The sequence below is a fragment of the Dermacentor variabilis genome, unplaced genomic scaffold (genome assembly GCF_050947875.1).
Source record: "Dermacentor variabilis isolate Ectoservices unplaced genomic scaffold, ASM5094787v1 scaffold_14, whole genome shotgun sequence".
Taxonomy (NCBI): domain Eukaryota; kingdom Metazoa; phylum Arthropoda; class Arachnida; order Ixodida; family Ixodidae; genus Dermacentor; species Dermacentor variabilis.
In genome coordinates this window covers 7,100,034-7,343,826 of record NW_027460302.1, presented here as the reverse complement: position 1 = coordinate 7,343,826, position 243,793 = coordinate 7,100,034, and the positions used below count along the sequence as shown (strand labels likewise).

The 243,793-nt window shown below is 47.9% G+C and overlaps 3 protein-coding genes and 1 long non-coding RNA gene across 4 annotated transcripts in view; all 4 read left to right on the top strand.

Annotated features, from left to right (window-relative positions):
- Positions 1-307: 307 nt before the first annotated feature.
- LOC142567730 (acetylcholinesterase-like) lies at positions 308-154,094 on the top strand. The gene is made up of 7 exons (XM_075677904.1): positions 308-412; positions 32,683-32,891; positions 64,648-65,000; positions 65,815-66,105; positions 104,546-104,813; positions 142,396-142,754; positions 153,637-154,094. Exons 2-7 carry the CDS (start codon positions 32,688-32,690, stop codon positions 153,776-153,778), a joined length of 1,617 nt encoding a protein of 538 aa, XP_075534019.1. The 5' UTR covers positions 308-412; positions 32,683-32,687; the 3' UTR covers positions 153,779-154,094.
- An 81,019-nt stretch (positions 154,095-235,113) lies between these two features.
- Positions 235,114-240,372, top strand: LOC142567769 (uncharacterized). The gene is made up of 6 exons (XM_075677935.1): positions 235,114-235,297; positions 236,588-236,749; positions 236,997-237,080; positions 237,601-237,681; positions 239,834-239,905; positions 240,343-240,372. Exons 1-6 carry the CDS (start codon positions 235,256-235,258, stop codon positions 240,370-240,372), a joined length of 471 nt encoding a protein of 156 aa, XP_075534050.1. The 5' UTR covers positions 235,114-235,255.
- Positions 240,373-240,590: 218 nt separating this feature from the next.
- On the top strand, positions 240,591-241,423 carry LOC142567811 (uncharacterized). The gene is made up of 5 exons (XR_012825241.1): positions 240,591-240,657; positions 240,720-240,764; positions 240,847-240,933; positions 240,989-241,039; positions 241,370-241,423. It is a non-coding gene; the product is annotated as an uncharacterized LOC142567811 (long non-coding RNA).
- An 875-nt stretch (positions 241,424-242,298) lies between these two features.
- Positions 242,299-243,793, top strand: part of LOC142567691 (uncharacterized) — a 2,142-nt gene continuing 647 nt past the window's right edge. Inside the window, exons 1-3 of the mRNA XM_075677859.1 lie at positions 242,299-242,507; positions 243,315-243,474; positions 243,753-243,793. The exon at positions 243,753-243,793 is cut by the window's right edge and continues 82 nt beyond it. Coding sequence (XP_075533974.1) covers positions 242,334-242,507; positions 243,315-243,474; positions 243,753-243,793 — 375 coding nt within the window. The 5' untranslated portion in view covers positions 242,299-242,333. The remainder of the gene's footprint in view (positions 242,508-243,314; positions 243,475-243,752) is intronic.

Genomic DNA, 243,793 nt, shown 5'->3' with positions numbered 1-243,793 from the left:
ACGATGAGCGCTCGTTATTTCTTTCTTTGTGGACGCATCCTGTTCGATTTCGGGCTGCATATATGATGCCAAAATAAAATCTGTTCGTTGGTCTCCAGAAACGGGCGATCAGGCGGGGGACAGTGCACGTGCTCCGTCTGTCCTGCCTCGTCGCTATTCGCTGCGCTTCTTCGCAGGCGGCCGCGAAAGTAGCGATAGCGTTGCACTTGCTTCTCCCTCCTCTCAGCGCGTTCGCTTTCCCTCGTTCGCGATGACGATCCGAACGAAGCCGCCGGTCGGGAAAACACGACGCCGCGTGCGAGGGAAACGCGGACGGAGGTCGCCCCCTCCCCGCGAGCGGTGGCGCTTCTTTTTTTCCTCGTCCGACTCGCGCCGACCCAGCCTCGAGGTCGTTCGAGCCCATCCAGCCAAGGTGAGTGTTTGCGCCTGTTTCGATCCCCGTGGCCACGCAGCCTGGTGCGCCCCGTCGCTGAGGTGGCCACCCGAGCGCTCACAGCAGAAGGATGCGCAGCCAAGCGCCACTTTCTTACGCGAGAAGCGAAACCTTTCTGGCGCGGGGAAGCTATACAACGCGGCTGGTGCCGGCTTCTCGCACGCGGACTAGGCGGGCTGTGCTGTGCGGGTCCCACAGCTGCTCCGACCAGGCTCAACCTGTGGCGTGTTGGCTCTCGCTCATGTATGCAACGTTTCGCTGCACAGTTTTAACAGGACACGCAAAACACGATCGTACTCACAAGCTCTAATTTATATAATTTCCAACCCAACCAGGCTCGCTTCGAACAATTACTTTCCTTTGCCTCCGGTGCGTATTAACTATGACAACCATAGCACTACATTTGCAGCGACTGAGTCCAGGAACCGTATCCGTTTAGTATTATGCAATCACGATCATGATCTCTGTTTAAACAAAAGCTTTTTTTTTTACTGTGCACTAAGACCTGATGTTTCGTAATTAAAATTAATATTTATACTCTTGCTGTGCTGATTACCGCCGCTGTCTACATTTGGCTCCTTGATTACTTGTATAATATTTCTCGTACTGGTATTTCCTGCGTAATCCCTTCATTGTATGTTTATCTAATATAGTATACTGTATTGTTGCGGGCATTATTCTTGCACAATATTTCTGTACTCGGTAAGAGGAGATCCCGTTACAGCCTTCTGGTACGGGACATCCTTCACTATGCTCACATATATATATCGATTTGTATGCATTGTATAGATAAACACCTCATTGATTGAAGATTGGCGCGTGATCTGTTGAGTGTGATCGTGTTGTCTTTATGTTTGTCCTGATAGAAATATGTAGCGCCGCTTTGCGTTCATGAAGGCACACCAGCCTCATGATAGATAATTGTGGTACATTCACTATTCGCCTATGCTCTAGAAACAAAGTTTTGTTTCTGTAGTCGCTTCCGTAGTTCTCGTCCATAAGTATGCAATGATGAAAATGAGAGCAATCAAGGAGTAAAAGGGTGGTAGCTTTACAAGAAAGGATAATGCATAGCGAAATTTATTTATTATGCCTACGGAGGAAGCTACTTTGCTGAATATGAAATTAATGCGCTCTCACTACAACAAATTCTTTCCAAAATACAATGGAAAACTTATTGTCGGTTGACGGGTATGGTAGCTGCCCGATAAATCTATGAATGATCAGCGCCATCAGTCTTAATTTTTCGTCTGAACGTGGCATACTTTGCTTTATTAACATTTATTCGCAATTGATTTGTGTTTAGCCATGTTTCTAGTTCGGATAATATTGCATTAGCTGTGTTTTTTTACTTCCTGGCATCTTGTTCTAACAAAAATACGCTCGTGTCATCGACATAAACCAAGACACTTTTTTTTTCTTACCGTGTGTGTGTGAACATTGTCGTTGATGTACAGCAAAAATAGAGCGGGACTTAGTTTAGATCCTTGTGCCTGTTGAAACTATTCTGCGTTCGACTAGATCATTGGTAGTTGTAAACTGTTGGATATTAGTCAGAGAGGTAATTATTAAGCTAGAATCGCATTGCTCGCCTTGGTCAGAATTAAGCTAGCACTCGATTAAGGTTGAAACAAAACAAACGTACGCGTATGGTTCACGTTTCGAGCTCCTGCGGGTTGAAAATGGAGCGCGACGGTGCGCGATTGTTGCCGCGTGAAGCGTAGCCGAGTGCGCGTGCATATCTGCGCGGGCTGCAGTGAGTCTGCAAAGCAGCGACGTTGCCAGCGCTAACGGTCGCGAATGTGCTTGATATAGCGTGCTTGGAAGTTGACCAAAAGTGGGTGGGCCAATTGGCGTTGGGAGCCCACATTAACACTACAGAGAAGGCGGTGTAGGGTGAGACGGGTTGGGCCTCTTCTGAAGTCAGAGAAGCGCAGAGCAGAATTAGTTTTGAACAAGCACTCAAGAACATGGATCATGGCGGCTATGGGCGGCTAAAGCGCGCGAGTGTCTGTGCCTAAAATGTGTGGACACAGAATAGAAGAACAGTTCGAGAAAGGTGGCAACCAAGTACAGAGAAACTGAAGGTGTAAACAGACAACCAGCAGTCATCAGAAAGAAAGCGAGAGAGAGACAGTGAATTGGATGGAAGGGATGGGAACAAAAAATAGCACGAAGATTTACAGGAATGACAAGTTATAAATTAGAAAAGAAACTCTATACGATAACACAAAGTGTCTTGCTATTTGAGGCCCGAGCTGGTTGCCTGAGGACCGAAAGGAACATACCGGAGCAAACAGGATTGGGCACGTGTCTGCTACAACGAAAATCCCGAGACAATTCAGCACATCCTAATGGGGTTGCGAAGGTATTCATCCAATGAGACCAGTAGGTAACGTACGGTTTCCAAAAGCGCTCGGACAAGCAGCAAGATACGTTTATGGGTCCGGATCCGTTACAATCGTGCGAGTACAACCGGAGGGGGGGGGGAGGAAAAGGGGAGAAAGGAGATGACGTACTGTATATATATTCCCGCGATCTGAGCAATAAACTTAGTCGTTAGTGTGCTTTCTGTCCTCTCGCCTTCCTCCTTCCTGCAATGTTTTGCGCACGAAAAAGCTTTTTTTTCCCTTGTTTGAAGCAATCTTCTATTGATCAACCGTCTGGCTCGCTTGGTTGAAAAGATGGTTGAAGGTTCGTAATCATTTGTGTAGTTACTACCTCCCACGTATATTGATGGTTATTGCATCAGACCTATATTTAGTTAATTTCGAGCGCGTTTTCCGAAACACTCCTTAGGCCACCGTGAAAACATCCATGAACAAGTTCGACTACGTACATGCTTGGATATTTATTTGTTTGTTTGTTTCTTTTTGTTTGTTTATTTATTTATTGCAAACGTCGTTCGCCCTTGCGGCAATCACTGCAGGCTGGTTGCACACCAAAAAAAAAAAAAAGATATTGAACGACGTCCCCGCTATTTAACACTGCCGCATCGCACTATTCCATCTGTGTTGCATACAAAACGGCGACGGAGGATTTTCTCATCAAGCTTCTTTAAACAAGCAGGCGGATCGGTTCGTGCGTTGCATTTTTGCGTGACACAGAAATAGACTGAAAATTGTCGTTCAAGCCGAGGTGCCAGCGAAAATATTACCGCATCTGCAAAGCGCTTGCACGGCCTGCAGCGTGAGCTAGCGCTGATCGACCTATTAGAGCTTGGAATACATAATAACTACTCCGAGCTAAAGACGGTGGTACTGACCGCGCAGAAAAGTCGTCTAAGCCAGGCGAGGGCGGGGACAGAGATACTCGCTAGGGAGGGCTTCCCACGGACCCCCGAACCTGGATGAGGTACTGGTGGCAATCCCGGATCCCGTCCGATGCAAGATCTCGGTCGCTCCCCTGCCCAAGAATATGGACGCAAATCAAAACAAAAATCAGAGAGAGGAGAGAGTAAGATGGGCTCCGTAAACACCTAAACAACAAGATGTTTTGTATGTGGACGATTCCAGGTACAACTTGAGACGGGCCGTAGCAACAGTAATTGGGAGCAACGGGAGAATGTTGACGAGTACCTCCCTGTACACGTCCTCTATCGCCAAGGCGGAATGCTTTGCCATCGCCCTGGCGATCAAAGAGCAAGAACGGAGGGAGGAACCACACACGATTATCATCTCTGACTCGCAGGATGCGTGCCGTTTCTTTTTGAACGGCCGCCTCCCGATAAAATTACAAAATTTCCTAGGCGGGATATTGACAGACGGATACAAGTTGATCTGGGGTCCGGGACACACAGGCCTGGAGGGAAACGAGAGTGCGGATGCTTTTGCTCGAAGGCTCACGAACCGAGAAGAGCCTCGACAGCGCTGTCAATCCCCCCGAACATTCGAGGAGGAGTCAAGTGAGGAGGACAACGAATCCCAAATGGCCCCTCGCGAAGTTCTTGCTCACCAGCGCGGCACGCGACATAAATACAGCACCCCCCACTAATTATTAGAAGGGGAGGACGCCATAAACCTCCGCAGAATTCAAACGGGGGTCTTTCCAAACCTGCAAAGATTAAACAACATTTTTCCAACGCTGTATGGGCACACCTGTCCGTGGTGTGGCGGCTCGTCATCGCTATATATCACATTTTGTGGTGCTGCCAAAATAGACCACCAAATTTAAATACCTTTTTAGGTAAATTTCCATTATCGAACACTTTGGAGCAATGGGAGGCGCAACTTACCAGCTCTGACCTGTAGGCGCAGCTTGCACTTTTGGATCACGTCAGGCAGGCGGCAGCAGCCAGTGGAGCCCTGGACTTGGGGCCCCACCCATCGAGCTCATAACCTTCATCCCAACCCCGTTTCAATAAAGTTATTCCTTCTTTTATTCTTGAACACAATGCCCTGACATTGTCAGAAACAGTTATTTTCAAAAGCAATTGGGCAAAAAAAAAAAAAAAACTCATCACAAGACTATGGCCGCTCAGCATCGGACGTGAGGCTCGATATAGCTATACGCCTCCACTCAATTCAAAGAGTTTACTTGAATTCGGGGAGTGTGAGAGTGCCGAAGTGGACGCATTTATTTACAATACTACATAACATGCAACACGACATGGGCCCTATAACGTAAAACTATTCCAACATGTTTTTATTCCAATCTCCTGACGTCAAATACGCGTAACCGCTGACGTAAGCATCGGGCAGTGACCCGCAGGGTTGTCTAAACAGACCAATCAAACCCTCTCCTCGTTTATAGGAGGTCACTTTTGTTTGCATTAAAAACGAATAACTGCTTACACTGAGCGGCTTGTCTTACGTAATTGGTTGATAAGAGGCGAGGAGCACGCTCAATTGTAGAGGTATTCGCTCGGGTTACGAGCCAGTGCACTGAAAATCGATAACCGTATGAAGAGGGCGTGCCGGCGTCTGCGATTGGTCCGCTTTCCCTCACTTAGCTTGCCGTGGCTGGTCGAAAATCGCAGCGGAAGGTTAAGAATGCCGCTAAAAAGGATCCTCAGCAAAGAAAAGTTGGCTAAGCGAGGTCGTAAACGTGGCGAAACTGCTCAAAAACGTTACACAGCCACGCAAAAAGTTTTATTGTACGCAAATAAGCCCATGCTCTCCGGCCGGTGCGAGTAGCCAGTGCCTGAGCGATCGGTCGCTCAGGGATAAGGTAGCTCAGGGCGTTAAGGGATAAGAAAAGGGCAGATTGGGTGAGCTAACAAACGCGAATTAATGATATCTTAGTTGAAATCAAGAAAAAGGAATGGCATGGGCAGGACACGTAATGAGGAGGGAAGATAACCGATGGTCATTAAGAGTTATGGAATGGATTCCAAGGGAAGAGAAGCGTAGTAGAGGGCGGCAGAAAGTTAGGTGGGCGGATGAGATTAAGAAGTTTGCAGGGACAACATGGCCACAATTAGTACATGACCGGGGTAGTTGGAGAAGTATGGGAGAGGCCTTTGCCCTGCAGTGGGCGTAACCATGATGATGATGATGAGCGATCGGTGGCAGCCATCTTTTATTCCTTTCGGAATGGGGCAGCCTGCGGCTATTCAGAAAAAAAATTAGTTTTGTTCGGCATATTAATGCATCTTAAACGCGTACACGTCACTTTGACGCGGTGAGTTCTCGCAGTCTTGTGACGTCGCGTGACAGGCAGGCGAAGTGGGTGCAGCCCGAAAACTTTTGACCAATATCCGAGGGCTAATGGCGAAGAGGCGTTGAATCTGAAATACCTATTTTTCTGTTGCTCAGTACAAGCGTGCATAATCGGAGTGTACACGCCATATCAGATAGCGAGCTATCGCGGTTTGCTTGACGTCGAGTGACTAACAGGCGTAGTGGGGGTGACCAAAATGTTTTTGACCAATCGCGGAGGGCTGATTGCAGAATTGGAATAGAAAAGTTCGGAATAGCTCTACGTTATAGCACCCCATATCACAACACTGAAAATTTGCGCAGAAACCAACTTTGCACGTTGGGATTGTATGATGAATGATTTTGCGTTGTTCCCAAAACCAGTGATTGCCAAACTGTAGATATATATAGCCTCCCGACAGACCAGATGGTATGTGCTGATGTTGCACTATCTTCATAATCGGCTCGTGTTTCAAGCCCCCGAGGACACGTATTGCGCAATAATATCAGGAACGCCTCTCCACCCTTTCCCTCAAGTCGCGACCTTTAATAACATTGTCTCCGTTATCAGCCTAGTTTGACGAAATGGCGAGAGGGGCTGGTCGGTTGCTGTTGATAATAAATAGATCTGGAAGCGCTTCAGCACGCACATAGAACAGTAATAACATCCGGGACAGTGATATGAATTCATTCACAACTGAAAATTTGTATCGGATATGCACAGATTGCATATAGTTGCACATCCTGTTGCTCACGCGCAGCAGAGCGTTAAAGTAATACATGGTCATGTGGTACATCAATTAGAATGCAAAAATTCACCGACGATTACGATACTCCCTAAGTGAAATTTGAGCGCAGCTCTATACGTGCTTTCATTTCGCGATATATTGAGATAAAGGATTTGAGAGAGACGTGTAGCAGAGTCGGCAATAGTCGAAAATTTGATCTGCGGGTCAAGCGCGTCGACTTTTATACATGACTCGTCCAAGGTTGCGCCGCGTCCCCGCACTGGAAAGAGCCACAAGCTGGTTCCGCGCACCGAGTGTTACTGTGGACACCCAAGAAGCCAGGCAATCAATATTCGTCTGCCTTTACATTAGTTAACTGAAGCGCTATAACGACTGGTGGAGTCTTCATAGCGATGAGTCGAATAACTAGATCAGCGTGCCGCGGTCGCATCGACCTCGCATTCCACTGCAGCTCAAAGGGACAAGGCTGCTGAAAACTGTTAAAATTGTTTCCGGTAAAACGTCTAGTGCAGGCCGTCGAGGACTGGAACGAGGGCCTCCAAAAGTTGCTCTGCTGCTGACGCTGCTGGTGTCTGACGACCGGCGGTTAAATATCTGATGACGTTGACAAGCATCTTCAGAAGATTGACAGGTTGCACAGCGTGGTTGGCTGAGACCGCTTTAGGTACTGTGTTTGCAGTGCTTTCCACTGTAGTTTAAGCCTTTGTAGAGACTTAATTGTTCCAACGATTTTGATGGCAGCGCTGGCCACGATGAGTCTGAGAGGCAGAAGGTCCGCCCCCTACTTTCCGATGCGTTGTGTCTTTGTCATTCTTTGAACGCGCTCCTTTTGCAGTCGCTGGGCCAGCACTACGGTGACGGAAGCATTCATCTCCTGCTCCCTTCTGTTTGGCTTTCTCTTTTAGTGCCTTTAGTTCATTCTTCAATGAGAGACGTCCTTTATCCGTTGCCAAATGTTCACCATTAAAGTTAGGGCACCGATATTCCTGACTTTCACAGGAATCTACATGGCGATTCCCACCGCGTTTGGCGCAGACCATATCTCTGGTGCAAAAGCCCTTAACATGAATCTTAAAACACTTATGGCATTGCAAAGGCCGAGGTACGAAAGGTCGAACAGGATAGCGCACAAGTCCAGCCTTTATATGACTAGGCAGCTTTCCAGAGGCAAAAAGTATCTTCATACACTTTGACGAGCCCAGCCTTCGAACGTTAATTATTTAGCATGATGGCGCGCAAACGATCATGCTCTTTAAAAAACGTCGTTCTTGAGGTCCAAGTCGACATCAGAGATACGACACCAGCTGCTATATTTGTACACTAGGCTATGTAGGGCCGCGTGTGGAGCCCACAGAGTTCAGACATACCAAGTAGAGTTTTTACCATCTCATCATCACTTGTGTCAATGGCAATGGCATTTTTCCAGAGGTTCACGCGAACCTCTTGGATTAATCCAGGGACAAGTTTGAAGAAGAAATCATGACGTTTCTGTCGGGCGATAGCATTCAGGCTTACCAGCGCGTCGACGGGCATGAAAGCTACTGTCGTAGTCTTGATGCTGCTGTATGTGATAGTCGCTTCACTTGAGGACGATGCCAGAGACGTCCGTCTTGGACGGCGGTGCTTGACAGGTTTGAAAGCATCCGAAACTTCCGATCTTGAGTCAGAAAACTCAGAAGCAGCAGCGTCGGATCCTACTGCCGAACTGAGCCGCTTCCGAGCCGCGGGTGGTCTATGCTGACCGCCAGACGTTGAAGAACACAGTAGCAAATGCTGTGAAAGACAAAACTAACTTTTATTGGGCGAACCTGTGCCCACAAAAACAGGCTACACTTATAGCACAACGATAGCGGCGAACACGGTCGGCGATCGTCGAAAATCTGATCAGCGGGTCAAGTGCGTCGGCTTTTATAGATCAGTCGTCGAATGTTCCAGATTAACCGCTGGGACCCGCGTGTCTTCCACAATGTTCTACACTATTCGCGTCGCGCATAGATGCAATCAGATTACACAAGTTGCGGTGAAAGACAGTGGACGGAACCATCGATAACATTCCAGAAACTTCTTTTACATGCAGGCGCGTCTTGCGCTGTGCGATAACATTTGTTACGCGGGGAAACGTGGTCGCCCGATAAAGTTAAGTACATGTGTCATTGCCCCCCTCTTAAAAAGCATCGACCCGATGCTGCAAACAAACCAAAGTAATAAACAAAAGCACTTGTAGCACAGAAAAAAAATAAGGAAGTTCGTCAGCGTCCGTAAAAGGGTTTAAGGCGCACCACGTGGACCACTTCAGATCGTGCGCGGCGCCGCTGTGAATGCGAAATGCCGTCTGGCACGACCTCATAGTCCAGTGCGCCAATACGTCGGATGACCTTGTAGGCTCCGAAATAGCGTCGCAATAGTTTCTCACTCAGTCCTCGTCGGCGTATCGGGGTCCATACCCAAACACGGTCGCCGGGCTGGTACTCGACGAAGCGTCGCCGGAGGTTGTGGTGTCGGCTGTCGGTCCTCTGCTGGTTCTTGATCCGCAGGCGGGCAAACTGTCGGGCGTCTTCGGCGCGCTGGATGTAGGTAGCGACGTCAAGGTTCTCCTCGTCAGTGACGTGCGGCAGCATGGCGTCGAGCGTCGTCGTCGGGTTCCTGCCGTAAACCAGCTTGAATGTCGTGATCTGTGTTGTTTCTTGCACCGCCGTGTTGTAAGCGAATGTTACGTACGGCAGGACGGCATCCCAGGTCTTGTGTTCGACGTCGACGTAGTACATCGCTAGCATGTCGACGAGGTTCTTATTCAGCCGCTCCGTAAGACCATTCGTCTACGGGTGGTAGGCTGTTGTCCTCCTGTGCCTTGTCTGACTGTATTTCAGAATGGCTTGGGTGAGCTCCGCTGTAAAGGCTGTTCCTCTGTCGGTGATGAGGACTTCTGGGGCGCCATGTCGCAGCTGGATGTTTTCGACAAAGAATTTCGCCACTTCGGCTGCGCTACCTTTCGGCAGTGCTTTTGTTTCAGCGAAGCGGGTGAGGTAATCCGTCGCCACGACGATCCACTTATTTCCGGTTATTGACGTCGGAAAGGGTCCCAGCAAGTCCATCCCGATCTGCTGGAATGGTCGGCAAGGAGGCTCGATTGGCTGTAGTAATCCGGTTGGCCTTGTCGGCGGTGTCTTGCGTCGCTGACAGTCTCGGCATGTTCTGACATAACGGGCGACGTCGGCGGTTAGGCGCGGCCAATAATACTTTTCTTGTATCCTCGATAGTGTCCGGGAAAATCCGAAGTGTCCAGCGGTCGGATCGTCATGTAGGGCTTGCAATACTTCTGGACGAAGTCCTGACGGGACAACAAGAAGGTAATTGGCGCGGACTGGTGAGAAGTTCTTCTTCACGAGTAGATTGTTTTGAAGCGTGAAGGAAGATAATCCGCGCTTAAATGCCCTGGGGACAACGTCGGTGTGACCTTCCAAATATTCGACGAGGCCTTTTAGCTCCGGGTCTGCCCGTTGCTGTTCAGCGAAGTCTTCCGCGCTTATCATTCCAAGGAAGGCGTCGTCATTCTCGTCATCTTGCGGCGGCGGGTCAATGGGTGCGCGTGATAGGCAATCGGCATCGGAGTGTTTTCGTCCGAACTTGTATGTTACAGTGATGTCGTATTCTTGTAGTCTGAGGCTCCACCGCGCCAGTCGTCCTGAAGGATCCTTTATATTCGCTAGCCAACACAACGCGTGATGGTCACTGACGACTTTGAATGGCCTGCCATAAAGATAAGGGCGAAATTTAGCTGTAGCCCAAACGATGGCGAGGCATTCCTTTTCGGTCGTAGAATGGTTGCCTTCCGCTTTTGACAGCGACCGGCTAGCGCAAGCTATCACCTGTTCGACTCCGTTTCTTCTCTGGACTAGAACGGCACCGAGGCCTAGGCTACTGGCGTCAGTATGGATTTCTGTATCGGCGTACTACTGGATTGAGTCAGCGACTATGATCCGGACTGAGTGACTGAACGATATCCCCGGTGGACTTTCTCTTCTTCTTTTAATCTTTCCGTCCCCTTTTCCCTTTCCCCAGTGTAGGGTAGCCAACCGGGCTCAGTCCTAGTTAACCTCCCTACCTTTCCTTATCATTTGCTCTCTCTCTCCCCCCTCTCTGTATCGGCGTACTCGTCGAAGTGCGCAAGTACCGGCGGCGACTGCATGCGTCGTTTGAGTTCTTGAAATGCGTCGGCCTGCGGCGTTTCCCACTTGAACTTAACATCACATTTAGTAAGACGTGTCAAAGGCTCGGCGATGCGTGAAAAGTCCTTGACAAAGCGCCTGTAGTAGGCACACATGCCAAGGAATCTACGCACTGCCTTGTTGATGGGTTGCGGGAACTGTGCGATGGCAGCTGTCTTTTGCGGGTCTGGACGGACACCAGATTTACTGATTACGTGGCCTAGGAACAGAAGCTCATCGTAAGCGAAGCGGCATTTTTCCGGCTTCAGAGTAAGCCCTGACGACTTGATGGCCTCTAGTACTGTCGCAAGCCGCCTGAGGTGATCGTCGAAATTTCCGGCGAAGACGACGACGTCATCCAAATAAACGAGACAGATCTGCTACTTCAATCCTGCTAACACCGTGTCCATGACGCGCTGGAACGTTGCAGGCGCCGAGCACAGTCCGAATGGCATAACCTTGAACTCGTAGAGGCCGTCTGGGGTGATGAAGGCCGTCTTTTCGCGATCTCTTTCGTCGACTTCTATTTGCCAATAGCCAGACTTGAGGTCCATTGACGAGAAGTATTTAGCATTGCAGAGCCGATCCAATGCGTCGTCTATTCGTGGGAGGGGGTATATGTCCTTCTTCGTGATCTTTTTCAGACGACGATAATCGACGCAGAAACGTAGGGTACCGTCCTTTTTCTTTACCCGGACAACAGGGGATGCCCACGGGCTTTTGGACGGCTGGCTGATGTCGTTGCGCAGCATTTCGTCGACTTGTTCTCTTATAGCTGCACGTTCTCGCGGCGAAGCTCGGTAAGGGCTCTGGCGGAGTGGTCGAGCGCACTCCTCGGTGATTATGCGATGCTTGGCGACTGGTGTTTGTCGAATCCGTGATGACGTCGAAAAGCAGCCTTTGTATCGTCGGAGCAGACTTCTGAGCTGGTGTTTCTTAATCACGGGGAGACTTGGACTAATGTCGTAGTCTGGTTCGGGAACCATCGTCGTCGGGGTAGATGCGGCGGAATCCGAGAGGACAAACGCATTACTGGTTTCCAGAAATTCCTCGATGTACGCGATCGTCGTGCCCTTGTTGATGTGCTTGAACTCTTGGCTGAAGTTTGTCAGCAACACTTCAGTTTTCCCTCCATGCAGTCAAGCGATCACTCTTGCGATGCAAATTTCACGGTCTAGCAGTAGTCGTTGGTCGCTTTCGATGACGCCTTCTACGTCAGCGGGTGTTTCGGTGCCGACCGAAATAACAATGCTCGAGCGAGGCGGGATGCTCACTTGATCTTCAAGGCGTGGTGACTGCGAAAGCTCTCCGGCGGTATCGCTTGATCTTCCGACAGCGTTATCGATTTTGACTTCAGGTCTATGATTGCGCCGTGTTGGTTCAGGAAGTCCATGCCGAGAATGACGTCTCGTGAACACTGTTGGAGGATAACGAAGGTGGCAGGGTAAGTCCGGTCATGAACGGTTATTCTTGCCGTGCAGATTCCAGTCGGCGTAATGAGGTGTGCTCCAGCGGTCCGAATTTGGGGGCCCTCCCATGCAGTCTTAACCTCCTTCAACTGGGCGGCCATGTGTCCACTCATTACGCAGTAATCGGCCCCTGTGTCGACTAAGGCAGTGACTGCGTGGCCGTCGAGAAGTACGTCGAGGTCGGTGGTTCTTTGTCTGGCGTTGCAGTTGGGTCTTGGCGTCGGATCACGGCTGCGTCGTGTTGAACTGAGGCTGGAACGTCACGTCGTCAAGCCGTCTTTCGTCGGTGTAGTCTTGGCTTCCTGACTTCGTCGGGACGGCGGCGGCGTGTCGTCATTAGGTCGTCGAGATGGTTTCTTTGTCGTCTTCGTCGGCGGCGGAGGATCTTCGTCAGTTCGACGAACAGCAACCGCACCTCCATCGGTTGCTGCTTTTAGTTTTCCGGATATGGGCTCGCTGAGCGGCCCCGGGCTGGGCCAGTGTATGGTCGGCGCTGCGGCGAGAGGTAGCGGCCTGGTGATGGCTAACGCGACGATCGTCGAGAGCTCCACTGAGTAGCGGCGAGGTAGCCAGCGATATCGCGAGGGCGTTCACCTTGCTGCGGGCGCGGAGCGTTGACGGCGAAATCTCGCACTCCCATCTCCCGGTATGGGCATCGGCGATACACATGGCCGGCTTCTCCGCAGTGATAGCAGAGCGGGCGGTGGTCGGGGCTCGCCAAATGTCCGTCTTCCTCGCGTAGGTGCGCTGGGCGACGGGTGGGCGTGCTGGCGGCGGCGGCGGACGACGGAATTGCGTCGTTGCAGGGCCCTGGCGTGGTCGCGGAGGGGGAACTTAAGTTGACGGCGTGCGACGGCGGCGTATGTCATCGCTTCTGGCTGGGGCTGCGGTGATTGTGGTTGCAGCTCAGGAACTCCAAGCGATCGGTGCACCTCTTCTTTCACGATGTCGGCGATCGAAGCCACTTGGGGCTGCGACGAAGGCAGGACCTTGCGCAGTTCTTCGCGCACAATGGCCCTGATGGTCTCCTGAAGGTCGCCGGAATCCAGTCCTTAGATGGCATACTGCGGCGTGAGCCCCTGGCGGTTATATTGCCGGGTGCGCATCTCCAGAGTTTTCTCGATCGTCGATGCCTCTGCAGAAAACTCAGCTACAGTCTTCGGCGGGTTACGAATAAGTCCTGCGAAAAGTTCTTGCTTGACGCCCCGCACCAGGAAGCGGTCTTTTTTCTCCCCTGACATTTCCGGGTCGGCGTGCCGGAAAAGACGGGCCATCTCCTCCGTGAAGATCGTGATCGTCTCGTTTGGCAGCTGCACTCTGGTTTCTAGTGGTGCTTGGGCTCGCTCTTTTCGCACGACGCTTGTAAACGTTTGCAGGAAGCCGCTTCGGAACAGGTCCCACGTCGCTAAGGTGGCTTCTCGATTCTCGAACCAGGTCTTGGCGGCGTCTTCCAGTGCGAAATAGACATGCCGCAGCTTGTCGTCGCTGTCCCAACTGTTAAACGTAGCGACCCTCTCATACGTCTCGAGCCAGGTTTCCGGGTCCTCGAATGTTGAACCGCGGAACGTCGGAGGCTCCCTGGGCTGCTGCAGCACGATGGGGGACGCTGGGGCTGCCATTGGGGTTGCCTTGGCCACAATCTTCTTGGTCTTCTCAGGTAGAAGTCCGTGCTCCGGGGGCAGCTGTTGAAGACGGCGGCTTGCTCGATGCTCCGGGACTACGTTGGTGTTCTCTTTGCGGTCCGGGCTTGGATCACGGCTTGTCGGGGGCGTCCGGTACATGAACGAAAAGCACCTCCACCAGATGTCACGTGGTGGTGACGTTGAAGAACACAGTAGCAAATACTGTTAAAGACAAAACTAACTTTTATTGGGCGAACCTGTGCCCACAAAAACAGGCTACACTCATAGCACAACGATAGCGGCGGACACGGTCGGCGATCGTCGAAAATCTGATCAGCGGGTCAAGTGCGTCGGCTTTTATAGATCGGTCGTCGAATGTTCCACATTGACCGCTGGGACCCGCATGTCTTCCACAAAGTTCTACACTATACGCGTCGCGCGTAGATGCAATCAGATTACACAAGTTGCGGTGAAAGACAGTGGACGGAACCATCGATAACATTCCAGAAACTTCTTTTACATGCAGGCGCGTCTTGCGCTGTGCGATAACATTTGTACGGCGGGGAAACGTGGTCGCCCGATAAAGTTAAGTACATGTGTCAATATCTTCCATGGCAAGCTCCGCGGGGACGATCTCCCAGCAGAGTAGAAGCTTTCAGGGTTCAGCACAAACGTCTTTGCTTGTTACTGATACACGAAAAGCATATAGATAGAGAAATACTGCAGCACCAGAAGAAAACCAGCAACCGAGCACAAAAACTTCGTCGTCGTCTCGTTAGCTAATACCGATTCAAACACTTTTGACGCACCGCAGAGAATAGATAGAGGCCGGCAGTTGGTAACTGCACGTCTAGCACCCGATTTCTTCACTGGCAATGTCCGCGCTACCTTCAGAGTGCTAAGAAACGTACTAAAATTTAGAGAACTATTGAAGATGCTTGTGAGAACAGGGAAGGTGGCGGTGGTAACAACTTTGTTGAGATTCTGCTCAGTTATGATCTGGCAGACCCGAGTCCTAGGATGGCCCCTCACGAGGAGCGACCCTTTCGGCACAGGCAACGAGGGGTTTTTGTAGTTTTTGATCCGGCGTTTTGAGCAGCTCCTCCCACGTCTGTTGTGAGGGAGCTGGCAGGAGTGACCTGGGAGGGGGTAAGCCCTCGCACCTTCAAATAATGTGATTTTGGGTGAGAACAGGGAACAAGTACGTTTTCATACGTCTTAACCCTTTCACATGCCTCTTTATATCGTTAATTGAAAACTTTCTTTCACCGCATCTCTTGCATCTTCAGAATCATAGAAAGTGTACTGCTTCAGAAAAGATTAAGAATTTTGAATTGTTTAGTGAGCTTGTCACGTTTACAGAATTTCGACTTCATGCGAAAACTCGCTACGCTAACATCAAATATGAGAACATAGCCTATTTCGGATTTTGAAACGCTTGGAGCACTTATCTAGCCACTTGAAAATTATAACTCGTGCATGACATTGTGAAAAACAATGAAAGAAGTGCACCAGCTACATACATTCGAGTGCTGCATACGTCTGCATTCGCGAGTGCTGACGCATGCAGCACTCGCGAATGCAGACGTATGCAGCACTCGAATGCAGACGTACGCAGCACATCTTAAATATCATTACTTTCATCAGTGTTTTTGCTGTTGATGCACTATCTTGCTGTACAGAATTGGGTAGACAGCGTCTGAAAAGATTAAGCACTGCGGAAGGAGTACCATCAGCACCACAAGAAAGGGTAGGTTTGAGGCGTTTCATACACTTGAAAACAAAGTCTCCATTGACTGATAGTGTACACACCGTGCCAGACTGAGAAGAAAGGTTGTTTGAAGCATCTTTTACACCACATACAGAACAGAAATGTCCTGCAAAGCCATCAGCAGTGTTCGAGACATCACCATTTTCATCAAGAAGACATACATCTTCGGCGCTCTTTTCTATTTAGCAGAGTGAGAGTGCACGAAGGTCCACAAATGTTTTGAATTACGTGTCACGCTGGCTTCAACATATACAGTGTGGCCGTAGCGATGATTCTAATAATAATAATAATAATAATAATAATAATAATAATAATAATAATAATAATAATAATAATAATAATAATAATAATAATAATAATCTTAGTGGTAACATCGCACTCTAGACAGCTCGCAAGACTAAAAGAAAGGCTGATGCCTGTACGTTAGAGCGTCTGCGTCTGATAGCCAGCCATCTAGAGCAGCCTGCTCTAGATGGCTGGCTGCACCATGCACCTTCGGAAGTTGCATGGTGCATGGCAAACACGCACATAGTCGACGGGTGCACAACACGAAGGAGTGCCCGTTTAGCCCGGTCGCAAGCAACGGGAGTACAAGTGGCCAGGGGGGCGGAGCGAAAGCTCTGTATGCCACATATAAGCAGGAATAGCGATGTCGGGCCGTACAGGCGTGATGGGGTTCAGGCTCTGATGACTGCCTGTTCAAACGGACTGAAGAAGAAAGACGAATTCTGTCCAGAGAGCCGTCAAGCACCTGCAGCACAATAGATAAACTAGTGCAATGTTGCGCTGGTAGTGCAGGGCGGGCCACCTGAGGGCTTTGAGGCAATCCTCGTACGCTGACATGAGCTTGCGACGACAGAAAAGAGGGGAGTAGAGGGTGCGTGTTGTCCGGCGCTGAACAAGCTGAAGTTTGTCAGTGACGAGAGGTTGTTACGGGGACTACACTGATGAGCAGCACTCAAGCCGTGGCAGAATGATAGAAGTGTAGGATGCTCAGAAAACCTCAGGTCATCAGGGAAGGGAGACACGGGACGCAAACCCAAGAATGGGCCGACCCTTAGATACAGGGCTGGTTACATATGTGGAAAAGTCGAGAGAAGAGTTAAATGTTACACCTAGAATTGGAAGGGTCCGAACAGTCTTTACAGATCGAGGGGCCTCCGTGAAAGTAGTTTGGACACGCAGCAGTTTTGTTCTGGTTGATAATCATGGCAGCACTTTTTGCAGTGCTACTACAAAGTTTGTTATTGTACGCGCAGTCGCTCGCCCTTACGGAATGTATTTATTTCAAACGCGTATGCTGTACACCGGCATAATATTGAACTGGAAGTGTTAACTTGTTAATCAAACACATTCTGCGAAGATGCATTAGGAACTTGGTTTTGAGTTTATCTTTGTCCTGACTACATCTTATAGTATCGCAGCGAAAAACATTTTACTGGAAGCTGAAGAGATTTGGGCACCATACCGACTACACAAAGCACTGATGACACCTTTTCACCTTCCCCGCAATGCACTCACACCATCTACTACACTTTCCATAAACAAAAAGTGAGATAAAAAATCAATTACAGTTTCATTGACTCAGTACTTGCTGCCTCTGAAGCGGGCATCGAAGCAATTCTGGTATGCGCGGCTGCATGTATAGGTCTTGCATGATGCAAGTCCTCCTATGCATTGCACACGGTGCACATTTTACAAACAGATCATTTCTTTATGCAGTGTTCGGACACACTGACTCAAACATGACTACGCTGTGTTACGCATCCTTCAGTGCGTCGGTGTTCTTGAGTGTTGCACGAGCGATTCATCCCCAACTAGACCATAAGACGCATGTACTTGAAAGGAGTGAGTGAAGGAGTACAGTGAACTAGTACTGAGCTGGATTCACATGCCGAATAGAAGACCGCACTGTGAGCTGAAACGGGCGGCATGGCTGATGATGTATACGTACTTCTCATTATTCGGCTACTATTGTCTTTCGCTTTCGAAAGTTATCTTTTCCACTGGAAACAGTGCGGTGCTCGCCCGTTAAATTTGAGTCTTTTCAGGCCACACGAAACATGCCGCGGTTCACCACCCGAAGTTCCACACGGTTCATTCACCACATCACACACCACACGAACTCAGAAGTGCCATATTTTAAGTTGCTGCAGCGCCAAACGCAACTGAAAATCAATTTCCTTCGACAGATCGAGTTTCTCAGATGGGCTCGTTCACTCGCTAGTTACGAACTCGATGGACGCGCTAGGCCTACGCGTAGCTTATACAACATCGGTGGTAGGCGAGTGCTGATTATCCCCACTTCGGAGTTCGTAATCATGTTTCCATTCGTTTCGAGCATAACAAAATACACATACACCAAGCACAGACGTTGCGGCAATCGTGATTCGGTTGGATGTTTTAGCAGACGATCGCACTGAGACCGGCGGAACCCGGTGGGCAGGTTGGATTTGTCGGCGTCGTTCGAAGTCGGTTCGGATCCACGTCGCACTGCCCCAACCCACGGTCGTCGGTCGTGTCCTTGTCCGCCTATTATTACAACACTGTCTTTCAGGAACACTGTCGCGCGTGTCGTGCGTCCAAAGAACTGGGACGATCGTTGGTGTCGGCGTCTTCGCATAGGCGGTCATCATAGGCATAGCAGCCGGAGACCTCGGAGCCTCCGATTGGTTGACGCATCGCAGCCTCTCATTGGTGTACGCCGGCGAAGCGCCGCCGCGCGTCGCCGAACTTCTAGCATCGGTAGTCGACAAAATCTCTGCGCGTCGCCACGCTTCACCCTGTCCCCGACCGACGTTTTTGCGCGTGCCGTAGCTTGCCGACGCGTGCCAGTGGTTGGACCTTAAGAGGAAGCTTTAGCTCGGGCCCAACCCCGACGCGGCCTATTGAAATACAGGTAAAACGCAGAAACGTCTTTCTGAGATAATCCCTGGACCGATTTTAATGAAATGTGCTGCATTTGAGAAAGTTAAATTATAGTGAGTGTTGGAAGCGGAATACTGATTTAGGTCCTGAATTTCGTTAGTCAAATTTTCCAAAATTTGAAAGTTTGAAAAAAAATAAAAGCACGAAGTTTACAAATTCATAGCTCTGCATCAACAGCAGCTATTGCGGTTCTGTAAACGGCGTCCATTAGATCATTCAAAGCAGACAAACTCGATACGTCATTTCTATCCTACGTGAATTTGTTACGTTGTTTGCAAGGGTTCTGCAAAAGCTGCATTTCCATGTTATTAAATTGTTTATAAATTTGTGGCGACACACTCCGCGCACTCCCCCTTATGTAATGCCCGGGTCCTTAAGGGTTAATGATGATGATGATGATGATATTTCTGCGCACCCTGCACCTTCTTATCATCCGGCCCAGCATAACACAGCTGCACGCTGGACGGCGTGGCCGATAAAACATAGCGCCACCGCCGCGTCACCGCGTCACCCGAGGTATGCGTCACCGACGGTGGCTATAAAAACAGGCTGCCCGGCTGAGAAGGACCGCTTTCTACTTTCCGCTACTGAGACGAACGTAGCGCTGGTATGCCCGTCCGCTGCCATCGTTAGTCGAATAAAAAGTCGTTACGCTTTTATGTTGGGATTCGTCCTTCGGCAGACACGGCATCCCACATCACGTCCGGGTGCGTCAAACCGCGCGCACATCACGTCTTCGCGCACATCACGCAAGACCGGACCCGCTACGATTATGTCGTCGTCCACCTTGATGCCCGCTACGCCAACGAGGTCCGGGATATCCTGGCCAACCCACCAACGGCCAACCTTTACGAACACCTCAAGACGGAACTCATTCGCCGCCTGCCACTCTCGGAAGACCAGAAGCTGCGACAACTTCAGTCCGCAGAACTTGCCGAGCGCGTCTTCGCAGCTCCTCCGCCACATGCGCGCTCTCGCGGGCAACATGGAAGTCCAGGATTCCTTACTGCGAACACTTTGGCTTCAACGACTTCCACCGCACGTCCAGGAAATTGTGCAGGTTCAGCTTACGCTGCCTCTCGACCAACTTGCCGGGATCGCTGATCGCGGTCATCGAGGTCTCTTTGCCGCCGTTGTCGCCCACCGTCCAGGCTGTCGCCGCACCGCTGAACACCACAGAGCTTGCGCGCCGTATCGACGATATCAACCTACAGCTCAGCTCCATTCAACGACGCCTGGATCAATACTTGCCGACGCGCCACTCACAAAGCCGTGGCCAGAACACTACCCCGTCGCAGCAGCCGGGTGACGACGACCGGTGCTACTACCATCGACGCTTCGGGGACAGAGCACGACAATGTCGACCACCCTGCTCCGCTAGAAATCAGGGAAACGCCAATGGCAGCTCGTAGCCACGGCTGCGAGCTGCCAACCTGGAGGCCTTCGCATCTTCGTCACCGACCAAATTACAAAGCAGCGGTTCCTTGTCAGCGGTTCCGACATTTGCTGCTACGCACGAGCCCATCTTCAAGCTCCCCGTCCTTCTAGTCTTTCGAGCTCAGCGCGGCAAACCGGTCCACAATGAAAACTTACTGCTCGCTCCGCCTGCACGTCCAGTTTAAAAACCTACGCCGTGACCTTCATTGGAATTTTGTCATCGCCGACTTCACCGAGCCAATCATCGGCTCAGACTTTTTGGCGCACTACAACCTCCTTCCGGACTGCCGCCACGACCGTCTCATCGACGCGAAAACGGGACATCCTGCGCCAGGACAGCGAACGACTACCTACCAGCCAAGCATCAAAGTACTCAGTGTCGAACATAATTCACCGTACCACGCCATCCTCGTCGAATTTTCCGGTTTGACGCGCCCCAGCGGGTTGCCACGTGATGTGCAGCACACCACTGTGCACTACATCCGGACCACCCCAGGCCCCCCGGTTTTCTGTCGCGCCCGTCGCCTTGCCCCGGACCGCATGCGCATAGCCAAAGCAGGGTTCGAAGCCATGCTCCGGGAGGGAATCGCCCGCCCCTCCGACGGCCCATGGGCCTCGCCACTTCACCTCGTCCCGAAGAAGACCGAAGGCTGGTGGCCCTGTGGGGACTACCGTGCCCTCAACGCCCGCACCATTCCGGACAGGTACCCCGTTCACCATATACGGGACTTCGCCCATTGCATTTCTGGCTGCCACGTTTTCTCCGTGCTAGACTTGGTCAAGGCCTACACACAGACACCCGTCAATCCAGACGACGTCCCGAAAACTGCAATCATTACTCCTTTCGGCTTGTTCGAGTTTCCCTTCATGAGCTTTGGCCTGAGGAACGCCGGACAAACCTTTCAACGCTTCATCGACGAAGTCGTCCGCGGCCTCGACTTCTGCTTCGTCTACCTTGACGACATATTGGTCTTTTCCCGCAACACCGACGAACACCACAGGCACCTTCGTCTGCTTTTCCAACGCCTCGATAACCACGGCCTACTCGTCAATGTCCCAAAGAGCACGCTCGGCACTTCAGTCGTCAAATTCCTCGGCCATGAAGTCTCATCAGAGGGAACTCGATCCTTACCTCAACGCATCTCAGACATGCAAAATTACACTCAACCAACCACCGCTAAAGACCTTCGCCGTTTGCTCGGCATGCTGAACTTTTACAGGCGTTTCTTGCCACACGCAGCCGACTAACAGGCCCCCCTCCATGATGCCTGGGCTGGTCTACGAGGAAACCAACCCGTCACGTGGACACCGGCTTTAACGCAACTTTTCGAAAAAATGGAAAGCTGCTCTCTGCACCGCCACACTTCTCTCCCATGCTGTGCCAGACGCTCCCTTGGGGCTCTTTACGGACGCCTCTAGCATCGCCGTCGGCGCCGCCCTTATGTAGCGCGTAGACAACACCTGGCATCCCTTGGCGTTCTTCTCCAAGAAACTCTCAGCTCGCAAACGACCCCTTCTGCGGCCAGTCCCACCGACGAAACTACGACCCCCGCCCCGTCGAGTTCACTAGCTTACTATAGAGAACTTCTGGCGATATACAAAGCAGTTCAGCACTTTCGCCACATTCTCGTACCACAGCTTTGCACTATCCACACCGACCATAAACCTCTGACCTACGCCTTCTCTCAAATCCGCGACAAACTCTCGCTGGTTCAGCAGAACCAGCCCTCGTTCATTGCCCAGTTTACCACCGACATCCAACATGTCAGCGGGAAGGACAACGTGGTCGCCGACGCGCTTTCACGTGTGGCAGCTATTAGCCCTTCGCAGATAACAGCTGATGTCCTCGCCGAGGCTCAGACTACAGACGCCGAACTGCAGGAGCTTCTTAAGAGCGGATCCTCACTACAGCTGCAGCAAGTCCCCATACCTGAATCGACAACGACTATCTACTGCGACATATCAACAGCACGAAGCAGGCCTTACGTGCCCCTTGCCCATCGCCGTGGCCTCTTCAACCAGCTACATAATCTCAGCCATCCTGGCATACGCGCCTCTACACGCCTCGTGGCCGACCGCTATGTCTGGCCCTCCATGCAGCGGTATTGCCGCACCTGGGCGCGCTCCTGCATTCAATGCCAGTGCGCTAAAGTCACCAGGCATGTCACTTCACCACTCGGCGCATTCCCCCAGACCTCTGGTCGGTTTCAACACGTCCACCTTGATATCATAGGGCCCTTGCCTCTAGCTGCACGCTATCGCTACTGCCTCACCGCCATCGATCGGTATACTCGATGGCCTGAGGCATGGCCCCTCGAGGGAATCAGTGCGGAAGACATCGCCTCGGCATCCTTCGCCGGCTGGATTACCCGCTTCGGGCCCCCTCGCCGCGTCACCACCGACCAAGGACGACAGTTCGAACCGCACATTTTCCGGCTCCTCGGGCTGACCATTGGGTTCGAACGCTCGCGGACCACCAGCTACCACCCGTGCGCCAATCGGATGATCGAGCGTTTCCACCAACAGTTCAAAGCAGCCATCATGTGCCACCCGGACTCAACCTGGCCTGAGGCCATCCCAGCCGTCACCCTAGATCTTCGCGCCACCTTCAAGCCCGACATTCAGGCTACACCCGCAGAGTTCGTCTACAGGGAACCCCTCCGTCTCCTAGGCGAATTTCTTGCTGCACTGCCATCCACCACCGCGACGTGAGATCCAATCGATTTCAGCGCCCGGCTCCGACGCACCATCGCTGCCCCCGCCCGTCACCAGCAGCTCACCACTGTAAGACCGCCCCCTTCGTCTTCAAGGATCTGGCAACGTGCTCGCACACTTTTCTCCGCGACGACACCGTCTGCCGGCCTTTACAGCCACCTTACAGCGGACCCTATCCAGTTCTCCGTCGCGACGACAAAACCTTCACCCTGCGCATTAAAGGGAACGCCGTCCGCGTCTCTATCGACCGGCTGAAGCCGGCCTACACCGATTCCGCAGAACCAGGAAATACCAGTGCACCCACAGATGTCCATCCACGACCGCCGACATCGCAGCCTGCTTCTGTCACTACGCACAATGGGCGTCGGGTACGCTGCCCAGATTTTTACAAGCCCTGAGGGCTCTCCACTTCGCGGGGGGGGGGGGGGCGTGATATGGCGACACACTCCGCGCATATTTTGCGCACCCTGCACCTTCTTATCATCCGGCCCAGCATAACACAGCTGCACGCTGGACTGCGTGGCCGATAAAACATAGCGCCACCGCCGCGTCACCCGAGGTATGCGTCACCGACGGTGGCTATAAAAACAGGCTGCCCGGCTGAGAAGGACCGCTTTCTACTTTCCGCTACTGAGACGAACGTAGCGCTGGTATGCCCGTCCGCTGCCATCGTTAGTCGAATAAAAAGTCGTTACGCTTTTATGTTGGGATTCGTCCTTCGGCAGATACGACATCCCACAGATTCATGTGTAACACACAAATTTTCTCCGCTTTAGACGTACTACCATATGCAACTCGCAGAATTGTATTATATTTTTGTTGCCGAGTTAGAGTTGTAAACTTCATAGTTTCGTTTTTTTCAGAATTTTCAATTTTTGCCAATTTTTAATAAAAAATTGACGACCTAAATCAAAAATTCGAAACGAACAGTCACTAGATTTTCATTTTTTTTTCTTTTAAATGCAACAAACCTCCTCAAGTTTGCTGCAGTGGTTGCCGAGAAAAACGAATTCTGCGTTTACGTGTATTTAGATAGGAGCACCCGAGCTAAAGCTCCCTCTTAGGGCGCGGCGGTTGCCGTCTCGTCGGTGCAGCGTCTGGCACACGACACCGACGCATATGGCGTCTCAACAAGTTGCTTCTGTTGCGGCGGGCGCCTGAAATGGCGTGCCGTCCCAACCGGAGCCTCCCACAGTGGAACACGGCATGCATTTTAAAGCGAAAGCTTTGCTAAGCTAGTCGAGCCGAGTTTCGTCGCCGCCAGCAATTTGACCTTCATTTGACAGCAGCTGCACCGTAGCCTTGGCAACGCATTCCGCGACTCGCCGCGCCGAGCTCCGCCGCCGCCGCCATCTTGGCGCATGCGCTCTCCGCCGCGCTCGCGTAGCCAGTGCGCGCATGGCCATAGATGAGAGCGAGGCCGGGCCGTCTTCTCTGAGCGCTGCGCGGGAGCGGAAGCCTTTGAGCCGCCGTCGCCAAGCGGCGTCTGACCACCCCGCAGATATCGCCGGCTAGCGATGCGCGTCTACCCAGGCCTAATGAGAGCCATGTCTAGCCACCGACCTAGGCACAGCCGTCATACCTTGTTTAACGATGATTGTATTCGTAAGGATAACAATTACAGCTACATCAAAGGTTGACCAAGTGAAACCTAGACAACCTGGCTAAACCAAGCTATCCCTTTTTTCTGAAGCCTTAACTTCCCCCAGCTCCACTGGTCTCTGGTGTTTGCGTAGCAGAGTCACGCATATTTTTTTTTCATCGCGCCAGCGTTGACAGTCGTTTCGTAACTGACTGAGTGCTGTTGCTTTTATCCTGCAGCAATGCGTCAGGCCAATGTGCCGGACGCAGTGTACTTTGCACAGTGTTAGAAGAATCCAAGCAACTCGCTCAACTTTGCTATCGCTGTCAATGCTTCGTTCTTCGAATTAAACTGCCTTTTTTATTTTAATGAGCAGCGTCGTAATGCTTAGGTTTAGTTATTTATTAAGGACGTCAGCAAATTTGCCTCTGGGTCGTAACGTAATGACTAACTATATCGATCACGCCGGGCGTGCTTGATGAGACTAATTTTAGCATCGAACTAAAATTCCTCATGAGTTTCCCCCACCCTTCATACATTCTAACTACGATTATATTACTTGCAGAATGCGCGTGGTAGACTTCACAACTTTAAAAATATTGTCTCGGAACTTGTTTAACTTTTGTGTGTGATCGACGTTACTTATTAAAGGGACACTAAAGAGAAACACTTGATCATATTAGAATGATGAAGTTTTCTTTCATTACTATATCTTCTGTAAGTTTTGCAGTACTAGGCCGAATATTAGAACATAAGGTCAAGATTAAATCTTTCTTTTATTTCGCGCCGACACCCCAGCGTCGAAATGTTAGTGCGAGGTCATGAAATTCAAAGTACCTTTTTTAGTATTTATGCCGTTGCAGTTCAATGAAAGTTCTTGAAATTTTCCAAGTTCAGTGTTCGTCGTTTAGAGAGCAGCTCTCAGTCGCCTGTTCCTGCCTTGAGCGTCGGCGTGCCTCGGCCTCTCTCGGCGTAACCGAGCGAACTAGCACAGCGAAGGATGAACGAGCGAACGCGGGGGACGAAAGGCGGTGATAAGGAAGAGAGCGTGAGAAAGAAAGCGGAGGAGGAGGGTTTGGGCGAAAGCGTGAGAAGTGTAGCGCCGCGCAAGACGGGCTTTGCGGCGACGATGGCTGTTCACCGACGACGCCATCGATACCATGTATGGAAACAAAGCGCTGCGTCAACGGAGGTCTGTCTGCGACGGCTGCTGTGAATCGCTCTCACGCGTCACGCTCGCGCTGCCTCTCGCGATTTCCCGTTTAGCGAGGCAGTCGCGCCACACTTCGTTGCGTTTGCAACGAGGCGCACGAGGCAGGTTGTCCACGCCAGCCAATATATCGCGAAATCAAAACATCTATATGGCTGCGCTCAAATTACGCATTAAGGAGTATCGTAATCGTCGTTGAATTTTTCTAGAATACACTACAGTCGATATTTAGCGATGCCTTGTAGAATGCCTTGTGTAAAGCCTTGCGTAATGCCTTCCGGCCTTCAAGGTGATAATAAATGAAATAAATGAAATGAAATGAGAAGTTGACTGGCGCGGAACAGACAATATAATAATCCACGACAACACGGCAAGCTGGTACTCGAATGTCAAGGCAGCGTCGCCAATCTTATTTCCTTTTTTGTGTGTTTTTCTGGCTTGCCAGGCCTGACCTCGCGGTAAGAGTGGTTTCACCGGTATTGTAGAAGGGGTATCTAGTAATACAGGCCAGAGAGTTGTGATTGCGATGGCAATTGTAAGCACAGCCCAGGGGGATTTTCACTTCCGTCGTCGTCGTGATGTTCCGTAAAATGTCCGAAAAGGTCCCATTCCGTCCCGCGACTCCGTGTGGTTTGAGGGAAAGCGCGAGAGGGTGAGCCGAGGAGAAGGATGCTGGCTTGATGCTCGCCAGCTCGGGAAGGTGAGCACCGTGGCGCGCCTGAGTGTGGCCGCTTCACATGGGCCGCTTTTTGGCGAAAAGCAGTCTAGAACCAACCACCGACATCCGCAAGCGTGGTTATGGGAGCAACAATTGCAGTGTTCCTGTGTGAGGAGGGAACAAACGTAAGAAAAAAAAAACTCTTTTGTATTCAATGATATGGGCATTCCAGGACCAATTTTCCCGTCGCCGTGATGTTTCGTATAAAGGGCGGCTTCGACTCCACCAACAAGTCGTACTTTGCAAGGTCGCGCGCCATATCTTGAATGGGATCTACAGACGGCTCATACCTTTGTGCGCGCTGTGTTCTCGTCGTCCTTACGTTGAAGCGATAGACGGCGCGAAGGTCACTTCGCTCGCTGCTGCCGCCGCACTTTTGTGCACAAACGTTTTGACAGCGAGTGTCCGCGCTCATCGAGTGTGATGTGTTCGTGTTTGCACGTGCGCGCTGACACCATCCTTGTTAATTCAGTTAGCAAGCGAATGTTCCCAAGTTTATACGGCCGATAAAGCTACTATCCTTACTTCGTATAGCTGTTAATTTTTAATTATGGGGTTTTACGTGCCAAAACCTATTTCTGATTACGAGGCACGCCGTAGTGGAGGACTCTGGAAATTTCGACCACCTGGGGTTCTTTAACGTGCACCTAACCCCCTATTCAGATATGCAACTTAAGTCGAAGCCCATGCTTGACTTGATTTAGATGACGCCTAGCGTTAACGTGCCCAAAGACGCTCACTGCGTTTCCTTCGGCGCGTTCACGATGGGCGTCACTTAGTTCAAGTCAAGCATGGGCTTCAACTTAAGTTGCATTTCTGAATACGGGGTTTAAGTCTAAGTACACGGGTGTTTTCGCATTTCGTCTCCATCGAAATGCGGCCGCCGTGGCCGGGATTCGATCCCGCGACCTCGTGCTCAGCAGCCCAACGCCATAGCCACTGAGCAAGCATGGCGGGTTCCTATAGCGGTCGACTAGTTTGCTATTGCTATCGATGCTTCGCCTTTCGGAGGTAACTGCGACTTTTTACAGCGAAGTTGTATACCTCTACCGTCCAAGGAAATTTTCCTGTCGTTGTTGGCGTGGTAAGCAATATCTCCCCATACGTAGACCGATGCCGGAGATAGTGCAATGCCAGGCCCACCCACGGCGGAGCGGAAGCAGGCATTAGGCACTCCCCATACGTGGACCGATACCGAAAATAGTGCAATATCGGCTCGACCCGCGGTGGAGGTGAAGCAGGCGTTAAGCAGTCCCCATGTGGGCCGATCCGGAAGATAGTGCAATGCCGGGCCGATCCATGGCGGAGGTGCAGTTCGCAGTTAAGGGGCCCACATACACAGCTTCGCTGGTCGTCTTACTTCACAGAGTGCAAGGGCACTGAGTTTTTTAATTGAAACGACACACAGTTTGATTTCATTCAACAAGAATAAGATTCCACATCAATGTTGTATACGTGCGGCGAGGAAAGAGATGACAACTCTCTTGCTTTATTATTAACAATAAGTTCCTCGTTTTCAGCACCCGCTAAAGAAGGGGAGCATTCACGCTGCTATCAGTTGCAGTAAAAAGCAGCTCTTAAAGTGTGCAGAGAGATGCGCTCGTAAGGTGATCACCTGCTACTACACGCCCCCCTTACGCTGTGTTGTTTCGCTTGTCAACGTCTGTCTGAATTCTTGTGGCACAGTGTTGGCGGTGTACTTGATAGTTGTTCGACGTGTTTTGTCAAAAACCTTGAGCTACGACTGCGAGATAACTGCTTACGTTAGCTACTTCCGTGCGGCTCCGCTGGCCGACACGCTTGGCGTCCGAAGATGTGAGCAGGTTTCTTCGGCCTGCAATGAAACCATGCCCTGCGCAGAAGTGCAGTTTCTACACTCGTATGGCTAACGTCTTTGCTGCATTGCTTCGTGCACTCAAAGCTAAATGAAAGGGTTGCGGGGCAGTTTAAAATGCAGCTTTAATGGCAGGCCACCAAAACACATTTTGTGCCTTTGACCCAGTGGCGTAACTAGGTCTTCTGGTACGCGGGGCCCATAGGTCTTCTGTCACCCCCCCCCCCCCCCGCCAGGTGTAGTCAGGAAGGCGAGGATATAGAAAATTTCCGGGGGGTGCGGGGGGAGGGCAATGTTTCAGCACCAGTAAAACCGCCTTGGACCCCCCGCCCCCCCTCACACCTTCGCATTCGTTCCCAGAGATGGCTAATGTAGCAAGTATACAAGCTGTTTTATTTTCTCCACCAAATAACACAGGGCGCTGCACTGCTAACTTCTGATAAGCGCATTTGCACTTCTGCTGTCAGACTGTAAGGCTTGGCAGCCAATACAGATAAAGTTTTAATTGGCGATTTTAGAGTCAGCATTGCATTTGAAGAAATGAAGCCCGACAGTCATATGTTGCCCAACAACTACACAAAAAATCGTCGTAGGTACTACGGCGTGCGGTATTCTGCCTGTCGCCAGCCCTGAACCCAAACAAAAATTAAATAGCGTGTCAGTGACCCTTATCTTCCCACACTATCAAAACGCGCCACCTACTTCTTGCTGCGCGGGCGCCAATGCTATGACAATTACGAGTTATTTTCATTATGATCCATAAAGCCTTTCTTTGTTCACTGCTTTTGGCAAACGTTATCATCCTAGCTGCGGTACCGCGACACAATAGGAAATGAAATGGAGCGCGCTCCGCGTCGATTCTTGACGTCACCATGCAAAAAACGAGAGGGCCGCGATGAAGCCCGTGCCAGCGAAAGCTCGCGCTACTGTTCGTCTGCACGCGCAGTGGAGATGATAGAGATGTCGATGTCGCTAGGGCACTATTTCATATTTCTTTCGGTACTGCCATACTGGCGGGGCGCCCTCAGTACCAAAGTACTGCATGCTCTAGCACCCAAGACGATTTTGTTCAGAGAAGCTTTTGTTGAGCTAATAATACGACTTTGGGTCCTCAATTCCCGAGTATCAATGTATCCTGCATAATTGCTAATCAGTTATTTAAGATATCCTTATTAATTATCTCCCATATTTTGCACGATACCGAGTTCCTAGTGGTCCCAAAGACACATAACCTGATAGAATACCGGGAGATATCCTCACAAAATTCACCTTTTTGTAAAACTCCATGTGACTGAAACAGGACACAGTATTTGTTACATGAAGTCACACAACAACAACAACAGATGGAGGACGAGGAGGAGCAAAAGAAGGGAGGAAAAGTAGGAAGGTCAACCAGACGCACGTCCGGTTTGCTACTCTGCAAAGGGGAAATGGTTTCGGGGAAGAAAGGAGAGGGAGAGAAGAAGGTACTATCAGTGTGAATACGTGTTGTCCATAACTTCAGGCCTATAATTGGTCACTGAGGCCAGCGAGTTTGATGAAACGTAGCAGTGCCCGCGTCGCTTGGTAAGCCTGCGAGGCCTGGGGCCATGGTCCGAGAATCTTAGTCTCTGAAAATGGTCTGCTATCTAATCGGTTTAACACCCTCCGAAGAACGTCGCGTTCGATCTCATAGAGATTACAAAAACGCAACACGTGCTCGACCGCCTCTTCATACTTGAACGAGTCACAAATGGGTGCGTCGGTCATTCCAGTAAGGAATGAGTAAGCTTTCGTAAAAGCCACCCCTGACGTGATGCGGTACAGTAAAGTTGCATCACGGCGGGAGGAGTTCGATGGAATCTGCAGCTTCAATGTAGGATCCAGCCGGGGGAGACAGTAGTTGGAGATAATCGGGGTGTTCCACAAAGTTTCAGTCTCGGTTTGAGCAAGTGAACGACCCCTCGCTAGCGTCTGTCCTTGATAAGGGTATAGGAAGTGTCAGGGTTTCTTTATGGACTGACCGGGCGGCATCATCAGCAAGGTCATTTCCGACGATGCCACAGTGCCCCGGAAGCCATTGGAAGCTGATCTCATGTCCGTTTGTGAGGGCTTGATGGAGAAACTCTCTGGTCTCAAACACCAGTTGTCCATGGGTCTTGCGTCGTAAGGTTGACTGCAGACTCTGAAGGGCTGCCTTGGAGTGAGAACAAACCAGCCACTTTCGAGGTTTGGCTTGTGCGGTGTAATTAACAGCAGCATGTAGAACAGCAAGTTTCATTGTCATAGAGTTCGTTATATGGGACGCTTTGAACGCAATTGTTACTTGTAAGGCCGGAAAGATAACCGTACCTGTGGAGCTGGTGGCTGAGACAGATCGATAGCGGTGTAAATGTGCGTTTTTTGTTCACATCCCTCGTTCAATAATGACAGTGTAAACTGACGTAGAGTCACTGTTGTGTGACGGGTCTTATTCGTAATTCCTGGAATCGTGAGGCGCACTTGTGACTGTCGTAGGCACGAGAGAGGTAACACTGGTCTTGCTGCTGGCGTAAAGCCGGACGGAAGGTAGGCTTGATGTGTCGCAACAACTTTGGAAAATGTGGTTTGAGGTCTTTGTACCGGCAAAGCAGCAATATAGTGACTGGGTACGCGACATAGATGTCGAATGTGTGCTCTTTGGTTGTAAATCGTTATATATGTTGGAACCAAATAGTCTCTAGAAACCATTATTGTTGCGTGTGTCGAGGTGCATCGTGGTAGTCCAAGACATGTCCACAGAGGCTGGCCTTGAAAACTTTCGAGGGTACGAATGTTTGTTTTGCATGTGTTCGCCAAAACCGGCAAGCTGTACCGTTTAAAAAGACCAGAAACTGCGCTCTGTACAGTTGCATCATGGACCGTGCCGACGTGCGCCAAGTTTTTACGCACAGGAACCTCGTTGTATGCACTATCGAAATTAGTTGTCTCCGCTTCAGGTGGAGCTCCACGACAGGTCCCTGTCAATAATCACACTTAAGAAGCGTGAGACTTCTGGTATTTGATGTCCTGGCCATTGAGAAAAACAGGGTACGGTGCCATGGGTTTTCGCGTGAACGCGGTTAACGCGAATTTTTCGACGGACACGCTAAGGCCCTGTTTGCGAAGATATACGAACTGGTCCGGGTGGGCTGCCCGCTGAATTCTTGCGCGCACTTGAAGACGAGCCACCGCTAGAGACCAAAGACAAATATCATCAGCGTACATTGATAGGTGAATTGTCTTGGTTAATATTTCAGCAAGGCCATCCATTGTTAGGTTAAAGAGAATAGGGCTCAATACCCCGTCCTGTCGGACGCCACCGTCACAACAACAAAATGACGCCTGACACCTGACAAAATGAAACAAGAGACGGTTAGCCATGACTAGGAGACAGTATTTTTATTCAACACCGCGAAACTGATACAAAACTAATACAAACAATACAAAACTGATAAATGTGACACTGTTTGCAAACTGACGACACACAAACCATGGTGGGACATGAGCGCACCGCACATGAAACGTTCCGCTAAGGCGAGTAGTTTAGCAAACACTTGGCGAATTAAAATTTTCGGCCCGTACATTCGTGCAATTATTACGCAGGATGTTGATAAAGCTGCAGCCGACAATTCTGCCGCACTACACATCTGATACATGAGCTCGTGCTGCTGGTTACCAGCGCATTCTTTACCATTTACGCCCAGTCAAGCCGGCGGAAAGATGGTAGGTCTTCAGATGTATGATACCTCCCCCCCACACACACCTGGCACCCAGGGCCCACGGCCCTCCCCTCCCGTTGCTACGTCACTGCTTGGACCCCTTTGAGCACAAAGATGATGTCACTTACGTTTTGTGCGGACATGGCGTCACATTAATTTTTGTTCCGCTGGAAGTGTTCCCTCGTCACACAGGTGGCGCCAGGCCCCAGGAACCGCCGTAAACAGCCATGTTTTGAACATATGGGCTTCTACGGAAGCTTCGCTACCAGGTATACTTACCGTGCGGGCGCCTTGTGTTAGAGCTCGCGTACACTCAAGTGGTGCGTTGCAGTTGGAGGCAGCATGTAGCGTTCACTCCGCCGCAGCCGCCTCTCTTCGTCACGTCAGCGCTCTGATGGCGAGTACCCGGGCTCATCGAGTGCGATCCCTTCATCTTTAGACACCATGCTTGTTAATTTAGCTAGTAAGCGAATGTTTTACTGCAACTTATACGGCCGTAAAACTACTAACCTTACTTCGTCTAGATGTCTAATAATTTGTTATCGCAATAAATTTCGGGCGAATTTTTTTTTTTTAGTGTCGCTTGGAAGTCATAGTGTCCCGTGTGTGTATATATATTTATATATACCTTCTGCTGCTTTCGTATAATAGGAGTCATGAATGGGCCCGTCGTGCTGGGCCTCATCCTGAGGACGCTCTTCTCCTCCTTGGCGTACGATGTGGAGCGTCCCACCAAGCTGGGCCCGGTGGGCGGACGCAAGGTTCAGGTCCTGGGGACAACCATCGAGGAGTACCGAGGCATCCCGTACGCGGAGCCACCCGTGGGAGAGCTGCGCTTCAAGCCTCCAGTGCCCGCCAAGGTGAGCTCACAGCGATAGCAATCGCTTGTCGTCCTAGATACCAGCGATTCCGGTCACGTGTTTTGGTGGTCCATGCGGACGTATTTACAGGCTGAGTTCCAATGGTCGCCGAAACAAACGGCCAAATATTAAAGAGCTAAGTGGACAGCGGACAACTCAAGTTTCGTTCCAGTTGAAGCGGGCAAAAAAAAAAAAAGAAAGCTGCTTCGCGGTGACACTACGGAACCCAAAACACTGCAGATTATTTTGCTTTCCAAGCAAGATGGCGGTTAAGGTAATGCTTGTAAACTATATGGGAAGGACAGCCTGGGCACAAAAGAACGTTTCCACGCTTTTCTATGCGTTTATTGCAGGCCACGTCGTGTTTTTCGAAGGCTCAACGACACCGAAAAGGACAGTAACACACGAAATGTGCACCACATGCGTCGAATTCCACGTTTATAGCTTGCAGCTTTTTCACTTGCCGATAATCATTCGCACGTGACCTGCTAAGCAAGCAACAGGTACCACTAAATACCAATTCCAAACATATCCTTTTAATATGTCATGCTCGCGTTATTGCAAAGCGAACTTCGCGTCTTAGAAAAGCTTGAGATCGACATTCATTTGCACTTGTTTGTAAGCTTAGCAGGCTACATTTACATGTCTACAAGTAGAAAATATCATGTAAATTACACGCACTCTGGGAATCGATGTAAACGAAGCTTTCTGTGCTGTTAGCTTTGACTGATCAAAATTGGCGTTGATGTCGACCGGGAGTATTTAATTTCTTCAGCGTTTAGTACAATATACCAGGGTGGTGAGTAGATGCTACACGTTACCGTGCGTGTATCACTGCTACTTGCGTAGCACGCATCGAGACATATGTTTGCTTGAGGCGTTGTTGTGCGCCATTATTCATAATTTCCGATAAGGTTAGCATTGTCATTGCCTCATACGGCACATCGCATCTTGACAGAAGAGTTAAACTTTAGTTGAATTGTGGAGCTGCACGCGACAGAACCACAATTGGATTATGAGCCACGTCATTGTAGCGGGCTCCGGATGAAGTATGACGCAAAGAACACGAAAAAGGCGACAAGGACAAGCGCTGAACCCCTGGGGTTCTTTAACGAGCACCTAAATCTAATTTCACGAGCTCTTTTGTATTTCGTTCCCGCCGAACTGCGGCTGCAGCGGTCGAGATCGAGCCCGTGACCTCGCGCAAGATCATAGCCGCAATGCTACCGCAGCGGGGACCGAAGTGCTTATTTTATTTATTTATACAATACTGGGGACAAGAAGTCCAAGCAGGGTGAGCAAAAAACAAAGATGATATACACAGAAGAACAAGATGAAATAAGTGTGTAACACGTTTTTCACACAAATTGTTTGGTCGTAAGGTAGACGATTAAGAAAAATTTTAACTTGATTACAATACAACTATAATAATACATGAAATAACAAGATTTACACAATTTATATACAGCTCACGGGCGCTGGGGGTATGCTTCAGTTAGTTTATTCCAGTCATCTATTGTTCGTGGAAAAAAAGAGTACCGGAAAGTGTCAGTCCTTGCAAAAATAGGTGTTAGAGAATGAGGGTAGTGGTGCCGAGTAGGTCTGCTTGTCAAGGGGGATACGTATTTTGCGGTGTCTAAGGTAATCCTATGAATAATTAGGTTTGAAAGAAACTCTAGCCGACTTTTCTTTCTTCGAACTTGTAGTAGTTCAATGCCGTTATCGGTTAGTAATGCAGTGGGGGAGTCAGTAGCCTTAAATTTACTGTAAATAAATTGTACTGCTTTTCTTTGAATTCTTTCTAGGATCTTAATGTTAATTTTTGTGCTAGGGTCCCAAACTATGGAGGCATACTCAAGTTTTAGCCTAATTAAGGAAAAGTAAGAGAGTAGTTTAACACTAGACGGAGCAGACTTGAGTTTGTGGCGCAGAAGGCATAGTTTCCGGAAAGCGGCAGAGCAGATGGTATTTATGTGCAAGGTCCATGATAAGTCACTCGTTAATGTTAAGCCTAAATATTTATAGCAGGTTACTTTCAGTAAAGGTGCTGCAGCTAAATTGCAAGTGTAGTCTAAGGGGACTTTTTTGCGCGTTATGGGGAGATAGACACACTTAGTTGCATTAAGAAGCATTCCCCATTGCTCACACTATTTCAACAGATTGTCCAAGTTAGAGTTAAGGTGACATTGGTCAGTAATGCAGGTAACTTCTCTAAACAAAACACAGTCATCAGCAAATAGACGAATCTGAACTGGAGTGTTAATGACATTGACAATATCATTAATATGTAGTAAAAAAAGAAGAGGGCCAAGTACGCTCCCCTGCGGAACGCCAGAAGTTACCGGAAGGCAGCCAGAGACTTGTTCTCCCACGTGAACGTATTGGTTGCGGTTGTATAGATAGGCTGAAATCCAGGAAATGAATAATTCTGGTATGCCAATCATCCGAAGCTTAGTAATTAGTTTATCGTGTGGGACTGTATCGAATGCTTTGCTGTAATCTAGGAATATTACATATTTGACTGTTCGTGTCTAGACAAGCTGCAGAGGTGTGAGCTATAGTAACCCATTGTGTTGTGGTAGAAAATCCTTTTCGAAATCCATGTTGATGATTTGATAAAACTGAGTTTTCTTCTGAGAATTCGTGTAATTTGTGATCTATTACGTGTTCGATAAGTTTACAACACGAAGATGTTAAGGAGATCGGGCGTAATTTTGTACTAATAGACGGTCGCCTTTCTTGAATATAGGGACAACTCGGGCTGACTTCCAGTCATCTGGCAATTCAGCTGATAGCAAAGAGACACGAAAAATAACAACTAAGTATTTAGCAACAGGCTCGGCAAAGCGACGAAGAAATATCTTCGGTATATTGTCAGGACCACAAGAAGTTTTAGTCTTAGAGTCAAGCAACATAGCAAGGACACCAGGATAAGAAATGAAGTTTACATTTACAGCATGGTCCATGTTTCTGGTGGGTAGAGAATCAGTATCGGCAGAAAATACACTATGGAAATAGTCATTGAAGTGTTGAGCAATGGCGGTCTGATCAGATACCAATGAACCATCGACAAGAACCTGTGATATGGGTTTCTTTTTTTCGCTGATATAGTTACAAAACTTCTTTGGATAATTTTTTATGAAGTTTGGGAGTGACGTATTGAAGTAGTAGTCTTTAGAAGTAAGCACCGCACGTGCAAGTTTATTTAGAGTGTCGGATATAAGTTGGGGATCAGCATGCTTTTTCTTTAATCTTCTTGCTTTACGCTTGAGGTGAATGATGCTTCTCGTCATCCATGGTGTATGTTTATGCACCTTCTTACGTTTAAACGGTATAAAGTTTTCAATGCAGTAGAAGCATATGCGCTTAAATTGGTCCCAGAAACTGCAAACATCCGTATTAACAAAATCTGTTAGACAAGTTTCTAGGTGGTCGATAATGCGTGCATCACGGGCACGTGTATAGTCTTTCACATAATGAAAGGACGGGTTTGCAGTCTGCGAAAGCGGCACCAGGGGAATAGAAACTGAGACAAGGCAGGGATCAGACAGCCCTTGATCAATTACAACGGTGGATGTTCCGAAATCAGGAGGAATAAACACCAAATCTAAAACAGATTTAGAGGCGCCTTGATAATGCGTTGGTTCATGAACTAATTGTACCAGATTATGTGCGAGCATTATGTCAAACACAGTATATGCATGATTGGTATTGGTTGAAAAGGTACCAAACGTTCCCAGTCTATTCCAGGCAGATTAAAATCGCCAATCAAAAGAACTTTGTTGTACTGGTATTTAGACATATGTACCTTTAATTTTAGTAAGTATTCAAGAGGTGAGTCAGGCGGTCTATATAATGCGTATAGGATGAATGAGTGGCCCCACAAGGTTACTTTGATGCAGATACATTCAAGTTCCGGTACGTCCTCCAGCAAGACAGCGTCAAATTTCTGTTGGATCAGAACGGCCACACCACCTCCCCTTGATTGCCTGTCCTTACGAAAAATCGTATACGAAGACGGGAAAATGTCGTCATCATTCACTTGTTCATGTAACCACGTCTCAGTTATTACGGTAATGTGAGGATCGTACTGTAGCAGCAAAACTTCAAGGGGCCCCGTTTTATTCATAATACTACGGGCGTTCAAATTTAAGAGACGAAGTTGCTTGTCGTGCGCATGCACATTACGTCAAGGTTTTGACGGTTGAGGGGTGGTGCTTTTGTAGCTTGTCATTTTCACCCGCCTGTTCTGCACTTCGTCCCAAAAATACATATCCTTATCGATCTTTAGTTTGTCGTGTATCAGGTTGATCCTTTTGCCTTGTTCTATCTCGGCCTTTGCGCTCTTCCAGAGCAGACTGCGCTTTCTTAACGTTATTTTAGAATAATCATTCTTAATAAAGATATTTGAGCCCTTCAGTTTGCTTGCGTTTTTCAGTATTTGTTTCTTTTCCTTGAAGTCTTGCAGGTGTACTATTACAGGCCGCTTTCCCACCTGCTTACCAAGTCGATGAATACGCCCAACAGATTCGCATATAACCTAGAGTTTGTCGTGAAAAATACCTTTCACAACCTTGAGCTTTAGTTCCTCTTCTGAATCTACGGAGGTCTCAGGTATACCATGAATAATTAAATTAGAGCACCTGCTATGGTCTTCGAGGTCTGTTAGCTTTTTAGTTTGAAAAGACATCACGTGTTCAAACGATTTCAATGTGGCTTGCAAATGATCAGTATTTTCATGCTGCACTAAGCGCTCAGACACCATATTTTCAACAGTACGCCTAAAGTCGTGCATCTGTTCTTTCAGTTTAGCAAAATCAGTCCTTATTTCTAATAGTTCCTTGCAGATTTCTGTCTGACCTTGAAGTAGTTGCTCGTACAGTTCCTTCTGGTTAGGTCCTGGGTTTTCCTCGACATCGCCGCAAATTAGTAGTTTGCAAACGACAAAGCAGTCATACGCTATTACGCTATTATTTGACGTGCGACCGCTTCCGTAGAGTCGGCTAAACGCTACGGTGCTTTAATGTGGCGTTGTGTCTGCACGCTACTCGTCAGTTGTCCACTTGACAAATTTACACGGGGCTTATTTTTCAGAAATAACAAAAACGTGCTGTACCGTACCTTGGACAAAATTTATTAAGTTTGTCCGCAACAGCTGTTGTGTCTATAGAAGTAGCATTTACTTGCCGCATTAAGTCACGTTTTCCCTCTCCCGCCCTCCCCTCATGTATGGGAGCTGGGGGCGAAGAGTAGTACGGAGTGTATTCGCTAGTTTTGTGGTTGCAGTTGCTCCTACTCAATATGTGCCTCCTATCCCTACTTCCTCTCTACCGTTCTATCTACATATCCTCTGGATTGTTGTACGTTATTGCAAAGGTGAGTGCGCCAGTTTCTACAATACTTTTGCAGGAGGTCACACATAATTACAGCGCCTCGAGGGTAAGGTGCCGACGCGATCCAAAGGAGTTTCTTGCGACGCCTTTCGTCCCTGCCACGCTCCTGCCATGTTAATGCATGCTCTGAATTACCTCGGAAAGCGGCGTGCAAGACAGCGACAGCAGCAGTGGGAAAGTCGGAGCAAGACGCAAAGAAAGATTCGCTTTCAAAGTGGCAGTTTCGCCAGAAGGGCGATCCCATTGGCGGCGGTAACAAGGTTTGCGTTGCACGTACGTACGGTGTTCAAGGTACACGTCGGTGCGACATCTCGGCGCAGCGCAGCACGCAACACAACTCCTTCTGCGCCCTGGCAGCTGCGAAACGTCTCACAAAGCTGGCGTGACGAAGAGTGCCACCAGTCGTGTTCCAGACGTCGCACCTCGATGGCACATTAGATGACACCGACGGCAAACCGTCGGCGTTCGGAAAAAGTCAGTTTCGCCCGACAGGCTAATCATTGATTGCGATAGAACATTTTTAGATAGCTATGCGAAGTAAGGTTAGTCGTTTTATAAACTGCACAAACAGCTTTAAACATTCACTTACTAACTGAATTAATAAGAAGCACGGTGTCACGCGCGCACAGCCAAGCGAACAAATCTACCTCGATGACCGCGGACACGCGTTGTCAGAACGCTTGAGTGAGGGAGAGAGGCAGCGGGGGCCCCTCGCTTCAACGCTAACTAGGCGGGCGAGAACACAGCGCGCACAAAGCCATCAGCTGTATCCGGCCGGCTCCTTCGAACCCAGAGTGGCCATGCGCAGCTGCCGCATCTGGCGTAGAAGAGGGAATGCGCACTAACCTGCCGCCCCCCTCCTAACATTTCCCCTCCCCTGATTGAGCCCGTGAGAAGACGGCGCGTACCCTCCGTGCCTTCCTCCCTTGCGAACGCGAAAAGTCGCCGTCGCGTCAAGCCACCATACTTCTGGCTCACCCTCGCAAGCTGTTGCTGGCTGTTGCTCACACCTACAGCATACGGCGCGCGTACGCGATAGTGTCGCACTTTAGGGAATTTCACGGTGATGGCGACGACGGCGGCAAAAATTCGCCTAGAGTGCCCATATAAATGCTTACGCACAAATATCCGAGGACACCTAAGCACTTATGAGTTCTGAATGCGAAAGACTTAATGTCCAATTGAACGCCGCTGCGTAGTACTTCGAGTTCCGAACTCGCGCGCAAGCGAGCGCGTTGAGACGCTTGGCCAACACTTCTTAGATAGCACGAGACCGGTGCACGTCGGTCCGTGACGCCATGAAACCTTGCCCGACTACCATTGAATCTAACGGAGACGCTCGCGAGAAAGCCGGGGTGATTTTGACGTCACCGCCTTCGTCACGCCGGGCTTGGCCATGTAAATTTCGGCCCAAGTACACTCTAAAAACAGTTGCACCCTTTGGGGTGTATATTTGTCCCACAACGATAATCGTCATCTGTCTTGCCTGCGTTTCCTTTCTTTAACGCTGCGAGCCCGGTACTTCCCAGTCACGAACGGCTTGCGCGTTATCAGTGTGTCGCAGCATTCTCGACAGGAAAGTAGCGAGCGCCGAGTTTTCAAGAAAGGAAACGCAAGCAAGGCAGATGACGATTATAGTTGTGGGACAAATATACACATCAAAGGGTGCAAACTGTTTTTAGAGTGTAGCAAGATGTCATAAAGCAGAGTTCACAGGCTCGCTATCTAGGAGGCGATGATTTAGCCCAGGGGTTAAGACAGTCTGCTCTTGAGCGTAGGATCGTAGCTTGATACTCCCTACCGCCAGCGCTTTTCCTTTCGAATTTACACTGTTCTTTAAGCATTAATTTCTTTATAGCGATTACCGACGCGAAGTTTGAACGCAGGCGAGCGCTTGCGTAGACAAGCAATGCGCGGATAACGCAGGCTTCCGAGAACGAGGCCGACGTGGCATCGCGACGATGCCCTCTCCCCTCACGCAACGCCTGGCGCGCCAGCGGCCAGCAAGTGTTCCCTTTTGCTCACCCTACTCGGTCGAGACGCGCACGTGACGTGACGTCGCAGCCAATGGGAATTGAGGCGCCGTTTCGCTGCTACAGACGCCGGCTTTATCGCTCAATGAGCCATTTGATGCGTTCAATGCGTTGGCTTGCTTGTGCGGGGGGAGCCAGCGCGTTCAATGCGTTGAACGCGCTGGCTTGTACGGGGGGAGGGGGGGTGTTTTATTCCGCCTCTTGCGACATGCGTATGTGGCCTAATTAGAGTACCGGACTTCTGTGTTGGAGGTAGCGTGATCGAATCCGGCCTGAGGACATTATATATATATATGATTTATATATATCGGGAGCAAGATTAGCGGTAACACAGTAGCGCCTGTCAGATAGCTTCGAACACTGCTACGGGCGATACGCGGCGGCCGCCATCGGAAACAGAGTGGAAAGGGGGACGCTGTGTTAATAACTGTTGGCGCTCCCACCACGGATCTATTTATACAAAGTGCACAACTTGACGTCTCCAGCGCACAATGAATACACAGTTTAATATTGCTGTCACTGGTAACTGCGTGCGCCGAAGCGCTGACAGAAGTAGCACTGTTTTAATGCGTAAGCATTCTAGGGCTAGTTCCCTCAGAATTCTATACGTCTCTCTGCAAAGCCTGACTTCATGCGTTCCATAGGTATACGTGGGGTCCCATGGTGGACCCATGTATACCTTACATTGTTGTATTGTATACATTGTTGTACCTTGCATTGTTGTACATTCTATACCTTACGTAGTTGAATGCCTTACAACTACGTTACTGAGATTTGTGGTTATGACTATATAAAATGAGTATACTGAAGAGGTACGAATGGTTGATTTAGGTTAACGAAAGACTAATAAGAATTGTAATGTGTTGATTAAGCATAATTACGACTAATGAATTATTGAAGCGTAATAAGCAATAATAGTTATTTGTGTATTAGCCTAATCAGTATTAAAGGCGCTTAGGATTAAGCGAGTCTATTTTTGAATTGATTAACAATTATTCTATTAAGGTTAATCAGGGTTAAGGGTCATTAAGATGGCTTACGCCTAATTAAGATTAGTTAAGATCGCAATACTTTTGCCCAATAACACTAATTCGGACTAATTAGGTTCAACAGTAAGGTAATTGAAATGCTTGCAGCGCACTGCGTCATCCTTGACACAGTGAGCCGCAGTATGCGTAACTCAGCCACTCAATCAATCATTCGTTGCATGAATGCAACATGAGTGACTGGAAATAATGCATGCTCATTATCTAACAAGTCCCACGAGCGAGGTCCTTCACTCTCAGTTTAGAGTATCTACGATCTTGCAAAACAGAAAAAAATAGCCCGTAATGGTCAGTCAAAAACAAATTTATTGGCGCTTGCCAAATGTAAAAAAATCTGGACACCTAACCACTTATTAATTATGAATGCGAAAGTATTAATGTCCACTGAAGTGCCCGTGAGCGGTCCTTCGAGTTATTAGCGTCTTGCGGGCAAGCGAGCTCGTTGAGATGCGGTGCGGCTCGCACATGCCTTCGTAACTAGTAGAGTACTGTACTCGACCCCATACCTACGCTTACGGAAACATGACGCAGATTGCTTGGAGGTTGTACTCCGCAAAATGCTCACGAGAGCCCTCGACCTCCCGATCTCCACTTCCAACGCGCGTCTTCTCGCGTTGGGGGTGGTGAACAGCTATCGGGAACTTCGCGAGGCGCATCTCGTTAACCAATACAGGCGTCTCGCCCAGACCGTGTCCGGTCACCGCCTCTTGGACCGGTTGCATATTAAACATGGCCACCATGCGATGTCAAGGGCGCTCGAGCATGCCGTGAGGCTCTTCCCGACGGGTTGCTAATAACAAACGCGGAAAGAACAACAAAAATAAGAGTGTTCTAAAACAACGCATTAGTTACCGTACGCCACAGTGTGTTTGTTTCTAAGAATTAAAACTTGTTTCCTTCAATACTGAGCATATATATATATATATATATATATATATATATATATATATATATATAAACAGTTGCCCACAATTGCGGTCAACGAACATCAAACTATGTCCAAGTGCGAACGAAGTCGCTGCAAGAAGTCTCTCTAGCCTCCAAAGTGTTGGATGCTATGCACGGAACGGAGTATAGTTAGCACAAGGCCGGTGCACTTCGATTCGAGGCGTCATGCCACCTTGCCCGACTGCCTTAGAATCGAATGGTGACGCTCCCGAGTAAGTCGCGGTGATTTTGACGTCACCGCTTTCGTCATGCCGGGCTTGTAAATTCCGGCCTGAGTAACATGCAGTCATAAAGCAAAGTGCAAAGGGCCAGCTATCTAGGAGGCGCTCGTTGAGTCAGTGTGATTTGCCGTTTGCCCCCCCCCCCCCCCCTCGAAATAGTTCGTACGCCACTGACTCAACGAGCGATCGAAGAAACGTGGGAGGCAATGTTAAAGGCACAGAGCCTGGAAGATCAGCGAGGTCTGGTGGACCGGGCCCGGGCTGGGGCGGCATTAGCCAACGGCTATCTGGACTAAGAGAGCCGCACACCTAGGGCGAAGAAAGAACTTTCTCGCTGTTTCTCACAATAAACGTTAATTCCTCCTCCTCCTCCTCGCTACCCGTGGGCGGCCAGAGCCAGCCAGAGCGCATGCGTTTTTCTCGTGTTTCTCTGGCCGAGTGGGTTTTCACTTGGCGGAGTTTTGGATGCTTTCTGGATATCACACGAGTAAAATAAGCAATGTTCGCTTGCCGCCATCACTGTGGGGACTCGACGTATTGCAACGCGATCGCTTGAGCGCTACCTCTGCGGAAAGTCTTGTCTCGCCGGTGTAGGATACCGAACACTATGCGTATGGTTCTGCGTGGACCAAGCGTCTCACGTTTTCTTTGATATTCCTTCGGTAGCCACAGTATGTGCCCAAGCAGGCATTCAATTGTGGCCAGCATGCTTTCCTTTGCGTTTTTTTTCCATTTCGATGCCCCCGCCCCATGCACAAAAGAAAAAAAAAAGACATTGTTGCGGCGCAGCGAAGTGTCGCATGGTAAAAGTTCGACTTTGTTACTTCTTTTTAGGAAAGTAATGGGCCACGGGACGCTTCAGTTGCTGCATATTCTTATTATATTAGAGAGTTTTAGAATACGGGCTCCAATAGTTTGGAGCCCCAAAGAGCTTTGCGGTTGTTAGCGTTGTAGCACGCAGGAGTGAAGAGCATTAGAATAGGGCATCGCGCTTGCGGATAGCGTCTTGCGCTGACAGCACCACTACGGCGTCAAAGATAAGCTATTAGAAATAATTAAATAAAATGCACCATATTATGATGGGAATAGTAATTTTGACTTTCCTTTTTTCGCGTTTAATTACAATTTAGAGGTTATTCTTTAAGCAGCAAGGAATTAGTTGTGCTTAGTTTTGAGCAAACCAACTTTACGTACCTTCACCAGCCAAGCTCAGCCATGTTAGGCCTACGAGCCATAATATCCACACTCGAATTCGGAATCAGGGGCGTCTAATGAATCAATCTTCATAACACACGCTAGTTGAGAGATAGCGATAACCGCAGTCACTTCTCCTAGCTTGCGAACTTCATGTGTTACCACGGATTGAACCCAGTTTGGTGCTAGGCTAGAGCCGTCGCTTCGATGGGTGCCGCCATGTTTGCTGGCGCAAAGCATTGGGGGCCGCTATTTGGGCTCCCGCTAAATCGGTGAAATAGTGTTCCCAACGCAAAACCCAAACGCAGTTTGCGTCTCGCGCATGCGCAGTTGGGGCCCCAGAACGTTTGGAGCCCCTGCTCTAAAACTCTGTATTATTGCGATAGCAATTACATGGACACTTCAGGCGCATTCCTGCCGTCGCCATCGCCCTTATGTTCAGTATAAAGTCCAATTAAGGGCGATAACATCGGGACCGCGCGCCACATGCTGTATGTGCAAGTGAAAGGATGTGGAGAGGGTGTCATGGGTGAGCCGGCAATGGTGGCTCAGTCTTGTGTGCGCAAGGGAGAAAAGCGGGGATGAAGCGCGCCGCCCTCCGTCGCACGCGGTCGCACGCAATACATCAGGGGGAGTAGATGGAGGAGGGGCGGACATTAGGATTGTTATCTGTGAATCTGTGATTACGCAACATGTTTGTTTGCCTTGTTTGACGCATTATATACCGTGAGTTTTTCTTACATACGTAAATTTATTGGAGACTTATACGTATATTTAAATATCTTATTGCGAGGTTTTGCCTATACGTGCAGAGACCTTTGTTTCCTGTGACACTTTTTTGCCCTTTATCAAGCTGTATCTTCGAATTTCTATATTTCATTGTATCTTCGTATTTCCAATGTACGAGGGCGACTCAAATGAAAATGAGCCAACCGACCCCGCGCCATGATGGTTCTGTTCATTATCTGCGAAGCATGCGCGTAGCACACAGTCATCTCTCATTTACAAAAGTGGCTCACAGGTGTGAGGATAAAGGTTCTTTAATGCTCTCACACACTGTGTTGAACATGGTTGCGTGACATAATGGACTCTCCGAAAGTTGAATAGCGTGGTGTCGTGAGGTTTTTGACAGCTGGAGATGTTTTCTAAAAAGAGATAAGCCACCATATGACCACCGTGTACGTTGAACATTGCATTTCGTTGGCCACTGTGAAGCGTTGGAGCAAATGGTTCAAAGAAGGACGTGAAAGTTGCAAAGACAATCCAAGGCCGGGTCAAAGCCACCGTGCAATCACCCACAACACAATTGCAAAGGTTGATGAGCTGATTAGACAATAACGAAGGATAAACATCGATCAACTGGCAGAGCGTGTGAACATCAGTCACGGTTCGGTTCACACCATAATTGAGTAACATTTCGGTTACCGGCTCTTGTGTGCGCAATGGATGCCCAAGATTTTGACTCACAGCTGCAGAAGACGGAGAAGTTCGGCGCTGCCTTGACTCGATCATCTAATCTGGTATCACAATGAGGGTGACGACTTCTTGTCTGCAATTGTGACCAGGAACGAATCATGGTGCCACTACTACAGCCTGAAACACGAATGCAAAGCTTACAGTGGAAACATTCGAATTCACCATCCCCACAGAAAGCAAATTTAGGGCCGTCATTTCCGTGGGACAGGTGCTGTTGACTTTTTTTTTCGATCGTCAGAGGCCATTACTGATAGAATTTGCTAAACCTGGATAGACTATCAATCGTTTCCGTTATTGTGAAACGCCGGATCGGCTGCGTGTCGCAGTCAAGGACAAACGACGTGGAAAAATGACGAATGGTGTCATCTTTCTCCCGTGCAAGATCTTGGTCATCTTGCTCCCGTGCAAAATGCCCGTGCCCACGTCACTTATGTGGTTAACACAAAACTGGCAAAGTCCAAGTAGGAAACGCTGCAATATCCGCCATACAGTCCAGATCTGTCGCCTTGCGACTTCCTCATTTTGGTGCAATTGAAAAAACAGCTCAAGGGAACCAGATTCGCGTCGGACGATAACGTGAAGTTACAGATCTTTTGAAGCAGCAACCCAAGGAGTTTTATGACACAGGAATCATGAGACTCGTTAGCCAGCCGGACAAATGTCTAAATGCTCATGGAGACTACTTTTAAATAAAGTACCCCGTTCGCCATATATTCGCATCGGCTCACTTTCATTTGACTCGCCCTCGTATATTTTGCAGAACTCCTGCTTTTTATACGTGCCTTCTGTTAAGACTATAATTTCGGTGCTTTTGCGAAGAGTACACGACCGATGTTAGCTGCTCCTGAGCAATAACAAAATGACAGAGTCATTGAGATTTTTCCCTGGCCGTGGTATATGTAAAAAAAAAATGTAAGCAAGGTTATTGGCTGACAGAGTTTCATTAAACTATTTGTCCTCAAATTGTTAATTTCATGGCCTTTAGATTTTTCATATAAGCGGCATGCACTGCTTTGCTTGTTTCTTCTTTCTTCTTTCTTCTTTCTTCAATTTTCAAGGAATTCACTCGATCACCCACAATGCAGATATGTTGAGCAGCCAGGACCAGAACGGCAAAATACAAGAGTGAAGTGCACATAGCCACTGCAGCAAGCATCAACATCTTTGTGACCAGCTTTTACTATTTTCGCAAGAGAAGTGAGGGGAGCTTCCATTCACTTTGAAATTAAGATGTGATAAAAAGAGTTCATCAAACTTATTTATTACAAAAATACCACACAGGTCATGTAGGGCATGAGAACATCAAAGCATTTGATTTTTATTGCAGGCATTGGTAATTCATAAACAAGACACTCCAGAAGTATGAAATACAGGAGCATATATATATATAAATATATATATATATATATATATATATAGTAATCGCCTATTGCAGGTACCACCACTGCACATTTTGGGCTAGGTTACCCTTCAAGGCAGGCATTACCTGGCCAACAAATCACTAAAACAAAATTACACCCTTTGGGTCGTATCTTGCCACACAACAATAAACGCCAACTGTCTTTTCCGCATTTCCTTTCTCTAACGCTGCGAGTCCGGCCAAAGCCACCTAGAAAAATATGTAAGGCCTCCGCACGCCGGTGTGACGTCACGCTAGTCGGATGGGCCGGACAGCCGACGCCGTCGGCGTCTCCGCGCCTAGGTTCGTTGCGCTTGCAGTGTGTCTCTTTGCGCGTCACGGATACTATGGCATGAGAAAATTAGTGCTGTCCTTAAAGTGACAGCAACCTATAAATTCAGATGCTTCGTTTCCAAAGCAAGACACGTATAGCTGACGCAAAAAATAAGGGGGAGCCGCTGGTTCACCGCAGTCAACACCACCATAGAAAGCAGCATTATTTCATACCTTCCTTAGATTACTTGATTGGCAACATTTTTGTTTTTTGCGTGTATCGCAACACGACCTGCCTTATTGTGCTTGTGATGTTTGGTCGGGACTAAGACAAGCAAACTGCATGCTGCTTAGTCACTCAACTTTAGACGGAACGAAAGAAAGAGGAAAACTGCACATTGAAGACACAGAATATACTTTATTCACAAATGATAAGAACTGCATTCAGAAACAAACATTTTAAATCTTCCATATACAATTATCATTCTTACTCTTGCGTTGCGTAAAACAGTCTCGCTAGACACACGAATATCGAGGTTAATTTTATTGTGAAAATTTTATCATTATAGGGTCACGCACAACTAATTCTCCAATAGAATAAGCTTCCGTCTTTGTTGTACCATTTCTTGTGGTTATTTTATTTCTACCCGCCTTGTTTGCAGGCCTTATGGGTCTTCATAAAATACTAAGATAATGGTGAAAAGTAAGTAAAAAACGAGAGGCCTACTCTCAGTCCTAAAGGAAAACATGCAATTAATGGATTGCGGTAGCATGGAGAGTTCGAATCATAAACAGGTAGCACAATACACTCAAATAACATTTGAATTGGCCAAAATGCAGGGTTTAAATTTTGATAATGTAGGCAAATAAGTCCTAGCTACGCCACATGTTTCTTTTTACAAGGGTTCTGTCAACACAAACATACGTAGATGTTCAACAAAACAGAGCTTCATGAATAAAAAATAAATAATGAGAAACATCTCAGGCCTTCAAGATCTGCAATTTTCGGTCGTTCTTCGCGTTGCGTAATATGTCGTTTTCTGTGCGGCACAAGTTGTTCAGCAGTGTATTCGCTGCAGCACTTACAACATGCCCCATTACCTCCTGTGCAGGATGACCGAATTCACACACATCGACATCCTCAAAGTCATGAAGGGTAGCGAACACAAGGCCGACAAGAGTATCTTCCTGCCTAGGAAGGCTGAAAAATCGTACGGCATATTCTGGTGTCCTGAGCTTGTCCAATATAATTTCAGTAAAGAGTACAGCATTAACTACAACTGCTCGTGGAAACTTCAGGCCACCCCTTGTCATCTTCGTGATTAATGCATTCTCAGGGTCATCTAGATCGACGTCTTGCATCACAAGGCTTTCACTGCAAGATGCGCATGTCAGCTTTTTTAGAGCGGCATGGGCACAATAGCCGGCAACATAGGTTAGTGCCGGTAGCCTTGACGCTTTTTTCTCAATGTCGGAGTCCGTCACAGTGACTTGAAACTGGCCGTTTCCTGAATGTACACTTGTCTCCAACGTGTTCGCGCTCGGTTGTAGTAGAATGTCCAAATCTGGCAGGTACAGAACCTTCTGCAAAAGCAATTTGTTTTCAGGTTCATGTATCTGCTTTATAGACACGTGGTAATTGGCACCAGACAATTTCCGGTACTTTCCAAAGCGATCCTCTAAGCTATCAGTTTGAAATTTGCCTAAAGGAACATACTCGAAATGAAGCTCTTTGAGACAGTATATGGCAAGTTCGTGCAAGGCATGAGTAGTGTGGCTGAAGGCTATGTGCGTTTCACGTGTCAAGCGGCCATTGTCATGTTCGAGGCTTCTCCAGTGATCAAGCCATTGAACTATTCTCTCTAAGGATTCTAGTTGAGGACATGACGATGAAACTATTGGACCTTGCAATTGATCTCGCAACCGCTGTCCTTTTCTTGGCGTCTTGACGTTAACAATGTTCCACCAAGTCAAAATGGTGTCGACATATTGAGAGGTTTCCTTTGCATGCTGGAACGTTGCAACACTGAGAGCAGCAACAGTAGATGAGTTAAAAATCTTTAAGGCCAGTTTGACGTTCTGCCGTTCCATGTTTGAGGGGTTCAGTGCATTCAAAGTGAGCGTTGGTGCTAGCTTCAAGAGCTCATGCTTTTCAGCTTCGTGCAGCTGGCATAATACCTTGAAAGATGCTGTAAGTATCTTTGGTTCAGCCTCATGACTCTTCGGTTCAGGAAAGTACATGCATTTGCCAATGTTTCTTTGATTCAGCCAGTTATTTCTTATACACTTTAGTATGTGAACTGGGTCCACCACAAAAAGCAGGGGTCGTGATGGGTCAGCAGGATGCTGGTAAACAATGCTGACACTTGCCGGCTTAGCGAAGTAGGACATGGCTTTTCTGTTTATGGAGTTATTGTCCGAGATCACTGCGATTATTCTAAAACCAGATGCCTCTAGATAAGAACAATCTTCCGAAGGAAGTCGTGCAGCGCCTTAGCATCGATTTGTGCCACAGGAAGGATGTGTACAACATCCTTGTTTGAAGAAAGCAGGCTCTGTATGATAAATACGTGGGCAGTTTTTGCTGCAGTCGATGAATTTACCGCAGCACCAGTAACCAACCCAGCCTTGTAATAAAAAAAATGATTGAAGGTGAATCTCATCAATCATTAACGTTAGAGTCTTTTCATGCTCTTTATATGTGCTTACAATACGCTTTGCATAGGAAAGAAAGCTACATTCTTGCTGCTCCGTTTCAGGGCGTACATCGTACGATGAACACAGTCTTCTGATCGTATCAGGATGCGGCATATTAAGCTTCATCGAACTTCTCAGGAATCTATATGCATGAGGTGAAATTGTGAACAAAAGGCTAGCAAAAACCAATAAATCGGGGGGATATCGGCCAGCATCATTCAAAACAAGATCAACTTGTCTCTTCAAGAATTTAAGCACTTCCAAATGCCATTCTTGCAACTCGCATGCGAAGTGTTTTCCACTTACTTCCTCTAGCAATGTCGAAACCAATGTCAGTAGATGACGGGCCTTTTCAGAACGCTCAGTGCTGATATCCTTACGTGTCTGTTCGATCATGTGTAACACACTTTTCAAATCTCTCAAGTCGCACAGCTTTTCAGGAACTAAAACATCACCGCACTTCCTCATACCCGTTTCACCAAAAAATACTTCGACGCGCAGGTCTGTGGACACGATCACCGAAGTACGGACTGCAGGAGCAGATTGAAGTGACAAGTCCAAAAAGAAAACCTTGGAGCCCTTGTTCAAAACTGTCCAGAAGTCCGAACACTGAAAGCTTGGCAAGGCCTTCAGCAAGTCCGCAAAGCTACCAACCAGATTTTTGGCGTCCTCTTCTGCTTGGGTTTGCTGAGAAAGCATTATTGCTTTTTGCAAATATGTGGCTTCCAAGCGTGCTCTTTTGGCAGCCGACGCTTCTCGAACGCACACTTGCGGACGCGATAAATAGGCAGGGCAATTGGGAAACAAGCTCGGAACTGCAGTTTTCTTCAGACGGATGTTTTTCATGGCAACTTCGACCACTTTTCCTGTCTTGACGTCCGTGTAAGATGTCGTCTTCAAGTAATCCGATGGCAAGAAATGCTTTTCACAGAGCTGAAAAAAAACAAAAAAACAAGCCGTTACAGGTATGAAGCTCGACGAAAATGTTGAATTTACAAGCGCGTCGACAGGTGCAGAGACCCATCTATTGTGCACGCGTGCACGAATGCATTGCGCACTATGCTGATGAAACCTATTCGTCTGGAAACCCAGAATAACAATAGAGCGAAGAAAAAATTGGAGGACGCTTAAGCTTCGCCTTCAAGAGTGGAACGCGACAGCGTTCCCGTTGACCCGCCAAGGGGTGTAAGACAATGGGCTACGGCGCAGTGACTACGCGCCCCGCATCAGACGCGATGAGCGTCGGGCAACGCAGCGTTCGGCGCGACAACGAAATGTGCGCCTGAGCAAGCGACGCACGCCTGAGCCTTAGAAACAGCTCGTTTCTAAGGCAACACCGCGTTCATTAGAGGCGCTTTTGTACCGCTTTGAAGCATCGAACTCGTGGCTCAGTGGTAACGTCTCCGTCTCACACTCCGGAGACCCTGGTTCGATTCCCACCCAGCCCATCTTGGCAGTTGCTTTTTATTTATAAAGTGCCTGCCGTGATTTATCGCTCACGGCCAACGCCGCGGACGCCGACACCGACGCCGACGACACTGGCTTTTCTGCGACACGAGCTCCTTAACGCTATCGCGTTAATACTTACCACTGTGTACTTCGCTGGCGAGAAGTCCTTCCGAGGAACTGCATTCGTCCATGCTTCCCGAGTGGCTCGGTCAGATGGGAACTTGTGCACTCAGACATTTTGTCCTCCGTCATAATTGGACTTGCAGTTTGGTGCGCAACAACAGCCAGGCATCGTTGCGCTTCCGTGTACGACGAACCACGCACAATCGAAGAAAAGCAATCGCGTTCACCAAAGCCACCAAGCAAATGCTCCACGCGTTGCCGCTCTAGCGTTGCAGCCACGGAGAAAATTTGTTTTCAGAACGCGCGCCGCGTTCTAGAAACGCAGCGCTCCCCCATCCACCGCTACCATCCGACTCTCGTGACGTATTGACAGGGGAGAGGAGGTGATGCGGTGGCCTTACATTTTTTTCTAGGTGGCTTTGGTCCGGCACTTCCCAGTGACGAACGCATGCGCGTTATCAGCATGACATAGCATTCCCAACCGGAAAGTAGCGGGCGCGGCGTTTTCAAGGAAGGAAACGCAAGCAGGGCAGACGACGATTATCGTTGTGGCAGATATGCCCCACAAATGGTGTACCTTTGTCTAAGAGTGTAGACAAAATTAGACAATTTAATAAATCTGTTATGAGTAGTAGAGATTGAAATTTTAGGCAGAAAATAGTGAATTTTAGCCATTTAAAAAATCGGCACTAGAGGTGCAGTCTTGGGTACTTATGGAATGTTGGGTCCACAATTGCAAAATGTGTACTTAAAGGGTCTGACAACCGATTTTCATGCCACCGATTATTTTTAATGCAATGGGAAGCTTACCGGTCAGAGTGCATAATCGTCAAGTGGTAACACAGAAAACGCTGTGGAACATCTTTATCAGGAAAAGCTAGTCAGTGGTACTACTCGCAATTCGAGGTGCATTTATTATTCGGTACGCAATTCAACACTAGCAAACATTTGTGTTCACTCATGAGGACTGGAGCGCAGGCTTCAGAAAATAATAAGACCAGCGCCTGGCCTGCTATAGTGGTCGACCAAGAGCATTATCCCACCTAAAGGCACTGAAGCAGCCTTGAAGATGCCAGGGGTGCCAGGGGTCTCTTGCGCCATTTCTAGTGCTGAGTAGTCTGTACGATAAAAAAGCATACACCAGGAAAATATAGAGAACAGTTCTATCTATAGACAACTAGTTACTGGTGGAGCGTAGGTAAGGACGTGTTGGTATTCCATAACTGAGGTTTCTAGCGCACGAAAAGGGACGAGAGACAGCGCTGTGTCGGCGGCTTGCCTCTGTCTCTCGTCACTTTTCGTGCGTTAAAAACCTCAGTTATAGTTACTGGTGCTGTGAATGTCTGGTTTGGGTCTGTAGTCTCATCTGATCATGATATGATGACGCCATGAGGTGCTTCTCCACGTGTGACTTCTAAGGCTGAGTCTACAAGCACGGCAATTGAAACTAATTGGTGAATACTCACTCAAGGTATGGAAGCCCCTTTTTAACAAGGATAGCCTTAGCATGATCTGCTATGTACTTACGAGAACGTATGCTAGGGACAGCATTTCCATTTAATAGTTTTTTTTTTCATTTCGTACTTCGTCAAGAAACTGATCAGGTGTGAAGTGATCCTGCATGCAAGCAAACAAACAATCACGGTGAGCGACCACTCATCATACGGGGCACAATATGCAAATTACCGGCACCATTATACAGTAAGTTTAGTACTATAAATCTATCTTTCATCCAGTGTCCGTTTACCAGCTCTATCGTTTTCGGCTTGCGTAACGTATGCAACAAAGTAAAACGCTAAATATACCTCGATTTTTTATTTTCGGGATATTAATGCGACACCCTGCGAGCCGCCGTGCTACAGCGCCAAGACTTTCGAGAAAACAATGTTATACGGCTGTGGTACTGGGAGTTCGTAATCAGATGCCCCTTAACAGGTGTCGCCCCTTAACAGATGCTCCTCCACAGAACTATACTACCTCGGGTTACCACACGTTAGAGGGGCAAATTCAGTGAGCAACTCAAGTATACTAAAGACTTAGGAATTGTTGAAAGGGACAGAGCCCTACTTTCACATATACTTCGCATGCTTCCATATCATTGCACACTTGAGGTAATCGGCGCGTGCGCCCAGGTGCTACTAAAACAAATAAAAGGAAGCGTATGCAGCAGTGCTGCTGAAAATACAAAAGGGGGGGGTGTATACGGCACCCACTTCACCCACTACTCTATGAGCAATACTCGCCAGGTTCTTCGTTGGGACACGCAATATTTTTGTCAAAAGAAAGCAACACGAATGTTTAACTTATCTCATTTTGTTGATATACATGTACGCTTACAACGAGAGCTATGACAAATACTGCATATCGTAAACCACATAACGATATCGGCAGTTCTACGCGTTGCTTACATAATACAAACATCAACCGTAACTCTGAAAAAAATAATGGTGAAGCATTCTCATAGGCTAGTCAAAGGAAAAACTTAGCTCGCATATTCTTGACCCTCTTGACACAGCTTTCTTGCGTTGCATGCGAAGCAACCACTGAATTCGGCGCACAATAACCGATCTCCCACATGGGATCGGATACAAAGCTTTTCCGCTTTCAGAACAATTTATTCAGTTGGGAGCAGAGCACCCGCTCATTATATCGTTCCGATGGAACTGCGATGACACTGCGATGAACCAACTGCGAGATTCACTACGCACGTTGCGTTGTTGCTCCGCATCTGGCCCCCACGTGAACAGCGAACGCCAAGATCAGCCGGATTCGCTTTGAATTTGACTGGCGATAACTTGTGTCAATCCAGTTCGTTGAAGCCGCGGCGTCGGGAAATACAAAAATTGGCCCGGGCATCTGCTTTTCCGCAATGCACTGTTGCTTGACTAGCACGTGACGACGTTCCGCTAATAGAGGCGCTGGCGGCGTGATAAGACAGACGCGCAACTCTGCTACCTTTGGTAGCATATAAAGTAACTAGACAGCGGCGAGCTAGCGCGCCGTCTTCCGTCACCAGTAAGGCACCTGGGGGAGAGGAGGAAGAAATGGCGTTCTTCTCTTTCGGCGACGGCTGCGTATGGCGCGGGCCCCATCTTGAACGCAATCTGCGACGGAGTCAGAATGCAGGGAGGACTTCGCGGGCGCACCGTGTTCTTGCCGCTTACCTCGCGATGCAGCGAGTGAGTGAGTGAGTGTCAACTTTATTATTAGAAGGGGTAAGGGATAAGGGAGGCTAAGCTACGTAGGCTTCCAGGTTGTGCTTCACGATGGAGTCTTCAGCTCGTGCCAGGACCCGTGTTTGGATGTCTCGGTCGGTGCTGGAGAGAAGGGCCTCCCATTGTTCGTCGGTGGGGGGTGGCGAGACGAGGTCGGCGGGCGGGGGTCTTCCGGGCAGCCCCAGAGGATGTGGTTTAAGGAGGCAACGTCGCCGCACAGGCAGCAGCGGGGATCAATGACACCAGGGTGGATGTGCGAATACACTAGGGGGCACGGAAAGGTGCGGGTCTGGAGGCGACGCCAGGCGATCTCGGACCGCTTGGGAAGACTGCCATGTGGGGGTGGGTAGGCGTACAGTTCGAGGCGATAGTGCTGGGTAATGTCGTGGTAGGTGACCAGGGGCTCCGGCAACGGGGCGTCCGACGCGGAGGGGCCCACCGCTCGTTCGACGAATCCTCGAGCGTGTTGGTGAGCCGACTCGTTGCCGGGGTGACCCGAGTGGGCGGGGACCCAGACCAGTTCAATGTGACACGGTTCGTCCTCCAGTAGAAGTGGGCGAAGGAGCCGTAAGGTGGTAGGCGAGACGAGACCTCGGGCGAAATTGGAGATGGCGTGCTTGGAGTCGGAGAGTATGACGCTGGCGTCGGTCGAGGTGGCGGCTAAAGCGATGGCCGCCTCCTCAGCCTCGACGACGTAGGGCGTTCGAACGGTGGCGGCCGTGATTGTCGGCCCCGAGGGTGCCGAGGGTGCCGAGGAGGGCGAGACGGAGACGACTGCGAAGGCGTCCCCGGGCGAGGCGTATCGTGCCGCATCCACGTAGGCGATGGCCGCGTGGTCGGCGTACTTGGCGTGAAGCATGGCCGCACGGGCTTGGCGACGGGCGTCGTGGTGTCCCGCGAGCATATTCTTGGGTAGCGACTTGATGGAAAAGGCTGCCCGAAGAGCATGCGGTAGTGAGACCAGGTCTGGCGGGTGAGAAGAGGTGTCATGACCGATAGAAGAGAGGATGTAGCGACCGGTCGGCGAACGATGAAGGCGTTGCACCTGAGCGGTGCGGTGAGCTTCGATCAGTTCGTCGAGCATGTTGTGGACTCCCAGGCGCAGGAGACGCGCCGTGGACGCGTTGGGGAAAAGGCCGAGAGCAGTCTTGTATGCACGGCGCATGAGGACGTCGACCTTGTCGCGTTCCGATTCGAGAAGACGAGTATAAGGAAGGCCGTACGTGAGACGGGAAACGACGAAAGCGTCCACTAGGCGGAGGAGATCGTGTTCGCGCATGCCCATGCGCCGCGCTCGGACACGAGCGAGCATGCGCGCGGTTTGCTGAACCGAAAGCGAGAGCTGGTCGATGGTGTGAGCATTATGGCGGTTTGACTGTACTATCAGCCCGAGCACCCGGAGATGCGAGACGACGGGAACGGGAGTGGAATTGGCGTGAATCGTGATGGTGGGGTGAGGCGTCTTGTGGCGACGCCGGTCGGGGGGCCGCATGAGGAGGAGGGCCGATTTGGCCGCCGAGCAAGCGAGACCGGCCGCGTGCACGTGACTTGTGACGACGTCAGTTGCGCGTTGCAACGTCTGCTCAATGTGCCCGTCGGAGCCAGACGTGACCCAAAGAGTTACGTCGTCCGCGTACAGGGTGTGTTTGAGGTCGGGGATACGGTCGAGCTTGTCGGGAAGTGAGCGAAGGGCGAGATTAAAAAGAAAAGGCGACAAGACGGCGCCCTGAGTGGTACCACGAGATCCAAGCGCATACGTGGGAGACGAGAGATCTCCCACGATGATTTCGGCCGCACGGGCCGTGAGGAAGGAGCGAATGTAGTGGTAGGTGCGAAAGCCGGGGTTGATGGTGGCGAGTTCGGTAAGAATAGCCAAATGGGAGACGTTGTCGAACGCCTTGTGTAGGTCGAGGCTAAGGAGAGCCTTAGTGTCCGAGAAGGTGGGCGGATCGAGAAGGTCGTGGTGGACTTCCAAGAGGACGTCTTGTGTGGAGAGGTGGGGGCGGAAACCAATCATGGTGTGGGGAAGGAGGTGGTGAGCGTCTGTGTACGTTTGCAAGCGAGCTAGGACGACGTGCTCCATGAGCTTGCCCACGCACGAAGTGAGTGAGATGGGCCGGAGGTTCTCGATTGTGAGTTTCTTGCCCGGCTTCGGGATGAAAGACATGCGAGCGTGTTTCCACGACTAGGGGAGGTTACCGGAGCGCCAGCACTCATTCAGGAACGAAGTGAGGGCAAGGACCGAAGGGGCATCAAGATTTCGGAGAAGTTTGTTGGGAATGCGATCTGGACCGGGGGCGGAGGTGGTGCGGAGCTTGTGTAGCGCCGCGTAGACTTCAGCTTCCGTGATATCGGCATCTAGTTCGGGGTTGGGGGCCCCGGAGTAGGACGCGAGAGGGGCAGAAGAGGTGCCAGGGGGTGGCAGCTGGAGGTATTTGGCGGCCAGGTCTGCTATCAGCGACGGTGTGTCGCCGGGGCAGGCCCGGACAACGCGTTGTAATGGTTGCCGAGCGACTGACTTGGCGGAAGCAGGGTCGAGGAGGTGGCGGAGGAGATGCCAAGATTGCTTGCAGCCCAACTGACCGGAGATCCTTGAGCAAAGCTGCTCCCACTGTTGGCGGGCGAGCACAGTTGTGTGATGCTCGATCTCGCGATCGAGGTATGCGATGCGGCGGCGCAGGCGACGGTTGTGACGTTGCTTATGCCAACGGTTGGTGAGGCTTGTGCGAGCGGCTAACACGTGGGCGAGGCGGGAGTCAATTGCCGGATGGTCCTCCGTAGTGGAGATTGAGGCGGTGACCCCGTTGAGGTCCGCCAGTAGCTGGTCGGTCCACATCGAAAGGTCCTCGATGTAGGGGGGCGGCAGAGTGCAGCCGGCGGGCTCGGAACGCATCCCAATCCGTATAGCGGGTCGTGTGTGGGCGCGGCTTGCACGGGGAGGTACGGGCTTGGATGGCGAGGACGTAGTGGTCGCTGCCCAGGGACTGATGTTGTATTGGACCAGCGCGCGTCGTACACGTAACGGCAAAAGCTGAGGTCCGGAGTGGTGTCGCGGCACACGCTGTTGCCGATGCGCGTGGGTTGCGTGGGGTCGGTAAGCAGGGAGAGGTGGAGGTCGTGTGCGAGCTGCCACAGCCTCGTGCCGGGGCCATCGGCCTTGGAGTAACCCCAGTCCGGATGTCTGACGTTGAAGTCACCGAGAACGAGGAGGGGGGATTTGGCTGCTCTCGCTGCAGCGGCACGGACCAGAGCAACGAGCGACAGGTCTTTGGTGACGCGTGGGGGTGTATAAACATTAAGAATAATAAGAGAGGGGTCTTCACGTCGCTGAGGTAGGACCTCGATAAAGACATGGTGGACCGTAGGGAAGGGCAGATCGGCTCGATTGACCGTGAGCGTCCGCCGAGTGAGGATGGCCGTGACGGGATGGGGCAGAGGGTGATGAGCTACTTGGTCGTGGGCGACGTAACCCGAGAGCGAAATGGTGGCGTGAGTCTCCTGTAGTACGATGACATCAAGAGAGACCGAGGGGTCCAGTTGTTGAAGGTGTAGAAGGAGGTGGTTACGCTTGGGGCGAAAACCACGGCAATTCCACTGCCAAACGGTGACGACAGAGCGGTCAGCCATGATTAGTAGTGGAAGAAAAAGGTATTGCCTCGGCTGGTGCTTGCGAGGGTCGGGCGGCAGAGGATGAGGTGGTGCGGACGTGGAGCGGTGGCTTGGCTCGGATGGTTGCGAGCATGGAAGCTTGAACGCTATCGACCGTCTCTTGGAGAGATTGGAAGGACGTGGCGGGGGTATAGGCAGTGAGGTCCGTCCGCATGGCACTGAGGGCTTCTTGTTGTGCCGTGAGAAGCTGGTATATCGAGTTAAAACTGCTATCCAGCCGTTTTTCGAGGTCCACCAGGGTCGTCTTGATGGCTGCCGGGACCTTTCGGAAAAGAGGGGTGATGCAAGGGGGGTGTTGGGTCTGCGGCGTTTGCTAGTGCCTCCTTCGGAAGTCTGAACATCCATGTCAGAGGAGGAAGCGATTGAGGAGGGAAGACATGATGGGAGCGTGATGGCTGCCTCGAGCTTCTCCTCAAGAGCTCGCAGTTGGGCTTGGAAGGATTCAATTTGGGTCTTCTGTGCCGCAAGTTGAGCGGTTTGTGCAGTGAGCTGCTGTCGTAGCGAGGCGTTTTCCTGCTGCAGTGCGACTACCTGTGGCGAGGAGGACGCCGAGGGAGCGCAGGGGGGGCCGCGGGACCACGTCGACTAGGTGGGCTTAGAGGCTGGTTTGGGCACCGCTGGAGCGAGGGGCGGGAAGTCACTGGTCGACTTGGAGGGCGGAAGCGGCGGAGGACCGCGTGCCGTTTGCTTCGGGGGTTGAGGGCGCTGCACGTAGCGGTGCTTACAGTTGGAACTATGCGTGGAGTGATTCCCGTTGCAAACGATGCAGCGGGGGGTGCAAGTCGGGGGCGAGCCCTCGAGTGGTGGGGGGTGAATGTCGTCGCAACGACGGCACCTGTCCTGCTGTGGCTTGGGGCACACGTCGGTCCGGTGGCCAGTCGAGTGGCAGTTGAAACAGGCCTCCACCTTGTTGTGGAAAGGGAGGAGGCGAAGGTGGACTCCATAGTAGAGGATCCACCGGGGTAGTTTGGGGTCCGTGAGGGTGACCAAGATGTGGGGAGTCTTGCCCATACGGCGGGCACCCACAATAGAAAGTGCAGGATTGCTTGCCTGCAGATCGTCAAGGATGGCTTCATCCGTGAAGTCGTCGAAGGCGTGGTAGAGTATGCCCCGTAGGGCGTCGTCCGGCAGTGGGGCGTAGAGGTGGATGGCGAAAGTGGTGCCAGACACCGTGAGGGAGGTGATGCGGAGGTAGGCTTGAGCGCGAGCCGATGCCGCGACGCTGAGCGTAAAGGTGTTGACCGGGTGGATCCGCACCGTGTCGCGAGATGCGGGCGGGAGGTCTTGCAGGCTCGCTGCTTGCAGCAAGGCGGTGTATAAATGCCAAGGCTGGAGTTTGGTGAGGTCGATGGGGGTTTTGGGGCGGTCGACGACGTGAATCGTGTCGGCCGGGAGGCGAGGGAGTGGAGCGTGACGGCGGGGCTGAGGAGGCGAAGCACTTGCCTGCTTCGAACGCGGCGATTTAGCTGCGTCGGCGGCGGCGAGGCGCAACGCTGCGCGGCGTTGCTCTTGGGCGCGGAGGCCTGGCGTCTGCCAGGAAGCATCCGAAAGTTCTTCGGGGGTCACCTCTTGTCCTTGGACAGCGATCTCCATGGCGGTGGGCAGCCGGGAGATGGGCGACGAGGCGGCGGCGGGCGGCCGGGTGGTCGTCCCTTCGTCTGCGCGCTGGCGTGCGGGCGGCCGCACTCGAGCTAGGCCGGATAAGCCTAGGTCGGCGCACGGCGGGGTCAAGTAAAGCCCCTCAATTTTTCAAAAGTAGCGCCATTCTTAGATCTTTCCGCCACCCCGCTCACCCTGGCGCTTCCTCCCCCATGCCTCCTGTCTCCCCAGCTTTCTCCGCTCCCCCATTGGCCAATCTGTGTCACGTGGAAGCAGGCGCCGCGCTTTTGTATATTTTTTTCTTTCCAGCACGCTCTGACCTCCATTGTTGGGCCTGCGCGACGAATGTACGGCAGGCGGACTGACGGAATACGTTAGCGTAATAGAATGTGTTAGGGCCGAGAACTTAATTGCGATGCCGTGCTGCTGCGCCTTCGGTTGCCGCAACACACAGCGAGGGCAAAAAGCTTTTTGCTTTGCCATCCGGCGGGCGCAACGCAAAAAGAAAAGTGTGGATTCACAGGGTCGGGCGGGTTGACTTCGAGGAAGTGGCAAAGAACGCACGGCTTCGTGATGTAAGTGCCACGGCTCCACACAACCTCTTCTTTTGAGCCTAGTTGACACCTTCCGCTTCGAAAAAGTGTATGTGTTCATGCTCTGCGTGGTTTTTAGCGCGTTCAAGTTGACTTTCTTTTTTTCGAATGTGCTCTCTTTGTTTCACGTAGTTTCGTCTTGCGGTGAAAGTGCACACATCTGCAGCTGGCCTGTGACATAGAAGCGACTTTATTCTGGGTGTGTTTTGAGCTCCACCATAAGTTAGCACATTCTCGACGCTTTTGCAAGGCTCACTATGACTTGTGCATGCAGTCTTTTACCTTCGAATGTACGCCCGCATGTATTGATTTGGTTTGTGGTGATTAACGTTTTTAACGTCCCGAAGCGACTAAAGCTCTGATGGAGGTCGTAGTGCATGGCTCCGGATAACATTATCTAGGTCGCCAGGGGATGTTTAACGTGCACTTGGATCGTAGAATCGTAGGTGGGCCGGTAAATTCCTCGTTGGCGTTTCAGAATTCTCGCGCGGGCGCGCTAGCGCTGCTTTAGAAGTGTGCACCTCAGCGCGATTGTATTTCTTCAATATATTTTATTTACTAGTTGTAACAGCGTGTCATTATTTCGTACTATTGACGGCGCCTCCAGGGCACCAAAGCTGCAACGAGAGCACCAAAGCTAGAACCAGGGCTGGATGGGGCTCGCCGAAGCCTGTGCATGCCAAGGGAGTATAAGATAGACTGTCCGCTATAGCGGACAGCCGATTTTGTATGCGACCACTCCCTGCGCCGCCAGCTTTATTGTAATGTCACGTGCTCCTCAGAAGCCTCCGTTAGCCGTTACATGTGCCCTCCTGGAGCAGTACTTGTAAAAAAAACAATATATCGTCACGATTACCAAAGCACCCCGCAATGAAAAAAGTGGCCCTGTTGCCAGGCATCGCTGACCGCAGACAGTCGAAATCTCTCATGCGCCGGCCGACCAAAAGTATCCTGCAGGTACGTAAATGAACCTACGAAACCACTTACACATACTTTCATGCTGTCAAAACCTGAAACTTCGGTAATTACGCGCATGTTTGAGCACACCGCGTGCTTGCGTCGTGTTTCAGCAACACGAACTCTCACCGTGCGCGCACTTTACGCCTTAAATATGGCTTGAATAATAGTCATTTTCTCTATTTCTTCCACAATTCGAACACGACATATTTAAGGCCAGTTACCGACTGACGAAGCAACATCTGTATTGAAAGAACTGCTCCGCAGGGCTCGATCAAGCTTTTCCGCGGATTTCTTGCCGTCGTCTGCTACGGCAGGCCCACCACCGGCGGCGCCACCGTCGAGGCCGCGCCGAGCGGAGGAGGAGGGAAGTGAATGGCGCTACTTTGGGAGATTAAGGGGCTTTAGGGTCAAGGGCTTCCCAAAACTCTCCTGGGCCACCCCGGGCGAGTATTGGTATACGATTGGTATCGAAATGGTCCTGACCCGCTTCACCCACTTGTGAAGAAACTGTACGGATAGGGATAAAAGAACCGGCACGAGGGCCGAAAATTGGCGCATCCGACGTGAGGTGCGACTGCTCTCGACGCCAACGCCAGCGTCCCCCGCGATGCAGCGAGAGGCAGCGCGCTGGTGAATGCCGCCGCGCTTTCACGCTCCAGCGTTTTGACAGCGAGTGTGCACGGTCATCGAGTGCGATGTGTTCATATTGGCTTGTGCGAGCATTGCACAATTCTTGTTAATTCAGTTAGTAAGCGAATGTTTACAAGTTGATACGGTCTATAAAACTACTATCCATTCTTCGCATAGCTGTCTACAAATTTGCTATCTCAATCGATGCTTCGTATTTCAGGTGAAACTGGGACTTTATTTATTTATTTATTTATGTTCTTATTTATTTGTTTGTTTATGGTACCCTCAAGTCCACCAGCATTAGGAGGGGGCATTGTGATAAACAATCAAGTGTTAACATATTGTTATTCTCCTGGTCATGCATTTTAGCTAAATGTAGCATATAACGAGATACAGACAATAAATAAAAACAATATTAGGTAGCTTCTCAGTGCCTCGTAAAATACGAAACATTCGCAGCAGACACAAGAAGCTGTAAAAATGAATTACTGTAAAATTCCTATATGTAAACAAAGTTAGCTAACGCTGCGCGAAATTGTGCATTGATATTGATACACCTCAGCCGGGAAGGTGGTTCCATCCTCTGAAGTACGCGGGATGAAACACAGCTGACAGGTTTTCTTCGGCACAACATCGGTCCAAAGTTGTGAGGATAATCGACACGAGGAAGGGGAATGAAATTATTGCGTGAAGCCGGGTGGTAGTAGATATTAAGGAATAAGCATAGGCGTCAGGATTTACGATGGATTGCTAGAAGGCTTAGTTGCAGCGATTTTTCATATCGCTGGTGCTTGCTTTACGACAATAGTTGTTTAAATCAAAACGAGTAGAGGTGTTTCGAACCATTTTAAAAGCTTAAACTAGGTTACTTGTGTTATGATCCCAAATAGATGAGGCGTAGTCTATAGTTTACAATAAAATTGAAACAGCGCTAAACGACAGGACCAGAATGAGGAGGAGACAAACACGGCGGTGATCACGGACGGTCTCCTCCTCATTCTGGTCCTGTCGTTTAGCGCTGTTTGAATTTTATTGTTATCATGCAACACCAACTCGTCCAATCCGCTGCCCTTCTTCTATAGTTTACTCCGGACTAATGTTTTATAAAGGATGAGTTTGACAGATGCAGGGGTGGAGTAGAAGTTGCGTCGAAGGTATCCAAATATACTGTTAGCGCTGCTGATTAATTTGTTAATGTGAGCCATCCAGTCAAGATCTAAAGTAATGGGAACACCGAGATATCGATAACATGTTACAGACTCAAGGAAGGAGTCTGCATATATGAGGCATTGTAACGAGTCGAAGAACCAGGCCCTAGTTGGAGTGTTTGTATGCGATGTAGATAGCGAGCATGTCACCGAGGGTTCAACTGACGCATTCCGTGGTGCCACTCGTCTGCGAATGATAGGAGGCGCATGTTGTTGCGTTCTCCAGGGTAGCGTATCCCACCGCTGTTGAGTTGTTGCGACACCTGTTTATCGAAGCTCGACCGACGTTACTATTGGGTAGCGTGGCGTTGTTGGCGGGCTGCGGGCATCCGGTAGACCATGGCGACCAGGCAACGATGAGACGGCTTCTAGTGCGAAACTCGCACGGTTTATTCAACGGTTGGTGAAAGATTAGAAGAGAATTAATTTAAAAAGTACATTGCGGGGTCCCTTAAATAGGCCCACTAAAGTCGTAGGCGGTATCTCGCTCACGTCAGCGTCACGTGATATGGACTGACTTCCACGGTACTTGGCGACGTCACCCACTCATCCGGCGACCTTTCATGAGCCCGCAGGGGCAACCCACGGAGTAGGCGGTGAATCCCTTTTCTTTCGCGCGTCGTTGGTTCGCGGAAAGGGCATCTGGTTGTGGATAGGCGGCTGATCCATTGTCCCAGTTGACGTCTTCACGAGCATGCCTCTGCTGGCGGCAGTCCGCGGGTCCTGGGAACAGTAGACAGCTGATCTCTTTCGCGCGTTGCTGGTTCGCGGAAAGGGCGTCCGGTTATGGATAGGCGGCCGATCCATTGTGTCTGCTGACGTTGTAAGAACTTGTAGGGGCTTGATCCTTTCTTCTAGACGACGTTGGTTCGCGGAAGTTCTCCTGTAGAGCTTGACAGTTCGAGGAAAGGGTCCCTCTAATGTCGCACACACACAAAGGGGCCTGAAAGCACTGCGGGGCGCCAGCCAGACCGGCAACCCCTTGAGACAACCACAACAAATTGGGAATTCACCCTTCGTTTCGATGAGGCATGGTGGTCGAGCATCCTTTTTGCACGGGGTGCTACACGCCAATCGTAACAATGTGCGATGAACAATAGCGCATTAAGGAAGTAGTTCTTTAACGACTTGATACAGGAAGGCGCAGCTTCTCTTCCTGAAGAGTTCATGAGGCGTTTAAGACGAAGGCAAGAAATGGCGGAAAATAAAGGCACCGAGCTCCTGCGTTGTAGCAGTTGGGAGAGCAGCAGTATCTACGTAAAGTGTTAAGTGGTCGAAGGCGACTCTGATTCATGTGTTGGTTGCTGGACTTATGGGAAGTGATCGAGGCCAATACGATCAAAATGAGGATAGCAGGGTTTGGAGGTCGCCGGCCGACAAGTATGGTCAAGATTTGTGGCGCGGACATTCAGGGCGAGAGCGAAGAAAGGCCCAAACGAAGGCGTTTTGGCAGTAGCCTGCCAAGCCGCAGCTTTTGCATGTGCGCTCCCTGTCATCATACAATGCATACAAAGATGCGAACGCTACCAGGTATTCACAGTGGCGAATGTAATCGCAATATGCTGAGACAGCGCGGTTGCTGCAGCGGGAATACAGCTGGTCGGTTGCGCATAACACGTTTCTTCTCCAGGCGTGGGACGGCACTCTGGACGCGAGCAGCCATCGTACGGGATGTCCGCAGCTGAACGCGAGTGGCGGCGGTCTGCTGAGCGGGGACATCAAGTATGGCGAGGACTGCCTCCACTTGAATGTGTGGACGGCCGAGGGGAACCGGAAGCGGCCGGTGCTGGTATGGATTCACGGCGGGGGATTCAACTACGGCTCGGCCTCCTACGACAACTACACCGGCGCCGTGATCGCAGCCAAGACGGGCCTAGTGGTGGCCTCGATGAACTACCGTCTCGGGGTCCTGGGCTTCCTCAACGCCGACACGCCCGAGGCGCCCGGCAACGTGGGACTGCTGGATCAGAACCTTGCTCTCAGGTGAGTGCACTTTGCATATACGTTCTTCTCGCGTGACCGTACAACATACCTCAAACAAGGTCAATCTCGGATCAAGTATGCTCATTGTAGGAACAGAATACACAGAGCGCTAACTTCAAACATGTGTCCTGTTCTACATTGGTGTCCTAGTTATGCTACAGTGAACAATTTCGTGCTGACATTCTTTCAAGCGCAAAGCACATTTCATGAGTCAGTCACATAAATATGACCAGTTTGCCGGTGTAAAGCGGCTTCTTGGGTGAGCTGGCTCGTAAGGAATAAGCAGAAATCATAGCGCAAGAACACAAGGACATTGCGCAGGATTAGCGCCGGTCGTATGCATTGTCTTGTCTTATTGTGCCATGCTTTCTATTTTTGCGGAGCAACTTGTTAAGAGTAGCGAATGATGGTGAAGACGATTATGAACGGTGTGATCCCGATATCGCACAAATTCATTTACGATTACTGCCATAAGCACGCTTATTTCACAAGCGTGACAATGCTAATATGCTTACTTTCAGATATACACGTGTAATAAGTTTCTTTTAGGGCTCGTGAAACGGCTGTAATTGTAGTGACGCGTTATTAACGCAAATTATGAATTGCGCCTCGATGATGCATGGTAGGACGTCGATACCAAAAAGCACGCGCATATAAAAGTGGGGCGCTCACAGCATAGTTCGCAGTCGTTTTATTTTTTACGTTATGTTCACTTGACTATGTGGCGGTTTTAAATAACTCCTTAGCCCAATACGCTCTGGTGTATGACGAGCTGGAGATGCGTCAGTGCCGGCAGCACAGTTTGGACGTGCAGGTGGATCAAAAAGAACATCCGGAACTTCGGCGGCGACCCTACGCGCATCACCCTGTTCGGGGAGAGCGCAGGGGCCATGGGTGTGCACGCGCACCTGCTGTCGCCGATGAGCCGCGGCCTGTTCCACCGGGCGATCGCCATGAGCGGGGTGATGGGCACGCCCGACTTCTCTGAGCCGGTTCACCGAAGTGTCGCCAAGGGGGACGCCGTGGCCGCCATCGTCGGCTGCCGCTCGGCCGGCGTGACTCTCGACTCCCAGCCGGGATCGGTCATCGGCTGCCTGCGGGAAAAGTAGGTCATGCGCGCTGGCTCTGCTGGGTCGGCAGAAATCGATCGTGCTCCACTTAAAATCGGATCAGCTTAGCGTCGGCTTATGGGGGCGTCGTATTGACAGTGAACCTCTATAATCTGCACAAGCGTCTGTTTCATCATCATCATCATCATCATCATCATCATCATCATAATCTTTTCTGTCCACTGCAAAGGACGAAGGTCTGTCCCTCCGATTACCCCTGTTCTGCGCCAACCGATTCCAGCTAGCGCCTGCGAATTTCTTACAGCACGCCTAGTCCTCCGCCGTCCTCGACTGCGCTTCCCTTCTCTTGGTACCCATTCTGTAACCCTAATGGTCAAACGATGATCTTACCTGCGCATTACATGACCTGCCCAGCTCCATTTCTTTCTTTTAATGTCAATTAGTATGTCGGCTATCCCTGCTTGCTCTCTCATCCACACCTCTCTCTTGCTGTATCTTAACGTTATGCCTAACATTTACCGTTCCATCGCTCATTGCGCGTCATTAACTTGTGTGTTTTTATCTAGATCGATTACTCACAGAAGATCCTGATCGTAAGAGGAAAATTCACAGAACAAAACAAAATAATAAACACGGCAGATCCACGCCCTGCGGGAATCGATGGTATGCGAAGCATTCTGCAGCGAGCCCACCAAGTTAACGAAACGACCATGAGAACACCAAGACGTAGGTGGCTGTTTCCTGACCTACATGACACGCAAGTCATGACATTCATGTAATGACCCTTCATTTGTGTTGGTCACGCACTCCTGTCGTACTATGCCAATTTTGGTACATACCAAGTTAACGAAACCACAATGAGAGCACCAAGACGTAGACAGCTAGATAGATATTGTCAAAGTGGCAAACGTTCGCCAAAAACTGCTTAGCACTTAAAATTCACAGACAATTACGATACTCCCTAATGTGTAAATGTGTAATTTGAGTGCAGCTTATGCATGTTTGCATTTCGCGATATATTGGCTAGCGCGGAACTTGTCTCGTGCGGCACGTTGCAAACGGAGCCCGTGGCGTAGCAGCTATTTTTCGAGTGGTATCGGCAAGCCCACTTTCCTGCCTTCATCCTTTTATATATATATATATATATATATATATATATATAAACCCACATATGCTACCTGAAGGCATCAATGTTGCCGGATTCGAGACCCTCGTTATGTAATAAACGAGAAGAAAGGGGGTTAACCGAGGGGCCCGATTTTATTAGTCATAACATGAGTAGCCAACAAACACTGACACCAAGGACAACATAGGGGAAATTACTTGTGCGTAATAAATGGAATGAAGAAACGCTAAATTAATGGAAATTAAAGTGGATGAAAAAACAACTTGCCGCAGGTAGGAACCGAACCCACAACCATCGCATTTCGCGAATGTTGTGGGTATTGACCAGTTGTCTTCACCCAAGATAAAATCACGTTCTCGTGACGCCTGCGGCAACAAGGACGTTCCGCGTCCGCCGCCAAGGTCTGTGAGTGGTGGCGCTGGCTAACACTCCCAGGGTTCTACTAGTACACATAAATACCCAAGAAAGTGGATGGGGAAACAGCGCCGCGGTAGTTCAATTGGTAGAGCATCGCACGCGAAATGCGAAGGTTGTGGGTTTGGTTCCAACCTGCGGCAAGTTGTTTTTTCATCCACTTTAATTTCCATTAATTCATCGTTTCTTCATTCCATTTATTACGCACAAGTAATTTCCCCTATGTTGTCCTTGGTGTCAGTGTTTGTTGGCTACTCATGTTATGACTAATAAGATCGGGCCCCTCGGTTAACCCCTTTTCTTCTCGTTTATTACATAACGAGGGTCTCGAATCCGGCAACATTGATGCCTTCAGGTAGCATATGTGGTTTTATTGACCAGTTGTCTTCACCCAAAAAAATATCACGTTCTCGTGACGCCTGCGGCAACAAGGACGTTCCGCGTCCGCCGCCAAGGTCTGTGAGTGGTGGCGCTGGCTAACACTCCCAGGGTTCTACTAGTACACATAAATACCCAAGAAAGTGGATGGGGAAACAGCGCCGCGGTAGCTCAATTGGTAGAGCATCGCACGCGAAATGCGAAGGTTGTGGGTTCAGTTCCCACCTGCGGCAAGTTGTTTTTCCATCAACTTTAATTTCCATTAATTTATCGTTTCTTCATTCCATTTATTACGCACAAGTAATTTCCCCTATGTTGTCCTTGGTGTCAGTGTTTGTTGGCTACTCATGTTATGACTATATATATATATATATATATATATATATAATGTCAAGAAAAGCGTATTCTTCATAATATATACAATCATACCCTAAGAAGCCGACAAACAAAGACACTAAGGGGAAGTTACTTGTACTTACTGAGTTAAAGAAATGATAAATTAATGTAAATGAAAGTGGGGGCATAAAAAAATGGCGGGCGACTCTAACCTTTGACCAAGGTGTCTCTTAGCGGCGCTCGCACCTCGGCGTTTAGGTTAAAGGGAAGCTGAAACACTTTTAGAAAAAAAAATGAGTTCTCTGCGGCATTCTACAGTTTTGAGTCCCCTGAACACGAATATCTGGTTCAAAAAGGGCGGAAACAAACGCAAGCGTCTGTTTTTTCAAGAAAACGCGCACCAGCGCTTCAGGGCATCGCGCGAACGCCGCTGTTGCCCGTGATTGGTCGGGGCCGCTGTGACGTCATTCGCGGCAGTAGCCGGTCGGCGCCGCCGTTTCAGAGCGTAGCACGCTGTTCTGTTCTGGCTTCATAGCTGAGTTGTAAACATTATGGAACGTTCTCGCTGTCTCGGACAGCTTGTATTTTCGCCGTACATGTTCGAACCGACAGCCGATACGGAAAACGATGGCGGCAACGGCGGCAACGACGATGTTGAGTGTGCCAACAGCGAGAGCGATGTGTGAACCTTCTCGCGCGTTGGAAATCTTAGCTGGTACGTATGTTTTTTTTTCATGTAGCTGCACGTTCCAATGACGGGAGAAAAAATGCGCTAAAGTGTCACTGGAAACTTGCTGCTGGAAGAATCACGAAGCACTAACTTCTCATTAGATTGTAAACACGGGTGCAATTCCGCGATGTCAAGCACCTTGCCGCTGCTCGTCTAAAGTCCCGTGGTTTTTTGAGTGTTGATACATGATCGCGAACATAAGTGCCGCGTTTCAAAGCGCGGACATGCAGTGCTGCGAGGTACAGTACTGGAAGTTGCTTATCATACACATCCAGAGATGGCCAGAGGTATTATATGTGCAATATTCATACTATGGCTCGACGACTTTGCGATTGTGGCTCGATCAAGAATCGGTATGCGTGCTCCATGCTAGTGTTGACATAAAGATATTAGGCGGTTTAGCACCGCCGTGTGGTAAACACGATAACTGCAACCGAACGTCGAATGTCACTAGGCAAGCCTGTACTCCATTTCATACCTCAAGTGCAACGCTGTGGAAGCTACGCACGAAGTCCGGTCACCAAAATTTATTACTGCGCGCATTTCCGTCTATGCTTCGCAGCGTGCCAGCGGCGTTTGCTCGCGCGAGCATGCACATGAAGCTGCCGCGACGGGCTGAAATTAAAAAATGCCGAAAAGAAAATTGATTTAAAAGAACGTGTTAGCAGCCGTATAAGTACACGGATTGTTTCTATGGGTAAATTCTTTTTTTTTTATTCAGAACTGAGCTTATATATGGAAAATTTTCTAAAAAATCAGGTCAAGAAACACCGAACTTTTTCTAAGTGCGAACGCAGCCACTGCAAGAAGTATCTCAAGCCTCCACAGCGTTGCACCTGATGTATGAAACGGAGTATGGCAACGCTAGCAACAACGCGTTTCCGCATTTGTCGTAAGGCTGTCCGGCTATCACGGAAATGGTCCGAGCACAGCACACTTGATTTCGTCGGCACGAACTTATCTCTCCTCACCGCACGGAGCCACTGCGCTGCAAGCTTCTTGTCCGTCGGGAACCTGTGAAACACCACATCGTCTCGCCCGCCTGTGTTCGCGCAGCCGAATGCTGCACAGAACGAGGGCATATTTGGCGCCCTTGGCTGTAGGCACTCATTCAGCACAGAAGGAAAGAACAGTTTACGAAAATCACAAAAGAAAACAAACGTGAGCGGCGGCGGCAGCAGATCTCGTAGCGTCGTTCAGTAAAGAGCAGGACGGAAATAGGCATGCCCGCACATGCCAGCACATGCCTGCACGCCGGTCCGGCAGCTCGGTCCCCGTGAATGACGTCACTCTTGCCGGTTCTCTCCTCTGGCAACCAACTCACCCGGCGCTCCGGGAAGCGATGGGGCGTGTCCGCGGGGGTGATCTTAGAAAGCGATTTCCGCCCCTTATATTAACAAAACGAAGAAAAAAATTTCGGAACCGTAAATTATTAGGTCTGTTCTTCCCAATCCCAGCAATTCATGGAAATTGAAAACCGTTTCGGCTTCCCTTTAAGCGAACGCCTTTCCCCCGGCACGATGCGGGGCAGCGAGGGAGGGGGAGGAGAAAGCGCGCGCCACCTTGCGGGGCGTAATGCTGTAGCGAGAGTTGCACGAAGTGCATCTTATGCTAGAGCACTGCACGGGCCCGCTTTATGAAGCCCGAGCCCAGGTCAAGCCCGTGATAGCAAACCCGGGCCCGGGCGTACATGGCCGAGTCCAGCCCAGCCTGGGTCAGGCCCGTGATTCCAAGCCCGGGCGCGCGTGTTCATGACCAGGCCCGGCCCCGCTAGACGATATTTGTTGTTGTTGTAGATGATGATGATCATTGATGTCTTGCGCTTTGTATAGCGGGCGATCAGACGGAAAATCTGGTGTGTACATGCATCGAAATGTTGCTTTACCCGCGGTGGTAGCTCAGCGGTTAAGCTGTTGCGCTGTTAAGCCCTAGGACCCGGGTGCGATTCCCGCGGCCACGGCGGCCGCATTTCGATATTGGCGAAATGCGAGAACACCCGTGTACTTATATTTAGGTGCACATTATAGAACTCCAGGTGGTCGAAATTAATCCGGTCCCCACTATGGTGCGCTTCGTAATCATATTGTGGTTTTGGCACGTAATACCAAGGAATATAAATGAAATGTGTTACATGTACATAGAGTACATGAAAAGGCATTACAATAAAAGTATAGTGACAATAAAACATAGCAACAAAATTTACTTAAAGGGAGTGTACAACTAAAATGGAATGGGGATAGAAGCAAACCCGCGACATCTTCTTTGATGCTTTTTTCTACACTCGCGTTGGAAACATTATTTACACAATTTTTTAAAAGAGGCTTTTGAATAATAATTTGTTGCAGCAAGATAAAAAAGCTTTTCATATATCATATTTTTATATTTCATCAACAAAAGCAGATGAAATATAAATCGTCCATATTCTAACGTCGACATGGAAACGTAATCGCCACGTACAATATAATTTCATAATCAACCTGTCCCGCACCATACTTGATGCTATTCCAGATAAAATGTTTCTCCCTTTTTAATGAAATAAAGATAGAAAATACGCTTAAAATAACACCCAGTGACACAAAAAGACCTTACGCGAAAACGATGCCACAGGAATAGGAGTCTGAAAAGGCCAGCAAGAGGCAAAAATTTAGATGGTCTTGTGCAAAAACAGCAGGTTGTCCAGGCGGCTTCAAGCAGGTCCTCCTCTCTTGGAGTACGTACCCAGCTGCACTAAAATTGCGCTCGCTACTGGCGCTCGTGCATGGGATGTAAAGTACTTTTTTGCAAGAAGTGAAAACCCTCGGTATTTTCTACACTGGGCTTCACACCATTCAAGCAGTTTCTCAATGTCGCCAAACGAGTCACTGTCCCGAAGGTGACTGTCAAGCTCACTGTCGGCTGGCTGAGTTTCCGCAGCATCGTGCCACTCCTTAAATTCGTCAAGGAATGTACGCTTCGCCGGGGGTTCATTACCCAGCTGCTGAGTGCTCGTTTCTCCTTGTCGAAAACGCAGATGTACATCAATCAGCAGTTCGCGCACTCTGTCGTGAACAGTTTTCCTCTCCTGCTCATCGAGCACGCGGAAATGGCGGAAAGGCGGCCACAAGAACGTTGCGATGTTGTGAAGCTCTCCTACGGGCATTTTTATTTGAAGAAATTCTAGCGTCCTCGACTTGAGCTTGCACACTTCTGGTGAGTCTGTCGAAGCAGCAGTAAGGTGCTTCTTCAATTTGGTGTAGTACATCAATACAAGGGGCAGCGTTACAAGCTTTTCGCTGGCCTCCTTGAAGGGCTCCTAGAATTCGACGACCTCCGTCAACAAGGCCTTATTGACGTCTTCCAAAAGTAGATTGCCCTTTGAATCCAGGAGGTTCTCTACCGCATCGTATTGAGTAAGCACGGACTTCATCATGGCGAGCTTCGAATTCCAGCACGTGCATATCTCCTGGCACACCGTGTGGTAGCTGGCTCGTCAGTCCGCTCTCTTTTAAAAAAGCCACAACGGCCTTCACTTTTTGCAGTTGTTCCAAAAGGTCGGGCAATTCCTGAGCGAGGTAACCGTCATCAAACGCGTTCCGAAGAACGATGTTCAAGACGTGAGCACAGCAGTTCATTCTGGCATACGGACGCAGCGCGCTAATTATGTTGGCACCCTGGTCTGTCACGAACACCACATTGCTTAACATACCTTCATCATTCTCCAACTTAGCGCTCCTTCGTACAACCTCTTTAGTGATGTTCCATCCCGTTTTTCTCTCTGGGGGAAAGTCGCTAGTGAACGAAACAAGGCTCCTCAGTTCCCATTTCACACTCACGTAATGCACCGTTGCCGTGATATAGGCTGCTTGTACTCGTCGGTCCACATGACAAGGGCCATCGAGCAGCGACCTTCCTTCATCGGTGGCTGGATCTCAGGCATCACCGCTTCTCGGAGTTCGTTTGCAACTTCGGACACCCCGCGAGACACCGTCGTAGGATGCGGAATAACGGTCTTCGTGGATATGCTCCCGTACTTGGCACTGATAGCAATCAGTTCGCCGGCATCTTTTAGCAATCCGTCGTCGCAAACAACGTCAAATTGCCGCATATATTTTGCTCACCACTTGACGCAAGCAGTCGTCAGATTCCCCTTAACGGTAGATGAAACCTGGGGTTGCTTCGTCGTCGCAAACAACGTCAAATTGACGCATATATTTTGCTCACCACTTGACGCAAGCAGTCGTCAGATTCCCCTTAACGGTAGATGAAACCTGGGGTTGCTTCTCGGTGAAGAACGAGGTAATGGCAGCGGTGTCATCTGAAGCCTTGCACTTGTGGCGGTTCAGGTGCGACGTTCCTGCCTTGCCGCCATCATATGCGAAGAAAGCTCTGCAGCTTTCGCACTCCACATGCCTTACTGGTGATAGGGTGTGCACGCCAACAACTTCCAGGAAATGTTTCTAAACCTGGCTTTTCTTAACTTGCTTGGAGACAAGCTTTAGCTTCCCGGGCCCGGCAGCGAGTTTATCTCTTAATACAGCTGCATTATTCATGGTGCCGCGTGTACAGGAGACAAATTACGAACTGTATAACGCCTGTAACCAACACATTAAAAGCATCAACGCGCTCTGACGAGCTACGACAGAACAGCCAAAGTCTTATTCCCTCTCTTTTTCAGTATATGGCGACATTGGTCCCATGTTACGCACGAAGCAGTTCCTCGCAGGAGGTTCCTTATGGGTAGGCCGCGCTCTGCGCATGCTCCGCTTAGCCGGCTGTCGCCTAGCAAAGGAGACAGTTTCTTAGGTGCTTCTTTCTTCGCGCGCCTCTCTTTTAACTCAGCGGGTTTACGTTTCGTTCCGCTCGCGGTTTCCGCCGTTGCGCCAGCGGAGCGGCGCGCGAAAGAAGTTTTAGCCCGGCGGATCACTCACCCGCTCCAGCGGAGTAAGGAGCGGAGGAGCGGAGCGCTCTGCTGCACCACCTAGCGGTCAGAATAGGAGTCACTGAGAAATGAATTTGAATTACGCTTGTTTTTATAATGCAAGAGATCTTGAATAAAGATATAGTACATGCTAACAGTGCGTTATTTGTTAATAGTGGTGTTTCCGATGCAATAGTGACGACGTTGTATTACCAAATATGCTAGCTACTGCGTCTGCGCGGTCAAGCCGAAACCATCGAGCAAGCCCCTTCATCGTCCGTTTTCACAAATTGCCGCGGCTTCATGCTGTGCACGATGCCGAGGAGCATACTACAGGACCCGCTACTCCTGTCACGACAGTTCCTCCACTTTGTGTAATTATGCGCGGCTCGTAGTTAATCGCCCGGGCATAGTCGGAGAGATCTTGCAGGATCTGCTCTTTCTCAGCATATTGCTCCTCGGTGCCAGACCTGAATAAAGGCAAAAAAAATCGTGCACGTCACGTTAACAAGTGCAGAAGCACGCACATCATTTTGGTTTTATCAGAAAGCAAAATACTCGCTTTTTAAGGTTCTTGGCGTCCTGTTGTCGCCAGTACCCCATTAGGAGATCCACACGATCTTTCGTGCCGCGCAGCGTGAGCTCGCGGCCCACCGCTTGCTTGACGTTCGCGATAACTGAAATCCATTTAAGATCATCGCCAAATGGGGGGGGGGGGGGAGGTGGCTTGTCGCAGCGACTTCACGCAGCAGAGTGAGGTCTTGTTGAGCCGTAAAACACCTTCGGACCTTTTTTGCTCGCAGACGGGTCAGCGCCGCAGTCGCCGTCGTCGATGAAGAACTGCCGGTGTTCATATTCGCGGCTGCCATCTTGCATTTCCCATTCGCAACTCAAATCAACATTAGGGGGCGCTGCGAAGCCTGGCCCGGTCTGGTTACACTGTGCAGTATGGTGGCTTTACGGAGGTCCCCATGTACGCTGTCCTTGGTGAAAATATTAAGTTTGTTGCACTGCGATGTTAATTCGCGCTGTTTTGTGGGGGGAGGACGGGTAGTGGACGCCGAGCACCTCATTTTAGTCGGTACCAGTGGTACAGTGAGTAATTAAGTAGAAGTGGTCGCGCGTGTGTGCAAACCTCCGGCGTGACAGCGGACCCGCACGAGATTGTGGTGAGAATCGCCGACGCATTCCGGGACCCATCGATCGTGGAGGCAAAGTGCTCGTGCACTGCTGGATTGTCGCAAAAGTGCAAGCACATCTCGGCTGTTTCTCCTGGCACCTTATCCTGGAACATTTGGTGTAGTTGTCAGTCCCTTTAATGTTTCATCTCTACATTGCGTTTCAATGCTGTTCATATTACAAAGATCGTATAAAGTGAAATGTTCATGTGCGTGCACGGTTGTAAGCAGAAGAGATCCTATTATGTGCCAAACTGCAACTTAGCTTCACCTTGTGCTGTGGCGCTTGAGGTTACCTATCACAATACATATCCTGCTTTTTTCTCTTTTTTTTTGCCGACATGACTGTTCTCCTATGGCTCATACGTTATTGTTTCACAATTTGTGCACGAGCAACTGCGTGATGTCAGTGGCGACTCAGGCAGAACTCATGAAACCAACTTTTGTTGTCTTTGTTTGTGCCCTTCTTAAAGGGGCCCTGAAACTGGCATGCTGCATAATATAGATACCACGACCACCACAAGCTCTGTTCGCAGGACGATCAGACAGCCGTGTGTATTTATTGGTCTCTGTAAGTGATGTAGCTCCAGTCGTCCATCTCGCGTTTAGAGAGTGCCACACATGCCTGAACCACAAGTAGCAATGTGTAAAAAAAAAAAAAACTTGACCAGGACGTGTGCCGTTGCCATGCTTGCGTGGCAGCCTGCCTCGCAAATCTAGCAGCTATGGCGCCGGTCGTGCTGCGCTATGGTTTCGGAAGTATTAGTTAGCCTGAAGACATTCCATACTTTTCTGGCTAGACATAAAAAGTTCTGATGTTACTTCGTCACAGCAGCCAATGGAGAAGAAAGCTTTATCGCATCAGCTGACTCGCGCAAGCAAAGGTTTGAGTGCTCAGCTGCTTGATCCGTAACAACCATGGCGACATTTAGCGCTAATTACATAAATTTACCGGATGCATCTCAGCGCCGAGTCCTCATCCGCATGTGCATTTTTAAAAACACATAGGCGGCTTAGTCGCGCGTGCGCCGGCAGTATGCGCACACAACTCGTATTACAAGGCAGCTTCCCTCCCACATAATTCTTGGCGGTGAATGGATAATATTTACCTTTCGTATCGTTCGCTTGGTGCGGTGGCATTGGAAGTGGCTTGGCGGTGGTATTGCGAAGGAAAAATAGTTGATACATATGCCGGATGGTGCATGCTATTGCTCATTTTGTTTCGACGAAATGTCGACTGCAGATTCTGCTGTTTGGTACTGGCTGCCACGGCTGACCGCCTTCACTATCGAATAAACCAAGCACACACGCGAAATTCGATTTAGAAACCAGCCCGACACCGCTTCACAGGGCGACAAGACGGGAACTTACTCCGCTCGCCTGACTGCTTGGATCCAACACCGCTGGATGAGGGAGGATACATCCTCTCTCATCCCGACGTAGTTGTGGCACTTGTATACGCAACAGTATCGGCGGCGTCCTTTCGTTTTCCTTCGGCTTTCAGCGCACGCAACGCCACTACCAGTAGCAATTTTCGTTCGCGGCAGCGGCTGCATTGTGCACATTCTGACCGCCGGGGCGGCGCTGCAGGCATCGTGGGAACTCCAGCGCTGTTTCCTAACACCCTACGCTGGGCAGTGCTTTCCAGCGGGCGTTTCCAGGGGTGCTTGTTTGGATTTTGTGGCGAATGGACGTGCTTTTCGGGGCACGTGGCGGCGACGAAATCATGTTTTTGTGCATGCTTTGAGTTTGCTTCTGTTCTTTATTTGTTTTTTATTTGCTGTTTTTTTTGCCGTTAAATAGTAATGGTGTGGTTTTTTTTCTATCTTTTTTTGCCTCTTGTATTTCGGGTACGCGGGTGTGCTTCGTGCACATTTGTTTTGCAGGATGGTTAGAGCGTCCTTTCGTGCCACGTGCTCCAACACGTGCAGCCGGGTGGGACGTTGAGTTTGTAGTCTTTAAATGGTAGCTTGGAAGTGGCAAGACAAATAGCTATTAGTGGTTTTACTGTGCTTGTTTTGGTAGAAAAGTGAGCGCGTGGCCGTGTGGTTGAGCGCGTGCGAGAGCGTGTCATACCTTCGGTCTCCGCGGCATTGATTGTTTTGAAAACTGTGGTGAGAGTTGCTTTGCGACATTTTGAGGATTTGGATCCTGTGCGTATCTGTTTTTGCTCAAAGGCACGTGCTCTGCATTGATATAGTATTATAGTATTTGCAACAGTAGTAGCATTACTACAGTATTATAGTATTTGCAAAAAGCCGTGCAATACATGGTGAGAAAGCCGGTAAAGCAGGCAGTACGCGGGGGGTCCCTCAAATGCAGATGAGGAGACGGACGGATGAGAATGGAGAGGGCGTCGAATCAACCGGCATACAATGTGATGCCGATACTAGGCTGCAGAAAATGGACGCTTTCCAGAAAGAGCTTCTCAAACAGGTGCAAGAGCTCAAAAATGAGCTAAACAGGGAGCGTGATAGAAGGAAGGAAGTTGAAAAGAGATTTGAAGCAGCCGAGGAAACGCTGAACAGGGCCGCCATTGTGACCGAAAATGTGCGTGACAATGGAACACAGACCCCCGACGCGACAGGCGAGAGAGGGTCAGCGAAATACGTGGAACGCATGCAGGGTGATGAAGGGTCAGCTGGAAAGAGCGGCACCGACCTTGAGGCCGCCACGCGGAAAAAGCAGGAGTCCAGGGGACAATGCCCTTTGTCGAGTCCGAATCACGCGGAAAAGGACAAAGGGAAGCAGGGAGAGGTAGGAGAGAGTGAAAGGGTGATTATCGCTGGCGACTCAAACCTGGCTGGGTGCTCAAAAGCAGTTGTGGAGAGGGTGAAAGGCGACAAAAGAGTGCCGGTAGGGACATTTCCAGGGCGAACACTGGGATCTGTCATGGAGCGAGCAAAAGAAAAGCTCGCGAAAAATGCCCACGTGCGCAACCTTGTCATAGTAGCAGGTGGGCTAAATGACGTCCTAAAGAGGAAAGGGCCAGGACTAGCTTGGTGAAGGGGGTGGACGACTTGCGCCAGCTATCCCCTCAGGTTCAGATCGTGGTGTGCACGGTACCGGAGGTGCCTGTACGTGACAGTCACGTACAAAGAGGCGTAGTGGCTGCTAATGAGGCAGTATGGAAAATGAGCCAAGAGAAAGGCTTCGAGGTTGTCGAAGTAAACAGGGAAGTGAGAAGTTGGTGTGGGTTTAAATGAGACGGGATCCACTTCAATTACAGGCTTGCACGGGAAGTGGGCTGGCGAATTCGTGGTCGCGCTGTTGCTTTTTTAGGGGGCCCGCGGGCGCTCAGGATGCCAGAGTAGGTAGTAATGAAGAAGGTCCCCTACGGTAACATCAGAAGAGCATCGGCGTCGATAACAGAAAAAGGAGGAAAGCAAGAAAAAGAGCTCGCCAGGCAATAGGCTACGTAAATATGCAGGGCGGCAGAAAAAAAGAAAGGTGGGCAGAGATTGAGGAGCAGTTACATAGAGAACAAATAGGGGTGTATGCGGTTACAGAAACGCACCTTAGAGACCCAGAACAGCCGCCAGTTATTGAGAATTATGTTTGGGAAGCGTGCAACAGAACTAAGTCGGAAAGAAAGGGAGGGGGAGTTGGGGAGTTAAACTCCTCCGAAAAAAAACATTGTTGTCCGTTTTGTACAACGCACAAAACGGGACAAAATTCTGCAAAAAGCAAGAAAGCAGAGGATGACTACAAAAGATCTTGATTATGGTGGAGACGGCACACCCATCTATGTGAACGAACACCTGACCCGCTCAAACAAGATAATTCTGGGTGCTGCGATCGCTCAGAAAAAAGTAGCAGGATGGAAGTTTGTGTGGGTGACTGGCGGGAAAATTTTTGCCCGTAAGGACGAGCGAACCACAAGCCACAGAATTAGCAGCGTTGCTGACATAGAGCAGATAATTGTATAGAAAAACTGTACAAGCTGTACAGTGCACAACAGCTCAAATGGAAGACATACCACAGGAATGCCACTATTATGAATGTGATCATTTCAATGAAAAATACAAAAAAGGCGAAAGAAAGTTTTCAGCAATTCATCTAAATATGAGAAGCCTTAAAAATAAGGTTCAAGATCTTGAAATGTTTCTGCAGTCATTTATCTTAAAATTTACCGTTATAGTACTCACGGAAACTTGGCTGTCAGATGAAATCGAACCCCCTTACCTTCAATGTTACAAATGGGAAAGCATAAGTAGAAAAAACAAAAGAGGTGGTGGGATAGCCATTTATTAAAAAATAATTTACCGCATAAGGTATTAGACAGCATGTGCAGAATGGATGAAAATGTCGAGAGCTTATCGGTGAAAGTGCTTAACACCATTGTCTGCGCCGTGTACAGACCACCTCCTGGCTGCGTATCTGAATTCATGTCATTTTTTGAAAATTCACTTAGCTCTTTTAGCTCGGCGAATGCGCCGTTTATGATCCTTGGAGATATAAATATTGACACAATATCCGGTAACTTACATGCTAACACATTTCGAGACACTGTTCACCAGTACGCGTGCAACAATGTGATAACACTGCCCACTAGGGTGACCGTTGACACGGCCACATCCCTTGACATCTGCGTCACAAACATAGATAGCGATGGTCTTTCCGCTGGTGTAATCTTGAATGACATCAGCGATCACCTGCCCGTGTTTTGCCTAACAAATGCATCCTACAAGAAACAACATAATGATGAAGGAAACCTCTTGCTCCGCACGGTAAACGAAACTACGCTAAACATGTTTAGCTGCCTTATCAACCAAGAAAGCTGGCAGGCCGTTTATGATCAGCATAACCCCAGAAATGCGTACAGGATCTTCTTGGATAAGTTCAACCAGTGCTATAATACAGCCTGCCCTCTGCGAAAGCAGAAAAAAAGAAACAAAAAAGTTAGAAAACCATGGATAACTGCGGACTTATACAAACGAATACGTAAAAAAAATAATTTGTACCACAGTTTCATTAGCTCTCGTAATTGTGACATATTGACTGAGTTTAAAAAATTCAGAAATAAATTAAACTTCGATTTGAAAAAGGCAAGGGATGATTATTACGAAAGAAAATTTTACAAAATTCAAAACGATCAACGTAGACTGTGGAATACAGTGAACGATTTAACTGGACGAGGGCGAAAAACGCATATCGTAAATGAAATTGTAATCGATAATGCCAGTGTAGTTGGGCAACAGCTTGTTGATGAAATGAATCGACACTTTGTAAGCACAGGGGTATATAGTGGAGAAGACTTGCAAGCGGATATTTTCATGACTACAGGGCAGGTTGATTCCATTATGCTTACACCAGCGACTCCTACTGAAATTGAAGCAATTATCACGACCCTAGAAAACAAAGCTACAGGCGGAGAAGACGAAATAAAGGCCTTACCTGTCAAGTATGTCGCTCATCTTATGAGTCCTGTATTAACCCATATAATAAATGAGATGCTTACACGCGGCGAGTTCCCAGATGAATTAAAAATAGCTAAGGTCACCCCTGTCTACAAGGGTGGCGATGAGAAAAAGCTTACCAACTACAGGCCGATATCTGTTTTGCCGGTGTTTTCCAAGATATTTGAGCGCGTTATTAATGATAGGCTTACGTCTTTTTTTCATAAACTCAAAATAATTACGAAGTCGCAGTATGGCTTTCAAGAGGGTAAGTCTGCAGAACTAGCTTTAACAAACATAAAGGGCAAAATAATTGAAAATATTGAGAACAAACTGCTCACTCTGGGGATTTTCTTGGATTTAAAAATAGCATTTGACACTGTGCAGCACGATATCCTTCTAAAGAAGCTTGCTGCGTATGGTGTTCGAGGAGTAGCACAGAATTTAATTACATCATATCTCTCAAATCGGTATCAGTATGTATGCGTCGACAATCTGGTATCACAAAAATTGAAAGTCGAATGTGGCGTCCCTCAAGGATCAATCTTAGGACCCCTCTTATTTCTTGTATACATAAATGATATAACGTCCATACCAAACTCCCCTGAAATAATAATGTATGCTGACGACACTAATATCTTCTTTACTGGCACTACTAAAGAGGTCATAGAATCATCAGCTAACAGTTACCTCTTACACCTCTCCAGGTGGCTTAAAAGCAACCGGCTAAGTTTAAACACAAGCAAAACCAAATATATAATCTTTAAGCCAGCAAATAAAAGAGACCCCTATTGTGTTCATCTGCACTTTGAGGACACGTTACTGGAACAAGTTACAGAGCAAAAGTTCTTGGGCGTATGGTTTACAGAGGACCTTACTTGGAATACTCATGTTGACAAATTAAAAAGTGAGCTATCTCGAGTTACTGGCTGCATGTATAAAATACAAAATATACTACCCACCTGGTTGAAACAAACATTATATTACTCACTTTTCTATTCAAAACTCAGTTATGGCATTTTAGCCTGGGGAACTACGACAGCTTCAAACTACAACAAACTAATCATTGTACAAAAGAAAATATTGAGAATGTGTGAAAACTATGTGGGTGACAAACGAGGACTCCGAACAAAACCGCTCTTCATTAAATATAGCATGCTTAAAGCAGATCAAGTTTATTATTTCAAACTACTCCAGTGGATATATAAATATAGGCTGCACACAATACCTGTCGACAGTTGCACCTCATACCCAATACGTAAACCACACTATGTAAAGCCCGCCACAAGAACTAATTACGGAAAGCAAACATTGAATTATCAAACGATTAATATATTAAACAGTGATCACTTTAACGTACAATACACACAATCCTTCCACAGTTTCAAAAATGACTGTAAAAACCTATTAGTGGGCAGTGACATTGCATTTTCATTTTGAGTAACTTGTGCTCATCCCTGATAACACATGTAACCTCAGTTATGTTAGATTTTTCTCAGCGCTTGTAAATCATGTTTGCCATTGTTTCGGCATTTACATTGTGTATCAGTCTAAACCTTCGTTTTTTTTCTGAAATGTTTCAATGTACTGATCTACTTACTGTATGTGCTATTTATTTTCGAGCAAGTGATTCTATGGTTTTTTTTTCTTTGTTGACTTCTGGTGTAAGCCAATTTTATTGTTATATAATACTTATTGCATATGTATCTTCTGCTTTTTCGAAATCTATCCCGCTGAAGCAAAAGCAATGCTTTGGAGACATGTGTCCTGAATAATTGAATTTTTTGTTGCTGTGTGCTGTGTGTTAAAGATAGGTTCGACAAATATGTATGTGAATGATATGTCATGCTGCCTTGAACTGTAGGGGCGCAGAGGCTCTGTCAGGCATTTTGCCTTTACCTCTGCCCCCTACACGGAGAGAATCCGTGAAACAATAAAGAAAGAAAGAAAGAATGATCATCCATCAGGGAGCCAAATGGAAATGAGTAAATTCACAATGTAAAGAGCATCTTTGGTTATCAGGTACAATGAGGGGGAAAGAAACTTGGCTGGGCGTTACGTATTTGTGGACGGGAAAAGATTGCACAGAGAAGAATAAAGAGTTAGTGGAATCCATAAGCGCTGATATTAAGGGTTTCGGGAATGGTGCTGAGATTGTCCTATTAGGTGACATGAATGCCCACATACAGGATTTAGATGGCTATACCGACAATAACGGGCAGTCAATGCTAGACGTTTGTGAGCAACATAACCTCGTGATCGTGTATGCAGGGCCTAAGTGTGAAGGACAGATCACGTGCGAAGTGGGAAACCGGCAATCGATCATTGATTACTGTCTGATGACAGAAGGAATTCATGATAAGTTGAGATAAGTGGTCATCGATGAGGAAGGGTTTAGCAGCATAGGGAGTTACCATAAACGCATCATTTTGAAAATTGGATATGTAGTTGGGAAAGAGAGCAAGGAGAGCAAAATAGCCAGTCCAAATTTGAAGGCTGAACAAATAGCAAATATAGTCACTAGAGTTGAAGAAGAACTTGGAAAATGGCCAAGTAAAGAGTGGGAATATGGTGAGCTTCTAAGTGTAATAACGGCAGAAATACGGAAAGAGAAACATGTTCGTCGGAAAGGAAAAAAGAAACCGAAAAGCTGGTGGAACAAAGAGATACGAGAAGCGATCGCCGAACGACAGAAAGCATCTCGAGAGCACAGGCAGGCGAAGAAGGCGCAGTTGCCACAGGATTAAGTAACCAGTAAATGGGAAATATACCGGGAGAAAAAAGTCTACGGTTCAAATACTGGTGCAAGCAAAATTAAAAGGTGAAAGTGAACGTTGGTTGTCAGAAATACGTGAGAAAAAGAAGGCCGCACCTAGAATATTTTGGAATCACATAAAATTATTAGGCAGGAAGTCAACAACAATACAACTTATCCTAGACGAAGATGAAAACAGACTGGAAGGAGAAGCGGCCATAAATTACATCCAAAAAGTAACAGCCGAATCTTTCCAAGGCAATGACGAGGTTGTATTTGAAGAAAAACAGAGCATGAAAAAGACCCAAGTGGAAAAGGAGCTGGTGCTGACAAATTTAGACTGGAAGAAAGCAGAAGAGAAAATTCCTAAGCGCACAGCCACTGGGCTAGACGAGGTTCCCGTTAGGCTGATAAATGAACTAGGACCAAGAAGTAAGAAAGCTCTGGTGAATGCAGTGGAAAAAACTTTAAAATATAGACGAATACCAGACAGTTGGCGACAAAGTAGAATTAATTTAATTTACAAAGGTAAGGGGGAGAAAAACAGAATTCACTCGTATAGACCGTTGACCATTACATCGGTAATATACAGGCTAGCAATGCAGGCAAACAAATTGAAGCTTCAAGCATGGGCAGAGAATAATGGCATTTTGGGAGAGCTTCAGAATAGCTTCAGAATAGGTAGGCGTTTGGAGGATAACTTGTTTGTTCTTACTCAGTGTATCGAAATATCAAAAGCAGAAAGCATACCGTTGTATGTGGCCTTTTTAGACATTACAGGAGCCTACGACAACGTAGACCGCGACATTTTGTGGGATATTCTGGAAGGGGAAGAATTAGGTAACGATTGTCTACAGCTTTTGAGAGAGATCTACCTAGAAAATTCCGTTTGCGTTGAATGGGAAGGGATGAGGAGCGAGCAGAAAGTTCATATCAACAAGGGACTGAGGCAGGGGTGCCCTTTATCCCCGCTGCTGTTTATGATGTACATGGTAAGGATGGAGAGGGCGCTAGAAAGAAGTAATATCGGGTTTAATCTCTCGTACAAACAAGCAGGTACAGTAATAGAGCAACAATTCCCAGGTTTATTTTATGCGGACGACATTGTGTTGCTAGCTAACAAGCAAAATAATTTGCAACGTCTGGCTAATATATGTTGACAGGAAGGCAACAATTTAGGTTTGAAATTAAGTGTTAGAAAATCAGGTGTTATGGTATTAAATGAAAACAGTGAACAGACAGTAGAGATACAGGGCCAAGAAATACCTCGGGTAACAGAATATAAATACCTGGGTATATGGATAAAGGAAGGCAATGGATATATGGAAACACAGGAAAAAACCATAACAGTAAAGGGGAAGAGAAATGCAGCCATAATGAAGCACAGAGCGCTATGGGGATACAATAAGTACGAGGTCCTCCGAGGTATGTGGAAAGGTGTAATGGTTCCAGGACTTTCTTTTGGAAATGCGGTTGTTTGCTTTAAATCAGGGGTACAGTCAGGATTCGACGGGAACCAAAGGTCAGTGGGTCGCCTCGCATTGGGCGCTCACGGGAAGACTACAAAGGAAGCTGTGCAGGGTTATATGGGCTGGATTAATTTTGAAGTGAGGGAAGAACGGCTGAGGAATATGAAAGAAAGTAAATGGGCTGGGAGAGTGTTCAGATATCTGTACAGGAAAAACATTGATTCACAGTGGAGGAAAAGAACTAGGAAGCTTAGCAGCAAGTATGCGGCCTGTGGAGTGGGCAATAACACAGCAACAAAGAAGGTCAAGCGGGAAGTCAGAGAGGCTGAATTAATCTCATGGGTGGCGGCAATGGAAAAGAAACCTGCCATGAGTAACTACTTAAGAGGAAAAAACGAAATCAGGAAAGAAACCATTTATGATAACTCAAAGAGAAGCTCATTACTTTTCGAAGCGAGATCGGGATGCCTTAGAACACGCACCGATAAAGCCAGATATAAGAAGGAAGAAGAAGCATGTGCTTGCTGCAGTAAAGCTAGGGAAACTGTGGAGCATGTTTTATTAGAAGGTGAAGACGTCTACCCAGCGGTCGACTTAGGCACCACTGGCCTCCTTGAAGCCCTTGGGTTCAGCGGGAGTAGTGGTAAAGCAAACATATCCCCAATAGAGATTAGTAAGAGGCGATTGGAGTATTGGTGGAAGAAAAGTAAGGAAACGACAAAAGACGGAGACGTACAAAAGCACAGTTCGCAATAGGGGATCACAAAATTTGGGCGTGGTAGTTCCATAGTGTTTTTCTTTCTTTTTCATTGTTTAACCTAGATAGGATATTAGGCAGTATAGTAGCAAGAGCTTGGTGGCGCAACCCAGCGCCCTGTTCCAAAGGGCACGCTCGTAACATCCATCCATCCGTCCATCCGTCCATCCATCCAACGCTGCTCCGTAAAACCCCTGGCCGCCTCAGCGTTGTGCGCATGCGCAGTCGCGCCTGCGCTCGTCCGCTCCGCTCCGCTGGCCGTAAACCCGCTGGGCTATATGGAACCCATATAAACAATGTGAAATTAATTTGCATTGAATCGGTCCAGAGGAAGGCTATTCGTTTTGTTTACCGTCGCTTCGGCCGAGACTTTTCACCGTCAGCTGCTCTTGCGGAATTAAACCTCCAGTTTCTTTCTAAACGGCGGCACGTAGAATCTCTGAAGATTTTCTATTCTTATAAGAACTCTCTTTGTCGCCTATCAGATACGTCCCTTTTAACGCCTGCTTGCCCGACTTCAACGAGAGCTTATCATGTCTCTAATATCAGACAACTCCATCCACGCACTAACACTTTCAAATAGTTTTTCCCCCGCATGATTGAACAGTGGAATTTGTTACGTGCCGAAGTTGGTTTGTTACCCATTTCTCAATTTTTAAATGCTATTGATGATGTATAGCTCCTTTACATTTTTTCTATTTCTACGTTGCTGTTTCTGCATATCATAATTAGTTCTACTCTTACGTACATCCACTCCTTCCATAGCCCTAACGGGCTGCGGAATGTATAAATAAATAAATAAATAAATAAATAAATAAATAAATAAATCCGGGGTGTTAAATTGAGCCAGACATTAAAAATATGCAGATGCTTCGTCACTCGACAGAACCAAGGTAACGTTGTTTGCCGTGGCTTGTAGATACTCAGGTTATTTTTTGCAATCCGCCTAATTAGATAACTTGTCTTAATGAATTGACTTCTCCATTATTATAATTAGATGAAAAGCGTCAATAAGAAAGTTGTAGACCAACGTGAAAAACTCGCGATACTGCTTTCTGTTGCTCAATACGTGCTACAAGTGTTTTTCCGAGCGTGAAGCAAACTCGCGAATGCACGGAAAATTACCGTGCGACTGGCCGCTCGGGGCACTCTGCGTGTGTTCGCGGACTTCTTTCACTTTCGAAAAAAACGTTTTTATGTTGAGCGTGTTGAGCAACAGAAAGCTGTATCGGGAGTTTCCTATAGTGCTCTACAATTTTCTCATTGACACTTTTAATCTAAATATAATAATTGACAAGTTGATTAATAATTACGACTATATATCTATTTAGGCGCATTGCAAAAAATAAACTGAGTATCTAGAAGCGACGGCAAACAAAATTACCTTGGTTCTGTCGAGCTACCAAACATTTGTATATCCTTAAAGGGACCCTGAAACGCTTTTGACGATTTTCTACAAACGTACTGAGTCGTTAGAGTAGGTCCTTCTGATCATTAATTGACACATCTAAGTGCCCCACGTAAAGCGTGTAATTTATTATAAGGTTTTAAAAATGCACATCGCTGCCGATCGCAGCCCAGTGCTCGGCGGAATTTTAAGCCGCCCCTACCCATATGACCGAAATCACCTATACGACGTCAGTGGGGCGAGCTATCCGATTGGCTGACAAGGGCGCGTGATCGATAATTTTTCCAACTTTATGGTAAACAAATGATCTTCATAATAGTTGGAATGTTAGCTAATTTGTTTTTATGAAAAGAAAGTAACATAAAGAGAATGCACAAGAATAATTTTTCAGTACACTTGAGCACTTCCGGCACACAGCAAGTATCGTCTGCTTGTGTTACAACGTACTCCATTTTGTCGATAGCTCCGCGGTCAGAATCGGTCTCAGCCTTTTCGCGAGCACTATGATTCGACTTTGTTGCCTTGTGGACTGCAAACGTAGCGAGTGGCAATGTGTTAAGTTGCGACATCGTGTCCCTCTGCAAGGCAGCGTACGAGCGAACTGGCTGCTGGGCATCGGACTGCCGCTATCCGATCGGCGCCAGGATTTGCGCGTTTGTGGCCGTCACTTTACACCGGAAGATTACTAACGCAATAGCGTTTCGCGAGTCCGGTATTAGGGCAAACGCAAGCGCAAGGGGACAGAGTTTGGCCATGGTTTTGCCGCTTGAATGTGCCGTAACGGGATGACCCACGGGATGAGCAGAAGGGCAAATGTGAATGGTCTGCACGGTGCAGCCACCTGGTGGCACAGAGCTCAACCATACACAGTAGCAGCAAGAAGTGTATTCTTCTTTGTTGCTGGTGTGTATTTATCGCAGGAGTGTAATCATAAACACGTTGTTTTTATAAATGTTTAAAATGTTTTACACTTGGTTAGAGCAATATTAGCGCTGTGTTTGGCTGGTTAAGCGCTGCGCCAGCAAGTGTATGGACCGTGCAGACCGATCAGGCCGCTCACGTACGTCTACGCTAAGGTTCCTTCATCAGCTTGAGTTTATGCCTCCAGTCATTTGCCGAAATGACCAGCTTGCTTGTGGTTACCGCTAGTGTGTGGTTAACGGAATACCAGACATGTTCGGCGCTACGACAGATTCCTCGCAACGCACGCTGCTTCGATAGCTCTCGCTTCGGGTCGACGGCCAAGCGGCTAGCGGAGAGGTCTCGCGCGGGCGGGGGCGGGCTCTAAAGCAACCGGAAGTGGACGATGTGACGTCGCATCGTGACGCTGGACCAGTGAAGGCGGAGCTTAGCCCCGCTCGCTCGGCGAACGAGTTGAGGAGGAAAAGCATGGCTAAGGAGGGTAACTTCTAATCGCTTGTAGCTCCATTAATACGTAACGCTTCACTTAAATTGTGGTGCGAATGTTCTACCTAAGCTGAACCCTACGCGTCTACAAAATTTGTCCGAACCGTTTCAGGGGCCCTTTAAAGTTTGACCCAAGTTAGGTGAAACACCCTGTATAATGCGGTCTACACCTGTATAGGCGCAGCATCAAAAATCTTTCTTTACTTACAGATTGTATGTGTCAACCTCACCTCCAGGAGGTCTGATCAGCTGCAGTGTATAAGCAATAAAAGGCCGAAATCTTTGTTCCTCGCGCGGGAACATCCGTGATGTCCGTTTTTGGGGAACAGAAAAAAACTGAGAACTTCATCTGTTTCTCGCTTTTCTTTGCTGAGGTAAACTAAGAGCCAGCTCTTTGCACGTCTTCCTTCAGTTTGGCACAAAATACCTTAGACCATGCACTGCATAATGTTCGCGTGTGCTCGAAGGCCCGACTTAGGCCTTTTAATGAGCGGGCCCGAATCCGGCTCGGGCCCGCGGCCTCAAGCCCGGCCCAGGCCCGCGCTTTCAAACCCGGGCCCAGCCCGGCCCGCCGGAAAACGCTTCGGACGGCCGGGCCCAGACCCGTGCAGTGCTCTACCTTATGCGCCCTCTCCGGTTATGACGTCAGAGCATGTAGCGAGCGCGTGCGCGCAGCTGTTGCTAGCAGGCGAACGAGCAGGTGAGCGCCGGCAGAGGGATGAAACGAGAGAGGAGGTGGTGACGTCACATCTGCTCTGCTAGGCAGATTTTCATTCTATACCAGGCAACTGCTTTCTACTAATTAGCCGGTTAGATATGATGCCACCTTCTCGTGTGTGACGTAATTAGTGATGTCATTACTTCTACTTCCTATTCCGGGTTTCCAGAAATTTCGCCGAAGCCGTGCTCACGTGTCGAGTCTCTAAGATCTACGATTCTGTGCTTTGGTGTGCGGTAATCAGTGATTTCTAATTAATTCTGATTATTCCAGACACTTCAGTAACTGACCTTGCAACTAAGATTATGCTCTGATATCATATCTGTAATGAAACCCGTGAATTTTGTATTGTGCTATTTTTTCCATTTTTTCTGATTCATCTTGGATGGCGTCCCCACTCGTTTCACAAAGTGGACCGGAAGCACTGCGCAAGAAACAAGAGTGTCACTCGATGCTCGTGGCACTAAAGAACAACTGGCCGTAGGTGGGGTACGAACCCACGTGTTCGCATTACGCGTGCATTGCTCTTACCAATTGCGCTACCGCGCTGCCTTTTCCCCATCCACTTTCTGGCGCATGTATGTTTTATTACTAGACATAATCCGGAGAGTGTTAGCCAGCGCCACCACTCACAAACCTTGGTGGCGGATGTGGAACATTCCTTCTGCTGCAGGCTTCACGAGTACGTGATCTATATGAATGACGGCGACTGGTCAATAACTCCACACATTATACCTGAAGGCATGAACGTTGCCGCATTCGGTACCCTCGTAATGTAATGAACGAGAAGAAAGCGAACCAAGGGGCCCGATTTTTATTAATCATATTGTTACGCGAACGAACGATTAAGAGCTGGAGACTATTTACAAAGTATATTTACAAAGGATAACTGCAGCGCTGGCCAGTTCAGCGGACAGCTGGAGAGCCAGAGACCCTTCGTCGTCTTCGTCACGGTGCCCGCGTGCATCGTCCGCAAGAAACACACAATATGCATGTGACAATATCCCCGGCGGCAGAAGCACCGTCCCGGTGCGTCTCAATATCGGTGAGAACACGAGAGTAGTATGATTTGAGGCTTGTGACATGCACAACGCCAGTGTAATTTGGGGCAGATGAGGCACTGGTACGGACTGGGGCGATTTCGTACGTAACTGGAGCCACGGTGCGCAGCACTCGATATGGGCCTGTGTACCGAGACAGGAGTTTTTCTGACAGGCCAACGTGACGAGTTGGGGACCACAGGAGTACCAGAGATCCAGGCGAAAAGTGGACGTCTCTGTGTTGGCGATCGTACGAATGCCGTTGCTTTTCTTGGGAGGTCAGGAGGCGAGCCCGGGCAATTTTTAGTGCTTGGGCTGCCCTGGTGATGGCGCCAGGTGCATACTCGCTGGTCTCTACTGCGGTGGATGGAAGGGATGCGCCCAGTGGCAATGTCGAGTTTCTCGGCCGAACAACAGAAAGAACGGGGAATAACCGTCAGTGTCGTGACGCGAATAATTATATGCAAAAGTGACATAGGCTAGGGCAAGGTCCCAATCAGTACGGTCGGACGAGACATACTTAGCAAGCATGACTGTTAGGGTGCGATTCAGACGCTCTGTGAGACCATTAGTCTGTGGATGGTAAGAAGTAAAAATTAAATTAAATTATGGGGTTTTACGTGCCAAAACCACTATCTGATTATGAGGCACGCCGTAGTGGGGGACTCCGGAAATTTCGACCACCTGGGATTTTTTAACTTGCACCTAAATCAAAGCACACGGGTGTTTTCGCATTTCGCCCCCATCGAAATGCGGCCACCGTGGCCGGGATTCGATCCCGCGACCTCGTGCTCAGTAGCCCAACATCATAGCCAGGTAAGAAGTAGTCAACTTGTAGTCAGTTGAGCAGGACTGCAGGATGTCGGCGATGACTGTAGAAAGAAATGTCCGACCCCGGTCAGTGAGCAGTTGGTGTGGGGCACCATGCTGCAGAATCGCCTCGCGTAAAAGAAAGTTGGCGACATCTGCAGCGCAGCTTGTTGGAAGCGCTCTGGCGATGGCGTAGCGCGGGACGTAATCTGTGGTCACAGCCACCCACTTGTTGCCAGACGTGGATAGAAGGAAAGGGCCAAGTAAATCCAAGCCAATGCGAAAGAACGGCTCCGAAGGAATGTCGAGCGGTTGAAGGCACCTGGCAGGGAGAGTCCACGGTGTTTCTCGGTTCTGGCATTTTTCACATGCCGCAACGTATCTCCGGACGGAGCGGGCAAGGCCTGGCCAAAAGAAGCGTCGGCGATTCCGGTCGTAGGTGCGGGAGACGCCAAGGTGACCTGCCGTTGGTAAATCGTGAAGTTCTTGCAGAACAGCTGACAGGAGGTGCCTAGGAATGACGAGGAGTAGGGCAGGACCGTCGGGACGTACATTGTGGCGGTATAATACACTATTCCGGAGAACAAACAGGTGAAGGAACGCATCAGAAGGCGGAGATTCCAAGCCCTCAATGATGGCGCGCAAGGTGTCATCACGGCGTTGCTCGTCGGCGGCGTGTAGCAGCTGAGAAACGGAGAAAACGTAAGCATCGGTATCGGGTTCAGGGTCGACAGGTGATTCATCCAATGGATAGCGTGATAAACAGTCTGCGTCTTGATGTAATCGGCCCGACTTGCACACTATATGCATAGGAATATTCCCGCAGCCGCAGAGCCCAGCGACCAACCGGCTGGTAGGATGCTTGAGTGAGGAAAGCCAGCAGAGCGCGTGGTGGTACGTGATTACAGAGAAGTGCGTGCCATACAAGTACGGGCGGAATTTTGAAACCACCCAGACGACAGCCAGGCATTCACAATCTGTAATCGAATACTTGCGCTCCGCTGCTGTGAGGAGGCGGCTAGCGTAGGCGATAACAGGACCGTGACCTTGTTGGCGCTGGGCTAAGACGGCTCCGATACCGTGACCACTGGCATCGGTACGCGCCTCTGTAGGAGAGGACGGGTCAAATTGGTCAAAGAGGGCCAGCATAGGTGGCGTGACGAGAATGTTGGTGAGCTAGGCAAACGCTGCAGTTTGAGCGGGGCCTCACGTAAACGACACGACCTTCTTCAGAAGATCAGTAAGTGGTCTGGCAATCTCTGTGAAGTCTTGAACGAAGCGTTGGAAGTAGGAGCAGAATCCTACAAAACCTCGGACGTCTTTGATAGACTGAGGTACAGGAAAAGACGTGACAGCACGAATTTTCTCCGGGTCTAGTTGAATACCGGACGCGTCGATGAGGTGGCCCAGCACTGTAATTTGCCGACGACCGAAGTGACACTTCGATGAATTTAGTTGTGGCTTAGCCTCACGGAAGACTTGAAGAACAGCTGATAAGTGCTCAAGGTGTGTCTCAGATGTAGGCAAAAATACGAGAACGTCGTCTAGGTAGCAGAGGCATGTTGACCATTTGAACCTTTGAAGCAACGTTCGAACGTTGCTGGGGCGTTGCATAGACTAAATGGCATAACTTTGAATGTATATAGACCATCAGGGGTGACGAACGCGTTCTTCTCTTGGTCCTTTTCATCCACAAAGATTTGCCAATAACCAGACCTTCGGTCTGGTTATTGGCAAATTGGTTATTTGTTATTGGTTATACTATGTAAAAATACTGAAAGATATTTCATCTATAGCGGCTCCACAGCCACCGTAGTCCTCCATAAAGAAACCAATACAATCCCAATAAAGAAAGGCGTCAGGCAGGGAGATACGATCTCTCCAATGCTATTCACAGCCTGTTTACAGGAGGTACTCAGAGACCTGGATTGGGAAGAATTGGGGATAAAAGTTAATGGAGAATACCTTAGTAACTTGCGATTCGCTGATGATATTGCCTTGCTTAGTAACTCAGGGGACCAATTGCAATGCATGCTCACTGACCTGGAGAGGCAGAGCAGAAGAGTGGGTCTAAAAATTAATCTGCAGAAAACTAAAGTAATGTTTAGCCGTCTCGGAAGAGAACAGTAATTTACAATAGGTAGCGAGGAACTGGAAGTGGTAAGGGAATACATCTACTTAGGGCAGGTAGTGACGGCGGATCCGGATCATGAGACGGAAATAATCAGAAGAATAAGAATGGGCTGGGGTGCGTTTGGCAGGCATTCTCAGATCATGAACAGCAGGTTGCCATTATCCCTCAAGAGAAAAGTATATAAGAGCTGTGTCTTACTAGTACTCACCTACGGGGCAGAAACCTGGAGGCTTACGAAAAGGGTTCTACTCAAATTGAGGACGACGCAACGAGCGATGGAAAGAATAATGATAGGTATAACGTTAAGGGATAAGAAAAGAGCAGATTGGGTGAGGGAACAAACGCGAGTCAATGACATCTTCGTTGCAATAAAAAAAATAAATAAATGGGCATGGGCAGGACATGTAATGAGGAGGGAAGATAACCGATGGTCATTAAGGGTTACGGACTGGATTCCAAGGGAAGGGAAGCGTAGCAGGGGGCGGCAGAAATTTAGGTGGACGGATTAGATTAAGAAGTTTGCAGGGACGACATGGCCACAATTAGTACATGACCGAGGTTGTTGGAGAAGTATGGGAGAGGCCTTTGCCCTGCAGTGGGCGTAACCAGGATAATAATAATAATAATAATAATAATAATAATAATAATAATAATAATAATAATAATAATAATAATAATAATGATGAGACCGAAGGTCTGCTGGCGAAAAGTAGTTGGCACAGTGGAGACAATCGAGGGCGTCGTCAATGCGAGGCAAGGGTAGACGTCTTTCTTGGTAATTTATTTATTTATTGATACTGCGATCCCGGAATCGGGATTAGAGCAGGGTGGGAAAAAGGATTAAGCAGTTTAACAAAAAATGGCAAGATGTAAACAAAAGAAATAATGGTATAAGTATAAGGGTAATAAGTTTAGATGACGATAATCTACGCAGAAACGCCATGTGCCATCTTTCTTTTTAACAAGCACCACGGGCGACGCCCAAGGCCTCGACGAAGGTTCAACAATGCCTTTGGCAAGCATCTGGTTCACTTCAACTTGAATAACCTTACGCTCTGAAGCAGAAACTCAATATGGGCGGCGATGAATAGGACCGGCATCACCAGTATTTATGTGATGCTTAAGATTTTAAGCCTGGCCCAAGTGGCGATTGCCGAGATCGAAGATGTCGTGGTAGTAAACCAAAAGGCGACACAGAGCTGCTGCTTGTTCAGGCAATAGGTCTGCAGCAAGCATAGGACGAAATGTTGCGTCAGGGCAGATAGCATCCTGTGGACATAGTGAAGAATCGGAGCATAAGTCTAAGGAAAACGCCGTGACATGGTCATCTCCGATAGCACGGAGCGTTGCAACCGATACGCCTTTGGGTGGAACTTCCTTTGTCAGGCCAAAATTGACCACGGGAAGGCATGTCCGGTCATCGGCGATGGTGACGACGGAGTAGGGCTCAGTGATATTGCGCATCAAAAGGACATCAGGAACACGTGTGGCGACGTAATCACCATCGGACACAGGAAAAGATGATAGCAAATCGACGAAAGTCAAGGGTTTAGGCGGCAGGCGGACGAAGGCGGTCGTACTAAAGTTGGTCGGCAGTTCAGCACGAATATTCGCGAGTAGAGGAAGTTCGAGACAAAGGGTACCGGCAGATTAGTCGATCAAGGCTGAATGCGCCGTATGAAAGTCGAGTCCGAGGATTCGGTCATGGGGACAGTTGGTCAGCACTGTAAAAAGATCGGGAACGTGGCGGTTGGCGATACTTATGCGGGAAGTACACATTCCATGACGACAACAGTGCTGCCATTGGTCACACATACGGCTCGTGTAGTAGCAGGCGTGAGAACCTTCCTCAGTTGACGACGGAGGTTTTTATTTTTTTTTTATTTATGAATACTGCGATCTTGTACTCAAGATCATAGCAGGTGGGAAACATTGTGTTAAGATACAGCATTACAGACACAAAGAAAACAAAATTGCACATAGAAATTCAACAAGAGAATACAGCGACAAGGTCAATTAACAACAATCAATTCAAATGCTCTTGACATGAATGTAATGATGTCTGTCTGACAACATCATCCGCGAGGTTATTCCAATCAGTGATGGTCCTTAGAAAACAGGAATATTTGGAAGGAAAAGGAAAGGACTCATTATGTTCGAGTATCTATTAACGCCGTCAAAGGGACACCGTCGACGTGAACATCAAGTAAGTTCTGGTTCGTTCGGAGCGTCAATGGAGGATTTCGACACGACGAAGATAATGCAGCACTATCTACAGAAGCTGCATGGTCTAATTTTCCGTCCGGGAGGGTCCATAATTAGTCGGCGACAAATAGCAACGTGGCTGGGGCGACGGGGACCGACGGCGCTGAGGTGACGGCGAGCGAGCAGGACGACTACCATCGGCGGATGCGTCAGAGGTAGGAGGCATACGGCGAGGCGACTAACGGCATGGGTCGGCATATGGGCGAGGAGACAGGGAGAAGGAGCTCGAATACGGCGACATCCAAGAGGTGCGGCAGTGGCGAGCGACATGGCCAATGCGGAGGCAATGGAAGCAAATGGGCTTGTCGTCTCGATACGCCGACGAGGACTCAGTGAGAAACTATTGCGACGCTATTTCGACCCTACAAGATCATCCGACGTGTTGGCGCACTGGACTATGAGGTCGTGCCAGACGGCATTCACAGCGGCGCCGTGCACGATCTGAAGTGGTCCACGTGGTGCGTCTTAAGCCCTTTTACGCACGCTGACGAACTTTCTTACGTTGTGGACCGATCCTCTAATACCAACTAGAATCGGCAGCAGTGTCTCCAGAGACACCACCCCAGACCTGACCTTCTCCACTGGCTTAAGGCAAGTCGAGTGGTCGAGACTGGACGAGACTCTGGGCAGCGACCATCATATCATCCAGACCGAAATCATGCACCACAAAACTCCCGTGAGATTAGGTCAGGCCAAAATTACGGACTGGCCTGCTTTCCGGAAAGATGAACACCCCAGAAGCCTAGAGGACATCGAGGAGTGGACCAAGAACGTGATGGACTTGGTTACCAAGCACACAAAAACCATCCAACTCACTTCGGACAACCCCGAAGTCGACCCACACCTACTTCACCTCTGGGAGGCCAGACGAGGACTTTTGAAGAGATGGAAGAAGCAGAAGAGAAACCGCAAACTCAAGATCCGCATTGCCGCAGTCTCGCGGCAGGCGGAGGAGTATGCTGAAAAACTCGGACGTCAGAACTGGAATCAAGTGTGCGAACAGTTACAGGGAACCCTCAGCAACCGAAAGACCTGGGCCATTCTAAAGACCCTTCTGGCGAAGACGGAATCAAAAACTGCCACGGGGCAACACATACAAAAACTTATACACAACTTCCAGGGAACCGAAGAAGAAGCGCTCGAAGCCATCACCGGGAAATACATCGGAGACGAGCAACAACGGAAGACGCAGCCAGTCATTCACCCGGAGAACGAGGGGGAACCCAATCCGAATTTAGACCAACCTTTCACCAAGTCGGAGACCGTGGCAGCCTTAAGAAATCTCACAAGAAACACGATGCCCGGCAGGGATAAAATTAACAACAAGACCCTCCGTAACCTGGACGACGGGGCGACGGAGAGTTTACTAAATTATATCAATGAAAGCTGGGAGACCGGCAGTATACCGGCTTCCTGGAAGCACATGGACGTAACGATGATCCCGAAACCCGGCAAGCCCATCAATCTACAGAACCTGCGTCCGATCTCTCTCACGTCATGCGCGGGAAAACTCTTCGAGCACATGGTCCACAATCGTCTCTCGCCATACCTGGAAGAAGGTGGGCACCTGCCGAACACTATGTTCGGTTTCCGGCCTAACCTCTCCACCCAGGACATTCTACTTCAGTTTAAAGAAGAAGTCATCGACGGCCTCAGCACATTCCACAAGAGTGCCATCCTGGCACTCGACGTGAAGGGAGCCTTCGACAACGTCTCACACGAAGCAGTGCTAAACAGCCTACAACATACCAACTGCGGACGGCGGACATACAACTACGTCCGGGACTTCCTGACGGGTAGAACGGCGACCATAGGCCTGGGGAATCTCAGGACCGAGAAGTTCCAAATACCGCAGAAAGAAACCCCCCAGGGGTCGGTGATCTCCCCGTTGCTGTTCAATATAGCGATGAGGGGATTGCCGAATTTCTTGGAGAACATCAGGGGTATCCGTCACGCAATGTATGCAGACAACCTGACCATGTGGACGTGCACGGCATCGGCGGGCGAACAACAAGACGCCCTGCAGGAAGCTATCGACAGGACCGAGCAGTATCTACACCGCTGCGGTCTTTCATGCGCGCCGGAAAAGTCGGAGCCCCTGATCCTCAAAAAGAGGACAAGAGGGCGGCCTCCGCAGGAGACACCTGACCCAACGTTGACACTAAACGGAGTCAACATACCCAAGGTGGACACACTCCGTATTCTGGGCCTCACTCTCCAGAAGGACGGTGCCGGTCTCGCCGCCATTAAAAAACTGCAAGCGACAGTTACCCAAGTCGCGCACTTGGTGCGAAGAGTGACAAACAAGAAGCACTGCCTGAAAGAGCAGGACACAATCAGATTAATACAAACCCTGACAATCGGCAGAGTCACTTACGGCACCCCGTACCTGGGTCTCAAGAACAGCGAGAGAGACAAATTGAACACCCTAATACGAAAGACCTACAAGCTGGCACTGGGGCTTCCACCGACGACGTCGACGGAGAAGCTACTCAGCCTGGGCATACATAATACTTGGGAGGAACTAGTAGAGGCCCACAAGACGAGCCAGATAGAGCGACTCAAGCTCACCAGCACCGGTAGGGACACGTTAATAAGACTGGGCTACCCAGTCGAATATGAGTCCACAAAACAGCGGGTTTATCTACCCCTGAGGGAGAAGATCACGGTGGCCAACATCCCGAGAAACAGACAAAGGAGACAAGCGAGAGTGAAAGCTCTACGTAAGGCCTACGAAGGACCAAAACAAGGAGAAGTCCGATACACCGACGCGGCAAAGTACAAGAACAGAGTGGCTCACGCTATCAGCGTGATCAACGGCCAAGGACAAGAGGTAGCAGCGGCCTCGGTAAGCACTCCAGACATCGACTGCGCGGAAGAAACGGCGATAGCCCTGGCGGCCACTACGGGACAGCGAGAGGAAGATCTAATCACAATTATCACCGACTCACAAACAGCATGTAGAAATTACCAAAAGGGCCGCATTTCCAAACAAACCCTGAGCATCCTCGAAAAACGAGACAATTTTCCAGAAGTGTACATTGTCTGGGCCCCGGGATACGGGTCCCTGGCGGGTAATGTAGCGGCTAATGCCGCTGCCCGAGATCACATTCTCCGGGCTATCCCACCAGGTTCACGAGCACCGGTAGACCAACAAGATAGCGTCCCGAAAAGATACGCCGATATCCTGAGCCACTACAGACTGGGTAGAAGGATCTATCCACCCCCGCATCCCCAGCTGACAAGAGGCGGTGATCTTCCGAAGACTACAGACCGGCACATTCCCGCATGGCACCCTGCTACACGCCATGTATCCTGCGAGCTATACACACCAATGCGCCTTCTGCTCTAAGCCCAATACCCTCTACCACATGGTATGGGAATGTCAACAAAACCCATCCACACCGCCCATCACCGGACCAACCGTCGAGCAGTGGGAGGCACAGCTGACAAGCTCGACCCCTGAAGACCAGCATCGCCTGGTGAGCAGGGCCAAGCTATCAGCTCAGGCCCACGGCATCCTGGACTAGGGACGCCGCCCACCTCGGACGATTTTACCGTCGGCTCATTTCAACTAATAAAGTTTATTCCTCCTCCTCTTTGCTACGGGTATTTTTGTTTATTACTTTCGTTTGTTCGCAGCATCGGGTCGATGCTTTTTAAGAGGGGGGTATTGACACGTGTACTTGTTTATCTTTTCCGGGTGGCCGCTTGTCACCGCCTAACAAACGTTATCGCACAGCGCAGGACGCGCCTGCATGTATCGGAAGTTTCTGGAATGTTTTAGATGGTTCAGAAGCAGCGGTGGCGTAGAGGTAGAACACCCGCCTCGCGTGCAAGAGGTCCGTGGATAGAATCCCGGTGCCGGCAATTTTCCACCGGATTTAAAAAAAAAAACGCGTGTTGATAAATTGCACAAACAGGCCTGGAGTGTGGCCTGATCCCGGTGACCAGAACCGGTAACGCACTCCCTCACCACAGCAGGATTGGCCACCCTGGTGCAGTACTTGGCCACAACCTCCTATATGAACACAACAATCAAACCCCGGCCCTCAGTCCCCAGCAGCCGCGAAGCAACTGACCACGGCGGCGGTCAGGTCTGTGACGCTGCAGAGGGTGCTAAGAATACCTGGCTCCGGACAGGCCGCCATTGGAATCTGAACCTGACAACGTTTAACGTTAGAACGTTATCTAGTGAGGCGAGTCTAGCAGTGCTATTGGAGGAATTAGAGGGCAGCAAATGGGATATAATAGGGCTCAGTGAAGTTAGGAGGCCAAAAGAAGCATATACAGTGCTAAATAGCGGGCACGTCCTGTGCTACCGGGGCTTAGCGGATAGAAGAGAACTAGGAGTCGGATTCCTGATTAATAAGAATATAGCTGGTAACGTACAGGAATTCTATAGCATTAACGAGAGGGTGCCAGGTCTTGTTGTGAAACTTAATAAGAGGTACAAAATGAAGATTGTACAGGTCTACGCCCCTACATCCAGTCATGATGACCAGGAAGTCGAAAGCTTCTATGAAGACGTGGAATCGGCGATGGGTAGAGTGAAAACTAAATATACTATAATAATGGGCGACTTTAATGCCAAGGTAGGCAAGAAGCAGGCTGGAGACAAGGCAGTGGGGAAATATGGCATAGGCACTAGGAATAGCAGGGGAGAGTTATTAGTAGAGTTTGCGGAACAGAATAATATGAGGATAATGAATAACTTCTTCCACAAGCGGGATAGCCGAAAGTGGACGTGGAGTAGCCCGAACGGCGAGACTAGAAATGAAATAGACTTCATACTCTGCGCTAACCCTGGCATCATACAAGATGTGGACGTGCTCGGCAAGGTGCGCTGCAGTGACCACAGGATGGTAAGAACTCGAATTAGCCTAGACCTGAGGAGGGAACGGAAGAAACTGGCACATAAGAAGCCGATTAATGAGTTAGCGGTAAGAGGGAAAATAGAGGAATTCCAGATCAAGCTACGGAACAGGTATTCGGCTTTAACTCAGGAAGAGGACCTTAGTGTTGAAGCAATGAACCGCAATCTTGTGGGCATCATTAAGGAGTGTGCAATGGAAGTCGGTGGTAAGTCCGTTAGGCAGGATACCAGCAAACTATCGCAGGAGACGAAAGATCTGATCAAGAAACACCAATGTATGAAAGCATCTAACCCTACAGCTAGAATAGAACTGGCAGAACTTTCGAAATTAATCAACAAGCGTAAGACAGCTGACATAAGGAAGTATAATATCGATAGAATTGAACATGCTCTTAGGAACGGAGGAAGCCTAAAAGTAGTGAAGAAGCAACTAGGAATTGGCAAGAATCAGATGTATGCGTTAAGAGACAAAGCCTGCAATATCATTACTAATATGGATGAGATAGTTCAAGTGGCTGAGGATTTCTATAGAGATTTATACAGTACCAGTGGCACCCACGACGATAATCGAATAGAAAATAGTCTAGAGGAATTCGAAATCCCAAAGGTAACGCCAGAAGAAGTAAAGAAAGCCTTGGGAGATATGCAAAGGCGGAAGGCAGCTGGGGAGGATCAAGTAACGGCAGATTTGTTGAAGGATGGTGGGCAGATTGTTCTAGACAAACTGGCCACCCTGTATACGCAATGCCTCATGACCTCGAACGTACCGGAATCTTGGAACAACGCTAACATAATCCTAATCCATAAGAAAGGGGACGCCAATGACTTGAAAAATTATAGACCGATCAGCTTACTGTCCGTTGCCTACAAACTATTTACTAAGGTAATCGCAAATAGAATCAGAAACACCTTAGACTTCTGTCAAGCAAAGGACCAGGCAGGATTCCGTAAAGGCTATTCAACAATAGATCATATTCACACTGTCAATCAGGTTATAGAGAAATGTGCGGGATATAACCAAACCTTATATATAGCTTTCATTGATTACTTGAAAACGTTTGATTCTGTCGAAACCTCAGCAGTCATGGAGGCATTACGGAATCAGGGTGTAGACGAGCCGTATGTAAAAATACTGAAAGATATCTATAGCCGCTCCACAGCCACCGTAGTCCTCCACAAAGCAAGCAAAATCCCAATAAACAAAGGCGTCAGGCAGGGAGATACGATATCTCCAATGCTATTCACAGCGTGTTTACAGGAGGTATTCAGAGACCTGGATTGGGAAGAATTGGGGATAAAAGTTAATGGCGAATACCTTAGTAACTTGCGATTCGCTGATGATATTGCCTTGCTTAGTAACTCAGGGGACCATTTGCAATGCATGCTCACTGACCTGGAGAGGCAAAGCAGAAGAGTGAGTCTAAAAATTAATCTGCAGAAAACTAAGCTAATGCTTAACAGTCTCGGAAGAGAACAGCAATTTACAATAGGCAGCGAGGCACTGGAAGTCGTAAGGGAATACATCTACTTAGAGCAGGTAGTGACGGCGGATCCGGATCATGAGACGGAAATAATCAGAAGAATAAGAATGGGCTGGGGTGCGTTTGGCAGGCATTCTCAGATCATGAACAGCAGGTTGCCATTATCCCTCAAGAGAAAAGTATATAATAGCTGTGTCTTACCAGTATTCACCTACGGGGCAGAAACCTGGAGGTTTACGAAAAGGGTTCTACTCAAATTGAGGGCGACGCAACGAGCTATGGAAAGAAGAATGATAGGTGTAACGTTAAGGGATAAGAAAAGAGCAGATTGGGTGAGGGAAGAAACGCGAGTTAATGACATCTTAGTTGAAATCAAGAAAAAGAAATGGGCATGGGCAGGACATGTAATGAGGAGGGAAGATAACCGATGGTCATTAAGAGTTACGGACTGGATCCCAAGGGAAGGGAAGCGTAGCAGGGGGCGGCAGAAAGTTAGGTGGGCGGATGAGATTAAGAAGTTTGCAGGCACGGCATGGCCACAATTAGTACATGACCGGGGTTGTTGGAGAAGTATGGGAGAGGCCTTTGCCCTGCAGTGGGCGTAACCAGGCTGATGATGATGATGATGATGATGATGATGATGATGATGATGATAGATGGTTCTGTCCGCTGTCCGTCACCGAACCTTGTGTTATCTGATTGCATATATGCGCGACGCGAATAGTGTAGAACTTTGTGGAAGATACGCGGGTCCCAGCGATTACTCTGGAACATTCGAGGACTGATGTATAAAAGCCGACGCGCTTGACCCGCTGATCAGATTTTGACGGTGGCCGACTGTGTTCGCCGCTGTCGCGGTTCTGTGTAGCCTGTTTTTGTGGGCACAGGTTCGCCCAATAAAAGTTAGTTTCGTCTTTCACAGTATTGCTAGTGTTCTTTATACGTCATTACCATGTGACAATATAGTCTACCGCAACTTAATTAGTCATCTTCAAAGCAATTGTCTTTTTGCAGGACTCAACATGGATTCAGAAGCGGTTTTTCATGCGACACAGATAATAGAATTTACTCACGATATTTCCAAATCGCTAAACAGTGGTAATCAAGTGAATTGCGTATTTTTAGACTTTAGAAAAGCCTTTGAATCTGTATCACATCATCTCTTAACATAGAAGTTATCTGCCCTTAGCATAGCGAGTAAGTTGCTGACATGGATAACGGCATATCTGAGCGAACGATAGCAGTGCGCAGTGCTGAACGAAGCGAATTCATCAGAAGCACCATTGTTATTAGGTGTACCGCATATTAGGGCCGCTTCTCTTTTTAATCTGTATCAATGATCTTCCAGTACATCTCTCCAGCTCTATGGGGTTGTATGCAGACGACTGCTGTGTCTACCGCAGTATCCTTTGTGAAACATATTTGAAGCTGCTGCAAAAGGATTTTGATTACCTCTTTTCCTAATGTCAGGATTGCCACATGGCTCTCAATCTGTCGAAATGCAACACAATAATGTTTACTAAAAAAAGACATCCTCAAATCAATAGCTCTTTCATAGACGGGGAACGCGTGACTGCAGTTTCAGATTACAAATGTCTGGGAGTTATGGCCGCCAATGACTTTTAATGGAACACGCATGTTCACTACTTATCATACAAAGCCAGCCGTGCACTCAATTTTATCAGAAGGAATTTTTGGCAAGCCCCTCTTGAACTCAAAGAATTATTATGCCTCCAATATGTCCGTCCTATTTTAGAATATAGCAGTCCTGCATGCGATCCTTACACAAAGCAAAACATAAATGAGCGTGAGCGTGTGCAGGACCGTGCTGCCCGCTTCGTTTCTGGCAACTGTGTCTTCAGGAAAAGCGCTACCGCAATTATCTGCGTTAGCCACCACTTGAAAACAGGAGGAAGTATCTCAGGTTGTGTCTAGTGACGAAGGCAGCTGTGTCCGCAATACCACCAGTGAACATATCCACCCTCACGGGTTACGGTTCGAAACAACGCGCCCGCAGGGAATTCGGGTGCATTCCGCAGGCGATACACCCCAAGCTAACGGGCGCCGCGTTCGGGAGCGCCTGTACCCACATTTTTTTTCTTTTTGACGGTGGGTGCGGGCGGTGGGTTTCAGACTGGCCACCTACCGCAGCCGTGGCTGGCGCCCTGTACACTAGGCCACGACTGCGGTCTCAGATTGTGTCTTTTCTATAACATATTCCAGGGCAGAACCGGTATTGACAAGGATATGTACATTAAGCCACCAACTTGTGTGTCTGATCGAACCGATCACTGAATGAATATTTTTAAGTATACCTTCTTTGCGGAAACAATTCATGACTGGGATGATTCACCAGAGCATATTATTACTGCTCCTCCCCCATTTTTCTCTACTCACCTGCAGCATTTGATGTTCAACTTCTGATGCACTGTTCTGTCAGCAAGTCGTTTGATGCAGCTTGGTCTTTTTCTTCGCTTTGGTTTTTGGTGTCTGTTCTTATGTCCTGCAGAGCTTGCATAATAATATCTATAATAGTATCATATTTATGTATTTTTCTCTAGATGTGTAACGAAGAGTGTTGGTGACCTGTCATGTTATGGACATAGAGGAACTTGTAGCTTGGCTAATTGGTAATCCATCTTGGTAACAGCTTCAGAGTGCAGACAAACACACTTGTACACACGCTCACGCACACACACACAAACATATCGGAAAGTGGCCCCCGACCTATTTTATTTTCTTTCACACGAGCGCTCTGAGCGCTTGTGCAAAAAATAGGGGGAGGGCTATGTTGGGTATCACTATCTATGAGTGCCTTTAGGTGCGTGTGCGCATGCGTATTTCCTTGTGCTCGTAAGCTGTTACCAAGGCGTCGTTGACACGACGTGTCCGCACAGATCCGTCGACGAGCTGGTGGTGGCGTCGTCCGAAGCAGTTCCGGGCAAGTTCTTTCCGTTCGTGCCCACTTACCACGACCAGTTCCTGCCCAAGGTCCCCGCAGTGGCCGTGCGCAAGGGTTTCTTCGATGCCAGTGTCGACCTCCTGACGGGCGTCACCTCTGACGAGGGCGTCACCGCACTCGTTTGGCCTCGGCCTTGGCCCGAACTACTGTCCGATCAGCTCGACAGCATGGACCGCGAGGCACTCAAGAGCTCGCTCACTCAGGTCAGGCGAAATTAATCTGATGGAGTGAAGTAATACGTGCCCTTCTCACCCAAAGAAGTGTAGTTTTTGTTAAAACAGCCTGTCTTCGCCTAAAATTCAGTTTTGTATGATTTCTTATTCCCAGCTCATTAAAGAAAGCAAAAAATAATCCTTCGCAGATGTTTGTCAATCTGAGCAGCCGACGCATCAAAGGCAGTGAGGCCGTATAAGTGATTTGTCACGCCCTACATCGGAAGTACTGCACTCCATTTCATACTTAGCGTGCTGTGGAAGATACGCAAGGGGTTCGGTTACCGAAAGTAGCACTCCGCCCGTTCCGCCTCAGCTTCGATTTGCTTTCCGTCTATGCTTCACTGCGCACCAGTGGCGTTTGGTCGCGCTCGCATGCACGCACATGACCTTGCCTCCGAGATATGCGCGCCCTGGCAGGTTCCGCCCGTATCATTCGCAAGGATAGAGCGGTGAGCGTTGCCAGCTGCTTCGCCGCACCTAGGCGCTCGCAGCCCAGAGTCTTTCATGCGTCGAAGAGGCTTTCGCGCACTCCGGTGGTGCTGCTTCCGATCGCGCGAGGTAAACACGACCTCGCCTCAGGCGCGACCGTTGGCGGCGCTGCGAGCAGCGCTACGGTTCGCCGTCCGGTACGCCTTGACCGAAACGCATCTACGAGATTTGGAGCAGCCGCCTTCTTTTGACAATATTGTACGCGAAGGGTGCTAGGGAATGACTGAGTCAAGGAAAAGCGGAGCAGGAGGCATGCTAATTAGGCGAGGTCTGAAAAGGCTAAAAGAGACATGTAAGCAGCATTTATGGATTAGCGGTACATGGCAAGACAAAAAAACGTGGCATGGAGGAGCTTACCTATGGACATGTAGTGACAGCAGAGATAAAAATAAGGAATTGATTGATTGGCTTAGAAGCGCTAATAAAGAGTTCAAGAAATCGGGCCAGGTAACACTAGTGACAGATATGAACATGAAGTATTTAGACTGATATACTGATTACGATGGTTCTCAAGTGCTGGATCTGTGCGATGAATAAAGCTTCAAATTACTTCATTAGTAAGAATAAGTGTCATGGACAGGCAACGTGGCAGTGTGGAAATAGGCTGTCATGTGTCTCAGAAACGGTCTACGAACAACTAGTCTAAATGATGATAGATCAACACGGAAAAGACAGCTTGGGCTGCGGTCATAAACGTCTAAACTTAAAATATGGGAGAGATACTAATGCAAAACACTTACCGATAGCATCAGAAATTCTAAAAATGAATGAAAAGCAAATAACAGGGATTACGAAACACATAGACAATGCAGGCGTTTTGTACAACAGTCTTGAATTATAAGTAATTGGTAGACGTTATGCAGGAGAAGGTAAGACAGACTAGGGAAAAAAGCTGTTTGGTTGGATAGAGGAAACCACGTAAGTGGTGGAATAAGTAAATAAAGAAAGCTGTAGAAGAGCGTAAGCAGTCGTTTAGGGATAGTCGAGGTGCCAAAAAGTTGAGATTACGCGAAGAAGAGGTCCTCCTTAGAGGGAACAAATGCGGAGAAAAGGATGGCGAGTTATCTCGTGCAAGAGAGAGAGAGAGAGAGAGAGAGAGAGAGAGAGAGAGAGAGAAACGTTTATTAAGCGAAACAGTGTCCCGAGCGAGGCCGGTTATCACCCTATGGTGGGAAGGCTCCTTAGTCCAGGAACCCTCTGGCTTCGACTGCCCTCTTGGCCCTGGCGACGAGTTATCGTTGGTCTTCCAGGTCCCCGAGGGTTAGCTTAGCCTCCCACGTTTCGAATAGGTCGTTTGCTTCTATTGCTCGTTTTGCATGCGTTTCTGGTTGCATTTCGCTGCCTTCCTGCCACGGGCATTCCAGGAGCAAGCGTGCCAGAGTGTCGGGTGCGTTGCAAAGTGGGCAGAGGTAGCCGTGGAGCGTCGGGTAGAGGCGATGCATTATCGTTCCGTGCGTGTACGTATTACTTTGCAGGCGTCTAAGGATCAGGATCTAAGGATACACAAGTGAAAGTTGCGTGCGTAACATTTCCAAAAGATACAAAGGCGCACCAAAAAGATTCTGGAACCGTGTAAGAGGGCGCTCGGAGTTCCAACTAAAAATTTGCAGAGGGCTATAGGGTATGAAGGCGGTAACATTTTCGAAGGAGACGATGCGCAGCATCACAGACACTGTTAGGGCTGATTTCGCCATAAAAGAAAGCATAGTTCAGACCCAAACAGGTACAGCATCAACAGAGAAGCCTGAGCTTTCAAAAGATATCAAAAGCCTGAGATATCAAAATTTACCATGGAATGCTTTTACTGGAAAAAGCAGAAGAAAATATCCTTAATCACACCGCCACAGAACCCGATGAAATCTCAATACAGCTAATCAAAAACCTCGGTCTAGAGAGCAAGGCGCGGGTGACTAATTACGTTGAATAAGGGATTAGAACGAAGAAAGTTCCGGTTGGATCGTGTGAAAGCAATGTGAACCTCATCCACAAAAGCAAAGGTGATAAGGTTAGGGCGAGCTCGCACAGGCCAGTTAAAGGGACGTCGGTGATATATAGAACGGCGATGCAAGCCATAAAATTAGAACTCTCGTAGCGGGTGGAGAAAAACTGCGTACTGGGGGAACTACAGAATGGGTTCAAACCAGGCAGGCGCTTAGAATATATTTTTGTGCTAACTCGGTGCATAGAGATTTCAGTAGCTCAGAACAAATCAAATATTAACGAAGCCTACGACAACTGCAGACAGGGAATTACTGCGGGATATTCTTAAGCCCGAAGGCATAGATGATGATCTCGTGGAGCTGCTGAGGGACATACATAGAGGCAACCGAGTACGACTTGTATGGGAAAGCCAAAAACGTAATTAAGTGGTGGGAATTCACGAAGGACTAACGCAAGGATGTCCTCTGTCTCCATTGTTGTTCGCGCTTTATGTTAAGGGAATAGAAAGACGACTGGAAAACAGCTAATGAGGGCTTCATTTATTATACATGCCTAATGGGCAAATGGTGCCACAAAAGCTCCCTGGATTTATGTATGCGGAGGACATAGTGCTACTAGCGGACAATAAAAGAGATTTACAGACACTTGCGAATATCTGTGGCAACGCAGCGACAAATCTAGGTCTTAAATTTAGCACAGAGAAAAAGGAAATTGCGATCTTTAATAAAGAGACGAGTAACTACGTGGTATCAATTCAGCAGCAAGTCACACTCATAGTAAAGCAATATAGATACATTGGCGTATACGTAATCGAAAGAAAGAATTACTCAGGTGCTCGCCAAGATAGGCTGAAAATAAAATGGAAGCGAAATGCAGCAGTAAGGAAACATAGGGCACTTTGGGGCCACAATAAATGACGTAATCTGTGGAATCTGGAAAGGAGTCATGGTGCCAGCGTTGGCGTTCGTAGGTGACATTCTGTGCCTAAAATCTGATACATTGTCGGGGTTAAACAAAGACCGATGGGCCGGTTGGCCTTTGCAGCCCACGGGGAAACCGCAAATCAGGCAGCGCAGGGTGACATGGGCTGGGCCGCTCTGCAAGTCAGAGATGCGCAGGGCAATTCCAGTTGCGAAGAAAGGCTCGGGAACATGGATGAAAGTGCACGAGTATCTGGAGCTGAAAAGCGTGGACGCAGAATGGAAGAGGAGGTGAAGAGAGTTGGCAACCGAGTGCAGGGTTATTGAAAGTATAATTAATAATAGTTGGAGTTTTACGTGCCAAAACCACTTTCTGATTATGAGGCACGCCGTAGTGGAGGACTTCGGAAATTTTGACCACCTGGGGTTCTTTAACGTGCTCCTAAATCTAAGCACACGGGTGTTTTCGCATTTCGCCCCCATCGAAATGCGGCCGCCGTGATTGAAAGTATAGATAGGCAGCCAGGAGTAACCAGAAAGATAGAGAAACAGAGGCAGCGAATTGGTTGCAAAGAATGGAAACGAAGACCGTGGATATTTACAAGAATTAGAAAAAAGAAATTAGAAGGAAGAGCCTGTACGATAACGCGAAGGGAAGTGCCTTGCTATTTCAGGCTCGAGCTGGTTGTCTAAGGACGAAAAAGGTAGCGGTACAAATATTCGCAATTAGATGAGGCATGTGTAAGCTGCAACGAAAATCCGGCGGCCACTCAGCGCATCCTGACGGTATGCGGCTCACCCAGCGAGACCACTGCGCACGACTTCCAGGAGCGCTTGGATTTAAAGAGGATGGAAGCATCAACCGGTCAGCAGTCGGGATAAGCAAGAAGCATGTAGGGTATTGGAGAAAAAAAAAACAGGGAAGAGATAATACAACCGGACCCGTTACAGGCATAGACAACGGTACAAGGTAGATAGAGAAGATTAATGGGATGCGCTACAAGATTGCTGGAAGGAAAAGCATTGACCCGAGTAACCAGAGCAGGCAAGGTCATGATTTTTCAACGGCTCGTCTCAAGGGGGATGCGAATAAATCAACATCGTTGTCATTATTAATCATCATAATCACTGACGTTGTCGTCTGCATACGCTCCGTCTAAAACAGCTTCATTTTCATGCTCGCGCCCCGACTGAGTGCTCGCTTAGCACGGCGCTGTCCTGCCTGCACTTTTTTTTGCTAGCAGGTGCCGGCACCAGGAGGACAACAAACGGTAGGCGTCTAATGTGTCCTCCACGTAGCCGCTCGATGTGTTCGCCCATTGGATGTGGCGTTGCGCTCCCAAGTTCGAGGTCGCTGATTCGACGCCGGCTGCATTTCAATGGGGGCGAAACGCAAGAACGCTCGTATACACTTAGGCATGTATGCACGCTAAGGAAACCCAGGTAGTCAAAATTATTCTGCAGTCTTCCACTACGGCGCAGCTCATAAACATATCATATGGATATGGCGCTTAAAACCCCAGAAATTATTGTTTTTTTATTGTAAAGAAATTTCTGTTCATGTAACCACGGACGTCGCGGGCAGGGCATATAATAAATTTCGTGACTCAGTCATAAAACATCGCCCCGAGCTAGTAAAATGAGAGACTGCGCACATTGGAAATGAAGCACGATCGCAAGGTTCATTCGTAAAATGCCGCGTCGATTAAGCGGCATTGCAGTTGAATACAAAATTTTAGATTTAGCGCATAATTCTAGTCACTTGGTGTTGCAATACTAAACGTTCTCTGACAAGAAAAATTTCATAATTTTTCTAACAAGCGGTTTATCTCGAACATTAGTAGCAGCGCGGTCTTTCATGTTTCGCACTCGTCAAGCATTCTTTGCAGTATTATCTTACAAATAAATCTAATTACGACTTTCTAATGCATTTTTTTAGATTAGTATAAGACTATTTATCTTCAACGCACTTTCAGTCTACTGAAAACAACTCCGAAAACATCACGTTATCAGCGTTATATATATATGCGTTATATATATATAAGAACGTTATGTTATAAAAGAAAATAAAACGTCAGAAAGCCTGTGAACATTTTGTGTGTTTAGCGCTCGAGCTACTTGTTCGGTCAAGTAACAGCAAACCTCATCTTGTCAATTTTCTTGCTTTATTTTTACGTATGACGCGTTTACAGATAAAAAAAAATATATTGAGAGCGGTGGTCTGAGCAATGTTTGCCGCTTCTTTTGCGTTACGCGCTAGCACCATAATCCTCGTCGACGGGCGAACGCGGCCCGTGCTCGCTACCGACGGCGGGTCAAAGACGCTGAGCCGACTAACAGGCGGGGGCGAGCAGGGCGAAAGTAATCAAGTTTAAAGAATACTTTCTTGAGAAGCAATACAGCCTAAGACTACATAACTTTGTTTTGCCCGCCAAATTTGTCAGCCCTTGTATGATACACTCCAGACCTGCATTTTGCTGCAACGCCACTACAGCGGTGCATTCATCAACGCGCGCCGCAGCGACCACGTAGTTTCCTGAAAGTGGCATGAAACGTCTTTCGTGATGTGTTGCTGCCTCGGCCGGCCATTCAGCGTAACTGGAATGCCTGCGGCCAACGGAGCAGGCGACCGAACACGCAGCACACGCTTCACAGTGAAACACAGCATTACAGCGCAGACACAGTATACGCATCCAACTGCTGCAATTCGTCATAAAAAAAAGGGCCGCCAAATCATTATGAGTGCGCCCCACGACAATGGGACTGCAATGACGAGAAACCACCGCCGTACACGCATGTGTGCGCACCAGCAGACGACGCCAGGAGCAATCTGGTGACGAGTGCGACTCCGCTCGGTTTCGCAGCGAATAGTGCCGTGGAACGTTACCGCCGACTCGCATTTTAAACACTTGGAGCAGAGCACATCGACCGACAGCTTCAAGTGGCCGTCACGTAGCCAGCGCATGCACGGCGCGGTACTGACTGCCCCCGCGAGAGGGCGCCAGTCGAAGATCTCGGGTAAAGCCCCTGAAACTTCGTAAAGTAGTGCCACTCTCCTCCTCCGCCTTCACTCCTGCTTGTTTCTCCTCTCTTTGACGCTCCCTCCTCGACCATGGCGCCGCCTACGATGCTCGAGCGCAGCAGACGACCTTTCGCAGAGTGAATGCACGCATAGCAAGGCAGTGCTCTTTAGGCGTTCACGTTAGCTTTCCAACTCCGCGTAACTTCGTGTACAGCATAGAATTTCTAGTCGGATGCTTGTACAAATTCGGTAACGGCAGCTTTTGTTTCAATTTTTGATAACTATTTCTTTAAAAAGTATCTGAAGGAGTGTTAACGCTGTGCGTTGACGACTGCAAATGTATCGCGTGCCCTACAATTAGGTACGCAACATTTGTCAAGGGCGTGTCGCAAGATCTTGTTGCGAATTGTTGTAAATAACACGTTTACCATCGAATGACAACCTCTTGGCTTCCAGCAAGCCCTCAGCCTAAAGAATCCGCGCCGCCCTTACCATGTGAATTCGCGGCGCGTATGCGCTATGACCTACAAAGGCTGACGGAGATCACTGCTCTGGAGGTTCGAAAGTGCATTACAAGCTACAGTGCCGCCAACGTGCGTGCTTGCCAATCTAAGCGCGCGCAAAGCCTCAGAGGTGGGCGCTGGTGCTATTGTGTTTTTCGTGTCTCAACGCCGACAGAAATACCGCGGCCGATCATCGAGTCGGGACTGTGCGTACACAAGGAAATAAAATGAGTTTTTCGCATTCGTGCGCGAAGCGGGAGCGCGATAACAATGCTTGACTCAATCTCAAACAAGACCACTGTGGCCTTCAGTAATTTTTTTCAGGTTAATGACGTATCACGAATAACACTTCATCGTGCGTTGGTTCGTCCGTTCACTAAGTGACGTACTTGTCGCGAACAGAGTTGCACTGAGGTGCGTGCATTCAGGACGGTTGCACTCCCTTCGAAGTAACATTTGCGAGACATGACTTTATTAGTGAAGTCATGATCGCGCAAAGAATCCCCCCGCCATGACGCGGCCGAAATTGCGCCAAGTGAAATGATGTTTTATCCATAGGTTAAAATGATATGAAACGGCATTCGAGTTGCAAGTTAACAGTTTATTTTCACATAGATGCATTACAGATTTGCCTTTGCAGTCACAAGTCCGTGTGCACCATTTATTGTCTCATTGCGTAAATAAACGCACCAGCCTAAGAGTCCTACAGCAAGCGCGTCTCAATTAGGCATAATGACTGTTGAAACTAATAGTGGCATAGACGAGCAAGCGAACGACTATATGAGCGCGCGAACTAAACGAGCGAGCGAACGACTAAACGAGCGTGCGAACGAACGAGCTAACGACTAAGCACGAACGACGACTAAACCAGCCAGGGAACGGGCGGGCGACCGAACGTTTTCTTTGCGAGGGCTCCACCGCCGCATCTTAAGCTTCGCACACTTTAAAGCTCACGCGAATTAGCACATACGTCTCAATTACCTATGATGCGGTCGCTCGACGACGAACGCACCGCGTAACACGGTTTCGGGAGAGCACGCACGCTTTTCATCGGTGCCTCTGTATCGCAAATCCACCGGGCGACCGCCAACGAGGAACACGAACAAATCTGGCAAACAAAGCTAGTCTATCTAAAGAAGGCTAGTAAGTAACCACAAAAGGCAGAGAGTTGCTCTCCTGAGGCGCTTTCATGATCGAGACTGAAATTTTATCAAAAGGACCGCGCTGAATCTTAATAATTTCGTAATCACGTTATCGCACGCAACCTCGCGTGCCCGCGAACTCAAGCCGGTTGGCGTTCAAAACGATTAAGCGCACCAAATATGACTAACACGACCACGTAGTGCGCATATAAGCAAAGCAGACGTTGCGTAAAAATCATGTTAAAGCGTGCGTACAAATGACAACATGCACAGTGAACTGTGCAATATCTACTACGTTATTGCCCGCAGCACAATACGCAAGCCTGGCACATACAATACTCAAGAGAGCCACAACTTACATCACATAGTCGCGCGGAGGAAGTTCGTCGGAAGTTCTCCCTCCCGATTCGGTGAAGCCATGTCTTCCTTCTTAACGCGTTGAGCTTACCGGAAGGTATCGCGAACATATTCTTGCCTTTGCTAAAACTATATTGGCATCCAAACGCGCAGCAGGTCATGATAACAGAAAATGACGTGAAGCGACGTCGCACTTGCCACAAAACATCTTTCGAGGCGTTCACAAGATCAAAACAACACAGAATAGGAACGGAAGGAATGCCGCCAACAAGCGCCGCTTCTCGAGCAAAGATGGCACTGAAGCGCCACTGTAAACAAACGAAGCCGGCGCAAGGGACCACGTGATGCCATTAGGCCAATAGCGACGCGGCGTCGGCTTCGGCCAGGGCGCTGGAGGAGGAGGCGGCGTTCTTCAAAGCGTGGCACTACTTTACGAAGTTTAAGGGGCTTTAATCTCGGGGCTAAAATGAAATGACCGTTGAAGGTGTACGAAGTAGAAAGCGCGTGCTGGCGGCTGTTTATCCTCTAATGCGCTTATCTTTTTATGCACACAAGCTCCCCCTTTATTAAGGTGGGTATGTAGAAATGGTGTATATATACACCATTTCTGTTCTTTTGCACATATATGTGCAAAAGTTTCTCATGAGACGGCATAGAAAGTCTGCACAGCCATCAACCAGCTCCTTTCGTGGCCCTTTTGAACTACGTATCTAGTGTTGATTTTGTTAGCGATTGAGCGAGCCTAACTGGCTGAAATAAGGGTACCCGTTCAAAGGCAACGATTCAAAGTGAAGTGTCACTCAAACTGCGAACGCACAAAGAATGCTTCGGTTAAGGCTCAGTGACCTTTATAACAGTGCAGCAGACGACAGGCGCAAGTCCGTGCCCTGACGTCACGCGATCGGCGCTCGCAGCGCCCGTGTAGGTCGCCCGGGGCCGACCTGCGGTTGAGGTGAAGCAGGCTTCAAGCACTCCGCGAACTTCTAAAAGTAAGTTTAACATCTTGGGTCCAAATATAACTAGATTAATTCGGCGTTGTAAGACAAACACTATATTTTGATACATGCACTTGTTTATTTTTCGCAAGTGACCGCTTTTCACCGGCTAACAAATGTTCAACATTATCGTTCAGCGCAAGCTGCGCCTGCATGTGCCGGAAGTTTATCGAATGTTATCGATAGTTCCAAACCGTTGTCTGGTGTCACCGAACCCTGTATAATCTGATTGTATGTGCGACAACAATTGTGTAGTACTTTCTGCAAGACACGCCGGCACCAGCGATTTCTCTGAAACCTTCGACGGCTCACGTGTAAAAGCCGATGCGCTTGACCCTCTGATCAAATTCCAACGAACGCTGACTGTGTTCGGCGCTATCGTTGTGCTTTGAGTGTAACTTCCTTTTGTGAGCACAGGTTCGCCCAATAAAAAGTTAGTTTCGTTATTCAGTTTTGCGACTGTTTTCTTTACTCTCACTATTATGTGACACCTGGTGGAGGTACTAGTGCGTTCATATGCCGAACGCCCACGCAGAGCCGCGATCCAAGCGCGACACCCGATTATAACACCAGCGTCGCCCCGGACCATCGAGTTAGCCGCAGGCTACAAAAACTGCCCCCCCCCCCCCGGACACGGACTTGTACCTGAAACGACCGGCAAGATGGTGATCGAGTCAACAAGCATGACAGCCCCAGCATCCGCCATCGTACTTCAACAACCCAGGGAGCCCTCAACTCAGCATGTAGGTTCATCGGAGGACCCGGAAACCTGGCTTGGCATATTCGAAAGAGTGTCAGATTATAACAAGTGGAACGCTGAGCACAAATTGCGTCACGTCTATTTTTCACTGGAAGAAGCAGCCCGAACTTGATTTGAAAATTGAGTCTTGGTTAACGATATGGGACTTGATGTGCAGCGAGTTCCTGAAGGCATTCACGAGCGTCGTCGGAAGAGAAAGACATCTGCTGCAAGCACGAGTTCAGCTGCTCCACGAGAACATCGCCGTTTTTACGGAAGAGATGACCCGACTTTTCCGGCACACCGACCCGGATATGCCCGAAGGGAAGAAAATTTGGTTCCTCATGCTTGGGGTAAAACAATAACTCTTTGCCGCAGTTATGCGCAACCAGCCCAAGACCGTAACGGAGTTTATGACGGAGGCTTCGATAATTGAGTACAACTGACGCCACACAATGCAGACCTTCAAACACTCTGCTCCAATGACGTGCGGCACACGATAAGAGCAGTAGTGCGACAATAACTCTGGAAGATGTTCGCTGCGTCGCAGCCCCTAGTTCATTCGATTGCTGACGTAGTCTGACAGGAAATTCGGCGGTCACTGGAAGTACCACAAGTTCTGGCATCGCCGCTACCCCAGCCGGAAGTGATCACCTGCGCCGCCGTCAAGGTCCGCGACCGGGCAACCGCAACTCCGTCGTCCGCCGCCAGCACGCCCAGTACCCGAGGAGGACGGACCCGAGGAGAGCGGGCGGACCACCGCCCGCTTTGCTATCGCTGCGTTTCGTGGTGAAAGCTTACTTATTTGCAGTGAAATTGCTGCGGGGAGACTCCGTGTGGTCGGAGGTACTTGCATGGCTTCCGATGGGTGGGGCGCTCAGTCCAGGGCTCCGCTTGCGGCTGCTGCTCTGCGGGCCAGGTCATTTAGACTCAGCTGATCTTCCAGGCTCTCACTGGCCAGCAGCTCCTCCCATAGCTCCACTGTTGAGTGTTGTACGGGGGGTACGGTAGCGATTGCCTGACATACCCACGGTATGTGGTATAGGGTGGCCTTAGCTGAGCACCATGAACAGCAAGGAGGGTATGCCGTAGGACGTATTTTATTGAAGATGTGCGAATTGGGATACGTGCCAGTTTGGATTTGCCTCCAACTGAGCGATTCTTCTTTGTTTAGTGTTCGGTGGGGTGGGGAATAGGTTCAAGTCCTCTAGCGTGGTTTAAAATGGCCAAGTAGTCGCACGCGACGGGAACGGGTTCCTCAGGGGCAGAGTTGGAGGGTGCTCGGCTCGTATACCCTCCAACTACCCTATCCGCTGCCTGGTTTCCCTCCAGCCCCATGTGCCCCGGGGTCCATATGATCCGATGCTGAAGCGGGGGTGGGTGTATTAGTACGCTCGCGAGTGTGTATCACACTCAAGATGATACTGTGGGCAGGTTGGCTGATGCGCCCTTGTAGGTAGTTGCGGCAAGCCGCCTGGGAGTCCGTCAAAACTGTGAGCGATCGTCTATGCCTGTAGCCGTGGGCAAGAGCGAGCGCAATGGCTGTTTCTTCGGCCTCGGTAATGTGGCAGCGTATGTAGGCGCTGGTAAGTTCTTGGGGCGTGTTGTCCAGAACTGTGGTTACTGCCTTGGAGTTCGTGAGGTCGTAGTTGGCGGCGTCAACATAACATGTGGTGATCTTGTGCCCGTACTTTCGTTGTAGGGCTTCCACTCTGGCTTCTCGCCGGCCGTGATGTAGTCGGGGGTCCATATTGCGGGGTATGGGGCGACCTTGTAGGTGGCGCGAAGGAGGTCTGGAATGGACTCGCGGCGAGCTGCTTGGAGCTCACCGGTATAGCCAAGGTGTCGAAGCAGGGCGCGGCCCGTTGGTGTTTGCGCAAGTCGCTGAAGTTGTGTGGCGAGTTGCGCTTCGCAAAGTTCTGCATAGGTGTTGTACAGACCCAATGCGAGAAGCTTGCTCGTAGGGTTGCCCGGGGGCAGCTTGAGTGCCGCCTTATAGGCCTTCCGGAGCACGGCGTCAACTTGGTCCTGTTCACCTTTGGTAAGTCGTTGATAAGGCAAACTGTATGTCAGTTTGCCTTATACCTACTTGCCCTACTAACCACGAGGCTGCGTATAAGTTTCAGGGTGTCCTCCTCGCGCATACCGTGGCGATGAGTGGCAACCCTGGATATCATTCGGGCCACCTGCAGCGTGTTAGTGCGGAGGAAGGTAAGGGTGTGGTTTACGTGACGATTTGACTCGATCCACATTCCCAATATACGGATGATGGTTTTCTCGGGGATTTGCTGGCCGGCGATAACGACTCGGAGGCGGTAGCCTGGGTCCTTCTACGCCGATGGGGGGGGTTTATATTGCCAGATTGTAGGAGCTCAGACTTCTCGGTTGCACATGCGAGGCCACATGTCTGTACGTATTGTTCGACGCAGATGGCTGCTACTGCAGATTATGTTCTTTTTCGCCAAGGGACCCTCGTTTGGCCCAGATGGTGATATTGACACGTGGAGTGACGTATGAAGAACACAGAAGCAATACTGTGAAAGACGAAAATACCCCGCAGGGGCGTCTGCGTCAGCAGGCGTTTGGTGTGTTGCGACACCACGGATCCGAGCACACGAGGGTCGGACCCTCCCGCGTGTAGCCGTGCGCGGCTTAGCCGTGTCTGGGGAAAAGGGGATCCTGGGGGTTGAGCCGATGCTGGGTGTTTGGACCTTTAAGGCCCCCCGGCGGAGGCAACACACCTCTTCGGCCTCGGCTTCACATAGACGGCACCTCCAGACTGAACCACCTGGAGGAAATCGGCAGTCGCCTTTTCCTATCTCTCTATTCCTACAACCTTCGTCTTTCGCTTACTTTCCACCTTTCCTGTCTCCTTCTCTCATCTATTCACTTCCTTCTTCTTGGCGGCAAGGGTTAACCCTGTGTGGCTATCCAACCTTGGGTACACCATATTTGGTTATAGTGGCGGCGTACGACTGGCGTCGTGCAGACTTGTATGCAAGCTCTGCCGCGTCCCCTCGTTGGGCTCCGTGGTGGGCGGTCGGCGCTGTTGCCGAACTTTTATATATTCTCATGGAAACTTCTTTCCCTAAACTTCCTGATCGCCCTCAGAAAAGAGGGCACACCGAAGATGTCTTCAAGTTTTTTCGCAACAGATTACAAAGCTTTCCCCGATTCCACGTCATCCACTCCGACAAGCCTGAAAAGACGATGAGAATGATTTCACCTTTCCTAGTGTCAAAATGTCTTACCGAAGCACTTGGCGCAGGTTACAAGGCATCAAAGATGGCTAGTGGAGATCTCCTTCTGGAACTCCGCGATGCGAAGCAACATGAAAGCCTTCCTAACCTAGTTAAATTTGGAGAAATTCCAGTCGCTATATCACCTCACCGAACTATGAACACCAGCCGTGGTGTTGTCTCTGATGATGATCTAATGGAGCTGACAGAAGCCGAACTGATGGAAGGCTGGACCGAACAGAATGTTATCAATGTCAAGCGAATTATGCTAAGGCGTGACGGTAAGGAAATCAAGACAAAGCATCTTATACTCACTTTTGGCTCAAGCATCCTGCCTGAGACAATCGAGGCAGGCTATGTAAAGCTACGTGTCAGACCCTATGTCCCAAATCCTCTTCGATGCTAAAAATGCCAGCGTTTCGGACACAGTTCCCAGAACTGCCGAGGCCGGCAGACATGTGCTAAATGCAGTGGCGGAGACCATACGTCTGAAAAGTGCGAAAGCGCTCTACACTGTGTCAACTGTGATGGCGAGCACGCCGCATACTCACGCTCGTGCCCCTCATGGAAAAAAGAAAAGGAAATCTGACGATAAAAGTTAAAGATAATATTTCATTTAAAGAAGCGCGCAGGCGGGTTTCCTACCTGCCCAAGAGCAGCTTTGCCGATGTGGCGCGTCAGGGGGCAGCGCCACAACGGCCTCCGGCGACTGTCCGACCCACACTCAGTGAGGCGGCAGTGACGCCTCCCCCCCTCCCCCCCCCGGCGGCTGCAGCTAGTGCTGCTACGCCAGCCCAGCCGAAGGGGCCATCTACCTTAGAGCAGGTGGCCTCAAAGGTTTCTTCCACAGGGACGAGGCCTTCTTCTCGAACGCAGCGCTCGCAAGAGCGCCTGTCCAGCACCTCTTCCGAGGCGATGGACACAACCAGCCAGACGGCGCCGCTAGCGCCTAAGGAACGGCGAGATTCTCGCAATAGCTCCCAAAAAGAAAAGCACCGTATCTTGGCGCCCTCAAAGGGCTCCGTGAGGTAACTTGTCTTTCTTAAACACACAGCACATAAACCACATTCAACATGGATACGCAAATAATACACTGGAATGTCAGAGGTCTGCTGCACAATCTTGATGATATCAGAGAACTCCTATACAGGTATACTCCAAAAGTGCTGTGTGTTCAGGAAACACACCTCAAACATACACAAACAAATTTCCTTCGACAATATATTATATTTCGTAAAGACCGCGATGACACTCTCGTCTCATCCGGCGGTGTTGCAATCATTGTAGACAGAGGTGTTGCTTGCCGGGAAGTAGTACTTCGTACGCCCCTAGAGGCAGTTGCTATCCGAGGGGTGTTGTTTGATAAGCTGGTCACTATCAGCTCTGTATACATCCCTCCAAATTATCAACTTGATAAAAGCGAATTTCAAAACTACATAGATGAACTTCCCGAGCCGTACATAGTTGTCGGAGATTTAAACGCACACAACAGTTTGTGGGGAGATTCTCGTTGCGATGCAAGTGGTCGTCTAATTGAAAACTTAGTTTTTTCCTCAGGAGCATGTATACTTAATAAAAAGGAGCCGACGTACCACAGTGTGGCACATAATACATACTCCTCGATAGATTTAAGCATAGTGTCGAGTACACTAATGCCGTACCTTGAGTGGTCCGTTTTGAAGAACCCCTTTGGAAGCGACCATTTCCCAGTTATATTAAACTTGACCAAACAAGATGAATCCTTGCCACATGCTCCCCGGTGGAAGATCGAGTCGGCTAACTGGGAACTTTTCCGCGAACTAACATATACAATCCGTAATGAACTTGATTCTTTTAATATAGACGATGCTGTGGCGTATATTACATGTCTTATAATTGAGGCTGCGAGAAAATGCATTCGTGAAACTAATGGAATGTCGAATAAGCGTCGTATCCCATGGTGGAACGAAGAATGTAAAAAAGCACGGAAAAACCAAAACAAAGCTTGGGGACGACTTCGCGACTATCCAACCGCCGAAAACTTGATTAATTTTAAACAAATAAAGGCGCAGGGTAGAAGAACACGTCGACGTACTAAAAGGGAGAGCTGGGAGAAATACATCTCTGGCATAAATTCCTACACCGACGAGACGAAAGTCTGGACAAGAGTCAATAAATTAATAGGCCGGCAGACGCATCCTCTACCCTTGGTAAGCACCCACGGTGAAAGCCTGGAGGCTCAGGCGGATTGTCTAGGTGAACACTTCGAATATGTCTCAAGTGCATCGCACTATACAGAATCTTTCCTGAGGTTAAAAGAACGTGCAGAGAGACAGCCTCTTAATCACAAAGACTCCTCGAATGAAGCTTACAATCGTTCGTTTAACCTAGCTGAACTAAAGGCGTCTCTCGCTTGTTGCAAAAACTCAGCGCGAGGCGGCGACCGCATTATATACGAAATGATTAGATATTACACCCTGAAGCCCTGAAAACGCTCCTATCTCTTTTCAATGCCATGTGGATGGCTGGGTATGTTCCGTCCTCGTGGAAAGAAGCCATAGTCATCCCGATACTGAAACAAGGCAAAGACCCGTCCTTAGCCAGCAGCTACAAGCCCATAGCACTAACAAACTGTCTGTGCAAGCTGTATGAAAAAATGATTAACCGGCGCTTAATTTCTTTTCTAGAAAATAGCAAAACACTAGATCCCTTCCAGTGTGGGTTCCGAGAAGGTAGATCGACAACAGACCACCTCGTCCGCATCGAGGCGAACATCAGAAATGCGTTTATACACAAGCAGTTCTTACTCTCGGTATTCTTAGATTTAGAGAAAGCATACGATACGACATGGCGCTTCGGGATTTTGCGAGATCTTTCCGCGATGGGGATCCGAGGAAATATGTTAAACACAATCAAAAGCTACTTATCCAACCGCACGTTTCGTGTGAGAGTGGGCAGCGCTTTATCCATAACATTCACTCAGGAGACCGGGGTGCCGCAAGGGGGTGTGCTTAGTTGCACGCTGTTTATTGTAAAGATGAACTCCCTGTATACAGTCATACCACGCACAATGTTTTATTCTGTATATGTCGATGACATACAGATAGGTTTTAAATCATGTAACATTGCAATCTGCGAGCGACAGATACAGCTCACATTAAACAAATTATCTAAATGGGCGGATGCAAATGGCTTTAAAATAAATTGCCGCAAAAGTACGTGTATACTCTTTTCAAGCAGAAGAGGCATAACACTAGTGCCGAAACTCACCATCAATCAAGAGCAACTATCTGTGAGCAGTGAACACAAATTCCTGGGAATAATTCTAGATTCCAAGCTTACTTTCATCCCCCATCTGAAATATTTGAAGGCAAGATGTTTGAAAACGATGAATATTTTAAAAATTCTGTCTCGCACAACATGGGGAAGCGATCGAAAATGTCTCCTGAACTTGTACAGGAGCCTTATCCGTTCTCGTCTTGACTATGGTGCTATAATCTACCATTCTGCAACACCGAGCGCGCTAAAAATCCTAGACCCTGTACACCACCTAGGTATCCACCTAGCGACCGGTGCTTTCAGGACAAGCCCTGTAGAAAGTCTCTATGTAGAATCAAACGAGTGGTCACTCCGTCTACAGCGGTCATATTGCAGCTTTACATATTATCTGAAAGTAAACTCGAATCCTGAACACCCTTGTTACACAATTGTAAATGATGTTTGCTGTGCCACACTTTTTAATAATCGGCCTACAGTCAGGCAGCCCTTCTCGCTCCGTATAAGGAATCTTAGTGAAGAAATGTCTGTCCCATTTGTAGAACACCAACTAATGCTTCCAGCGAAGCTGTCACCGCCGCGGCAGTGGCAGCTCCCGGAATGTGACATGTCGTTTATTGAAGTCAGTAAGCATGCTTCTGAGATGAACATTCGAATGCACTTCCTTGAACTTCGGTCGAAATATTGCTGCCCGGAGTATTACAGCGATGCATCTAAGTCACAAGCCGGCGTCTTTTATGCAGCAGCTGGTCCGTCCTTCTCCGACTCTGGCATCTTGCATGCGCAGACAAGTATCTTTACGGCTGAGGCCTATGCATTATTATCAGCTGTGAAACACATCAAACAATTAAAACTAGGAAAGTCAATTATATATACCGACTCTCTGAGCGTTGTTAAGGCGTTAGTATCGCTTAAAAAGCACAAAAACTCTGTAATTAATGCCTTTTATACGCTCTTGTGCGCTGTATATGGATGTAATCAACGTGTCATTATATGCTGGGTGCCAGGGCACAGAGGTACTGAGGGTAATGTGCTCACTGACGAAATCGCCACATCCACAGCAAGAAAAGGTTTGAACTGTTCCATAGGTGTCCCCGCCATAGATTTAAGACCTTTTATTCGCAAAAAATTAAGGGATTATTGGCAACACTTGTGGGACTCGCAAACCTCGAATAAACTTCACTTAATCAAGCCACATTTAGGCACCTCCCCATCTATAGCAAAATTACGAGAGACTGATGTCGCGTTCTGTCGACTAAGGATAGGGCACACATACAGTACACACAACTTCTTGCTGTCTGGTGAGGAACCTCCAACATGTGGTAGATGTGGTAAAAGACTGACGGTCATCCACGTCCTCGTGGAATGTAGGGAAACAGAATGCGAGAGGGAAAAGCACTTTCCCTTGGCGTATCAACACCATATCCCATTACATCCAGCACAATTTCTCGGCTCCAACCAGTTATTCAACACCACATCAGTTTTAAATTATTTAAACGACATTCAAACATTGCACATTATCCGACCAAGTGTTACGTAGTACGGCTTCTTAGCAGATGCTGCTGCTGCGTTTGTTACATTAGCATAGCACGTGTCTCCAGGCCCTTGCATTCTAGGGCCCTGGTGAGGCATCAGTGCTGCGTTCACTACATGTTTTGTTTCATCATCCGCGTGTAACATGACAGTTCCATAGTTCACATCTCTGGTCATCGTCATTGTTTTAATACTTCTTTATTTTACGCAATTCAGAGCGACTGATTTTAGGCCTATTTACAGCCATGCCACATCCACCATTCGAAGTACATTTCTTCACTTCACGAACAATTCATTGAAAACCAATCACCATGTGTATGGCGCTCTTTGGTCATATCTGGCCCTTGCGCCATAAAACCCCATATATCATCAAAGACGAAAATAACTTTTATTGGGCGAACTTGTGCCCACAAAACAGGCTACACTTAAAGAACGGCGACAACGGCTAACACAGTCGGCGATCGTCAAAATCTGCTCATCGGCTCGAGCGCGTCGGCTTTTATACATCAGTCGTCGAATGTTCCAGAGTAATCGCTGGGAACCGCGTGCCTTCCACAAAGTTCTACACTATTCGCGTCGCGCATATATGCAATCAGATTACACAAGGTTCGGTCACAGACAGCGGATGGAAGCATCGATAACATTCCAGAAACTTCCGATACATGCAGGCGCGTCCTGCGCTGTGCGATATTTGTTAGGCGGTGAAACGTGTCGCCCAATAAAGGCAAACAAGTACACGTGTCAATATCATTCCGCGTACATTGCGTGATGGATGCCATCGATGCGCTGGAGTTCATGCGCAAGACCAACCATGGCTACGTTGAACAGTAACGGGGAGATCACGGAGTCCTGTGGGATGCCCTTGTTAGGAGCCATGATGATGATTGATCGGAATGGGCCGAGAGAGACGGTGGCGGTGCGATCCGATAGGAGTGCCTGAACATACATGTAGGTGAGTTGTCCCCAGTGAAGGGCAGCGAGGCCCTCGAGAATGGCCTGATGGCTCACATTGTCAAAAGTGGCCTTGATGTTGAAGGCCAGAATGATGATTTCTCCTTGCTTTGGGGCATTGTCAACGACTTCTTCTTTTATCTGAAGCAGCACATCCTGGGTTGAAAGATGGGCCCGGAATCCGTACATAGAATGCGGGGAAGGTCATTGTCCTCTAGATAGTTTTGCAGGCGGCTAGTAATAATACGTTATACCGAGGCAGGAGGTTCTCGATCGGGAGTTTTTTGCCTGGCTTTGGTATCATCTTCACCTCTGCGTGCTTGCACTAGGGGGGGGGGGAAGCGTGCCGCATTGCCAATGGTCGTTTAGGAATTCCGCGAGTTCTCGTACGGCGGTGTCGTTGAGGTTCCTGATAAGAGAGTACGTGATTCTGTCAGTCCCGGCTGCTGTGTTGCGAGTGCTGCTGCGAATGGCAGCACAGACTTCGTCCACCGTTATCGGTCGGTCGAGGGTGCCGTTTGGGTCACCTTGATACATCGCTCGAGAGGGAGGCGGATGATAATCACCAAAGCACTTGCACTGGACTTGAGCAAGCAACTCGTCATCTGTACCTCAATGCATGTATGAGGCGCGTGATTGATTTGTTTGTTTCATTTTTTGTTCGAGTAGGGTCGATCAAAGCTCGTAGAACGTGCCACGTGCGGGCCGTACCCAGTGAGCCTCGAAGTGAGTCGCTGAATTGGCCCCAATTTGTCCGCGTCAGTTGTGCAGCATACTGCTCAGCCTGGGCGGTGAGAGCTGCGATCTTGAGCTTGAGACGTCGGTTGTGTTTTTGGGCCTTCCATCTGCGGATTAGGCTTCTTCTGGCTTCCCATAGGTGCAGGAGATGGCCGTCCACTTCCAGGAGTCGAGATGTTCTCTTAACAATGGTGGTACACTGGTCCCGAATCTCTTTAAGTTGATCGCACCAGTCGGTAAGGTTGCTAATTGAGTGCGCGCTATCGCGGCGGAAGGCGTCCTAGTTTGTGATGCAAGATTGTCCAATAGAGCAACGCAGCGCACTCTCCTTAATTTGTGTGCGAAGAATGCAATGGTTGCTACCCAAGGATTCCTGCAAGTTGTCTCAATTATAGTTTGCACTGCCACGGGCGAAGGTGAGATCGGGGCAAGTGTCCCTGCATACACTGTTGCCGATCCGGGTAGGGGTTGTGGGGTCCCTAAGCTGTTCGAGTTGGAATTTTTCAGTTGCAGCCGCTAGTTGTTTGCCTTTGACATCCTAGCGGTTGTATCCTCAGCATTCGTCGAGAGCGTTGAAGTCCCCAAGGGGTATGAGTTCCTTTCAATGGGGCCAATTTACTGGCACCCTGGACGAGAGCATGGAAGTCGGTAGCTTTCGGCTTCGGAGGGCTGTATACATTGACGATGATGATGCTTCGCTTCTTGATATTCTTTTTGCGCTTGAGAAGTAGCTGCACTATCACATGGTCGATGTTGGTGTCTGGGACGTTGTCGAGGCCAATTGCAGTTAGAGCTTTGTTTACCAGGACGGCCGCTCTACCTTTTGTCGGGCTATCGTATGACTCGTAGCCTGGGAGGGTGGGTGATGTGCCTGGTTCCCGTAGCGCTATGACATCTGGTTGCGCAAAGTGTGTGTTAATGTATTGTTGGAGGAGGCCGCGCTTTTTGGGGAAGCCGCGGCAGTTCCACTGCCAGATTTCTGAAGGTTCGACGGTGGGTGGGGTTGTGCTGCCCATGGTTAACTCGTGGTGTGGGGAAGTGGGGGTGTCAAGGTGTCCATTTACGAGGCCGATGTGGGAGCGAGGGTGAGGTCAGCGAGTGTCGACCCCGGTGTGAGTTCGGGGCCAAGCGACTCCAGGCTTAGTCTGAGAGGGACTTGATCTGCCGTGGTGTGGGAACTGAGGCGGCCCTCTTCTTTCGTATAGTACCGCCTGTTTCGGCAATTTGGGCCTCGAGGCGTGTCTCGAGGGAGTGGAGGCGGACTCTGAACTGTGTGAGGTGTTGCGTGAAGACGGAACTGAAGTGTTGGGAGAGTTGCTGGGAGAGCGCAGAGAGCATCTTCTTCGCGTATTGCTTCACGTGTGACTGCGGAGTCCGCCAGGGTGGGAATCGAGTGCGGCATCATAGGGTTTGCTTGCCTGTTGGGGCTGGTTTGTGAGGGGTGTTCGGTGGAGTCAGGTGGTGACCTGAAACGCGCCATTAGGGCGCGGAGTTGAGCGCTGTGCTTAGCCTGTCGCGCCCTGACGGCAGCCAGCTCCTGTTTGAGCTTTAAATTTTCCGCGAGAAGGTGTTCGTAGACAGGAGATTGAGTGTTCGGCGGAGCGATGGGTGTCGCCCCTACTACTGACCAGCTCACCTTGGTATCGATGCCGACTGAGGGGGTGGAATTGTGCTTCTCGGCAGATTTGCTGGAGGCCTGCTGGTACTGTTGGCGAGTGGGCTGTTGTTGCTGCCCATTGGCCTTTTGGTCCTGGTTCTGCGGCTGTTGCTGCTCGCCAGGTCATGCAGGGGGTAGGAGAGGGAAAGACTGCGACCGCGGGCAGTGGCGTAGCCAGAAATTTCGTTCGGGGGGGGGGAGGGGGGGGGAAGGCTCACGTTGCAGCTCGGCCTCCTCCTTAAGAGGAAGCTTTAGCTCGGGTGCTGCTATGTAAATACATGTAGAAGGGGAATTCGTTTTCCCCCGCAACAACTGCACCAAATTTGACGATGTTTGTTGAATTATAAGAAAAACATAAATTCTAGTGACTGTTGGTTTCGAATTTTTCATTTAGGCGGTCAATTCTTTATTAAAAATCGGCCAAAATCGCAAATTTTCAGAAAGCGGAGCTATCAAGTTTAAAACTCAGTAACTCAACAATTAAAAACGATATCACAATTCTGTGTATTGCATCTAATTGTATATCTACAGCGGACAAAATAGATATGTTAAACATAATTCTAAAAGAATTGTATTATGGAAATACGGCTTTTGCAGAACCCTTGTACAAAACGTAACAAATTCATGTAAGTTACAAATTGACATACCAAATTTGTCCGCTTTGACTTTTCTAATAGTTGCCGTTTACAGAACTGAGATATCTGTTCTTGGTGCATAGCTATTATTTTGTGAACGTCGTGCTTCTATTTTTTCGATATTTCAAATTTCTCAAAATATTTTATACAAAATTCAGGCCGCAAATCGAAACTCCGTTTCCAAGAGACAGTACAATTTACCGTCTCTCTCAAATGCAACAAATTTCATTAAAAGCGATTATCAGGATTATCTCAGAAAAGCGTTTCTGCGTTTTACATGTATTTGAATAGGCCGCGTCGGATAGGGCCCGAGCTAAAGCTTCCTCTTAAACAATTTGTCGAGGGATCAAATACATGAATAATAACTGCACTACCATTGCCAAAGATGCCGCGAACAAATTCTTGAACGCTACGCACTGTCCAAACAAGTAAAATATGTATTTTTTCATAAAAGAATGTTCTCGTATGTGCCAAAAATTGCGCCGGAAGTAACTGATATCAATGCTTCCATGTTTTTTGTCTATTTAATAAGTAAATAAGATATGACACGAACTTTGGAACTATATCACTTCGAAACCAGGAATGCCGCTGATATGAAAAATGAAAAGGCCATGAAATGAACAAGTTGAGGACAAATATGTTAATAAAACTTTGTCATTCAAGAACCGTGTTTATATTCTTGTATATATGCAATGGCCAGTGGAAAATCTCCATGACGCTGTCATTTGTTCCAATGTATTACGCAGGAACAGCTGTCACCGTTCGTGAATCATGAGTAATGGCACCGAAATTATAGTCGCAACAGAGAGCACATATAAAAAGCAGGAGTTCTGCAAGCTATACGAGGGCGAGTCGAATGAATGTGAGCCAATGCGAACATATGACAAACGGGGTACTTTATTTAAAAGTAGTCTTTATGAGAATTTAGACATTCGTTCCATTGAGTAACGAGTCGCGTGATTCCCGTCTCATGAAACTCCTTAGGTTGCTGCTTCAAAACGTCTAGCTGTAACTGACTCTTTCACGTGATCGTCCAGCCCGAATCTGGTTCCGTTGAGCTGTTTTTCGGTTCCCCCAAAATGTGGAAGCCGCAAGGAAACAAGTCTGAGCTGTGTGGCGGATGTTGCAGCGTTTCCCACTTGAACTTTGCTAGTTTTGTATTAACCACATCAGTGACGTGGGGGCGGGCATTGTCGTGGAACAAGATGACCTAATTCGTCAATTTTCCAGGTAGTTTGTTCTTGATTGCGACACGCAGTGGTTCCGGCGTTTCACAATATCGGAAACAACTGATAGTCTCTCAAGATTGAGCAAATTTTATCAGTAATGGCCCCTGACCATCGAAAAAACGTCAGCAACACCTTTCCGGCGAAAATGATGGCCTTTGCGTTCTATGGCGGTGGTAAATTCGAATGTTTCCACTGTAAGCTTTGCCGTCGTGTGTCAGGCTCGTAGTAGTGGCACCATGGTTCGCCCCCGATCACAACAGCAAACAAGAAGTAGTCATCCTCATTGTGATACCGGATCAGATTAGTCAAAGCAGCGCCAAACTTCTCCGTCTTCTGGCGCGAGATCAAAATCTTGGGCATCCATTGCGCACACAAGAGCCGATAACCGAGTTGCTCATGAATTATATCGTGAACCGAGCCGTGACTGATTTTTACACGCTCTACCAGTTCACCTATGCTTATCCTCCATTTTTGTCTCATCAGCTCATCAACCTTTGAAATTGTGTGGGATGTGATTGCACGATGGCTTTGGCCCGGTCTTGGAATGTCTTTGCAACTTTCCCATCGTTTTTTGAACCGTTTGCTCCAACGCTTCACAGTGGCCAATGAAATGCAATGTTCAACGTACACGGCAGCCATACGGCGAATAATTTCTTTTTGGGAAACGCCTTCAGCTGTCAACAACTTCTCCACACCACGCTGTTCAGCTTTTGGGGTGTCCATTTTGTCACGCAACCATGTTAAAGCCAGTGTATGAGAGCATTACAGAACATTTATCCTCACACATGCGTACCACTCTTGTAAATGAGAGATGCTGCTCTGCTACGCGCATGCCTCGCAGATAATGAACCAAACCAATAATGCACAGGGTTGGTAGACCCACTTTTATTTGACTCGCACTCGTACATTAGAAATGCGAAGATACAGCTTGATAAAGGGCAAAAAATGTCACTGGAAACAAAGTTCACTGCACGTATACACGAAACCTCGCAACAAGATGTTTAAATATACGTATAAGTCTCCAATAAATCTACGCATCTAAGAAAAAAGTCGCTGTATACAATGCGTCAAATAAGGCAAATAAACATGTTGCGCAATCACAGATTCACAGAATCCTAGATTCCGACCCAATTCCATCCACTCCCCCCGATGTATCGCGTGCGACGCAAGGCCGCACGCTTGCTCCCCGCTTTTCTCCTTTGCGCGCGCACGACTGAGCCACCATCGTCTGCTCACCCATTCCCCCCCCTACGCTTTCACTCGCACATACAGCATGCGGCGCGCGGTCACGATGTTATCACCCTTGGACTTTATACGAAATATGAGGGCCCCCGCAGGGGCGTCTGCGTCAGCAGGCGTTTGGCGTGTTTCGACACCACGTACCCGAGCACACGAGGGTTGGACCCTCCCGCGTTTAACCGTGCGTGGCTTAGCCGTGTCCGGGAAAGAGGGATCCTGGGGGTTGAGCCGATGCCGGGTGTTCGGACCTTTAAGGCCCCCCGGCGGAGGCAACACACCTCTTTGGCCTCTGCTTCACGTAGACGGCACCCTCGGGCTGACCCACCCGGGGGAAATCGGTAGTTGCCTCTTCCTGTCTCTCCCTCCTCGAATCTTCGTCTTTATCTCTCACTTTTTGACCTTTCCTGTCTCCTTCTCTCTTCTTTTAGAGCGCAGCTCTTTGGCGTCCGTTCCTGGGTTTCGCGTCGTCGTCGGCGTTGTCGTCGGCCTCGTAACTAGCTCCGCCCCCCTTTCATCCCCCCAGCGCTAGCAGCGACCGACTGATACCGCTGGATGCCGCTGACGCCGCTAGAGAGTCAAGATAACGTGACTGCATAGAACACCGTCGCCGCCATGCAGAAAGAGGAGGAAAAGGTCCCCCCCCCTGTTCTTGTGTGGCGGATAGGGTGCTCTTCAGTTGCCGACGCGCCGGTTATTTCACGTAGGCCCCGGCACGTCGACGAATACGTGACCACCTTCCCACGGCTAGACCTGGTTCTTAGCGCTGCGGAAGCGAGGGTATCATATTGTTTGTGTCGGCATCGGCGGCGTTGTCCCTGAAACCAACTCCGCAGCTGGGGTTGACTCACTATCGGCGTCAGCGGCATCAGTCAGTCGCTGCTATCTCTTCCCTCCTCCCTTTATCGTGTTGTCCGCTTGCTGCGCGCGCTTCTGCCCCCATCGTTTGCCGCTGGGTGTACACGCCGCCCCCCTCCCCCCTCTTCCTGCGAGTCTCCGGTTGTCAAAGCGCCGGCTCGAACTTAATTCCTTTCTTAGCTCCTCCTCCAATGCAACCCCTGTGCGGTGGCAATCAGAGAGCCAGATCGGTGGCGGCGGATCTGTATATGTGCACCGCCCGAGCCGAAATTGCCGCTGCCGTTCGCCACTGCGAAATTATCTGCCAGTTCTTTCTGAGCCATGCGCGAGACGACCGATGGAAGTCCTCCGTCTGCTGCTGCTGCTGCTGCTGCTGCTGCTAAACGAGCTGCCAGAGCAGAGGCCCAGCGCCGTCGCCGTCAGAATCCAGAGGTGCATGCCGCCGAAGCAGAAGCTTACCGTCGCCGCCGTCGAGATGATCCAGGAGTACGGGAAATATAAAAAAAAATTCTGTGATAGCGCATACATGTGTTGCTCGATTTCTTTGCCTCAATCTATCGAAAAGGTGAAACAGCTTATTTGCTGCGCTGAAATTTCACATTAGGAAGTAACGTAATCGTCGGTAATTTTTTACTTCCTTTCTCCTGGCGGCAAGGGTTAACCCTGTGTGGCTATCCAACCTTGGGTACACCATATTCGTTTATAGTGACGGCGTACGACTGGCGTCGTGCAGACTTGTATGCAAGCTCTGCCGCGTCCCCTCGTTGGGCTCCGTGGTGGGCGGTCGGCGCTGTTGCCGAATGTACACATTTTTTCATGGAAACTCCTTTCCCCTCCCTTGTTGATCGCCCTCAGAAACGAGGGCGCACCGAAGCTGTCTTCAAGTTTTTTGGACACCAAACCCAGAACTTTCTCCACTTCCACGTTATTCACTCTGAAAAGCCAAACAGAGCAGTGCGAAACAGTTCACCATTCCTTGTCTCAAAGTCCTTGACTGATGTTTTTGGACCAGGTTACAAGGTGTCGAGGATGGCAAGCGGTGACCTCCAATTGGAGCTCCGCGACCAGAAGCAATATGACAAACTACCGAAGCTATAGTGTCATTTGGGGAGACCCACATAACAGTAACCCCGCACCGTACAATGAACACCACCCGCGGTGTTGTGTCTGATGATGATCTGCTTGAGCTCACTGAAGCGGAACTCCTGGAGGGCTTCAGCGAACAAAATGTGATCAATGTCAGAAGAATTAAGATGAGGCCAGATGGTAAAGAGATTCAGACGAAGCACTTAATAATCACCTTTGGTTCAAGTGTCCTGCCCGAGTCAATCGAGGTCGGGTACATCAAGCTCCATGTTAGGGCGTACGTGCCAAACCCACTCCGTTGTTTCAAATGCCAGTGCTTCGGCCACAGCTCGCAGAGCTGCGGAGGCCGCCAAACTTGTGCTAAATGTAGTGCCCAAGAACACACCTCTGAAGCTTGTGAGAACGCTCTCCACTGCGCAAACTGTGACGGGGATCACGCCGCGTACTCGCGGTTGTGCCCCTCTTGGAGGAAGGAAAAAGAAATTGTAACGATCAAAATAAAAGAGAATATACCGTTCAAAGAGGCACGCAGGCGGGTAGCATACCTGCCAAAGAAAACCCTTGCCGATGTGGCGCGTCAGGGGGCAGCGCCACAACGGTCTCCGGCGGCTGTCCGACCCACACCCAGTGAGGCGGCAGTGACGCCAACCGCCCCCTCGGCGGCTGCAGCTAACGCTGCTACGCCAACACAGCAGATGGGGCCATCGACCCCGAAGGTGGGCGCAGCCGAGGCTGCCCCAACCACCCCGGCCCCTTCCAGCGCTGGCAACAGCCGGCGCAGCCAGATCCCTCAGGGAGCCCCATCGACCTCCGGGCTGGTGGGCGCAGGGGTCTTGCCCTCCGAGGCGGGACTCTCTCGGGAAACATCTCGCTCCCAAGAGCACGTGTCCGGCGCCTCACAAGAGGCAATGGACACTACACCTATTCTCAAGGCGCACCAAGCGCCTAAGGAGCGGCGAGGCTCCCTCGAACGCTCCAGAAAGGGTAGAACCCCCGTTACAGGGCCTCGAAAGAGCTCTGTTACCTAAGGCATCACCTCCGTTTCCGTAAACACAGCACCAATTTTTCTTTAAATATGGATACACAAATCATACAATGGAACTTCAGAGGTCTCCTTAGAAACCTTGATGATGTGCAGGAAATCATCCACCAACACAATCCAAAAGTGCTGTGTTTACAGGAAACACATTTAAAACACAAACACACAAACTTTCTCTGTACTTATGTTACGTTTCGTAAAGATCGCGATGATGCCGTCGCATCATCGGGCGGTGTTGCAATTGTAATTCAAAAAAGCATAGCCTGTCAATGTTTACAACTACGAACTGCTCTTGAGGCAGTGGCGGTTCGAGTTGTTCTGCTAAACAAACTTATCACTATTTGCTCGCTTTATATACCCCCACACTACAAACTAAGCAAACATGAATTTCAGTCCTTTATAGATGAATTGCCAGAACCATATGTTGTTCTTGGCGATGCACATAACTTCCTGTGGGGTGACCCTCGTATAGATGCGCGAGGACGTCTTGTTGAACAGTTCTTTTTTTCTTCTGGTGCGTGCCTGTTGAATAAGAAGCAACACACATATTACTCTCTTGCAAACAGAACCTATTCTTCAATAGATCTTAGCATAGTCTCCCCGTCTGTACTGCCTGAACTTGAATGGGAAGTTACCCACAACCCTTACGGCAGTGACCACTTCCCTATACTGCTAAGGTCCCCTAAAGAAAACGAATATCCACCACAAGCTCCGAGGTGGAAGATTGAGACAGCTGATTGGGAGAAATTTCGAACTCTCACTAGCATCTCATGGGCTGACATGTCTTCTTTAGAAATTGATGCTGCGGTGGAGTATCTTACAACATTCATAATAGATGCCGCATCAAAATGCATATCCGAAGGGAGTGGTTTAGCGCGTCCCGTGGTGGAACGACGAATGTATGACCGCCCGTAAGAAACAAACCAAAGCGTGGGGGTTGCTACGCGCCCCTCCCACTGCGGAGAATCTAATTAACTTTAAAAAAGCAAAATCCGAAGGCAGGAGAACGCGCCGACAGGCCAGAAGAGAGAGTTGGCTGAAGTTTTTATCGAGTATTAACTCATTTAGAGACGAGGCCAAAGCCTGGAACAGGGTCAATAGGATTAGAGGGCGCCAAATATATTCACTCCCTCTGGTAAACACACAAGGCGATACCCTGCAAGATCAGGCACACTCACTTGGGGAGCACTTTGAGAGCGTGTCGAGCTCAACCCATTATTCTCAGTCCTTTCTCAAATATAAACAAATAGAAGAATGTAAGCCAATAATTATAAAATCCAGACAGAATGAACCCTATAACCGGCCTTTCAGTACTGCCGAGTTCAGAGCTGCCTTGAACACATGCAAAAGCACTGCACCGGGACCTGACAGTCATGTATGATATGATCAGAAACTTACATACTGATACACAAGTTACACTACTCACACTTTACAACACTATTTTAGCTGCGGGATACCTCCCATCTGCATGGAAAGAGGCGATTGTGGTTCCTGTCTTGAAGCAGGGAAAAGACCCCTCCTTGGCAGCAAGTTATCGTCCAATAGCTCTGACGAATTGTCTGTGTAAGCTCTTTGAATAAATGATTTATCATAGACTCATACACTTCCTTGAATTCAACAATATACTCGATCCCTATCAGTGTGGCTTCAGACAAGGGCGGTCAACAACAGATCATCTTGCGCGCATTGAAGGATATATTCGCGATGCCTTTGTACACAAACTGTATTTCCTCTCCATATTCCTCGATATGGAGAAGGCATATGATACAACATGGCGCTACGGGATCTTGCGAGATTTGTCGGAAATGGGCATCTGTGGAAATATGTTGAAAATAATTGAAAGCTATTTGTCCAATCGTACCTTCCGTGTAGAAGTCGTCAATGCACTGTCACGTCCCTTTACCCAGGAAACTGGTGTACCCCAGGGAGGCGTGCTCAGCTGCACTCTCTTCATCGTTAAGATGAACGTACTACGTGCTTCACTACCACCTGCCATTTTTTATTCCGTATACGTAGACGATATACAAATAGGCTTCAAATCCTGCAGCCTCACAGTATGCGAAAGACAGGTACAGCAGGGCTTAAACAAAGTGTCCAAATGGGCAGACTGAAACGGATTTAAGGTCAACCCCCACAAAAGTTCTTGTGTTCTCTTCACAAGAAAGAGAGGCCTGGTCCCAGATCCTTGTGTAGAACTGGGCGGACAACAAATTCCTGTCAACAAACACAAATTCCTAGGTGTTATTCTTGACTCCAGGCTCACTTTCATTCCTCACCTAAAACATCTTAAAGAAAAATGTCTTAGAACAATGAACTTACTTAAATTCCTATCCCACACAACGTGGGGTAGCGACAGACAGTGTTTATTGAATATTTACAAGAGTCTAGTTCGATCATGGTTAGATTATGGTGCCGTAGTATATCACTCTGCCGCACCGAGCGCGCTTAAGATGTTAGACCCCGTTCACCATCTGGGTATCCGTCTGGCCACTAGCGCATTTAGGACAAGCCCTGTTGAAAGTCTATATGTAGAGTCGGATGAGTGGCCACTCCATCTTCAGAGAACAAGCATCAGCTGAACGTATTTTCTCAAGGTTCGCTCTAATAAGGAACATCCGTGTTTCGCAACTGCTAACGACTTGACGTGTGAAACACTTTTTCATAACAGACCCTCTATGAGACTTCCTTTCTCACTGCGTGCAAGAGAACTTAGCACGGAAATGGATGTCCCAGTTCTCGAACAACGCCTAATGCCTCCAGCTAAGCTAGTACCGCCCTTGGAGTGGCAACTGATAGAGTGTGACACATCCTTTATAGAGATCACTAAACATGCGCCAGAGACACATATCAAAATACACTTCTTGGAGCTCCAGTACAAGTACTCGTGCACAGAGTTTTACACAGACGCCTCTAAGTCGCATGCCGAGGTGTCCATTGGCCCATCCTTCTCGGAATCCGGTGTAATGCACCCTGAAACAAGCATATTTACGGCTGAGGCCCACGCACTATATCCGGCTGTGAAACATATCAGAAAATCAAATATTCAAAAAACAATTTTATTTACAGACTCCTTAAGCGTCGTAAAAGCCTTGAAGTCACACTGTAAACACAGAAACCCCGTAATTACTGAGCTCTATTCCATTCTCTGTAGAGCGTATATGTCTAACCAGCATGTCATTATATGCTGGGTGCCTGGACATAGGGGCATCGAGGGCAACGTTTTAGCAGACCAGATGGCCACATCAATTTCATTGCATACAGTTAATCCTACTGCTTCGGTCCCTGTCGCAGACCTGAAGCCTTTTTTAAGAAGGAAACTGCGAAACCACTGGCAACGTAAGTGGGACGCAGAAGTAAATAACAAACTGCACGTGATAAAGCCACAGTTAGGTTCTTGGCCCTCCGTAACAAAATCACGGCGAACAGATGTCCTATTCTGTCGCCTCAGAATAGGACACACATTTGGCACACAACTTTTTACTCACTGAAAAAGATCCTCCAACCCGCGGTAGATGCGGGGAAAGGCTGACCGTCCTCCACGTCCTCCTGGAGTGTCGGGCAGCCGAATCTGAGAGAAGGAAACATTTTTCCCTAGCATACCGGCAGCACATCCCCCTTCATCCTGTTATGTTACTTTGTCCAGAACCACTCTTTGACACCAACGCCGTCCTAGGTTTTTTGAAAGATGTTGTATTGCATATTATTAGCCCCACACGTTCGTAGCGGGTCCTCTCTTCAGAGGATGCCGCTGTGATAGCTCTTTGGTATAGCACATACCTCTAGGCCCTTGTGTTTCAAGGGCTCTGCGAAGCAGAAGGGCTGCAAGTAATTTTACCATCTTATATATTTTATATTTTGCATCATTCTTCTACGATGGATTTTAATGTTCATAGTCATCGCCATAATTTTATAGCACGTAGATTTTACGCACTTTACAGCGAATATTTTAGGCCACTTTACAGCCAAGTCACATCTTCCATAATACATCGTCAACATTACCACGTGTCATGGCGCTCTTTGGCCAAACCTGGCCCTTGCGCCACAGAACACCACACATCAGCATCATCATCATCATCATGACCCACCCGGGGGAAATCGGCAGTCGCCTCTTCCTGTCTCTTCCTCTCGAATCTTCATCTTTATCTCTTACTTTTTGACCTTTCCTGTCTTCTCCTCTCTTCCATTTACTTCATTCTCCTCGGCGGCAAGGGTTAACCTTGTGTGGGATAGCCAACCTTGGTTATAACAGATTTGGTTATAGTAGTGTCGTACAGCTGGCGCATGAAGGCCGTCTTTTCACGGTCCTGCAGCGTCCCCTTGTTGGGCTCCATGGTGGGTGGCTGGCGGCACTGCCGAATTTTCACATATATCTATGGCAAGTTCTTTTCCAACACTTCCTGGTCGCCCTCATAAACGAGGGCGCACCGAAGAAGTTTTCAAGTTTTTCGGCCGAAATAATGACAATTTTCCAAGATTTCACCTTGTACATTCCGAGAAAAAAGAAAAAGCAGCGAGAATTATCTCACCTTTTCTTATTGCGAAGACACTTAGTGAAGCTTTTGGCCCAGGTTACAAAGTCTCTAAGTTGGCAACTGGCGACCTCCTGTTAGAACTGCGTGATAAGACACAGTACGAGAAACTCTCTAATCTTGTATCTTTCGGGAGTCTTCCAGTGACGGTCACACCACACCGCACAATGAACACCACCCGCGGAGTCGTTTCCGATGCCGATCTCATGGAACTGACTGAAGCCGAACTACTGGAGGGCTGGAGCGATCAGAATGTGACCAATGTCAAGAGAGTAAAGATCAGGCGCGATGGCAAGGAGATTGAGACAAAGCACTTAATTCTAGCTTTTGCATCAAGTATGCTACCTGAGACCATTGAGGCTGGCTACATAAAGATCCGAGTCAGACCGTACATTCCCAATCCTCTCCGATGCTTTAAGTGTCAAAGATTTGGCCACAGTTCACAGAACTTCCGAGGCCGCCAGACTTGCGCAAAATGTAGTGCCCAAGAACAGCAATCTGACAATTGCGAGAACGCTCCACACTGCGTGAACTGTGATGGGGAACACGCCGCGTACTCGCGGTCCTGTCCATCATGGAAAAAAGAAAAAGAAATAGTCACAATCAAAGTTAAGGAAAATATAACGTTCAAAGAGGCACGCAGGCGGGTAGCATACCTGCCACAGGAAAGCTTTGCCGAAGTGGCGCGTCAGGGAGCAGCGTCAAAACGGCCTCCGGCGGCTGTCCGACCCACACGCAGTGAGTCGGCAGTTACGCCATCTGACCCCACGGTGGTTGCAGCTAGCGCTGCTCCGCCAACCGAGCAGTAGGAACCTTCGACCCCGAAGGTGGGCGCAGCCGAGGCTGCTCCAACACCCCGGCCCCTTCCAGCGCTGGCAACAGCCGGCGCAGCCAAATCCCTCATGGAGCCCAATCGACCTCCGGGCTGGTGGGCGCAGGGGTCTTGCCCTCCAAGGCGGGACTCACTCTGAAAACTTCTCGCTCGCAAGAGCACGTGTCCGGAGCCTCACTAGAGGCAGTGGACACATCTATCCTCAAGGCGCACCAAGCGCCTAAGGAGCGGCGAGGCTCCCTCGAACGCTCCAGAAAGGGCAAAACTCCCGTTACAGGGCCTCGAAAGGGCTCTGTAATTTAATCTCTGTAATTTCCATAATCACTACTTCTCTTTCTGTACACACAGCACCTATTGACCTCCAATATGGATACACAAACAATTCAATGGAACGTCAGAGGCTTTCTTAGGAACCTTGATGATGTGCAAGAGCTTATCCAAAAACACAATCCAAAAGTGCTGTGTCTACAGGAAACACACCTAAAACCACAACACACAAACTTTCTCCGACCGTATGTCAAGTTTCGCAAAGATCGCGATGATGCTGTCGTATCATCAGGCGGTGTTGCCATTTTGATTAATAAAAGTATTTCCTGTCAGCGTTTACAGCTGCAAACGCCCCTTGAAGCAGTGGCGGTTCGAGCTGTTCTTATAAATAAACTTGTCACCATTTGCTCGCTTTACGTACCCCCACACTACAAATTAAACAAACAAGAATTTCAGTCACTTATAGACGAATTGCCAGAGCCTTATGTTGTTCTTGGCGATTTCAATGCGCACAGCTGCCTGTGGGGCGACTCTCGTATAGACGCGCGAGGTCGTCTTGTTGAACAGTTCCTTTTTTCTTCAGGTGCGTGCTTGCTGAATAAGAAGGAACCCACGTATTACTCCCTAGCAAAGAGAACCTTTTCTTCAATAGATCTTAGCATAGTTTCCCCGTCCATACTGCCCGAACTCGAATGGGATGTTACGATCAATCCTTACGGGAGCGACCACTTCCCTATACTGATAAGAACATTGAAAGAAAGCGAATATCTTCCACAAGCTCCTAGGTGGAAGATAGACACAGCCGACTGTGAGAAATTTCGAACTCTCACAAACATCTCATGGGCCGACATGTCTTCTTTAGAAATTGATGCTGCTGTGGAGCATCTTACATCATTCATAATAGATGCCGCATTAAATGCATATCCGAAGTGAGTGGTCTGGCATGCAAACGACATGTACCCTGGTGGAACAGCGAATGTAGGATCGCCCGCAAGAATCATAACAAGGCGTGGGGGTTGCTACGCGCTTCTCCCACTGCAGAGAATCTGATTAACTTTAAAAAAGTAAAGTCCCAAGGCAGGCGAATCCGCCGACAGGCCAAAAGAGAAAGTTGGCACAAGTTTTTATCGAGTATTAACTCGTTCAGAGATGAGGCCAAAGCCTGGGACAGGGTTAATAAGATTAGACGGCGGCAAACATACTTACTCCCTCTGGTAAACACACAGGACGATACACTGCAAGACCAGGCAGACTCACTTGGGGAGTATTTTGACAGCGTGTCAAGTTCAACAAATTATTCACAATCCTTTCTCAAATACAAACAAATAGAAGAATGTAAGCCTTTCATCAGAAAATGTCGTCAGAATCAGCCATACAACCCTCCTCTTAGTATTGCGGAGTTTAGAGCTGCCTTGAGCGCATGCAAGAGCTCTGCACCTGGATCTGACAGAATAATGTATGAAATGATCAAAAACCTACACAATGACACGCAAGTTACACTACTCGCACTTTTTAACACTATTTGGGCTGTGGGATACCTTCCAACCGCCTGGAAACAAGCCATTGTGGTCCCTGTTTTGAAACAAGGCAAAGACCCTTCCTCAGTGGCAAGTTACCGCCCGATAGCCCTCACAAGTTGCCTTTGTAAGGTATTTGAAAAAATGATTAATCGCAGACTCATACATTACCTCGAACTGAACAGCATGCTTGATCCCTATCAGTGCGGATTCAGAGAAGGGCGCTCCACAACTGACCATCTTGTATGCATCGAAGGAAACATCCGTGACGCATTTGTACATAAACAGTTTTTCGTATCCATATTCCTCGATATGGAGAAAGCATACGACACAACGTGGCGCTACGGAATCTTGAGAGACTTGGCAGAAATGGGCATTCATGGTAATATGTTAAACCTCATAGAAAGCTATTTGTCCAATCGCACATTCCGTGTAAAAGTCGGCAATGTACTGTCACGTCCTTTTACACAAGAAACTGGTGTACCCCAGGGAGGCGTGCTTAGCTGCACGCTCTTTATAGTGAAGATGAACACGCTTCGTGCTTCATTACCACCGGCCATTTTTTACTCTATCTATGTGGACGACATTCAAATAGCTTTTAAATCCTGTAACCTCGCAGTGTGCGAGAGACAGGTACAGCATGGTTTGAGCAAAGTATCAAAATGGGCAGAGAAAAACGGATTTAAAATCAATCCTCACAAAAGTTCTTGTGTTCTTTTTACACGAAAGAGAGGCCAGGTCCCGCATCCTTGCTTAGAACTGTGTGGACAACAAATTCCTATCAACAAAGAGCACAAATTCCTAGGTATTATACTGGACGATAGACTCACTTTCATTCCACACATCAAATATCTGAAAGAAAAATGTCTAAAAACAATGAACATAATGAAACTTCTGTCCAAGACTACGTGGGGCAGTGACAGAAAGTGTCTAATGAATCTCTACAAGAGCCTAATACGGTCACGATTGGATTATGGGGCCGTAGTGTATAACTCTGCCGCCCCGAGCGCGCTAAGGATGCTGGATCCTGTCCATCATCTCGGTATCCGCCTAGCCGCTGGGGCTTTCAGAACAAGCCCGATGGAAAGCCTATATGCCGAATCGAATGAGTGGCCGCTCCACTTACAGAGATCATACGTCAGCTTTACTTATTTCCTTAAAGTGCACTCCACTCCTGAACACGCATGTTTTAATACCATTACCGATACGACGTATGCTACACTTTTCCGCAACCATCCGTCTATAAGACAGCCTTTTTCGCTGCGTGTAAAGGAGCTTAGCGATGAAATGCATGTCCCACTCCTCGAGCTTCCCTTCATGCACCTAACCAAGCCCTTACCTCCTTGGGAGTGGCAGGTGATAGAATGTGACCTATACTTTCTAAAACTCACAAAACACGCTCCAGAGGTCGAAATAAGAATGCATTTCCTACAAGTTCAGTGCAAGCACTCGTGCACAGACTTCTACACAGACGCTTCTAAGTCACATGCCGGAGTGTCCTATGCAGCCGTCGGTAAATCCTTCTGGGAATCTGATATACTACATCCAGAAACAAGTATCTTTACGGCAGAGGCCTACGCTGTATGGTCGGCTGTAAATCATATAAAGAAAGCAAAACTCCAAAAAGCTGTTATATATACAGACTCCCTAAGTGTGGTGAAGGCCTTAATGTCACCCTACAAACATAAAAATCCTGTACTTACTGAGGTCTATTCCGACCTGTGCAAAGCTTATCTATCTAACCAGCAAATCATCATATGCTGGGTACCCGGCCACAGGGGAATCGAAGGTAACGTTTTGGCAGACCAGATGGCTACGTCAATTGCACTCCCTGCTGTTAATAATACTACTTTGGTGCCTCTCACAGATCTGAAACCTTACATACGAAAGAAACTGCGAAACCACTGGCAACGCATGTGGGACGCAGAAATAAATAATAAACTGCACGTTATAAAGCCACAGTTAGGTTTTTAGCCCTCCCCAAGAAAATCTCGGCGAACAGATGCCCTAATCTGTCGCCTCAGAATAGGACACACATTTGGTACCCATCATTTTCTACTTACTGGAAGTGAACCTCAAACCTGTGGTAGATGCGGTGAGAGGCTGACCGTCCTCCATGTCCTCTTGGAGTGTCGGAAAGCCGAACCTGAAAGAAAGAAACATTTTCCGCGTGCATGCCGTTATTACATCCCTCTACACCCGGCTATGTTTCTTGGTAAGGAACCGCTTTTTAACACCAACGCAGTCCTCGACTTCTTAAAGGATGTAGTTCTACACATTATAAGCCCATTAAATTCGTAGAGCATCCTCGCTCCAGAGGATGCCGCTGCGATAATTGTTTTGAATAGCACATGCCTCCAGGCCCGTGTGTTCAAGGGCTCTAAGGAGGCAGTAGTGCTCTAGCGTATCTTATATAACCTGATATATTTTTAGACATCATATCATTCTTTTTAAATGCGTCCTATTGTTCATAGTACACGCCATAAGTCATCGCCATTCCTTTATGATACAGATTTTACGCACTTTAGCGCGACCATTTTTAAGGCCCCTCTACAGCCACGTCACACCAACGTCATAAAACTCATGATTTCACTGCAAACTCAGTAACACGGACATGGCGCTCTTTGGCCATACTTGGCCCTTGCGCCATAAAACATTAAACATTCACGCAAAATGACTGCCAATTTTTTCTTCGTGGTGTGATTGCTTGGTCAGTGCGCGATAACTCTGTCACAATCGACAGCTATTGATTGGCTAAAACGACAGTGTCGTACAACTGCGCCTGGTGCGCAATTCGAGCGCGCCTCGAAGATTGGGATGTTCCGTCGTGAAGTGAAAACGTGTGGCTTTGCGCCCTGCAGGCGGTGTCTGCGTGGACGAGCGACAATGCGGCCGAGCTCCTCGAGCAGTACGCGGCCCGTTCGACGGACGGCGCCGGGCTGCGACGCCAGCTGGTGGACTACCTGAGCGAGCGGCTGTTCGTGTGCCCCATGCACGCGGCCGCCGCTGCGCACGCGTCCCGTAACGGCTCCGTGTACTCGTACGTGTTCGACCAGTGGTCGAGCTCGCGCCCGCAGCTCAGCTGGGCTGGCGTCGGTCACGGCATGGACCTGATCTACACGTTCGGTCTTCCGCTCCTCCACCCGGAGCACTTTGGCGACCGGGACACGCGGGCGTCCGAAAATTTGCTCGCCATGATCGCCGCTTTCGCCGAGAAAGGGTCAGTATATTGTTACGTGTAGCTGGAGCCCAATACTATACACAATTTATTTACAGGGAAGCTAACGGAAGGCCAAAATGGCGACGTTATATCAAGCGGGCCCACGTCGTCTTCTTCCTCCTTAGTGCAGCCTCACTGTGGCGGCTGTTCCGTAGCATCACCCCCGGCGGTAGAAGCACCGTCCCGGTGCTTAATCTACACATCCGCGGTGAAAGGTGTCTGGTATCGCTTTAGTCTCGCCACGTGAACGATGTCACTTGCAGCCGACGATGACGCTGACAGGTCGGCGGGGACGACTTCATACGTGACATCGGTCACTTGTCGCACCACACGGTATGGGCCAGTGTAGCGCGACAGCAGCTTTTCGGAAAGGCCCACACGTCGAATGGGTGACGAGAGAAGCACCATAGAACCCGGAGAAAAGTGCACATCGCGATGGTGGCAATCATAGAGGCGTCTCTGATGTTCCTGTGAGGCCTCGAGACGGGTGCGGGCGAGCTGGCACGCAAGGTCGGCGTGTGCGACCGAGTCGCGGGCGTATTCAGTGGTTGAACGTGTGGCCGAGGGCAACAAAGTGCCCAAGGGCAACGCGGGTTCTCGGCCATATAGGAGATAGAATGCTGAGTAGCCGGCGGTGTCGTGACGCGATGAATTATACGCGAACGTCACGTATGGTAAGTGAAGACCCCAGTCGTGGTGGTCGGTCACAACGTACTTTGAAAGCATGTCGGTGATGGTCCGGTTGAGGCGCTCCGTGAGGCCGTTGGTCTGTGGGTGGTAGGACGTACTGAACTTGTGCTTTGTCGAGCAGGAGCGGAGGATGTCCTTGACGACTGCCGACAGAAAGCTGCGGCCATGGTCAGTGAGTAATTGGCGCGGGGCACCATGCACTAAAATGATGTCATAGAGCGGAAAGTCAGGAACGTCAGTAGCACAACTTGTCGGAAGGGCTCTGGTGATTGCGTACCGCGTCGCATAATCAGTAGCGACGGCGACCCATTTATTTCTGCAGCCCGAGAGAGGAAATGGTCCAAGAAGGTCTAGACCAACACGCAAAAAGGGTTCCGGTGGGATGTCGATCGGCTGGAGACATCCAGCTGGAGGTGTGGAGGGCTTCTTCCGGCGCTGAGAGGGCTCACAAGCGGCAATGTAGCGCCGCACGGAGCGGGCGAGACCCGGCCAGAAGAATCGACGGCGTACACAGTCGTATGTGCGCGAGACGTCCAAGTGTCCAGCCAAGGGAGCGTCGTGAAGTTGTTGGAGGACAGTCGAACGCAGGTGTTATGGGATTATGAGCAGAAGGTCAAGGCCGTGTGGATCGAGATGGCGGCGGTATAATGTCCCCTCCTTAAGGAGAAACATCCGGGGAGAGGCGTCGCCAGGCGTTGACTCCAAATGGTCGATGAGGGCTCGTAATGAAGGATCGCGGCGTTGCTCGTTGCCGATTTCAAGCAACTGGGAGACAGAGAAAACGTAAGCGATGGCGTCCGCATCAGCCGGTTCGTCGACGGGGTAGCGGGACAAACAATCGGCATCCTGGTGCAGGCGTCCCGTCTTATATACCACGGAGAATGTATATTCTTGCAGGCGTAATGCCCAGCGAGCGAGTCGTCCCGTGGCGTCCTTGAGCGAGGATAGCCAGCAGAGAGCGTGGTTATCAGTGATGACACAGATGGGGCGTCCGCACAAGTATGGACGAAACTTCGCAACAGCCCACACAAGAGCGAGGCACTCGCGCTCTGTGATTGAATAATTGCGCTCAGCGGGTGATAGAAGTCGGCTGGCATAGGCTATAACGCGGTCATGTCCACGCTGGCGTTGTGCTAACACTGCTCCTATGCCGTGACCACTGGCATCAGTTCGAACTTCCGTTGAGGCAGACGGGTCAAAGTGGGCCAGAATTGGAGGCGTGGTAAGGAGAGTAGTGAGCTGCGAAAAAGATGCGGCATGGTTAGGTCCCCAAGAAAATAGGGCGTCTTTCTTCAAGAGGTCGGTAAGGGGACGTGCGATGGTCGCAAAATTCTTTACGAAGCGTCGGAAATAAGAGCACAGCCCTACGAAACTACGAACGTCCTTGGTAGACTTCGGAACAGGAAAGTTCGTAATGGCGGGAATTTTGTCCGGATCAGGTATCACGCCTCTGCCGTCCACGAGGTGTCCAAGGACGGTGATTTGGCGGCGAGCGAAGCGACATTTTGATAAGTTCAGCTGGAGATCGGAGCGGCGGAACACGTCAAGAATCGCTGAAAGACGGTCTAGATGCGTGTCAAATGTGGGCGAATAAACGATGACGTCGTCCAGATAGCACAAACAGGTGGACCACTTGAACCCCTGGAGCAAAGAGTCCATCATTCGTTCGAAGGTGGCGGGCGCGTTACAGAGACCGAAAGGCATCGGCTTGAACTGATTATGGCCGTCAGGGGTATCAAATGCAGTCTTCTCTCTGTCCATGTCGTCGACGGATATCTGCCAGTAGCCGGACCGTAAATCGATAGAAGAAAAATGGATGGCACCGTACAGGCAGTCTAGAGCGTCATCAATACGTGGCAAAGGGTACACGTCCTTTTTTGTGATTTTGTTCAGGTGGCGATAATCTACACAAAAACGCCACGTTCCATCTTTCTTTTTGACAAGTACGACGGGAGAGGCCCAGAGACTACAGGAAGGCTCGATAATGTCCTCTGCGAGCATCTTTTTGACTTCCTGTTGGATAACAGGTCGTTCTGACGCAGAAACACGATATGGACGTCGGTGAATAGGGTTCGCATCGCCAGTATTTATGCGATGGGTCAAGACGGACGTTTGACCTAAGGGTATATTGTCAAAGTAAAAAATGTCGCGATAGCCTTCAAGAACGCGGCAAAGAGCTTCAGCTTGAGCAGGTGTAATGTCAGAGGAAACCATCTTCTCAATGTCGACGTCAGTACCGTGCGATGACGTCACGGTATGGGCTGAGCTGTGATGATCTTGCACTGTGAATGGCTCGATCTCATCATCCTGCAAAGCGCTAAATATAGCCAATGAAATCCCCTGAGGCAGAACTTGCGCGGTTAGCGCGAAATTGACAAGGGGAAGGCAGGTGCGGTTGCCAGTAATTGTCAGCACAGTGTGCGGCACGGTAACACCATGTGTAAATATAAGTGCCGGAATTGGTGCGACCACGTAATTACCGTCAGGTACAGCTGGGTCTTGTTGTGAAACTTAATAAGAGGTACAAAATGAAGATTGTACAGGTCTACGCCCCTACATCCAGTCATGATGACCAGGAAGTCGAAAGCTTCTATGAAGACGTGGAATCGGCGGTGGGTAGAGTGAAAACTAAATACACTATACTAATGGGCGACTTTAATGCCAAGGTAGGCAAGAAGCAGGCTGGAGACAAGGCAGTGGGGGAATATGGCATAGGCACTAGGAATAGCAGGGGAGAGTTATTAGTAGAGTTTGCGGAACAGAATAATATGAGGATAATGAATACCTTCTTCCGCAAGCGGGATAGCCGAAAGTGGACGTGGAGGAGCCCGAACGGCGAGACTAGAAATGAAATAGACTTCATACTCTGCGCAAACCCTGGCATCATACAAGATGTGGACGTGCTCGGCAAGGTGCGCTGCAGTGACCACAGGATGGTAAGAACTCGAATTAGCCTAGACCTGAGGAGGGAACGGAAGAAACTGGTGCATAAGAAGCCGATCAATGAGTTAGCGGTAAGAGGGAAAATAGAGGAATTCCAGATCAAGCTACAGAACAGGTATTCAGCTTTAACTCAGGAAGAGGACCTTAGTGTTGAAGCAATGAACGACAATCTTGTGGGCATCATTAAGGAGTGTGCAATGGAAGTCGGTGGTAACTCCGTTAGGCAGGATACCAGCAAACTATCCCAGGAGACGAAAGATCTGATCAAGAAACGCCAATGTATGAAAGCATCTAACCCTACAGCTAGAATAGAACTGGCAGAACTTTCGAAGTTAATCAACAAGCGTAAGACAGCTGACATAAGGAAGTATAATATAGATAGAATTGAACAGGCTCTCAGGAACGGAGGAAGCCTAAAAGCAGTGAAGAAGAAACTAGGAATAGGCAAGAATCAGGTGTATGCGTTAAGAGACAAAGCCGGCAATATCATTACTAATATGGATGAGATAGTTCAAGTGGCTGAGGATTTCTATAGAGATTTATACAGTAGCAATGGCACCCTCGACGATAATGGAAGAGAAATTAGTCCAGAGGAATTCGAAATCCCAAAGGTAACGCCGGAAGAAGTAAAGAAAGCCTTAGGAGATATGCATAGGGGGAAGGCAGCTGGGAAGGATCAGGTAACAGCAGATTTGTTGAAGGATGGCGGGCAGATTGTTCTAGAGAAACTCGCCACCCTTTATACGCAATGCCTCATGACCTCGAGCGTACCGGAATCTTGGAAGAACGCTAACATAATCCTAATCCATAAGAAAGGGGACGCCAAAGACTTGAAAAATTATAGACCGATCAGCTTACTGTCTGTTGCCTACAAAGTATTTACTAAGGTAATTGCAAATAGAATCAGGAACACCTTAGACTTCTGTCAACCAAAGGACCAGGCAGGATTCCGTAAAGGCTACTCAACAATAGACCATATTCACACTATCAATCAAGTGATAGAGAAATGTGCAGAATATAAGCAACCGTTATATATAGCTTTCATTGATTACGAGAAAGCGTTTGATTCAGTCGAAACATCAGCAGTCATGGAGGCATTACAGAATCAGGGTGTAGATGAGCCATATGTAAAAATACTGGAAGATATCTATAGCGGCTCCACAGCCACCGTAGTCCTCCATAAAGCAAGCAACAAAATCCCAATAAAGAAAGGCGTCAGGCAAGGAGATACGATATCTCCAATGCTATTCACAGCGTGTTTACAGGAGGTATTCAGAGACCTGGATTGGGAAGAACTGGGGATAAAAGTTCATGGAGAATACCTTAGTAACTTGCGATTCGCTGATGATATTGCCTTGCTTAGTAACTCAGGGGACCAATTGCAATGCATGCTCACTGACCTGGAGAGGCAAAGCAGAAGAGTGGGTCTAAAAATTAATATGCAGAAAACTAAAGTAATGCTTAACAGTCTCGGGAGAGAACAGCAATTTACAATAGGCAGCGAGGCACTGGAAGTCGTAAGGGAATACATCTACTTAGGGCAGGTAGTGACGGCGGATCCGGATCATGAGACGGAAATAATCAGAAGAATAAGAATGGGCTGGAGTGCGTTTGGCAGGCATTCCCAAATCATGAACAGCAGGTTGCCGTTATCCCTCAAGAGAAAAGTATATAATAGCTGTATCTTACCAGTACTCACCTACGGGGCAGAAACCTGGAGGCTTACGAAAAGGGTTCTACTCAAATTCAGGACGACACAACGAGCTATGGAAAGAAGAATGATAGGTGTAACGTTAAGGGATAAGAAAAGAGCAGATTGGGTGAGGGAACAAACGCGAGTTAATGACAGCTTAGTTGAAATCAAGAAAAAGAAATGGGCATGGGCAGGACATGTAATGAGGAGGGAAGATAACCGATGGTCATTAAGGGTTACGGACTGGATCCCAAGGGAAGGGAAGCGTAGCAGGGGGCGGCAGAAAGTTAGGTGGGCGGATGAGATTAAGAAGTTTGCAGGGACGGCATGGCCACAATTAGTACATGACCGGGGTTGTTGGAGAAATATGGGAGAGGCCTTTGCCCTGCAGTGGGCGTAACCAGGCTGATGATGATGATGATGAGGACAACAAGTCGACGTGTGTCACAGATTGAGGCGGTAGGCGAATAAAATCTGTGCAGCTCAAATGGTTTGGAGGCGGGTCCACAGGGTCGGCAAGAAGAGGCAAGTCAAGGCGAAGTGAGCCAGCCGAACAGTCAATGAGGGCCGAATGATTGGCAAGGAAATCCAGACCGAGAATGAGGTCGTGAGGGCAATGCTCGATGACGGGGAAGAGAACGACGGTTTGTCTCTCAGCTTGGTGAGTCGGGCAGAGCACATGCCAACAATAGCGACAGTCCCTCCGTCGGCGACTTGTACAAATCGGTTCGGGGCAGGCGTCAGAACTTTCTTGAGCCGACGGCGAAGAGCAGCACTCATAATGGACGCATGCGCCCCAGTGTCAATCAACGCGCACACAGGAACATTGTCGACGAGAACGTCCAAAAGATTCTTGTTCGTGGGTAAGGTGAAGCGAGGATTTCGTGCCAATGTCGTCTTTGCGGCTTCACCTCCAGAAGCTGCACTGCCTAGTTTTCCGGTCGGGGGTGCGGCGAGTAGGTCGGAGAAGGAGCACGGCGTGACGGGGGCGAACGAGATTGACGACGGGAGGGAGAAGGCGAGCGGGAGTAGCGGGGTCGTGTCAGAGGTGTCGCAGGGTCACATGATGGAGCGGGCATAGAAGGGGCGAAGGAAAAGGATGCGCTAGAGGGGCGAGGGGGGTAATCAGGAGAATAGCGCGTCGGAGAAGTCCAGCGGCTGCGGCAGTGGCGAGCGACATGTCCAATGCGTCGGCAATTAAAACAGATCGGCCTGTCGTCCACTGTTCGCCATTCGGAGGGGTTGCGCTGTCCGTAAGAGTAGTAAGAAGAGCGTTGGGGACGTGTGGGGAGAAAGCTTCCCAGCGTATGGAACGAATGGATTGCAGGCCGACGTTGGACAACTCTTGACGGACGACGGCCTGGATCAAGGAGACTGTCACCGGAGAATGATCAGGTGACGGGAATGAAGGGGCCGCCGGTTGTGCCGCTTCGACCTCACGACGAATGATGCGGGTCATGTTGTCACATCGCGACGGCTGGTGGAAGAGGTCGTCACAGGATGACGTAGCAGCTGTGTTGGGAAGTCGCGTGATGTGCTGGGATACCCGGCGGCTTTTAGCATGCTCAAGACGGCGGCACTCCTTGAGGATCGCATCGATGCTGGTGACGTTCGTAAACACCAGTAAATTGAAGGCGTCGTCAGCACTGCCTTTGAGGACGTGATTAACCTTATCGTCCTCAGACATGGTCGGGTCAGCCTTGGCACAAAGGGCCAAGACGTCGAGAATGTATGACACGTAGGACTCGGTCGACGTCTGTACACGTGTGGCAAGGGCTTTCTTGGCACTGACTTGGCGACCGAACGGATTGCCAAAAAGGTCGCGGAGCTTCTCTTCGAAGAGATCCCAGCTCGAGATCTCCTTTTCGTGAGTCTAGAACCATGCAAGTGGAGCTCCGTCGAGGTAGAAAAGAACGTTCGCAAGCATAATAGTCGGATCCCACCAGTGACTGGTGCTGACACTTTCGTACAAGCGGAGCCAGTCTTCAACAGCAGGGCTGCCGACTCCGTTGAAAACACCAGGAACTCGACGGGGGGAAACGGCGACGTAGGTCGGGGCTGCAGGCGGAGACGGTTGCATAGATGAAGTGCCGCCAGCAGGAGCCGAGGTTGCACTGTCGCCTTTGCGACCGCTGCGAAGCTCCATGACGGGTACGGGGAACGTCCACCTCAACCAAATTAATGTTACGTGCAGCTGCAGCGCAATACTATATACAATTTATTTACAGGGAGGCTAACGGAAGGCCAAAGTGGCGACGCTATATCAAGCGGGCCCACGTCTTCTTCCTCCTCAGTGCAGCCTCACTGTGGCGGCTGTTCCGTAGCAATATAAAAGTGTGCGCCGCTTGTCGGAAAATTCCGGTAGACTCGCTCTGATGCATACCCGCCTAAGATTAGTCAAGATTTGATTTGATTTGGGCGAGTTGGTGCACATTTCGAATAAGCTGTGCTACTTAGACTACGAGAGAAAATGACGAATAGAGGACAAATAAGACACTACGTAGCGTGTCTTTGAGAGGTTGCCGTGCATTACCTAAGATAGCACTGGCCTCATCGAAGAAAGCTTGTGAAGCATCTACTGTGCTTAGTGATGGGCGCGTACTCGGCAAGAAAGGCCTCTCAGATAAGAGAAAATCTGGGGAAGGATTTCTTGTTCATAACAATTAACATAGCTGGAAAAATCGACGAATTCTACAGAAATAACGAAACAGATGCTAGAAAAGACATATAAATTAAAATATCATAATCCATGCCCCAACGTCGACTAATCATAATGAATTATACTGTCTCAAAGTTCACAGGAAGTGAGCCTTGAGAAGCTGTAAACGGATAACACGAACTGAAATGGATTTCATACTCCATGCTAATCAACAAAAACTAATCAACAAGGAGAAAATAAGTGATATTCGAAATTATAACGTGAGAAAGACTGAGCAAGCAGTAAAATTAGGACGCAGCCTGAAAACAGTGAGCAGGAACCTAGGTATCGAACAAAACAAGGTGTATGCACTGAAAGATAGGCAGGATGATACCATCAGCAATCTCGAAGATATAGTAAAAGCAGTGGAAGAATTTTATACTGACCTGTACAGTACTCAAAGCAGCCACGATACCTCCATTCAAAGTAGTAATGAACAGGTTACATAGGCTCCTTTTATAGCTAGCGATTAAGTTAGAAGGCCCTTGCGAGGCATGAAACGGGGGAAACAGGCAGGAGATGGACTACCAGTCGATTTAATCAAACATGATGGAGACATAATGCTTGGAAAACTAGCGGCCCTTTACACGAACTGTCTACCGACTTCAAGGGTCCCAGAGAACTGGAAGAATGCCAACATTATACTAATCCACGAATAGGGAGACGTTAAATAATTGGCAAATTATTACTTCCAATATATAAAATATTCACATAGGTTAGATAAAAGCCTAAGTTAGATAACTGGTGGATCATTAGGGTTACAGAATGGCTGCCAAGAGAAGCGAAGCGCAGTTGAGGACGGCAGAAGACTCGGTGAGGGGATGAAATTAAGAAATTCGTAGACGCTAGCTGGAATCGGTTGGCGCAGGACAGGGATAATCAGTCATCACACGAAGAGGCTTTCGTCCTGCAGTAGACATAAAATAGACTGATGATGAGGATGATGACTCTGTGCTGACCCCGACATTGTTCGCAACGCACAAGTGTCAGGCAGGTAAAAGGGCAGAGAATGCCGGTTAGTGAGGTCTAGCATTACTCTGAGTTAGAAGAAAGGAAGTAGAAATCAATAAGAAACAGGGCCGAGCCAGCAGCAGTCATGAGAAGGCAGAGGAATTCGGGCTCGCATTCGCGAACGACCATGACGCTTTAGAACAGGAGGATTATAGGATGGCGCAGAGGTAGTGTACGAGACCTTAACGAAAAGTATTTGAGAGACCGTAAGCGAAGTCGAAGGTAAGGCACCAATGCAACAATGAGCCAAGCTGTTCCGTGTAGCAAAGAATCTAATAAAGAACCGACAGAGGTAACCTTACCTCCTAAAGTTGGAATTATCCAACTCGAAAGACAGGCCCGAACTGATTGAACTGAGAAAGCTGATCAACAAGTGAAAAATAAGCATCACTTGAAATTATAACATCGTAAAAATTGAGGAACACAAAAATTGGAGAAACATAGAAACAGCAAGAAAACTGAAAATGTCAGAATAAGATCTGTGCAGTCAAAGATGAGCCGGGCATTGTCATAAAGAATTTCGACAAGCGTCCGAGAACACCTAAGCACTTTTTACGAGTTGTGGATGCGAGAACATAGATGTTCAGTTGAACGACGCTGAGCACTACTTCGAGTTATCAACTCGCGGCGAAGCGAGCGCGTTCAAACGCGTTTTCATTTGACGGACGCCGGCTTTTTCGCTCAATGAGTCATTTGACGCCGTGAATAACGCCAACAGGCACTGTGCATTACAGCGCCCGGAACAGCCGTGTACTCACGAATAGATGAAATTGCGAAAAAGAAGCAGAAAACTAGCACGCGTTCCTGGGAAAGTTGGTGCGATATGTACTACTAGCATAAATGCAAAATTGAAGAAGTTAACAACTGTAATTCGTTTTAAGTTTCCATGCTCGCATGTTTGTAACAGTGACCCGATTCAGGCTGCAAAGTGTACGTTTGTGGCTTCACCTACTTTAGGAACGGGCCACCGAGACATTGACCGTATAATTGAATGAATGAGGCGTTATAGGTGTTCTTACTACTGCTTTCCTCTCTGCGTTTCAATTTGTGCTGATGATAGTACATGCTAGCTTCACAGCAACAAAGATTATGGCAAAGGCGACACAGTGCGCTATAAAACTTCCGACTAACAATTTTGTAGCCAACGAACATGTTTTAAATAATATCTCGTACGGGCGATGGCAATCAAAAGATACTGAAGTTCAATCCGCAGCTAAATCCGTCCGGGCGATTTTGATGGACACAAAATTTTTGATGGTTTAAGATTAACGGAGAAACTCCGAACATAATACGATTCCTTAATGTCTTTCAATATTTCCTGTGCGCCGCTGGCTTCTTACAGTTCTACCTGAAATGTACAGTAATTTGATTCTACCAGTGCTAATTTATTGAGCGGGAACTTGGAAATAACTGCCAAGGAGCTTGTGAAGCTAAAGACTGCGCAAAGTACGATAGAACGAGAAATGATACGGGTAATGTTAGAAGACGGCTAACAGCTGTTACAACTAATTCGCCATGACCACAATGTGACAACATTTCTAATCAAGATAAACAGGGGACCTGGTTTTAGGCATACATGGAGTGGTGTAAAAAGTCCTCAGGTAAGTAGACGACTGCTTGATTTTTTATCAGATCGACGGATTCGCTCAGGCACGGTAAGCATCCTTAAAATCTAGAAAAAAAAGTTCGTGCTGGCATAATGTTACATGACATTGACCAATGCGAGACCGCATATTTTAGCTCGCGTACTCTTCAGCCGTCGTGTCAGTTCGCGCTTTCATAACTACAATATATGTTTGTGTACTCTGCAAACAATATCTCAGGTTTCGTTGTAAATTTGCTCGCAGCGTTCCCGAGTACCCAGCGGGCCCTGTCTGGCCAAAATACTCGGCTGCCTCACCAGTATCACTTCGTCTGGCGCACGACAACGTCACTGAAGTATTTGGCTTCGGCTCCGAAAACTGTGATATCTTCCGTCAGTACTTTTGAAGTCGCACTTCCAAAGCTCCACACTGAATGCAAAGTGCGGCATTCTACTCAGCTGAGCCTGTTGGCACAAGTAAATGATCGAAGAAATCGCCCAAGACGACAGGACGGAGACGTATGTATTGATCTCTGACTCTCATGGTTTGAACCGATGACGTCCGCCGCTTAAAATAAAAAGAAACAAAGGCAAGCCGGTGTATAAACCAAAACTCCTGACTTCATTGGCTCTTTCACTCTCTTGAATAAAATACTGCGAACACAGTTCAAAGTCCGCAAAAGGTACTCCGGCTATCCCTTACGAAAATGGTTATGTCCTTTATGTTTACTGTGTGTTTCCTTGAGTTCACATGAGGAAACATCCTTTATGTTTCCTACATGTTGTAATTTGGCCACTGCTTTTATGTTTCCTTCATCTGCCCTCCCTTTATGTATCCCTCATGTTACCGTACTTTGTTTCCTCCATGTTGAAATTTCGCCACTGCTTTTAGGTTTCCTTCGTGTGACCCACCTTTATGCATCCTTTATGTGGCCCCAGTGATTAAATCCTGCATTTTATGTAGACATGCATACATGAAAAGTTCCCTGTACGCATTTTATATTTAAGCACTTTTTCTGAGTTTTAAAGTTTTGCATTGGGCATTGTAAGGTTACTGTTCCCTACATGATGCAGTATACAAATTAGAACACTGCTATGGCAAAGAAATTCATGCTAACATGTTCTAAAATTACAAACTAATTAGACTTCATAGAATATTTCAGTATAACACTTGGAGTATCACTGTACGTTCCTCACTGCAGTGCGGCTGCTGTTCTAGTTATGTCTTTCTTACTAATATAAAATGTAATGTTTGGATGGAAATATCAGGCTGTATTGGTGTTTGCACTTTACAAAGTGCAGTGAAGACTTTATTTTAAAAGGTTTGTCTGAAATTACGAGTAGTTTATTGGACTATCTGTATGCTACTTCAATTTGCCACGTCTGCTCACAGCAGACCTCTCGAATGCGGCGCTTGGATGAGAGCTCACAGGGCACCTGAAAAACAAAACAAAAGGAAATCTTTTTCACTTATTGAAAAATATTCATATACGCAAGAACAGCTTGACCTGTTTGCACGCAGCTAAGAAAAATGCAGCAGTCAGAAATAGCACATATAAAGATCAGGGCAACAAACAAGCTTTTAACTGGTTTTTGTTTGAAACATTCTGCGGTATTATCTGCCATTCCACTCAGGTGTGAAACTGCTCACAAATTATTTTAAACATTATTGCAGCAGCTGCTAAGTATTACATGAACTTTCGGAGTAGGCAACTGGCCAATAAACCTTTGTGTGCTATCTCAAGCATCGAGGTTCCCAAAGTTGAGGCCCTCCCTATGCCGTGAGCACGAACTTGCCATTATTTACCACGAAAGCTTGCTAATATCCCAGGCCTCCCATCGAGCAACACTACTGTCTATGCCATAAGGTGCTGTGGTTAAAAGTCCGTTGCGCACACATTCTAATGCCACATTGAAAGGTGTTAAACAATATCCTGTGCATTTTTCCCATTTTCACTAAGTTTTTGTAGTTCTTACACATCTTTATTGTCAGTTACAGGCTGCACCTGTGCGTTCTACTGAATGTTTAGGACAACACTTTACTGACTTCAGCATGCCACAGAAGGTGGCAGGCAAACATGCTGTGTGTGTGTAATTACAGCAAACTGAATGGTAGCAGCATCTGCTTCACAAGCATGAAAAGGTGTTATTCACGTGGCGAGTTGTTTAGGCTTTATCAAAATTGGACACACAATCAATAAACTTCATGTGAATACATTATTACAATCTTATGCTTTCCGAGCAGAAAAATGATGAGTTAACTGGTGTTTACTCTAAGACGAACTGCATTATACTTCATCACGTGCTCGTCACAAAGCAAAATGTGGGAGGCGATCGATATTTGTATTAAGCAATCATCTTCCATCAATGTTGTATACTTTAAGAGGTTTCAGTTGCGTTGATATCCCGCAACTGCATGCTGCTATTAGATTCAGCGGTGGTGTTTAATAGGCGGGCGTGATGCCGGCACGTGAGGGAGGCGGGCTAGCTTAGTATGTAATCAATGCTTTGCAAACTTCCACTACCAGCGAATAGCATACTCTAGTATCTGCATTGCAAGTGCAGGAACTGGAAGCTTAGATGTCATTGTTGTTACCTTAATCTGATAACACCACAGCGGTGCAAGCGAAAAGCGTTACCATGCCATGCCATCATTGGTATGCTTTCCCTAGTGTGCTACATAGCGCCAGCCCACATGCCCCAGCATGCCTGACAATATTCTTGTGTATATATTGTGTTGCTAATAAGCACAATGGCATGATTGCCTAGCCCAGTATACAGCTTTGTATCCATAAGAATCCGGCCAAATGCTCAACAAATCAGACAGCAGTCCAAGACAAACTAAGATACAGGATGCCAGTCAAAGGATTGCATTGTGCAGTGCAGAACATGCCATGAGCTCTCATTTCATCTCTAACCCACCACAATCAAAACCAGTACAAGTTGCAACCCAAATTGCCAAGTCACACGTACAACAATCATCAAAAGAAACAACCATTGTGTCCATGCTTTCAGCTGAGTCTGGGACATCTAGTTGCCCTTGAAGCCGCCACCATTACAGCAACAGTCAAGAATGCATTGTAATTAATAAGACATAGTAAGACCGATTGGAGCGGTTATTTTAAACAGACAAAAGTGTGTCACTACAAGAATAGTGGTTAAAAAGCAAGATGTTTGTTGCACACACAATTGTGTTGAAAAAGCTAAGGCTTGAAAGCCAGAAATTTAGTTATGTATGGAACTTGCGACATAGCGCATTCTTATACAACTTTTGTGTGACAGCATTACTTAGGAGACTTTCTGCCTAAACCATGTCTTTAGGTGGTTAAAACCTTTTCGTACAACCACCGCGAGCGCATTATTCACAGTAAAAAATATCAATTCAGTCAGAGTGCAACAAATAATTACAGTATGTCAAAAATTGTCTGTTTTAAAATTGCACGAAGTGCAGTGTTGCTCGAGCATGAAGCAAGCCTCCTTGTAACATTACGAAAATCTAAGGTGGTGAGCGTATGGTACCGCAAACCACAGATGCATGCATAAGTTCTAGGCAGTACTCATCAGTGTTTGCATGTCCCTGGAAGCTTGTGTATTAGGCAGATAAGTATTAAAGAAGAGAAGGTAAAAACGATTCTCCACATTTGAGATAGATGACGGCATAGGACCAGCCTTGTCTTATCAACTGAACAAGTGCTGCGAAACTGAGAAAAAAATGGAATGCAACAGAGAATGCTCCGCTTTCAGCTCTGCTACCATGGTGGGCTTGCAACTACTTTACTGGGCTGACTTTTATGATTCAGCAGCATTCTATACCACATTATCAACGAGTGAAATTTCTGTTACATATAAAAGAGACCGGCTTCCACCCTGAAGCCCACGAGCTCTTGGGACACACATTGAACTTGCCACATTAGACGGTTAATGGCTTGTTGTTTGCTTGAAAAATTGAGCACTCATACTGTGGCTAGGAATTTGGCAGCTACCTAATAGAGCAGCAAATTTTATTGTCTTGATGGGGTTATTTTTAGGAGATCAATTATGGTATGCAATATATAATTGTGACTGAGGAACGGGAAGAATTTAGGTGTGCAGGTACTAGTGCGAGAAGTGGCTACACAGTAATTCAGGTAACCACAGCCTTCTGTTTCTCTCGGGTGGCTCATAGACACCCTCATGCTCATCAATGATGTTTCTAAAAAAGCAACCTGGCTCGAATAATATACAGTCTGTATAGAGAATGTATTGCACAGTCACTCCAGCTTTGTGTATATTTGTCTCAGAAGAACCGAATTTAGTTACATTGCTTCAACTGAGGGCTCCCCGGATAAATAAAAGATATTGTGCAAGTGATCTGCTACTAGAAATCCTGGAAATGGCACACACAAGAAGGATTGCATATTGCACAAGCATATCCTACAACTCACAGTGCGGCGACAGTTTTTTACGCACCTTGTAAAAGTATGCAGGTCAAGTGCATCGTTGTGCGATCCAATATGTAGCAGTGCAGCAGGTTCCTACAGGTCGTAGGCTTGACTCCAGAATCCGCATAACCTTCAACAGTAAGAAAGGTTTAATTTATTGCGATGTCAAGCTTCAAACGTGTGATTTACAGTGTCATGCGGAATTGAAAGAGACTCACACATAAATCTGTGCCTATTTGTACAGATGTCTCGTAGTTATATATCATGTGCTTACATTGTTATATTGTAATATTCAGGCGGGAATAAAACCAGCAGCTAACATCAGACTACCTGAGAAATTATCACCAAAACCTAAATATGTAGTGAATCAAAAGAATCGATTATGAACGGTCTAAAACTTAGGCCGCGATTTTGTAGCGATGCCTTTTCCGATGCTACTCCTTTTCCTCAATGGTCGAACTGACATTCCGCAATCGTTATTGACTAGAACAGCCAGCCGTGGACCGTGGGTTATAAGAGAGGCAAACATCGAGCGGAAAGCATCGCAACAAAATCGCAGCCCTTATTTACACAGTGCTACAACCCCCATATTTTGACAACAATCGCAGGAGCTGACATCCTGTTCTTCAGATGAAAATATTAATGAAAACGAGCGCCTGATTGACATGCCTCGATTGAAAAGAAATTTCGCTGTTGTAATATTGATCTATATTTGCCGTGCAATATAGAAGAGAAATACGCGAGCACGTCGAAGAACAGAAACAATGCTGACAGGTTCTCGCGAAGCTGGGCTTCAAAGTGAACTGTATCAATAAAATATTCTTCACACATGTTAATATCTGCCCAACTGTCAAACACCGCAGTCGCGTTCCAACTCGCGATACCCACGACACACCTACATGCATCACAACGTAATTTGCGGAAATGATATCCGCGGAAGAATTCCTTGCCGGGAAACTACAGAGGAAACAGGAACTTCCAGCGTTTACGTAAATATTTGCCTATTAAGTCTCAACGATCAGCGGTGGTAGCACATCACTGCAGAAAGCAAGCGGTAAGAAATAATACTTTTCACGGAAACTCCCATCGTGAAACGGTTTGCTAAATGGGCACAACAACATGAGCAACATACGCTCCAAAAGTGCTCTGTTGTCGTTGCACAAAGTTTACTACATGAACCATAAGCTGCGAGAATGCGCGCAAGCGTCAGACCTGCTTACCTTCAATATGTGAACAACGAGCGCTCCTTCGTCTCGCAGGCACCACGCGACGACGCTCTTTCCAGCGCGAGCACTGTCGAATTGCCAATGAACACCAGCGCACAGAAGCACAACTTTCAACAAACTTCCACGCGCCATAATTCGAAGCCACAGTACCAGGTATTTCACGAGCGAACGCGGACAGGCGAGAACAAAGGCAGCTCGGACGGGCGCTGTAGTACACGTAAGACACCGGCGCATCACAGGAAACATAACGCGAAATAATACGTTACACTAGTCCAGAGGTTTCCTGATGGTTAATGCACATGATACGGATCACAGTTTGTTTAGGCACTTCCAAAATATGATTCAATTACCGTGTAACTGCAACGAGCACTCTCACCGCTCACACAAACGCAACGTGGCCCAGCTCAATATATCATCCAGTAATTTTACCGGACGTAACCGTCACTAGGGGCGCTATTCTGGGGCCGAATCTTATAACGGTTCGGTTGGGGAACCGTTCTTTTGGCCTCACCTGATTGGCTAAAATTTTGATTACGTCACAGGTCGTCAGAGGCAGCGGGGCGGTATCGCAATTTTCGAATACGTCACGCATCTGTCAATCATCTTCAAAGCGAACCGGTCATAGGAACCGGAGAAGGGGTAGTCCGCTTTGGGTTCCGTTCCTGTGGCTTGGCTATTGGCTTGTGACCCTGGCCGCGCGCGCCGGTCGCGCACCCCCGGAGACGCGCGGGCGTGCGTTGGTTGCTTCGGAGGCTATTACTTGCCTTCGTCGTCTGCTTGGCGTTGCTGTTTCGGTGTCGACCACGGCTGGAAATGCGTTACGCTTTCGAAGAAGTGACGGATAATGAGTTGCACCGCCCTGCGGCATTGTCCACAAAGTTGCTCTCGCAATTACTGTGTAGGCCGGTTGAAGGGCTGGGTCAGCTTTGCCGTGACTTCAGCTTCAAAGTCAATGCCAAGGAGATATTTGCATAGTGAGATCGAATTCCCAGTGCTATCGCCAGTGTGAATAGCTCGCAGATCGCCGTTCAGCAGTCAGAAGGGTTCAACCTAGGCTGGTTCAGCACTTCCTTCGTTCGGCTGATAAAACTATACAGTCAGGACGGGAAGGTATTGTGGAGCTCTCTTATTTGGCTGCCCTTTTTTCTCTAGTTCGGGAGTGCCATACTTTGTTTCTCATTTTCACGGCACAGCGCGCACCGTCAGCACCACACTCTTCGATTTGACTTCGCGCAGGCAATGCAGGGCCCGTATACCGTAATGTTCGATTTAAGTTCCACTGCTTCTATCACGCGAAGCGCCGTGGGGCAGATCGCAGGGATAGCGGCAGCGCGACGGCGAGCGAGTCATGTCCGAGCCGATGGCGAAGGGCGAAAAAAGAACGAAAATTGATATAGTCGGCTAGTAAAGGTGTCCCTAAGAACCAGTTCACGGTTTTGTCGTGCTAGCTACTTGAGAAGTGCTGGTAGTGCGTTCCTATTGCAGGCATCGTGCGAGCTCCTGGTAGCAGACGACATCGCCCTGCGCTCTGCCAACTCCGTGGCCAACTCATTTACGCTTACGATACCGCCTGTGGGCTGAGAATGAAAAAGAATGACAGTAATAAATTACTTCTGCATTGCGTAAACGTCCGACACCACAAGTTTATGCTTCAAAACTTGGCGTATAATATTTAATTTTTATTTTACATTCATTTAGCAAGCAGAAACATTCTGCAATTCCTCGATTAGCTCGTCATATAATGACGTACACTTCAGAGGTGGCACCCTCTCATCTATTGGTCACGTACTCCCCTTCTTCCACCGCCGGCTTGGGAGTGGCACATCTAATGACGTAAGCGGCGAAGCGGACGGTTCGTATTCCGAACCGTTATAAGATTCGGCCCCTGGACATTCCGCCATTTTCTTCGATGCGTGACGCAGGCGCGACGCAAACAAAATGGCGCTGGTGGCCCCGTTTTGCTTACGTAACGTGACGCCAACTTGACGTTTCGCCTAAGAAATTGAAATGAAGGCACTGAATATAGCGTTATCGGCGAAGCAAAACAGTTTTCCTCCTCAGTAAAAATAAAGCAGCTATCTCAAAGCATATGATTACTCCGTCGAAAACGCTTCTCGCTTCCGTCGTCTGCTGCGTACAAGCCATCGTCTGCTTCAATAGCTAGGATGCGTGTCCCCGGAAAATGGAATGAGTCATCGCATGTTGGCGCCAACGAGCTTGTTTTCTTGCTTGAGACAACATACGCGACCTAGCTACCAGTGGTGATGCGCGCACGTTCTAGGTCACGTTATCGCTATCTCGTGAAACGCAAATGAATCAGCCCGACTCGGCTGGCTGAGAAACGGCCGAATATCACCGATAGCGTTGCGCGCGCCAGACATATCCACTAAAGCAACGCAAGCGCCGGCACTGACATCTCTTGTTCATTTCGTTGGTTACTCGCACCGAGGGAGGAAACTTCAAGGCGCCGTCTTGCGTACATTTGTTTTTATAAATTAGAAAGAGGCCGCTGTCGTAACTTTTGATTGTGCGAAAAGGCATTAATCTTGATTACAATACAAATGCAGCAGTGAAAAGTGGACAACATTGCCGAAAGTTTGCTATGTTCAGCCAATATTATTTCGTATAAACGCGTTCTTTTAAAAAATTATGGCGGAAAATCTCAGCAATGGCGGCCCAGCGCAACGTCACACACCGTCAAAATGACGTTTACGAAACAGCGCTTCCTGTGACGCTTCTCATGAGATATTCCTTCAGCCAATCAGCAAGCTGGCATGGCGAATATCTTGGATCGCCACCACATATTCGCGCAATTGCAGATGCATTGCACCTGCTTCTGCACGCTACCGCTCACATTCTTTTTGAAGCGCTAACATCACAATATATCTGCTAAGAACCAAAAAAATGTAGTAGTCCATAAAATTTGCAGCTCCACGTCATGTTTCGTCATCTTGATGAAAACGCAAAATGACATTTCGCAAAACTTCCGTTTCCCGGCACAAATTTTAAGGTACGTGAGCTCTCCACAGCCAATCAGAGAGTAAACATGGCGGATAATGGCGGCCGTGCAGCCGCCATGCGTGTCGAGAATAACACCCTAGGATGACTAGATGCGCGCGCACCCGCTCTCCATTTAGGGTGAGGACAACCACGTCTTCTGCTAGCGCGGCCGCCATTTTCTTGTGCGCCTGTATGCGGAGAACGGGCGCACATCCAGGCAACCGAGGCAGCCTAATTTTCACACTGCCGCAGCGCCGCACTACGGCTAACAAATCAATTTAGCCTCCGAGATCTACATTATCTTTCAGGGCGTGCAGTTTGCAAAAGCATGGACTTCAAGATTTAAATTTGTTACTCAGGGTAAGTAGTAGCTGGATGGAAGGCAGCTATTTAAACAAAACTTGTCGATGTTTGAAGTGTCGTGGTGTGCTGCCTTGTTTTTTTAAAAGCATATACAGAAATATTAGACGAACTATGCGCGAACTTTTGTCGGCGGACACGAGACAATCAGCGCGCAGCATGTGCACCTCCGTCTGCTTGGGATGGCGGACGGTGTACGGGAAGCCGCGATAGCTGCGAATCCCACCGATCAGAAATTCCGAATCACCACACATATGCACGCTTCTTATGGCGCCCAGTGGCGTGTTTTTGAGAATGCGAGGCCTTATCTTGAATAGTTCGAACCACATTTCCTCGTAGCGTAAGGAGTAAATGCGACAGCGGCAGCGGAACTTCGCCCAAAGTGAAACAGGCGTACTGCTTGCATGCTCGCGTAATCAAATAAATACGGCCATACTCCGCACACAACTTTCATACTCAGCCAACTGACAATTATAAATCATTCAGTTGTACGCCCAAGCAAGCATTTACGGGATCCGCGCTGCCCTAATTCTACTCCTGCTAATTTCAACAAAGCAATCACTCGTACTTGTGGTCAGCGCGAAAGCGACACGGACAAAAGGAAGAAACACAGCAACACGGCGCTACTTCTTCGGAGTGCATGTTCCTTGTTTACGCGTTGCTATTGCGCTGTTGCTAAAAGTACTATGAATCGTAACGAACTCGCCCACTTTGCGATCTTTCTACAGCAAGCGCACGCAGTTCTGAAAAGAAAGGCAATTTTAGCATCGACTGCAGGTTCTGCATTGGTTAGTGAACGAACTTTTGCGTATAATTTGCGTGAGTAGTAGAGAAAACGTATCATGACAAGGCCGACGGCTGAAAAAAGAAATAGCGTAGAAAAAGCAACATGTTACAAAGAGCTTCGAAGACCACGGTTTTGAGGTGGAGCCGTGGCAGCGTCTCCCAATGTTCAAGTTTTTTTTTTTTTCACTTTAGAGAATCAGAAACGTTACAGATATTCAATTTCACTATATTCTTTCGATAGGCGTTATGAAAGTGAGCGGCAGCTCCAGTTCATCTTTGGAGGTGGCAGCGCTTGCATTTCCCGCTGACGACTGCACAGAAATCCTACGAGCATAATATAGAGACAATCGTAACGTACTTATTAGATATTTACGTGTAATGAGGCTATCATGAAACCAATATAACACCGCCAGCAGCTACTTAAATGGTAGGTTGTATATTCATGTACGCTCGCAGCAAAGCGGTGGATTGGCCACGGAGGGCCCGCCTCTTTTTCGGTTCATGTAGCGCAAACCATCCAAAACTGCGCGTCGTGCCACCGCGTCTCCAGCCGCCGCGCAATTGTTATTTGTCGCGATAGATAATTCGCTGCATGAGGCTTTGATGTACGTATGTACTGTTGATGGCCCGTCGCCGTCAATGCGGCCAATATAGATAGGGCGCCCCCCCCCCAATTTTTGTTACTTTGATACGCCAGTAGCTAATACATCTTTTAGGTAGATGAGCTATCTGTAGCATGTGTTAAAAGACAATTACTGGATGCACTCTGTTGCACAATGTGCACTCTAGAGAGTACACAGCCAGGTAACAGAGTGCACACACAGGTAACATCCTGCTGGTAACACAGGTAACATAGTGCTCATATTTCTGTGATAATATTAATTACAACGAGAAGCCATAATGCTCACTTTCTTGTACTGAAAAAGGTGATGTCATGAAGGGTACAAGGAAAAGAATTTTACAAACTGCATAAGCCACATGTAGTGCGCTCACTGCCAGATGTGCTAGTGCCTAGCTGCGTGGTAAAAGTCGCACTGCACTGTGCTAGCAGCAAAAAAATATCATTCTCTTGTACCAGCAAGCACACCATAAACTTGCAATCATCCCCAATGACAAAAGCCCTGATGTCTGCACTTTTGCATAAGCCAGATCATATAAGTAGATTATTTCCCAAACTGCAGGCGAAGCGGAGCATCCAGGTGATCTCCTGCGATGAACATGAAGGACGCTTGGTACGAGAATCATCTTAAAGATTCAATCAACTTTATTTCATAGCCTAGCTGGCACAAGACTTTCATGCAATTCTTGCATATTAGGTTAAATACTTCAGATTTTTGCATCTGACTTGCTACTGGAGAATAGCAGGTTGAAAAAGTATTAAATACGTTATATATAAAGAGAATCCATGGCATAAGGCACTATACACCATCCTATTTCGAGGCATGCTCGATTTTCCGCACAATAAAGCCACAATTAGTGCCGGTCGGCAAGCCTATAGTGTGAGGGGGGCAAATAGTGCCTCTTCCCTGAATCTACCAGTGACTAACACACAGTACAGATAGATCTGACTGTACAATTTGCAAAACACGCTCATTGCGCACATAAAGGCCACATCCTAGAGGTATAATAAAGGTCATTTCCTCGAGGTATACGTTAGGATGAGTAAACACGTGGTACACACAAAGTTGGTGTCCAGGAGGTCACACAAAGGACAAGGAATCATAAAGGTCACATAGGGCACAAGAAGGAAACATAAAGGAAACATAAAGGCAATGGCCATTTTCATAGGGGATATGAGCACATTTACCTGCCTGAAACAGCCTCAGCGTCTTTGCACGAGCTGGCGAGCCAGCGGGTTGAACCGTCTTGGGGAGCAGGACGGACAAGGTCACAAGGACGGAAAAATACCGAATTACGGGCAAAAAAAGAAAAGCCGGAGTGGCAGACGTCGCTTCCGCGCCTGGCCGTTGTAGTGCAGGCGAGTCATCTCCGATGCCATTTCTGCACACTAGTGTTGGAAAAAACGAGGCATACGATGGTACAGTAAGTTAATGATGTTTATTTCTTCCGACTGTCATATAATAATGTGCACGTGGGGCCGACTTACCGCCGCCCCAAAGAAACACTGATTAGAGCATAAATTTCGTGTGTACCGCACAGCAGCAGGCAATTGTATTGTTCACTGTAAAGGTGGCGGTTTCATGCTAGCATTTGAAAAAAAAAAAGGAATTTACTCTTGGGAGCAGTAGTATGGGTTCCTGGGCTAGTCGGTTCATACTGAACAATTTCAGACCACAAGACCTATTGGTAACGTAGGCCGTAACAGGAGAACGCAGAAAATTATGAAAGTGTAGGGGGTTTCAAAATTTCAAAGCACCTGTCTAGCACCGCTCCGCTAGCTTTACCGAGCAAAAAAAAATTTTTTTCTGCGTGTGAATAGCTCGTTGTTTCTCACTTGTAACGTCAGGTCCTGAGATACTTGCATTTTATCATTCCCTAAGCTTGTTCATTCCTCTTCGACGTGTTTAGTAATTTATTCCTAATAACTGAGTCTCGAGGACGGAATTAGGGGGGGGGGGGGCGAGCGAGTAAAATAAAAAATAGCCAGGATCAAAATTGCTAACAGACAGCAGGTGTCGTACAGAACTTAGGGTTGTGAGCTTATCATTAACTCAAGAGCGTAACAAATCGTGTAGGACGTATCGGGGTACAGCCACAGTGGGAAACATGAAACGTCTTGTGCGTCCTAGACAGGGCGTATCCGCGCCATAGTGTACAGAAATGAGAGGATGTATGGGCACTAGGATAAATAACCTCCCTACTGGTGACATCCGAGACACCCCTGCGCCGCTCGATCACACCGTACTCGTACATGGTTGGGGCTCCTGTGCTAGCTTGCCTCAATCTCCTGCGCTTGCGCTGCCTATGCAGACGGACACGTTCCTCCATGCTGCACGAGCCTCTTCACTCCATTTCTGTAGGACTCTAGGTGTCGAACGCCGGATGGGCATAGCCGAGCAAGCGTTAAATTTCTGCAACAAATTGCACAGCTATAGGCCGCATAAGTTCTGATTAGCATTACTTTGAGTTTAATGAAAGTTTGAGGGGGCGCATCAGAGCTCTCTCGAACGCAATTACTCCCGCTGGTATCTACAAACATACTGCCGAGCTATGCCTCTGTGAAGGCTGCGTGCGAAGCTGAATTGAGCTACGATTACGCCATGCGCGGCGCTTCAACGGTGGCATCTGCGCACGCGACACATGTATGAACGCGTATTGGCTTCTTTCCTTTACACAACGATACCAAAGCAAAGCGCACGAAATCCATTCGCGCATTACAAAGCTGACATGGTTAACTTATGATACACATTGTGGGGTTACAACGGTGTAATGAAGGTTGCAGTCGGGCTCGCAGTCTATTCCTAGTGGGCCCGCCGTGGTCAAAGGTGGTGAGCGCATCCCTCTGCGTCGCATCCCGAGTAGCATCACGACGTTTCTGGACCCTGCGCATTCAACGCGGTACCGCCATAACAGAGCAAGCGTGAAATTTCTGCAAAAAAATTGCACAGTTGTGGACCTCATAACTCCTTATAAGCACAGGTTTGAGTTTGATGGTTTGTATTTACTGTGGCCGAGTGAGCCTTTTAAACGCTACCACTCCCGGACAGATCGGTGAAAGCACAGCCGAGCTGATGCCCCTCTAAACGGCGAGTGAGAGGCGAAATTGCATCCGACACACGAATGATTCCTCGCATTGTCGGAGCTAATGCGAGGAAGACCCAACTACGGCAGCCGTTAGGTTTTCGACTGTTCATTTTTTTACATCGCATGCTGTGCGGCCGGCAGCTAACTTCCTTGACGGGCGCTGCCGGCGGAGCGAGCGCCGTCGAGCCCGGTGCTCAGACGTGACCGCCCGGAGCGATGGGGGAATCGAGGCCGGCTCGAGTGGTCGCGGGCGCAAGAGCGGCCACATAGGCAGGCTCGTGCCCAGCGACGGACGTCTGCATTGACGCCAAAGGAAGCGCGTTGTGACTAGCTTAATTCAGGGTCGCACGAATTCCGTGGTGGCTCATATTGTGCAGTTGATCAAAAATTGTGCGGCTAAAAGCCAAAGGCACGAAGGGTCGAGGAGCACCGCTTTATCAACGAGGAAGAAAACGGAAGTGGGCACTCGATCAGTTAAAGACAGGGAGCGAGGGTGATGCCGCTCGGGGTCGTTGCGCTGGGCGGCTGCTGGCCACGCCTACCGGTGGCCAGGGCATCGACGCGGGACAGTGCACCAGCGGCAGCATTTTCCGGCCCATGCACGCTACACAGATTCACTGTGAACTCGGCTGGCGGATCTCCCGTGCAGTTTAGTTGCTGTGATTCCTAGGGAAGGCAAACGTCAGGGGTTTATGGTCTGTGACGATGGGAAAGTCCCGGCCCTCCAGAAATTGGCGAAAATGTTTAACGGAGAGGTAAACCGCAAGGAGTTCTCGACCCAATGTGCTGTATTTAGCTTCAGGTAGCTTCAGTTTTTACGTTAAAAAACCAAGAGCCCGCCAACCAGATACGTGTTGCTCGCAAACTGCGCCGCCTGCCATGCTCGATGCACCGGTGATGAGAAGAGTGGAGGAACGAGACGTGTGGTGCCTTCTTGGCAGTGGCGAAGGCAGGTGCGGCTACCTCAGTCCACTCAAGGGGCGCAGCCGGATCTTTTTTGATAGCCAGTAGGTCTGCCAGAGGCTTCAGGAAATTGGCACACTTCGGAAAAAAAGCGGCCATGAATGTTCAGTAGGCCCAGTAATTCTCCGAGTCTTTTTAGGGAAGTAGGGGCTGTAATCTCTTCACTTTGCTGGCGAGAGGCCGGATACATTATAGAATGACAAGGCAGCCTAAGAACTCGATGGTAGCGACGCCGAAGAGGCACTTGCGCGAATTAATCATGAGACCGTAATCATCAAGTCGTGGGAAAAGGGCACGCTGCGCGGCCGGGGTCTAAGTTCCTCCTCCTTGACGGGCGCTGCACGCCGAGCGAGCCCGGGCTCAGAACGGGGCCGCTGCAGCTTCTTTCCTCCACGCAACGGTGCCAAAGTAAGGGTGCGTCAATAGTATGGTTTCATTTAGTTATGTCACTTTCACACGTTTATGGACAGTGCATCATTATTTGTGACTGAAAGGAGACTTTGAAAGATATGTAACGAGTGGAACTCAAGCAGTCCTTTCGAACAACCTATGTAGTATTAAGATACTAGCAAGTACCACGGGCAGATCGTGCTTCATTTTCTCGAGAACACATCGCCACTGTTTCTCGAACCGCACTACTGTGGCGAAGACACGTGCGAGTCCACCGTAGCCTACGCTTGCGTACTTCATTGCGCACGTGCTTTACGTAGAAACCTATAACGGCACAGGAACAGGCAGTATTAATCATACAATAACGGTAGGCTTGATCCAGACAGGGGATTTAGGAAGTACGTAGTGTACAGCTAGAAATGAGGCACGAAACCGAAAGCATGGTTGCACTTTTAATTTCTATAGCTAAGTTTGTAAAAAAGATAAACGATGTGAATATACCTAAATCATTTATTGAAATGTTAAATATTTCATTTGTCCTTGTAAGCGGAAATGCTGCCGCAAGTTACAGTGCAGCGCTAAAAACTGCAGGCTTCACTTGATCAGGCAACCATGAGAAATCGGGCGCATCGGGCGCCGCACAGGCAATGCCCTCACTCCCCCGTTTATGGCTGACCCATTCCTTTCCTCCATGTGACTCGGCAAGTGAATTGTGCGGACACAACGCGAAGCTGAAGCGGGCCGACATTCTTGGCACCCACAGAAGAGTTTTCGATGCCAGCACTGCCCGGGTTACCGGCACCTCTCAAGCCCGTCAGGTTCCGGCTTCAGTCGGCCGCGTCCGTGTCGTATGAGCTCTGTCGCCCAAGCTCTTACACAGTTGAAAAGAAAATTGTTCACCCTTAAAAAGGCTGGTTTGACGCATGGCTAATAAGCATACCCGTAAGGGTGTCAAAACAATTACGGCACGCAACAGCGCGCTCAACCTGCACCTCCGAAGCGAAAAGCCGTGGTTACAAACTGTGCACTAATTCTGACCACCTGGTGTGCACTGAAATATCTGAAATGACCGTTTGACAGGGACAGCTATAGGGCAGCATAGGGGAAATTACATGTAATTGAACTAAAGAAATGATAAATTAATGTAAAACGAAAGTGGATGAAAAGGCAAGTCGCCGCAGGTGGGGCCCGAACGCACGTCTTCGTATACGCGTGCGATGCTCTCGCCGATCGACCTACCGCGGCACCGGTTTATCATCCACTTTCTTGGGTTTACCGATTGGAACTAAACCTCGAAGTGTTAGCCGGTGCTACACCTCACGACCTTGATGGTGAATGTATAACATCTTTTTTGTCGCAGGCGTAACGTGTACGTAATCTTTTTGGGTGAGGGTGTTAGGCATGAGACATAGTGGTACCGTGAAATTGCTACCGGCATGATATTTCTGACTATAAATTTTTTTTTGGAAGGGGGGGGGGGTTAGATGAAGGTTCTAGGCCTGGAAACAACTTTCTGTGGCAGCACAACCAAAGCTACGAGCACTCGCTCGCATGTGCGGGGCTTCCACTCTTGTGTTACTACGCCAAGTAGTGCCGACGTTTACAGGACCAGAAAATTCAGACATGAATACCGGAAAGCCTAACTGTTAGGCAGGATACCAGCAAACTATCGCAGGAGACGAAAGATCTGATCAAGAAACGCCAATGTATGACAGCATCTAACCCTACAGCTAGAATAGAACTGGCAGAACTTTCGAAGTTAATCAACAAGCGTAAGACAGCTGACATAAGGAAGTATAATATAGATAGAATTGAACAGGCTCTCAGGAACGGAGGAAGCCTAAAAGCAGTGAAGAAGAAACTAGGAATAGGCAAGAATCAGGTGTATGCGTTAAGAGACAAAGCCGGCAATATCATTACTAATATGGATGAGATAGTTCAAGTGGCTGAGGATTTCTATAGAGATTTATACAGTAGCAATGGCACCCTCGACGATAATGGAAGAGAAATTAGTCCAGAGGAATTCGAAATACCAAAGGTAACGCCGGAAGAAGTAAAGAAAGCCTTGGGAGATATGCAAAGGGCGAAGGCAGCTGGGGAGGATCAGGTAACAACAGATTTGTTGAAGGATGGTGGAGAGATTGTTCTAGAGAAACTGGCCACCCTGTATACGCAATGCCTCATGACCTCGAGCGTACCGGAATCTTGGAAGAACGCTCACATAATCCTAATCCATAAGAAAGGGGACACCAATGACTTGAAAAATTATAGACCGATCAGCTTACTGTCCGTTGCCTACAAACTATTTACTAAGGTAATCGCAAATAGAATCAGGAACACCTTAGACTTCTGTCAAGCAAAGGACCAGGCAGGATTCCGTAAAGGCTACTCAACAATAGATCATATTCACACTATCAATCAGGTGATAGAGAAATGTGCGGAATATAACCAACCCTTATATATAGCTTTCATTGATTACGAGAAAGCGTTTGATTCTGTCGAAACCTCAGCAGTCATAGAGGCATTACGGAATCAGGGTGTAGACGAGCCGTATGTAAAAATACTGAAAGATATCTATAGCGGCTCCACAGCCACCGTAGTCCTCCATAAAGCAAGCAACAAAATCCCAATAAAGAAAGGCGTCAGGCAAGGAGATACGATATCTCCAATGCTATTCACAGCGTGTTTACAGGAGGTATTCAGAGACCTGGATTGGGAAGAACTGGGGATAAAAGTTCATGGAGAATACCTTAGTAACTTGCGATTCGCTGATGATATTGCCTTGCTTAGTAACTCAGGGGACCAATTGCAATGCATGCTCACTGACCTGGAGAGGCAAAGCAGAAGAGTGGGTCTAAAATTTAATCTGCAGAAAACTAAAGTAATGCTTAACAGTTTCGGAAGAGAACAGCAATTTACAATAGGGAGCGAGGCACTGGAAGTCGTAAGGGAATACATCTACTTAGGGCAGGTAGTGACGGCGGATCCGGATCATGAGACGGAAATAATCAGAAGAATAAGAATGGGCTGGGGTGCGTTTGGCAGGCATTCTCAGATCATGAACAGCAGGTTGCCATTATCCCTCAAGAGAAAAGTATATAATAGCTGTGTCTTACCGGTACTCACCTACGGGCAGAAACCTGGAGGCTTACGAAAAGGGTTCTACTCAAATTGAGGACGACGCAACGAGCTATGGAAAGAATAATGATAGGTGTAACGTTAAGGGATAAGAAAAGAGCAGATTGGGTGAGGGAACAAACGCGAGTTAATGACATCTTAGTTGAAATCAAGAAAAAGAAATGGGCATGGGCAGGACATGTAATGAGGAGGGAAGATAACCGATGGTCATTAAGGGTTACGGACTGGATCCCAAGGGAAGGGAAGCGTAGCAGGGGGGGGCAGAAAGCTAGGTGGGCGGATATGATTAAGAAGTTTGCAGGCATGGCATGGCCACAGTTAGTACATGACCGGGGTTGTTGGAGAAGTATGGGAGAGGCCTTTGCCCTGCAGTGGGCGTAACCAGGCTGATGATGATGATGATGATGATGATGATGATGATGATGATGATGATGATGACCGGAAAGCAAGAGAACTAGGAACAGCAAGGAACGGAAATCATTTTCCTATGCAAGCGTTTTATTTCTTGTGAAATAAACTTTGATTGAAAAAAAATGTTAAGTTGCCTCAGACACGTAAAACTGCTTACGTGAATTGAACTTTATTTTTCGTTCATTCAAACGAGGGTAGGCTGAGACTAAAGGCATACAGCCTGACAAAGGTCTCAGCCGCCGTGAGCGACAAGTTTGACAGCAAATCAGACACACACGCAGAATTTTGCAAGTTACAACAGGCTCGATTGCTGCGAATATATATATATATATATATATATATATATATATATATATATATATATATATATATATCCCCGCAGGGGCGTCTGCGCAAGCAGGCGTTTGGTGTGTTGCGACACCACGTACCCGAGCACACGAGGGTTGGACCCTCCCGCGTGTAGTCGTGCGCGGCTTAGCCGTGTCCGGGGAAAAGGGGATCCTGGGAGTTGAGTCAATGCCGGGTGCTTGGACTTTACGGCCCCCCAGCGGCGGCAACACACTCCTTTGGCCTGTGCTTCACGTGGACGGCACACCCGGACTGACCCACCCGGGGAAAATTGGCAGTCGTCTCTTCCTGTCTCTTTCTCCCCAAATCTTAGTCTTTGTCTCTCACTTTTTGATCTTTCCTGTCTTCTTCTCTCTTCCATTTACTTCCTTTCTCCAAGGCGGCTAGGGTTAACCTTGTGTGGCTATCCTACCTTGGGTACACCATATTTGGTTATAGCGACGGCGTACGACTGGCGTCGTGCAGACTTGTACACAAGCTCTGCCGCGTCCCCTCGTTGGGCTCCGTGGTGGGCGGTCGGCGCTGTTGCCGAACATACACATTTTTTTCATGGCAGCGCAAGCCTCTATTCTCTATGATCGGCGTCTGAAAAGATGCCGCACCGAAGCAACGTTCCAGTTCTCTTTTCGGAGCAACGCTCCATCATTTCCTAAGTTCTATGTACTGCGCAGTGAAAACAACGTACCAGTGAGAAAGCTCTCACCATTCGTTGTGGCCAAGTGTCTAAAAGAAAAAATCAGACCTACATACAAAGCCTCAAAAATGTCTAGCGGGGACCTCCTCCTAGAACTCAATGACAAAGACCAAGCGCAAAAGCTCACAGAACTTACCAGTAATGGTAACGCAACAGTGACAATTTCACCGCACAGAACATTAAATACGAGCAGGGGTGTAATATCAGAGGAAGATTTTATTGGCTTAAGCGACGAAGAACTGCTGGAAGGTTTCCAGGAACAAAATGTTACCAAGGTCCAAAGAATTGTCATCCGCAGGAACGACCAAGAAATCCCCACAAAACATGTAATACTCACCTTCGGAACGAGTGTAATGCCTACCTCGCTGGATGTAGGTTATGTAAAGGTAAATATTAGACCATATATTCCGAACCCCAGACGATGCTTCAAATGCCAAAGGTTTGGACATGCTTCGCATGCATGTCGAGGACGAACTACTTGTGGTAAATGCAGTTCGAACGATCACCAAACTGACGATTGCACCTCTTCGCCACTTTGTGTCAACTGCAAGGGAAATCATCCCGCTTATTCGCGGTCCTGCCCTTGCTGGAAAAAAGAAAAAGAAGTAATTGCTCTAACAGTCAAAGAAAAAATCTCGTTCTGTGAAGCCAGAAAGCTGCTGTCGTAACTTCCGCGAAGAAGTTACGCCGATGTGACGCAGATGGGGGCAGCGTCACAGAGGCTTCAGGAATCCTCCGAGCCCACGCGCAGTGGTCCCGCAGTGACCCCTCACGCCCCCGTGGTGGAAGCAGCCGATGCTGCTCCATCCTCTTCAAACGCCCTGCAGACACCAGTCCCGCAGGGCCCTAAGATCAAGCGAACCCCAAGGCCCGAGACACGTGTCTCGGCGCCTAACTCTCGATCCTCCAGCGCCTCAGAGAGAGCGATGGAGGTCGACGCAAAAACCCCGGTGTCATTGACACCAAAGGACAAGCGCTCTCTTGAGCGCGGTAAGAGGGAAAAAATCCCAATAACCACCCAGAATAAGAAAGCGATAACCTAAAGGTTATCGCTCATTTGTATAAGCCTTTTAAATTCCATGTCACCTAACATCTCACCTCTTATTCATTCCGTAGTGCCAATTCTCACTTTTCAATTTTAAAATGGCTTTTATTATTCATTGGAATTGTAGAGGTCTCATGCACAATCTAGGTGACATCAAAGACATCATCAACATCTTTTAACCGGTTGCTGTACGTCTTCAGGAAACAAATCTCGGTCCAAAAAATAGTCAAATTCTCAAAGGTTTCACCGTTGTCCGAAGGGACCGCGAATGTTCCGCCCGTTTGTCAGGCGGAGTGGCTATAGTCGTGCAGGGCGGCACTCCTACCCGAAACGTCCAATTAAATACATCTTTAGAAGCCGTAGCTGTCACCATTCTATCTTACAAAACCATCACCATTTGCTCTCTGTATATTCCACCCCACAACCACTTCACTACTAAAGAATTAGAAAATTTAAGAGATCAATTCCCGGAACCATTTGTTTTAGTAGGAGATTTTATTGCTCATTGTACTCTATGGGGGAGTGTCAAAACTGACCAAAGAGGACAGTTGGTTGAAGATTTTATTTTATCCAATGACATCTGCCTCTTAAATTCAGGCGCCCCGACCTACTTTTCACCAACTTCCCGCACTTTTAGTTGTTTAGACTTAGCTTTTTGCTCACCTTCACTTTTTACTGATCTTAAATGGGAAGCTCTCGACACGTCATATGGCAGCGACCACTTACCCGCACTCATCAAACTCCTATCATCACCAAAAACCCTAGTAACTAGACCACGTCGATGGAAATTACAGCTCGCGGACTGGCCGGTCTTTATGGAGAACGCGATACTAGAAGATGTCTTTTCGCCAGAGCTAAGTATTGACAAACTTAATAAAAAAATCACTGAGGTTATAATCTGTGCGGCAGAAAAGGCCATACCCCAGTCATCAGGTATTGTGCACAAAAATCTAAACCCCTGGTGGACGAAGGAGTGTTCCGATGCTAAAAAAGCACAAAATAATGCCTGAGGAATCCTACAAAGGTACCCCACCTATAGCAACCTGTTAACCTTCAAACAAGCGAAAGCCAAAGCACGGTTGATTCGTAGACATGCTGAAAAATCATCATGGCAAAAATACATCTCTTCAATTAATAGTACGGTAACATCAAAACGAATGTGGGATCAGGTGAGGAAATTTAGAGGAGACTACTCATCTTACACAATACCACTACTTACATGCCCAGGCACACATATAACACTGCAGGACCAAGCCAACTCATTAGGTGAACACTTTTACATCTCCAGTTCGGCGAACTATACAAATTCATTCTTAAAATATAAAGAGTCGCGGAGAAACAGAGACTGCCCACCACTGGGGCTTCAGCTGAAATGTATAATAAACCCCTCACAATACATGAATTGAACAGAGTTCTCTCTGCCGGTAAAAAAACGGCAACAGGTCTTGACCGTGTCCACTACACAATGCTGGCACACTTACCTCAAGCATCGGTAGGGACACTTCTTAAATTTTTCAATATGATATGGTAGTCTGGGGTAATGCCCACAGATTGGAAAAATGCGATAGTAGTGCCCTTTCTAAAATCTGGTAAACCCGCAACATCCCCTAGTAGCTATAGACCCATTGCATTAACAAGCTGTCTAGCTAAATCCTATGAGAGCATCATAAACACAAGACTCACATTTATCCTGGAAACAAGACGCCTAATAGATATGCACCAGTGCGGATACAAAAAGGGTTGCTCCACCATTGACCATCTCGTACGACTAGAACAGGAAATACGTGACACCTTCCTACACAAGCAATATTGTCTGACGGTTTTCTTCGATTTAGAAAAGGCCTATGATACGACGTGGCGATATGGAATCCTAAGAGACCTGGCTGACCTGGGAATTCGCGGCAGAATGCTAAATTGTCTATGTGATTTCATGTCAAATAGAACATTTCAAGTACGTCTCGGCACAACACTTTCACGCACATTTACACAAGAAAATGGCGTACCACAGGGTTGAATTCTGAGCACGACACTTTTCATAGTCAAAATGAACTCTGTTAATAAAATTATCCCATCATCTGTTATGCACTCATTATATGTCGACGATTTGCAAGTGGCTTGCCGCGCTTCAAATCTACCCGCCTGCGAAAGACAACTACAAATAACGATAAATAATCTGACACAATGGGCCGACAAAAATGGTTTCCGTTTTTCAACACACAAAACTGTTACAGTTCTCTTTTCCCAGAAGCGAGGTTTACACTGTACTCCAGTTCTCACATTGTATGGTACAACGCTGCCGGTCAAAGAAGACTACAAATTTTTAAGTGTAACTTTTGACACAAAACTGAATTTCCTTGCCCACATTAACTCAACTAAGATAAAAGCAAATAAAGCACTAAATATCATTAAGGTTTTATCGCACAAGCACTGGGGATCTGACCGAACATGTCTATTACGTGTATACCGGTCTCTTGTACGTAGCATTCTCGACTACGGTAGTGTAGTTTATGGTGCATCTAGGCAGTCCTACATTAAGCGACTTGATCCAGTTCACACTCTTGGCCTACGACTGGCGAGCGGTGCGTACAGAACATCGCCTGTCCAAAGTTTATATGTTGACTGCAATGAGCCGTCCTTACAGCAACGCAGAGCACTACTTACACTTTCCTGTGTACTACGAATTCGATCATCACCACAACATATATGCTACAGCTTCGTAACACAGTGCAAATCACGGATACACTACACAAATAAACCAAACATGATTCGGCCACTAATCTTACGACACGAAGAATACTGTCAGAATTACGATGTTCCTCATGAGGCTCTGCAGGTTGCTGAAAGGCCACCAAGGTTGCCACCATGGTACAGCTTTTCACAGCTATGTGACTGGACACTAACACATTTAAAGAAAAAAGACATCCCACAAGAACACATAATACAAGAGTTTCGAGCTATACAAGAAAAATATAAACATTACACGGAATTTTACACTGATGGCTCCAAAACACAAGAATACGTAGGTGTCGGAATAATTACGAAAAATTGGCAAAATAGCATTCGGATAAATAATTTTTCTTCAGTGTTTACCGCCGAAGTTTTCGCAATATGGACGGCAGTTAAAAAAATTACCAGTGACAAGCAGGCGAATACTATCATATATACCGATTCGTTAAGCGCACTCAGAGCTCTAAACCTTAATTCCGCGTCTGAACCCCTACTTGGTGACGTCCTAAACATGTTGGCTTATAACGAATATGGAAGAACTATACGATTCTGCTGGGTCCCAAGCCATGTCGGGATACCAGGGAATGAAACAGCAGATAGATGCGCGTTCATAGCTGCGCACAAAGGTATAACACAAACAACACTTCCATACAAAGACAGTATCCGAGCGATTCACAAGGCCCTGACATCAAAGTGGCAACTAGAATGGGACTCATGCACAAATAACAAGTTACACTCAATAAAACCCCTGCTTGGGGAATGGAAGTCGTGCAGTCACCAGCAACGCTTCTATGAGGTGATCCTATGTAGACTTCGAATCGGGCATACACACCTGACTCACAATTTTCTTCTTCAAAATGAAAACCAGCCAACTTGCGAGAAGTGCCATGAACCACTCACCATAATGCACATTATTATGGCATGTCGAAACATTGAAACACAGAGACAAAGGCTTTTACAAAGTCTCTACAACTTACACCTACCTTTACACCTCGCATCAATACTCGGAGATGAACCGCTAGTGCCCTTCACTGACTTGTTCAGCTTTTTAGAAGAAACTGAGTATCGCAGCTTGCGCTGCTTTAAGATTTGAATGCTTAATATCTTGTGGCTGGCGCAGCATGGCCTTAGTCGCTTTTGCGCCATTAAACCCGAATTAACTAACATATATATATATATATATATATATATATATATATATATATATATATATATATATATATATATATATATATATATACATATATATATATATATATATATATAATAGAGGAACAGTTACAACTGTCATCGTGTTCGAATACCGTCAAATTATTAATTCAATGTACGCCATGGCTGAAGTACAAATAAACATTTCAGATTCTAATGATGTTCTAAAATTATACTAAAATATCTTTTTTATAAAAATAAACGTTATGGAATCTGTAGAGCATTGTAAAGCAACACCATGCGCAAAAAAAGTCACACATCCTAATTGGGTGTTAGAATAATACAAAATAAAATGGAAAAGAAAGGAAATTTGAAAAACCGGACATGAATGCATACAAATCTAAATGTATGAATACAAGGAACACGCAGAAATATTTAATGAGATGATATCGTGTGGATCCTGAAAGGAAATGTGTAATTCATGGCAAAAACATTGTTCATTTAATAAGCTCATTTATTCCATATTAAAGTATATGTGTTCCCTATTTAACCATTTTCTTCTTTTTTAAATGTCCTTAAAGAAGTATTTAAGCATACAAATTCACCGTATCTTTTCATTACTTTTGTGGACTGACATACAAACGTATATGTTTTTCGTGTGTGTTGAGTGCTGTGTCGCAAGAAGTATCTCGAAAGGTTACGGATACTTCTTGCGAATGCGAAAGCATTATACTGTTCATAGACCTCGGAACGTGATGGACACGCTCATTTTACGCGCTCATGATATGGCGACACCTCCTCCCCATTGGCTGCCACGTACGTGACGTGTGAAATGACGCATGCGTTAAGGCTGTGTCACAGGCTGCGACTGGAACGACTAAAATCGGTTCAGTCGCAAGCGTCGCCATACGATTTTTAGAGGGCCCATTTCACATGCTGGCGATTTCAACAATGCGATTGGTGCGACGCCCAGAGTTCCTTACTGCCAGGTTTCGTGGCACACGCTGCATAATTATTTTATTATGATGAATAAAACGTTTGCATTATAATATTGTTGACTTTTCTTTATTAGGAGCAAATAATATGCGTGTTTTGTAATTTAACAACGTGTTGAAGATAAGATTCGTTTTTGAGTGTGCAACGGCGGTTCCTGAAGTTCAGTGCGATGAGACACGGCGCACGTAAACAGCTGTTCGCAGCTGGTACAGCGCCGTGTGGGTTCTGGTCTGCCTTCTATGACCCTTTCCTTCTGCCAGCGCTACAACGATATGCGAGGTGACCTATCAACAAGTTCACATAGCTACGTTCACCGCGTATGCAGTATTCGGAATTCGGCTGCCACAATGTCGTCGGGTCAGCCCAAGAAGATCCTCGCGCTACGCGTGCTCAGCGTCAGCTTCTGGAGAAATGACGTGTGTACGTTGCTCGTGACTGTGCTTATGCGGTGCCTGGTTCTGGCCATGCTCTTGCACCAAACGCAACAAGCACCAGCCCAAAAGGCCCGCGTCTGCCCCTTAACGAAGCCGCAAATGATATGTGTGCTTACTGAACGTGGAATGGAAATCGTGCTGTGAAATTCAACCTTAACGCTAGCCTGGTTGGTCCATCGCGGTGCGTGTGCTGTGAATATATATATATATATATATATATATATATATACAGTGAACTCTCACTTGAGTGAACTTCAAGGGACCGAAGAAAATAGTTCACTTAACTGAAAGTTCACTAAACTGAATATTCACTAGACCAACATAAGGCATGGCATACAGAGTCAAAAGTTTGAAGTACAATTCATAGAGCATCTATAGTGTTAGAAATGTGTGAAATGGAATTTGTACGTATCAACAAGTACAAGGTTTATAACAGTTATAATGCTGCCTTTCTCACTTAGAAAAAAATCTGTAATCTTCTTCTGCACTTGTACTTTTAAAGCACAGGAAGTAACAAAACTGTCCAAAGAGTCACTGTTTTTGTACACTTCTTCTGGCACAGCTTGCTGTTAAGACACAAAGTCTCTCAACTTTCCAATGTACCCTACAACCTCAGCTAGAGTTATAGGGCTTGAAACTGGCTCGGCAGTTGCCTCTTCTTCGTCGCACTCTTCTTCGGGACGAACACTTGAAACAATCTTCCGATCCGTCTATCCAGTACAGGTAATCAGTGCACTGTCACACTGTACATAGTCTTCAAAGTATTGCTATCGACCTCCAGCTGACGACAAAAATAAGCCTTGGTCCTCTGAGCAAGTTCGTTCAACTGAAATATTGACTGTTCCAAAATTCGTTTAAGTGAAACATTTTTGCATAGAATATATAAGAAAACTGCCGGGGATTTTAAAAAAGTTCGTTATTCTGAAATATTCGATAAACCGACGTTCGTACACCTGAGAGTTTACTGTACGTATATATATATATATATATATATATTTTTTTTTTTTTTTTTGGTCGGCGAAGTGCCCCGGGTTTTTGTTAACCTTTTAACCATGTTTCATCCCGACCAGACGGGCTTCCGTCAAACACTGAACTTCATATATATATATATATATATATATATATATATATATATATATATATATATATATATATATATATATATATATATATATATATATATATATAAATGGGAGTCCTCCCTGAATATTGACACGTGTACTTATCTTTATCGGGCGACCACGTTTCGCCGCTTAACAACTGTAATCGTACAGCGAGGGACGCGCCTGCATGTATCCGACGTTTCTGGAAAGTTATCGATGCTTCTACCCGGCTGTCTGTTGTCGCCGAACCTTGTGTTATCCGATTTCATCGCGTAACGCGAATGGTGTAGAACTTTGTGGAAGGCACGCGGGTCCGAACGATTAGTCTGGAACATTCGACGACTGCTCTATAAAAGCCGACGCGCTTGACCCGCTGATCAGATTTTCCGACGATCGCCGACTCTGTTCGCCGCTTTCGTTGTGCTATAAGTGTAGCCTGTTTTGTGGGCACAGGTTCGCCCAATAAAATCTAGTTTTGCCTTTCACAGTATTGCTACTGTGTTCTTAACGTCACCACCACGTGACATCTGGTGGAGGTGCTTGTGCGTTCATGTACCGAACGCCCCCGCAAAGCCGCGATCCAAGCCGGAAGCCCGAGGACAGAACCAACATCGCCCAAGACCAGCGTGCTAGCCGCAGACTGCAAGGACTGCCCCCAGAGCACGGACTTCTACCTGAGACGACAAAGAAGATCGTGGTCAAGACAACCCCAATGGCTGCCCCAGCGTCCCCCGTTATCCTACAACAACCTCGGGACCCACCAACCTTCCATGGAGCAGCGACTGAAGACCCGGAATCATGGCTGGAGACCTACGAACGAATCGCAACATTCAACAACTGGGACTCCGACGAGAAGCTGCGGCATGTCTACTTCGCCTTAGAAGACACCGCCAGAACTTGGTTTGAGAAGAGGGAATCGACCTTGACAACGTGGGACCTGTTCCGTACCGGCTTCCTACGCACCTTTACAAGCGTCGTGCGCAAGGAAAGGGCTGAAGCTATGCTGGAAGCCCGAGTGCAGCTGCCAAACGAGAACGTCGCCATCTTTACGGAAGAAATGAGCCGTTTGTTCCGCCACGCCGACCCGGATATGGCCGAGGAGAAGAAAGTCCGCTTACTGATGCGTGGTGTAAAGGAGGAACTTTTCGCCGGGATGGTAAGAAGCCCACCGAAGACCGTCGAAGAGTTTCTTCGTGAGGCGACGAACATTGAGAAGACACTCGAGATCCGGAACCGGCAATTCGATCGCCGCACGAACTATACAAACTACGCCGGGGTTCAATCACTGGCCACCGACGACCTACGCGAGACTATCCGAGCTGTCGTGCGGGAGGAGCTACAAAAGCTGTTCCCATCATCACAGCCTCAAGTGGCTTCGATTGCCGACGCCGTGCGTGAGGAGCTCCAACAACAGCTTGGAGTAGCCCCTGAATCGCCGCAGCCTGAGCCGCAAGCGCTGACCTACGCCGCCGTCGCACGCCGTCAAGGTCCCCCTCCGCGACCGCGCCAGGGCCCTGTCACGCCGCAGTTCCGTCGTCCGCCGCCGCCACCGCCAGCACGACCACCCGTCGCCCAGCGCACCTACGCGAGGAAGACGGACATTTGGCGCGCTCCTAACCACCGCCCGCTCTGCTACCACTGCGGAGAAGCGGGTCACGTCTACCGACGATGTCCATACCGGGAGATGGGACTGCGAGGTTTCGCCGTGAACGCTCCCCGCAGCAAGGTGAACGCCCCCGGGATATCGCCGACTACCTCGCCGCTACTCAGTGGAGCTCTCGACGACCGTCGCGTTCGCCATCAGTAGGCCGCTACCTGTCGCCGCAGCGCCGACCATACACTGGCCCAGCCCGGGGCCGGTCAGCGAGCCCATATCCGCAAAACTAAAGGCAGCAACCAATGGAGGTGCGGTTGCTGTTCGTCGAACTGACGAAGATCCTCCGCCGCCGACGAAGACGCCGAAGAAACCATCTCGACGACATAATAACGACACGCCGCCGTCCCGAGGAAGTCAGGAAGCCAAGACTACACCGACGAAAGACGACTTGACGATGCGACGTACCAGCTTCAGTTCAACACGACGCAGCCGTGATCCGATGCCAAGACCCAACTGCAATGCAAGACAAAGAAGCACCGACCTCGACGTGCTTCTAGACGGCCACGCAGTCACCGCCTTAGTCGACACAGGCGCCGATTACTCAGTCATGAGTGGACACATCGCCGTCCTGTTAAAGAAGGTTAAGACTGCATGGGAAGACCCTCAAATTCGGACCGCTGGAGGACACCTGATTACGCCGACAGGAATGTGCACGGCAAGAATTACCATTCACGACCGCACTTACCCTGTCACCTTCGTTATCCTCCAACAGTGTTCACGAGACGTCATTCTCGGCATGGACTTCCTCAACCAACACGGCGCAGTCACCGACCTGAAGTCGAAGTCCATAACGCTGTCGGAAGATCATGCGATACCGCCGGAGAGCCCTCGTAGTCACCACGCCTTGAGTGTGCTCGAAGATCAAGTGAGCATCCCGCCTCGCTCCAGCATTGTTATTTCGGTCGGCACCGAAACACTCTCTGACGTAGAAGGCGTCATCGAAGGTGACCAACGTCTACTGCTAGACCGTGAAATTTGCGTCGCAAGAGGGATCGCTCGACTGCACGGAGGAAACACGAAAGTGTTGCTGACAAACTTCAGCCAGGAGTTCAAGCACATCAACAAGGGCACGACGATCGCATACATCGAGGAAATTCTGGAAAACAACAATGCGTTTGTCCTTTCGGATTCCGCCGCATCTACCCCGACGACCTTAGTTCCCGAGCCAGACTTCGACATAAATCCAAGTCTCCCCGCGATTAAGCAACAACAGCTCGGAAGTCTACTTCGACGATACAAAGAGTGCTTTTCGACGTCATTAAGGATTCGACGAACCCCAGTCGCAAAGCATCGCATAATAACCGAAGAGGGCGCTCGACCTCTCCGCCAGAGCCCATACCGAGTTTCGACGCGAGAACGCGAAGCTATAAGGCACCAAGTCGACGAAATGCTGCGCGACGACATCATCCAGCCGTCCAAAAGCCCGTGGGCATCTCCTGTAGTCTTGGTGAAAAAAAAGGACGGAACCCTGCGTTTCTGCGTCGATTATCGTCGTCTGAACAAGATCACGAAGAAGGACGTATACCCCCTCCCACGGATAGACGACGCACTGGATCGGCTCTGCAACGCTAAATACTTCTCGTCAATGGACCTCAAGTCTGGCTATTGGCAAATAGAAGTCGACGAAAGAGATCGCGAAAAGACGGCCTTCATCACCCCAGACGGCCTCTACGAGTTCAAGGTTATGCCATTCGGACTGTGCTCGGCGCCTGCAACGTTCCAGCGCGTGGTGGACACGGTTTTAGCAGGATTGAAGTGGCAGACCTGTCTCGTTTACTTGGATGACGTCGTCGTCTTCGCCGGAAATTTCGACGATCACCTGAGGCGGCTTGCGACAGTACTAGAGGCCATCAAGTCATCAGGGCTCACTCTGAAGGCGGAAAAGTGCCGATTCGTTTACGATGAGCTTTTGTTTTTAGGCCACGTCATCAGCAAATCAGGAGTACGCCCCGACCCACAGAAGACAGCTGCCATCGCAAAGTTCCCGCAGCCAACCGACAAGAAGGCAGTGCGCAGATTCCTTGGCATGTGTGCCTACTATAGGTGCTTTGTCAAGGCCTTTTCACGCATCGCGGAGCCGCTAACACATCTAACCAAATGTGATGTCGAGTTCAAGTGGGAAACGCCGCAGGCCAAGGCATTTCAAGAACTCAAACGACGCATGCAGTCGCCGCCGGTACTTGCACCCTTCGACGAGGACGCCGATACCGAAATCCACACTGACGCCAGTAGCCTAGGCCTCGGTGCCGTCCTAGTTCAGAGGAAAGAAGGACTTGAACGGGTGATATCGTATGTTAGCCGGTCGCTGTCAAAAGCGGAAAGCAATTATTCTACGACTGAAAAGGAATGCCTCGCCATCATTTGGGCTACAGCTAAATTGCGCCCTTACCTCTATGGCAGGCCATTCAAAGTCGTCAGCGACCACCACGCGTTGTGTTGGCTAGCTAACTTAAAGGACCCTTCAGGACGGATGGCGCGGTGGAGCCTCAGACTACAAGAATATGACGTCATGGTAATATACAAGTCCGGAAGAAAACACTCCGACGCCGACTGCTTATCACGCGCCCCCATCGATCCCCCGCCGCAAGACGACGAGGACGACGACGCCTTCCTTGGGATAATAAGCGCGGAAGACTTCACTAAACAGCAACGAGCAGACCCGGAGCTAAAAGGCCTCGTCGAGTATTTGGAAGGGAACACCGACGTTGTCCCTAGGGCATTTAAGCGCGGGTTTTCTTCGTTCACGCTACGAAACAACCTGCTCGTGAAGAAGAACTTCTCACCAGTCCGCGCCAGCTACCTTCTTGTTGTACACTCAGCGCTGCGTCCAGAAATACTGCACGCCCTACACGACGATCCAACCGCTGGGCACCTGGGGTTCTCCCGGACGCTGTCGAGAATACAGGAAAGGTATTACTGGCCGCGTCTGACCGCCGACGTCGCCCGTTACGTCAAGACATGCCGAGACTGTCAACGACGCAAGACACCACCGACAAGGCCAGCAGGATTACTACAGCCGATCGAACCTCCTCGCCGACCATTCCAGCAGATTGGGATGGATTTGTTGGGGCCGTTTCCGATGTCAACATCCGGGAATAAGTGGATCGTCGTGGCGAAGGACTATCTCACCCGCTTTGCTGAAACTAAAGCTCTACCAAAAGGCAGCGCAGCCGAAGTGGCGAAATTTTTCGTCGAGAACATCCTGCTGCGACATGGTGCTCCAGAAGTCCTCATCACCGACAGAGGAACAGCTTTTACAGCAGAGATCACCCAGGCCATTCTGCAGTATAGCCAGACAAGCCACAGGAGGACAACTGCCTACCATCCGCAGACGAATGGTCTCACGGAGCGCCTGAACAAAACCCTCGCCGACATGCTAGCAATGTACGTCGACGTCGAACACAAGACGTGTGACGCCGTCCTGCCGTACGTAACCTTTGCGTACAACACGGCGGTGCAAGAAACAACACAGATCACGCCGTTTAAGCTGGTTTACGGCAGGAACCCGACGACGACGCTTGACGCCATGCTGCCGCACGTAACTGACGAAGAGAATGTTGACGTCGCTAGCTATCTCCAGCGCGCCGAAGAAGCCCGACAGCTCGCCCGCCTGCGAATCAAGAGCCAGCAGAGGACCGACAGCCGACTCTACAACCTCCGACGACGCTTCGTCGAGTACCAACCTGGCGACCGTGTTTGGGTCTGGACCCCGATACGACGACGAGGACTCAGTGAGAAACTACTCCGACGCTATTTCGGACCCTACAAGGTCATCCGACGTATTGGCGCTCTGGACTATGAGGTCGTGCCAGACGGCATTTCGCACTCACAGCGGCGCCGCGCACGATCTGAAGTGGTCCACGTGGTGCGCCTTAAACCCTTTTACGGACGCTGACGAACTTCGCCATTTTTGTTCTTTTCTTTGCTACGAATGCTTTTGTTTATTACCTTCGTTTGTTTGTAGCATCGGGTCGATGCTTTTTAAGAGGGGGGTATTGACACGTGTACTTATCTTTATCGGGCGACCACGTTTCGCCGCTTAACAACTGTAATCGTACAGCGAGGGACGCGCCTGCATGTATCCGACGTTTCTGGAAAGTTATCGATGCTTCTACCCGGCTGTCTGTTGTCGCCGAACCTTGTGTTATCCGATTTCATCGCGTAACGCGAATGGTGTAGAACTTTGTGGAAGGCACGCGGGTTCGAACGATTAGTCTGGAACATTCGACGACTGCTCTATGAAAGCCGACGCGCTTGACCCGCTGATCAGATTTTCCGACGATCGCCGACTCTGTTCGCCGCTTTCGTTGTGCTATAAGTGTAGCCTGTTTTGTGTGCACAGGTTCGCCCAATAAAATCTAGTTTTGCCTTTCACAGTATTGCTACTGTGTTCTTAACGTCACCACCACGCGACAATATATCTAAAGGCGCTAAAGCCGACGCATCAAATTTTTCGAGCAGTTACCGTCACTTTTATAGAAACCTTTACGTTGTGTCGTAACATTCTGAAAGACACGCTTCTTGTCCACCTTGTTGTCCTGCTTCTCGCGCTGGTAGTACACTCTGAACTTCTAACAAGAATACCATATCGATACGCGCTATCAATAATGCAGGCCCACGGCATGCAGGCGCCCTTGCCGTTGGGTTCTGCTCAGCTTCGCACGCCGATCACGGTTAGCCTATTTTGTGGAAATATTTTTGTAATGTTATTAATGTTATTAGATATTACAATTCCTTCACTGTAATTTATAGCAATCTTCCAGATTTCGTAAGCTAGTCATGCATTTATCCTGTATTAGATCAACATTGTTACGAAATCCTTATGGGAGTCATTTCAAACTAGATTGCTCCAGCCAGAGAAAGTACAAATGAAAGCCTCAATGTTTATTCCTATCCGGTATTTCTAAACAGATTATATTTGCAGAAATGTCGATAGCAAGCTGTAATTGTTCATTTCGAAAGTGTTAAATAAACAATGACTATATCTCTAAGCTTATCAATGCGATTTTGTTCCATGAACGCAATTAAGTTTTCTTCCTCCCTCTAATTAACAGCCATGTAATGAAATTTCATTTTCATAAGTGTCAGGATGCAAACATTCTCGAGTTTGTCCTGAGCATTTGTCCACATCCGGTAGTTTGTGTGTTTGTATCAAATTCTGGTGTTGCAATCGCAGTGATGTACGCATTTTTAAAGGTATGTTGCAACTAACTAAATTATTGAATTTGTTATCAAATCTACAAGATGTGGCCATGCAGTAACGACCACATTAATAAGCAAACAAAAAACTGCAGTTTCAGGTCACTTGTTGGAATATATGCAAAGTGAAGTTTTTGTAAAGTGGCCAAATAAATGCTGTTAAACTAGCTGTGATATACACAATTGGTCTTATTTCCAACAATCCAAGAGGTGATCATTTGCAAAGTTTGTTTATGCGCCGCATAGGTCGCAACCTTAATGTCATGTAATGTTTATGCACTTCACTGTTCACAAACTATACCAAAGTGCAAACGACAGTTAAGGTAGATGCACACTTCAAGACATCAACACAGTGACGGTTGTTGAGGAAAGGATGGTGCGAGGTTTATGCAGATGAATGAATGACGTGCTTCTGTACTTATTTATTTATATACCTCGCAGGCTGCAAGGTCGGAGTATTACGCGAGGGGGAACAAAAAGTAGTTACAAAAGGAATAATAATAATAATAATAATAATAATAATAATAATAATAATAATAATAATAATAATCTTTATTACATCCAGTCGTGTCGTGGTTACAATATCCAGCCCGCATAAGCAACATTGCTTGTGTGCGAGGCCGGGCAGTCAGCTGGTAGTACTGATATGTGTACAAATAAATAAATAAAAAAGATATATATATATATATATATATATATATATATATATATATATATATATATATATATATATATATATATATATAATTTAAGAGGGCGCAACATTAAGAAAAACCAAAAAAAGCAGCACCCTGTACAGATGATAAACCAGCGAAGCTGAAATGTGCGGCCCCGGTGTTTATCACTGGGTTAATTCTGATGGTTTATTAGGGTCTTTCTGAATTATTGGTTACGTACGTGTGTGTTTCTTAATGAGGTTACGCACACGTTTGGCTTGGGTTTATCACATGGTTGATTTGAAATGCCACACATCGCGCTTCGCACAATCGCCATCTTGGATGGTGCGATTAGTGGTTCATTGTGTTAAACCGGCCGGTTCATCAAAGTCTTTCTGAATTATGTTACGCATTGTATTTCTTAATGCGTTAATCATAGTATTTATGACCCAATTATGCACTGTATTTACCAAGTGACACACCGGGGCTGCACATTTCATTTAATTAAATACAAGAACACATTTTTTAAGCTATTTCAAAGTCAGGTAGAGAGTGCTGCACGCGCGTTCTGCTGCGAGAGAGAAACGACCTCACTATCGGCGTAGGCAATGGCCCACCACACCTTTGCTGCGAGGCAGTTATGTCATCATGATCTTGTCTTAAGCCCGTCCCCCTCCGTGTCCCTTCCCTGCAATAATACATAGATAAATGTATATGTTTTAAATGCATAAGCATTTTTATGCCTACCCAACGAGCAACTTGTCCGTCACGTAAGACGAATGCAATGGCTCAGATGTCGAGACATCTGAGCACGCATTGTAGACGAAGAAGCTAGCATTCTGTGCAGATCGGCTGCTTAGAGAAATTATGGAAGCTGTACATCTACAAACGCTGGGAGAATTTTCAGGATGGCCTCAGTTAGAAATGGATGCATTTCCTGTCAGGAAACACATTAATTTTTGCTTCTCCTTTTTGTGTACGTTCTGTTTATTGCTTGTCAGCCAGCATTTACTCAGCATGTACATTAAGCTTTCATTTGGCAGATCATCTCGGTTTTCTTGTTCGTCCTATTTGTTATCTTGTGCCGTTTGCAGCCAGGCTATTCTTTATATTTTTAGACTGCGACAAGTCACGCTAACGGCCCTGATGATGCTTCTGTGTGCTTTGTATAATTTTTTATTTGGGCAATGTTGCAAAAGCGTACAGGGTGAAGCAGTACGAGCAGGATACGCTAAGTTCTAATTAAAAGGTTTATGGTGAAAATGCAGTTATTTATAAAGGTTACCAGAAAGCAGTGCAGCAAGAAAGGCTGACAAAAACTAGTGTTTCATCAAACACAACATAATCAAAAACAGGAAAGACAGAAAATACAAATAAATATACAAATCCAGAGGAAAAAAACATTGCGATCACCAAGTGCGCATGCGGCTACCTGCTAAGAAACTCGTGTTTTTTTTCCAATGGCATGGAACTGGTAGAGTGGGCTTGCATAAGCAAGCTGTCAATCTGTCTATAGGAATAAGAACGGTGTTTCATGAATGGCGCTGGCATGCACGATTGGCGATTGCAATGATTTTTTTCCTGCACTTAGAATTTTTCAGTATTTTCTTTCTGTAGCATTTTAGTTATGTTTGGTTGCATCAACCACCAATTTTTAGCTGGCCGTCAAAGCTGTCTTTCTTTTTCTGGAAAACTGTATAAATCGCCCCATTTTTACAATAAGCTTAGTTGTAAGTTAGCCCTTGTCCACTTCTAGTGTCATCTTGTTGATATTGCCTTCATGCTATGCACCCTTGCAACATTTATCTGTGTGTGCGTGCATTCACGAGCGCATATTTGGGTGTGAAATCGGGGCCTTGGGCGAGGGTATCATTCTTCTCCTTTGCAGCCTCATGAATTCATTCACTATGGTGCAACAGAAATACCATGGACAAGAGCGAAGTGAACACACAGCGTTTCGTTCCTGTCCGTTGTCTATCTGTTGCGCTTTAGTTAATAATGAATACCCACCAACTCGTCAAGTTCTCAGTTCTTATGTCGGGCTTATAAGCCTGCTTGTGTCCTGGAATATCTGCATGGCTATGTATCCCGTAATTTAATTTTTGGCCATGTGCTTGCAAGTCGCGTGTCGATCTCCTGATTTTCCTGACAATATTGAGTGATGTGCAGGCCCAGACAGTTTCTGGCGAATCCATGCAGGCGTCCAAGGTGTTGTAGTCTGCAAATTTGCACTGCAAGTGCTCCTTTGATTTCTTTCAGTTCAGCTTTTCTAGGTGTAGGATGACCTGAGATGGTACTCACTTGTATGGGGTTTAATTTTATGTAGTGTCGTACTACCGTTACACTGCTATTGCCACATCAGTGTACTATATGTGTCTGATGTTTGCTTGCACCTTCATTATTAGCAACCTTCTCTGTGTGTTTGCCAGTAGCATATAGTCTCCTGGCCTAATTGTTTGCCCCCATATTGCATGGTATGGGCCTGTTGTGTTTCAAGTTCAGACGCTCCCGAGGTTGTGTTTGTGAAGGGAGGGGTAGTCATCTTTGCATCTCATATGCTAGCTGGCATAGTATTTTGGGACTAGGTTCTGAGCTATTGAGCCAAAGAACTTGTGGTGCAGGCTGCAACTCTACTCTGTCTAGGTGCTTGTTCGTTTGCTCTTTCTCATAGAGGTCTTAAAACATGGTAAAGTTGTAAAGACCTGTTATTACTACCCGATGCCTGTATTCGATGAGTTGTCTTTTTTGTGTGCTGCTGGTAATTAATACCGTACCATACCTTGGAGACAAGCACAGCATCTGCGATTTTCCATAGTATCCGCTCGTCCACCCTCCACGATTTCGCGGTTATTCTTTTCACTAGCTTTGGAATTTGCGTCCAGGCATGGCACAACCGTTTCACCGGCCACGTGCTGGCTCTGCCGTCACGGTCTCACACTGGCTGAGGATTTGAGGGTATTGACTTACCGGTATACTGGCCCTGCTATGTGGAGCACAATGTGCAATGTGGGGTAGTCCTTGATTCTAGTCTGTTTTCCGATGTCGATGTAATCCGACTTACCAGAACAGAAGAGGCCAGACTGGCCAAGAAAGTCTGCAGTGTTGTTAAGAGCTTGTTGCATCATTCCTCATGATTACTGGGTATATAATCCTTTATTCATATAAAAACTTTGAGTTGTTCCACCAGCGCTTGTCCTGTCTTCTTTCTCGTGTTTCGTTTGTGTGTGCGTTGCCCAAGAATGGAAATCACTTCTGTTGCACGCGCTGCCATTGGCCGAAGTTCACTCGTGCCGAAGAAATGGAATATGTGCACGATGCGTTGAACATGATCGGAGTTCATTTCAGCATCACTACTGCACCGGTCGCTCGAGTTACTGGACGATACACGCCCGCGGCTTGGTCGCGCCGGCATTACTGAAGCAGAAATAATTACTAATACTTTCAACTTCCGTCTCTTGAGCACTGTTAAAAGACGACCAAGCTATTTACATTGCTGCTTCTATTCTATACTGTAGGGGACATACAAGGTTGTGTGCGCATGTCGCACTTGTGCTATGCGGCGATATATTTTGTTTACTTCCGCACAGTGTCGATGGAAATCCGTTGTCGCCATCAGAGACAACACGGATTTGTAGCAAACATTTTGTGGGAAACTGCAAAAATGACTTTAGCTAACACGCATCGTATGTGCCGACGATTTTTTCGGCGGCACATACGATGTCGTTTCCAATTACCTGCTCAGTGTCACTTTCATGGCTAAGCAGACGCTGCCCTTTCGCCGCATTGCAGCCATGAAAATAATCATCAAGCGTACCGACCTTCTTAAAGCCAAATAGAAGCGTGTACCTCGTCCTTCGAATAAAATGTCCACGCACACACATGTAGGCACACACCGCGCACGGTACAAAACGTGCCCGAACACGCGTACTGCAAGAGGCTATAAAGGCGGTGTGAACGAGAGGTGGGAGAGCTCTAGTTGAATTTTACCCCGCGTGCGGCGCTCTCACGCCGGTGCGGAAGGTCATGAAATACCCCGAGTGGCCGAATACAAATATCTCGAGATATGCATAAACAAAGGGCAAATGCACACGGAAAAGCATGAATAGTCTCTCATAGCAACAGGGCGAAGAGATGCCGAGATAATGAAACATAGGGCGCTGTGGGGTACAACAGGTACGATGTACTGAGAGGTATTTGGAAGGAAGTAATGGTGCCGGGGCTTACTTTCGGGAATGCGGTCCTGTGTTTAAGGGCAGAGGTTCAGTCGAGACTAGAAGTAAATCGGAGAGCTGTGGGAAGGTTAGCACTAGGTGCCCACGGGAAAACCACAAACGAAGCAGTACAGGGGGACATGGGCTTGTCATTGTTCGAAGCATGGGAAGCTCAGAGTGAAATCCTATACGAAAAGCATCTGAGGAAATTGGACGATAACAGGTGGGCAGCTAAGGTGTTTAAATACCTATACAGAAAGAGCGTTGACTCACAATGGCGGAAAAGAACTAGGAAGCTAACCAGTAAGTATGCCAGACACGAGGACGAAGAAAGACAGAGCATTAAACGACAGGTTAAAAACGCGGAAGGTAAAAATTGGATAAATACAATGGAAAAGAAGCATAGTGTAGAACTATATCGATACTGGAAACAGCAGATCAGGAAGGAAGCGTTTTATGATAACTCAAGAGGCAGTGCCCTACTCTTTGAAGCTAGATCAGGATGCCTTAGAACGCTTAGCTATAAAAAAAAATTTAACGAAGAAGAAGACAGATGTACTGTGTGTGGTAAATATGTAGAAACAATGGAACACCTCGTACTAACATGTGATGGTATCAAACCCGATGTCGATGCGGCCACAGTCATCCTTCCTGAGGCCCTACGGTTCAGAGATAATAATAGTCATGTAAATAAATATGCGGTGGAAATTAGCAAAAGGAGATTGGAGGATTGGTGGCTCAAAAACAGAGAGCTGACATAAGGTTAAAAGTGCAGGAAGACGTATTTAATGAAACTGGCGAATTTTAATAACTTACAACGCAGTTAAACAAAAATAAAAAGCTGAGCATGGCGGCAACTGCCATCACCACGTTTCAAAGGGGATGCTCCACCCCTCCATCCGGCAGCGCCGCTCGTCGGTGCCTCTCTTGTCTGTATACGGGAGAGAGATAAAGGGGAGAAAGAAGCCGAGTTGCTTCGTTTTCTTTTCTTGTTCTTTTTTTCTTGCGAGGACAAATCTTCAAAAAGTTTCATTGGTACATGCGAGTCCAAGCAAGCGCCGGTGGCACGACTGGCTTATAGGAACCTGCACCGAAAAGAAAACATTCAGCGCACACACAGGTTTAGTTCTTCAGATAGTGCTTTATTTACACATAAAAAAATGGGCTGCAATCCAAGCTGTAAAGGTGGTTGGACAGCGAAGCTGTAAATGACAACTAGAACGATTACCCATTGCGACGTAGGTTGAAATTATTCACATGGCGACATTCATATGCACTTTACGTAGTAAATACAGGTACGTTCGATGTGCCTGCACCACCTGCACCAGTTCACAAGGAGCTGCACCGTGCCGTTCGCTTCAGCGGTGCAGCAATGGCGCCCGCTGAACCACGCCGTTCGTTTCAAAAGGTGCTGGAAAGGTGCAGGGCTGGTTCATGATTCTGCTTCACCGACTCCGCTGTCGGTGCCGACTTGGTGCAGGCGTACAAAGCAGCGTGGCCGACGACGCTGCACACGGGCACGAGCGCCGTTAAAGCCCCGCTTACGCACGTCCGATGTGTCTACGCAAGCGTGGTGTGTATTTACGCTCCAGTAGCCGACCATATATACCTGCAGTGCCCCCGCAGGGGCGTTTGTTGTGTTGCGACACCACGGACCCGAGCACACGAGGGTTGGACCCTCCCGCGTGTAGCCGTGCGCGGCTTAGCCGTGTCTGGGGAAAAGGGGATCCTGGGAGTTGAGCCGATGGTGGGTGTTCGGACCTTTAAGGCCCCCCGGCGGAGGCAACACACCTCTTCGGCCTCTGCTTCACATATACGGCACCCCCGGACTGGCCCACCCGGGGGAAATCGGCAGTCGCCTTTTCCTGTCCTCCTCTCTAATCTGCGACTTTCTCTCTCGCCTTTTTCATCTTTCCTGTCTTCACTTCTGCTCACTTCCTAGTTTCCCTGCGGCAAGGGTTAACCTTGTATGGCTGGCCAGCCTTGGCTATGCTGTATTTGGTTATAGCAGCGATGCACAGCTGGCGTTGGCAGGGTTTCCCTTGCAGGAACTTCTGTCACGTCCCCCTGTTGGGCTACATGGTGGGTGGTTGGCATCGCGGCCGAAAACCCAACTATACTTATGGAAAATGCTTTTCCTAAACTACCTGATCGCCCTCAGAAACGAGGGCGCACCGAAGATCTCTTTCAGTTTTTCGGACAAGTCCAGAACTTTCCTCGATTCCATGTGATTCACTCAGAAAAGCCAGGCAAACTAGTGCGTAACATTTCGCCGTTCCTTGTTTCGAAGTCTCTAACTGAAGTTTTTGGAACAGGATATAAGGCGTCGAGAATGACAAGTGGTGATCGCCTAAAGCCTGTTTCACATGCAAGCGAAAATGCTCGCGAATCCTGCCGCCGCGCCGCAGAAATCTGTTTCGAGCGGCGGCGGCGGCACTAGCGACGGGAGCGGCGAGGTTCGGGCAAGTTGGAATTTCGCGCAGCGGCAGAGCGGCAGCACCGCTTCCGAACGCCCCGTCTCGACACGTGACCAGTGGAGGACTAGTGCGGGAAAGCCTGCGCATAGGACGGTGTTTATTTACTTGCTACACGTGGTACGGGCAACATGCCAAGAGAGCTTTTCAACGAATTGATAATTGCTAAGCGCAGGATATGTATCTATAAAATAAAGATTTGAGCGGCAGGGACAAAGCCATGCTTATATTGGTAGTCGCAAACTACCGAAACTGGCTGAAAGTCCCGTCTTTTTTGCCAGCAACACTGATATTCGCAGCGGCGGAAAACGCGCGGCGGCAATGCATGTGAAACGAAACCTCGCGAAAAGCTTCGCAGCGCCGCGCCGCTGTTCGCTCCATTCGCTCAATCGCTTGCATGTGAAACAGGCTTAAGGAGCGGCGAGGCTCCCTCGAACGCTCCAGAAAGGGCAGAACCCCCGTTACAGGGCCTCGAAAGAGCTCTGTAACCTAAGGCATCACCTCCGTTTCCATACACACAGCACTTATTTACTTTCAATATGGATACACAAATTATTCAATGGAACGTTAGACGTCTTCTTAGGAACCTTGATGACGTGCAAGAGCTTATCCAAAAACACAACCCAAACGTGCTGTGTCTACAGGAAACACACTTAAAACCACAACACACAAATCTTCTCCGACCGTATGTCAAGTTCCGCAAAGATCGCGATGATGCTGTCGCATCATCAGGCGGTGTTGCCATTTTTATTCATAAAAGTATTTCCCGTCAGCGTTTACAGCTACAAGCGCCCCTTGAAGGAGTGGCGGTTCGAGCTGTTCTCCTAAACAAACTCATCGCCATTAGCTCTGTTTACATGCCCCCACATTACAATTTAATGAAACATGAATTCCAATCCTTTAAAGATCAATTGCCAGAACCTTATGTTGTTCTTGACGATTTCAATGCGCACAGCTGCCTGTGGGGCGACTCTCGTATAGACGCGCGAGGTCGTCTTGTTGAACAGTTCCTTTTTTCTTCAGGTGCGTGCTTGCTGAATAAGAAGGAACCCACATATTACTCTCTAGCAAACAGAACCTTTTCTTCAATAGATCTTAGTATAGTTTCCCCGTCTATACTGGCCGAACTCGAATGGGAAGTTGCGAGCAATCCTTACGGGAGCGACCATTTCCCCGTACTGATAAGAACATCTAAAGAAAACTAATATCCTCCACAAGCTCCTAGGTGGAAGATAGACACAGCCGACTCGGAGAAATTTCGCACTCTCACTAGCATATCATGGGCTGACATGTCTTCTTTAGAAATTGATGCGGCTGTGGAGTATCTTACAGCATTCATAATAGATGCCGCATCAAAATGCATATCCAAAGTAAGTAGTTTGGCATGAAAACGACGTGTACTGTGGTGGAACGGCGAATGTAGGATCGCTCATAAGAATCAGAACAAGACGTGGGGGTTGCTGCGCGCTTCTCCCACTGCTGAGAATCTTGTCAACCTTAAATAAAGTCCCAAGGCAGGCGAACCCGCCGACAGGCCAGAAGAGAAAGTTGGCACACGTTTTTATCGAGTATTAACTCGTTTAGAGATGAGGCCAAAGCCTGGAACAGGGTTAACAGGATTAGAGGGCGCCAAACATATTCACTCCCTCTGGTAAACACACAGGGCGATACACTGCAAGACAAGGCAGACTCACTTGAGGAGTATTTTGAGAGCGTGTCAAGTCCTACAAATTATTCACAATCCTTTCTCAAATACAAACAAATAGAAGAACGTAAGCCATTAACAAGGAAAAGTCGAGAGAATGAGCCTTACAACCGCCCTTTTAGTATTGCCGAATTGAGAGCTGCCTTGAGCACATGCAAGAGCTCCGCACCAGGCTCTGATAGAATCATGTATGAAATGCTCAAAAACTTACACAATGGTACGCAAGTTACACTACAGACACTTTTCAATACCATCTGGGATGCAGGGTACCTTCCAATCGCATGGAAGGAAGCCATTGTGGTCCCTGTTTTGAAACAAGGCAAAGACCATTCCTCAGTGGCAAGTCACCGCCCGATAGCCCTCTCAAGTTGCGTTTGTAAGGTGTTTGAAAAAATGATTAATCGCAGACTCATACATTACCTCGAACTGAACAACATGCTTGATCCCTATCAGTGTGGTTTCAGAGAAGGGCGCTCCACAACTGACCATCTTGTATGCATCGAAGGAAACATCCGTGACGCATTTGTACATAAACAGTTTTTCGTATCCATATTCCTCGATATGGAGAAAGCATACGACACAACGTGGCGCTACGGAATCTTGAGAGACTTGGCAGAAATGGGCATTCATGGTAATATGTTAAACCTCATAGAAAGCTATTTGTCCAATCGCACATTCCGTGTAAAAGTCGGCAATGTACTGTCACGTCCTTTTACACAAGGAACTGGTGTACCCCAGGGAGGCGTGCTTAGCTGCACGCTCTTTATAGTGAAGATGAACACGCTTCGTGCTTCATTACCACCGGCCATTTTTTACTCTATCTATGTGGACGACATTCAAATCGCTTTTAAATCCTGTAACCTCGCAGTGTGCGAGAGACAGGTACAGCATGGTTTGAGCAAAGTATCAAAATGGGCAGAGAAAAACGGATTTAAAATCAATCCTCACAAAAGTTCTTGTGTTCTTTTTACACGAAAGAGAGGCCTGGTCCCGGATCCTTGCTTAGAACTGTGTGGACAACAAATTCCTATCAACAAAGAGCACAAATTCCTAGGTATTATACTTGACGATAGACTCACTTTCATTCCACACATCAAATATCTGAAAGAAAAATGTCTAAAAACAATGAACTTAATGAAACTTCTATCTCAGACTACGTGGGGTAGTGACAGAAACTGTCTAATGAATCTCTACAAGAACCTAATTCGGTCACGATTGGATTATAGTGCCGTAGTGTATAACTCTTTCACCCCGAGCGCGCTAAGGCTGCTGGATCCTGTCCACCATCTAGGCATCCGCTTAGCAACTGGCGCTTTCAGGACAAGACCGATTGAAAACTTATATGCCGAATCGAATGAGTGGCCGCTCCACTAGCAGAGATCATACATCAGCTTTACATATTTCCTTAAAGTGCACTCTAATCCTGAACATCCATGTTTTAATACTGTTACTGATATGACGTGTGCTACACTTTTCCGCAACCATCCGTCTATAAGACAGCCTTTTTCGCTGCGTGTGAAGGAGCTTAGCGATGAAATGCATGTCCCAGTCCTGGAGCACCGCTCAATGCGCCCAACCAAGCTATTACCTCCTTGGAATTGGCAGGTCACAGAATGTGACCTGCCAAGTTTCAAAGCATGCTCCAGACGTAGAAATTCGAATGCATTTCCTAGAACTTCAGTGCAAGCACTCATGCACAGAGTTCTACACAGACGCTTCCAAGTCACATGGCGGAGTATCCTATGCAGCCGTCGGTCCATCTTTTTCGGAATCCGATATACTACATCCAGAAACAAGGATCTTTACGGCAGAGGCCTACGCTGTATGGTCGGCTGTAAAGCATATAAAGAAGTCAAAACTCCAAAAAGCCGTTATATACACAGACTCCCTAAGTGTGGTGAAGGCCTTAATGTCAGCCTACAAACATAAAAATTCTGTACTTACTGAGGTCTATTCCGACCTGTGCAAAGCTTATCTAACCAGCATATCATCATATGCTGGGTACCTGGCCACAGGGGAATCGAAGGTAACGTTCTGGCAGACCAGATGGCTACGTCAATTGCACCCCCTGCTGTTAATAATACTGCTTTGTTGCCTCTCACAGATCTGAAACCTTACATACGAAAGAAACTGCGAAGCCACTGGCAACGCCTGTGGGACGCAGAAATAAATAATAAACTGCATGTTATAAAGCCACAGTTAGGTTTTTGGCCCTCCCCAACAAGATCTCGGCGAACAGATGGCCTATTCTGTCGCTTCAGAAAAGCACACACATTTGGCACTCATAATTATCTGCTTACTGGAAGTGAACCTCCGACCTGTGGTAGATGCGGTGAGAGGCTTACCGTCCTCCATATGCTCCTGGAGTGTCGGGAAGCTGAAATGGAGAGAAAGAAATACTGTCCGCTTACATACCATTATTACAACCCTCTACACCCGGCTATGTTTCTTGGTAAGGAACCGCTTTTTGACACCAAGGTAGTCCTCAACTTCTTAAATGATATCGTACTACACGTTATATGCCCAATAAATTCGTAGAGCATCCTCGCTCCAGAGGATGCCGCTGCGATAACAGTTTTGCATAGCACATGCCTCCAGGCCCTTCTTTTTCAATGGCTCTAAGGAGGCAGTAGTGCTCTAGCGTATCTTATAACCTATATATTTTTACACATGGTATCATTCTTTTTAAATGCATGTTAATGTTCATAGTACCCGTCATAAGTCATCGCCATAATTTTATTATACAGATTTTACGCACTTTAGCGCTACCATTTTAAGGCCCCTCTACAGCCACGTCACACCAACTTCATCGAACTCATGATTACACTGCGAAGTGATCACCACGGACATGGTGCTCTTTGGTCATACTTGGCCCTTGCGCCATAAAACATCAAACATTCATTCATACCTGCCGTGCAGGAGCTCTAAAACGTACGCATTCCGTGCACGTCAGTCGGACGTAACGTCTGCATCGCATCTGCGCCTTGGCATTCATTTCGAGCGCCGCGCTGTGCAGCCTGCACCGCAGAAATCGAGCTGCACAATTTCTGAACTTCTCGTGAACTGCCGTGAACTGGTTGACAGTTGTGCAGGCGACTCCCAGATAGCCAGATACATCCATTAGATGTGCATAATATTGTACACCTTGGACATTCAGTACGTCCATTAGATATCCAGATTTGTCCAGAAAACATTGTATAGATGTACTATGGATCATCGCAAATGCATCCAGAACATGTAAGTGGTACATTATGGGGATGTCAGGGCTCGATATATCCAACATCTAATAGACGTCCGCAACATCGTGTACATATATTTATTACCTCTAATAGATATCCACATCCAATAGATATTTACTATATCTAATGAATATCCACATTAACCACATTTACCTCCACAGGACATCCATTTTACTACATATGGCTGTATCTGCAACATCTAATATATATTCACTGAATGCGCCTTGTACTATTTTCGGCTGTTTCTTTTATTCGTCATGCATGTATGCACTGGGCCTCTGCAATTTGGCAATTTGTTGTCCCAGACTGTCCCAGACTGCTTGAGACGCTACTACAGCCAGTGATTATCGGCGTACACAGCTTCTCGGACAGTCCTGGACTGTTTGGGACAACAAATCGAAGTGCCACTGTTACTGAGCGAAGAAAAGCTCCGTTGTCACCACCAGCATTTTTATTGTGAAACTTCTTATTTGTATCAACCGTTTGACAAGCACGTTATGATGTGCACAATATTTGCAGTGAAATACAATGGCAGACTGTGGCTGTCTCATGAAAATAAAGTCAACAGTAAAAATACAACATAATGCCATCTCTTGGTTGCTGAAAGGCACAATGAGCACTTAACGCATGAATCAATACATAAATATCACATATACATAACAGCTAAGTATAAACATACTAAAGGATAAATAAAATGAGACATTAAAAGTAACGCTTGTAAACAAACACTTCTCACAGCGCAGTCATAGTTGCATTCTCTCCAGTAAAATAAAACAAATGGCACATTATGAGACTGAATTCACGCGAACAAAAGCAAAAGCAGATTTCACATATGGAAACATCAAAGCACTATTTGACTAGCCTTGTATTCAGCAAACCCAAAAAGAATAGAAACAACGTAGTGAAACATAAAGGAGAGCAACAGCTGAAGGCCCAAAAGAGCGATATATCTTATAGGAAAAACAATCTGAAAACCGCCAATACACTAGCACGACGATAAATTCTGTAAGAGAAGCACGCAACCCCCTGCAGCAAAATAATGCCAAATTAGCTTCTCCATAAAGGAGAAAAATTCGGAACACAGCTGCTGCAAGAAAATAGTTTTAACATATTGTTCCCACTCTTACAAATGAAGACTGTTATAACGAGGAAATCATTTTCCTCAAATAAGTAAGCATGCAGTATAAGTACAAAAATGGTATGCTCTATAAATTATTTCAGTAGAATAACTATACCGTATTTCCATGCGAATGAGACTACAGCCAATTCGTGTGTAGATTCATGGATCATAATGTATGTCAACGTAGTTGCAGTTAGTGGTTACCTGCCTGGTACCACAGCACACTGGCAAAGCGAGGTGAAAACGTTGTATCCGCACTGCCTTTCCATCAATGATGTAAAGTCTCGAAATGAGTACTTTTCCTCGAACTATAGCTCACACACAGCTCCAGGGGCTTATTAGCACAATGAATGTTCCGATTCCAAACACATCGCCTTTCGTCGTCCTCAGGGACATTCAAGAACTTCGGCGCGTTCTTCACGCCGCTATACCCACTTCTGCAACCGGGAGCGAAGCAGTAGTTCTTACGAGGCTTCGTCAGAACAACTACTGGGTCATAGAAAAAACTGCTCACGAAATAGCAAATACGCGCACAGAACACAAATGCGTGGACGAGTGCAGGCGAGGGGACGGTTTTCGGCGCACACTTGAGGTCGAGAGAAGGAGAAACGAAACAAAAACAAGAAAGCAAAAAAAGAATCCCATGGAAGTCACGTGTTCCAAAGCCCAGGTGACGTTTGAGGGCGCGCGTGTTTTAATATAAACGAATGCGCAGAATGGATTGCTATTGGTGTGGAGAGGCAACGCATGTGGCGAGGGCAGACGTTACTGTAGATGCAGTGGGTTATATCAGTGCATGGTGCCATGAGTGTGCCTTACTAACTTCGTCCGTTCTATTGCACAATAAAGAGTAGGAAAGGTCTGCCCAGATGAGTTGTTTGCAACGCGTCCATCTCTAGTTTCGACAAGGACTTTTATTTCAGGATATAGTGGGACCCACTGAACACAAGACGTTTTGAAGACCTCTTGGGCCAGCCAGAAATAACTAAAACGTCTACAACTATTTAGGACCGCTACAAGACGTCTTGTAGCGCACATCTGGAAGACGTTTTGCGAAAGACGGCTAGGAGAAGTCTTGTTAAGATGTCTTCTACTTACATCTTGCTAAGACGTCTTTAAAACAACGTCAGTAGACGGCTTGAAAACGTTTTGCATAAACATATGAAGCATGTCTGTGCTAATTTGTTTTAGATGTCTAACAAGGACGTTTCGGTGCTTTTTTCAGCATACACGACTGTTACATTTCCAAAAATAACTACCTAGCATAAATACGCGCACTTCTTGGTATCCTGTCATAGCGTCTGCACGTACGTCACGGAAACATATCATGGATGGAGCGTAAAATTAATTGCGGTAAACTCTATTGACAACGTGTACGACGTACATAGGCCAATATCAGGGAAAACTTAAGTAAATACGCAATTTGGTTCATAATACATACAAAGACGTGCGTAAATCCACGTGAAACACACACACGGGCGCGAATAACGCTCTGCACACAGTTCAACGCATAGCTATCGCAGTGTATCAATGATTCTTTAGAGAGATAAATATAAGTGGCTGGCTTTATTGTTTGTACTTTTTCATGAATTGAAATAATTGTATATCGATGCTATACCACCATTTCTCGACACACAGCTCTTGCTGCACCAAGCGCAAAAATGCACACGGGCCCGGATACATATTGCACCATTTTTTTTACTGTCGCCCGAAGTGGCGACTGGACGAGCATGGCGCCTACTTATATTGGCGACATATGCGCACTTCTCCTCGCGGCATTATGCGGGCTTTGCCTTTGCGTATCGCTCTCTCAGTGGCAACAGCCAATACGGAAGTTGATCGGTGCGGAAAAGTCGATCGTCCGAAGGCGTAGTATAATCGCTCGCATTCCACCAAACAATGCACAAAATACGATAACTATTTATTGGTTTACGTAGAAAAAGCATTTAAGTAAATGTGGTGCTACTACTGGGATATTGAACACGGTGTATTTATTCGCGAACTTAAATATACATATGGGCGTATAAATCAGTCCGCTTCAGCTTTAAAAAGATGGCACCTTTATGTGGAGCACGGCAGCCGTGCTTGATCGCGACTCATGACTTCACAAATCACAACAGATCGCGTAGAAAATGGAGTGTAAAATATTCAATAAATTCATAATGGATCTGCCCAAATACCTTACAAACATAGCACATTAAACGCATCCTAACAGCCAAGAAAAAAATGAATACATTTACCTTAGGAACAGAATTCGGTTGAAAGAAGCAACGTACATGGCAACAGTACGACCGACCGCAACAGACTAGATCAGCCAATGAAAATCGGCATAAGTAATAAGTGCATAAAATTACATGTTAAATGAAAATGACAGCACACACGCACGTACTATTTTTTTTACTTTGGAGAAGATAGTTAAATTACTAATTAAGCAACGCGACTGGCAAGCAGAAACTAAATTTTCTGAAGCGCGCGATTCAGTGCAGCGTTGTAATTAAACTTGAAGCTCCGACAGTTTAAAGGCGCTACAACCTCGCATGTGAAAATTAGCAGTATATTTGCGCCATTTACAAAAGGTAAGGCAGGTATTTGTCAGATTTAATTCACTTCCACTGTTCATAAAGAAACAAACTGCGGCGCAAGTCACAATCATCAGAACAAATAGACGCTACGCATGTTAGACAGATCGGTTTATCATAAGACGAAGGAAGAAAGCAAGCTTTGAGTTAGTTGCACTAACACAGTGCATCTTTGATTTAGTCACTTCCTTTACAGAGGCACAGCTGTCCAAACACAAAAGCTAACATCCTGAGGCCACGAATAAGCGAGATTTGACCTAACAAAACCTCAAAGCACAATTAACTGTTCGGTATCCTATATAGATGTGAACATGCTTTCTAGTTCATTGCTTCCCGACGACAGGAAAAAAAGAGAACCCATAAAAAACCACGAGTCACCTGCAAATGCACACACATATACGTACACTCATATGTACGCATGCATGCCGCACAACACACCTGTACAAATAACCTCGCACTGCACAGTAAATGCAAAGGTACTATTATGAGAAATATGAAAGGGAACACAGGAACGCGTAGAAAACACCCTCAGACCCAGCTATATGGGTGATACGCAGCGGCCACCGTCGGAGACAAAGTGGAAAGGGGGACGCTGTTCTAACAATTGTTCGCACTCCGATCGTGCGTCTGCAAAGTGCGGAACTTCGCATCGCCAGCAGACAGTGATAACACTGTTCGATAGTGCATCATTGGTAACCTTTTGCGTCGAATGGTTACAAAAGGTAGCACTGTTCCTGACTTCGATATTGATTTGTGGTAAATCTTGTAAATCGGGAAAAAAAAATATATTTAACGGTGAGTTCAAAATAAGTTTATTGGCGCTTGCCGAATATTAAAAGATATTGAAGCAAATGAAATAAGGCAATAGCGTCATCGTAGCTTATCCTCGTCCTTTGTTTTGTTCGTTGGTGGTCTAATAACGCGTCATGCCACCGTCGACTTGAACGACGGCCTCCATTCTTTGGGGCAGAGACGAGTAGAGAGCCTCGATGAATGCGGTATCACGCTCAAGGCGCTTCCACTCATGTTCTATTGCTTCCCATAGTTGGTCGGAATTCGCAAATTCTAGTGAGCTCTTCGAAAGGTTCACTTTCATACGGCCCCAAACGTGCTCTATAATGTTCATATCGGCACCCTTCGCGCACCACTGAAGTTGCATTATCCCTCGCTCTTCAAAAAGGCGCGCCACGTCTTTCGATGTGTGAACGGGAGACAAGTCCTGCTGGAAAAAAGAACGCCCATCCGGGTGCGGCCCGTTCAACACATAGGGGATCATCTGGTCCTCGAGCAGAGTGCAATACGCAGCACTGGTGAACCTCCCATCAATTCTCACCAGTGGGCCTATAGGCCTTCGTGGGAAATCGCCCCCCAGACCTTCGCAGACACGCGTCCGCTGGCGGCCACCTCCTGGATATTCTGCGGACTAAAGCGTGTGTTTTCGGTCCGCCACACTGTCTTTCGTTGGTCCCATTCTCGCTCCAGCTGCGGTGTTCAGTAGTGAACCTCAGGGGAGCTGCTTTGTTGGCTGCGGTGAGCAGAGGTTTCTGGGCGGCGATGCGACTTCGCAGTCCTGCTTCTCTAAGCCTTTGTCGTACCGTGCTGTCGCTCAAGTTGTCCAATCGAAGAGCACCTCGAACGTCCTTTGCACTTTGGAATGGTTTGTCGCTGACGGCAGCCACAATGCAAAGGTCTTGGTCGTTCGTTGTTGATCGGGGTCGTCTGCGGTGCGGCGCATCGTTTATGCGTCCTTCGTCTCGGTAAGCCTGGATAATCCGGTTGACCGTTTTCAATGGGCCGCCTGTCACGAGAGCAATATTGCGCTGCGTTTAACCTCTTTTAGACATTTCTATTATATCTTCCCGCTCTTTAAGAGGCACTCGAGGCATCTTGAGGCTACAAAATCAGAGTTGACTGCTCTGCGTGGGCCACTGCAGTGTGCGACGTGATTTTTTCTGAACGAACTTCGTGCAACAAAGTCGCACGAGAGACAGTTTATCAATGTTCTTTTTCTTTAATTTTCCTTTATTCTATTCCTCTGTCGTCATTGGTTCAATCGTCGCCGCTGTTCGAGGTGCCACTGACGACCGGGTGCGTCGATTCAAATAAAGAATCGGTTTGAAATACAGGGCAAACTTGGTCTCGGAGTACTATCAAGCGCTTGCGGGAAGAAAAAAAGAGAATGAAAGAAAAGAAAGTGAATCGGTGTAAGTCACTGGCGACGATTACCGTCTTATCGGCTGTCGGACGATATATGACGTAAGCTGCTCCTTTGTAGAAATGCCAGCGTGGTGGGAGTGCCAACAGATAGTGGAAGAGCGCCCTCCTTTCCCCCTTTGTTTTTAACAGTGCCATCCGCGTATCGCTCCGAGTCTGTTTCGAGGCTCACGAACACGCGTTCCTGTGTTCCCTTTCATATTGCTCATGATAGTGCGTGTCGGCAGCAGTACAGGCAATTCTCTAAAATGCAACACCGATACGTATCCATTGCTTCGACGCGCATGCAGCCGTGCCGAAACGATAGGATTAGCGCTTGCTCGTTCCACACGCTTGTCGTAGCCAACCCCTCGAAGAAAACGCAAGTACGGACATCTCTACAGACACACAAGACGCACATTCTTCGGCCACATCGGTCGTTTCGCTTATTTATTCAAAAGGAAGTGTAAAATGCGAAAAAGCGAAAGCGAAGTGTACCCGTCAGGGCTTAACCATATCACGGCCAACCTAGAGGGGCTACGACACGTGCACGGCCGTGACCATATATGGTTATGGGCGCCACCACAGAAGGGAAGGATAAGATTGGAATTTTGTACTCTCCCTCACACACGACGGCCCGGGCGGCATTTCGACGCCTCGAATTATCACTTGATTGAAAGCCTTGAGAGAGGGCGTTGCTTGAGCTCGTCCTCGCAAAGGGAAGCTCATTACTTTTCGAAGCGAGATCGGGATGCATTAGAACACGCACCTATAAAGCGAGATATAAGAAGGAAGAAGAAGCATGTGCTTGCTGCGGTAAAGCTAGGGAAACGATGGAGCACGTTTTATTAGAATGTGAAGACGTTTACCCAGCGGTCGATTTGGGCACCACTGGCCTCCTTGAAGCCCTGGGGTTCAGCGAGAGCAGTGGAAAAGTAAACATGTCCGCAATTGGGTTTAGTAAGAGGCGATTGAAGGATTGGTGGAATAAACGTAGGGAAACGACAAAAAACGGAGTACAAAAGTACAGTTCGCAATAAGGGATCAGTAAATTTGGTTGTGGGAGTTCATAGTGTTTTTGCTTTCTTTTTTTATTGTTTAACCTAGGTAGGACATTAGGCAGTATAATAGCAAAAGCTTGGTGGCGCAACACACCGCCCCGTTCCAAAGGCGACACTCATGACATCCGTCCATCCATCCTCGCTCTGCCTTTAAGTTACCTCTCCCAACCTTCCCTTCCAATCTTTCCCTCTTTCACATCTTTCCGGCGGGAAGCGGAGCCGGTTGCCCGGTGGCGTTTTTACAGTCCGCCTTTAGATGGATGGATGGAAGGTAGGAGCGTCTCCTTTGAAACGGGGTGATGGCAGTTGCCACCATGCTCAGCTTTTTATTTTTGTTTAACTGGGTTGTAAGTTATCAAAACTCGCCATTTTCTTTAAATACGTCCTCCTACCCTTTTAGCCTTATGTCACCTCTCTCCTTTTGAGCCACCAATCCTCCAATCGCTCTTTGCTAATTTCCACCGCATATTTATTTACGTGACTATTGTTATCTCTGAACCCTAGGGCCTCAGGAAGCGTGACTGTGCCCGCATCGACATCGGGATGGATACCATCACATTTCAGTATGAGGTGTTCTATTGTTTCTACAGATTTACTACACACAGTACGTGTGTCTTCTTCTTCGTTAAATTTCTTTTTGTAGCTCCGCGTTCCAAGACATCCTGACCTAGCTTCAAAGCGTAGGGCACTGCCTCTTGAGTTATCATAAAACGCTTCCTTCCTGATCTGCCGTTTCCAGTATCGATATAGTTCTACATTATGCTTCTTTTCCATCGAATTTATCCAATTTTTACCTTCCACGTTTTTAACATGTCGTTTAATGCTCTGTCTTTCTCCGTCCTGCGCCCATCTCCCTCACGTCTTGCGTGGGCAAGTTGATGGAGCACGAGTTTCTCAATAGACTCACGGATTACCTCGAGGACAACGAATTATTTCCACACACCATGATTGGGTTCAGAAGACATCTCTCCACGGAAGACGCCCTTCTGCAACTAAAACATCAAATCAGAGACAATCCGGGGCGCTCGGCGAGAGCCATCCTCGGGCTGGACCTGAAGAAGGCCTTCGATAACGTTCGCCACGATGCCATATTGCGACAAATAGACAAGCTAAATCTCGGACTACGAACGTGCAACTACATCCGAGACTTCCTCACTGTAAGAACCGCTCGCATGCGAGTGCGACAACTAGAGTCAGATCAAATCAACATCGGGAGCTCGGGCACCCCGCAGGGCTCGGTGATCTCGCCGATGCTCTTCAACCTCGTCCTGCTGCGCTTACCCGACCGATTGCTTCAAATTGAAAGGCTGCGTCACATGCTATACGTGGATGATATTACGATCTCAACGACAACGGGCAGTGACGGAGCGAACGAGCAACCTTTACAGCAGGCCATCCAATGTGTGGAAAACTACCTCGTGGGCACGGGACTTGCCTGCTCGGCCAAAAAATCCGAACTGCTGCTATATAGACCGGTCAGAAAGGGGCGCCCACCTAAAAGCTACAATCCCCCGGAAAAGAAAGAGATCCAATTAACGGCATCAACCGTCCTACCCATCCCGATGGTAGACAAGATCCGGGAATTAGGAATGGTGATCGAACACAAGGGCGGCAATGGCGAAGCACTTCGCAAAATAACGGCAAAGGCCACCAGCACGATACAGCTCATTCGACGCATCACCAACAAGCACGCGGTCATGCACGAAGGCAGCGTCATACGACTCCATACAAGCCTTCGTCATTTCTCAAATAAAGTACACGACAGCGTTTCACAACTGGACGGTAGCGGAAAGAAACAAGCTCAACGCCCTCGTACGCAAGGCGTACAAATGTGCGTTGGGACTTGCGCCCGGAGTCAGCACCACCTAGCTCTTAGAACTAAGCTTACACAATACGATCGAGGAACTCGTGGAGGCGCAACAAGTGTCCCAATTCGAGCGCCTATCCAAGCCCAGGCAGACACGTGCTCGAGAAGCTCGGCGTCACGTCACACACGCAGCACGGCATCAAAGTAGAAATTCCAAGAACCATACGCAAGCAATTATACGCACCCCCATTCCCTCGCAACACGCACCCGCAACACCACACGAGACGTAAAGTCAGGGTACAACACATAAATCAAAGTTACCCCAACAACAAGGAGGCGTGGCGGCAGTTACTAGCCACCGAGGCAACCACCTCACGAGCGTCACCGTGAACACGGCACATGCCGAAGCGGCAGATGAAGCGGCAAAGCACTGGCCCTCGCACAAACAAAAGCGACATACGTGATCTGCGATTCGCAAACGGCAATTCGCAATTTTGCAAATGGGCGCATCTCGCATGAGGCGTATACATACTCCAACGACATCCCATACATTAGGGAGAGGCTGACTTCGATAACCGAAGGCATTTGCTATGGATCCCGGCAAACATTTGATTGAGCACCCCCAACGAAGCGGCTCACCGCGTTGCTCGTGACCTCACTCACCGACCATCATCGGAGGAGGAGCCCCCGCGGGGTACTGCAAACGTCTGGGCGTGGGAGGATCGTATGACCAGGTTCCACGACATCACGACACACTACCAGTTACAAAGACGCGTATACCCATTCCCTCGCACTAGGTTAGACAGGATGCAAGCAGTACACTTCAGACAATTACAAACAGATTGTTACAGAAGCCCCAGACTCATGCACGTCATATATCCAGTCATGTACACTACAAACAGATTCACATCGTGTGGCGAGGTTGCCACACTTAATTACATGTGATGGGAATGTCAGCACTTAACATACTAGTCGGGCAGTGCCGACTCCTCCGTCTCTTCTACCGCCAGCCTCCGCTCGCGCTGGAAGACCGCACTGCTCAGCTCGAACCTGACAGCACAACTCTGGGCCGCCCAGCGAGCCGAGGAAGCCGCTTCGAGACAAGGTCCCGGAACCACGTCCGCGGCGGGTGCTCAGACCCACTAAAAAGACGCCGTACTCAAATCTCATTGATTTGAAAATAAAGTTTACGCTCCTCTCTGTCCTCGTGTCTGACATACTTAGTGGTTAGCGTCCCATAGTTCTTTACCGGCCGTGGTTGCTCAGTGGCTATGGTGTTGGGCTGCTGAGCACGAGGTCGCGGGATCGAATCCCGGCCACGGCGGCCGCATTTCGATGGGGGCGAAATGCGAAAACACCCGTGTGCTTAGATTTAGGCGCACGTTAAGAACCCCAGGTGGTCAAAATTTCCGGAGTCCTCCACTACGGCGTGCCTCATAATCAGAAAGTGGTTTTGGCACGTAAAACCCCAAATATTATTATTATAGTTCTTTTCCGCAATTGTGAGTCAACGCTCCTTATGTATAGGAATTTAAATAGCTTAGCTGCCCACCTGTTATGGTCCCATTTCCTCAGGCGTTTTTCATATAGGATTTTACTCTGAGCTTCCCGTGCTTCGAACGATGCCCAGCCCATATCCCCCTGTACTGCTTCGTTTGTGATTTTCCCGTGGGCACCTAGTGCTAATCTTCCAACAGCTCTTTGATTTACAACAAGTCTCGACTGAACTTCTGACCTTAAGCACAGGACCGCATTCCCGAAAGTAAGCCCCGGCACCATTACTCCCTTCCAAATACCTCTCAGTACCTCCTACCTGTTGTACCTCCACAATGCCCTATGTTTCATTATCCCGGTATCTCTTCGCCCTTTTGCTATGAGAGACTGTTCGTGCTCGGATGGATGGATGGATGAATGAGGCTCAACCCTTTGAATCGGGCGGCGACAGCGCGGGCCACCTAGCCTTGAATGGTACTGTATGCATGCATACTTATGTATTTACTCCTTTACTTTTGCGTTGATATTATCCACCAATCGGATAGCCTCCGTTTAGTTATTTCTACCTGTTCAAAGTCTATTTTACTTTCACTGTCTTTAAAACCCACAGCTTTGAATAGTTTCCCGTTACATTCAACTGCAGGATGAAGTTGTTTACAAGAACGTATCAGTTGTTCAGACGTTTCCTCCTCCTCTCCGCACGCCCCGCACAACAAGTCTATCTCCTGGTATCTGGCTCGGTACGTTTTAGTCCGCAGTTCACCTGTCCTGGCCTTAAACAACAATGAGCTTCCCTTAGAATTATCGAAAATATTTTCTTTGGCAATTTCTTGCTTAAACGTCCTGTATGTCTCTAATGCTAATTTGATTTGCATCTCTGTTTTCCACATACCCCTCTCTGTCTCCTTAACTGTTTTCTTAACGGATGATTCCTTACCTGTCGCCCCACTGCTGCCCAAGTATTTGCTTGTCAATTTTCTAGTTCGCTTCCTCCACCTCGTCAACATTCCTCGTGTATAAGTAACTGAAAATCTTCCTAGCCCACCGAATTTCCCCGATTTTTCTTAATTACTCCTCAAAAGCTATCTTGCTACTAGCCTCTCTGCCCTCGGAAGAAGGCTATCCCAGATCCCCCTGCACCCCAAGATTTGGTGTCTTGCCATGTGCTCCCATAGCCAGCCTACCCACACCACGTTGCCTAGTTTCCAACTGTTGCCGGGTCTCTGCTCTCATGCATAGAACTGCATTGGCAAAAGTCAGGCCTGGAACCATTACCCCCTTCCATATCCCTCGTACTACCTCGTACCTATTGTAGTTCCACAGTTCCCTATTCTTCATAATCGCTGCACTTATGTTACCTTTAGTCGTTAGATAATTTTCGTACTCTGTCAGATACTCAATGCCATTATTTATCCACACCCCAAGATACTTGTACTTATCGACTATCTCCAGCGTGGCCTCCTGTATCTTATGCTCGCCGCACATGTTCATTAAAAATCATGACTACTCATTTTTCTTTGCTAAACTTCAAGCCTAATCTGTCTCCTTCAGTACCACATATGTCCATCAATCCCTGTAGATCTTCCGTATTGTCAGCCATTAATACAATATCAACCGCATACATCAGTCCCGGTAATGACTGTTCAATTAATTTTTCTTTGAAAAATGGTAGGTTGAAGCCGAGTCCGCTTTGCTGTATTTTGGCCTCTCAACCTTGTAGGTACAGAATAAACATTAGAGGAGACAATGGGCACCCCTGCCTAAGCCCCCGCCGAATCATTACAGGCCCCGAAACCTGCTTTTCCGATTGTATAATTACCCGGTTACATTTATAGATATCTTTTAAGAAATTGCTTACTCCATCTTGCACTCCTGAAGTTTTCAGAATGCCCCACATGCCCTCTTGAAGTACACTGTCATAGGCTCCCTTGATATCCAAAAAAGTCAGCCATATAGGTGTATGTGTTCCTTTTCAGCTATTTCAATGCACTGTGTTAATGAGAACAGATTGTCTTCTAGCCTCCTATGCTTCCGGAATCCATTTTGTAGCTCTCCAAGCACCCCCTCGTTCTCTACCCATGCTTGCAGTCTGTCCTTTATAATCTGCATAACCACCCTGTAACCCACTGATGTCACTGTTATAGGCCGGTAGTTATTTATGTCAGATTTGTACCCCTTTTCCTTATATATCATTCTCATTCTACTTATTCTCATTCGTCAGGTACTTTACCATCCATTAGCATTTTGCTCCCCACCTCCCTTAATGCTTTCTTATATTTCTTTATTAACACAATTGGAATACCATCCGGGTCTGTCGATGTGCTACTTAGTACCCTATTCTCGGCCCTTTCCCACTCTCTTTGTCCAAGCGAAAGCAGTGGATTGACCGGGCTATCCCTCTTCGACATACTGCATGTACCATTTCTCTGTTCTGTAAATTTTTCCCTTATCATGGTTCCTATATGCTATATTGCCTCCTCTCCTTCTGAGTACCTTGAGCTGTTACTATATACCTCTGCTCTAGGCTTGTCCTATTACCCAAGGAGTTCAGATGTTGCCAGAATTTCCTAGCTGCCTGTTATCTTTTTTATTGCTTACGTCTGACTGCCATTGGGACCCTTTTGTCTTGATTTTCTCGTTGATCAAATAGGATGCTTCCCTTCTGCATTTTATGTAGTTTACCCATTTCCTCTCAACTTCTGCTTCAGGTTCTCCCTTACTTTTGGAATACCTGTGTTCCCTCGAGGCTTCCTGACGTTTCTTTATGGCCTTCTTAACCTCTTCATCCCACCAGCTCTTGAGTTTTCGTATCCCTTGCCTTGTTTTCCTGACTCGCGCCTTACCTAGCTCACGCTCAAATAGTCTCATTAACTTTGGGTAAGTCCAATCAGTTTCAGTACCCTCTGATACTTCCTCTTCAATTTGGCCGCTATTTCCACTTGGTCTTCTGAGTAAAAAAAACAGATCTGTCATTTCCTCACGCGTCGTTCGTGCTTTAGTTTCCCTCTTAAAATTAAACTTGATACGTTTGTGGTGGTCGCTACCTATACTTCTGGAGCCCTGTTCATCTATAACCATGGCTCCTAATCTATCGTACATCCTATGTGACATTAACGCATAATCTATTGTCGAATGTCGACCCCCGACCTCCCATGTTATGATCCCGTCACTTCTCAGTAGAGTTACAGACAACTAAGTTATGCCCCTCACACATATTCAGCAGCATGTTACCTGTGGAGTCTGTGTACCCATCCATATCTTCAACATGCGCATTCATGTCACCTAAAACAATTATCTCACATCCTTTTCCTAGCTCTATCATGTCCACTGCTACACAGCCCAACATTTTTTTCCTCTTTAGCATTTGATCCTGTCCAAAGGTATACAAGGCCTATAAGTGTTCTCGTCCCGCTACTTTTCCTTTTAGCCATAAATCATTCCTGCTTGACCCTTTGCCAATTTGTACTTTTATGAATGAGTGCTCCAATCACCCCGCCCATTCTGCTACCCTGCACTCTGTTGCTGTATTTCCATGCATAATCAGGGTTACAGGGGGGTTGTTACATGTCCCTAAGATGCGTCTCTGCAAACCCATAAACCTTTAAGTTCTCCTGCCTTAGCTGCTCTTCGGTTTCCTCCCATTTTAGCCTATTTCTGCCACCTTGAATGTTAATAAATTCTATGTCTGACTTAATTTGGCTCTGATGGTTACTTCTGTCGGCTCTCATACATTACCGATGCTTGCTTGTTTGTAGCTCCTGCCTCGAATCGTCCACGCTGTTGATATTGGACCTTGCTGTTGGGTGCGGGAATTGGCCGAGTTTGAGGAGGACATTGAGATGAAAACTGGAGTTTTATTTACATTATTTACAGTGAGAGTACGAAGAAATTAACAGTCATAAAATCATTGCTGGCCGGCAGCAACTCGGACGCTGCGGCCCGTGGCAAGAAGCTCGACAGAGATGAATGAAGGAATGCTCTCTTGCTGCTCCCGGTCTCTGGCTTTTAACCCCTTCGGTGTCGCGAAGCCACGTCACGTTTCGGCCAATCGGCGAGCCCGCTCAGGTGTCGTCATTTTCGGCCAATGGTAGGCGCCCGTGCGTGTGTACGTCACATTCGGCTCAGAGGGTCACTCCTTGGGCTCCAATTGTCCGAGGGATTATTTGTCTGCGGTATTGCCTTCCCGGTGTGCAACTGCCTTCACAAAGGCAGACGGGGGGAGACGGGTTGTCTTCGAGTGAACTTTCAGTGCTGCAAATCAGCTTTGCTCGGGACCTACGTTACCTGGAACCGTGCCAGGCTCCCGCTACATTTTCGGGAAGAGTCAAGCACTAGGACAATAGCTCCACCTGCGGCGCACGAGGTGGGGGACGCCAACTTGATTGGACTTGCCGCGCCTCGGGAACGTGGTAGATGTGCTTCTGCGTTCCTTTATTAGGTGTGACGCGATTCGATGTGGTCTGGTGAACTCGAAGGAGGCTCAGGAAAAGGTCCCGTATCTAACAACGCCTACACTGGTTCCTTCAGGTATCTGGGTCCCCCTAAAAAAGCTGTTGCCTGGTGACCCATCCTGCCCCCTATCCTTTTGCCAGTGCCACCACTGTAGTGAATGCCATCCTGCACAAAAGGCCGGGAGCCGGCTCAGTACATGTCTCTGTTGACCTCCATCACGCTGTACCCGAGTCGTCCACTCAGGCTCCTCCTAATGACCCGATTGGCCTCAACCACCCTCCTTTCTATCTGGTAAGTCCGGCCCTGGACCTCTGGGATAGTGCATATGGTCGCATGCACCCTCCCGGAGGCCTCTCTAAGCTTAGCCCAGTCTCAATGTGCCTCTAAAGGTCCTGGCTTCTCCCCTTAAGCACGTCTTTGAGCCCAGCATGCATAATGACCAAGCTGTCACCCTCCGTGCTGCCCCCTACCACTTCCCGCGCCTTGGTCATCGCTTCCGCCATGCCCTTGCCCGCTTGAGCGTCCACCTGCACTCGCCCGTCCGCCTTCACTCTCGCCATCGCGCCTTGTTCAGCCCTCCCCGCGATGGAGTCCCCTATCACCAGGACCCTTCTGCGTGCGAACCGTTCGCAGTCAGTCTGTGTCCGCTGCCCTTCTCTTCGCGCCCGCTGGCGCCCCTGTAGCTGCAGCGTCGCCTTACTCGGGGCTTGTTGCGCTGCTTCGCTATACACCGATTCACCGGCGGTGAGCTGACGACCGCTTGCTCTGCCTCCCTGCCTCCCACTTCGCCTGTAGGATCTACACTACTTTCTGAGTTTTCGCCACCGGCTTGATGTCCTGACCCGACATTCTCCGCTGCCCACCTTTCCAGTTCGGCGCTCCTTTCTTTCTCTTCCCCAAGCTCGGTCATGGTCCTTACTAATTGTGCGGCCTTGCCTGCCTCCACCTTGACCAAATTGTCAACTTTCGCCTGCAGTGCTACCCGCTTCTGCTTCTCCCTCAGGTCTGCTTTAAGCTCTTAGAACTTAGCCGCCCAAGTACCGCCCAGTTTTCGGACGGCTTCCCTGACACCCTCGCACGACCTGCACGTGAAGCGGACCCCTCCGCGTCTGCTAAACTCTGGAATTTAGTCTCGTTGAGGAAGCACCATCGCAGGCACTCGTCGCACTGCACTTGCTCCCCGTCCCCCGCGGCCTTCACGTTTTTCGGTTTCATCGCTAGGCCTACGTCCTTAGGCCCAATGAGCAAGTTCGCCAAATCACTCGCGCAAAGCCGACCTCGACCGCTATCCCAAACAAAAATTTTTAAAATTAGCACTCCCTACCCCATGTAAGAATCCGAAGAGCCGCTGAGCTATCCAAAGAATCCGAGGAGCTAGCTGAAAGAATTAAATAAGCCTATCAAATAGGTCCCGCCTACCACATAGGCCTAACGGGGAAGCCGAAAGCCGTACCGGCTTTGTCTAGGTCTACTAGGTCTAGGTTTACTACTCTTACCAAGAATTTAAAATTTGCACCCCTACTCCATGCAAAAGAATCACAAAAGAATAACGTACAATGCATTGTGGCGCCATTGTGCGGTGGCCACGAGAAACAATTTGGCAGGCGCCGCAACAGCCGCCCCACGCGAGACTCGCGACCAAACGAGCAGCGTGTGAAGGAAGGAAGGAAATCAACTTTATTCAGGTCCTGCAGGCCACGAGAGCTTTGGGCTCTCATGGAGTGGGCGTCTCCCACGACGGAACCGGGAGGTTGAGTTTCCTGGCGGCGTCGTGGACCTGCTGGACGGCCCAGAGTTGGGGAGCGAGTTCTTCGCTTCGGATTGCTTCTTCAAAAGCAGCGTGTGAGACAAGACCGAAACAACGTGTGTTAAATATTATACCCCGAAAAAGAAGTGAAGAAGCCGAAGTTAGAAACAAGCGTCGAGCCGAGCGCGCGCTCCTGCATTTTTTTTAGTTGTTTTTGCAAGCGTCGCATAAAGAAGACTGTTCTCTACTTCGGCTCCGCTTCCTGGTTTTCAACATATGGTGCCGTGACCAGGATATCAGGTCTACAGTTGAAATCACCTGACAATAAAGCGAGCTACCTGAAGAGGACGACCGACCGACGCGATCGACGCGACGACGCTGCGGCAGAATCGAAGAACGATCCACGTCATCACGAGGCCTCCGATTCCCGACAATGCGACATGGAAAGACTACGACGGAAACGTGCTACCGTTCGAGCGGCAGCCACCAGGATCATCAACGACATGACAACTCTTACGCAGACGGAACCAACACCATCTGGTGAGCTGACCGACCATCTTAACGTATTGAAGATAAAGGAAAATATGCTTACGGACCTTGATAACCAAGTAGAACAGCATGTTACCGATGGTAATATTGAGGATGAGCTTCAAAGCGTCGGACAGTATCAAGGATCTATCATCCTCGTGAAATCCCGTTCTGAACGCATTTTATCCTCTCTGAAAACAACGACTATACGCACGCATCTCACGATGACTGTCATCAAATACGCGCACACGTTAAGCTACCTAAGCTCGATGGGCCGAAGCATCATGGTGACCCCATTAAATGGCTAGAATTTTGGGATAAATTTCAGTCTACTGTTCACCAGAAGCGATATATCACAGACGTAGACAAATTGAAATATCTTCGGAGCTACTTGATGGGTAAAGCGGAAGGTGTCATCAGCGGCCTGTCGACAACGAAAGCTATAGAACTTCTAAAAGAAAGATTCAGTCAGAAATCACTTATTGTTGACGACCACATGCGTCGTCTTCTAAACCTACGTAAAGTTCGTTCTTGCGAAGATTTAGAAGGGCTTCGAAGGTTGCATGAAGAAGGGCAGACGCGCGTCAGATCCCTGCAAAACCTTGGCGTCGAAAAAAAAAAGAATATGGAGTGCTTCTGAAAACTGCTATAATACGAAATCTTCCGCAAGAAATGGTACTCCGCTATACTCAGCGTATATTGTCTTCGACAAATACAGTCGTTTCTAGTGAGAGGCTAAATGAAATGTCTGTTCTTCTAGACTTAAGTCCACTTAAGTCCACTTAAGTTCTACAAGCCGGGAACCGTGAGGAACTTCAACATATGCCTAACGGAAGACAATGTTTGCCAACAATTGAGGTCTTTCTGGGAAGTAGAACATCTGGGACTGACTAACGAAGAGAGACTTTCGAAAGATAACGAACACGTCCTGAAGAACTTCGTGGAATTAACTATTAGAAACAATGGTCGCGATCAAGTTGAACTGCCGTGGCCCAACAATTGTTCCCAGCTTAAACATAACCGGGATGTCGGGTTAAAGATGCTGGAGTACTTGCAGAGAACGCTACATCGAGAACCAGAGTTTCAGAGGGAATATGACACCGCCATTAGGCGGTACTGTAACAAAGACTTCGCTGAAAAGGTCACAACAGACAGTAAGAGTATACATGTCACGTACTATATATCACACCGAGTAGGTAGTGCGACACGACAGAACTACGACTAACGTACGGGTGGTATTCGACGCCTCTTCTCGTGCTTCGGACTCACCTTCGCTGAACGACGTCTTGTGGACAGGGCCGAATTTGAACCCCAACATCCTCGACTTACTGCTGAAATTTCGCAGCTTCAATATTGGAATTTTCGCCGACATCGACAAAGCATTTCTTCAAGTGTCGCTGGCTGAAAACGACCGAGACGCGTTTCGTTACTTCTGCTTTGAAGAAGGGTCTTCCAATATTGAACTGCGACAAGGGTTCCTTTTGGCGCCTGCAGCTGTCCATTTCTCCTTGCTGCAACTCTGCGACACCACTTCCAAGTGTTATCGGATAAATCGGAAGCAGGACTAGATAGCAAAGCTCTACATTCGCTACGCGTCGTCAGCCTCAGATCTGCACTTGAGAAACGAGGACTACCGAAAAGTGGGAGCAAGAAGGAACTCGTTGAGCGACTGAAGCTGCAACTTAAGATAGAGAAATTGCATGAGGAGTCTGTGAAAGATGATCTTGTACCCAACCTTGACCTCCAAGATGAAAGGACTGGACAGAATGAATTGGCAGCCCAACAACAAACATATGCAATGCAACTTAAAGAGCGCAGACTGGCCGAGAAGCAGGCCTGCAGCAGTGTTCCAGAACAAGTGGGTGGTGAAGAGGCTGCTGCAGCACCATTGGTGCTCAGCCCAGCTGGATATGAGAAGGGCAGCCACCAAGTGTCTTGCAAGCGTCCACGCAGAGGCCGCACTTGTCCATCTTCTATAGATCCAGTCGGGGATGCTAGCCATAGTCCCAATCAAGGAAAATTGCCTGTGGAAGCAAATAATGCAGTTGACCCTTGCAGAAAAAGTAGTCTTCGCCAGCAGAGGCCATCTCCTAGTCCTGCCAAGAAAGGTCGCACGAAGCCAGCAGGAGCAGGGGAGCACAAGCAAAGTTGCCAGCCAGACACGACAAAGAGTGTCCTCTCTTGCAACCGTGTAAATATGCAATGTGAACCATTACCTGAAAATGCTGCTGCATGCCATTTGAACACTTCATCTACTCAAGTGCCTTGTAATGTGCTGTCAAGTGAACTAGCACTTCGATCATCTACCTTGAAGGATCGCCAGACAGCCACAAAAGATACCCAAAGCTCAAGCCCTTTGTTAGAAGCACAAGTTGAAGATGACCTTTATGAAACACTATATAAACAAATTGCATATAGCAGAGACGGATAGTGGGAAAAAAGTAACGGAGACGGATAGTGAGAAGGAATGCCTTAGCTCAGTGCACTGTGACACAATACCAGGATGTGCAACACCTGAAAGGAGTGCACCCGCTTTGGAGGAACAACAAGATTGGAATGATGAATGCTTAAATAAGGATTCTGATATGGAAAATTATAAAACAAGCACACGTAAATTGTTCGGCAGGGAGCTGCTAAATATTATGCTTCGAAAAAGAAGTGAGGAAGCCGAAGTTAGAAACGAGCGTGGAGCCGAGCGCGCGCCTGCATTTTTTTAGTTGTTTTTACAAGCGTCGAATAAAGAAGACGTTCTGTACTTCGACTCCGCTTCCTGGTTTTGAACAACGTGTACGCGCCGTCATATTTTGTCATCGTCAGCCAGCCATCGAGCCCGTTGGTGAATGCTTTGTACCCGGAGGTTTCTTCAGCGTCACGAACGGCTGGGAGAAGAGCTTCGGTAACGCTTTACAAGCTCCTCCTTGGCCTGAAACCGTTGCACATGTGACGTAAAGTGAATAAGTAATGAAACAGTACGAGTACGCGCAAAAACGTGTGGCTCTAAAAGGGCATGAGGTGCAGTTTTTGGGGCGAATATCACGTTTCACCGCTGGATGTCGTGCTTTATGGTGTGCCATGTGCTGAGAGTACATACACAGACAGTGGGGAGGCCAACAGAATGCCTAGTGGCACACGTGATTCACCCACATAAAGTGTGTGCACATCTACAAAAATGCTAAGAAATGGTCAGAATGACCAAAATCGGTGACATCTCTGTTCGTGGGGCGCCTGTCTTAGAACGCGCCGCGGCGATCGACCGCGTCCTTTTTTTGAACTGGCGCGTGTACGCAAACAGCGTCGGTATTTTCACGCAGTGAAGGCAAAGAACATAGTTGCAATAGGGTGAATGACGAAACTAACTTTTATTGGCCGAACCTGTGCCCGAAAAAACAGGCTACACTTAGAGCACGATGATAGCGGCGAACACAGTTGGCGATAGTCCAAATCTGATCAGCGGGTCAAGCGCGTCAGCTTTTATACATAATCGCTGATGCCCGCGTGTCTTCCAGAAAGTACTACGCCACTCGCGTCGCGCATTACACAATTGAGGTTCGGCGACGACAGACAGCGGATAGAACGATCGATAACCTTCGAGAAACTTCCGATACATGTGGGCGCGTCCCGCACTGAGCGATAACATTTGTTTGACGGTGAAAAGCGCTCACCCGAAAAAGATAAGTACACGCGTCAGTATGAAGTCCTCTGGGCGACAGCGAAGGCGCCGCTGAAATGTGTAAGAGTAAGACGCGCCACACGACTCCAGAAATGACGCACAGGAGAATGAGCCTTAGTACATACCGTACTACATCCCGATTCGCTAAACGAACATAAAGGCCTTCTGCAAGTAGATAGTTGGTGCCGACAAGAATGTCGAAACGACAACTAGCGACGATTGCTAACTAGCACTATCAGCTATACTTCCACAGTGCACGCTGTTTCCCACGTCATCCCGGCAGTGCAGGCGAGCTTGGCTCCTATACAGATAAATACGCCGACATCACGAGCATTCGCTGAGCGTTTACAAACCTACAAGTGTGCACGGTGTGAAGTTGCGAAATGACGACTTTCTAGCGATGGACGCACAGAGACGATAAAAAAAAAACGCTTCGCGTTTCACTCAACCACGTCGCGCGAGCTCAGATCGTTTGTTTCGCTAGCTCAAACATACATTTGCGTCTTCGTCGAGATTATTCGTATGATAATACATACCTGTCACAAAGTGCAGCCCTAATCCAGGCTTCACGGCGCTGTCGATCGCGGTTTACCGACGGAAATCGGAAAATCCGCAATGCCCTGCTGGGATGGCAACGGGAGGTGCAGCCGTAAACGAGACACGACATTGGCGCCGTGCCAAATTTCGATGGCAATAATGTTCGAAAGGCGTTCCGTGCGCGAGGCAGCGAGAATGGCAAGGCTGACGAGTGAGCGAATGAACTTTATAGGAGCTACGGCGAGGACGCGAACTCTTCGCGCACCCCTCCCACATCGGCACTGGCAAGTCTAGTTCACCGGCCCGATAACAGGCACACCGGACAGCCAAGATTTGCTTGTCTATAGCGGGGCTACGCAAACGCGAATCCCATTCCTTCTTGAACTTGGGGTATCTCGACCCGCACTCGCGAAGCATGTGTGCTAGAGTGGAGGTCTGCACGCTGGACGGGCAGGCGTCGTTGCGATACGCGTCGGAGTAAACCGTGTAGAACGGCAAGAGCTGGCGCCCTACTCCACTGACAAGTGCAGAGCCTGCCACGACCGTACTCCATTCACTCTGAGGGCAGAGTGGTGGACAGAGTCCAGTCCGGCAGTGCGCCTGCGCATTTCGGCATCACAAAAGGCGGACTACGGAACGCCAACGAGGAATCTGACCACTGCTTCGAGCTCCGAACTCGTAACCTCGTCGAGAGAGACAATAAACTTTATTCAAGAACCCCGCTCCGGGGGTTCGCCTTCTAGTTGTCTGCCAAGCCGAGCGTCGTGATGAGCTCGATCATGGCACGTACGTAGTCGGAGGAAGAGTCCGCCAGCCACTTCTCAAGTGTCGTAGGTCTACGGGTGGGTGAGAGTTTGGCAAGGCTAGCCTAAATAGCGAGACGGCTCCCCGGACAACCCCACAGAATGTGAGCATTATCTGGGAAGCCGCCACATGCCATGCAAGCAGGTTTACCAGGCAAACTTTGCTGTAGTGCTTTAGTATGTAGTGCTTGTATGAAGTGTGGGGAGGAGAGTGCGTCTATGCACGCCTCCATAGTACCGCCTCTCTTCGCTTCATGTCTGTGTCCACTTGTGGATGCTTCATGGAGTTGCTTCGTAAATCGTCAAGTTTTTCGCGCCTTTCCGCCCGCGCGATGGCATATTGCTCATTCAGACTCAGTGGGTCCGGCCACCACAGAGGAGGGCGTCGAGTGACACCTGCAACAGGCGAGACCGCTGAAAACCGCATACCGCCGGAAACTTCACAATCCTTCGGTTGCATACTGCCACCTGCACGGCCAACGTCGACCACACCATCCCGCAACATAGAATAAACAAAAACTTATAAAGCCCAAACACACGGCACGCCAGTGCCTCCTTTACAGTGGGCACGCACGCCACACCGCAAGCGAGACGCCATCATAGACGCCATGCTGCTACGGTTGCCAGATTAAAACTGACTACTGTCACCAAGTCTAGCAAGCGTCTCAGGAGCTGGCGACCTCAGCGCGTAGCAACATGGCGGCACTCTTGTGGTTCAAGATTTCAATGCCTGGGCCCTGCGTGCGTCTACTTGTAGTACAAAAATTCCTCACGTGATCTGATCCTAGGTGCCTAGAGACAGCATCTGCAGCATCGTTTAGGAATTTTTGAGAAGGCACGATGCTGGCGCCGAGCGACGCCGTGGCGTGTTCATCCTCGGCGTGATCGTTCTCTGGACGGCGCGTTGTTCAACATTGCACATTTGATTATGCTTGCGTTGCTTGTGTATTGGTTGTAGGTTCTGTGTTACTTGGCGTAAAGCCGTGAGTAGCGGCGGTGCGGCAGTGCGGCTTTGGCCTCGGTGAGCTCTGGCAGTACAGAATCTGCGTTGTGTGGCCCGTGCTTTCTTGAGAACCCGGCGGTGGTGACGATTGAAATATCGAACTGGCCTAGCGCCTCGGCAGCGAAGTTCTGCGAACCGCGATGTGGCGTCGGCGTGTCCGACTTTGCTTAACGGACATCGAGGGATGTGCTACTCGCTGCAAGTCATGTAAATGCAACTGCGTCGACCGCCCACTGTTCAGCGCTGAATGTGTGTTTGGTGTGCTGTGCTTAAAACGAGTGGTGCAGCCGTGCAGCAGGGGTGGCGGAGGAGCAGAGTGGCTTAGAGGCTTCGTTTGCGCTTCACAGACATGTGCTCCCGTCTTGGTCTCATTAGCGGCTGTCGCGGGATCGTGGTGTGCTAGCTCCTTGCCTAGTAAGAAGTTTATGACGCTAACACACAGCATGTTCACGTTTTCCGCGCTATATGTCATTTGCATGACGGCCGAGTTGAAAACGAGACATATGCCTGTGTTCTTTGCGTTTGTGTGTTGTAAATTATTTTGTATTGTGGAAGTTCTGGGAGTCTTATTACGCAAGCATGCGAACGTAAACATAAACACATGTGTGTCTGAAATTTTGAATTGCCCATAATACCCTTTACGACTGATAAGTGGGCTACACGGCCTGTGTGAATCAGCTACCGTACGTTGCTACGCTCTTCCGTGCGGTAGACGAATGCATGGTGCGCGTTTATTTCTGCACTGTTGTAAAAACCATTTGTTTATTCACTCAATACAAATGTACGGCTTCTTCGCCGCAGTACATTTTAGTTACACGGTGAAGCATACTAAAAGTGGAAAGGGGCCGCTATCAGCAAGCATACTATGTCCACTTAGGCGACCTGAGAGGCGACGGGTGCGCGAGTGTATAATTAAAGAACTCTTATTATGTAGTGATTGTGGCCCCTTTTCACTTTTAGTATGCTTCACCGCGCAATATTACTGTTTTGCGAGAAAGATGATCGTAAAAAGCCTAATTATGCAACGTTTCTTTTGTAGCTTGCTACACCGCAATACAGGGGTGTAAATAAACATCGTGCAGTAAAGCACACTAAGAGTGGAAAGGGCACATAGGTTTACACTGTGCTCATTATTTTCAATTGTGACATAATTTGCAAGTGCATCTATGCTCGCGGTAAGCTTCATTGACAATTCTTTGTACATTACATATTCATATTGCAGGGAAGCTTACTAAAGCACATTCGCCATCATGGTACGTGTTAATCACCTTCAATGCAGGAGCATAATGCGGATTCTTGCCCCTGCTTTTGGCTGGACTGCACATGCTCTTTGAGAATCGATTCATTCTTTGATTAAGCGTGAGACCTAGCAATGGGTAGCCCAAATATACATTTGAGAAAACCAAAACGAGTTCAGCTGTAAGAAGCTAAAGGGTTGTTTTGGTGTAGACCAGTGGCCAAGTCCGGATATGAAAGAGGAGGAAGAAAAGCCGAGTCTTTCCACTTCAACACTGGGAGGCACAACTCCCACAAATAAATACGACTCTTACTTATTTGACTTTTTTAAGGAGATTACCGACTTCCATTGGCAAGTGTTCACTTCAAGAAACACTGCATGAAGCAAGCTTCCGGCGCATATTTCACCAGCTACTGCATCGTTTCGCATTATGAAGCTGCAATTTTCTTTATGCCACAAGTTGGTAAGCAAAGTATACTTATTCGGTGACATTTTCTGCAGCGCCGCTATTGGGCTTTCCTTCCTTTTCAGCTGTGCAAGTTCATTAGGAAGTGATGAGACAGTTTGACAATTTTAATCGTTGAAAGATTTAGCAAAACCTTTTTCGGGTTATTTTTTCTTGGTTTCAGACTCTGCACATTGCATTTTAAGGCGTGTTTTCTGAGTTTGTTGCTTTTTATTTATGGGTAGGGCATGTCAACATTTTTTACACCATGTCAAGTATGTGGTGCCATAGACTGTTCTTAGATGGAGTCTTGCCCTTTCATTCTGTACAATATGATGTCGGTTTTTTGTGTCCAAGGCCGTTTTACAGCGTGGCACCCAAGCTTGAAAGATTCCTACCCACTGCTGGTGGCATGACACATGCGACATTTCTTTTCAATAAAAGGAAGTCTGTCACTTAACCTGTGCACTGGTTGTCTTTTGTCTCTTTCAATTGCAATTTGTTGCCTATATTTGCTCTTTTGTTGCATTTCAGATTAGGAATGGCTATCATAATTGACATTTAGCCATATTGCACACAATGTGGATGATACGTATTTGCAATATATGGCCACCATAAATATAATAGAAGTTAATAATTCAAGAATAGTGCAGCCATGAATTGTGGCTACATGGTACCAGCGCTGCAGGTAGCACTGATGTGCAGAATATAGTTCAACTCTACTACTTTGAAACATCATTGTTTTTATGTGCATTTGTATAGCTCCAGTTTCTGTGAGCACACATCTGGTGGAAGAGTGGCTTGCACCTGCAGTTGGGTTCAATGATCAGCCAAATTTCTGCCCGTTTTCATGTTATTAGCATATTAGTAAAGGCAGTCGTTTTCATAGTAGCCTGTTTGCCCAGTGTAGAAGCCGCTGCAGGGTGTCAGGATCTCAGACACATCTTTAGCTTTGCAGGGGACACAGCATCTGGCACATAGTTTGTCACAAGCCATGTATTCGGGGCAAGTTGAGTTTACTCACTAGCAAAGGGAAAACCAAGCTTGTTGGATATCAAGTAAACCGCCTGTAGACTCAGTGGCCTTCTTCATATCGTGTGACATATGTGGTTATGGCGACCCTTGTTTTAAGCACTTCAGCAGCGGTCGTTTGCTTTTGAAACACTCAGGATAGCTTTCAGCAAGCTGGACAGGAATAACACTGAAAAACCAGCAGATGTTAATTGTCGCACTTACCATGCGAAGCTTCGTACAGTATGATGAGGGCGTAAATAAATGAGGGTGTTCCTCAAGGCCTTGCAGCACATGTCGCGAGTTTAGAGCAACATGATGTATAGCACTTTTTTTGATCGCATGCTATAGGTTTAGCAGGTGGTCATGGTTGGAGTGCAGTGCAAAAAACATCTATGAGCAGCACCCTGGTAAAGGAGACTCTGGGAAAACTAGTGGGAAGCCTGTTGAACATCTAGTTGACCCACTTGCTGGCTTCATCAGGCAAAGTATGATAAAAAGAAGGAAGTCATCAACACATCAGAAGGTTTTTACATATAAACACTGTGCTAAGATCATAATATGCCAACAAGTCTTAGTGCACAGGCTATGCACGACCAACTACATATGCCTTCTGTTCGGACATTGCTCATTGTAACTAACAAGGATGGAGTGGACAAAAAAAAGAACAGCAGCTCCATTAATTTGGTTTGACTGGTATCAAGAGTGTTTTGTAAGTGTACATTGTTATACTCCCGAATGCCTTCTTGGGTGACATCAGCAAAGACCAGCTTGAGGCAAGGGGTAATAGACGTCTTTACAAGCTAAACAAGCATGCATGCATGGAGAGCACATTGTGTCCAAAATGTAGGCACTTCACAGGGGCACTGGAGAAGGAAGAGATTGTTAACAGTGGGCAAAGACAAGCTACTAAACACCCGACACTGTTGCCATGTAACAACCTCTGAAACAATCCCTCTTAAGAAGGAAATCATCTTTGTGCATCCATAAAGAGGGCAGATGGGCAAAGCCCCTTCAGTAATGCTGCCAGCTTCAAAAACCCACTTTGCACATCCTGAATGCTTCCTTCTTACGACTTTGCTGGGTGCAAGCATTCTATTCTCCAAAAGCTGTCATTGAGAGCACTCCTGGTTTGGTGGTAATACAGTTCAGAAGCGATTGCAATAAACCTCCCTTCCTAGTTGGCCTGGATGCTCACGGTGCTTATGAAGCAGCACCATGAGGCAAGCAAGGTGAACGGATGCCTCGAAGCCCTTGTTGTTTATCACACTGTTCTGTTAGTAACAACCATGAGACTTGACACCAACAAGCTCAAGTTCGGCACTCGCGTGGTTACTGCGGAAGATCCATAAAAAGCACAAAAAGAGAAAACTCAAGGGAAAGGATAAAGCACCATTTAACACTTATTATTGCTGCAGCTCACCCCCTTCTTTTATTTTGTCTGGTCGTGCTACATCTTTTTACTACAGATAGGCATGAACTTAGGTGATGTTCCCAATCAGTGTCCAATATTTATATGCACTATGTGCTGGTTCAAAGAGGCTCGAAAAACTGCAATGGAAGCTTCAAGTAGAAAAGGTGCCTGGAAGAAAAAAAAAGCTGTGCTGCAACCATCTCGGCAACATCTTGTCCCCTTAATAAAAATTGTGCTTTCATATCAACTTGAGCCCTCCAGTTTAGAGTAAAGTACCAGTGCACTTATGAACAATGAATCAATTCTCAAAGAGCATGTGCAGTCCAGCAAAAAGCAGGGGCAAGAATCCGCATTGTGCTCCTGCATTAAAGGTGATTAACACGTACCATGATGGCGAATGTGCTTTAGTAAGCTTCCCTGCAATATGAATATGTAATGTACAAGGAATTGTCAATGAAGCTTACCGCGAGCATAGATGCACTTGCAAATTATGTCACAATTGAAAATAATGAGCACAGTGTAAACCTATGTGCCCTTTCCACTCTTAGTATGCTTTACTGCACGATTTTTATTTACACCCCTGTATTGCGGTGTAGCAAGCTACAAAAGAAACGTTGCATAATTAGGCTTTTTACGATCATCTTTCTCGCAAAACAGTAATATTGCGCGGTGAAGCATACCAAAAGTGAAAAGGGGCCACAATCACTACATAATAAGAGTTCTTTAATTATACATTCGCGCACCCGCCGCCTCTCAGGTCGCCTAAGTGGACATACTATGCTTGCTGATAGCGGCCCCTTCCCACTTTTAGTATGCTTCACCGCGTAACTAAAATGTACTGCGGCGAAGAAGCCGTACATTTATATTGAGTGAATAAACAAATGGTTTTTACAACAGTACAGTAATAAACGCGCACCATGCATCAGTCTACCACACGAAAGAGCGTCGCAACATACGGTAGCTGATTCACACAGGCCGTGTAGCCCACTTATCAGTCGTAAAGGGTATTACGAGTAATTCAAAATTTCAGACACACATATGTGTTTATGTTTACGTTCGCTCTCCTTGCGTAATAAGACTCCCAGAACTTCCACAATAGAAAGTAATTTACAACACACAAACGCGAAGAACATAGACGTATGTCTCGTTTTCAACTCGGCCGTCATGCAAATGACATATAGCACGGAAAAACGTGAACATGCTGTGTGTTAGCGTCATAAACTTCATACTAGGCAAGGAGCTAGCACACCACGATCCCGCGACAGCCGCTAATTAGACCAAGACGGGAGCGCATGTCCGTGAACGCGCAAACGGAGCCCCTATGCCGCTCTGCTCCTCCGCCACTCCCTGCCCATGGCGGCAGAGTTCTGACTGGTGTGGTTTAAACCTGTTGCCAGCTTTGCGGGTCAATGTTGCCAGATTTCCTGCCAAATTTGACGGGAAAAAACACCGTCAAATGTAGCGAATGCAACGACGCCGTTATCGAAGCGCACAGAGTTACCAGATCACACGCGCGCAGGCTCCCAGCTGCCGACAGTACCGGAAAGCTGCTGCATAACCCGCGTGCTTTCGAATCGCTTGCTTGTTGTGGGCCCTGTTCTCCGACGGTACAAAGCGCTTTCTTTCGCTGCACACGCTGTGGCTGGTCCGCGCGGGACGAGGCTTTCGCTGGATCTGAAACTGAAACGCATCGCATAACACTTGGGGCGCGATATATCGCTGCGCGCTCTCGCTACAACGTTAGAAAAGGGTTGCATCGCCTTGATTTGCACAGGCAGTCTCCTGACCATTACGCTGCTCGCAATAACGACTTTTCTGAAACTGACACGCGTCGCATAACACTTTGGGCGCGATATATCGCTGCGCGCTCTCGCTACAACGTAAGAAAACGGTTGCAGCGCCTTGATTTGCACAGGCAGTCTCCTGGGGATTACGCTGCTCGCAATACACTGTTCGGAAACGGAGACGCGTCGCATAACACTTGGGACGCTTTAATTCGCTGCGCGCGATCGCTGCAGCTGGGCAAATTAAGTGTTTGCTGTGGCTTAATTGCGTAAAGAATTTTTCTGAAACGCGACGCAAAACCCACAAGGATTTTTTTTCTGGCTTCGCGCGCGGTTTCCGCCGCAAGTGCATCGCGCGCCGGCGCGGATCTATCGCTACGTACCTGCAAGTTATTTTTTATCTGCGTTTTTGTGATTCTTGTCTCTCACCACGCAAGGGCTGCAGCCCATACGCTTTCAGAACTTTCATTCGTCACAGCTGCGTAATGTTTTTAAATATTCTGTGCATCCGGTTGAACGATGCAGTGAATGCAAGTATTGCAGCTCGAGGTATTTCGTGGTTGGAGAGGGTCACGGCCGGAGCGGCGTGAGGTTTAAATACCGCAACAATTTCGTCTCCTCATTTGATTTCGCCATGACGACGCCACGGATGGATCCAAGTGTATTGGAGATTTCGGACATCCTCAGGGACCCTGCCGCGGAAGAGGCCTTTCTGCGTGGAGTCGGGCTGGTGCCGACGCCGACAGTTCGACGTCAGAGCACCGGAACCCGTCAAGGCCGTCCACCGACGTCTGACTTCTGGGGCGTCTGCAAGGATGTAGGGTTCAATCCCAGCGATCCGGGATGCAAGGGAGAAGTCACATTCCATCGCCGGTGCAGAAAAGGTACCAGACCTAGCTTCAAATGCAACCGCTGTAGGAAGCCGGTTTTACAGCTCCGCGGTTCCGATGCATTGCACGGGCAGCCAGGCCAGGGCTCATTTTTTGCTTGTACCGACGTACTGGGACGCCCCAACGTGAAACTCTCACGAAGGGAAATAATCTGGTTGACGTACGGCTTGGCTAATGGGCTCTCCTCCAGGAGCACTAAAAAGCTGGTGCAGAATGTATTTAAAATGAGCAATATCGCCCGCACGGACTGGAGAAATTATGTTAGGGAGGTGGCGCTGGCCGAGCTGTTAGAACAGCCGCCGATGGGAAGTGTAGGCCAGGTTGTTCAGATCGACGAGTGCCTAATGAGAGGCAGACGCAAATCGAACCGAGGTCGGCTCCTCGCTGGAGACAACGTTCCTCCCAGGCGCCGTAACAACTACGGCGATGTAGCGGACCGGGGTCCATGGATTTTTGGAATGCTCTGCGTTCAGACAAAAGAGCTGAGGCTCCTCGAAGTTGACAAGAGGGACGCCGCTACACTCGGCCCCCTAATCACCAAGAATGTCCTCCCAGGCACCACAGTTCACAGCGACGAATGGGCTGCGTATCAATGTATACCCACTCATGCGGACGCCAATGGAGCGCCATTGAACCTGGACTGGCACACCGTAAATCACAGCGTAAACTTTGTGGACCCTGTAACAGGGGCAAACGCGCAACGCATAGAGAGCGAGTGGCAGAAGGCGAAGCGCCGACTCGTTCGAAACGGTAACAAAACCTCGCCGGCTCTGCTGCGCTCCCACGTTGCCTGGGCCTGGTGGATGTCGGTGAACGGGCGACCAGGGATCACAGACTGCTCCCTTCGGCTGATGGAGGCAATCGCCCGCCGCTACCCCTTCTAAGACAACCTCGTGCGCAACTGCTTGGATGGCCTTGCTGTCACCAATCCTCCTTCGTCTGAATGTTTTTCTCTTCACAAACGGCTCTTTTCAGAGCAACTCCAATGGTGCATCGGCAGGGCGGAGAAACCTCACGCTGCTCCGGCCGTGACCCTCTCCAAAAGAGAAATACCTCGAGCTGCAATACTTGCATTCACTGCAGCATTCAACCGGCTTCACAGAATATTTAAAAACATTACGCAGCTGTGACGGCTGAAAGTTCTGAAAGCGTATGGGGTTGCGTATGGCCCTTGCGTGGTGACGGACAAGAATCAGAAAAATGCAGACAAAAATAACTTGCAGGTACGTAGCGATAGATCCGCGCCGGCGCGCGATGCACTTGCGGCGGAAACCGCGCGCGAAGCCAGAAAAAAATCCTTGTGGGTTTTGCGTCGCGTTTCAGAAAAATTCTTTACGCAATTAAGGCACAGCAAACACTTAATTTGCCCAGCTGCAGCGATCGCGCGCAGTGATTTAAAGCGTGCCAAGTGTTATGCGACGCGTCTCCGTTTCCGAACAGTGTATTGCGAGCAGCGTAATCCCCAGGAGACTGCCTGTGCAAATCAAGGCGCCGCAACCCTTTTCTAACGTTGTAGCGAGAGCGCGCAGCGATATATCGCGCCCAAAGTGTTATGCGACGCGTGTCAGTTTCAGAAAAGTCTTTATTGCGAGCAGCGTAATGGTCAGGAGACTGCCTGTGCAAATCAAGGCGATGCAACCCTTTTCTAACGTTGTAGCGAGAGCGCGCAGCGATATATCGCGCCCAAAGTGTTATGCGACGCGTGTCAGTTTCAGATCCAGCGAAAGCCTCGTCCCGCGCGGACCAGCCACAGCGTGTGCAGCGAAAGAAAGCGCTTCGTACCGTCGGAGACAAGCAAGCGATTCGAAAGCGCGCGGGTTTTGCAGCAGCTTTCCGGTACTGTCGGCAGCTGGGAGCCTCCGCGCGTGTGATCTGGTAACTCTGTGCGCATCGATAACGGCGTCGTTACATTCGCTACATTTGACGGTGTTTTTTCCCGTCAAATTTGGCAGGCAGTCTGGCAACATTGACCCGCAAAGCTGGCAACAGGTTTAAACCACACCAGTCAGAACTCTGCCGCCATAGGCAGGGAGTGGCGGAGGAGCAGAGTGGCATAGGGACTCCGTTTGCGCGTTCACGGACATGCGCTCCCGTCTTGGTCTCATTAGCGGCTGTCGCGGGATCGTGGTGTGCTAGCTCCTTGCCTAGTATGAAGTTTATGACGCTAACACACAGCATGTTCACGTTTTTCCGTGCTATATGTCATTTGCATGACGGCCGAGTTGAAAACGAGACATACGTCTATGTTCTTCGCGTTTGTGTGTTGTAAATTACTTTCTATTGTGGAAGTTCTGGGAGTCTTATTACGCAAGGAGCGCGAACGTAAACATAAACACATATGTGTGTCTGAAATTTTGAATTACCCGTAATACCCTTTACGACTGATAAGTGGGCTACACGGCCTGTGTGAATCAGCTACCGTATGTTGCGACGCTCTTCCGTGTGGTAGACTGATGCATGGTGCGCGTTTATTACTGTACTGTTGTAAAAACCATTTGTTTATTCACTCAATACAAATGTACGGCTTCTTCGCCGCAGTACATTTTAGTTACGCGGTGAAGCATACTAAAAGTGGGAGGGGGCCGCTATCAGCCAGCATAGTCCCAGACAACACTCGACGTCCTGAGTACGTCCTCAAAAGGTACACGGTCGTCCACTTCCAATTTGAACACGGCTCCGGGTGGCCGGCGAGGCCGGCGCTCCGCGGAGCGCCGCTCGTGGGCGCCGGGGTAACTAACGCGCCGGCGCATTGGCAGCCACAAGCGTGGCCTCAGCCGCCAGCACACACTAGTGCAGTCGTCTCGTAAGTGCAGGCGCGCTGTAGCAATACGACGCGGCTGCGGCCACGCTTGTGGCTGCCAGTGCGCCGGCGCGTTAGTTACCCCGGCGCCCACGAGCGGCGCTCCGCGGAGCGCCGGCCTTGCCGGCCACCCGGAGCCGTGTTCAAATTGGAAGTGGACGACCGTGTACAAACGTCCTCGTCCGTTCTGTGTCGTTCTGAGGATGTCCTGGGGACGTCATGAAAAGATAGAGGCGTCCTCGTCCGTTCTGCGTCGTTCTGAAGATGTCCTGAGGATAACAGTTGCAGGATTATCCTAGAATTGTCCTCAAAAGGACGTGTTCAGGATAACAAATTTGTTAATCCCTTGGAAAGCTGCTATTTGTGAAATAAATGCCGTTTAAGTGTTGATTTATTACGAAATACAATTAAAAATAGCTGGTTATGTATAAAAGGATATGAAGTTACGATGATAACCTAATTAGACGTTTTGCCTAAACTGAACGAACATCGGCATAAATAAGTCGTCGATGCAATTTTGGTAAATGAGCTATATTTTTCCTTAGCCGTCTCCCTTACGGACTGCTTGGCAAAAAAATAAGCGTTGTAAAGAATAAAATTTTGTTCAATATCGCCGCCCCCGCGTTTTTTTTTTTGGCCGCCGGCAACACTGGGATGAAGTCAAGCCAAGCCCGAGTCTCCCATTTTGGCGGGGCGCTCAATCAAAAAGATGGCGCAGTGCGATGCGGTTGCTGATGAAGTCATGACAGCAAAAAATGACCTCGAGCCAGATGTGAATGCCGGTGAGTGCTGTCCAGCCTTCTGAAAACCGTGGTGTTGTTTGTTGTGCTCGTGATGGAGGAAAGTAGTGAACGACAGTTTCGCCGGGAGCGAAAACGGCGCGTTGATGCGTGTGTTCATTTCCTAAGAGACGTTCACAATGACTTCGCAGCGCCGGCGTGCAGCGCCTCACATGCAACGGAGCCCACACAGGCGCTGTCTTTCGTGTCCGGCGCGGATGACTGCGGTCACGTGGAGAATCAGCGTGAAATGAATTTGGATGATAGGGAGATAGCGCAATCTCCTGAGTTGAGTCCAGAGCTAGCACGTTTTGTTCATGACGATGTGCAAGTGGTGTGTCAGCATGGCGTAGTGGACACTGAGTTAGTGAGTGACCTAGTCAGCGGTTCTTTATCTGATGGCGACGTGGACTCGTCGCCTTCGACCATTTTGTTGCAACACGAGCAACGCCAACTCCAAAGCAGTGATGCACAAATCACGCAGGACTCTGAATCTGATAGTGGCGAGAGCAATGTGTTGACCATACCGCAGATGTTGCAAGCTTGGGCTGTTGAATCGCGCTGCCCTCAGGCCGCGGTCACGTCACTATTGGCAGTTCTGCGAAGCCACAGTTGCCTTTCGTCACTACCGTCGTCTGCTAGAGCTCTTCTGCAAACTCCAAAAAGGGTCCTCAACATCAAAGAGCTAGGAGGAGGGAAATTTCACCATTTTGGCCTAGAGGCAGGACTGCGGCAAACACTTCTTGGCCGTGAGCACTTGCCTGCCGAGCTTAGTCTTAGCTTTAACATTGATGGTCTGCCACTAGCCAAGAGTTCGAGAGACCAATTCTGGATCATCCTCGGCCACATCCGAAATTTTGAAGATCGAGAACCATTTGTTGTCAGTGTTTTTTTCGGCAAAACCAAACCGCAAGATGCAAATGAGTTCTTGCAGTGCTTTGTTGAAGAAGCCAAAGAACTGCTGGCGGAAGGCCTTTCTGTTCATGATGCATCAGTTCCTGTGAAGCTGCATAGTATCATTTGTGATGCACCTGCTAAAGCCTTTGTCCTTTATATCAGGAGCCACACAGGATATTTCAGCTGCACAAAATGCACCGTCAAGGGAATGTATAGAGCAGGAAGAGTTTGTTTCCCGACTTTTGCTAACACCCTCCGTACTGATAACAGTTTTCGCAACCAGAGTCAGGAGCAACACCACACAGGCCGCAGTATTTTGGAGGAACTCCCAATAGATATGATAAAGGATGTGCCTTTGGACTACATGCACCTTGTCTGCTTAGGTGTCATGCAAAAACTCCTTGTTCTGTGGGTTCGCGGGCCGAAAGAAGTGAGACTTGGCTCTAAAGTTCGAAGTGAAATCTCTGAGAGGAACATTAAACTTGCAAAGTTCATTCCTCCTGATTTTAATAGGAAGCCGCGAAGTCTGGTGGAGCTAGATCGCTGGAAGGCAACTGAATTTCGCTTCTTCTTACTATACGGAGGGCCTTTAGTGTTGTCTTCTACAATCCCTTCCCACATGTATGAGAATTTCCTTACACTGCATGTGGCTATTACAATACTAGCCTCACCTAATTCAACTGCAAGTGAGGTTAGTTATGCAGGTGACTTGTTAAACATTTTTCTTCGAAACTTCATCAACATTTATGGACAAGAGCAAGTGTCGCACAATGTGCATGGCTTAAGCCACATTGAATCTGATGTGTTGCACCTAGGTTCCCTAGATGCTTGGAGTGCATTTCCATTCGAAAACTACATGTCAAACATCAAGAGAATGATACGAAAACCTGAACATCCCCTTGAGCAGCTCTGCAATAGATTGTCAGAGCAAAGAAATGTTCCAAAAAGGAATTTGGTACCATCAGAAGGTCTATTTTCTGTAGAGCATAACTGCGGTCCATTGATTCTGTCATTCCAAGGCACACAGTTTAAGAAGGCCACATTACCTGGCAATGTTGTACTGGTAGCTGGTAAGAAGAACAGCTGCTGCACACTAAATAATGCACAATTATTATTGTGGAGAACTTTGTGCATGACAAGTCAGGCACACCCTTTGTGATAGGAAGAGAGTTCCTCCAAAGAAGAGACTTGTATACAAAACCTTGTCAATCAAGAATGCTTGGGATTTGCATTGCATCTCAGCTTTCTAGGTTGCGGTCCTGGCCAGTTCGGAGTATACTTCAGAAATGTCTGAGAGTGTTGTTCAAGAGAGAAAATATTATTTTTCCACTTTTGCATGCTGTTGTTCCGCAATAGTTGTCATGTTGCTGTACAGATGTTGCAATTTCATTTGTCCTCATTAGTGTAATGCTTTTGGAAATAAACTAGGTTTCTTTCTTTTTTTGCAAGGTGGCCTCTACATAGTAGTGAAATTTCCCGAAGAAGATGATGCTGTTGCCATTATACATAAAAACTGGATCGATGGCAACGGCTGCATGTGGCCTCCACAAACAAAATACATAAAAAGCTTGTTAAAAGCTGGGGCCATGCCTGGAAATGACTGGAGGAGTCTGCCTTGTGAAGTGGTTGAGGCATTTGGTAATATTTATTATTTTGTCCATTTTATATGTGCAGGCTGCAGCCGTATTGCAATGATTGTGTACTCTTCGAACAGGTAGACTTTTCTTGTGTGCTTTATTAAACATGTAAATTAACTAATTCTGCATGCAGCTTGCACTATGTTGCATTCTATTCTGAAGCCCCACCTGTTTATGATAGAACCTATAGGTCATACCAAAGCTTCAGATCAAGCGAGTGAAAGGTGAATGTTGAGCTTGCAAATTAAATGTCGGCCACTATGTCTTCAGGGAGAACATGCTGTTTTTTAAGCGTCTTGTACATACTTGTTCAGATAATTTTAATAGAAATTCTTAAAACAAACTATTGCAGCTATAACTTAAAACTATTCCAATCTGTTTTTATTCCAAATTGGCCATTAGCCCTCTGTGATAGATCAAAATGGCTCGGGATCTGCCCATATTGGTGTGGCGCCCACTCATATGGGCTGTACTCGAACCATTCTGACCTATCAGAGACGGCTAATGACCAATTTGGAATAAAAACATAGTGGAATAGTTTTAGGTTGTAGGGACTTTTTGTGCACAGCTGCACAAGTGAGTGCCCACACTGGTTGGGGCATGTGGTTGTACTGCGTTTACCCATAGCTGACTAAACACTTCTGTTGCTGAATGTTCTTATCAAAAGAATAGGAGCATCTTTATTCACATAGAAAATGTTACTTCTGCCACTTTGCACCAGCAAAGTAGGCCACAGTTGATCATTGCAATAATAGTTCAGCATGCTAGTTCCATACAGCACTACACTATGTTGCTTACAGCGCAAGGAATGCCGTCACTATCTCCCGTATTCCATTGGTACCAATACGGAGAAGTTGGGGTAAATTGCTTTTATAGGTCAAAGCAGATTATTGACAATGTGGAACCACAATGAACTGCTTAGTTAGATGAGGCTTTAACTGCAGTGATCTTGTTTTAAATGGTGCTTCTATTTTAATTCTTGCACGCATTCAAATGAAATTTGCAAATTAATGCTGCCCATTTATTTATACTTATGCCATACTTGTCTTTCATTTTTGCCTTAATTTCCTACTCATATGAAAAATCAGTTAAGCCAGAGAGGGCGTAGGTGAAATTATAGTTAATTGAGGTGTAGAAATAATGCAGTAAAAGGACATGAAAATGAACAAAAAGGTAACTGCTGCTTGTGGCAAGTAACCTTTTTGAATACATATGCAGTTTGAATACATCTAAAGTTCCAGTGATGTCCTGTATTTTTAAAGCCAGTGCGGAATAATATTGCCAATTTCAGCCAATTACGATGATGCTGTACGGGGCCTCAGAAAAGCTGAAGACAACTCAGACATCGCAAGTGCAAGTGAACATGGCAGAGGAAAAAGGAAAAAGAAAAGAAGGCACTACAGTGACGAAGACGAAATGCCACTCCCGCAGGCACCACAGTCTATGCAGAAAAGTATGCATTTTTTAGCTATCTGTAAAGAGGTGACAAAGATGTCGTGGTCTTCATATTGGAGGGTTACTAGATTTGTGAAATACTGTTTACTAGTCTGCTATGCATGACAGTCATCAGCGGTGCTCTATATTGCCAGTGGACGTATAGCCAGGGAGTGGCACACTGGGCACGTGTTGCCCCCCCTCCCTTTCTCTAATCAACTGTTACACCTAGAGTGCTCAGGTGATTTTGTCATGTTCTCATGCAGGAGCAACACATGGTATTGCAGAAAGATCTGCAAGGATGGAACCGTCAAGTATTTCGACTGTTTCACAGCACTCGGCATATAATGGTATGGTTTCTTGCATGCATTTATGGTGCATAAATGAAGTTGTCAATTTTATAATGTAGTTTAAACATCTCATTGTTTAACTCAAAAGAAGCTGCTGATTGCATTGCCACAATTTTTGGTAATTGGAACTAAATCTGGTAATTTTTGCATCACTTGTTTTGCTATGCAGGTGCAATATGTGATGTGCAGGCCATCGAACCACATTTCGGTTTTACTTGTTGCTTGAAAGAGTTGTGGCATGTCATTTGCTACATGTTCGTATTTGTTATTATGTAACATTTGCATTCACAATTGTCATCACAGAGAGCTTGTATCACAGCACGTAGCAAATTTTAACATCGCTGGCTGCAGGGATGTCAAGCCCACTAACGTTTATGTAGCTGTCTGTGCACCTAACGGGTCTAAATATTGAACCTGAAACATTAGTATTACAAAATGTTTTTGTACTATTAACAAGTACCGCTGTTATGATTGCAACGAGCAGAATTCTTTCCAAGTTATACCTTATGTTCTTGTGCAGAAAGAATGCATGGTACTGCAAAGCGGTCTGGAAAGGAGCCACTGCACTCGTGGAACGTTCCACAGCGCTCTGCATATAATGGTAAGACCACTAGCTTGTGTTGGGTTAGCTTGTGTTTCAGCACACTGAAAGACAACCTTTTTGATCTGCTTGAACGATACGTGCTGTCATGGGTGTTGACGAAACGTCGCACCAAATGCAAACCATGGTTTACAAAAGAGGTGCGCAGATGCGTTGAAGAGAACCATCTATATGCACGCAAGAAAATAATTGCAAGAATCAGTTCAGAAAGATTACAAAAGATATGAATAGCTTGGTTCAAAAAGTCAAATTTGCCTACTTCTAGTTCTTTGGTCACCCTAAAGGATTTTGGCAGTATATATTTAAAAAAATAGAAAGGGTGGGTTGTCCGTCCCACCACTTCATCATGACGAAATTATTGTTCACTATAGTCTGGAGAAAGTGAAGTGCCTTAAGGCGTTTTTCAACTTGGTATTTTCTACTGCTGAAAGCAACATTTGCCCGGCCGACTATCACCCTGACTTTATCAGTACCAAACCCATGGTAGCTGTTCTATTTGAAGAGCGAGGAATCGTGTCATTCTTAGGAATGCTTGAAAGAAAACAGTGCTACTACACCAGACAGTTTACCCACGATCCTGCTCTTTTCTTGTGCTTTTTCTTTGTCAAAGTAGCTGCAGATTTTCTTCACCAAGTCATTATAGGACTGATTTTTACCTGATGAATGAAAACTTGCAAACGTTGTGCCTATACTTAAATCGGGACTTTTAAATATTGTTTCAAATTATTGACCAGTGTCTATGACCAGTGTGACATGTAACGTTTTAGAGCAGAAGTTTTATACTAATATGAGTCATCTTAATGCATGCTCATTGTTAAATACCCGTCAGCATGGTTTTCGCTGCGGTTACTCGTGTGTCACCCAGATTACAGAATTCGTTCATCACTTAACGAGTGCACGGGATATAGGACATTCTGTTGACTGTATATTTCTTGACTTCTGAAAAGCATTTCATGTTGTGTCACATTCGTTATTAATAGAAAAATTATCTTGGTACAACATAAATGAGAATGTGTCTGTGAAGTGTCTGTTTACATATTTTGAGAAGCCAACAAACAAAGACTCCAAGGACAACATAGGGAAATTATTTGTATGCACTAATTGAATTAAGGAAATGATAAATTAATGGCAATGAAGGTGGATGAAAAAACAACTTGCCACAGGCGGCGAATGATCCGTCTTCACGTTACGCATGCGATGCTCTAGCCAATTGAGCTACCGCGGTGCCATTTCCCCATCCACTTTCTTGGGTATTTGTTTTACTACAAGTAACCTTGGGAGTGTTAGCAAGTGCTACCACTCGCAAACCTTGGCGGATGATTGGAACATCCTTTCTGCCGCAGGCGTCACAAGTACATGATTTTTTTGGTTGAAGGCAACTGGTCAATAAACCCACGTGTGCTTCCTGAAGGCATCAATGTTGCCAGATTCGAGACACTCCATGCCACCTGAAGGCATCGATGTTGCCAGATTCGAGACCCTCAACGAGGGTCTGGAATCCGGCAGCATCGATACTTTCAGGTATCATGCATGGGTTTATTGACCACTTGAGGGTCTCGAATCTGGCAAGATTGGTGCCTCCAGGTAGCATGTGGGGGTTCATTGACCAGTTGCCTTCACCCAAAAATATCACGTACTCGTTACGCCTGCAGCAGAAAGGATGTTCCACATCCGCTGCCAAGGTTTGTGAGTGGCGGCGCTAGCTAACACTCCCAAGGTAAATACCCAAGAAAGTTGATGGGGAAACGGCACTGTGGTAACTCCATTGGTTAGAGCGTCGCACCCATAATCCGAAGACGTGGGATCGTTCCCCACCTGTGGCAAGTTGTTTTTTCATCCACCTTCATTTCCGTTAATTAATGATTTCTTTAATTCCATTAGTAACTACAAGTAATTTCCCCCATGTTTTCCTTGGTGTCTGTTTGTAGGCTTCTCGTGATTATCGGGGCCCCTCAGTTAATCCCCTTCTCGTTGTTTACATATTTTGACACTTTTCATAAATGAATACAGCCTACAAACTTTTACCACATGTTCTGGCATTTAGTTATAAATTACAAGCAATTACAATTAAGAATTGTGAATTACATAAAATTAAATTAAGAATTATAAGCAATTGGGCCCAGCTGAAGTGATGCCTTGTGTTCTTGTGCAGAAAGAATGCATGGTAGTCCTGAGTGTTCTGCAAGGGAGCCACTGCAGCGGAGCTTTCCACGGCGTCCTGAATGTGATGCTAAGACCTCTAGTTTGTCTTAAAGTGGCTGAACAAAGTTTAACCTTGCATATTCTGTATAATTATTTTTAAAGTCTGTCCATCATCGACTAATACATATTGTGTTGCTGATTTAACTGACAAAATCAAAAATCACCACAAAGCAAAACAAGTTATGTATCATGCAGGTGCCAACGGGGCAAATCTTTAAATCTTTGTTGGATATCTCAGAATTTTCATTTACTCAAAAACCCAAAAGCATCCTTTCACAAGGGGCCAGCTGCACAAAAATTTAATATGATGGCTGCATGGCTTCGGTGTAGTCTGAGTGGTCACCCGAAAGTTGCTACTTATGCTACCGTATGCTCACTGTCTGTGTACATATTTCAACACTTTGAGTAAACGAATACAACCTACATACTCTCACTACATGTTCTCACATTTAATGGCAGGTTTTCTTTGCTACAAGCAGTGGGGTGTAGCTGACTGAGCCATTTATATTGAGTTTGCAAAACTGCTCATTATGAGTCCAACGCTAAATGTATGTTACATTGCAGAAAACAGCAGTTTAAGTTGCATCTCAACGCCATGTGGAGAAGATAGATTTGAATTTGCAGACTGTTCTAAAATGCACACATTTGTCAATGTGATAATTTTATTCGAAACTGCAGTGTATTGCTTCTATTTTGGTGACATTGCAGACAACGCTCAGAGTGACTGGCCAGGCTTGTGGCCGTGTGTTAATCGAACGCCGACACCAAGCTCAGGTGAGGTATGCATGGCTATCGAAATCAGCTCCAATACTATATTTGTGCTGTTTTTTTTGAAGGCCATTACGACTGTAGGAGCCAGCCATTTGAGCATGAACATTTAGGTAGGTTGAGTGCATCATGTTCTAGTAGCATGGCATGCCAATTTATTCCCTTTGTTGCATCGACACTTGTCTTTGCGAATAGGGTTGGAGAGACGCCAGAAAACTAGCACCCATGCCCGCTCGCCTCTCACAGCTGCCTCTCAGCCAAGAAATGACTTCTCACGATCAGGTAAGACTAAGTATATTGATTGCACTGCTGTTACTTATCTTACCATAACTTTCAGGATCATATGGGCTGAGCAGGGCTTCATTTCCCACTGCTGATGTACTGTCTAGTAAGTGCATGTTACTTTTAGTTCATACTAAGTGATAATTTGAATGCTAAGTTTGGCCATGCTCTGTCATACAACAGGGCATGACTATTGCATGACTATTGCAGTATTGCTTTTTGGTACAGCAGAGAGTAGATTCCGTTGCAATTTAATTAGGCAATACTGCTGAATGAGCTTGCAAAATGTGATTACATTCATATGCAACCTCGACGTTCGCATGCTATGCAACGGCAAACTTGTGAACTAGAAAACCTTGTTTTGCAATTGATGGTCATTTCATTGGCAAAGAACCTTGTGCGGGAAATTCACTCCCAATGGCTAAATAACTTGCAGCACCTACCTCAAGGCCCACAAGCAGGTCGGTTTCAACCATAAATGGGCCATTTGGTAAAACTATATTCTATTAGACTGGTGTTCTAATTTGAGATGCTTTCTAGTGCTACATATTCTGCCTGTGCATAATGCATGCCTGGATTCCTTGGGCTTTCTTTAACATAATGGTTAGCATCCAAAATCACAGTTGAGTGTGACACCCTGGACAAAATTTAAGATCAAAAATGATGTACACCGCGAAGGACAAGGACTGCGAGAGACGACATACACAGCGCTGTATATGTCGTCTCTTGCAGTCCTTGCCAGCGCTGTGTATGTCATCTCTTGCAGTCTCTGTCCTTCGCACTGTACATTATTTTTGATCATGAATTATCAACTAGCCCAAGCAACCACCCTAAAATTTAAGACTTTTGTGCGCATGGATTTTTGCTGTCAATGTGAAATAGACAAGAAACTACGAGTGTGCATCATCCGAGTTTTCATTGTCAGCTTGCCTTGTCTACTACAGGTGGATGGCCTCTACCTTGCATCTCAAATTGGCTGTATGCTTATCTGCGAAACCTAACCTATGCCTGCGGATTTCTTGATCTCATCACTCTGTCTGCATAATTCTCTGCTGCCCTCAACTGCCTACTCTTCCCTTTATATATCACCATTCATCTGGTCTACCATTACATACATGAGACAACCTTTCCAGTTTCACTTCCCTTTATTCTAAACTAGGATGTCATTTGCCTACCTTCTGCATTTACATGTAAATTTTTTGTTTCATTGCTAATTGCATGATTGCTTTTTTTGTCAATTTTCTTAGTTACCAAAGTGCTAGTGCTAGCAGAATACAATGATTACATACATTTCTTTTCGAATATGTCAGTAAGCTGCAGATCTTTATTACATTGTTATTGTTACCTCCATCTTTGTAGATTTTGAACACCAGGTCTTCAAGATCTTGCAAACAATTTTAATGAGGGTTGAGCACCAAGGGCGCCAACTTGATGCCATTGCACAACAGCTATGCAGTGGCCCTTTGACAGTTGGGCCCGCAAAGGATGTGGTCCCAAAACCATTCGAGGACATCGAGGCATTCGAAGAATTTGAGGCCGAGATATCAACAAATGAAGGAACAAGGACACGCCTGGTCTGATATTTTTTCTTCCCTTTACCTCCTCTATCAAATGTACTTGCATATATGAAACTGACATTTCGGTGCACGTTTTACAGGAATAGTGGTGCAGAGCAAAACATAACACGGACACTAGGAGGCACATAAAAAGGACAACACACTGCGCTACAAGCAACAATGATTATTCTCAAAACCAGACTGCTTCTATACCATCAGCCTCAAGCAGACATAGATCACGTGGAAGCACTGAGACATGCCCTATGAAAATCACACCATCGAAATTGTCATTGCTTACGCAGGAAAGCTAACTCCTTGGGAAATAACGCTATTGATGGCTTGTTAATGCAAAATTCACCAAGTATGTCGATATGCTCTGCCTCAACAATCAATTAGGTGACCTCTTTATATCGAGCAACAATGATGGCGAAAACATGATTATTGTTGGCCAGATGGCTGAGGCCGAGCATATCGACGCACTTAGTGAATTTTGCATTAGCAAGCCATCAATAGTGTTGTTTGTCAAGGAGTTAGACTTCCTGCATAAGCGGTGACAATTTGTTCTGGTAAATTATCGTGGGTCGTGAATATGGTTCGACAGTGCGACTTTCATAGTGCATGTCTCAGTGCTTCCACGTGATCTATGTCTGCTTGCCACTGATGGTATATAAGCGGTCTGGTTTTGAGAATAGGTTGTTGCTAGTAGCACTGTGTGTTATGTTTTTATGTGCCTCCTAGTGTCCATGTTACATTTAGCACTACATCAAAAGTATTCCTGATGATTCACCAGCAAGCCCCCTCCCCATCACTACCCATGTTTTACAGATGCAGCAATTTCATGGTCTTGGAGGCAGCAGCGTAGGACCCGCAACACGGCGCATTTTAGGAATTTCGCTAAGCCAAGAAGTGGCAGTGCAGTACAGTTGGCTTGGCAAAAAAGGAAAGAAAAGTTTTTCTGCACTGCACATGGCTGACACAATCACAAGTAAGGCATTGGCTGCCTGAATGTTTATATTGTCGGTAAAAAGAAACTTGGTAGAATAATTTCCTTTCTCGCTTTCAAAAGTCAAACTTGTACGGGTATACATACTTCGTAAATGTCAAGCTGAGGAGTGTTAAACCAGCTGAGCCAAGTACTATTGTACTTGGGCAAGCTAAGATGGCTAATATGTAATTTCCTGTTGTTTCTGGATACTGTTAATGTTTTGCTTTGAGCTTGTATATGTACAATGTTGTATAAGTAATCTCCAGTGGATCTTTCAGGGGCTGTAATGCAAAATTTTCCCACATCAAAAAGAAGTGAT

Coding starts and splice junctions, on each gene's coding strand:
- LOC142567769 (XM_075677935.1), top strand. CDS start 235,256: ATGACTGGAGGAGTCTGCCTTGTGAAGTGGTTGAGGCATTTG. Junction 235,298..236,587: donor TGAAGTGGTTGAGGCATTTG/GTAATATTTATT, acceptor TGCCAATTTCAG/CCAATTACGATGATGCTGTA. Junction 237,682..239,833: donor ACAGCGCTCTGCATATAATG/GTAAGACCACTA, acceptor GTTCTTGTGCAG/AAAGAATGCATGGTAGTCCT.
- LOC142567730 (XM_075677904.1), top strand. CDS start 32,688: ATGAATGGGCCCGTCGTGCTGGGCCTCATCCTGAGGACGCTCTTCTCC. Junction 65,001..65,814: donor GATCAGAACCTTGCTCTCAG/GTGAGTGCACTT, acceptor TTGGACGTGCAG/GTGGATCAAAAAGAACATCC. Junction 66,106..104,545: donor ATCGGCTGCCTGCGGGAAAA/GTAGGTCATGCG, acceptor GTGTCCGCACAG/ATCCGTCGACGAGCTGGTGG.